The sequence below is a fragment of the Triturus cristatus genome, chromosome 7 (assembly GCF_964204655.1).
Source record: "Triturus cristatus chromosome 7, aTriCri1.1, whole genome shotgun sequence".
Classification (NCBI taxonomy): domain Eukaryota; kingdom Metazoa; phylum Chordata; class Amphibia; order Caudata; family Salamandridae; genus Triturus; species Triturus cristatus.
The window spans coordinates 1,847,006,635-1,847,294,992 of record NC_140590.1 but is presented as its reverse complement, the minus strand read 5'-3'; the positions used below and the strand labels follow the sequence as shown (position 1 = coordinate 1,847,294,992).

Sequence of the window (288,358 nt, the reverse complement as noted above, 5' to 3'; positions counted from 1 at the left end):
GGATGTATGTTGCAGAGTTTCGTCCAGGGTAACCTAAAGTCCTAGGGACTGGATTCCTATACTTATAGTGAGTTTAGGGGATGGACTAACTCTAAGGCCCCACCTATGGGTGGGCCAGGAAAGAGGGGTGGTTACACCTATTTCCTTTGTCCAGTTTCGCGCCAGAGCAGGGTCAGGTAGCCCCTTTAACCGGTTTGAACTGGAGTATGTACAGGGACACCAAGTGTGCCCCCAGTGCAGGACTTCAAAGCACCAGAGAGTGCTCCCGCCCAGCCCCAATACACATCTGCCTGTCTGGGGAGGTGGTTACACCTCCCTGTGACAGGAAACCTATTGTTCAGGCCTTCCCTGCCGGAGTTTCGGTCAGCAGTAGGAGGCCAGACCCATGTCTGTGGCAGAGGCATCCATTTTGTGATGCCAGGGCTCAGGAAAGTCCTACCGGGTTTAGCCAGTGTGAACATGTCTCTCCCTCTAGAAGGGTGGAATGCTACCCCCACCGCCAGAACTGGCGGGGGTAGTATTCCAAAGTGTTTGACACCAAACACGGCATGTTTTGATGCAGCCATCCCAAAGTTAGCATTTACTGCGAGGTTATAATGCACTAAAGAGTATATGGTATGACTGTATCACAGAACAGCCGTAAAGAAGTATTTCCGAAAGCTGCAGAGGGGCTCAGCTTATGCTTGGGCACCCTCTCACATAAAACCAAGCACTCTGCCTTCAGGATTGTCAAGGCCTGCCATAGGAATGGCTTATAGGTTTATATGTGCCTGTATGAGGTAGTGATATAGGTAGTCTATACCACAGTAAGGGGTGCAAGCACACCCTTACCCAGGCTGCAGTAGCAGACCTGTGGTGCCATTTTGGAGTGCTTCCCAGGGCTGGCATAATATATGCTGCAGCCCCTGGTAGGCCTCTGAGGTACCTATGCCCTAGGTACATAGTATATCATATACTAGGGGCTTATAAGGTACTCCAGAATCCAATTAGATATGTACCTAATGTACATGCAAATCATTTTAGAGAGGAAGCAGCTAGGCTGTGGTCCTGATTAGCAGGGCCACAGCCAGACTAAGGTCGAAAAACAGTGAAACACCAGCAAAAAGTGGGGGTACCCATGTGAAGCAGATCCTACTCTCCTACACAACCCCCACCCCCAAATGCAGGGATATTAAACTAACCTTGACCAGTTGAGTCTTCATGTTCTAAGTGGAAATACCTAGAGAGTTCATCTGCATTTGCATGGTTACTCCCAGGTCTATGTTCCACTGTAAAGTCTATCCCCTGTAGGGAAATGGACCACCCAAGCAGTTTGGGGTTTTCACCCTTCATTTGTTTTAGCCATAAGAGATGCTTATGGTCTGTCTGAACAAGGAAGTGAGTACCAAACAAGTATGGCCTCAACTTCTTCAGAGCCCAAACCACAGCAAAGGCCTCCCTCTCAATGGCTGACCAACGTTTCTCTCTAGGGGTCAGCCTTCTGCTTATGAAAGATACTGGCTGATCCTGACCCTCTTCATTCAATTGTGACAGTACAGCCCCAACCCCCAATTCAGACGCATCAGTTTGAACAATGAACTTCTTGGAGTAGTCAGGACTCTGCAGAATGGGAGCAGTACACATGGCCTGCTTCAGGTCCTCAAATGCCTTTTGACAGCTAGCTGTCCACTGAACCTTTTTGGGCCTTTTCTTAGAAGTTAAGTCATTCAAGGGTGTCACTATTGATCCATACCCTTTGACAAATCTCCTATAGTACCCAGTCAGGCCTAAGAAGGCTCTCACCTGAGTCTGGGTAGTTGGAGCAGTCCATTCCATTATGGTCTGGATCTTGCTCTGCAATGGTTGAACCTGGCCTCCACCTACAAGATGGCCCAGGTACACAACCTGACTCTGCCCTATCTGACACTTAGTAGCCTTGATAGTTAGGCCTGCATTTTGCAGGGCCTCCAAAACATTCCTTAGGTGGACCAGGTGATCCTCCCAGGTGGAGCTAAAGACAACAATATCATCTAGATATGCTGCACTAAAAGCTTCCAGGCCTGTGAGATCTGTATTCACCAACCTTTGGAAAGTGGCAGGTGCATTCTTCAAACCAAAGGGCATTACCACAAATTGATAGTGCCCACTAGGGGTAGAAAATGCTGTCTTTGGCTTTGCATCATCAGCTAGTCTGATCTGCCAGTAGCCAGCTGTCAAGTCAAATGTGCTAAGGTACTTGGCTGAGGCCAAACTATCTATAAGCTCATCTGCCCTTGGTATTGGATGGGCATCAGTCCTAGTGACTGCATTGAGACCCCTGTAGTCCACACAAAACCTCCTCTCTCTTTTCCCACCACTGGTGTGAGGTTTTGGCACAAGGACCACTGGACTAGCCCAAGGGCTATCTGAGGGTTCGATCACACCCAAATCCAACATTTTCTGGACTTCTGTCCTGATACAGTCCCTGACATGGTCAGGTTGCCTATAAATCTTATTTTTAATAGGCAGACTGTCCTCAGTGTCCACTTCATGAGTGCACCAGGTAGTCTGACTTGGGGTCAGTGATAACATGTGTCTGAACTGATTGAAAACCTGTCTGCAATCAGTTTGCTGCTGGGCAGTGAGGCTGCCTGCGAAGGCTACACCATCAACTGACCCATCATCAGGGTTCTGTGAGAGGCGGTTAGGGAGTGGGTCACTCTCTTCCTCCTGTCCCTCATCAGTTGCCATGAGCAAACCCATGTTAGCCCTGTCCATATATGGCTTCAGCCTGTTGACATGGAGAACCCTATGGGGACTCCTGGGAGTTCCTAGGTCCACTAAATAAGTAACCTCTCCCTTCGGTTCAACAATAGTGTGGGGTCCACTCCACTTGTCCTGGAGAGCTGCTGGGGCCACAGGCTCCAACACCCACACTTTCTGTCCTGGCTGGTAAACAGTCAGTACAGCCTTTTGGTCATGTCAGGCTTTTTGCAGTTCCTGGCTAGCCTCCAGGTTTTTGTTTGCCTTTTTCATGTACTCAGCCATCCTGGAGTGGAGACCAAGTACATAGTCCTCTATGTCTTGCTTTGGGGGCTTGAGAGGTAACTCCCATCCTTCCTTCACCAAGCACAATGGACCCCTGACAGGGTGACCAAACAGAAGTTCAAATGGGTGGTAGCCAACCCCCTTCTGAGGCACCTCCCTGTATGCAAATAAAAGGCAGGGCAAGAGCAGGTCAGATTTTCGCCTAAGCTTCTCTGGGAGTCCTTTGATCATGCCCTTTAAGGTTTTGTTGAATCTTTCAACTAAACCATTGCATTGTGGGTGATAGGGTGTGGTGAATGTGTAATTCACTCCACACTCCTTCCACATAGCAGTTAAGTAACTTGACATAAAGTTTGCATCTCTGTCAGATACTACCTCCTTAGGAAAGCCTACTCTTGAGAACACACTCAAGAGAGCTCTTGCCACTACAGGTGCTGTAGTGGTCCTGAGGGGAATTGCCTCTGGGTACCTGGTGGCATGATCCACCACCACCACCAGTATAAATCTGTGCCCAGATGCTGTTTGGGGATCCATGGGACCAACAATGTCAATCCCTACCCTTTCAAAGGGCAACCCCACCACAGGTAGTGGTATCAGGGGGGCCTTTGTAGTGCCACCTGTTTTGTCACTGGCTTGGCAGGTTACACAGGAGCGACAAAACTCCTTTGTGTCTTCAGACATGTGAGGCCAGTGAAAGTGTGGAACAATTCTGTCCCATGTCTTGTTCTGGCCTAGGTGTCCTGCTAGGGAAATATCATGGGCTAGTGTCAATAGGAAACCCCTAAACTTCAGAGGTATAACCAACCTCCTGGATGCACCAGGCTTGGGGTCTCTACTCTCTGAGTATAGGAGTCCATCATCCTAATAAACTTTATGGGTGCCACTAGCATTCCCAGCAGCCTCATCAGCAGCTTGCTGTCTGAGGGTTTCAAGAGAGGGGCAGGTTTTCTGCTCCTGGCTCAGATCAGACCACGAAGGGCCCCCTGTCCCCAAGAACTCAACCTGGTCAGGTTCAAGCTCCTCTGGGACAGTTCCTTCTTCAGGCTCAAGATCATCTCCCCGAGGAGACTGATCAGTATCCTGAGACAGGTGGGAAAGCTCTGCCTTAACCCTACTGCTCCTCCTCTTGTGAGGCACCTGGTCCATTATTCCAGAATCCAGGGCCTGTCCAGCTTTTGACATATTTGCCTGTGACCTGGTCACAGCAAAGACATGTGCAGGGATTCCTAACATTTCTGCATGTGTCCTGAGCTCCACTTCAGCCCAAGCTGAATTTTCTAGATCATTGCCAAGCAAGCACTGTACTGGTAGGTCTGCACTTACCACAACCTTCTTAAGGCCAGTTACCCCTCCCCAGGAGAAGTTAACAACTGCCAGAGAATGGTCTGTTCTGACATTGCTAGCATTGGTCACTTAGTACATTTCACCAAGTATAATCTGCCCAGGATCCACAAGATCTTTTGTCACCATTGTGACACTTGCTCCTGTTTCCCTGAATGCCCAAGCTTTCTACTCCATTAATTAAAGGCTGCTGTCTGTATTTGCCCAGGTTACTGGGGCTCACAAAGGGGGACATATCCATGCCCCCATCACTGACAAGCACAGCCTGAGTTGGTACTCTGACTAGGCCAGAGTCCATCTCAGAACGCAGGGTCAACCCTACTACACCCTTATTCTGTGTATTCCCACCACCAATTGTAACTACACTAGGGGGAGCAGGTGCCTTAGGGGCATTGGTGAGGGCTGGAGTATTTTCTTTGGCCTTGGTACAGTCACTAGTCCAGTGAGTTTTCTGTTTACAGATTTTGCACCAAGGTTTCTTTTGGCCTTTCCCTTTGTTAGCCTGTGAATCCCCACCTGAAGAAGATTTTTGGGGCCCTTTTGAAGACTTCTGGTCTTTACCCTTGTCCCCACCCTTATCAGAGTTTTTGGAATCTTGCTTCTTAGGGTCACCACCTTGGTTCTGTACTTTCTGCCTCACCCTGGTTCTGACCCATTTGTCTGCCTTCTTTACCAATTCTTGGGGAGAGGTCAGATCAGAGTCTGCCAGGTACTGGTGCAACAGCTGATTTTGACAGTTATTAAGAATCTGCTCCCTCATTATCAGATTGTACAATCCTATGAAGTCACACACTTTACTGCCCAATAACTAACCTTCCAGAGCCTTAGCAGCACAGTCAACAAAGTCAACCCAGTCCTGATTTTGTGCCGTTTGGGTGTCTCTGAACTTTAACCTGTATTGTTCAGTGGTTAGGCCAAACCCATCTATGAGAGCACTTTTCAAGACTTTGTAGTCATCAGCATCCTCTTCTCTTACAGTGAGGAGCTTGTATCTACCTTTGTCTACAAAGGAGAGCAATAAGATTGCTGCCCACTGACCTTGAGGGACCTTCTGTACTTTACTGGCCCTCTCCAAGGCAGTTATCCATTTGTGGATGTCATCCCCACTCTGGTAGGGAGGGACAATCTTACTTAGGTTTCTATGGTCATAAGACCTCTCCCTATCTCTAGGGAAATTGCTGCCACCAAGGGACTCTAGTCCCTCCTTTTTACTAGCTCTGTAGAGCTCCAGGGCTTCCCTATCTAAGGCCATCTGCTGCTTTCTGAGGGTGAGCTTGTCTTGCTCATACTTCAGCAGTCTCTCGCTCCTCTCCTGAGAGGTTTCGCTCCCTCTCTGAGAAGAAACAGAGGTTCCTGTAGAGGAGTTAGACTGTATAGATCCCCTTGACAGAGATCTATCCCTTCTAGCCCTGTTGTCAGGCCTACCAGGAGGAATAAAGGAAGTGGCATTATTGTCATCCTCCTCATCCTCATCCTGGTGGTCTGTGTTCACCAGAGTCTGGTCATTGTCACCAGTCTGGTCAGCATTAGAGTTAGGGTCAGGGGAGTTTCCACCCCTGGACCCACCCTCAGGTGCTGCCCCACCCACACTGTCTACATCATCAGGCCCACTAGGTCCTGTGATATCATCCAGTTTCAATATCTTTATGAGATGTTGGGTGGATGGACTTTTGCCTGTCTTCAGCTTCCTAATGGTACATAAGGCCCTAAGCTGAGCAAAAGAGAGATCCTCATATTTATAGGGAAGGAGCTCACTGGTTCCTGGTAGGGACCCACTGGTTCCTGGCTGGTTAGACATTACTAATGTGGTGTGGTGTATTCCACTACCTACACTATTGTGGCCTACTAAACTCTCTTGAGTTGTAGAAAGGGTGTGCTATCCCTAAACACACAACTCTAAGTTCAGTAGAACTTACTGTAGCTAAACTTGATATTATATGTACCTCAGATACCTTTAGTGGTTTTGAGTTGATCAATTCAATTGAGATTATCTGGTAAAACAGTAGCAAGCTGGAATCCCACACGCAGCACACCAATGTGAGAAGGTGGCCTGATATATGCTGTCCACTACTTCAAGTGGGCACCTTGTATCAGTCCAAACAACCCCTTATGGTGAATGGTTAAAGACAACCTTATATGAAAGCTATCCTAGTGGTAGCTATGGAGAGCAGCCTTCAGGCTATGTCTTGAAGGAATGTAAAGCAGCTTGTTTTACCAGTCTATAATCTCTTGAATGATCAAATGAAAGGACAACCACACCAGGTATATATTTAAAATATATGTATTTAGGTTAACACACACCCCTCTAGTCTCTTTATGAGACTGGAGTTCGAAGTACTTAAGTTACAAGTGAGCAAGCATCAGTAAAAGCACACATACATGTTTGGGCCCTAAAGGCATGCCAAACCATATACCAAAAAAGTAGTATAAGAACCACGACTGGAACAAGCACTAGGCCTATTGCCTCTAGAATCGCTGGGACCCCAAGGTACCACCCAAGGTAGTGACACAGGGCACCCACAGGAGCTGTATGCAGTGTGAAAACACAATCGCGGGTTCCTATTATCTTCAATGGGCAATGTCGCGGTTGGAAATTTAAAGATTAGGGACACTTCTAATCGAGTCTGGACCAAACCCTTTTCGACTTAAGAAGTTCTAGGGCTAGCACCCACGAGAGCACCGGAGTACTCGAGTTACCTCACCCAGGGAAGCCGGGTGCATAGGTGTCTTTTGGTGTCGGGTCGCGTCGTCGATTTGAATGGAAGCCTGCAATGAACTGCTGCTGCCGGGAAGATGAGAAGTGTCCGAAGAGATCCAAGACTGGATCTAGGATGTAAGGAACCTGAAAGCAGAGGGGACAGAGTCTGGGTCACTAGCCAGTGACCGAGGGCAGGATGGACCAATGCCCACAGATGTTGGGTGCTTCAGGTGAGTTGATGGGTGTCTTGACTCTTCAGCCACAAGGTCTAGGAGGCATCGACGAAGTACATGATGCGGATTCGAGCTGTCCCACGAAGTCTGTCGAGTGCTGCGGTATCGGTGACCAGAATGGACCCAACAAGCCTTGGCAACGGCAAGTCACTGGAATTCAGAGAAAGGACTGCGGTGCAGACCAGCAAGGTCTGAGGGACTCAACCAGTGAGGGTAAGTCGGGGCACGTCTGGAGCAACCAGGTAAGCCCAATCAGAAAAGGAGTCGCCTTCGTGGGGACCTGCTAGCCAACGGGCTACTGATCGCGAAGGAGCCATGAGCGGTTGCACTTGAAGCTGGCCCACGGGTCACTCGTGGAGTGGAGGACAACAATCTTTGGTGCAGGAGGTGCTTAAGGCTGGGGCTACTCGAAGCCCAAAGCACAACTTCGAGGTGGACCAGGAAGATAGTGTTGCTGCAAAAGTTCACCGTGTCCAGGGGTCACCGTTCCACGTCACCCACGATAGCCACGGGCCTCACCTTTGCTGTGGACTCAGGGTAGCCTCGGGAAAGTCTGGAAATCCACCTCTGGGGATGCAGAGACTTCGGCATCTGGCAGGAACTTGAGAATTGCAGACTGGTCAGTTGCTTCTTTGGTGCCTGCCAAGCAGGGGAGTCACTCCTTGACCCCAAGGGAGATTTCCTCAATCTTCTAGTCAGGATAGAACATCGAAGATCCAGGATGTATGTTGCAGAGTTTCGTCCAGGGTAATCTAAAGTCCTAGGGACTGGATTCCTATACTTATAGTGAGTTTAGGGGATGGACTAACTCTAAGGCCCCACCTATGGGTGGGCCAGGAAAGAGGAGTGGTTACACCCATTTCCTTTGTCCAGTTTCATGCCAGAGCAGGGGCAGGTAGCCCCTGTAACCGGTTTGAACTGGAGTATGCACAGGGACACCAAGTGTGCCCCCAGTGCAGGACTTCAAAGCACCAGAGAGTGCTCCCGACCAACCCCAATACACGTCAGCCTATCTGGGGAGGTGGGGACACATCCCCTCGACAGGAAACCTATTTGCCAGGCCTCCGCTGCCGGAGTTTCGGTCAGCAGCAGGAGGCCAGACCCGTGTCTGTGTCTGAGGCATCCAATTTGTGATGCCAGGGCTCAGGAAAGTCCTACCGGGTTTAGCCAGTGTGAACATGTCTCTCCCTCTAGAAGGGTGGAATGCTACCTCCGCTGCCAGAACTGGCGGGGGGGGTAGTATTCCAAAGAGTTTGACACCAAACAGAACATGTTTTGATGCAGCTATCCCAAAGTTAGCATTTACCGCGAGGTTATAATGCACTGAAGAGCATATGGTATGGCTGTATCACAGAACAGCCATAAGGAAGTATTTCCGAAAGCTGCAGAGGGGCTCAGCTCATGCTTGGGCACCCTCTCACATAATACCAAGCACTCTGCCTTCAGGATTGTCAAGGCCTGCCATAGGAGTGGCTTATAGATTTATATGTGTCTGTATGAGGTAGTGATATAGGTAGCTTATACCACAGTAAGGGGTGCAAGCACACCCTTACCCAGGCTGCAGTAGCAGACCTGTGGTGCCATTTTGGAGCGCTTCCCTGGGGTGGCATAATATATGCTTAGGCTTTCCTGTTTTCAGTTTCTATTTTTGGTGAATTCTGGTGGTGTTTTTTCAGTGTTTTCCAGTGCTTTCAAAACCTCAAAAAAACAGTGCTTTTCAGTGGTTACTCATTTTCGCCCCATAAAAAACAACTGAAACGGTGTTTTACCGGTGTTTATGGAACGCTTTGCTTTTATTATTGCTTGCTTTCTTCATTGATTCATGGTATATAGACAGTGTACGTACAGTGTAGATGTTACGACATAACGTCATGCCAGGTGAGCGTTGTAGGGGGAGGGAAATCCTTTAGAGAGTCATTTTCTCTCTGGATTTCCCTTCTCTTTTTTAAACTCAGGAGCAGCAACATTGTCGTGGGGTCACCAGAGCTTTAAGTGGAAAGTTTTTCATATTATATACAAGCCACAGTTGCTGTTCATTTATGTTATGCAACTAACAACCATTGACAAAGCCCATAGCCCTGACTTGTTGTAGGTATGATGTTATTTGTTGTATCATATATATATGGATGCAATGACAGAAACAGCAAAATACAAGTCGGGTGGCACACTATGCTAAACACAGATTTTTAGCCTATGTGTTTTTTAAGCAACACTGTTAATTACATTGCCCACGTCCCTTTGAGAGACCCCCCCCCCTCCAGTTTTTTCATCCCACTTAAAGCCCTGGGGACACAGCATGCCAGCAAATCGAGAAAGACCAGCAAATGCTTAGTTTCTGGCACCAAATATCCAAAGCAACAATTTTTCGAAACATAACAAGTGCTGGCAAAACCAATTGGTCTAACCTTGAGAATCTTGCAATTTTCTCTTTTTTTTGTTTAAATGCCATGTCGGACATCAAAGGAGTGATTATAGAGCGCAATCCACTTGTATCTTTTTTGCTTCATTATGCCCCCCCCCCCACACTTTAACCCCCGGCTTTGATGCTACAATCCCACCCTCTCCTTTCTTCCCTAAACTATCACATTTGCTTTATTCTTTAGTGATTATTTGGAAATGGCTGGCGGCTTTTCGGGAGCACTGTGACAGGAAGCGGCGCCCCTCCCCCCGCCGAGGGACCCTTTTAAGGGGATCACACCTTTTATTTGGTGTCCGCCCCGTTTATGACGGTCCTTCTTAAATTCCGGAGTCCGGCCACAGATAAAAGGATCGTGACTTCAAAGGGAAGTGCTCAGAGTTTAACCCCGCAGCTAAGAAGAGTGGACAGCAACTGGTAATTGAGGGTAATAGCCCGCGCAGGCAGCCTCGCTTTGAAAGGGAGACGCGGCTCTCACATGGCTGTACTTTTATTATTAACGTTTTGTGGAGGGGGTCGGGGCTCTGGGGACTCCAGAGATAGGTGACACTCCAAATGTGCAACAAAAAACATGTGACAGGCAGGATTGCCTTTCAGTCCCGAGGGCCACTAAGTGGCAAAGGCAGATTTTTTTTTTTTTAAATAGCTCGTTTTATTATTTTGTGGGGTTACATCAGGTGTGACACTGCGAATTACATCGCCTGCAGCCTATGGAACAGACACGTATTATAATGCCAGCAGTCATTACCCTAAGAGCTAGAGGCTCTGAAGCGTAAAGAAAAACACTACTGACATCAACTACTACTACGTTACTACAGTGTAAAATATTGAAGTTGTTTCCCCCGGATGTTAGTAGTGACGAAAACGTAATTTCAAATCCCTTTCTCTTCTAAGGCAAAGAGTTGGTTCGATCGAGCGACTTGAAGCATTTTGTTGAAAAGATAATTCATTGAGGTGAAGAAAGATGCTGAGGCTTGAAGTAGAAAGCCTTAAGTTTATTTCTAGTAGTAGGTATAAACAACTCATCCACCCAACTGTCAGTAAGATAATGATCTCACTGCCCACTAACATTCCACAGCTGGCTTAGTCCTGACATTCCAGAACACCAAGCATCATCAGAGTGAAGTACATAGACATATGTTATTACAGGAAAAGAAAGCCATTACAACATATCTCCCTCCTTTACACCTTTACAGAAAACACATAACAATAAACACATTAACATCATGTGGCATTAATTAAGTGACATAGTCCTTCAAATGGGAGGGAAGACAAGAATTTCTCTTGGGCCTTATAATGACCTCCGGAGCTCCTTCTCCCTCCGTGACAGTGTGAGGAAAGCTTGATGTTACATCAGTATTGCATATAGCAACACGACCTAGATTCCATACCCTGTGATCACTAGTTCTTATAGCATTCTTGAACACTTTAACAACCTTTAACGGTTTAGTGAATTTAGATCCAGACACAGCAAAGCCTGGTCTTTTGATCCGAACCCAATCACCCACCTTAACCTTTGTGGACTTAACAGCATGACGAGCATCATAGTTTTCTTTACTCTTAGAACATTTCAAATCTTCCTGCTCTTGCCATGATGTAGAGTCAACCTCACGAGATCTGTTAGAAAGAAATTTATTTACCCATGGTGGATCCAAAAAAGTAACAGGGTCCCTTCCACGAAACAAAAGAAAAGGAGACTTCCCTGTAGTGGTATGTGGGGTAAACCGATACACACACACTCTTTTCAAAACTTCATCCTGCCAATTAAGACCATTAGATTTTGCTAAAGACACCGTTTCCTTCAAGACTCTGTTGAATCTTTCCACTGTTCCATTGGATTCTGGGTGATACAATGAACATTTTTTGTGAATAATGCCACAATCACCAAGAAAAGTCTCCATTTCTCTCGAAACAAGTTGTACACCATTGTCTGTAAGTAAGGTCTCAGGAATTCCTTCCCTGGCAATAATGTCTTTTAAACATTGAATTACCGTATTTGAATTAATATTCTTCACAAAAATTACTTCTGGCCACCTTGAAAACAAATCCATGACTACTATAACAAACGTGTCAGAACCATCTCCATGAATAGGCCCTAAAATATCAAGAGCAGTATCCTTCCAGGGGCCACACGGACGAACTCTTTTTTCCATGGGCTGTGTCCTGGTTTTCAAAACCTTCTCGCTGAGAGCACATTGGACACATTCTCTGACTAAATGTTCAATCTGTGTGTCCAGACCTGGCCACCAATAGCTAGAACGCACTCTCTCCTTAGTTTTAGAAATACCTAAGTGTGCCTCATGTGCCAAATCCAAGACCTCTTTCCTTAAAGAAACTGGGGGTACTAGTTTGTGACCTCTCAACAACAACCCCTCACAACTTGAAAGTTGATCTTTAACCAACCAGAAATCTCTCACTGAGTCACTGCCTTGATCTTTATGGTGCCATCCCTCACAGATTAATTTGGAGACTTCTTGAATGGTATTATCACACTTGCAAGCATCCAACCACCTCTCACGAGAAATCACCTTATAGTCCACTCCACAGACAAAGTCCTGTGGAAGACTAAAAGATGGATCTGAATTTTGGTCCAATTTGTCAATTCAACTAACGGATGTTACAAAGGAGATTTCTTTGCGCATTTAGCCCACTGGTGGAACACATATCTATGGACACGTTGTACAATGGGTTTTTGCGCACGGAAAGACTGCGCTGTGCTAATGGGCAAATGTTAAAAAATGGACGTGACATTAATAGTGTGAGAATAATAAACCATTTTTACAAACTTTTGTCCACAGCTGGTGTTAGAAATAAAAGTAAGTAAAATGACCTATTGCAGAAATACATTACGAAGACATGAAACGTTTTTATTGAGGTATAGAGTCCGACCACGGCTTTGGTATGGAACCTCTTCCCGTCGAGTTACCACCGCGACTAGAGCTACGTACGTCTGTGGATGACAATAGTTCACTTCTAGCTAACCCGGGCCCCCTGCTACGGTCTGGGGGCGACTTAAACAACTAAAAAAAGAGTAGGCAAAGAAATAAAAATGCCATGGAATGCATGATTGACGGCTCTCTTTAACCCCTTCCCCGCTCATGACGGAACCGTTCCGTCATGAGCCACGGTTGGCGTGTGCTCATGACGGAACGGTTCCGTCATGACAATCCTGTTGGCGGCCGCTCCGCCTGCGCGGCGCTGTTTCCCCGCCTGTGCGGGGCGACAACGCAAATGGGCGGAGTCATGACGGAACCGTTCCGTCATGAGCACAGCTCAACTGTGGCTCATGACGGAGCGGCTCCGTCATGAGCACAGGCCCACCGCGCTGCCCCCCTGCCCCCCCCCAGCGCTGCAGCGGAATGTCCGCAGCAGCGAAGGGGTTAAAGTGGCGGTGTTATGAATTTGTTTGTGTGTTGGCCGGGCCGTGTTCGGTGCTCGCCGCCTCGCTGGAGGAAAGCCCCTGGTTGCCCCACGAGGCCTCCTCGGCATGGCGGCCTCATCCATCAGCCCCGCGTGGAGAGAGGGCCCCAGCCCCTGTCTGTGATGGATGCCTCTCCGTGGGCAAATCCTGCGTGAAGTTATTACCGGAGCGGCACTCAGCTGTTCGGGGGAGACTTTCATCTGCTTACAAGTGAATTAAAATAAATGGTATTGCGGGCCTCGGGGGGCGCGAGGGTGTGCGCGGGGGGAAAGTGGGGGGGCTGCCACCTCTCCCCTCTGAAGCCAGAGTGTATTAGAAGACCTGAGCTCTGAACAATGTTATCAAAGGGGGTCCCTGTGTTTCTGCGCTCAGCCCCGCCCCCAGGGGCTCTGAGAAGGGGCGAAAGAAGAACAAAGCCTCATTATGTAAATGGTCTTTTTAAAGACCTGTGAAGTACTCGGGTGCGGCCGCAGTCAGACAGACGGCAGACCACAACAGCTCCTCTCCCCCGTCAACTATGAAAATCAGTGACACTCGGTTTAAACCGGGTCAGCTGATTTTCATCCTGTGTGGTACTGTCAGTTAGAGTCGGTTCAAACCGAATTCCGGACAGCCTATATATGCTGCAGCCTCTGGTAGGCCTCTGAGGTACCTATGCCCTAGGCACATAGTATACCATATACTAGCTTATAAGGTACTCCAGAATCCAATTAGATATGTACCTAATGTACATGCAAATCATTTTAGAAAGGAAGCAGCTAGGATGTGGTCCTGAGTAGCGGGGCCACAGCCAGAGTAAGGTTGAAAAACAGTGAAACACCAGCAAAAAGTAGGGGTGCCCATGTGAAGCAGATCCTACTCTCCTACACAACAGGCTCTAGGCCTTGTGTCTAGTTCAGTCTTGGTTCTTATACCACTTTATTGGTATATGGTTTGGTATGCCCCTAGGGCCCAAAAGTGTATTTGTGCTAATACTGTTGAATACTGACTTGTAACTTAAGTACTTCGAACCCCAGCCTCATAAAGAGACTGGAGTGGTGTGTTTTATCTTAAATACATATATTTTAAATATATACCTGGTGTGGTTGTCCTTTCATTTGGTCATTCAAGAGATTATAGACTGGTAAAACAAGCTGCTTTACATTCCTTCAAGACTTAGCCTGGAGGCTGCTCTCCATAGCTACCACTAGGATAGCTTTCAATAAAGGTTGTCTTTAACCATTCACCATAAGTGGAGAAGTGTGGCTCAATGATTAGAGCGGCAGACCCTGATGCAGAGATCTAGCCTGGGACCAGGGTCCAATTCCCCGCCTTGGCCTCAAAAATTCCACGGACCTGATAATTCTCGCCTTGGTGCCTATTCCAATCATGGAGTCCCACTCTGCAACTCTGGGCAATAGCTTGCTTAATCTCCACAACGGCCCCCACAACGCTAAGGATGCCTGGCCTCCACCTTGGGGGTGCCCAGGAGTGGACGCCTCACAGGGAAAGCCAGGATGGGTTCCACAGCAGTATTCGTACAAGTGCCTTGAGACCCTTGCGGGTGAGTAGTGCGCTATACAAGTATCAAATTTACATTTATAAGGGGTTGTTTGGACTGATACAAGGTGCCCACTATAACTAGTGGACTGCATATATCAGGCCAACTGCTCACAGTTGGAAAAGCCTGCTGCTTTGTTTTTTCTTCTTTACATTTGTAAGTTTGCAGTCCGACTGTGGTGTGTCAAGAACCACCAGAGCTGGTGAGTTGGTCAACAAGATAAGCTGGGTGCTGGTCGGCAACCACAAGAGCTAGTGAGTTTGTCTGCAAGATAAGGGGGTGCTGGTCATGAACCTCCAGGGCTGGTGAGTTTGTCTGCAAGATACTCTGGGTTCTGATCATGAACCACCAGAGCTGGTGAGTTTGTCTGCAAGATATGCATGCTGGATGCTGGTTGTGAACCACCGGAACTGGTGAGTTTGTCTGCAAGATACGCTGGGCGCTGGTTGTGAACCACCAGAGCTGGTGAGTTTGTCTGCAAGATATGCATGCTGGATGCTGGTTGTGAACCACCGGAACTGGTGAGTTTGTCTGCAAGATACGCTGGGCGCTGGTTGTGAACCACCAGAGCTGGTGAGTTTGTGTGCAAGATACGCTGGGTTCTGGTCATGAACCACCAGAGCTGGTGAGTTTGTTGGCAAGATACGCTGGGTGCTGGCTGTGAACCACCGGAACTGGTGAGTTTGTCGGCAAGATACGCTGGGTGCTGGTCGTGAACCACCAGAGCTGGTGAGTTTGTCAGCAAGATATGCAGGGCGCTGGTCATGAACAACCAGAGCTGGTGAGTTTGTCAGCAAGATATGCAGGGCGCTGGTCATGAACAACCAGAGCTGGTGAGTTTGTCTGCAAGATAAGAGGGGGTGCTGGTCGTGATGGCTTTGTTAATGAATAGGGGGCTTATCTTGCTGCAAATGTCATTTGTACTTATACAGCACTTACAACCCCTGTTGAGGCATTAAAGCGCTTTGCTGAAAATAGCACAATACTCCAGATCCTAAGGTTAGAGGTTGGAATGTATTAGATTAGAATAAAGTGTTTTCTTTGTTTTTATTTTTTCTTCCTTGTGGATTAGATGTGGTAAGTGTGTTAAATTAGTGCTCACTGCGATCTTGTGCATTTACTCTTTTGTTTTGAGGGGGATGAATTCACTTATGTGTGCTAAGTGAGTGTTCATCAAGATCTCGTACATTTACTCTTTGGCTTTGAGGGTGATAGATTCACTGATGTATGTTAAGTTAGTGCTCATTAAAATCTGGTGCACTCAATCTTTGGCTTTGAGGGGTATAGATTCACTGATGTGTGTTAAATTAATGCTCATTGAGATCTCGTGCATTTACTCTTTGGCTTTGAGGGTGATAGATTCACTGATGTATGTTAAGTTAGTGCTCATTAAAATCTGGTGCACTCAATCTTTGGCTTTGAGGGGTATAGATTCACTGATGTGTGTTGAGTTATGGCTCATTGAGATCTCGTGCATTTACTCTTTGGCTTTGAGGGTGATAGATTCTCTGATGTGTGTTAAGTTAGTGATCATCGAGATTGAGTGTATTTACTCTTTGGCTTTGAGGGTGATAGATTCACTGATGTGTGTTAAGTTAGTGCTCATCGCGATCGTGTGTATTCAATCTTTGGCTTTAAGGGGGATGGATTCACTGATGGGTGTTAAGTTAGTGCTCATCGAAGTATTGTGCATTTACTCTTTGGCTTTGGGTTCACTGATAGAATATTGATGCCCAAAATATCCCCATACACAAATATTGAGACATAAATATTGATGTAAAAAATATCTACATCCTATACTTATAATGGTAAGTATAAAAATATCGAAAAACAAATATCAATGTAAAAAATATCGAACTTTTTATATATGTAAAAAATAACGTCAAATAAACTGAACTTTAAAAATGTATTTTGATTTAATATACATTTTAACAAATATAAGAAATACATTTAATTTAAAAACATTTAAACATACACACATAAAATGTAATATATACATATATTTACTTTAAAACAATTAATAAATGATTAATTTTAATTTATTTTAAATTTTATAAATACATAAAAATTTACGAAGAAATATATGTATATACATACACCTATAACATAAAATCTAATAAAAAAACATTATATTATGAATTAAAACATTAAAATATTTAATAGTCTTTAAACTTAAATTTTGCACTCCATTGAATGCAACAGTAGGGTAAGTGTTGGATAGTGGAGGGGTAAAAATAACTTCCCACACCAGTGAGAGCAACAGTAGGGAAAATGTTGGATAGCGAAGGGGTAACAAATCCTATTCCCACTCCAGTGAGTGCAACAGTAGGTAAAGTGTTGGTTAGCGGAGGGGCAAAAAATATTATTCCCACTCTAGTGAGTGCAACAGTAGGTAAAGTGTTGGTTAGCGGAGGGGCAAAAAATATTATTCCCACTCTAGTGAGTGCAACAGTAGGGAAAGTGTTGGATAGGGGAGGGGTAAAAATGATTATTCTCACTCCAGTGACTGCAACAGTACGGAAAGTATTGGATAGCGGAGGGGTAAAAATTACTATTCCCGGTCCAGTTAGTGCAACAGTAGGGAAAGTGTCTGAGTGGCCCACCAGCCCAATGAAGTCTCCCCACCAATCCTGACCTTTAAACCATCGGTGGCGGACCTCTCCTGGACTCCCCGAAGATGCCTGCAGCCTCAACATGAGGGGTCCCACTGACCACGACCGGAGAATATTTTTAACACCTAAAGGCACCCCTGCATCCTCATCCCCCAACCTTAGGAAACCCAGTTGACAGAGCCCAGATGTCCACAGACATCCCAACTTACCTGCCAAATCATTGGTCACCTTCGTTATGCCTCCTAGGCCGAGCCTGCAGCATCTTTGTGAAGCCACGTTCCTCCAACCGCTTGCATTGAGCACCCGCCGCTGTCTGTGCACCCTGCACCCGGCCGCCCTTGTGTCTATGGAGACTGGGGGTGATTGGAGATGCACAGTTTTCAGGCCTGACCCCATGCCAAACTGCAAGTTAGGCCCCCTGACCCTGTTGGTCATGGTGGAGTTGCTCAAGTTGTGGGTGACCTCTTTGGGCCCTCCGACCCCGAACTAAAAAGATTGGATCAAGTTACTAAAGAGTTAAAATGGGCCATTGTGAGTTAGGTCCTGAAACTGTTGAAGTAGGCCAGCTCCCCACAGGGACAAAATGATGTAAGGCAGAGTAGGCCCTGCAGTATTAAATCTACTTTCTCACCTCTTCCTTGCCTGACAGACTAGGGAGACTCTTCCAAGTTTGGCAAAGCCTCCTCGCCTGTGGGCCGGGGGGGGGGGGGGGGGTTCTGTAGGAAGGTGGGTTTCTGTTGCAATACCCCCCGAACACTTTTAGCCTGACTCTGATGCAACTTTGACTGAATGTGCACTGGGTTCCTGCTAATCAGGTTCCCAGTGCCTGTGTTCTTTCCCAAAACTGTGCCTTTGTTTCCGCAATTGGCACACCTCTGGCACACATATGAGCCCCTTGTAAAAGGTACCAGTGGTACCGAGGGCCTTGTGACCAGAGAGGGTCTCTAAGGGCTGCAGCATGTATTGTGCCACCCTCAGAGACCCCGCACATACACACTTCTATTGCAGACTGTTTGCTCTGGTGCAGCTAAAACTGACAAGTCAACATGGCACACACCCATGCGTGCCATGCCTACAAACCACTGTCCATGGCAAAGCTAAGTAACCCCTCTAGCAGGCCTTACAGCCCAGGTGAGGGCATAGCTGCATGATCACTATGACCCTACAGTCTCTGAGTCCATTCTCAGACATGGTATGTGCACTGAAGCCATAATGAGCACATGGGCTGGGAGTTTGTCACTACAAACTCCACAGCTCCATGATGGCTTTACTGAATGCTAGGAAGTTTGATATCACACTTCTCAGCATAAGAAACTCATTCTGATGCCAGTGTTGGATTTATTGTAAAATGCACTCAGAGGGCATCTTAGAGATGCCCCCTGAAAAACTACCAGCATTCTAGTGTGCATCTGCCTGGTCAGCACCAGCCTGACACTTTCAGACATGTTTCTGACCCCCTGAGGTGGGAGCCTTGTGCTCTTGTGGGTTAGAAACAAAGCCTGCTTGGGGTGGAGGTGCTTCTAACCTTCTGCAAAGCAGGAACAGTATTCAGGTCTGTGAGCCTCAAAGGTGTCTGGCCCTTGCTTATGCTAGCTAGGGCCTCTCCAGCTAGTGGAGATGCCCGCCCCTCCCCCTGACCAAGCCCCACTTTTGGCGGCAAGGTCGGATGGAACATTTGTAAGCAGGAGAGGTGTGTCCCCTCTCAGTCAGATCCACCCCTAAGGTGTCCTGAGCTGAAGTGACCCCCTCCTTAGAAAATCCTCCATATTGGATGGAAGGATTTTAGCCAATAGGATTAGGGGATGCCCCCCAAAGGGAGGGGACATACCAAGGGTGTAGTCACCCTAAAGGTAAGTAGCCCATTGGTTACTACCTCATCCTGCAAGCCCAGCGACCTTCACAACCCTGGGAGGACTGCCTGCTTTCTAAAAACTAAGAACTCCTGAGGACAGCAGCCCTGTCCAAAAAGAAACCAACACCAAGGACTCCCTTTTCTTCTGGATCCGCAAGTCCTGCCCACTCTGCACCTGACACCCACGGCCCATGTCTGAGAAGCCCACCAGTCCAGTAAGTCTCTCCAGTGATCCTGACCTTGAAACCATCGGTGGCTAACCTCTCCTGGGCTCCACGAAACCACCTGCAGAATCAACACGAAGAATCCCCCTGACAGCCACTGGCTCTGGTGAAGATTTACCAATGTCTAAAGGCGCCCCTGCATCTTCAGCCCCCCGACCATCGAAAGCCCAGCCAAAGGTGTCCAGGTGTCCACCGACATCCCAACTTACGTGTGCAGTTGTTGGTCACCTTGCCCAGCCTCCTGGTCAGAGCCTGCAGCCTGTTTGTGAAACCGAGTTCCTTCATCTGCTTGCATTGTGCACCGGACACTGTCTTTGCACCCTGCACCCGGCAACCCCAGTGCCGCTGGTGGTGTATAACTGGTACTGCATTCTGCCCCCCCGTGCTTGCTTAAACTGTGTGCCCTGAAACCGCAAGTACATGCCTGCAAACCCAGTTTCCATAAACTAACATTGGGCTCCGGGCACCACCTTTGACCTCTGCACCCGGCCACCACTGTGCAGCTAGTGGTGCAGATTTGGTGTCCACTTGAAATTTGCCCTTTGTAGGTCCAAACCCCTGAACCCTGGGATAGTAAGTTGTGTACTTACCTGTTAATGTGCATAACTGCTTTCCTTCCATAGGATTATATTGTATTCTTGCTATTTGCACTGTCTATTTTTCTACATTGCTAAGTACTGCTACTGTTGATTGACACCACAAAGTTGCTACTGCTGATTGGCACCACAAAGTATTTTTAATACTACTGTAAAGTATTCCTATTGCTAAGCAACACATTCCTACTGTACCTGAAAGTATTGCTATTTCTAAACTGGTACTGAACTACAACTGAGTTCTTCTTGGTTCTAAAATAAAAGTAATAAAGTAATATTTTTATACAAACATTGGACTTGGAGTTAGTCATTGAATGAGTGCCTCATTTCTTGACTGCGTTTGTACAATAAATGCTGAACTCTGCCCTCTGATAAACCTAACTGCTCAACAACACTACCACAAAAGAGTGTAAGGTATTATCTATTTCAGCCTCTCTAAAGCCTCCGGGGATCCACTGAACTCTGTGAGTGCTATACTTTATTTTGGTATAGTATATACAGAGCCAGCTTCCTACAGTGGGGGCAGAAGAAGTTACACCATCAGTACAACATTGCAGGTTCAAAGGGTGCTATAGGGTTTAGCATGCACTAACCAACCCAGTAAGAGAAGTGTCCGGGGTTGGGAGAATTCTTCATGACTTCAAGACTAAGGGCCTTGTTTAGATCTCAGCAGATGTGTCACAATGGTGACGGAGATTCCATCCACTGAAATATATAAATCCCATTTTATCCTATGGGAGTTATATTTCAGCGGACAGGATCTCTGTCACCTTTGTGATGGAGTAACCCATCTGCTGCAATCTAAATCAGGCCCTAAGATCTACTAAGCTTCTCTAGCCTCTGAATATCTAGGGAATAGTCCAGGAATAGTCCTAGGATCCCCTGTCCCTAGCACTGCTGTAAAAAGCGTAGGCGTCCAGATCGATAATAACCTATCCATGAAATCTCAGCTGGGCACAGTAACGTCCTCCTGTTTCCTCCAACTTAGGAAGATCAGGAAAATCAGGAGATTTTTCTCAATGGAGGCTAGCATCCAACTCGTCATTGCACTAATCCTGTCCAGAATCGACTATGCAAATGCCTTATACTTGGGGCTTTCAAAAAACCTAAATTATAGACTTCAACTGGTGCAAAACCAAGCAGCAAGAATCATTTTCCATCAACCGCGACACTGTCACATCAAACCATTAATGAAGAGGTTACACTGGCTTCCAGTGACCCAACGTACCATGTTCAAAACAGGTTTTATCATATTCAAAGCTCTCCATAACAACTGCCCCAAGTTAATAACTACCAAAATCCAAACATATTCTCCGAAACGCAATCTTAGGTCTTCCCAAATAAACCTTCTTATGATCCCAAGGTTCAAACGAAAGAGACTGGGAGGGCTTTGCTTCTCAGTTCAAGGTCCTCAGGTCTGGAAGTCATTGCCTACTGCAATTCGACTAACAGACAACTACACAAGCTTCAAAAGAATGCTGAAAACGTGTCTCTTTTTTCAGGCACGTAGTAGCTAAATAATTGATCTGATGACGGCTCCTATACCAGCGCCAAGAGACCTTTTGTTGAACGTGCGTTAGATAAATAACCCAAAACATAACATATGCTAAAAACTTGACCCGAGAGCTAGAAGAGTCCTGGAGTAGTCCTCTCTCGGCCTTCCTCTATGTAGAACAGACAAAATCAATCCAGGGAGTTTTACCGATGTGTAGCTGTTCTCTGGGTTGCGGGCTAAACTGGTACTCTCCTCATCGAGTGATCAATAAACAGGAGATGATACGGAAAGAGAAAGTAATCTATCTAACATGCTTGACCTGTACTTTAGTTCATGTTAAACTTTCATAAGAGAAGGTATTAATTGCACTTCCAATGCAGTTCTGTGATCCAGTAGTAGGTAACAGGGTTCTCATACTACCTCTGGAGCATGGTATTCTGTTTTTCTGGACATTCCAGGCATCCACTAAACTGGGCGACTAAATTCTTGGCTATAGGCAGCAACCTGAATGAGCAGTGAGGTGAGTAAGGAGCACAGGTTTGCATTGGCTCGCTGAGCGCATTCAAACATAGCAGGATAACATGATTCTGGTTTGTTCCTAAGTAGGTAAGGCTAGAGCTGGGCAGCACGGGAGCAGCACAAACCCAGTAAAAGCACACATCTGGTCATCACAACCCACTTCCCACATTGCTCACACTTGCGACCCAATCAATCAGGGAATTGTAAGCGTGCTACTCACCCGTAAGGGTCTCAAGACGCTGGGGGGGGAGGGGGTATGCAGCTCCGTTCAGCCGAAGAGCCAGGTCTTGAGGGTCTTCCTGAAGGAGTTTAGGGAGGGGGCGCATCTTATGTCTGCCGGTAATTCGTTCCAGGTCTTGGCTGCAATGTGGGAGAACGATCTTCCAACTGCTCTGGCTCTGTGGATGTGTGGGGTTCCCGCCAGTGCGAGGTTGGATGATCACAGGTTTCTTTTGGTTACGTGGAAGTTTATTCTGTGGTTGAGGTATTTGGGTCCGTTGTTGTGCAGGCATTTGTAGGCGTGAGTGAGGATTTTAAATGTGACTCGTTTTTCCACTGGAGCCAGTGGAGTTGCCGCAGGTGTTGGCTGATGTGTTCGTCCCGGGGTATGCCGAGGATGAGTCTGGCCGTGGTGTTTTGTATTGTTTGCAGTTTGTGGAGAAGGGATTTGTTGATGCTGGCGTAGAGTGCGTTGCCATAGTTGAGTCTGCTGGTGATGAGTACGAGGGTGACTGTTTTTCTTTATTCGGGGGGATCCATTTGAAGGTCTTTCGGAGGGTGTTGAAGCAGCTGGAGGTGACGGCGTTGACTTGTTGGTTCATAGTGAGTGAAGAATCGAGTATGATGCCGAGGTTCTTGGCGTGGTCTGAGGGAGTAGGTGGGGTTACGAGGGCGGTGGGCCACCAGGTAATGTCCCATGCTGAAGGGGTGGTTCCCAGGACGAGGACTTCTGTCTTCTCCGCGTTGAGTTTTAGGCACATCCAGCCTGCCACTTCTTGAATTCCTCTCTGGAAGTTGTGTTTTGCAGTGGTGGGGTCAATGGTGAGGGAGAGGATGAGTTGGGTGTCGTCGGCGTAGGATATGATGTTGAGGTCGTGTTGTCGGACGATGGGGGGTCATGCAGATGTTGAAGACCCACACTCTTCTTTCCAAGAACATCTGCACAGCAAAGTGCTACCCCATCTACAAATGTGATTCGGCACCTCAAAAGGGTATGGTGTTCTATGAACATGAGTGCATTACACTAATTGACGTTTTGGACATTATCTTGGTATGGGTCATTTGTAAGACCAGGGCTGCACACCAGAGCTTCATCAGTGTTGGACCTTGTTATCACCTCAAGATCACTAAGGCATGAAGGTTCAGGGACAGCCTTGGATAAGAAATGGTGAAGTACCTACTTGAAAACCTTTTCCTCCCCTGATACAAACCATACTTTCCAGTCCCAGTGGCAAGTCTGTCTAGTGGGGACAGGATTCCACAGCCAGGAGCCAGTTTTAAAATGATGACTGATTGTCTTTGAACTCCCTGGATATCCAAACAGGGGTGTACCACGAATATATATTGCACCCAGTGCAAATATATAACGTAATACATAATGGGGCATTTACACAGTGCACAATCACCCCAAGTGTTATTTTAGTATTACAGGCTATATGGACCACACCATGGGATCAAACACAGATCGTTGCAGAGGATGAATTGATCTACTAAGCTACCAGGTCTGGCTTTTAATGCCCATCCCAATCATTAGGAAGGCTCACCGCAGGCACACATGGTTGCGAGTATTACCTGGTATCTGCAGCTAGCATGATCTATATTACTTCAAGCCAGCCCTTGCCTGCAGAGGCGAATCTCAGAATATTGGAAGGGCACAAGCATGTAGTGCCAGCGCACCAGAAAAAAGTGTTAGTAATGTGTCTATGTTTGCAGTGCATGACATATGCATCCACCTAGCATGTTATGTGTATACAGTTCCTTCAGGTAGAGAAGAATAAACCTATGAAGACAAGGCACATTTGGCCGAAGCTGCCTGTACATGTTTCCAGTGGCAGCTGGCATGTTCCGAGGATGGTGGGAAGGACAGTTAAAAAAGTTACATTAAAAGCACCTACCTGCGAGCGCAACGTCCTCCTCTATGGCCTTTATTCCTCGATGCAGGCAGGCAGACAGGCTCCGAACTCCCAAGGCAATCCTGGCTCTGTTCTCACCAGCACGAGAGCAGTGCCGGGATTGGTGCCAGCGGCCTCTATCGGCTCTGCTCTCACCAGCACGAGAGCAGTGCCGGGATTGGTGGGAGCGGCCTCTATCGGCTCTGTTCTCACCAGCACGAGAGCAGCGCCAGGATTGGTGGGAGCGGCCTCTATTGGCGCTGCTCTCATGCAGCACGAGAGCAGTGCCAGGATTGGTGGGAGTGGCCTCTATCGGCGCTGCTCTCATGCAGCACGAGAGCAGTGCCAGGATTAGTGGGAGCGGCCTCTATCGGCGCTGCTCTCACCAGCATGAGAGCAGCGCCGGGATTGGTGGGAGCGGCCTCTATCGGCTCTGCTCTCACCAGCACGAGAGCAGTGCCGGGATTGGTGGGAGCGGCCTCTATCGGCTCTGTTCTCACCAGCACGAGAGCAGCGCCAGGATTGGTGGGAGCGGCCTCTATCGGCTCTGTTCTCACCAGCACGAGAGCAGCGCCAGGATTGGTGGGAGCGGCCTCTATTGGCGATGCTCTCATGCAGCACGAGAGCAGCGCCAGGATTGGTGGGAGTGGCCTCTATCAGCGCTGCTCTCATGCAGCACGAGAGCAGTGCCAGGATTGGTGGGAGCGGCCTCTATCGGCGCTGCTCTCATGCAGCACGAGAGCAGTGCCAGGATTGGTGGGAGCGGCCTCTATCGGCTCTGCTCTCACCAGCATGAGAGCAGCGCCAGGATTGGTGGGAGCGGCCTCTATTGGCGCTGCTCTCACCAGCACGAGAGCAGCGCCAGGATTGGTGGGAGCGGCCTCTATCGGCTCTGCTCTCACCAGCATGAGAGCAGCGCCAGGATTGGTGGGAGCGGCCTCTATTGGCGCTGCTCTCACCAGCACGAGAGCAGTGCCGGGAGTGGTGGGAGCGGCCTCTATCGGCTCTGTTCTCACCAGCACGAGAGCAGCGCCAGGATTGGTGGGAGCGGCCTCTATCGGCTCTGTTCTCACCAGCACGAGAGCAGCGCCAGGATTGGTGGGAGCGGCCTCTATTGGCGCTGCTCTCATGCAGCACGAGAGCAGCGCCAGGATTGGTGGGAGTGGCCTCTATCGGCGCTGCTCTCATGCAGCACGAGAGCAGTGCCAGGATTGGTGGGAGCGGCCTCTATCGGCGCTGCTCTCATGCAGCACGAGAGCAGTGCCAGGATTGGTGGGAGCGGCCTCTATCGGCTCTGCTCTCACCAGCATGGGAGCAGCGCCAGGATTGGTGGGAGCGGCCTCTATTGGCGCTGCTCTCACCAGCACGAGAGCAGCGCCAGGATTGGTGGGAGCGGCCTCTATCGGCGCTGCTCTCACCGGCACGAGAGCAGCGCCAGGATTGGTGGGAGCGGCCTCTATCGGCGCTGCTCTCACCAGCACGAGAGCAGTGCCAGGATTGGTGGGAGCGGCCTCTATCGGCGCTGTTCTCACCAGCATGAGAGCAGCGCCAGGATTGGTGGGAGCGGCCTCTATCGGCGCTGTTCTCACCAGCATGAGAGCAGCGCCAGGATTGGTGGGGGCGGCCTCTATTGGCGCTCAGAAGAGCACTGAAGGCTTTTGCTTTCCCTAACCCAGGTGTCTTAAGAGTTTTAAAGTGTGCATGTGTGTCTGGCCGTCGCATTTCAAACTGAAAGTGCCCTGCTCTCTCTGCTGCTGCCAGTCAGCCGCAGCCCTGCCCTGTTTGGGATGGGGTGATGAATAATAAAAAGGTAATTAATTAAATTCATTGCCATTTTATTTTTTGTCTCTGGGGGTATTTGAGTGGGGCAACGCTCCACCACTCAAATGGAGGAGCTGCCCTTGCGATGCTTCTGCAGTCATCATGATGAATACAGGCCCCAGCTAGGCCCGCAAATACAAGGGTTCGCCCTCCTGTAACGAAAGCTAGAAGGAAGTTGGCACGGAAACTGCAAATACAAAGACAGAGTTTATTAACCCTTAAGGGTGGTCCTACAACCTACACAACACTCTTCAGTATTGTATAGAGTAGCACAAATAACTTGCGTACACGGTCCCCTTTTATACACAACAGAGGGGCTCATAAGTGGGTGGATACAACATAGAGCAAAATTCATTACCATTTATGGACATTTTCGATACAGGATCAATATATGGGCGGAGTTAACAATTTCCTGAGCCCGCGAAAACATGGTCAAACAAGGACTAACTGATAACAGATGTGGTCAAGTCTGGATATGCGCCAGACGGACAAAGGAGCTATTTATAGACTGTTACTAGGCAGATTACAAGAGCAACTAGCGAAAAGGTAGGACTCTTCTCGTGCAAAGCACGTGGAGACATGATAATACAAAATGGAGTCCGGACATTAGTCAACATAAGACAAGAAACACATTTTGACTGTAGAGAATACATGTCTTCAGTGAATGCTTAATCATATCGCTGTTTTAGTTTTCAACAATCAGGGTGGCAGCCAGGAAGCACAATGGCTCCCGCTCACCTGCATTGTCGCCCTTCTCTTCTGTTTGAAGCCCCAGCTAGTGACAGGAGAGGCCTGCAGTTTCTGGCATGAGCGCCAGCAGCAAAGCTGTGCGGGGCCTCTCTATAGCCCCAACTTTTATTATTACAAACTATGCCTGCTTGGCAGTTCACAAAGCTGGGCAGTTTTTAAAAAAATGATGAAATGTTGCTTTGACCCCGATTAAAAAAAAATAGTATGCCTGTTATTCCACTATTCAAAGGTTTCACCACTGGTGCATAAGAGGAGGTAAACTCTACTCTCAAAAGTCTCCCACAGTGGCACTCTGCTGTGAATGTGGGTCCAGCTATCAATTAGATTCAACGTCAGAAGTCTCTCTCGACCACAGACTCACAATAGGCTTTCATATAATTGTCCTAACATGAGAGATATCCTACTATCCGAGAGACACTAGGTATATCAATGGCATAGGTTAACTATACACGTTATTGTTTTGTGATAAAAATTCACCCTTTTAATAGTCCGTGTCAGACTCAGGCTAATACTGTGAAAAGATTTGTAGTTATGTCATATTTTAATTATGTTTTTATTAACATCAGGACCATTTAGAAACACATTTGATAAAAAATCAAGAAAGACAGCTTGTGACATATTACAAATGTTATGTGTCTTTTAAGGGTTTGAGCTTTCCAACCTGACGACTATGGAGAACAGCATTGGATCCTGTGGGAAAAGATCAAACCTTCTTCAATGGGTTGTGGTGCAAATATGACGACTACTTTGGACTATACTTTGCTATGTTTTTGAAATTTGACGTTAAACATATAGGGTTTTATTCACAAACTGCACTTTTGAGTAAGTTTAAATTTTTGAGTAAGTTTACTACTTATCGGTATTTACAAACTGTGCTTTTGTAGTAATTTACATTTTGGTAGAAAGTCACGCCTTTGAATTAAGTTCTTCACTGTTCAGGACCACTCACTGATACTGCAACACCCTCCCATAGAAAATAATGGAAGTAAGGGCTCAAAATAAAATCCCATAGGATATAATGTTAAACTAACTTAAATAATTTAAAATAGTTAAATATATATATATATATATATATATATATATAAAAATATAATTTAAATTGTTTTACAAGGCTATTAAATATTTTATAATTATAAAATAATAAATATGTACTATTTTGATATATTTTTACATTAATTTAAATGTACAAAAAACAAAATAGTTGAGTTGTAAATGTACATCATCCTAGACTTGGAGTACGTCCAGCACCACATATGGCCACTCACAGGCACTACAGTACAGACATGGAACCCCACAAAAAATAATGACAAAATTAAATAATGTATTTTATATTTTAAATACATATATATGTTTATATATATAAGACGAAGAGTTCCCAAACTCCAGCAGATAACTGGAACAGGTACAGACCACAACACGCTGAAAAATGTATTTGGTGCAGGTTTATTCTTTCAAGTCAATCGGCATGACGCGTTTCGGCCGCGTTACCACGGCCTTGATCACATGTTTATATATATATATATATACACACACACACATATATGTTTGATATTAGCAATCCTATAAAATAGAAACTATTTTAAAAACATTTTATTAATTTAAAAATAAATGTGAGTTTTTGTAATTTTACATAATTTTTAAAAAAAACATTTTACTGTAGGTGGGAGTTTTTTAATTAATCTTTAAAAATATTTGTAATTTAGTTGCCATTTTTTCAGTAATCAAATATTTAATCCACAATTATGTTAATGGTGCTGTAGCATTTTATTATTTTGTTCTACATTTCAAGTAAGTACATTACATTCATTTAGATTAATATTTAACATAAAAATATTTTTACTATTTTATTTAAAGGCTTAATAAACTTTTTACATTTCCCACATAATTTACCATCGGGAGATATCTGCCCTAGGGGTGGAGAGCTCTTGCTATTGCTATTGCTTTGTGAATAGGTCACCTCCTGTGTCCAGCTAACCCTACCTATTATAAGTGCAGCGTATGGATGTTGTTGTTTTAAAAAGAAAAAATGCAAAATGTGGAAATAGTGTGAAAATTAATGTTCATAATTTGTGTTTTTAATGATTCATATAGCTGTAACCAAAGAACTAATGATGTTGCACTTGGAACAAGTTACCTAAGTCACTTAGTAGTGTATACACTGTTATGAAGAGTTATGCCACATTTTTGTGTAATACACAAATAATAGGTCGAGCCTATAGCGGCAGCGCACATGTGCTGCTCATTTTGCGGGGCATACAGTATTCAGTATGGAGTGGAATCTCTGTGGAAGCTCCACCCACTCTCAGCTCATCTTTTGCATTGGCTTGTGTCTTTGTCGTTCCTAAATGCTGCCTTCCGATTGGTTTTAGGCTTTTAGTCCCTCCTTATGACGGCCATGTCGTCATTTGTATCCTACCATGGATACTGGCCCCTTTACTTCGAGTGTTGCACAGTGTGTTTTATTTATATTGTGAGCATTATTTTCTTCCTGTGCCTTCCCCCGCCACCCTCCTGCAGTCTGTGCCTTCTCACCTCCATTGTCTGTGGTGCCATTTCCCTATCCCCGGTCCCTCCTGTTGACCGTGGTGCCATTTCTTCCCCTTACCTTCCATTGTCCATGGTGCCTTTACCCCACCCCCTTCCTTCCCTTTATCCGTGGAGCCTTTACCCCACCCACTTCCCTCCCATTGTCCGTGGTGCCTTTACACCACCCCACCGCCTCCCTCACATTGTCCGTGGTGCCTATGTACCACCCCACGCTCTCCTTCCTGTTGTCTGTGGTGACTTTAACCCACCCCCCTTCCATCCCGTTGTCTGTGGTGACTTTAAATTACCCCCCTCCCTCCTGTTGTCCGTGGTGCTTTTATCCCCCTCCCATTGTCCATGGTGCCTTTAACCCACCCCCCCTCCCTCCCGTTGTCTGTGGTGACTTTAACCCAACCCCCCTCCCTCCCGTTGTCTGTGGTGACTTTAACCCACTGTCCTCCCTCCTGTTGTCTGTGGTGACTTTACCCCACATCCTCCCTCCCGTTGTCCATGGAGACTTTACCCCCCTCCCTCCTGTTGTCCGTGGTGACTTTACCCACCCCCTCCCTCCCGTTGTCTGTGGTGACTTAACCCCATCCCTCCTCCCTCCTGTTGTCTGTGGTGACTTTACCCCTAACCCCCACCCTCCCATTGTCTGTGGTGACTTTACCACGAACCCTCCTCCTTCCCATTGTCCATTGTGACTTTACCCCGCCGCCCCCTCCTGTTTTCCGTGGTGCCTTTATCCCACCCCCCTTCCATCCCGTTGTCTGTGGTGACTTTAAATTACCCCCCTCCCTCCTGTTGTCCGTGGTGCTTTTATCCCCCCTCCCATTGTCTGTGTTGACTTTACCCCAACCCCCCTCCCTCCCGTTGTCCGTGGTGCCTTGTTAAGCTCTGCAGTAGAGGCAGACAACAGAGATCAGGGATAGGTTATACCCAGAGAGGTTCAGCATCAGCCCCATCCAGTGGCTGGAGGGATTCCCAACCCGAACGAACATCTCACGTTTAAATTCTGCATCCATTTCATATTTATAGGATTCTGCTGATTGTGCTAATTATGTCAATGTGCTCTGTGAATATTTTTACTTAATAAGATACAAGACTGCCCTCAACAGAGGCTGGCTATGCAAACGCCTGCATGTTTTTCTGTTTGCAGGTCTCTTCAGTGCAACAGTATTTCACCAGAGCCTGAAAGTTACGCTAAGGTAAGCCTATAGTATGAGTGGTAGCACACACTGAAATGCTGCCTCGTCTATACATACGTTACTCGCTCGGCGTCTCTTCCTTCATTCTTTAGAATAGCATTAGCCCAGCAGTCCTGAAATGTAACACCACTAAAAACCCACCAAAGGCGAAGATGGTGTTGTGGCTTTATTACCAGCACTAGGTACCAACAGAGATAACATTTTCAGATCCTGTTCAATTCCTTGAAGTTAAAGCTTATGTTTTAAAAAGTTGAAAACTAATATAGTTTATTAAAGGAGCTCACATGCCAAGAGTCGCTCTGGAGCTTCTGGAGAAAAGTGGAGTAATGTGAAGGAAGGTTTACGGAATCCATCCCCACTTTTCTGCTCCTGGGCATTTTTGGGTCTTTGGAAGACTCCTGTTTGAGAATGGTCGCTGTTTTTTAGTGAGAACAGATCGGATGCTCCGAGAGGGAAACATGCAGCTATGATGCCGCAACAACCAAAATAAAATGCAAATCTCGCTGGTTAATGGCATCCAATGTATTTTGCAAAGGTGACTTAGGGGGTGATTATGATAACGTGCGGATCGACACCGCCCGGCCGGTGGTGGTGATCCACCCGCCATCACAACCACATTTACCCCACACCATATTATCATGGCGGGGGTACTGCAGTGGACGGAAAGTCCATCCGCCGGTTTTCCACCATTCGGCAATCATCACGATTGCCGGACGGTCGGAACTCGGGCATAATATGGTGGCGGTGCCTCGAAGGCACCGCCATCTATATTATGATGCCTGGCGGTTCAGGCCTTTCGATGGCGGCGATGCCGCCATGGGAGGCCTGCTGGGTGGGGAGCTGCACTTGGGGGGTACCTATGGCACCCCTCTACATTGCCATGCTCAAGGTGACACGCACCACGCAGTGCCTGTCACGTTGTGCATGGCAATTCACAACATGCCTCTTTGACGTTGCTGTAATGTTAAAGATGCGGGATGCGACCGCCAGGGTGGCTTTCGCATCCTAATTGGTGGTGCAGGACCGCCGTAACCCTGGTGGCCGGTCCCAGCACCGCTAGGGTGGCAGGCGGACTGAAGTATGCCCGCCATCCTAATGAGGCCCTTAGTTTGGTAAACCTTTTGTTCTTGTGTGGAGGATGTGCTCACGGAAAACATAGCCCAATGTTTGTACATCCTTGGTCAAATGTGTGCCAGCTTGCATGTACAGGGGAAATGTAATTTTAAACTCAGCAAGGTGTGTCTGGTTTCATGCTAACTTTAAGCTCATTTCTTAATATTGTAGCTAAAGAGATGTGTGCCAGGATGCTAAAATAAGGTCCACTTGACTTCCCCGTTCTGCATTTCCATGTCCTCTCCAAGACCACCACTGTCACATATGAGGTTCTCAGAAAGGGCCCGTGAAAATATCCAGTAAAGAAACTACTTATCTCAGAAGCACAACGCCACACCAGAAGCCAGGACATCCCCGGACTGCAAACGAAAACAGCAACAAACTAATAGAAGACAGGCCTTCTCCATCTCTGCCCCTATCCTTGGGAACAAAGACCCTGTTAACATTAGAACTGTCCCACCCTCTTCAGAGAACACATCTCCGCGCAGTATGGAGGGCGTGATTTGCAAAAGAAGTGCCATGGCCCAAAATGTTGCTCAAAAGTCTGCGGCCGCTGCTATCAAAGGTTGCTGTACCAGATACCAATGCTGCACAGACTTGATTCCACCTCATGCCTCTTCCATCCATCGCTACACACTGCCTCTTTATCTCACTCTAGCAGACTATTTTTTATCCCCGCTTTCTTCCTCTGTCAGCGTTATTACGTCTTTCTCTTTCCCCCTTAATGTTTTTCTCTTGCTTCCTCGAATCAAAGTTTGTTGAGGAAAAATAATAGAAAATCCCCAAAATGGGTGTTGGTAGGCCCCACCTGCAACCACCGGCTCAAATTAAGCAGTGGAAAAGTCTTGCCACTCATGAATGCTAGTCTCCATTGTAACAATCTAAAAACACAGCTCAGGACTGCCCTTGTAAACTGCTTTACAAACACCTATGCATACATTTACGTTTCCTGTTGATGTTAGGGGCATCGGTTGGTCGCCTTCCTTTGAAGTCACGTAAAACCTCTTAGTACAGCCCTGCTTCTCTCGCGGTCATCACCAATAGGCATTCAGTATGCTGCTTGTTTGATGACGTCAGCTTCAGTTTTCATTCTTCTCCGACATTCAAAAGTGCCCATTTGAAGCTGGCTCTTCTTAAGGAAGGCAACAGCTCCTCCGCGCTTGCTTTACTCTCCCCATGGGTGTACAATTGTACTTTACATTAGCTGCCAAACTACCACATGGTGTAGAATTTTAGAGGTGGCTGCATGTGATTATTTGACGAGTGCTTACACAGTGATACATTTATAGCCACGGAGATCTACCTTGCACTAAGGTGCGATAATATGCTGCATCACTAAACACTTATAATGTCCCAGAGGCGAGACCGATTGCATTGCAAATGCTTGTTTTTATTATAGATGCAGCTTCTGGTGGTCTGTTCAGCTTTCTCCTCGTGCTCATTCCCCCTCGCAGTCAGTGTCACTCTGAAAAGCCATCTCTCCCCTCGTTTCAGTACAGCATGAAGTAAATTACGTCACTGTATTATGTACAACGTTGTTAGAAAACATGTATTGTGAATTAAGCTTCCATCGTGTAGCCAAAGTATCATTTTCTAGGACTTCCGCCGGAAGTGTTAGTGTAGATGTGCTAATTCTAAGAGCCATTGTTAGAGAGATGTTTCATTTTTTGTTGTGTCTCCGGAGCGCAGTTGCTGACGGAGTAGATGTCAGATTTCACTTTAAGAGACGGGTTAGTACGAAAGTTTTGGAATATGATGTTGTTCTTTCTGGTTGGCTAATGCAACCCAAACAATGATCATACTATGCTGAATTTTCAGAATCTATTAAGAGCTTGTGTGATTTGTCTACAAAACCTGTGGGCTTCTGCCTTTTGGTGAATTTTTGGGGATTCTTTCATTATTTTCCTTGGGGTTGACTTTCCATTTTCCCCCAAGACGCGTACTTGCTAATGAGATGCTGACAGTCCTGTTTATGGCGTTGACACTTAGATTATGCCTAGCTAGGGATTATTACATATTATGATTTTCGTGATCTGCAGTTCTGCAGTTGAGTCTTTATGGTGTTTCATGCATGTTTTCTCTGTACTGCATTTTGACTATTCTGTAATTAAATTCACTCTTTGCCCTATTTTCATCTAGAACTCAGTCTTTTACGGCTCTGATATTTTATTCTGTTTAACGCTGCTAAAAGTGTGTTTTTTCAGAGTAGCATTAGGGTACTATGCTAGTTTAAGGAATGATAGCCCCCCTGGAAAAGGGAGGTGTTGGGGGGGCTCTCTGTCTGCACACATTCGGCAAGGGACCTCACCTCTAGATATCATTAATGCCCTCCATATCCTGAATTATCACACAAATAGACATGTTATCCTGCCAGGTTACCATGTGGGAGAAATAGACAAATGACCGCATGAAGGATTTTCCTTACTGCTCTAATCTGGCTGTAAGGTGAAGGTGATGGAGCAGGTAAAACAAAATTTTGTATACCTCCTCTAATTTGCATGAAATTAATTACGTAATCATTCTAATTTTAAATTCCAATAACCTGTTTGCAGTGAAAATGTATTAATCAACTTTTTGCACTTTGATAAACACGAGATACACATGGGACTAAAATGCCAATTGCATGGCAGAACAATTAATTAATTAATTAATTAATTAATTATGGTACGCAAATTAATCATAGATTGTGGTGAAATGGAAAATTGCATGATTTATGTTGCTTTGTGATTGTTTGAGCTTTTAAAATCATCAAATGGTAAGTATTATCGCTTTAAATGTTGCTGCAGCTAGGAAATTACTAATATACATTGGGATTAGTGTGAGTTTAAACATTAGAATCTTCATTTCTATATATTAATTACTGTTATGTCTGTTTTTGCTTAAGTAGGCATTCGGGCCCACTAGGCCGCAGTACCCAAGATGGAGTTCTCTGAAGCAGATGCCACCATGTGAGCGCGATGATTTCTGCGCATGTCCGGATGGCTCTGGAGATCACCAAATGACCCGAACTCTTGACACCGTGTTCCCTGTCAAGGATAGGGACTTGTTCGCCTGATAACAGATGATTATGTGGGAACAGCGGAAAGGACCCGTGTAATACAACTTCTTCACCTTGGAAAAGTTACATTCACTGCTCTCGCCTGGGAGCCAAAGCCGAAACTTAATAAAATTGTGCCTTCCTATGCCAAGTCATCATGAAGAACCAGTTTTGTCCTGGGAAACTTTTAATACCCTACAGATAACCCCGAACTGTCCAATCATAACATTTTTTTCTGCCCTCAAATGTTGCATGTAAGTATGAAGTAAGACGGAAAAAGGGTATAAAATGCCCTCATCCGCCATTGGGTGTTGTCAATAGCTTTTGATTGTTCATGGTGTTAGGTTGCATTGAGCTGTTGGCGATTTGTTGGTTTGCCTTGGGTTTATTTGGTGCTTGGGAGGAAACCTGCAGTGCATCCTATATTTCGTCTGACGGTTTGATCCTTTGCTGTGGGTCAGACAGCTGTCCTGGGAGTTGTACCTGAGAATGAGGATAACTCTCTGTTTGATCAGAATCCATCATCGATGGCAAATTGGTAATTAATTGACTGTGTTTTCTAGATTCATGTTTATTACTAAATGTTTGATTTCTCTTTAAATAAAACTAAATTTATATTATGAGCTGTAGTGAATAAATGCAAGCGTAAAGAAATGTATTATTAGATAAACAAAATTTGAAATAATAAGAAATTAGTTTGTGGTTCTTTGATTAATTACAGAAAATACCAAATGTTTCCTAGGCTTTAATTGTGTCTTAGCTGGTTCTAATTCACCATCAACCAGTCCAACTAATAGGTCCATCGACCAAGTAGTGGAGTGCCTTGATGATAAGGTTAGGATTCTGAAGCTGTATATATATAATATGTATATAATATAAAATAAATTAATCCTGATAGGTAATAAGGTACCCACATGTCCAGCATTTTTCTCCTGTCTACTGATTCGAGTGAGATTTATTGAATGGCGAGTGTGTGTTGGTGTTATGGGCCCCACCAATGAATGAGTGTATGAATGAGTTGTTGTGATTAAGAATCTGTGACATAGGGAGAATATTTAAATGTTGTCCCTTGCGCTGCATCAAAGGCACAGCCAAGTGCCACTATATAAAATAATCTAGTAATGATGTCAGAGCTTCGCATAAACTGCAAAACTATTAACCTATAAACCATGACACATTGCATGTGTGTGCTTCACAGGGCGAAACATTCTACTCGGGTTCACTTATTTATCACCAGCACTCGCTTGGGAAGCTAGCTACAAATGAGATGACACTGAATGGAACAACTTACTCAATGCACTTCTGTGCTTGACTAGTGTGCTGACCCTGGGCTTCCACAGAGTGGCATGCTCCCCATCTGCAAAGCGCCTCAGTCCGGCATCAGGGGTAGCAAGCACTATTTACAGTGCCAACCGTGCAAAGCGCCTCAGTCCGACATCAGGGGTAGCAAGCACTATTTACAGTGCCAACCGTGCAAAGCGCCCCAGTCCGGCATCAGGGGTAGCAAGCACTATTTACAGTGCCAACCGTGCAAAGCGCCTCAGTCCGACATCAGGGGTAGCAAGCACTATTTACAGTGCCAACCGTGCAAAGCGCCCCAGTCCGGCATCAGGGGTAGCAAGCACTATTTACAGTGCCAACCGTGCAAAGCGCCTCAGTCCGACATCAGGGGTAGCAAGCACTATTTACAGTGCCAACCGTGCAAAGCGCCCCAGTCCGGCATCAGGGGTAGCAAGCACTATTTACAGTGCCAACCGTGCAAAGCGCCTCAGTCCGGCATCAGGGGTAGCAAGCACTATTTACAGTGCCAACCGTGCAAAAAGTGCGGGCATCCAACAGCGGATCCACAATCACAAGGTTCTGCAGGATTGTTAGAACATCACCAAACTCTAGATTAGGAGGCTTCCCCCGTAGCATCAGCACACAAACCAGAATCATGGCACAGCACTAAACTGGAGCAGACATTCCCAGAAATAAGGTGGAAAGAGGCAGATGAGGAACCAGAAATAAGGTGGAAAGAGGCAGACGAGGAACCAGAAATCAGATGAGCCAGAAATAAGGTGGAAAGAGGCAGAAGAGGAGCCAGAAATAATGTGGAAAGTGGAATAAGAGAAACCAGAATTACGGTGGAGGAGGCACGGGAGGAGCCAGAAATAAGGTGGAAAGTGAGAAAAGAGGAACCAGAAATAGGGTGGAAAGAGGTAGAAGAGGAACCAGAAATAAGGTGGAAAGTGACAGACGAGGAACCAGAAATAAGGTGGAAAGTGGAATAAGAGAAACCAGAAATAAGGTGGAAAGAGGCAGAGGAGGAACCAGAAATAAGGTAGAAAGAGGCAGAAGAGGAACCAGAAATAAGGTGGAAAGTGGAATAAGAGAAACCAGAAATAAGGTGGAAAGAGGCAGAGGAGAAACCAGAAATAAGGTGGAAAGAGGCAGAAGAGGAGCCAGAAATAAGGTGGAAAGTAGAATAAGAGAAACCAGAATTACGGTGGAGGAGGCACGGGAGGAGCCAGAAATAAGGTAGAAAGTGAGAAAAGAGGAACCAGAAATAGGGTGGAAAGAGGCAGAAGGGGAACCAGAAATAAGGTGGAAAGTGACAGACGAGGAACCAGAAATAAGGTGGAAAGTGGAATAAGAGAAACCAGAAATAAGGTGGAAAGAGGCAGAGGAGGAACCAGAAATAAGGTAGAAAGAGGCAGAAGAGGAACCAGAAATAAGGTGGAAAGTGGAATAAGAGAAACCAGAAATAACGTGGAAAGAGGCAGAGGAGAAACCAGAAATAAGGTGGAAAGAGGCAGAAGAGGAGCCAGAAATAAGGTGGAAAGTAGAATAAGAGAAACCAGAATTACGGTGGAGGAGGCACGGGAGGAGCCAGAAATAAGGTAGAAAGTGAGAAAAGAGGAACCAGAAATAGGGTGGAAAGAGGCAGAAGGGGAACCAGAAATAAGGTGGAAAGTGACAGACGAGGAACCAGAAATAAGGTGGAAAGTGGAATAAGAGAAACCAGAAATATGGTGGAAAGTGACAGACGAGGAACCAGAAATAAGGTGGAAAGTGGAATAAGAGAAACCAGAAATAAGGTGGAAAGAGGCAGAGGAGGAACCAGAAATAAGGTGGAAAGAGGCAGAAGAGGAACCAGAAATAAGGTGGAAAGAGGCAGAAGAGGAACCAGAAATAAGGTGGAACGTCGCAGAAGAGGAATCAGAAATAAGGTGGAAAGTGGAATAAGAGAAACCAGAAATAAGGTGGAAAGAGGCAGAGGAGGAACCAGAAATAAGGTGGAAAGAGGCAGAAGAGGAACCAGAAATAAGGTGGAAAGAGGCAGAAGAGGAACCAGAAATAAGGTGGAACGTCGCAGAAGAGGAATCAGAAATAAGGTGGAAAGTGGAATAAGAGAAACCAGAAATAAGGTGGAAAGAGGCAGAGGAGGAACCAGAAATAAGGTGGAAAGAGGCAGAAGAGGAACCAGAAATAAGGTGGAAAGAGGCAGAAGAGGAACCAGAAATATTGTGGAAAGTGGCAGAAAGGGAAGGGGGAGAGTCGATTCATTATTGTCACTTTCCGATTTTTCTGGAGAAATCATGTTGGTCATTCCATGATCAGTAGTACTGAAAACAAGAGACGGCAGGTTTAATTCGTGTTTTTGTTAAGAAGAAGGGGTTACCTGTGCTGCTTCGTGCAGGAAGTGTGAGTGCTCGTGTGCTGCACAGGTGCCTTGTTGCTGTGCTCCTTGGGAATCAAGCCACTGCAATGGTGCTTTTGGACGAGAGGGTCTTGGTTGGTGTTTCTAAGCAGCTGTTTCTGGGCACTTTTCTTGCTTAGCTCTCGTTCTGCCTGCTGCTGCCTTGCTGTTAATGGCAGGCCAGCTCTGGTACTAAAAAGAGGTCTCCAGGCAGAGGCTGGCGACCCGGCAGCCCAGAGTCATGGTGTCACAATGGGATGGTTGCCACAGACCAATCAGCATCATCGCATCATGACGACACAAAGACCGGATCTCAGGGCAGACGCCAGGGGCCTTCCCTGCCCCCTTTTCAAGGGCGCCCCCTTCCACGGTTACTTCCTGGAGGAAGTGAGCCCTTCTGTGACATTCATGAAAAATGAGACGTGTGCTCATTATAAAAAAAACATTCTGACCGAAGAAACGTCCATATTCTGTTCATAAAAAGATCGATCACCCTTACGTTTCTCGGTGATAAAACAGTGTCGACAAATGGAGATATCTCTGTAAGGACATTGTAAGAGCTGTGGGATTGAACTAGAACCCCGAGGAGTCCTCAGATCGCAAGCTGAGTGAAAACATTCTACAGGAGTTCAGCTCTTGAGGCTCCCGGTGGCTTTAGCGCACCTGGGACAATGGAATGGAAGGAAGAATGTTCACAAAGCCCCTGTGATGTCCCAGAGGACACTCAGATAGGACCGAGAGAAAGAGTGAGGGTGATTGACATGTGTGGGAAGGGATTTGAGGGTAGCCTCTGTACGTGCATAGCTTGTTATGTGTGAGGACAGCAAAGGCACAGGGCATCCAGGCACGAGGACGCAGCTCATGCATCAGAAAATAGTTTCTTAGGTTTGAGAGGGGTATTCATCATTAGATATTAGAGGATTTACATGTTGTATGAAATTGGATTAATATTTGGGGTGGTGACAACCCACCTCAAGGTATAATCACAAGCTTTGTCATGGTGAAGCCTCAAAGTCACTAAATCCACCTGAGCTCAACCCCGTTAGCTATGGCCAGGGACACCGGAAGTGTGCGGCAAAGGAGGGCCAAATTATGCAGCAGTGTTGACTAAATTATGCGGCACGAAAAGGCAAAATATGCAGCATAATGTGGCAAATGTTATGATGATATTACTTAAATAGTTTCTCATTTTTCCACTCGTTAACCCTGTCGGGGCATAGGTTGCACATCATTAGTACCGGTTTAACACCTAAATATAGCAATAAACCACACAAAGTTGACCAGTCACCCTTTGCAAATGGCCTTCCACTGCTCGGCACCTCATGTTGCTGCATTTTAGTGAATTCTGAACCGTGTGAGCTAGAAACAATTTTTTTCTTAAAATCTGCAGCATATGCAGCAGATGATGGATACTGTGGCAAATGCAGCAAAAACATAATTAGGAGAGAAATGCCACAGCCCCACAATCGCATAATTTCAATGGCCCAGGCCTCGGCACAGAGCCGACAGGCTTAATTTAGGGCAATATGTAAAGTATTCCTGCAGTACCAAAAATAGTAATAAAGTCAAAATGCAAAACAATAAAAATTTCCAAAACAAATTAGAAAATAGAGCAAAATTTTGTTTGTAAAATGACACAAAAATGAAAATAATCCAATAAAGGTATCAGGAGATATGAATGTTTAAGTTTTAAGCAGAGATTGCGCCAAGAAGCGCAAAGTGCCAACGATAGTCAATGGCCACAGTAGACCAGGACGTAGCATAATTTGTCGCTGAGTGCGCTGGAGCGCAGGCGGATACACCAACCAGGTTAGTCCTGGGCGAGCTATTTTCACGGCCCACTGGCCCATTCTGGCAAGTTGACAGAGAACAGGTGTTCTGTTCACTGGTTCAGTGGGTGAGCAATAAATCTGCTTTAAATCTTGTTTTTATCTTGTCACCTTTGCTCTGTGTTCAGAGACAGAGGTCAAATGTCAGCTTATGTCTTCTTACAGTTTGATGCTTCTTTTAACCTGGGGGTTGGTGTTTACTTTTATTTCTCTGATTTTGTAGAGTGAACAGTCTAACAATCGTGCAGTACAAAACGTGTGAAATGAAAGGCTGTGGGATGCCAGGCGTATATTTCTAATACACATCATTTAAAACACTTGTAAATTAAATCAAACAAAAACATTTTTGTGCAGCAGAAATGCTGAACGCGCATATTTGAAGGTGCTCTCATATGTGATAAAAAGAAAAAGGCGGCTCTGTAAAATCACATATTTGCCTCGGATCACACAATTTGAGACCTGTTTATGGGTCAAATATATTACTGTTAGGTCATGTTGATTATTCGAATCACTAGACTTGCAGGTCTAGTAACATTTTTATGATTTTTAATACCTCCCAATTCACCCTCCCATATGGGCAATAAAGCCTATATAGGAATGACATAACTATTTAAAAGGAAGGTTCTGTCCTGTCAAATGGGATTATGTTGGCATGTTGAATGTGCTTGGAAGTGCAACAGCTGGGCTACCAATACTAGGCCTGCAGTCATGTTTCCACTGTCACTGTAGGGGATGGCACAATAGGTACTGCAGTCCACTAGTGACATTTAACTTACAGGTCCTGTGTATGCTTTGTACCATTATACTAGGGACTTAGGGGCAGATTTACTACTTCTGGCGCATCTCTGCTAATCAGCAGGGATGCGCCAGAAGAGTTGCAACGCATCTGCCCACCTGTGCGCCACCACTGATGCGCCGCACGGATGGACAGATGCGTGTCGCATCCCCCAACGGAAAGGCGGTGCATTGCTGGAGTTGCGTCGCAAGCGCGACGCAGCTCCAGCAAGGCTCGGGGTGCCTCTATCCCTAACATGCTGCGTCAATCCTTACGCCTGCTTCAAGCAGGTTTCACTCAGCCACTTTTCGGAGCCGTTCCTGCGCCCGAACGCCCCCCCCGTTCAGGAACGCCCACATGTGGCGCAGGGCTTTACAACGTGACGCGTCTCCCTAGATGCGTCACGATGTAAATAGCCCGCAGCATGGCGCTGGCTTTGCGCCGCCGCTGCGTCACAAAAGCGAGGCAACGGCGGCGCAAATCTGGCATGAGGGGCTTGTAAATTTGCCCCTTAAAGTTAAATTAGATAGGCAAGTCAGGTGTATATCAATTTCATCATGTTTAAAGGGGACGCAGAGGCACTTTCCTAGCAGTGGAGAAGTGCATAGAGTTCCACAGCAGGCCCAAACAGATGGGGTACACCAGGCAAATGATGGTCAAATGATGGTCAATTCTTATTCAAGTGAGGTTTTGATCCACTGAGGACTTAGTTTATTTTTTAATCAACCCAAGTTGGTTTGCTCTTGAGAACCTTTACAGGTCATTGTTAGATCTGGCATACTTTGGCGTATTGCCCTTGACTTTTTGCTTTCTGACTTCCTAGTTTTGACTTTGTTTTTGTTGGTGTAATGTCTCTTTTCAATTTCTCACTGCTTATCAGTGTTAAAGTGCAAGTGCTCCTCCTGTGAATGGTGGATATGGATTGGTGTTTCCATGTTTGGCGTATTTGATTTACTGGTAGGTCCCTAGTAAAGTGCACAAGGTGTGCCAGGGCCTGCAAATCAAATGCTGCTAGTGGGCTTGCAGCACTGATTGTGCCACCCACACAAGTAGCCCTTCAAAGGGTTTTCAGACCTGCCACTGCAGTGTCTGCATGCAGTTGTGACTGCCATGTCGACCTGGCAAGTGGGTGCCCCAAACCTTCCCTTCTCCTACATGTAAGGCACCCCTCAGGTAGGCCCAAGGCACCCCCATGGGCAAGGTGCAGTGCATGTACTGATGTGTGTGACATGTCCTGATAGTGAAATACAGTGTATTTCGTTTTTCACTTTTGAGAGGCTATCTGTCCCATAGGATAGAATGGTAGATACTTTGTAACATCTTACAAGTATAATTTCCCATGGAGACAGCATAGAGAAATGGAGTTTAGTATGCCTGAACTCAGAATGTAAAAATGCAGCTTTTAGTAAAGATGATTTTTATGTTGTGTGTTTGAAAATACCACTTTTAGAAAGTGGGTATTTCCTTGTTTTGATCTCCTATGTGCCTCTGCCGGATTGTGAATCGACTGTCAAGCTTTGGAGTGACAGGGGCTGGGGATGTACATTCACTGTAGACAGCCACTGGGGGGGTTGAGGTGTGTACTGCTTTTCCTGGATGAGTCAGAGCTGGACAGAACAGACCTTGGCTGCATTTAGAGTAGTGGGAGGAGATTTTCTTGCACCAAAATAGCCCTGGTCTGCCTTACACAATGCTATCTCCACCTCCTGCTAGGAAGCTGGACCAGAGAGGACAGAACTGGTTTGAGCTAAGCACAGAGACTCTCTGCCAGAAGAGAACAAAGGGAAATGTGGTATAAATATTGGGGCCCTGACCCCAGAACTTTAGAACTCTTTTGAACTCAGAAATCTGCCAAGAAGAAGAGCTGAAGAAGCTGTGAAGAGGAACTACCGCTTTGCTATGTGCTTTGCTGTGTTGGCCTTCAGTAGCTGCTTCTGTCTTGTGCAGAGGAAGGACTGGATTGAAATTTCGTCAAGTTCCTTGTTTGAGTTGCTCCGAGGGCTTGCGGTAGAGCTTGCCCCCTGTTCAAGAAGTCTCAAGAACAGCAAAGACTTCAAGTTCATCTGCCATCAGCACTGGGAACTGTGTGTTTCATGCTGCAACAGAAGAAAAAAGCAACCTGACGCCGTCAACAACGCCGCTGCAGGCTCTGTGTCCTGAAGGCACCCCAGAGGGCACCGCCGGACTTCGCACCGCAACCCTGATCTCACTGACGATGACAACCAATGCCACCACCAAGCTGCTGCTTGCACTGCGACCTGTGGACACTGCACTTCGCATGCCTCGCTTCACGCCACCGCCATGGTATCCCCAACGATGCTGCTCCACGCTGACATCGATGACGCTGCCTGCAACGTGGTTTGAGGGCACTGCCGTGGTTTGAGGGCACTGCTCGTAAGTTACACGACGGCCCACCCTCATTCCACACCGCAGACTTGGCCTAACCGATGCAGGCGCCATAGACTCCAGTTCATCAGCCGACGACAAGCTTCAGCAACACGACGCTGCTTGCACCGTGACTAACCCTGGGCATAGTTTGCGTAATAGCACTACATGTAGCTACTGCAATGTACACTTTTAACAACGCTCAGCTACGCAAACTGCGTAGTGTGTAGCTGTTAGCACTGTGTGCTTGTCTGCTCTGTGCAATAATTACAAACAGCATCTTGCACAGTGCAAGTTATGACAAAATAAATATCTCTGTCTTTATATGCTAAAATGCCATTTCACAAAAGTGAAAATGATAAATTACAAGCAGTGAGAGAGGTGATGATTTTGGGATCCTCCCTAATGTAGAGAGAGAACCAAGCAGATGCATTGAAAACAAAAAGCACATATTCTTGAACGATTCGGTGGTGGTCCCATCCTCCTAGGACCACCCCAAGCACAGTTATTGGCAAAAATACAATCCCAACCAAAGGCCCTGCAAAGCATTATGGGATGAGATTAGCAGTGGGCAGTGAACATTATAGTGTCCAATATCAAAATAATTCTACAAAGAGCTGCAGTTCAACTAGTCGTTACTAGATGTCCCTCAGGAGTCAAATGCAAAAGCATTGAAATTATTATTACATCAAGCTGCAGTTCCACTGGTCGTTACTAGATGTCCCTCACGAGTCAAATGCAAAAGCTTCATGAAAGGGTTTCCTGTTGATGATGATCCCGAGGTTCTAGGCGTGGGTGGTGGGATGGGTGGCAGCCCTAGCTCTATTTGCCACCAGGTTGAGTCCCACGGTGAAGTACTCTTCCCGAAGATCATGATTTTGGTCTTGTTGGTGTTCAGCTTTAGACAGTTGTTCTACAGCCATGCAGGCATTGAACTTGATGTGGGTTCTGGGCATCTTGTCTGTGAGGGAAAGAATGAGTTGCATGTCATCAGCGTAGGAGAGCATGTTGATGTTGTGAGAGTGGTTGACGCTGGCTAGAGGGATCATGTATGCATTGAAGACGGTCGGCTCAGGGAGGATACTTGCAGAGTTCCACAGATCATAATGTAAGCTTTTGAGGTGTACGGTGCCAGACTGGCTGACTGGGTCCTTCCAGCCAGAAAAGAGCAGATCCATCAGAGTGCATGCCTTTGTGTTCCGATGACGAATAGGCGTTGGATGAGGAAGAGGTGGGAGACCATGTCAAATGTTGCAGAGAGGTCCAGAGGATTAGGGTTCATGTGTCGCATTTGTCCAGAGTCATGTGGATGTCATCTGTGATAGCGATGAGGGCAGTTTCCATGCTGTGGTTGGGTCTGAAATCAAACTGAGTGGTGTTGAGGAGTTGGTGGGCATTCAGGTATTCTGTAAAGTGCAGTGGTAGCAGGGAGATCAGTCTGTATTTGGCGAGCATTGAAGGGTCCGTGGAGGGTTTCTTCAGCAGTGGGAGGACAGCTGCATGTTTTCAAGCATCTAGGAAGGTCGCTGAAGAGGTGGAGGCATAAGGAATGTATATGAGCATGGCACTGGTGGGTTGCTGTGTTCTAGAGAAGGCGAAGTGAAGGTAGGGGTCAGGTGGGGCCCATGACTGTATGGACTTCACGATGGCTGTGATTTCTTTGAGGGCGATGACAGGCCATGTGGTTAGCATTGGTTCTTTGGATAAGCAAGAGGCATTTGGTGTGGTATGTTGGGTTCGGTTGCGGGTTGAAGTTGTTATTGACAGTGATTTTGTTGCTGAAGAATTGAGAGAGATTGTTGCAGAGGTCTTGCGAGAGGACGATTGAGTAGGAGGCATTGCTGATGAGGTGAATTGCTTTACAATGGCGAAGGTTTCTTTGCTTCTGTTAGTGCTAGCATTGATGCGGTTCGCCACCGCGGTGCGATTGCTGGTCCGAATCATTTGCTGGTAGTCTTAGGGTGGATTTGAACGTGCTCCTGTGTGTATTGTCCTGGCTCATTCTTCATTTACGCTACAATTGTCTTCAGTGCACCAAAACTATTTTTTCAGTATAAACGGGTGCCATTTTGCATTGGAAGTGCATCTGCATTGTTTCAGAGGGTGATGATAAAACACCGGAGGCATTACATGCTGCAAGAGTGTACCAGGATAACTTCCTGATATTTAGTAAAGACAGTGTGCAGTATGACAAAATCTGAGAAATGTGCTATTGCCTTTGGAGAAGGTGGGGCTGACTGTGAAGCATGCAAAATGTATGTTTGGACAACAAGAAGTGGCATATTTGTGTCACAAAATTGCAGGTTGAGAGGTTCAACTAAAGAATGGACATGTTAATGCTATCCTCAATGCACCAGAACCTAGGTATAAAGAACGATTAATCTCACTTTTGGATCTTCTAGATCTCTGTTCAAGATTTGTGGACAACTATGTTACTAAAGAAGAGCTGTTAAGAAGGTTGCTAAAGAAAAATGTGAAATGTGTATGGTCCCAAGAGCAAGGTGGACGTTTCAAGTTATTCAAAGATGAGATTGCTGATGCGCCATGCCAGAGATGGTTTATCGTGGGTGCTGAGTATTTAATAGCAGTATATGCCAGTGTGTCTGTGATAGGAGCGGTGCCCAAAATGCATGGATGAGTGGTTGGTGTTCTTTGTGACATGAAAACAAAGGCCAGTTGAAAGGAATTATTTGGTGATTGGAGGAAAGTGATTGGAATATATGTGGGCATAGCAGCGCTTTAAGTTGTATGTGTGGGGGAAGTAATTCAACAGCAGGAGTTACCATAAGCCATTGGTCAATAAGTTAAGTTCAACTGAAGGGAGGAACTTAACCCAATGTCTGGCGTGATTGTCCTCAAAATTCCAAGTGCATCACTGTATGTTTGAGTATGTACCAGGCAAATTAAATAGCATATCTGTTGCATTATCCTGCCTTACCACAAGTAATAATTGAAAGATCTGAAGAGGACAATCATGAGAATGAGGTAGCTTTCATGCATGAAGATGTTTTAGGGGGTGTAAATTGATCAGATGGTGGTAAGTTATTGGGGTATGGATGGATGCAAGAGATGGAGGACATTGAATTGATTAGTGTTAAGGATTACATAGCCAATGGATGGTTTAGGGGAGGATGTTAGGGGTTACTGAGCCACATTTTGGAAGGTTAAGGATGAACTGACAGTGTGTGCTGAATTCATATTAAGGGGGGATGAGATTGTATCCCCGATTGAGTTATGCGGAGGGATAGTTAGAATGTGCCACAATGAATACGGTGGTATTTTGGGTACTGAGAGGAAGGCAAGGAAGTAGGTTAGCTGCCCACGTGTTGATGGAACGATTGAGCAGTGAGTGAGGGAGTGTAATGTGAGTTGTTGTCGAGACAAGTTTGTCACGGGATGCAATGTACTTTTAGGGTCAGCCGAGTGGCCAGCTAGACTGTGGCGTAAAGTTGCCATTGATTTTATGGACACTTTTTCAATGCTACCCCAGAAAAGTCTTAAGCATTTGTTCTCATTGACTATTGTTGCAAGTGGCCCCAGGTGCATTTGGTTGGAAGCATTATTATGGAGAGGTAGTAGAATTTTGGAGGACATCTCTTCTCTGCAGGGAAATTATTCCTATGGTATTTGTTTCCAATAATGGAGTGCAAATTAAACCCCACATTTTGAAGAGTTATCATATCGGGCATATGTATATGGCATTTTATCACCCCAAAGTGATTGCATAAGCTGAACATTAATAAGTAGTAATGTATCCCGTTTACCCTTAAGTCGGGAATCTAGGGAAAATAAAACATTTTGCTGGCCACATTGTCTAACAGAATTATTCCAAACTTGGTAACAGGTAAAATGCTGTTTGAGTTGCTGAGAGGACAGAAATCGACTATGAAATTGTTGCTTAAAAGACAGACAGGGAAGTGCTTATTTGTTGACGATATTCAAATGAAAGAGCGGGTTAGGGAGTATCAGTGCAAGTTGAGAGAGCGTGTCAAGTTTTGAATGTAATGTTTTGAATGTGCCTCCACGTATAGTTACTGAGATTAAAGATAATTGTTTCTAATCTGGCACACAGCATAATACACATGACCAGAGACTTCCCAAATAGTTTGACAGTTATATCTTGGAATAGTATTTTGTGTGTAGTGTATATAATGAAATGCATGTAGTGTAATGACCAGGTTTGAAGAGTCTTCATGTATGTTAGTGTTGGGGTGAAGCAGGGGGTGGTTCCCTGTTAACGTGTGAATCTTCTGGGGAATGTGGAACACAGAGAGTAGAGTGGGGTCAGTAGAAAGTAAGGTGAGAGGGAATGTAGATTGTAGACAATCGGTACTCAGTTGCATTGATGTCCCTGGTGCTGCTCTTTGATATGTGCAGTTCTCATAGTCAATACATATTTGGACACTGACCATGCTTGCTGTGTTTCCTTCTGAGGCTCCTGCCTACTCCCACCAAGACTGTGAACACTATTTACAAAAAGGGAGGGGGTCCCTTTGCAGATGAGATACCACCTCCATTGAGATGTGGTCGGCTGATCAAATGTGTGGGATGCAACACATTGGTACATACAATAAAGGGTGTGGGAGGCAAACCATTGGTACATACAATAATGAATTGCAAATAGGAAGGAACATCCCTTTCATGCCCCTTCCTAACAGCCATTAGGTAAGTAAACCCATTTTGCAAGTTGGAACAAAAACATTCTGACTCACAAAATTGTTTTCAAGCATTTCAAAAAGGTATTTAGTTGTTGGAAGCTCTTGCTACATCTGGCTAAAAATAACCAATAAATTATTGTGAGAAAGTGCCATCTTTCTTGCATGGTATGCCCCCACTTTTTACTGAATTGCTGAATGTACTTTGACTGAGTGTGCCCTGAACTCCTTCCAATCAGGTGCCCAGGGCCTATGGTCCTACCCTAAAACCCAAATTGTCAAACCCTGGCCACATGTCAGCCCCTGGTAAATGGTACCCTAGGTACCCAGGGCCTTGTGACCAGGGAAGGCCTCTAAGGGGTGCAGCACTTCTTGTGCCACCCTTAGAGGCCCTGTACCCTAACACAAACACCCTGCCCTTGCAGGCTGAGTGTCTGGGCACAGAACAAAATAGAGAGTCGACATGGCACACATCCCTGGGCGCCATGCCCACAACCTACACTGCCCTGGCATACATCAGCCACCCCTCTAGCTGGGTGCCCTATGCCAGTTGTGTGGGCACAGGAGCATGAGCCCTGTGCCCCTACAGTACCCAGGTCCATTCCTGGGCACTGTAAGTACAGTGCTGCCATTTAAGAGTATATGGTGCTGGGGCTCGTCAAACACAAACTCCACATCACCATGATGGCAACACTGAAGACTGAGAAGTTTGGTATCAAACTTCTCAGCACATTAAACCCGCACTGATGCCAGTGTGGGATTTAATGTACAATGCATGACAGAGGGCATCTTAGAGATGCCCCTGGAACCTAACCTACAATCCACGTCTTGTTTGAGGGGCTGCCTAGGCTGCCACACAGCAGACATGTTGCTGGACCCCTGGGTAGAGAGCCATCGCTCTCCTGGGCCTGCAACAATGCACATCCTGGGCGAGGTGCTAGGTCTCCTCCCCCAGGATGGGCAGGGGAAGCTTCAAAGGCATGCCGCCTTTGTGAGCTTCTCCAGGCCACTTGCTGTACTCAGCAACTGGCCCCTACCGGTTCTAAACCCCCACTCTGGCGGGAAGACTGGCCGGAAACTCCAAGTAAGGACAGGGGATGTGCCAGCCTCTGCCAACCCCACCCCTCAGGTGGGGGAAGCGAGGCGAAGCACATCTCCGGGCCCTCTTGAAGATGGGGAGCCCTACCCAATCAGTACTAGGCCACTGCCCCCCTGCCACAGGAGAGTGACAGGATAGGGGGTGTACCCACCCCAGGACAGGGACCCAGTGGTCCCTCCCCTTTACCTTTAGGGGCACCCTGAACCTTCCTTCCTTAGATTCCAGATTCAAAAACAGCAAAGAAGAGAAAGAAGAAAGAAGACCTGCCGTGCAGCTGCTAAGAAGAGGAAGACACCAACTGCTTTGGCCCCAGCCCTACCGGCCTGTCGACCCTTGAACCTGCTCCTGCTAAATCCCGGCACCTCTTGGGGCCAGCAACCTCACAAACCCCGGAGGACCTGGCTACCTTGTGACTCTGAGCACCTGGGACTTCCACGAGCAGTGGCTCTGCTCAAAGCAAGTATCTAACCCCTGGCATCAGCCCGGAACCACGAACCCTGCACACTCTGCACCCGCCAAGCCTGGCCTGTGCTGGAGCGGACAAAGACCCAGAGGACGTCCCCCCGGCGACTGTGACCCCGAATCCGACACCCAAGGTACCACCTCGACGCTCCTGACGACGCCTGCAGCCTCAGAACCAGGGACCCCCCAACCACGATCAACAGAGGGTAAGATTTCCCGACAACAAAAGGCACCCCTGCATCCGGCGCCCTGCGGCCCCTGTGCCCGACTCCTGGGTACCTACCTATCCTCCAACTACCCAACTTACCTCTCGAAGTGGTGGTCACACCTGAAGAATCTTCGTCCCCGAGCTTGCAGCCTTTGTTCGTCCTTGAGCTTTTCCATTGCAATCCATTGAGCGCCCGAAGCTCCAAAAGCACCCTGCACCCAGCCACCTGAGTGGCCCTGGCTGTGCAACTTCTACTCCTACCTGCTTCCCCATTTGCCCTGAGCAAGTGACCAGGAGCCCAGCTCCCACAGCCGCGTGGCCTGCTAGTCAGCAGCCACCAACCAAGGGCCCCTGCCTCCCGCAGGATAACATGGGGCCTAACTCACTCTGCACCCGGCTGCCCCTGTGCCGCTGAGGGTGTAACAACTGTTCTTACCTGACCCTGGGAGACCCCTGAGTCTATGCCCAGAACCTTAACTCTGCCAGTCGAGTACTTACCCAAAAGCCGATAACTCACTTTTCTTCCATAGGGTAACATTGACTGGTTTCTCTTGAAATTTCTTCTAAGTGTGGAGTTTCTAAACTTTAAACTATTCACCTAAAATCAACCGAGTAACGAAAACGGAAATACTCACCTGCTATTAGGAGAGATCCATGGTACAACGAGAAGTTGCATCAACTTAGACTCTCTCGCAGACAAGCAGAGAGGAAATGGAGGAGAAACTACTCTGAGAAAGATAAAGAAGAACTAAGACAAATACAACTGGAATACAAAACCCTCATTTTGAGATCCAAGGCAGATTTCTATGCCAACTCTATTGCTCAGGCTCCCAATGGGTCCAAAGCTCTTTTTAAGATCGTCCGTGACCTTTCTAACCCGGAGTGCATGAGCAATAGAGTAGCCCCTTCACAAACTCTATGTAATGAAATCGCCTCCTTTTTTCAGGAGAACATTTCTAACATTGTAAATAATCTGCAGGTTAGTATCCAGGAGGGTCTTGAGGAAATAATTAGCCCGAATGACGGAGATCTACAAGCGACCGCTGTTTTGGATAGCTTTCAGCCACTTTCCCAGGAAGCTTTTGATAATCTGACTGAAAGTGTGTCGTCTGGCTCTCCCCTAGACCCTCTCCCCCACAGAATATGGAAGCGCTATGGCCGTGACACCTTTCCTTTGTTAAGGATGATCTGCAACCAGTCCCTGACGGCAGGATCTGTCCCAGACTGCTGGAAATTGGCAGTTGTTACCCCTCTGATTAAAAAACCGAATCTGGACCCTTCGTTGCCAGCTAACTTCAGGCCCATCTCTCTTTTGCCTTACCCGGTGAAAATACTTGAAAAAACTGTTAGCAAGACTCTGTCCCAGTTTCTGGAGGAGAACTTCTTGCTTGATAGGGACCAGTTCGGATTCCGTCCTGGCCACGGAACCGAAACAGCTCTTACTACCATGCTGGACCACCTTCGTCTGCGAGCCGACAACGGGAATGCCATGATTTTAGTGCTTCTCGATATGTCGGCAGCTTTTGACACGGTGAGCCACCCGGTCCTGTTGGAAAGGCTGAGGCAAATAGGAGTAAAAGGCATAGTGCTGCAGTGGTTTCAATCCTACCTTGAAGGTAGGCAACAGGTAGTCACTATGGCACCCTTCTCCTCTTGCAGGTCCCAAGTTGCGCACGGGGTGCCGCAGGGATCTGCAATAAGCCCTATTCTCTTTAACATCTACCTGCGACCCCTGTTCCCGTTAATTAAATCTTTCGGCGTCAGCTTGGTGAACTACGCTGACGACACGCAGCTGGCCTTCTCTTTAGAAGGGGATGAAGCACTCTCCATGGACCGTTTCCATCAATGCATGCGCCAGACTTCGGAGTGGCTAAGAAGGAACTCCCTCCAGTTTAACAGCGGTAAAACTGAGGTGGTCTTCTGCTCACCATTTAGGATTCTCAAACATCTGCCCTCCGAATTCTGCCTTGCACCGGAGGAAGTACCGATTGCAACGGTCAGGAAGGTTCGCAATCTTAGGGTGATTATCGATGATGACCTCCAGATGGTATCTCAGGCCAGTAAGACCGCCAATGTCTGCTTTGCCCTGTTGCGGCTGCTTCGTGGCATTCTACCTCTGCTCCCTAGGGAGTCACGAGCTACAGTGGTACGCAACACGGTATTAAGCAGGCTTGACTACTGCAATTCCCTTTATCTGGGGGCCCCGCAGTATATCCTCCAGGGACTGCAGAGGATTCAGTCAGCCGCAGCCAAATTAGTGCTTGATAGGCGGCGCTGTGCCTCGGCTACCAAAGCACTGCGGGATCTGCACTGGCTTCCAATGAGGGAAAGGGTCTTCTTCAAGTCCCTCTGCATGACTTTCAGAGCAGTACACGGACTGGGACCTGTCCCCTTGCAGGATAAGTTTGTACGCCACTTACCAAGCAGGCAACTCCGCTCTTCAACAGCTGGTCTACTAGTGGTTCCGAGATTCAGGCGCGCCAGGGTAGGAGGAAGAGCCTTCAGCATAGTAGCGTCTGGCATGTGGAACAAGCTCCCTGCAAACTTGAGACATTGTAAATCCCTATTGGAATTTCGCAAGGGACTTAAGACATGGCTATATCCTACAGTTTAATCCTGGCTGGCCCTTGACCCTCTTCTGTCACCTTTTATCGCCGATCTTTAGTCATAAGCGCCAGGATGCCCGTAGGGCGACAGCCGCGCTATACAACAAGTTTCACATCAATCAATCAATCCCAGCGCTGGATCTTGGTGCCCAGCACTGACCCTGAAAAGTACTTACGACCGTACTTACCACTAACTCCATTTTCTCCCATAGGAAACCATTGACTGTTTTTCTGTGAAATTTCTTCTCAGTGTCGATTTTTGCAAACTACAAATATTCTTTAAAAATCGGACCAACTGTGAAAACGTAATTACTTACCTATTTTAGAAAGATGTCCCAGTACTGAGCCTAGGATCCCAGCACTGGATTACAAAAGTAACGAGAACATACTTTACCCGTAATTTGAATTTTCTTCCATAGGAAACCATTGACTGTTTTTCTGTGAAATTTCTTGTGTCGAATTTGCAAACTTATAAATATTCGTTAAAAATCACCTGTATGACTTAAACGCAGTTTCTCACTGCTTACAGGTGGTACACTCATGCCGGATCCAGGATCCAACACTGACCTAGAAAAAGTAACCATAACCCTACTTACCTGCTAAGTGAATTTCCTCCCATAGGATAACATTGGTCATTTGATTAGAAAAAGTTTCTAAGTGTCAACTTTTAAAATAGCAAAATATTGCTTAACAATCACAACAGTATCTAAAACATATTTACTCACTTGTTTCCAAGAACTGTCCCAGGACTGAATCTAGGATCCAGTCCTGGAGTTAGAAAAGTAATCCTGAAAGTAATCAATTGCATATAACTTATAATTCCCATTGAGCTCAATGTATTATTGTGTTTGAAATTGTGTTGCCTATTGCAACAAACTGTAACTATTGCTTTCCAAGTCATTTGCCTCTTGCAAAGTATTTAACTAAAGCATCTCATTCTGAGAAAGTATATTTTGATACCTATTGTTGGTTCCAAAATAAAACAACCATATTTTTTTTATACAAACCATTGGCCTAGAGTTCAGTTCTTGATTGTGTGAGACCATTTGCTGACTGAGTGTGTACAACAAATGCTTTACACTATCCTCTGATACTGCCTTACTGCTCGACCAAGCTACCACTTTAGAGAGTAAGGTTATATCTAACGTTTGCCTCTGCCAAACCTCTGGGGGCTGTGGACTCTGTACACACTGTGCCTATTTGGGAACAGTATATACAGAGCCACTTTCTTACAATTATTATTTTCACAAAGCAATGAATATTACAAAGAAATAAGGGCCAGGCTTACAGGACTTGCCAATGCTAGCTTCACACAGACGTTAGATACTTTCCATTTTACTTCGATCAATTTAATGCAGAAGCCTCAGATTCTTCAGCCCTCAGCATAAAACAAGGCCATTTCAGTTTTCCTGCACACCTTCTTGGGGAAACATATACCTCTCTGAGGCATGTAATTTCCATAGTCATAAAACGGTGCAGACTGAAAAATGTCACACCTACGTTGAGTAGTTGTATGTCAAGGCAATAATGTAGTATGTAAGAGGAGGGGGTGTGGTCAGAGCTACCGGCTTTGGATCTGGCGAACCAGGTTCGAGTCTCGACCTCGGCTCAACATCCTGTGATTCTGGGCAAATCACTTAACCCTCTGTGCCTACCAAAAAATGAATGTATCCTTGTGTAACGTGGTGCTCACGTGAAGCACTCCAATACCTTCAGGTCAAGTTTGCGCTTAATAAAACTGCAAAAAAAATAATAATCAACGTAGCTATGTCTGTCTGACTGTCGTGCAGATACTTAAGGGGAGAGAATGTGGCCAGATCTGCCAACTTTGGAACTGGGGAACCAGGACTGAGCCGCGGCATCAGAGCAACATCCTATGATTCTGGGAAAATCACTTAATCTCCCCGTGCCTGCAAAAAATGAATGTGTCCTTGTGTAACATAACTGGTGCTCATGTAAAGTGCTCCAGTACCTTCAGATCGAGTTTGCGCTATATAAATCTGCACACAAAAAAAACGTAAAACAAGAGAACGTCAAAACTCAGCAGCACTCTCGGGATATTATTTTCAGCTAATGCGTATGCCCGTAGGGAGGAACATTGATGCAGCGCATGTGCAGACAATGCCTGGGAAAAAGTTGGGCACTAAGCACTGACAGTGTGATAAGTGGAAATACTGTTGGTTTGAAGGTGACCTCTTCTCCTAGACAGGCACATGGGCTATGCGTTGTTTATTTTGAATTTATGCATTTAAGCGCACTTCTCATTCAATCTCTCATATATATATATATATTCACTGAAAAAACCAAAGGTTACAGGGACGTTATAGTTAGGCTCAGATTTCACTCAAACAAAACCAGTGAAATTCAGCAGTTATATTTATCTGAGCTAACTATAACTTGCACCCCTACAATGCACTGCTTATGACCTCACATGTTACATCACTCATGACATGGTCAGTAACATCACTGATGACCAATGATGGCATCTAAAATGACATCACTGATGACATGATCGTGAGAGTGTGTTTTTAAGAGTTTATGGGTGTTAAACATATATACTAACCTACTACAGAAGTTAAATTAGTATACTAGGTGCACTACTACTGAGCGATACTACTTCTAACATAAATTATGTGCGTGGCTGTGTGACTGTATGTATCCTTGTGTATAAGTGGCTGTATTGGTGTATAACTGGGTGTGTGAGTAGCTGTGTGGGTGAGTTTGATGCTGTGTGAGTGGTGGTATTGGTGAGTGAGTGGGTGTGCCAATGACTGTATGGATGAGGGAGTTGCAGTGTAAGTGGCTTTATGGGTGGGCAAGTGGGTGTTTAGTGACTATGGGTGAGTGAGTGGGTGTCTAAATGGCTGTGTCAGTGGGTGGCTGGGTGTGTAAGTAGCTGTATGGGTGAGTGAGTGGCTGTTTGAGTGGGTGTTTTGTTAAGTGAGTTGGTGTGTGAGTGGCTGTATTGGAGAGTAACTGTCTGTGTGAACGGCTGTATGGGTGAGTGAGCGGATGTGTGAGTGCTGGTATGGATGTATGTAACTGATGTGTGGATGTGTGAGTGAGTGTGTGAGTATTTGTATAAGCGAGTGAGTGGCTGTGTTGAGAGGCTATATGGGTGAGTGAGTGGGTGTGTGAGTAGCTGTGTAGGTGAATAAGTCTGTGTGTGAGTAGCTGTATGGGTGAATGTGTGGCTATGTGAGTGGTTGTGTGGGTGAGTGATTGGTTGTATGAGTGACTGTATGGATGAGTGAATGGTTGTGTGAATGGCTGTACGAGTGAGTGATTGGATGTGTGAGTGCCTCTATGGAGGAGTCAGTGGTCTTGTCAGTACTGGTGTGGGTCTGTGAATGGGTATGTGAGTGGGTGTGTGGAAGTGGGTGTACAAGAGGTTGTATGGGAGCCTGAGTGGCTGTGTAAGTGGTTCTCTGGATGATGTCATTAGGATGTCATCAGTGATGTAATTTGAGATGTCACCAGTGATGTCACTGACCATGTCATGAGTGATGTAATATGTGAGGTAATAAGCAGTGCATGGTGGGGGTGTAAGTTATAGTTAGCTCAGGTAACTATAACTGCTGAATTTCACTGGTTAGGTACGAGTGAACTATAACGTCCCTGTAACCTTTGTTTTTTTCAGTGAATTTTTTTTTTTAATGCTAATTCTAACTATAACAGCCCTGTAACCTTTGGTCTTTTTCAGTGAATTTCTATGTTTTTTAACGCAGCAGGAGTGATGCCAATCCCACGTTACACACAGCCTTCGGCCATGTGCAGTTGGGGTTTGGCTGTAGGGCCTAGCGTGCAGCCAGGCCCTCCAGCCAATCCTCTCATGTATCTAGCCCCACACCGCACATGGCCTTTGTGTCTGAGTGGGTCTGTGTGTGGGTGAGTGGGTGCATGAGTCTCTGAGGGGTCTGTGAGTGGGTGCGTGAGTGGTTTTGAGGGTTTGTGAGTACGTGTGTGTGTGACTGTATGGGTGTGTAAGTGTTGTGTGGGTGTGTAAATGGTTGTGTGAGTGGGTATGTGAAAGCTTTGGGAAGTCTGTGTGTGAGTGTGTGTGTGGTTTTGAGGGTCTATGAGTGGGCATTATGAATGTCATTGGGGGCCAACTACCCCTCCTATTAGCTCCATTAAGTCAAGCCCCCTTTCTCCACCACTCTGCAATCACGCCTCCTGGTGAATTACTATTAGGAGGATGAAGTCCCCTCGGCTATTGAGGGTCCTTGGGGGCCAACTAGCCCTCCTGTTGCCTCCAGTAAGACCCACACAGCTGGATTGCTGAGAGGTCATCAGAAGCCACACCCCCTTTCTCCAGCACTCTGCAAATGCGCATCCTGGTGCACTGCTGCTTGGGGGAAGAAGTCCACTTTAGTCCTGAGGCCCTCAGGAGGCAAGGGTATGTCATCCCCCTACCAGCAGTGAGCCAAGAGGAGCATTTGCAGAGTGGTGGAGAAAGGAGGCATAGCCTCTAACCACCTCTCAGCAATCCCACTGTGTGGGGTTTGCTGGAGGTAACAGGAGGTCTTGTTGGCCCCTAAGGACCCTCAGCAACCAAGAGGACTTCATACACCAACTTGCAGTGCACCAGGAGTCGCGTTACAGAGTGAAGAAGAAAGGTGAAGGGGCCTCTGGCGGGTTGCGAGCTTTTCTTTTAAGGGAAGGGGGGGCTGCGTAGTCACCCTTCCCTGGGCTGTTTTTTTGACCCTGGAGACCCCATTCCCTTGGGCCAGCCATTTTAAGAATGGGGATGGGGCATGTGGCCCTCCTCCCCGGGACGATTGCAGCCCCGGTGACCCTATCCCCTGGCGCCTGGCCTTTCTCTTTTTTCTTTCTTTCTTTCTTTTTTAAATAAAGGAAGGGGGACACGTGGCCCCCCTTCACTGTGCCAATTTAGGCCCTGCGGACCCCATCCCCCGTGGCCTTCTCTTTCTTGTCTCTTTTTTACATTATTTTTAACATGGGAGGGGGCGTGCGGCTCCCGTCCCAAGGCCGATTTTGGCCCCGGGGACTACATCCCCCGGGGTCTGGTCTCAGTACTGGTGTCTTGGTCTCACCCAGATTTTTCAAGTTGGGAACCCAGGGGGAGCATGAAGGCACCCGTGGTCCCTGCTGGCTCTGTGCCACCTGCTAACATACAGCTCCCTTTGTCCAAAAGCAATTCTGATCTGCTTTCAGCAAGCAAGAGCATTTTACAGGCTCTTGCTTTCTGAAACCATAGCAGTGTTTGCTATGGCTTTACGGGAGCATAGCGAACAGCAATGTCCCGGGAGATGGGCACCCCAGGACATTACAGGAGCCAGCCCTAGGGAGTGGAGGTCTCCATGGCCATCCAGGGCTCCACGAGTGGGGCTGCATGGCCCCCCTCCAATGTTAAATAAGCCACAGGGAGGTGGTGGTCCCTGGGGCTGACGGCCCGTGTGACCCCTATATTTCATTTTACTGAGTTGCCCTAGGGAGGTGCAGTCTACAGGGCTGCGTGGGGGGGGCTATAGCCCCTCATGCATCCATATTTCATTTAACCCTGGGGAGGTGGCAAGGGCCCGCATCATAAAATATCTAGTTTGCCCTGGAGAGGTAGCATCACCAAGGCACGGGGTTACTACAAGCGCAATCCCTGCGTAAATAATGAAACATGCCCAGGGGAGGTGGCAGTCCCTGGGGCTTTAGCGATTTTAGGAAGGGGTGCCCCATCACGGACCCAGAGCAACTCATGCCAAAATTTATATTTTTTTAATGCTTTTTTTGCCCTAGGGATCCATGTGGGACACCCAAAAAAGGCCTAGGGGTTCAGGGTGTTTCTACCCTGCCCCTTTTTCTTTTAAAAAAATCTTTTTTCTATGACTTGGTTCTACTGAGTCACAAGATGGCTGACAACCAATGTTCCCTCTAATTATTTTCCTTTGTGTGCGGCAACGTAGGATCTTTGTGCACTACAGCCTAGGCAATGTGCACCAAAGACGTGAAATATTACAATGCAAGTGAGTGCAGCACATGAGGTACTAAAATCAGTGGTGTTTCTCCCTCAAAAGATTTACTTAAAAATCAAAGTAAAATGGCGCATTTTAGTTCAGTTTAGTTGCATGTAATAGTCACATGTGAGACATAAATAATTTCCCTTCCAACATGATGCTAAAGATACTGCAGCAATGGATCACTTTACAATCTCTCTGTTTTGGAAAAAAGTGAGTTCACAGAAAATACCTGAGTATTTCGACATCTGATCTAATATATCTCCTCATTCACTTCTGTCTTTAGGTTCCATGCATTCATTGTATTGCACACAGTACAATCCTCAGAACAAAAAGCTACTCAACTTCTGGTGGGTTGTGGACAACAAACTCACGTCACATCAGCTGTAAACATGTCAATTGGTAATTGCCTGACAACTATTATAGTCGTTTTTCTATCCCACCAATAATTATCTGTCTTACCAGGGACTTTGGCCTATGTACATTTAAAACATTTATTGGAATCAAAACAACGTCAGCACATCCCCTTTTCTACAAAGGCTCCAACCAAACTACTCGATATTGTAATTTACCCATTGTATCAGATGTGCTGTTATATATAGTTTAGGTTTTGGAAGGCATGTTTTCCAGCAGACAGGCCATCACTGATGAAGGTGAAACACAGTGCTTTTGAACCTCAAAATAAAATAGCTTTTGCCTTAGCAAGAGCGCAAAACAATACCCAATGCACACTACATAGAAGCTTGACTATTTAATGTATGTGTCAAAATTGCTAAGAGGTTAAATATTAGTCTAAATATCAATAGTTGATTTGTACATATTTGTCTCCAAATGTGAGAAAGAGAAAAGAGGAACGTCATCGCATTTTAGAATTCTGCATTGCCTGTATGTAGTCTTTAAGCTGCTTCCAAGTGCTGTGTGAGAAAAGAAATAGGAAAGAAGTGACTTGAGAGAGCAAAGATGAGGAGAGAGAACAGGGACTTGTTGGGGCATTCTGGAAGTTTGTGTAGTACATATGCCATCCTAAGGCTGCTCCCAAGGAAACAAGGTAAATTAAGAGGGAGCGTAGTTGGGGTATGTGGAGGAGGAGAACAATACAGCATGTTGGGTGCTTGTTTAATTGTTATGCTGCCCCAAGACTACTTCAAAGTGCAAAATGGGGAAAAGCACTGGGGAATAAGGGATCATGCGCGAGAGGTAGGAGAGGAAACATGGACTTGTATTGTTTCATATAAAGGATTACACTTCACCTTCCACTCTCTCTTATCAGTTCCCTATGTAGCTTTTTGAAGCTGCCTTAGGGCGGCATAAGAGTTGTTCAAGTACCCAATCAGCCAGAATGTTCCCCTCTTTCCTCTACCTCTGATTCTGTTCCCTTTCAGCACTTTAAAGAAGCCTTAAGGTAGCATATTTTGTTCATGCAAACAGCTTGCTTATTCCTCCACTCATCTTTCCTGTACACTCCTTGAAATATCTGTTCTCATGCAGCACTGTAAGGCATTCTTTTGATGTACATAGCTATGTTTTATTATGTAATATAAAGACTGATATTTTTGACACTTCGTCAGGGGTATTAAGCGCTATATAAATGCAATTTAATTTAAAAACAGCCTTCCTTGCAACCAAAGGTAGCACCCTATTGGACTTCAGGGGCTGTTGACTGCTTAAAGTTCCTTTAAAAAATGTTTCATTGATAGTGATTATTGTGTGCATCAAGGAAAGTGAAAGGTAAGCAGAACATTACTCCATCCAGTCCAACAGTCTTAATTACTTTGAAGTTTGTGTAAAAAGAACACTCCTCCATGAAGATCCTTCAGTTGCAATCCTAGCATTTGTATTGCAGCCCCTGGGGAATGTTCAGCACATGATGATTAAAGATCCTGTTCTTTATGGGAAAGGGAGGTTGAAGTGGATGTTTTGTAATGTGCCTCATGGAAGGCAAAGATCATGGCTGTCAGTAGAAAGTCTGGAGAAATAAAAATGCCTTCTCCTGAAATGCATGTGTTTAAAACTTGTCCATGATTTAAATACATGTATATTTCAAGAGAAGGCATTTTTATTTCTGCACTTTCTTACACACGTGCATTTCAGGGCAAGGCTTTTTCATTTCTGCACACTTTCTACAGTGTGACCTTTGCCTTTCTTAGGCACATTTCAAAACATCTACTTCGTCCTCGTTTCAGATCTGGGGACGTGTGCGCTCCAGGAGATACACTGCGCGCTGGAAAAATGATGCTGCGGGCAACTTAATGGGAACATAGCTGGCAACACTTCTTGGTTTTTAAGTGTTGGCAGCCAGTCAATCAAATCTCAGCATGAGATCTCGGTGGGGGTCGCTGATCCTCCGCGTCCCTAGTTGTATATCTGAAAAACCTTTAACACTTCATATACTGAATGGATTTACACCAAGTCACAAAAAGGCACATCCTTAAACCAACATCTATCTCCCTGCCAAATTTGGTGTTATTCCGTTTAGCAGTTCTGACTGTAGCCGTGTCTAAATGTCCAATGGGAATTACAATGAGGAAAACATGCTTTTAAGCACCCCCTGGTTCTCAGCCCCTGCTTGACGGGACACCCCAACACTTTAAAGATTACAACTGAAGTGAGCGTCGTACTAGTTTTGAAATTTTTATGAAGATTCGTCAAACTGTGCCAAAGTTGTTGGCAAAACAAAAAGTGCAATTTCCTCCACATTGGTATGTGCTTTTGGGGCAGAAACTCTGTCAGACAGAAACGATAAATGATGAGCTACAAGTGGTAAATCTATCTAAAAGACCTATGAATGAAGCAGAGACTAAATTACTTAAGAAAGGCATTAATTTCTGCCCCAAAAGCCGAATAGATCTGGCACAAGTACGTATAGATTTGTATCTGTACATTAGAAAAATCAAACTTGCGAAATTGTTTAAAGAAGCAACATGGAAAAATCAGAGTCAAAACACACCAGTGGAAACATCGGGAGGTCTGCAAGCAAAAGATGCGGATGGTTTCCTGACTCTAATTAATTTGGATATCACAGAAGGTGAAGAGATACACCTGGAAGAAGCTTGCCAGAAAACTGGGAAAGGCCTAAGTGGTAAGAAACCGACATCGAAATTCTATCCCCAACTAGCTCACGGAAACAAAATTGATCTTTTCCAGGAAGCAGTAATCCAAGACCTGTACAAATTACAACACTCTAAATATGAAGATAACCTAACGAGAAATGAGAGACAAGCCCTGAAAACATTATCAACTGATGACCAGATTGAAATAGAAATGGCCAACAAGGGCGGCAACATAGTAATATGGGAACGTACAGCATATGTCACAGAGGCACACCGCCAACTAAGAGAAACCCGATTCTATGAGAAATTAACAAATAATCCCACCGCAACATTCAAAAAAATGGTGGATGAGAAACTCTCGGAATGGGCATTAGAGGGAATAATTGATGAAGAAGAACGAAAATTCCTCACGGTAACACATCCTATAACATCAACAATTTACTTCCTGCCTAAGTTGCATAAAGATCAGAGGAAACCTCCGGGAAGACCGATACTTTCGGCAAAAGGGTCATTGTTGGAACCTCTGGCAAATTTCATAGATTATTTTTTGAGGCCATATGTGACGCAATTGAGCTCATACTTGCAAGATACCACTGATCTTCTAAGATTACTACAAAACACACCATGGCAATCATCGTACCATTTGATAACAATGGACGTCATAGCCCTGTACACCAACATAGGGAATGACATGGGCATGAAAGCTTGCAATTTCTTCCTCAAAAACAGAAACATCATGTACAGTAACCACAACAAGATGTTGTTAGAAATGATCTCCATTTGTCTTAACCAGAACATTTTTTTATTCGGTGAAGAAATATTCCGCCAGAACAGCGGGACTGCCATGGGATTTTCCTTCAGTCCGAGTTACGCCTGTTTAGCCATGGGACTATGGGAGCAAGAATTTGCGTGGAACACAACTAATGATCAAGCAGTAAATAAAATCGTCAGTTTGAAGAGATACATTGACGACCTGCTAATAATCTGGGATGGCACAGCGATGGAATTCCAGGAATATTTCAATGTGATCAACAACTCCACAAATGATTTAAAATTTACTTATACCATAAGTAAAGAAAGGGTCATCTTCTTGGATACGGAAATTTATATCAAGAACAATGAGATCCATACCACGCTACATAGAAAAACAACAGCAACAAATGCCACCCTAGAAGCGACTAGCTTTCACCAAAGCTCCCTCATCTCCAGCATCCCATATGGAGAATTCCTCAGAATCCGAAGGATCTGCAGCGAAGAAACAGAATGGCAAATTCACAGTGAGAGAACAGCGAAGCGCTTCAGGAGGAGGCAATATAAACCTGGAATAATAGCTCGCTGTCTGCAAAGAACTAATGAAAAAACTTGAGGGGAGTGCCTGGCGGCGAAACAAATCAACAACAATGAAAAACAGGAACCGATACGGATGATCATGGACTATGCTCAAGAAAGTACTCAAATTACAAAAATATTGAGGAAAAATTGGAAGATCTTGCAACTGGACAGCACGGTCAAAGACATAGTGGGTAACCATCCCACGGTCACCTACAGAAGAGCCAAAAACCTGAAGGACCATCTGATCCATAGCCATTTTAAAGCCAAAAAGAAGGAAGAGACATGGCTAAAAACAAAAGGATTTGTAAAATGCCATTCTTGCAAGATGTGCCAAATAGCGAAACCAACCAAAGAGGTGAAACTGGCCAACAACAAAATCTGGGAAATTCGCCAATTAATCACCTGCAAGACACAATACACGATATATGTGATGGAATGCCCATGCCCACTCAGGTACGTGGGTAGTACCATTTGTGAATTAAAAAAAAGAATAATGGAGCATGTCAGGGCAACCATCCATAAAGACCGATCCAACGCAGTATCTAAACACATGGAACAGGTGCACCAAGGAGATTGGAAGAAACTAAGATTCTTTGGAATAGAGACAATTCCAAAAAGAGAACGCGGTGGAGATCGTGAGAAATTGCTGCGCCAGAAGGAGTCGCGCTACATTATAAATCTGAGAACTCTTAGTCCCCATGGCCTGAATCAATCAGAGGAGTTATACATTCACCTCTAACTATCAATAAATCAGATAAGGAAAGATACAAGATATAAAAGATGACCGAGAAAGACACCAGGCAAATGAAGCAAAAACAAACAAGGATGATCGGGCAGAATGAGAAGACAACTACAAGCAAATAAGAATGGAAAAAATGAAAAAGAAGTAGAATGAACTTTATTGACAAAAGAACAAATGACAGTGCAGTTTAAAGCAAAAATTGTAAAAAATAACATACACTGCCTAAATCGATGCTACAGAATCACAAGATCAATGACAGCCTGGAACACGATGAATCTGAACAACCACATAAATCCATCATGGGTTTATAAAGATATCTGATGTGAAAAGAAACTCTTCCCTTCAGACAACATCGCCGACAACTACATTGACCATGAGCCATAGAGCCTGCAAGAAGACAGGAAATGATGTCACAGCAACTAGGTTGCTTTTTAACGAGACTTTGTCAGAGAGCGAGTCGATCGTGAGCAAGGTGCCAGGCGGCATCGAAACGCGTAGATCTAGCTCTGCTTCGACCCTGATGTAATGAAATAAAACGGATTGAAACTGATACTTTGGGAGTGCGGCCCGTTTTTCTTCCTGGCTAGGAGGATTGTGTGCAAATTGATTAGCGGTGTGGTTCAACCGCAGGGTAACGCACCCGCAAGGAGCGCTGCAAACAACCGGCAAAAAGGAACCAATGTGGAGGATATATATATATATATATATATAAATATCTGTATCTCTCTCTCTCTCTCTCGCTATCTCTCTCTCTATATATATATAGGGATTTTTTTCTGGTTAAAATGTAAATCTTTTACACATTAACTATAATTTCAACAATATTTTATAAAATATTATTGAAATGTGGGGTATTTTTACTATGTCTATTGCCGCTGCCCTTGCACTTTAAATAGAGGTAATCCCGCCCATACGCTGACATGTGATCAAGGCCGTCTCTACCGGCCGAAACACGTCATGGCGACATGGTGATTGCTGAATAAAATCACTATTGAAGAATACGGGTCCACACTTGCCTTATTTCAGAGGATTGAAGTGGTGGGCAAGCGCGCAAATATATATATATCTACATATATATTTGAAAGGATTTGCCTTATAGTGAGATGCACTCCCAGGAAGTAAGCAGACACAGGAGCTGATTTGTTTAAAAACACACTGTCCTGCAGTTTAATACCGACACACATTTCGGGGTTGCGCCCTTTATCAAAACCAACTGCAAACCAGGACGGCCAAACATTGCTGCCAGCATTTTCCCTCCATTTATAAAAGTCATGCCGCAAGTGGGCCGGCAAATCTTCTAGCCTGCACAAAGCATGGTGGGGCTGGTAGTTCCTTACCCCAGTGGGTCTGTTTGTAACCATCACTAGTTTTCAAAGCTCTTTAATGGTGCTTTAAAACAAAGAAACACAGCTCTCTATTGCAGGCAGCTCCTCCTGTTGCACCCGCAGTCAATGTGAAACAGCGGCGGCCCCGCTGCGGATCTTGCGGTGGTGCTTCTCTCGACATGGGCAGGCCAAAATTTTTGATTGAAACGATTTGCCTCATTGTGAGATGCACTCCCAGGAAGTAAGCACACACAGGAGCGGATTTGTTTGAAAACATACTGTCCAGCAGATTAATACCGGCGCGATTCGGGCTTGCACCCTTTATCAAAGCCAACTGCAAACCAGGATGACCAAACATTAGTGCCAGCATTTTCCCTCCCTTTATACAAGTCACGCCCCAAGTGGGCCGGCAAATCTCCTCGCCTGCACAAAGCATGATGGGGCTGGTAGTTCCTTACCCCAGTGGGTCCGTTCGTAACCATCACTAGTTTTCAAAGTTCTTTAATGGTGCTTTAAAACAAAGAAACACAGCTCTCTATTGCAGGCCGCTCCTCCTGTTCCAACTGCAGTCAATGTGAAACAGCGGCGGCCCCGCTTTGGATCTTGCGGTGGTGCTTCACTCGAGCTAGGTGGGCCGAAATATTTAATTGAAAGGGTTTGCCTCTTTGTGAGATGCACTCCCAGGATGTAAGCAGACACAGGAGATGATTTGTTTAAAAACACACTGTCCAGCAGTTTAATACAGACACGTTTTGGGCTTGCACCCTTTATCAAAGCCAACTGCAAACCAGGACGGCCAAACATTACTGCCAGCATTTTCCCTCCATTCACACAAGTCACGCCCCAAGTAGGCCGGCAAATCTCCTCGCCTGCACAAAGCATGGTGGGGCTGGTAGTTCCTTACACCAGTGGGTCTGTTCGTAACCATCACTAGTTTTTAATGTTCTTTAATGGCGCTTTAAAACAAAGAAACACAGCTCTCTATTGCAGGCCGCTCCTCCTGTTCCAACTGCAGTCAATGTGAAACAGCGGCGGCCCCGCTTCGGATCTTGCGGTGCTGCGTCCCTCGAACTAGGCGGGCGGAAATTTTTGATTGAAATGGTTTGCTTTATTGTGAGATGCACTCCCAGGAAGTATGCAGACAGAGGAGCTGATTTGTTTAAAAACACACTGTCCAGCAGTTTAATACCGAGGCGTTTCGGGCTTGCACCCTTTATAAACGCCAACTGCAAACCAGGACGGCCAAACATTACTGCCAGCAATTTCCCTCCATTTATAAAAGTCACGCCTCGAGTCAGCAGGCAAATCGCCTTGCCTGCACAAAGATTGATGGGGCTGGTAGTTCCTTACCCCAGTGGGTCCGTTCGTAACCATCATTAGTTTTCAAAGTTCTTTAATGGTGCTTTAAAACAAAGAAACACAACTCTCTATTGCAGGCCGCTCCTCCTGTTCCGCCCGCAGTCAATGTGAAACAGCGGCGGCCCGCTTTGGATCTTGCGGTGATGCGTCTCTCGAGCTAGGCGGGCTGAAATCTTTGATTGAATGGGTTTGCCTTATTGTGAGATGCACTCCCAGGAAGTAAGCAGACAGAGGAGCTTATTTGTTTAAAAACACACTGTCCAGCAGTTTAATACCGACGCGTTTCGGGCTTGCGCCCTTTATCAAAGCCAACTGCAAACCAGAACGGCCAAACATTCCTGCCAGCATTTTCCCTCCATTTATACAAGTCACGCCCCAAGTGGGCCGGCAAATCTCCTCGTCTGCACAAAGCATGGTGGGGCTAGTAGTTCCTTACACCAGTGGGTCCGTTCCTAACCATCACTTGTTTTCAAAGTTCTTTAATGGTGCTTTAAAACAAAGAACCACAGCTATCCATTGCAGGCCGCTTCTCCTGTTCCGCCCGCAGTCAATGTGAAACAGCGGCGGCCCCGCTTCGGATCTTGCGGTGATGCTTCTCTCGACCTAGGAGGGCTGAAATCTTTGATTGAAAGGGTTTGCCTCATTGTGAGATGCACTCCCAGGAAGTAAGCAGACACAGGAGCTGATTTGTTTAAAAACACACTGTCCAGCAGTTTAATACCGAGGCGTTTCGGGCTTGCGCCCTTTATCAAAGCCAACTGCAAACCAGGACGGCCAAACATGACTGCCATCATTTTCCCTCCATTTATAAAAGTCATGCCTGAGTCGGCAGGCAAATCTCCTCGCCTGCACAAAGATTGATGGGGCTGGTAGTTCCTTACCCCAGTGGGTCTGTTCGTAACCATCACTAGTTTTCAAAGTTCTTTAATGGTGCTTTAAAACAAAGAAACACAACTCTCTATTGCAGGCCGCTCCTCCTGTTCCAACTGCAGTCAATGTGAAGCAGCGGCGGCCCGCTTCAGATCTTGCAGTGGTGCTGAAGAAATAAAAACTTCTTAGGGGTTCACTGATACACCTGGTCCTTTAAACAAACAAAGAAGAGATTGGCACGGAAGCTGTAATATAAAAACAATGTATTTATTAACCTCACATGAGGGAGACTGCGTCACACAGTACCCTCAGGCCACTTTATGAGACAGTCTAAGGAGTACAGAGAACAGGGGCCTTATATATGCATTTATTACATAGTCAGCATAAAACCAAGGGGAGGTCGTGGCACATACATGCATGCTTATTGACTAATATGGGTATACAAAATTGGCTTGCTCCACAAAGTAGGAGGGGAGACTAAACTGAACACATCAGTAAGAATAGCCTGACAGTTCTATACTAGGAGCAGGTGCATTCTACCGTGCATTCTACCAGCTAGGCCTTTCTGAGCATGTGCAAGGCTTTGGAAGAGGGAGAAAGCACATGGCGAGCACATGGCTAACTAAAATGGCTGCCAAGAACAAAATGGCTTTCAGCTCATGCTAACAGCGATTCCTGCAATCTTTAACAGATAGACCTTTTAGCATGAGCTAAAGACATTCCTATGATCATGAAGGAACACAGAAAATATTTTGCACATTTATTCTCATAAATTCATCAATATTCTAATCCATTTCTAGGTGGGCATTTCTCTAGATATTGTTAAGCGGGCATATATCAGGTATAAGCAGGAGTACAAAGGGAACAGAGCATTGGGTCATAATTAACATACAGATAGCAGGAGAGAGTAATGGCTATTATTACAAACAGAACCATCAATATTTTTCAACCCCAAGCAGAAAACAAATCCTAGAACCATTTAGTCCAATTCTATGTAAAAAAAACATTTTCAATAGACTTTTCCAGTGTTCCTTTTATGAGGGCTAGAGTATCAATCATTATAGACAAGGAAAGGGCAAAGTAACATTTGTCAACTGCTCAGATGAACTTTTCTTTTGCAGAATAAACATTATTCCTAATGCAAATATTAAAGCAGTCAAACATATTATTCCGAAAACAATCCTGGCTCCAGCGGACCAGGAGGACCACACAGGGCCATGAGAATTAGGACGAGGAGCCGCAAAGGGTTGCTCCTCCTCAAAAATGGGACGATCGAAAGGGTACATTGCTAACAAAAAGAAGTCCTTGGGAAATTGAAGCCGCTGTACAACCAGCCAGTGGGGAGTCTACTCCCTGTGTCTGTTTGAGCCTCACAGGCAGGCTCTTGTTGTTCCCATGGTGGAGCTGCACAACTCGCAACTCAAGAAAAACAGTCAAGGCCCAGTTTGAGAAGAAAAAGTATTTCTTTCAGGATAGGGTAATCACCTTCCGGGGTAAGTACCCTCACTGATCCTGTCCAGTGTCTCAGGCAGTGCACCCGTTTTCTTCACTTCAATCTAACAGACACCAGAGACACAGCACCTGTACTCTAATCTCAAGTCCTTCCCTAACTCCTATATTGCTCCTCTGGCACACTTCTCTTTCGTTGGGGCCACAGATTGTACCCAGTATGCCCAGGTATCTCTTGATCAACAAACAAAGGTGTAAACTATCAGTTATTTCACAGCCAGGATTCAGGGGCGTGATGCTGAAGTACCTGAAGCAACCCTTGTTTCAAAGGGGGTCACCTCAAGCAAAAGCCTCCTTGCCATTCTGTTCGGTCTGTGACTCTCAGCTGGGCACCAAAAACTGGATCCACAAAGGATTGATTCTCCATTCTGATTTGTGACCCCGTCTTTCGCCCAAGACAGTGGCAGGAGTACACACTTCACATCCCAGTGCTTTTGGCCTTCTACCTTCACTGAGGTCCTAGTTGCCAGCAATGCCTGTGCTGGTTCCCTTCACCTTGGCTTCAAGCTGGACTGGTGCTCACTCCTCTGGCTGGATCTGATGTCCGAGCCCCTCTGGCAATGGTTGTAAGGCAGCAAATATCTATTGGTGGACAGAACAAAAGGTCTTTAGACAAGGCATACAATTAATCTATCAAAAGAGAGGATAGCCTCAGAATACCTTCTCAGTCTTGGGGCGCCCCATACATTAGCAAGACACCCAAAAACCACTTCATCTATCTAACATTGTACGCTTAGGACCATTCTCTCATGTTATAGGCGCAGCGTGAAAATCTAAATCTGCTATTTTAACAGGGATTCTTTTTACATAAAGAACTAAAAAACTCAACGTAGTGGGTACATAAATTTCTCCAGCAGAACATGTTGTAATAAACAAACTACTATAAAACAATATCTTCCTTCAAAAATGTTTGCTGAGGATCACATGGGCGTCTTCCCTGACATTATAAACCTTATGCATTCTACTTTTCACGATGTGGACTATGCAACATAATTTTCAAAGGAAAAAACCCTATTCACCAGCTCTAATAAGGGCTGTCAGCTCAATTACACAGACTAACTAATAAAAGACTAGCAATGCCCTTGCAAAACTGTATGTAGCATGAGAATAACATATAGTTTCCCCTTGAAGGTCAAATAAGGGAACAGCGATCTAGACTTTTCATTCTTTCATAATTTCATTAGACAGGATGGGCAGTAACATGACGTATTTTTTATTCATTTTATTAATTCTAACAATTCTAAAACAGTATTACTGAATAGCCAATTAAATGTCTCATGGCCATTTCCTAGACAGGTTAGACAGGCTCAAAAGAGAGTGAAAACATAAATTTGCTTACCCTTAATTTGCCCAGGAGCTAACCTCCTTCCCCCATTTCGACAGTAGGAAAGCTGAAACAGGTTAACTTCTGTCGACACTATCTATCCCTATTTTTGGCAGCTGAGCACAAACAAACTTGTAGGAGGTGAATAGCACATTGAGCTAGCTAGAAAACATTAATAACCAACTACCAATTACTTTAGCAATTGTACTAGTGTAACATGAGGGTGCATGAATGCAAACTGAATCCCATTGCCTCCTTATTGTAGCCCTTGCACAGTAATCTTTAAACTAAAAGCATTAGTGCTATATACATGGCAGAGCTATTCTCTGCATATGACCTACAAACGCTGCTATCCCTTGATAATGTTATTCAATAGGATAAACCCCACCTGCATATCTCCTACACTTGTATTATGTCTCAAGAAAACAGTGATATCCCCATGTGCTCCTAACAGAATATGCAATATTTCCTGTAGCTAATGTTACCAAAAACAGACCTGTAGTGCTTTACCCTACAATGTGAGAATCAAGACTGTCACAGTGGCTCCGTGCGTGGAAATTTCACGTTCAGTAGGGCTGGTCAGTTTCTAAAAACAGACCTTGGCCTTTGACCCTTAAACCTGTTGTCCCCTGTCAGTAAGGCTATTCCACGCGTTCTTTCCAATTCAAAGCAACTCTGAAGAATTACAGCTGAAAGGCAGTCCTGTTCCGTTCCTATTTTCCAATAATTGAAAGGTAGAATAATAACTTCTGCTGGTTTTTTATACTTATTTGTATATGTGTGCAGTGTGTGGTGTGCTGTCTAGCAGTATAGAGGTCAGCTGCTTGTTCTATACTTGCATGTGTGCATTACTGAATCCTGAGATCAGTTTGAAAACTGCCCTGAGTGGCAGAACTGCTTTTAAAAAGTAAATTTTGCCCAAATTCGACTTTGGTAGTAGGGGCACTTAAAAATTAATAACCCACAATATTTTTGCATATTAGTGACCCCCAGGGTCTCCCCGAGATATCACAGGAATGGGAAATCAGAAATGTATAAGGGACACCCTTAAAAAATGAGTTTTGTATGTCTGGGTAAAGTGACATTTTACATATTAGTCCCCCCCATTGCGGTAAAGCGCTGCTTAAATTCAACTTTGATGCTAGGAGTTCACAATATGATATTTAGGCATTATAGTGATAAAAAAACGATTCTAGTGCACTTATTTTTAATAAACATTTTTTTCATATAGTCAAAATTCTCTTTTTAGGTCTCGCCTTGGCAGCGCATGCACTGCATGCGCTGTCTCAGCGAGACCTAAAGTAATCTCTAAATGTTGGCAAGCAGCCGGTAGTTTCTCCAGCTGCTTGCCATTGGCTTAGTGTTGTTCTCGCATTTCTTACCTCTGTTTTCAGTGGCTGTTGATGTCCAACTGACTTCCGTGTAGTCCGGAAGCAGCGGCCACCAACTACAGTTTTAGTCCGCACTGTTCGGACTTTTTGTTTGTCTTGCTCATCGCTGCCTGACCTAAACATAGCAGCGGCGCATGCGCAAGGAGCTGGTGTGCGCGAGGGGCGGGCCATTCTCCATTACCTCCCGCACGTACTCTCTGCTGTCTGTCTTCTCATCAGTATGGTATGCGTGTTTTCCCTATCCACTGTTTCAGGTTCTGATTATTTCTATTTTTTTATTTGTTTGGGTTGCCGAATGCATGGCTGCCTTCTGGGTCTGGAGGTGGCACAGGGACGGCGACACCAGCTTTCCGCGATTAGAGTGCCTTTTGAAGAGACTAAAACTCGGCTCCCTTAACTCTTGCCTTTCTTGTGTTACGCCCAAGCAGACTTCCAGGACTCCGAGGGGGCAGCGGCGGTTCCCCACCTCCGTGCAGAATTTGCCTCGAGTGCTGCTCAACACCAACGACCTGTGCCTCGGCCTGCAGTCCCTCAGCATGACCGGGTGGGACCGACCCTGGGGCACCCACGACCTGGAAGCTGCGGCCCACTCCTCCGGCTCCCCAGGTGAGTGTCGGACGGCAACAGTTTGTCGCACCCCGCCCTCTGCTGTCTCGAGGCTTACTATGGCTGTGAACTGATCTAAGTGCGAGGGATGGGAGAGGATTTGCCCTTAAAATAGGATTTGGCACACTAAGTAGTGGAATTTTGCCTAAGCTGGTTTGCCCACAGAATGCATCGGATTTAAGCAGGTGGCCACTTTCTCACGAGTCACACTGCAGAATAAAATCAGCCTGCCCTAGGATTGATTTGTAGCTGATGGTGGCTTTCCTTGTATTATTGCAAGGTTTAGTTTCCGTGATAATTGGGGACTTTCAATCAAGTGTTTTGTGAGATGTACAACATTATGCCCTAATTTTCACATTGTTTGTGCTGGGCTTGTCGTGCGAATTCTAATTGACCCTTCAGATGGAGCACAATGCAGAGTTCTTGCCGGCTTAGATTTGTAATGGCTTTTAAGCCCCAATCTGAGGGTTTTAAACTATTAGATTATCTTTAGGAGGAGATTTTTTGTGGCGATAGTGCTCGAAAAGTGCTTTCGATGGGTTTAATTTTGCTTGAGGAAACCTTCCTAACAAATATATTGTAATTTGGTTCTATGATATTTCATTTCAACCATCGTGCTGAAGGGGTTGACGCATCACCCGGAATGACATGAGTGATTGGCCGAGTACTGATTGCTGCTGCCACATTGGCATATTGCGGGTTGCATTGAGATGCTTGAGCGTTCTAATCCCTCCTTGTAGTAATTAACTAAGGTGTGCTGTGACCTATTCTTACCACCTCTAAGAAGCATTGTTGACTGTTGTCAGTCTAGCATAATCTGCTGGTAGTGGTTTTGCAATGGATATATTGTAGTCATAGCTATGAACTTCAGTCTATTTCCCCTTTAGGAAACTGGTATTTAGTGATATTTTTGCATGGGCCATTCTCGTTACCAATCCCCACCCCAATTTTTGAAGTCTCCACAATGAGATTCCAGCTCCTGATGCACTCATCCTCGTGCAAAAAGGATATCATTCCTTATCTCCTGCATAAAAAAAGTTTGAATACCATGTGGAATTGCATTCCTTTAGTATTGTAGATGCTGTGGCCAATAGTTAATATAGTAACGAGTATTTTTAGTACACACAGCTAGATAATTGACAGTCTTGCAGATGTTAAACATGTAAATAGAATTAACATGGTGCTACCGGAAGTATAAGCCACTTGGTCACCATGATACCCTGCCATTAGATAGGGCAAGCTAGGTGGGTTCCGTCAAATCTGATTACCAGCCAGTTGAAATAGGAATCTTGGTACATCTGCGTTTCCACAAAAGTTTGTTCAGTGGCATCAACACATCCAGTCACTTCCTGGCCCAGAGAAGTTTATTGGTTTGGATACTCCGTAGGTAGAGCAGGGATACCACACTGGTTCCACCAACATTACTAATGCATTACCATTGCTTTGAAGCACCTTCAAACTCAGACTTGAAGATTGTTCTTATGTTGAGTCTGTTACACGCTATCATGGGCACTGCTTGCATTTCAACTGTGCTCTAATTTATTCTAATTTCTAGTTCTAGGGAGTTGAAGTGGTATGAAGCATTTTGGTTCTGCGTAACTGCGAAATGGTGGAAGCTTAGTCAAATTAGTTGGGCTCTAACATGACGCAGCCTTTCAAAAAACATTTGGGGCAGAACAGCACAAAGGAGAAACTGGTGGGTGTGCAGCACAGACGCGATGGTGTCCTGGAGCTATAGATTTATATCTTTCCTTTGTGTGCCAATTGTTAGGAATTCATTACAAAATAGATTGGCAGCTGAGGGGATTGATAGATTTATGGAGGTGCTTACTCTACTGGAACATGGAATGTGTGTGTAGCTGCTGTGCAAATGCCTACCCAATACTTTATTACCTGTACTGGACAAACGGTAACTAACATGTTTTGTGTATAGGACTTACTATCAGATTTGTTGCTGTGTTTACACTTTTATCATCTGTGGGTAGATGAAAGGCTGAATCAACCACTCCAACATGTGATTTGCAAAATATACGCTATGTATCAGCAACATAAATGACAAATATGCAAACAAGCATTAAAAATGCAATAGGTCTCACTTTTCATTAAGTTAAAGCCATTTGCTTTGCTATACAATACCATTAGCAAAGCAAAATGGCTTTAACTTAATCAAAGGCGAGACCTATTGTATTTTCAGTGCTTGTTTTTTTTATAATGATCCCCAACCCTTTTGATTGGTCCACATATGAAAAGCAAGCCTCATTCATTTCCTATCACCTTCAAATGCATTCATTTATAACACTAAGTACAAAAGCCTTACTGAAACATGAAAAGTCTGCGTCACTTTTAAAGGACAGTATTTATTTAACATCAGAACCACAGATGTGCTTATGTAAATAGGCATTAAGAAAGAAAATCCCTACTTTTAATCTTTTTCTCTGTTATCCAAAATAATGAAAACTGTCTTTCTAACTTTTAAAATCAGCAGTCTGTAATGCACGTCTTTATACCGTGTTTGCACTAACTTAAAATCTAGTTGCCCCAGCAGTTTCATTGTGGCTTGGGACCAAGAATAGCCATGTGTTATTGACTCAGCTGTGCTCTTGACCAGCAGGCGTCTCTTTACACGCCTCTGTCAGGAGAAAAAAAAACGTTTTCTGTATTTGTAATGTCCTGACATGGTTTAATCTCCGTTTGTTGTGTCAGACAGCTTCTTCTCAGCGAGACAGCTTAAACACAGCTGTTTGAAAGCTCTTATCCTGGTGCAAGAAATTTAAGCACGGTTCAATCTATTTAACAGTCAGGCATTGCAAGCCAGTCAAAATCTATCGTTCTGAAAGTTTGTACAAAAGACGCGCTTTTATTTAACCAGCAACTAATTACTCAGATAATGTGAATTCCTTTTTAATATGTAATACAATGTAGCTAAGGAGAATGCTGTAACATTTTATATTGAGTCCTAGGTGTGTAAAGCACATAATTTTGTTTTTTCTTCCTTTCTAAAAGGCCTATTTTATTCCTATTGAATGTGAATTCTAATTTATCTTTAGCATTGTGGCAATTTGCACACATGTATAGTTTCTTACTCTTTCAATTTTACTGATAGCGTGCAGCTATTTAGCATATGTTACATAATTCATTTCTGGAATTTTTGATGTAATTCTTTCAATGACATTTGTATAACAAAATGATGACAAAAAACACATTGAGCTCATTCCAGACATTTTCAGAAGGGGGTCATACACTCAGAATACACAATACAGCGCGCTTAAGGCTAGCCATTCTTACACAAAGAGCGCAATCGCTACTCACTCACACAAGTACCACGAATGTCAAACCACAAAACACATAGACATTCAAACACACAATCAACCCACAAATCAACACTTAGGACAGAAACAAAAGACAGCCCACAGGCTGTACTTAAAAGAAACCTTTTAAATACTAATTGTAAGTAATATTTACAAGAAAAGCTCTTAAAAGTAGTCCAAAAGACTGCACAAAAACGGCCCAAAAGACTGTTCCATGTTCAAGAAGCCAAAATACACCAAATTTGCCAGTTTGGCTGGCAGAACACTCAAAAAGCGCTCTGCATATCACCACTTATGAATGTTACTAAGTGCACAGATCAGGATCATTTTTTATGTACATATTTAGTTCCATGGGGTACTTAGTCACCAAGGAAGAAATAAAAAAAATGTAATATACCTAAACCTATTTAGGTATCCCCTCTTGGGGGAGTCAGCTGAGTACTTTCAAGATTCACATTGGTACCTCCAAGAAATCAGCACATTCTACGAAGTGCGCTTGAAACAGGCATGCCAAGAATATTGTAAGATATACAATATTAAACACAAAGTAGCACTTAACTCAAAGTGTGCCATTCAAGTTTTCAAAGCTTCTCATTACCTGCCTTTACAAATTGCAATTTCCATATTTCCAAACAAGTCACAATTTTGGCCAAACAAGCAAACAAATGTCGACGACCTTACCAAGCACAAATCTCCAGCCTACCACTGCCAAGTTCTGAGTGACCTAACGGTCGTTTTAGAATACTCACGCCAAAGAAGGTCTCAGTCAGGAGCGACTAACACCTGGAGGACCAGATCAGGGAAACAAGAACCACATGGGTCTGCAAAGACAAAGAATCTGTGCGCAGGGTACCTCCTCAATAGATTCCTGTCCTGTCCTCCTCAGTAGATTCTTGTCTCCTGTTAAGACCACTCCCTTGGATAGCCGCTTCTCAGAGGAGGTCCACGTTCAGGCGCCATTTGAAGAAATAAAAACCTTCTTAGGGGTTCACTGATGCACCTGGTCCTTTAAATCAACAAAGAAGAGATTGCCACGGAATCTGTAATATAAAAACAATGCATTGATTAACCTCACATGAGGGAGACTGCGTCACACAGTACACTCAGGCCACTGTGGGAGACAGTCTAAGGAGTACAGAGAACAGGGCCCTTATATATGCATTTATTACATAGTCAGCATAAAACCAAGGGGAGGTCCTGGCACATACAAGCATGCTTATTGACTAATATGGGTATACAAAATGTGCTTGCTCCACAAAGTGGGAGGGGAGACTAAACTGAACACATCAATAAGAATAGCCTGACAGTTCTATACTAGGAGCAGGTGCATTCTACCAGCTAGGCCTTTCTGAGCATGTGCAAGGCTCTGGAAGAGGGAGATAGCACATGGCGGGCACATGGCTAACTAAAATGGCTGCCAAGAACAAAATGGCTTTCAGCTCATGCTAACAGTGATTTCTGCAATCTTTAACAGTGCTTCTCTCGACCTAGGCGGGCCGAAATTTTTGATTGAAAGGGTTTGCCTTATTGTGAGATGCACTCCCAGGAAATAAGCAGACATAGGAGATGATTTGTTTAAAAAAAACACTGTCCAGAAGTTTAATACCAACGCGTTTCGGGCTTGCGCCCTTTATCAAAGCCAACGGCAAACCAGGACGGCCAAACATTACTGCCAGCATTTTCCCTCCGTTTATACAAGTCACGCCCTAAGTGGGCCGGCAAATCTCCTCGCCTGTATAAAGCATAATGGGGCTGGTAGTTCCTTACCCCAGTGGGTCTGTTCCTAACCATCACTAGTTTTCAAAGTTATTTAATGACGCTTTAAAACAAAGAAACACAGCTCTCCATTGCAGGCCGCTCCTCCTGTTCTGCCTGCAGTCAATGTGAAACAGTGGCGGCCCCGCTTCGGATCTTGCGGTGGTGCTTCTCTCGACCTAGGCGGGCTGAAATTTTTGATTGAAAGGGTTTGCCTCATTGTGAGATGCACTCCCAGGAAGTAAGCAGACACAGGAGCTGATTTGTTTAAAAACACACTGTCCAGCAGTTTAATACCGACGCGTTTCGGGCTTGCACCCTTTATCAAAGCCAACTGCAAACCAGGACGGCCAAACGTTACTGCCAGCATTTTCCCTCCATTTATACAAGTCACGCCCCAAGTGGGCCGGCAAATCTCCTCGCCTGCACAGAGCATGATGGGGCTGGTAGTTCCTTACCCCAGTGGGTCGGTTCGTAACCATGACTAGTTTTCAAAGTTCTTTAATGGCGCTTTAAAACAAAGAAACACAGCTCTCCATTGCAGGCCGTTCCTCCTGTTCTGACCCCAGTCAATGTGAAATAGCGGCGGCCCGGCTTCGGATCTTGCGGTGGTGCTTCTCTCAACCTAGGCGGGCCGAAATTTTTCATTGTAAGGGTTTTACTTATTGTGAGATGCACTCCCAGGAAGTAAGCAGACACAGGAGTTGAGTTGTTTAAAAACACACTGTCCAGCAGTTTAATACCGACGTGTTTCAGGCTTGCGCCCTTTATCAAAGCCAACTGCAAACCAGGACGGCCAAACATCCGTTTGCGGGGGCCGGATCCCCACGCATTTTCCATAGACTTTAGGCTGGGCTACACCAAAGCTGCTGAACAGAAATACACCAATTGTGGCAGGAAGCTAGTTCTTGGCCTCCAATTGTGATTTAGTGTAAATCCGTTTAGTATGTTTTTTTTATTTAATTAAGGGTAAAAAAAAATTATATATTTGGATGGTTGGGTCTGCGAGAGATTCTCCTGGAAGCGTCAATTTAAAAATTGAACGTTGTGATTGGCCTAGAGAGCTTTATGTAAATTGGGCCAATTCGCTTCCCTGGGAGTCAGACTCCTGTGAGCGCTCTGATTAGCTGCTAGCAAAATAAGAAAAATGTTGCTGGCAGCCATTACAGGACTCGGGAACTTAGTCCCCTGTCCTGAAGTTAGAGGAAAAAGATATATAGGTGGGAAGGGTAGGAATACCTTGCCCCCCCCCCCCCCCAGGCCCATGGGTGGGGGCCTAGAGGGAACCACCTGGGACCAAAATGGTTAAAAGAAATGCATTTTTCGCAGCGATCCCGTGGGACTGCAGAATTGTTAAAATAAATTGTGTCTCAGGCCACATTGGTAAACTAAGGGGAGGGGGTGCACAGTCATTATAACCCCCAGGAAGCCCACGGAGCTAAATTTCATAAGGGGAAGGGGGGCGTGCGGTCTCTCCCCAACCTATTATAAGGACAAGGGGGACACATGGCCCACCTCTCCAAGACATTATATACCCAAGGGAGCCCACCTCCAACACCACAGCTACCAAAAAGGGGAGGGCCCCCTCCCTGAGCCATTCTTGGGGCCAACTCACATTGGCGTGGATAGGGAAACATGTGTTTGCTCTGGCCTGGCTAAAGCATTTATTTTTTAATTCCCACCAAACTGGAGCTAACACAAAGTCTATTCCTAGCAGGTGGTAGCTTTAAAAATGCTCCCACCAGCTGGGAACAGACTTTTGATGTGTTCAGTGCGGGCAGGGAAACAGATCAAGATATTGCTCTTGCCCTGAGGCTGCAGCTTAAATAGCTGCCCCCTCAGGGCAGGAACAATGTCTACTCCCGCAGCATGCAGGAAGCCAGCTGGGGCCATGTGGGATCTGGTGCTAAACCCACGGCTCCCAATGTGTGTATGGTGGGTTAATAAATGTAGGCCCCTGGGAATGGGGTCTCAGGGCCCTTTTGTAGCCTAGGGGAGGGGGCCACGTGCCTCCTTTTTAAAAAACAAAAGATGAACCTACAAATCACGTTCTAGTTCCAGCTGTTTGGCCCCGCCTCTTCCAAGTTAGTAGTATGCAACGGTGTACCTGCCATTTCTAGGCTGATCGACAGTGTGTTTTCTCTCCAATTGCACGTTGAAAAACGATCTGAAGTCCTTGATGGAGGTGAATGCACTGTTGATTTATTGGAGAACAATCTCTTCTGTAGTGACTGTCCAAGACGAGTAGGTTCTTTCTTGTCCTCTCCTGGTTTGAGGGCAGAGTCCACGGTTTAATTGCTGCTCAGTATGCAAAGGTGCCAAATCCCATACAAGCTATGTCCAATTGGCCCCGCCCCTTCAACGTTAGTAGTAACGGTGTTTGCTCCGAGTGGGTTGGTTAGACCCTGTTGGCAGCCCCCTGCTGTGCAAAGGCCACGGGCATTGTGGGGTTGGCTGCCACGTGCACGGAGCAGGTTTGTCTTTATATATGGTAATAAGGTATTACTTTACGTTAAAAAAAAAACAATTACTGAAAAAACAAAAGTTAAAGTAACATTAAAGTTAGGTGTGATAAAAAGATGTTTTTGTTAAAAATAACCCTTAAACATTTCCTGAAGAAAATAGATTACAGTCACACTATAGTTTGGTGTGATAAAAAGATGTTTTTGTAAATAAACATTTTAAAACCTTAGAAATGTACTGATAAAAACCAAAGGTTAAAGTAACGTTATAGTTATGTGTAATAAAAAGATCAGTTTATTTGTTATTTTAAAAAAACCATACAGATTCACTGATACAACCAAAGGTTAAAGTAACGTTATAGCACAGCACAATTGCAGCTGTTAGGTCTGCGTCAAATCTGGTAAGTCGCACTTCCCCCGTCGTAATATATATTTCTCTGTAGTGTGCTATAAGCAACTGTTTTGAGTCTTATTTATCTTGCACATATAATAGCGATTCTTGGCATTAGGAATGATATCTGTTGGCTTTATCCATCCTTTTATGATAAAAAGACTTTACATTAATTGTTTTCTCTTAACGTTGGACCAATTTTATCTTGGCAGATTCTACAAAAATGCTGTTTATTTTTCTTAGAATGACATTGATTTTGGTAGTTGGCTTTTTGTTTCCACCAGGTTACCCTGATTGTCAGTTTGCCACCAGCTTAAACCCGCTTCGGTAAAGGACCCTAGCATGCACTAAACATTTATTGCAGGGGGCCAGATAGTCTAGTGATGGTCAAACTAAGAGACTCTCCATAGTACTGCATCTGAATCATGATGGCTCACCTGTCTGGTACATTACATTCGCTAGGTCGCAAGGTGTACCCCGCTGAAGATCAGGCACATCGTGTCCAGTCATTAATCTTTTTACTTGAGCTAAACTGGAGAAGCGAGTTAAAATGTGTGATAATAGATCACTACTCTGGCACAACTGAAGGAAAAAGGCGCTTTAGTAACTTTAAACAAGCATTGGCAAAGCCAATAGGTCGCACCTTTGGAACTGCTATTGGCTTTGCCAAAGTGTTTTAGCCATGTTTAAACCAGCGTGGCTGCAGTTCAGCATGGCTAAATGTTAGTGGCATGGAGGAGACTGTTTTGAGTGGAGTGTTGGTAAAGTGGAGTGGCATAGAGAGGAGGAAAGCGGAGGGGGGAGAAGTAACGGACAGGAGGGAAAGAAGCAACATGGACAGGGAAGCCAACATAGGTAGGGTGTTTAAAGGAAAGTGGAGGATCATTGCAAACATACAAATAAAAGAGAGAGAGTGAGGTTTCATTTCCTGATAAAGAGTTAGGTGAAGGGGGGGGCTGAGAGGAACATGGGGAAAGAGGGAGAGGTGTGCGGGCAAGTGAGAGAGACAATGGTTCTGGAGGATGAAAGAAAAAGGGAGAGAGGAGGGGTGCATAGTGAGAGAGATGTTGGCGAACTCTCTCATCACACACACCTCATCTGTTTTTAGCTTTTCCTTCACATTGTCCTCCCCACCTCTAACTCTTTGTCATGTTTGCAGTTGGCAGAGATGGACAGAGAGTGAACGGGGGCGAAGAGAGGGACAAGAGGACGAGACAGGCAGAGGTTGTGGGAGAGGATGGGCTGCTTCAAAATCACCACACGGCATCAGGCCAGTATGTTATGCTTGTGGGAGGGAACATATAAATATAAAGCTTTAGCAGTATTGGATTGACCTTTAAGGTACTTGGGCTATGCATAATGCACAGCCTGAGCGAGCGAGCGAGGAGAGGACTATGCTGCGGGTGGTGGAGATAACAGGCCAAAAGAAAACTCAAACTGTCCCATCCATTCTTCTATTCCTAGCCCCTTTAGTGACAAGTGGACGCAGAACATGTCAAAGGCTATTTGAGGGTGCATCAGAACACTACATGGGGGAAATGTGTGGTTGGGGAGGGCACTGAGGTGAGGGCAACACATATTAAATGCGTATTAAATACAATGCTGCTGGAGGGAGGAGGATGATGTAAATAATATATATGCTGCGCTGTGGGAGAGTGTAAAATGTGTGCTCCATCAAATGAAAAGCAAAAAAGAACCAGCATCAGACGTGCCCGGATCGCAAAAGTAGGAAGAGGGCTGGAAGGAAGAAACTCTTGGCGGTGAAAGGAATCAAAAAGGGACCTTCTGTTTGCTAATCAAATTACAGGTGCCAGTAAAGTGGAATCAGGTTTCTTTGTTGAATAGAAAATGAAAGAAATATTATAGTTATCATTTAATAGTGCTGGTTATTTTCAGAATAATTCCCTCCCTTGACTCTATAAATACATTTTTCGAATTGGGAGTTTTCAGATAGGCTGCCCTGCAATGACAATTTTGTGGGGAGTAATGAACAATGTGACAAGCCTTACTTTGGGAAACACACAATTGGTTGTTTACTTGGTGCAGTTAGTCGACTCCATGGTGTCCATTACATAGAATGGAAATGGGTGATGGTCGGAAGCGGCCCTGTCACAAAACCAGAATCAATGTACTAGGCCATTATAAAATTCAAGGCTGGAACCGTGGCAAGGGTGATGGGTTAAATGTTTGTGTCTGAAGGAGTATCATCTTTGAAACCACAGGGGGCCGACCAGCCCAGCCCCCATACCTGAAAAACAAAAGGAATGTGTTGGCTAGAAAATAGGTTCTAAAGTAAAATAACCTCAATATCTAATTGGCTTTACAGCTATAAACTCGGATAGAAAAATGGGTACTTAATGGGTCACAGAGGGAGGTAATAGCTGACCCAAGTGGGGGGTGGAGGCACTTAGAAGCCACCAGGCAGCCTAATGAAGCGCTTCGATTGGGGGGGGCTACTTTTAGCTTAACAGCAAGCATGCTCTACACCCTCATCCTCTGGTAATACTGGACGTCATGCCACAATACTGCACATATATTTATATCTAGTGATGGACTCCTGGTGAACTTTGCTCAGTTCAAAGGAGTCTGTTTAGAATTTCTATTCGTGTTTTTATCAGTGAAGTCAAGTGGAACATTGTGGGTGTTAGTCTGAGGTTCATCCGTTCGAACTCTCAGCGCTAGCAGGGCATGTCCAGAAGAAGCCCTCCAGAATGAAACGATTCGCAGCAGATATTGTTTAAAATAAGTGTCAGCAGCATATAGAACACCCGAAAGGAGAGCACCCGATTCATGGTAGTTATCTGAGCGCTACAGCTGCATTGATGCGACACCAATTTTATAGAGCGAGGAATTCATATATTTTGAGTAAAAAATGCATTTGGTGTTGTTTGCCGCTGACTGTCTGTCCCGAGCATTTATGGAAAATCTTATAAATATAGAATGAGAATGCTGGACCCCTTGCATTCTTGCAAAAGATGTAGTACAACAAATAAACACCATGTTAAACCTTCCCCAGCCTCTACAGAGGCCAGGCATGCACCATGACCAGCCTGAGGAACCACAAACTTCCCTGGCGAAAAGGTTCACACCTCCCTCTCTCCATCTCTATCCATCTGTGCTCTCTCTACTTCTCTCCTCTCTGTAAGCCCCTCTCTCCTTGTGAACCCTTTCTCTCTAGCTCTCTGCCTCTCTCTCAGACCCCGTGCCTGGTGCAGTTACTCTCAGTGAGCTGGAAAGTGACAGAGGTACCAGCAGTGGCCCTGGGTTCAAAAGAGTCCTGAAATGGCTGCAGAGCACCAGGGAAATGCCCGATGGAATGCAAGGCGTTCCGGCCCTGCAGGCATGGAGGAACATTAATAAAATGATTATAACAAAATATTACACATTTAGAAAAAAATTCAAAATTAAAAGATTAATATTGTGAGTGACACTGAAGTCTTTAAGATTCAAATATTTTCGTCTCAGAAGCCAGGGTTTATAATTTTGCAACGCTATGTATATTTACATGTTTTTCCTGTTCTGGAGAAAATATATATCAAACATTTTCCCACAAGCCTCGAATAGAATGATAGAGGGCAGGGAGAGGATGTGGCACGGCAGACTCTGGAGCTGGGGATCTGTGTTTGAGCCTCGACGTCAGCTCAGCATCCTGTGAATCTGGGCAAATCATTTAATCAACTCAGTGCCTGTGCTATGTTCTACTAATTTAAATTAGACAAAAAGAAGTAGCAATCACGGAGGGGTGGTGGGGTAGCCTAGCAGTGTTGTGGGAGTGGTGAGGGGGCGGGGAGAGCTGGTACAGGGAGATTAAGTGTGAGAAGCGTAATGTAAATGTGCATCGCTGCTCGTTCCCGCTGCAATATTCTATGGGAGTTAACTTGTGAGAAGACCATTTGCAGGCAACGATTTTTGAATGACACAGACAAAAGACAATCCAAAGCGGTGGGAGGAGTCAGACCCCGCAAAGTACATACAACAGGTCCTCTGACAGCACAAGGGCAGTCTAGGGTCGACCTAAAGAAGTACAACACAATACAAGCCCCAGCCAGACTGCGCTTAGCTGAAGAGCCCTTGCGTGAAGAGGGAGCAGTATCAGTGCCCATACTCTGTCTGATTGTGTTGTATGGTTAGTAACCCAAAGGCTGAGCACAGAAGCCCAGAGTTGGGGGTTAAGTCGAGGGGCTGCAGGGGAGCCACCAGTGCCAACATGCCGTGATCTCACACCCACTTCCGCGCACATTCTAAACAGTGAGGGCAGCCACACTGTTGTGTTTAGCGTTTTGAATTGTACATGTTGGAACCCCGTATTTTAGGACATCTGTGTCATGTCATCATCTGTTCGTTATGAAAATCTTGACAGACGACAGCTGATAAGTGACTGGAAAGAACGCATCGGGGCTTCTCCCCTCACGGAGTGTGTTGGAAAGAATAAAGACGCATCTTCTCTAATTCTTATGTGGAATCCTCTTTACAAAAGGGGCAACGATTTCCAACACACTGAACCATTTGTGTGCAAGCTTCAAGATCATGAATCAGTCTTTCCTTATCGGAGTCATTTCCTTGAATTACATTCCTGAGCTACTGGTGAGGTGCATGTCAGTCGGAGGGTTTTATTAACTTTTTGGAGCTGGAGTATGTGGTTTTCAATTTCGGCAGTTTAGCCGTTCAACTGCCATTCAAACTGTCAGCCTTCTCCTCTCAGCTGTGTCCTGCTTACGGCAGTGCTCGTATTGTTTGTGACTGGAGCATAGAGCGTGCACTCTCCTTTGAAACTGAAAACTTTATAGTGCCTCTGTCACCCATCGTTCCGCCCGCCATATTGGAAGCATTTTTGGCTAATGCGCTCATCTTAATTGTGCATTTGTTGTCTCCTGATTCCAATCACTGGGCCTGCTTTTATGGCCTGCCTTTGCGAGTTGCGCTGACAGGAACAGCTATTTAATTAATCACACGCAGAGCCAGTGTGTGCTTGACCAGTTTGTTCTACATTTGTTCTTGCCTGCAGTTTTTGCTGACAGGCATTGCTTTTAAAGGAACTTGTTGGAAAAAGTGTTTCTCTTTACTGATCTATGCCTGTCAGTCCAATCTTCACGCTGGTGATTTGCAACATCCCGCTGAACGGCAAAGCTAATTCTACTATCCTATCTGTATAAATCCATTATTTTATAAAATATAAATATTATGTAGGAGTTCTTGGTGTTCATTTTCATACAAATTTACTAAATTTGTGTCTTCATTTTACCTTTCCAAGCTTGTTCATTGTGTATATATATTATTTTCAGTGCAAACTCATCTTTTTTTGGCAGGATACCTGGAAGTTTTGGCAAAACATGTCAACAGGAAATGTATGGAACCTTTCGCCACCACCAGTTTTTTTTCCTCCTCAGATGAACCTGCACTCAAATAGGAGGAATGGAGAGAGTATTTTACCAACTATATCACTACTTTTGACAAAGATGAAGAGTTCAATCTAGAAAAGAAACTTAAGATACTCTTACACTGTTTAGGCCCTGGCGGTCTAAATGTTTATAACCGCATTAACAAAAAACACAAGAGCTGCAGGCCGAAGGGATGTATACAAGGATGCGCTTGAGGATTTAAACACATAATTTAAGCCCACGGTTTGTGTTGCTGTGGATCGTTACAAATTTTTCACAAAAAGAAGGGTAAAGAGGAGTCCATCAAGGATTACGTGTCTTCCTTAAAGAATCTGGCTCTCACTTGCCGTTTCGAGGAGCTACATGATGATCTTATCAGGGATCAGATTGTGATGCACGCATCCAATTCAATCATCCAAGATCTTCTTTGGGCGAAGGGAGAGAGTCCACTCCAGGATGTTATTGACATTGTTAAAAGAACAGAACTCATGGGCAGGTGTGCAAAGTCTGTTCTTTCAGAGAACAAAGAAAAGAAAGAAGAGTCCATTGTAGCGAAAGTTGTCGAAACGAAAACACCAGCCCTGTACAAGAAGTAAGGTACGGGAATTTTTGATCCAGAATGTAAAAACTCCACTGGTAATAACAAATGTTGCTCTAGGTGTGGAAGTTCTAATCACCTTGCCAACGACTAAAAATGTGCAGCAAGGAAGTAGAGATGTTTCAAATGTGGTATCAGAGGACATTTTGAAAAGGTTGTGTCAGAAGAAAATCTGCAGTTTAGTCAACTTGGTCTATTGTTACAATGTTGATTTATCAAATCCGGCTGAATATGAAGAAATTAACATTTCTGTGCTTAGTGTGAAATACTCTCACGTCTTACAAACTGACAGTGAAGCAAGTTTAAAGAAAAAAACCTATTTACAGTATGACAATAGGCGGTGTTGACATATACTGGTCGCTGATTCAGGGTCCCCTTATACCATGGTCAACGAGCAGGTGTGGGAGGAGAAATTTGGTCAGAAGTAAGGAGGGCATTTAGAAAATTCTAAACATTTCTATCAAAACTTTCATTGGGGAACCCATAGATGTAGTGGGGTTCAGGAGAATGAAGTTTAATTTCAAAAATAAAGAAACTATCAGAAATTGTTTGTTTCTAAAAGAGGACCTTCGGCGTTGGGGTGGATAGACCAGGGTAAACTTGGCATCATGTTGGACCCCAACAGTCCCGAACCGGTACATATGGTGCAACCTAGGGAAAGGTTTGGCTGTGTTTTGTTGAAGAAGTTTCCCAGAGTATTCTCAGGTGACTTATGGAAGTTCAGAGGATTCAGACAAAATCTTTGTAAAGGAGGATACTAAACCACAAGTACATAAAGTGAGACACATTCCTTTCACTATAAGAGATGAGGTTAAATTACAACTAGGTAAATTGCAAGAGGAGGGTATCATCGATCAGGTTGAATCCTCTACATGGTGGCTCTCTTGGTCATCGCTAAAAGGGCTAATGGAAAGTTGAGGCTTTGCATTGATCTACGGGACCTCAACAATAATCTCCTAGGTGACCAATTCCCTATTCCTTGAGTAAGTGAAATGTTAGCTCTTACAAGGGTATCAAGTGGTTTTCCACTGTAGACCTTATCGTAACATCCGGACAGCAGACGCCTGACCACTTTTGTTACGCCGTTTGGGTGTTTTTCGTTTAGGAGGGTGCTGTTCTGTCTGGCTTCTGCTACAGCCATGTTTCAGAGGCTAATGCATGTCATTTTTTAGGATGTAAAGAATTTGCTCTTGTTCCAGGACAACAAACTGATAACGGGTAAGACCAGGGAACAGCATGATAAAAAGTTATTTCAGGTGCTCAATATTCTACAGAACAAGGATTTAACAGCTGAGTACAGTAAAGGTAGGTTTGCTCGCAAGGAAGTTATGAATTTGGGACACCTTGTTACTAGTGATGGCATTGATCCAGCGCAAAGGGACAAATTTACATATTCTCCTTATGTCACATATTCTTATTCACAAAGGTTCATTCATACATTCATTGGTGGGGCCCATAACACCTACAAACTTCACATTCATACAAACTCACCTGAATCTGTACACAGGAGAAGGGCTGCTGGACATGTGGGTACCTTAATATCTATCAGGATAAATGTTCTTACTACTTTATATATACATTCTATATACACTTTTCAGAATCCTGACTTAATCATCAAGGCACTCCACTGTTTGGTCAATGGACCAACTAGTTGGACTGGTTTATGGTGAATTAGAACCAACTAAAACACAATAAAAGTCTAGGAAACATTAATCTCTTCAGTGATTAATTTTAAGAACCACAAACTCTTTTCTCGTTATTTCAATGTTGTTTATCTAAGTTTTAAGTATTCCCTTTAAACATGCATTTATTTACTACAGTTCATAATTTGAAATTTAGATTTATTAATGAGTATCAAGCATTTAGAAATTTCATATACACATAAATTTTAGGAAAAATGTAGTAAATCATTTACCAAGGAATATGCGACGATAGCTTCAGATCAAATAGGGAGTTATTCGTATTCTCCGGTAAAACTCCCCTAGACAGGCTGTCTGACCCACACCAAGGGATCCAACCGTCAGGCAAAATACAGGATACAATGCAACAGCTCGGCAAAGTCCATATATCAATCCGCAGTATGGATTAACTCCACACCCAGACTGGCCGCATTGAAATTAAAGACATTTTAGAAAGTCGGAAATTTAAAAAGAACAATTTCCCCTCAAGATCTCCTTTTAAGAAATAACCCAAAGACTATCATGACAGCAACTCCCAACACAACTCTCAAACTCCCCCTGAACCAACCCTCAATTCCCACCCCCGTAATGACAGATGGGGGTTATTATACCCTTTTCGTGTATTACTTCATATAAAATATGGCAACTTTAGGGGCAGACCAAATGTTCTGATTGGACAGTTCAGGGTTATCAATAGTTCATTGCACTTTTCCCAGTGTAAACTGGTTCTGCATAGTGTCCTCCGGTTCCCATGCGGGGACTGGCAAATGTATCTTTTCAAGGCAAAAGGGTCCTATTGACAGGTTCATTCTTTGTCACTTCCTTGGTTCCCGTCCACTCATTTTCTGGCTTGCGGTCAAGTTCCCAACACATTGACCTTGGCAAGGAACACGATGTCAGGAGCTCATTTCACCTTGTGATCTTCAGAGCTATTTGGGCATGCGCAGAAATCATTGCGCGCACATGGTAGCATCTGCTTCAGAGAACGCCATCTTGAGTACTGCGGCCTAGTAGGCCCGAATGTTAACTAAGCGAAAATAGACAAACTTAGAAATGAAGGTTCTAATGTTTAAACCCACACTAATCCCACTTCATATTAGTATTTTCCTATCTGCAGCAACATTTAAAGCGATAATACTTACCATACGATAACTTTAAGCCACAATACAATCACAAAGCAATATAAACCATGCAATTTCACTATTTTAACACAATCTAAGGTTAGTTCGCATACCATTGTTAATTATTTAACTTTACAATGCAATTAGCAATCTAGTCCCACATGTATTTATATTTATCAAGATGTAAATGTTGATTAATAACACTGCCACTTCAAACATGTTATGTAAATTAGTTTTAGAATGATTACTTCATTAATTTCATGCAAATTAGAGGAGGTATACAAAACTTTGTTTTACCTGCTACATCAATCCCCCCTTTGGTGATTTTAAACATCACCACTACTCACTAATTTCACTAAATTTAACTAAAGAAATGGTTTTATTTGAATCCGCTTTGCATTTGTTAGTTTAAACAATAATGTTCTCCACACTGTTCTCTTTTGTTTTCTTGTATACATTTTCTTTGAATTCTTTTAACTCTATTTCTTCTATTTCTCTTATTTCTTTCTCTTTAATTTCTCTTCTACGTTTTACATGTCTGTCTATTTCATGCAATCCATTTTCTCCCCTTTCCATATGAAATATTTTTGCAAAGACCAGGCCTACGTAGCAAGTTCCGTACCAATGGTCTGGCAACCTATAATAAGCTCTGTTCCCACAAATGTAATATATTCCAGGGAATACTGGATCTTTTCCTCCTTTAAATCCCCATCCTCCCATGATTTTGTATAAATCCTGGCACCTACAAAATAATTGTCATATACAGTATTATCTCTACTTATGCATAATTTCCCTTTCTGGGTCCAATCTAAAGCCATTGTCGGTTTGTTTCTCCCTTTAAATAATTTTCCTTCCCAACATCCCAAAATGGTGATTCCCTTCTTTCCCCAGTCACTTTCTTTTGCATTTCAGTTCTCCTCTTTACCACCATATTCAGGAAAGATTTCTCTTCTTTTCTTAAACTACAAGTAAGGTTATTTTTAAATACTTCTTCTAAAGTTAGTTTACTTGTTTCTAGGAAAACGTTGTCAATAGTTTTACCAGGCTTCACCTTGTTCAATTCAGGAACCACAGGAACTTGTGAGAAAATATTATCTATGTCAGTGTAATAATATTCTAATTTGCCTGTTTTATAAAAATAACTTGCTAGGACACTAAAAGTCATCCCATCTGTCAGAGGAAGGTGATAATAAGTGACACCTTCAGACACAGATGCAGGCAACTGCATACAGACATAACAATCTCTAACATCCATTGTTTCCACGTACTCATATAATAGCTTTGTGAAAACATTCTTATAAAAATCATTTATAGACTTATCTCTGTGAAGTTCTGTTCTAGCTACCGGTTTCGTGATATGACTGTCATCAGAGTTTTGACCAATTGTTCCATTCATTGAGTGTCTGTCTACGTTTTCAAATGTTATTCTAAATGAAACAGTTATTTCCAATATAATCCAAATAATCATTAATAATCCTGTACAACAAAAACACATTCTACACCATCTCCGGAAAAATCCACATGTTGGATTTCTTTTTTCAGTGTTTGCCATGTTGTCAATAATCAGTGTCTTTTGACTTAGCCTCTTTCTACAAAAAAATTGTCTTTGTCTAAACCTAAGGCTTTAGTTGCCTACTTGGTTCTTTCTAGTCATTTGTCTTATCCGGGCTTTTAATTCCTTTCAGAGTTCATTTGTCTCCTAATTCATGTGTGAATCATTTTTATCCATGGGCTCACAATCTCCATTCAAAGTTTTTTGATCATCGGTTTCTTCTCTGGTGTCAGTCAATATTACTTTCAGGATTTCTGAGCCTTCTTCTTCCTTGTCCACTTCCTGCACAGTCACACTCAGACTTTCTTGGCTATCAGCTTCCTCTTGTATATCAGGAAGTGCCACATATGTCCATTCCGGTGACTTGTACTTCTGGTTAGGCCTTTTTATCCTTTTTGTACGTTGCAAGTGCTTCTTATCCGTGTCCTCTTGTTTTTCCTGACTGGACACTTCATTCACTTGTTCAGCATTATTATGCTTTATACTTGTCAGTCGGTATCTCAATTTCTTAATTTTGTTGGGCCAAGTATCTTCCTTCAATGGCCTTTTCAATGTAATTCTTTTCTCAACTCGTTCGGTTTTCCAAGCCCTTTGTCTCAGATTACTTCCCCCTTTATCTTCTGCTTCACTTTCTTCTGAGGTAGTTATTTCTTTAACAGGATAATTTAGAGAGACATAATACGAAAAAACATAATAATAGTTCACCACTAGGAAATCGGTTCAAAATTCAGAGAACAGAAATTTAATTTCAGGTTCACTGTCAGATTCGGATTTTGAACTTGTATCTGATACTTCTCGATGTTCTTCTGCAGATTGGTCTTCTGGATTTGGGACTCGAAGTGTATGACTGGCATGAATCCAGTTCTTCACCCCTGCACACTTCACAGCAGTTGTCGTTGTCAGAATCACTTGACGTGGTCTTCCCCAGCGTGGAACCAGAACATTTCTTCTTCGGTGTACTTTTGTGCAGACCCAATCTCCTGGACTCAGGTTGTGAGCTGACTTCTTTTCAAGAGTGGTCGCATCTGGTCCAACCTGATGAAACACAGAATGTACCATATCAGCCAGTCCTTTACAATAGTCCAAGACGAAGTCATCAGATATAGGCAGCAGTTTGTTGACAGGAATGAAAACATGTCTCATTGCTCTGCCCATTATGATTTCATGGGGGCTCAGACCAGTTTTCCTATCAGGAATTGATCTAATGCTCATTGACAAGAGGCAAGACCTCTGGCCATTTGAGACCTGTGGCTAAACACATCTTTCCCAATCTGTTCTTTATGGTGCCATTCATTTGTTCCACTACTCCAGAAGCCTCTGGTCGGTAGGCACAATGCAATTTTTGTTGTACTTTTAATGCTTCACAAATCAGTTTTATAATTCCATTCTGAAAATGTTTTCCTCTATCTGTTTCAATCTTTATTGGGAAACAAAACCTAGGAGTGAACTCTCTCAGTAGGAGTTTCGCTACAGTAACTCCATCATTCCTTCTGATCAGGTAAGCCTCAACCCAATGAGAAAACCGACAAACAATCACTAGTACATATCTTAACCTGTTGCATGAGGGCATTTCAATGAAATCAAGCTGCATACAAGTGAATGGACTTCCCTCCCGTCCTACGGTTCCCAAGCTCACCACAGTTTTCCTTCCTGGATTAAATTGCTGACATATGAGACATCTCTGGCAAAGGCTTTCAGCTATAAGCCGGAATTTTGCATTATACCAAGTCTGTTTGAAAAGTCTAATCATGGCATCTCTTCCAATGTGTGCTTGGCCATGGTACATCCGTGCCATGGTAGAGATCATGCTATCAGACATTACTGGTCTTCCATCTCTGTAAACCCAAACTCTGTCTACCTCCTGTTGTGTACATCCTGATTTTATCCACTGTTTTGTCTCCTCTTCCTCTGCTGCTTCCTGTAACTGTCTCACCTTATCCCATGTACTTACTGTGTTAGTAAAAAGCAAGCGACATAAATCCATTTCCTTTTCCCTGTTACAATTTAATGAGGTCTGATTTCGAGCACAGTATTGGGCAATGTCTTTTGCGAATTCGTTACCAGCGGACACATAATCTGTTCCTTTCTTGTGTGCTGCACATTTTACGACAGCTATCTGTTTAGGCAGCTGTATCGCCTCAAGTAACTTGCCAACTATTTCTGCATTTCTAGTTGGCGTTCCACTCGTCGTCAAGAAACCTCTTTGGGACCAATTCTGCCCAAAGTCATGCACCACTTCAAACCCATATTGGCTGTCAGTAATCACAGTGACTCACAAATTCTTTCCCCACTTGCATGCTCTAATCAGTGCAAACAATTCGGCAACTTGAGCAGATCGTACTCTTTTCAAACAAGATGCTTCCAAGACGGTTGCAACAGTGCACACAGCATATGCTGCACTCAAGAGTCCTTCTACAGTTCCCAGGCATGACCCGTCTACAAACATCACATAGTCTGCATACAGCAATATTGCCATTGTTCGTCTGTTATATCTTTGTCTAACTCAGCCGCCCAGTGTGCTCGCGCAACACCTGCTGTTTGCTCGCCCTCCGCTCGCACCGTTCGGTACAGATAGGATACCATGTGCCCCGGACTTGTGCTCTGTAGCATCTGGTGCAGCGGCTTAAGGGTCTGCGGCTCCGTCTGGAAACTCGGAAATATTGCCCGCAGTCCCTGTCTCAGTCTCACGTATAAAAACAGATCTAGCGGTGTATGTTGGGTGTCGCCGAAAAATTGGGCTGCTGAACAGAAAGTTCCGTTAGTGAAGAGGTCCCCCCACGTTCGTCTTTGTACACGTACGCATAATTTCCTAAACCCTTCTTCCTGCAACAGGGAAAGCTGTGGATGGTACACCAGAGGCAGGGCAGGGGAATACAGGGCCGAGGCCCCCAGAGCCTGCATGATATAGTGCCATGCACCTACCGTACCCCCCAGTGTGGAGGACTCAGGATCCCGAGGGCGGTATTGCGCAAATAGCATTCCCTCCAAAGAAACGGGGTCCGCCAATCAGTGCTCAGCAGCGACTTGCGGCATGCACGCCGGCGGGCGCACCCAATAATAGGCGTAATGAGCTTGGGCACAGGCGTGGTACAACTCGAGGTCCGGAATGTCGAATCCCCCTTGTGCCTCCGGGCGCGTCAGCACCGTCCAGCGGACCCATGCCGTCTTGCCACCCCAGAAAAGCCGCATGAGCTCCGCACGTAATGTTTTAAAAAAATTGCGCCCCGGGTGGTATGGAATGTTCAGGAACAGATATAAAAACTGTGGCAGGACCACCATTTTGATTAACAAGGCTCTGCCCGCCATTGACGGGGCAGAGCGATCCACCGCGTAACTTGGTCTGTAAGCCGTTGTATCGCCGTGCCATAGTTTAGGCGAATCATCTCTTCGCGATTTCCAGACACACGTATGCCTAGGTAGTGCAGCTCCGAGTCGCACCATGCAATCGGGTAGTCTAGGGGAAATTTAGCCACTGCTGGTGTCAGGGGAAATATTTGCGATTTTTCCCAATTTATTTGAATTCCTGAGAGTTTGCCAAATACTATGAATTCTCGCAATATAGGGTTCAGGTTACCCTGGGGGTCTCTCATGTACAGCGTCAGATTATCCGCGTATAGGGAAATTAGTATTTGTCGCAGTGGGCAGCGGAGCGCCCGATCATTGTGGTGCTGTCGTAGCCGGCACGCCAAAGGCTCCACTGCAAGGGCAAACAGCAGGGGGGACAGTGGGCATCCCTGTCTAGTCCCTCTGGTGATGTGGATAGGAGCCGAAGTATGGCCATTGGGGCTGGTGATATAATAACCGCACCCATGCCACGAACCCCGGCGGGAAGCCCATTCGGAGCAGTACGGCAAATAAATAGTCCCACTCAACGGAGTCGAACGCCTTTGTGGCATCTAAAAATATCGCAGCCAGGGAACGGTCAGGCGAGGCATTCTGGATTACGGAAAAAAGCGTGCGGAGATTATGCGAGGTCGCACTTCCGGGGAAGAAGCCAGCCTGGTCAGGGAGCACCAGTTTATCAATCAGTAGGAGGACTCTATTCGCAACAAGCTTTGCTAGAATCTTAGTGTCGCAATTTAAAAGTGACAGCGGCCTATAGGACGTACAGTACTGGGGCTCCTTGCCCGGCTTCAATATAGAAACTATTAAGGCTTCCCTCATAGAGGGGGGGAGCAAACCGCCCTCCAGGGCCTCCTCGTAGATCTCTTTCAATACAGGGGCCATAATGTCTATGTATGTTTTGTAGAATTCGGCCGGGAGGCCATCAAGTCCCGGTGCCCTTCCAGATTTTTGCTGCATAATGGCTTCGCGTATCTCGTCTAGCTCGAATGGGGCGCACAGAAACTCACGGTGATGATCCTCCAGCCATCCTAATGCAACATCACCCAGAAACGCCTCAAGAACCAAAGGATCTGCACGCTGCGTAGTATATAACGCAGAGAAGTGTTCAGCAAATGCGGCCTGGATACCCTACGTCCTGCGATGCGTATCGCCGACTGAGTCCACCACTTCCAGAACACATGTAGAGAATGTAGGTTTTTGAATCAATTGCGCCAGCGCCTTTCCGGGTCGCTCCCCCTCGCCATACCTCCGTGCCTGCCAGTATTTCCCCATGAACCTTGCCTCTCGATTCGCCGTATCCATATAATCCGACAGTGTATCTCGGAATTGAGCAGACGTATTTTCACCGCTGCCCGCAGCCATCATGTCCTCCAGTGCCTTCAATTCTCTTTCCAGCCGCTGGAGCCTCCCCCGAATATCGCGCAGCACTCAAGAGCCCTTCGAGATACACACGCCCCTTATTGTGACCTTAAATGCTTCCCAAATAGTCTCCACCGAGTTAACCAAACCCTTATCCCTCTGAAAGAAACTTCTAATCTCCTCCTCTAATTCCGTCTGGAACACTACATCCTGTAAGGCCGTGGGCTGTAGGCACCACACCCGACGTACCCGCCAAGCCCTCAACAAGTCTACCTGCATATGCACCGGCGAATGATCAGAATACGTACGCGGCAAGTGTACCACTGCCCCAATGTCTGGTCCCAGGCCCTTGGATATCAAACAGTAGTCAAGACGAGCCCATGACGCCGCACAGGTGAAAAAGTGCGTGCCTTCCCTGGAACCCGGGGACATCTGTCGCCAAGCATCAACTAGCCCCCCTTCCTCCATAATGTCTCGCATTGTAGCCTGCGACCGATTATAATGATGAGGTAGAGTTGCCGACCTATCAATGCTCGGGTGATATATCGGACTAGTACTGAACTTTCTGGCATCTTCAAATCTTCCAGTGATTTCTTTAAGATCTGATTAAATATTGAAGGGCTTTCTGTATACCCCTGAGGGATACGGCACCATGCCAAAATACGCTCGCCAAACCGGAACGCAAAAATTGGTTGGCTATCAGAGTGCAATGGAATAGAAAAGAAAGCATGACACAAATCAATGACTGTGTACCATTCTGCATCATGGGGAATCTGATATAGAATTACTGAAGGGTTTGGCACAATGGGACAGCAAGGAACAACAATCTTGTTCACTTTTCTCAAATCCTGCACTATTCTAAAAGTCCCATTTGGTTTTTTCGGACCCATGATCGGTGAATTACATGGACTGCTCATTATTTCTCTTAGAATTCCTTGTTCAATCATTTTGTCTATTACAGGTGTTACTCCTGTAATTATCTCTTGTGTCAACTTGTACTGAGGAGTATTCAGGTAATTTACTCCTTCTTTTACAGTTATTTTCACAGGATCTACACTTTTCATTAATCCGACATCTTCTCCTGTGAAATCCCACGCTTCTGCTTTCACTGCTTCTTTTAATTCCTGAGGTATTCCCTCTGGATCAAATACAACAAATGCATCAGTAATTTCTGGTTCTAGGTTAGCCATTGTCATTCTATAAAGAACATCATCATCTGGAGTTTCAAAAGCTATACCATCAGGTGTACAAAAGATGGTGCAATTCATCTTACAAAGTAAGTCCCCTTCTAAGAGATTTACAGGACTAGTGTCACATACTACAAAGCGATGCATGTCAGCAAATTTCCCTATTCTAACTTTGACAGGTTCGGTAAGATGGGCTTTTATCTGTTTATTAGAAACTCCAGCCACTTGGATTGTCTCATCAGAGGAAGATTTTTACTTCAGCTGATCTAACAGTTTAATGAGTAGCACCAGTATCCACTAGGAAAGTAACATTTACTTCATTCACCTTTCCATCCACAAAGGGTCCCGTTTGGTCTACTTCTAGAGTGGCGCCAAGTACGCACTCCTCTTCCTCTCCTAGGCACCGTCTATAACTCTTCTCTAACTCACTTTCATCGCGTTGCAGCCAATACTGCGAAATGGCACCTCTGCGCGGTAGCTTTGTTACCTGTTCTTCGTTGTAGAATCCTGTCTCATTATTGTATCTTTGAGGATTTTGGTTCTGTGGAAAAGGTGGCTTTGGCACCTGACACTGTTGGGTAATAACCTGCTGCTGTCGCGGCGGTTGGCAACTCACCTCATTCTGCACCTGTGGATTCATTGATGAATTATCACCATTAGCATTCAGTGGCAATTTACACTCGGATTTCCAATGCGCTAATTTTCCGCAATTATGACATGGCCACTTCTTTTTAGCTCTATCTATGCTAATCTGCCCTTTTCCCTTTCCAATATTAGGTTTTTGTCTTGCTTGCCCTATTCCACTGGTTTGTTCAATTAAGTGAGCTTCTTGTCGCTCCGCTACTTTAACCTTTGCCCACATTGCCTTTTCCTTCAATTTTCGTTGTTTGGCTTCAATTTCATCACTAAAATATTTTGCATGTCGCAACACTTCATCTATTTTCTTATTTTGCCAATATACCGTATGTTGTTTAATCATTTCACTAACTTCAGGCCTTAAACCATAAACAAATCTGTAAACAAAATGACTCCTTTTTCACTTAGTTTCTCATCTCCACTGTATTGCTTAAAAGCCAACAGTAACCTCTCGTAATATGCATGCACTGATTCTTTGACCTCCTGGTGAGTTCTATCAATTTTTACCCAATCAGTTTCTTTCGGAAGTACTTTATTTTTCAGAAACGTAATTACCTGATCATATTTTTTCATTACTTCTGGATCTGGGGCTCCTGTTTTAGGATCCCTAAGGTACTCTTTAGTTGGCCAATCTATAGTAATTTTACATTCTGTCCATAAATCTGCAGGCACAATTATGTCAAAAAGACCATTCAAATCTATCCATAATACCTTCGAAAGTTTGACAAACCTTTCTACCTGTCTATACCATTCAACTGGTTTTTCTCTCAACCTTGGAAAATCATTTGTAAATGACAAAATATCCTGTCTAGTCCATGGAACATGTATATATCTTCCTCCAGGAATTTCTCTCTTGGGACATTCTGTTACCACTGGCTCTTTTTCTCTCACCGGGAAAGCTAGAGAGGCTTTGTCTGTAGTTTCTTCTCTTCTTCTAAACCATCTACTTTTCCATCGATCCACATCACCCCATTTTCTTAATAATGCAATCAACTCTTTAATTTGGGTTAACGTTCCTGCCGTATTCAAGTTTTCAATGTCTTTCTCAGTAAAATCTACTCTGTATGGCTTCTGCAATTACCTTATTTTTTCAAAATATATTCCCACTTCACTCGCTGTCTCTTCTAACTTTTCATGCAAAGCCCTTGCTCTCCAAGTAATGCTTTTACACAAAAATATCATTCTTCATCTTGGTATGCTTTTAATTTTTCAGTTGGAATAGTTCCTACAATTAATTCTTCTAAAGTTACTTTTAATTTCGCCACATCTAAAGGTTGTGGTTCTGTATCCTTTTTCTGTAAACTTCTCAACCAATAACCTAATTCTCCAGATGTTGGTCCTTCAGGGGTTGTCGCTATTCTCATTTGATCTACCATTTTCTCTGGGGTTTCTGTGGCTGATTCTGTTGCCATAGGTGTCTTATTTGCTGGACTCTGGTTTACAGTCAAATTTTTAGGTGTACTTAATCCTGATATTCCTGCAGTAATTTTCCATTCATTTTCTCCTGAACTACTCCTTTCTTTCTCCTTTTGCATACCGCCATTATACGGGACTGTTAAATAATGCTCACTATCCTTTTGTTTATCAAAAACTGGTATCACTGGTCCTATAGTTACAGGCACATTCACGGCTTCCATATTCTTTGTTAATTCTCAAATCTTTTCAGTTAATTCTTATGTTGTTCTAACTAGTTCAACAGACTTTTCATTATCAGATCTTATCGTCTGTGACATTTCTGAATCATTAAATGGATTATTTTTCCCAAAATTATTCGGCATTTGTTCAAAACTTTTATTTGTTACAGTTTCCTTTGGTGGTACACTTGGTGTCACCATCACAGAATCCTGTTGATATGGAGGTGGGTTTTTATAGAAAATGTCCTCCAGCACTTCATCCTCAGATTCACTCACTCCATATCTGTAACCTTCTGACTCCGTATTATTTATTTTCTCTGTACATTTTCTACCACCCGTATCTCCAGCACTTCTCATAGGAAACATGCCTTCCGTCATGCTCGCATTACGCCATCTTCTCATTCTATCATCATGGCTTTCTTGACCATAATGTCTACCAAACACATAATTATACCTTCTTCCACTCCGATGCCTTTCTCTTTCATACATCTCTTCTCCCCATTCAGTCAAAGCCTCAAATTGGGTCGGTATGGGTTTCGGTTCCAATCTCATCATTCTATCTCTCAAATTCCTTAGTACAGCTAGACTAAATGAACCATTTTCCGGAAACCCTAGCACTTCATCATCTTTGGTATATTTTAACCAATTTTCCAACCAAATGCATGTATGATAGCCATATTTCGCCACCATAAAGGATGTAGGCGTTTTCGGTGGAGGAAGTATTTGTCCTTCTCTAGTTACGATCGGCTTATCTTTCTTAAATAGGTCTTTGATTTTCCCAAACCATGACTTTTTCTCCTTTTCAGGTGGATCGCAATACATCTTGTTTTAATTTTCAAACACTTAATCAATGAAACTCCGCAATTCACCTTTTCACGGCTTCTCAATTTTCTGACAAATCCTAGCGCGACTCACACTAACGCACCAATCCAGAGCGTCTACGTCACTCGTGGAATTCTCCAATCCTAGCGCGTCTCACACTAACGCACCAATCAGTGAAAGCTTCATCTTTCCACGACTGACCAATCTCAGCGCGGTCGTCAGCCTTTCCCACTACTCCTGCTGACCCCTCCTTTACAAAATTTATCGGCAAACTTTTCTTACATTTTCTTTAATCAAAATCTGTTAATACCGACATAAACACATCTCCATTGCATGTTTCTCTAAACCAAAGAGATAGCTTTCTTCATTTACACAAGAATTCTGACTTTCCAGTAGGCAACGCTTACCTCTACCCTACCACAGAATTTTCCGTTTGGCCGATAAAGTAGCACTTCTCTCTACCTTACCCTTCTAACAAGCAAGTGGCAAACCTGTTTCTCTGGGGATAAAACACATGTGGAGACTATAATGCTCCTGGGAATTAAGGCCAGAGTTTCACAAGGAAACATATTGCTAGTCCACTCACACACATTCATACGGAGATTTCCCTAGATTCTTATTCACAAAGGTTCATTCATACATTCATTGGGGGGCCCATAACACCAACACACTTCACATTCACACAAACTCACCCGAATCTGTACACAGGAGAAGGGCTGCTGGACATGTGGGTACCTTAATATCTATCAGGATAAATTTTCTTACTTCTTTATATATACATTCTATATACACTTTTCAGAATCCTGACTTAATCATCAAGACACTCCACTGTTTGGTCGATGGACCAGCTAGTTGGACTGGTTGATGGTGAATTAGAACCAACTAAAACACAATAAAAGTCTAGGAAACATTAATCTCTTCAGTGATTAATTTTAAGAACCACAAACTCTTTTCTCGTTATTTCAATGTTGTTTATCTAAGTTTTAAGCATTCCCTTTAATCATGCATTTATTTACTACAGTTCATAATTTTAAATGTAGATTTATTAATGAGTATCAAGCATTTAGAAATTTTATATACACATACATTATAGGAAAAGTGTGGTAAATCATTTACCAAGGAATATGCGACGATAGCTCATGTCAAATAGGGAGTTATCCGCATTCTCAGATAAAACTCCACTAGACAGGCTGTCTGACCCACACCAAGGGATCAAACCGTCAGGCAAAATACAGGATACAATGCAACAGCTTGGCAAAGTCCATATATCAATCCACTGTATGGATTAACTCCACACCCAGACTGGCCGCAATGAAATGAAAGAAATTTTAGAAAGTCGGAAATTTAAAGAGAACAATTTCCCCTCAAGAACTCCTTTTAAGAAATAACCCAAAGACTATCATGACCGCAACTCCCAACACAACTCTTGAACTCCTCCTGAACCAACCCTCAATTCCCGCTCAATTCCGCAAAATCCACCCCCGTAATGACAGATGAGGGTTATTATACCCTTTTTCGTGTATTACTTCATATAAAATATGGCAACTTTAGGGGCAGACCAAATGTTCTGATTGGACAGTTCGGGGTTATCAATAGTTCATTGCACTTTTTCCAGTGCAAACTGGTTCTGCATAGTGTCCTCCGGTTCCCATGCGGGGACTGGCAAATGTATCTTTTCAAGGCAAAAGGGTCCTATTGACAGGTTAATTCTTTGTCACTTCCTTGGTTCCCGTCCACTCATCTTCTGGCTTGCGGTCAAGTTCCCAACACATTGACCTTGGCAAGGAACACGATGTCAGGAGTTCATTTCACCTTGTGATCTTCAGAGCTATCTGGGCATGCGCAGAAATCTTTGCGTGCACATGGTGGCATCTGCTTCAGAGAACGCCATCTAAGCGAAAATAGACATAACAGCAATTAAACTTAGAAATGAAGGTTCTAATGTTTAAACCCACACTAATCCCACTTCATAGTAGTATTTTCCTAGCTGCAGCAACATTTAAAGCGATAATACTTAGCATACGATAACTTTAAGCCACAATACAATCACAAAGCAATATGAACCATGCAATTTCACTATTTTAACACAAACTAAGGTTAGTTCGCGTACCATTGTTAATTATTTAACTTTGCCATGCAATTAGCAAATTAGTCCCATGTGTATTTATGTTTATCAAGGTGTAAATGTTGATTAATAACACTTCCACTTCAAACATGTTATGTAAATTAATTTTAGAATGATTACTTAATTAATTTCATGCAAATTAGAGGTGGTATATAACATTTTGTTTAACCTGCTCCATCAGCATCAAACCAAAAAAAGAACTTCTGGGGGCTATTTGTAACACACCTGAGCCGAGGAACAGGAATGAGTTACATTCCTTCCTTGGTTTAGTTGAATACTATTCGAAGTTTGTCAAAAGGTTTTCTACCAAAACGTATATTTTGAGACAGCTTTTAAAACAAAAAAACAATTTGAATGGTCCAGAACTTGCCATGATGTATTTTGCACACTTAAAATGAATTTGTACAAAGCCCTCTCATTACGGGGTTTTGATCCTGTTCTACCCAATATTATCACCATGAACGCTAGTGGAAGGGGCCTTGGGGCTGTGCTCACAATGAAGAATGCTCAGGGTCAAGAAGACACCATAGCCTTTGCGTCCCGCTCTTTGACACCTACGGAGGAGAAATACTCAGTCAAAGAGTGGGAGGCATTGGCATGTGTTTGGGGGTTTGAGCATTTCGGACAGTAGGTCTGGGATAACAAAGTCACTCATATTTGTCAAGCGCATGGTTACCAAAGGCATCCCAGCGCTAGAGGCCAAAGTTAATGAAATAAGTATCGGTTTATGCAAACAAAAAAGTTTTTAAACGTGTCCGGAAGACCAGGTGGTTATTTTCGCACCAAATGTCTAGTGGGAGGGTGTTCCATAGCCTAGCTACATTATATGAAAAAAGGCGACCCCCTGCACGTACTTTCCTAATTCTGGGAACAGCTGCCAACCCCTTATTGCCTGATCGCAGGGTTCTGGCAGGATGATAAAAAGAAGCGAGGGAACAAATGATGGGTGGAGCAGAACCTGTGCAGTGATCATAAGCCTTTAACCAAGGTTTTAACCACAAAAGGGCTTTATGCTGCATCCCCAAGATTGGCATGCATGTCTGTTCATCTATTTGACTACAACTACGAAGTTAAGTATGTACCTGGAGTCAAGAACGTTGTGGCAGACTTCCTGAGTTGCATGCCCGTACCCCTGATTGATGCTACTGAAGTGATGGTTGAGGATTTTTGTGTGGCTAACATTCATGAAAAATTGCATGGCATCACATAAGTTGAGTGAAAGTTAGAACAGGGATTGGATACAACACTTGCAGGAGTGCGGAACATGATGTGTGTGTCTTGGCAAGAGAAGAGAGCTGTCTAAAGAGATGTTGCCTTGATGGAAAGTAAGACATGAACTGTCTGTAAAGAATGAGTTGGTGTTAAGGGGTGGAAGAGTCGTTCCTCCCCTCAAGTTGAGAACAAAGATCCTTGATATCTGCCATGAAGGTCACTTAGGTATTGGCAAAACCAAGAACAGAGTAAAGTGCTGGTACGTGTGCCCTGGAGTGGATAAGGAGCTAGAGAGGAAGGTCAGGGACTGTGTACTTTGTGAGAGTTCTGACAAAACTTAGATTACACTTAGACCACCTCTTCATCCCCTTTCCTGTCCCAACATGCTATGGGAAAGGGTTGGTGTGGAAATTATGGGTTCCCATACAAAAGCAGAATGAGTAGGTGTATTTACTGGTTCTCACTGATCACTTTTCCAAGTGGCCAAAAGTCGAAGTGGAGCAGAAAGCTGACACTGGGAAAATCTTACAGTTCTTTGATAAGATCTTTATCAGAGAGGGTCTGCCAAAGGCTGTGATGAGTGATAATGGCCCTCAATTTACTTCTGACAGTTTCAAAGCATATTTAAGGAGGACTGGTGTCTTACACAAAACCATTTCTGTTTATCACCCCGCAGGCAATGGCGCTGTGGAGCAGTTCAACCGGTTGATCAAAGTTATAGTCCAATTAGCCAGCAACAATAGCTTAGCTTGGAGAAATGAAGTACAAAAGACTGTGTGGGCATAGAGAATTATTCCTTCTAGTAGCACAGGTCTCAGATCTTTCGATCTTATGAGAAGATCCCATATGTCCAAGGACAAAGTAAGTTGGATGGATGCTTCCAAATGGGTGAACTGGTCACCAGAGGTTGTCAGGGGAAACCTAGAGGAGGCTCAAAAAGCATGAAAAAAATACTACGACAAAGTAAAGAAGAGTGGACACATTTGCAAGGAGCAGAGTACATTTTCGCAACCACTTTCTGTGCAAAAATTGTTTTGTAATTCAGCATTACTGAGTGATGGGAGAGTTTGCCATTTCTCTGCAATTGCAAACACGTTAAGGGAGGAAAACGCTTTTTTGGGAAGCCAGCAAAGGATGGTGCAACCATACGGAACAGTGGATGCAGTGGCGGCTCCTCATGAGTGCTGCGGGGGAGGGGCAGAGTGGGGGGTAGTAAACTCCGGCTTACGCCCGACTGGAGTTAAGTAAACAAATAAATAAATAAAATGAAATACATTGCGCGCACTGCATCGCCATTTGGTGTTGCAGCGCGCAATGTCATTTGTTTTATTTATTTACTTAACTCCATTCGGCCGGAAGCTGGAGGTTACTACCCCCAACCCTGCCCCTCCCCTGCACCACTGCCTCACCGCACTCCCACGAGGAGCCGCCACTGAGTGGATGGATGTTGGGGAATTAATGTGAGCAGGATGTGGAACAGGATTGTGAAATTCTCCAAGAATCTGAAGTGGAAGGAGATTCTGAGAGTGGTCTTGAACCGGTTGGTGTAAATCATCATTAGTCTCAGGAAGAGGGAGATTATTTTACCCCCTGCAGCGGTTATTAATCCTTTCAGTTGTCAAACGAGTAGAACAGGACGCCCAGTTGTAAGACCAAGACAACTATAGGAATATGTGAGTGAGTAGTTTCCTGCTTTGTACTCCTACCATACCGATTTATCCAATACTTGAATTCTTTTGTCACCTTTGGTTTCCACTAGCATGTTTCGCATCTTGCTCCTTAAGACAATTATTTACCCATGCACTGTTTCTGCACGATTCAGTGTATCTGTATTCATTGTTTTATGCCCTTAAATCTTCCACATTTGATTGTTCTTACCGTTATAGGTTTAGTAGTATTCATTTTTTTATATACTCAAATTGTGTTCTCGTTGCAAAAGGGGGAAGAGGTGTTGTGTTTAGCGTTTTGAATTGCACATGTTGGGCCACCGTATTTTATGACATCTGTGTCATGTCATCAGCTGTTCATTTTGTAACATTCACAGACGACAGCTGACTGGAGAGGATGCATCTGCGCTTCTCCCCTCGAGGAGTGTGTTGGAAAGAATAAAAACGTATCTTCTCTAATTCGTGTGTGGAATCATCTTTAGGTCCACTAGAGAGTGGTTTTGTCAACACCGTAATGTCTTTTTTAGAAAGAACCTTCAGACACCAACCTAGTTGGTGTCATGCTTCATCATAGAGCTGCGACACCTGATTACAGTGGAGCTGTTTTTTTGTTTTTATGTTGTGGTATTGGAAGTGATGTGAGAATAAAAATACCTCTGGGAAACTCACTAACCGATACTTTTATTCCCAGTAGCCCAGGGTATATTAAAATCGATTGAGATGGATAATGTGTCAGCACTCCTAATTGCGTCTGATTTATCCTTTGTTTCAGCTCTCAAAAAAAATATATTAAAAGGAGCTTCAAAGGAACCGCTAAGAATTCACTACTCCACTACAAGAGTTTTCATCCTCGAACTTTAAGAGAGAACCTACCATATGGACAGTATCTGCGACTACGCAGAAACTGTAGTAATCTATCTGAATTCAAGTAACAAGCCCAAGGATTAACTACCAAATGACAACTACGAGGAAACCCAGACAGGATTACCAACAAGGCAAGGAAGAGGGCTCGCAATCAAAACAGAGAAAGTCTACTAGAACACAAACCAAAAGTGGATCATCATCCCCTGACTTGTGTGACCACATACAATCCTGTTTCATGCAAATGGCCAGAATCATCCAAAACATTGGAAAATACTAAACACTGGGAACCAACAATGGGAAAAAAAACCTTTTTTTTTTATAAAAAGAGTAGAAGTCTCAAGGACAGTCTAGTACATACAAGACCACACCAACTGACAAGACAAAAGAACAGCATACACAACGCTTGGGGTCTCCAAATGGTTACTGGCCACTACCCCTGCGGAGACTGCAGTGTGTGCCATTTAACTAAACCACCTAAAACTCTCAACCTTGAACCAGAAAAAGTATGGGAAATCCGAAAACACACGAACTGTAACACAGACAACGCCATTTACCTTATTACCTGTCCATGTGGGCTTAGGTATATAGGAATGACCAGCCGCAGAGTAAAAACACGGATCTGTGAACACAGCAGAACAATTCGGTGCAAACGAAATACAAGTCGCATAACAAATCATTTCCTAGAACAAGGCCACACAACCAATGATATGGAATGGGTGGTGATTGAACATCTAGAGACTGGGAGCAACGTCCAACAAGAACTGATTGAAAAGGAGCAACTGTGGATTTATCGCCTGTCCACGCATACTATAGGGCTGAACGATAATATACCGTGGAACAGTCTAAACAGATAGAGACATCAACAACAGGGCACACTCAGCTGAACTTTAATGGACCATAGAACACTGATCAGGTCAGTGGATCCGGGCCTTGTACTAACCCGCAGCCTTATCCCATTGATATGCACCATTACGCTCTGCATAGAGCAATGACCAGACAGTACATCAAACTTCACATGTAATTTCAAGTGTACCTCGTTCACATAATCTCGAAAATTGAGTCTTGACTGTGAGGCTGTATGTGAATAGACCATGGAACATGTATCTTGGGTTTTGTACTAACTTGTAGCCACATTTGATATGAATCATAGCGCTCCACAATGGACTATGAGTATATAGTACATCAGACCGCAAATGTACTACTTCTTGTGCCTCATTCATTCAATCTCATAAATGGTGTCTTGATTCTCATTCCATCGCACTCCTCTCATGCAGGTTGTGCAATGTGGGTGATTAGTTTTACTCTACTAATCATGTGAACAAGCACCAACGTGCTTGACAGCGTGCCACCACACGCACGTTAACCAACTAAGGGTTAGCAGTCCAGCGCATCAAACACTTGGGTGAGTGGTTCAACCACACTACACACATGATCAGCACCAACGCGCCACACACGTGATCAGGCAACTATGCGCCCGACAATGCGCTACCACAAGCACGTCACTCACTGAGGGTTAGCGGTCGAGTTTACAACACACGTGATCACGCACTTACGCGAGACGTCACCATTCAGGAAGTGCACAGTAACATTTAATACCTGCCAGACCCCGGCCTCGGGACACACCCAGTTCCAGAGGATGCAGAAATAGGTTTATACGCGGGCGAGCACCAAGACACAAGTAAGATCTTTCTTTGTAGAAGCCAATCCAAACATCTTTGAATCTGCCACCATGGAACACTGACGCACGACAGAATCCTTATCTGTGTTTTTAATCCTTATCTAGATTTCTTAATAGGTGCTCACCCCTCCCTGGAACCGAACGGCTAGCCAAAAATCGTGAATTACGTAATTACATTTTAGTGTTCTCGTCTTTCAAGTATCACAATTAGAAGCCTAGACAACAGAGCACGCGCAGCGCGCTTGCTAGCAATATCCCATGTGGTTTTCTAGACCGCCACTGCCAGTCACTATCACTTAACATTAGCGGTAGTTGGCTCTTCACGCAGCGCGTATTCTAATTAAGATATACCGGCATGCTCACCAAAATTGGCAACTAGCATGCAAGCCAAACAGGAGACATTATCGCTCACCCACAGCGATGGTCATAACGCGGTACAGCGCGCACCTTTAATAATGCAAAATAAACCCAAGCATGCTCACCAAGTCACAATCGAGCATGTCAAATGTGAACATTTGTACATAGGTACGAGTGGCTATGCACGCATGAGTGACACCGAATGTTGCTGTAACCACATAGGCAGGCAGAGAATGAAATTGATAACAACAAACAAATAAACCACTGTTTTTATATGTTATATGTTGTATCGTCTTGTCCATTTTCTCTTTATAGGTATTTTTACAATAGTGGACACGGAGACACAGCCAGTCCACTTAGCATGAGCTGTACACCATAGCGTGTGTACAAAATATGCATTAACACGTGGTTATAATTTTTACTACTCACTTTTTCCACTTTTCACCACATTAAGTATAGAGGTCCTGAAGAAAGCTCCTTTTAATATATTTTTTTTTGAGAGCTGAAACATGTTGACCAAAGGATAAATCAGACGCAAATAGGAGTGCTGACAAATTATCCATCTCATTCGTTTTTAATATACCCTGGGCCACTGGGAATAAAAGTATCAGTTAGTGAGTTTCCCAGAGGTATTTTTAGTCTCACATCACTTCCAATACCACCACATAAAACAAGCATTTACAATGCAATGGTCTCGGCATTGGTAAAGTTAGAGCTATTGGCATTGCTCATGACATTATTTTTGTTTATGTTTTTGTTTTGAAAACATTTAAAGAAACGGCATTGTTATTTACAATGTCAATAGCTTAATCACCCTCAAATGCGAGACCTATTGCATTTGCACCCACACACAGAGCCACCTACACACACACTGATTAAGCTATTGACATTGTAAATAACAATGCCGTTTCTCTACATGTTTTAAAAACAAAAACATAAACAAAAATAATGTCATGAGCAATGCCAATAGCTCTAACTTTAACAATGCCGAGACCGTTGCATTGTAAATGCTTGTTTTAAGGGGGCCTTGAACGGGTCTCTATCGGCTAAGTCTTGATTTCACCTCATGCGTCTTTTATCCACCTTCAGACAGTCCCTATCCCTTTATTTAATTTTGTCGTTCTCCCCTGTCTTCTCTCTATGTCACTGATTTTTTTACGTCTTTCTCTTCCTCCTTTTCCCCCCTTTTGTATTGTTTCTTTGTTGCTCTGGGTCAAAGTTTGATAAGTTAATATAAGGGCTTTCCCCCAAAATGAGTGCTGGTGGCCTCCACCGGCAACCACCGTCTCAAATTAAGCATTGTCTAAGAGCCATAGGAAAATGTACTCCCCGACCACAACGAACCAGAAATTGTGGTGAAAGCATGTAATCGCTTTGCATTGCATGCGCAAATGGCGTGCAGCAAGCAATGATCTGTCCTGACGCGTTCCAGTAGTGAGACCGACCCTGTAGCCGGACACATTGGGAGTTACGATTTGTTTGGTGTGAATTAGATTGCCAATTCATGTATGGACAATATCTGGGAGTTGGAGCATAAACCTGAGCCGAATAAATAAAGAGGTCACAAACCGAAAATATTTTCAGTCACATTTTAGCGTTGGCTGAGTGGGCGTGACTGAAGTGCCAGTGCACTGTGCCGAGAGATGTGCTGCAAATTTTATATTTTTGTAGAACATTTATTTGAGAGGTCCAGCGTGCGCCTCACAGCGTATTCGGAGAGTGGAGTCGGACACATGGGTTATTGTCACCTCTAATCACAGATGGCTGCTGGGCCGCTTTTTACTGCGCACATTGTAACCAGCCTTTGGTCTGATGGGGGTGGCGGGGGCGGTGGCGCCAACTCGCGCAGATAGTCGCAGCCACCGACTGTAGTGTTTACTCGCCCACAGTGGAGGGCCCGGAGTTGGAGAGCGCGCAGTCGGAAAGTCCACTTCCTAGCACAGCCTGCTTCCCCAGATTGATTCCAGGGTGCCTCTTTCAATGAGGGCTTGACAGGCCTGTTTGCTTTGTATGCGGCGCCAGCGCCGGTAACAGAGGCCCTTTCACACTTCTCTGAGCACAACGCATTGCAGGCTCTCTCATTCAGCGGCCGCCGGAGCCGAGGGCGGGGCCGTGAAACATACAAGAGTTGTTTCACACTATATGCTGCAGGCGACTGGTAGCATTTCTGAAGGTCGGGGGGTGTTTGTCCTTGAGGGGTCCTTTCGCATCTGCTGCTGCTGCCTTCAGCTAACGATTGTAAGGTGATGGAGAGTGGGGCTACTAGTGGGGCCTCATGGCGGCGAGGATGCGGTGCGGGAGTATTCTCCGGAGTGCGGGGGCTCCTCTCGCCCCCAGACGCTACTCCTCCTTTACCGTGGTGGCAGGCGCACTCTGCCTGTTCCAGCATCCAGTCTGAGCAGTAGAGGCACAAAGCCTGAGGGGGCGGATGAAAGAGAGGAGTTTGCGGGGGCGGAAGGAGGAGTCTGCCGCCCGGACACTACCCACACACATAGAACCCGCAGACCTGCAGAGACCCCCCTTAATAATTACCCTTAGCCCTGTGTACCCCCACCGATCCCATATTGACACCCAGCGCCTTGCAGAGCCACCGCCCTCCATGTATACTTTCCCCCACCACATTGGAACGTTGGTCTCAGTGTGAATGCCCCATGATGCCATGTTGGTAGTGCTCACTGGCACCTAACTGTGAAGTCAGCTTTCATTTGCATGGGGTTTTCTTTTCTTTCCCCCTTTCCTGTGCTGCATTGAATGACATTGTTCGCGGATCTGCCGTTACACAGACCATCGCCGCTGAATGTAATCTGGCCTTTTCATTTCCCTGCTCCTATTCAAGGGAGGCCCCCATAGCAAGAGAGGGAAACGGCCCAGCGAGCGAAGGGGGCCTGACGAAGGGCGGGGGGCAGTTCTAGAAAACAGGGGAGCTGTTTGACCAAGAACAGCAACGACCTCGGCTTAAAACAACGTTAAGAAGTTCAATGCACGCAGCCAGCCTACGTGTGTCATTTTTGGTATGCAGCATTCTAGTAAACACAACTCTACATTTTACTCAGTGCGGTCCGAGGCTGCCGATAAAGAGGCGCCTTATCACGGCAGGCTCGGAAAGCAGGGACATGTTTTCTAGTCAGTCTCAGATAAGAGGCAGCACTGCTGCTCTTCCCCGCGTTTCTTTTTGCCTGGGAACATTGCCTCTAAATGACCACACAAACAAGCCGAGGGCACCGGAAGACACCACCGCCTTTCTCCGAGGCAGAGCAGAAATGCCTCGGAGAAAGGCAGCGGCATTTTCGGATTCGGGGGCGTGTTTGTCTTTTCTCTCCTCCAGCCATTGGCTGGAGGAGAGAATGAGACTTCTTGCAAAAAACACGCCCCCCGATCCGAAAAGGACGGGGCCTAATCGGAATGACTGACCTCTTCTCCAATGGCTGGCCAGCATTCAAGAGGCCAGCCAATGGAGAACAGGGGAGAAGAGGGGCGGGTTCAAGCCCCTCTTCTCCAAGTCATTAAATCTCGGAGCTAGACTGCGCAAGCGCAGCCTTCGCAGCCGAGACCTTAACAAAAAGCCAGCTCCACTGTAATCAGGTGTCGCAGCACAGCTGGGTAGCATTCGGCTACCCACAGCTGGGTAGCATTCGGCTACCCAGCTGGGAACCCAATGATGAAACATGAAACCAACTAGGTTGGTGTGTGAGGGTTCTTTTTTTAAAAACCTTGTATTGCCAGACATTACGGTGTTGACAAAACCACTCTCTAGTGAACCATCTCACTTGATTAATTCATTAATATACAGGGACAAGGGCGGCCTACATACTGTCCAAACTCTCTCTTTTGGTTTATAGAAGTGGAATCATCTTTACACACACCCATGGCATGAAACTGGACTAAAAAGATATAATTTAGTGTCAAAGCCCGTGACCCCATGGAAGTGCCAAAGTGCTCTAGATAATGGAGCCTATGGAAATAGCTTAGGCCTGCAGGACCGGTCCTGCGTCTGTGGAGCTTAAGAAAACAGCCCTAAGGAGTAAAGGGTACTTTGTTCCCTACAGCAGACTTGTATTCCCTACAGTGGACTTCTGCCCCATGGCAGTTTATAGAAGGGCAGACAATAGTCAGTGCTGATGACCTAACGAGGTGATTGAATTTTAGACTTAGTGACTATGTGACACCATCTGGGTTATGGGCCCGCTTACTCTTACCTTTTGGGCCCCCATAAGGTACTTTTCTCCCACTGCCGGTCTGCCAGAACTGATCTGCTTCCCACGCCCCTCCCCCATTCCCTCTTTTGGGGACTTGTTCTTCTGTGTTTGACTATGCAACTACCACTGCTGATCTGCCAGATCTGACCCGCTTCCCAGCCCCCTGCCCCCCCCTTCCCTCTCCTGGGGACTTGTTTCTTCTGTATAGGACTTTTGTAACTCTAACTGTTGTAATGCCCTTTACCAAAGCACTCCTTCTCCCCTTGTTGGGGAGGGATCCAGCATTTATACCCTGGAGTCTCAGAGATCCCTCTGAGAGAGTCCACAGCGTCAAGGGAGCCACACACAGCAGAGGTGTGGGAATGGCGCCCCTTGCCAAAGCACTCCCTCTCCCCTTGTTGGGGAGGGATCCAGTTTGTATGCCCTGGAGTCTCAGAGACCCTCTGAGAGAGCCCACAGTGTAAAGGGAGCCACACACAGCGGAGGTGTGGGAATGACACCATTTCCTCTGGGATCACAGCACACCGGACGTTGTCTCCCGGTTGTTTTTTTTGTTGTATATTTATATAGCGCGAACCCGAAGGTATTGGAGCGCTTTACATGAGCACCGTATATACATTACACATTCAGGCACAGGGAGATTAAGTGATTTGCCCAGAATCACAGGATGTGGACGTGACCTCGAGGCTCGAACCCTGGTTTCTTGCACCACAGTCGGCAGTGTAGCCTCCCCCCCTCTTTACCTCTTCCATTCTTTGTCTACTTCCCCTGCTCCTATCCCCTCTCCCCTGAATCTTACCCCTTACCTGCTTTTTCCCTTACGTTTGTTTTAACGCATGTAACTACGCTCCAGCAACTTGTAACTATGCTCTGAAACTGTGTAACTTTTAACTATGTAACTATGCTCTGAAACAATGCTCGTTCTCATGTAAATCGCTATGATACCTCCGGGTCTAGCCAGCGTGTTGTGTGGTGTCTTTTTAATTAGTAGCTAGTTGGTTGGAATGCCCTGATGTCAGGAGCATGATGTAGGTCTGTTCCAGGTTGCTTAGTTACTGTAAAAGAATGTTTGTACTTCACTTCGTGTTCTGTACTGACCGGTGCTGGAGGGTCTCTGTTATCCGCACTGGTGGGTTTATTTATCTGCAACTTAAGAATAAAACTATTTTATTCAACTACGGTTTGGAACCCGTCTTTACATTGGCGACGACTGGGATTTCACCCAACCCACCGTGAAGGAAGAAACTGAGATCTCCTCTGCATTTTTTTTTCTTTAAGAAAAAAAAAAGGACACTGAAGGCATCTGAAGCTGATTTGAGCCGTATTGAGGTTCCTGAGTTTTTCGTGTGAAAAGCGCTTCATTCCTGAATTATTTTAACAGGTAAAAATTACCTTTAAGCTCTGAGTGACGGTTGATCTGCGAAGCCGTTTGTGCTCGAGCCTCCATTCTCCTTGGTGACGTCCGTCACGTCTTCCCTGCTCACGTCAGCTGTTCACGCGGAAAAAACAAGCTCCACCGCCTGATGAAGGCATTGACGTAAGGTGACGTTCGTGGCGGCCATTTTGAATTGGGAGAAAATTTGTTTTTTTGAATACTTCGTCCAAGCAGCGTGTCGAGTTATAAGCTATTTGAGTACTTCCTCATCGTATCGGCAGTCGCGCTAAGCTTTTCACAAGTTTGACACCTTTCTGACATTTTTTCTCAACGGATTATTACTCTTTTGGCTATATTTTTTCAACGGAATATTATTCCTTTGGCAATATTTTACTGAAAGGTACTGGTTCGATTTTATTTCATTATTATACATTCTTATGTATAATTTACTGTTGGTCTGCATATTTAACATTGATGTGAATTTTTTGAACTTTCTTTTCATACATTTGTTTTCGTTTTTTTTCCTGGAATACACTTTGTGAAACTTTAATCTTCCCACTATGGCATCTTCTCAATTGTGTAATCAACCATCAATATTTTTGAGTGCTCCAGGAAATCCTACTTTGACTTGGAAGAAATGGTACAAATCTTTCGAAAATTATATTGTAGCCATTGATGGGAAAAAGTTTCCAGCTGATAGAAAACATGCGCTTCTTTTTACTTATTTAGGTCCAGCTGCCATTGAGATTTTTGAAAATTTAACTCCTATCGCAGCACCTGCAGGGGCAGGTGATTCTTGGGACATTTTCAAAGAAGCTGTCGCTAGGTTGGAAAAACAGTTTATTGAAGAACCTAGCATTTTAATTGAACGTCATGCTTTTAATAAGAGAAAGCAATTTGCTGATGAGACAGTTGAACAGTATGTAGCAGCTTTAAGAGTCCTGGCTGCAAATTGCGATTTTGGTGCAAGTGTGGATATTTGCATAAGAGATCAGTTTGTCTTTAATTGTGAATCTAAAAAGATACAAGAGAGATTATTGGCTTGTCGAAACCCCACACTTTCTGAGGTTATTGATATTGCCAAAGGTATCGAAAGATCTATACGATCATCTAAAGTATTATCTTCGGAAGAGAGTCCAGTCAATACTCCTGTGTGTGCCATTCAAGTGGGTAAAAAAGTGTTTAAGCCTAACATTGTGCAAAAGTCTAGTAAACCTTGTTGTTATAGGTGTGGATCCAGGTTTCATCTTGCTTATAGTTTGGAGTGTCCTGCCATTAAGAGAAGATGCACCAAATGCAATAAGGTTGGTCACTTTCAAACTGTTTGCAAAAATGTAAGGACTGGTTCCTCTACCAGTAACACCAGTTTAACAGTAAACTCGGTAAATGAGGTTACTAATGATGTGGAAAATATGATCATCACTTTGTATGATCCCCTTTGTGATGTTAACATGATAAATGTTGGGTTTAAAGCACCTCTAGGAGAGGTTCTTATAGGTGATGTCATTCTTGAGGTAATGGCTGATTCTGGCTCTCCCATTACTGTCTTATCTGATTCTACCTTTGAGAAAAAATGGACAGGTATACAACTTTGTGCCACTGACGTCAATCCTAAAGCGTTTGGTAATTTTGATATTGAAATGTTGGGTTTTTTTGAAGAAAAACTTAATTTTCAAGGACGCTGCATTTTCACGAAAATTTATGTTGCGGTCAATGGTAAGAATATTGTTGGATGGTTTGATCTGGGCAAATTAGGGATAATGTTATGTCCAGGTACTGATACTCCTATTAGATTACGTGATATTACTGTGAATCAGATTTCATCACATGATTGTAACACTGATAGTATTTTATCTAAACATACTGCTGTCTTTGCTGATAAAGTTGGTCAGGTAAAAGGTTTCATGCATCACATTAAATTGAAAAAGGGTGCTATTCCTGTACAGCATAAAGTACGCATGGTACCTTTAGGGGTTCGTCAAAAACTCAAAGAGCATTTGGACAATCTTTGTTCTGAGGGCATTATTGAAACCACTAATAGTTCTGAGTGGATTTCGGCTATTGTGATCGCACTTAAAAAAAATGGTGATTTAAGGTTATGTATTGATTTGAGATCACTCAATAAGAACATTATTATTGACAGTCATCCGCTCCCAAGGATTCAAGAATTACTCATGGCTGTCAATAATGCCAAATATTTTTCTATCATTGATCTCAATTCTGCGTATCATCAAGTAGTGCTGGATGAAGAATCAAAAGACTTGACTGCTTTCGTAACTCCTTTTGGAGTCTATAGATTTTTGCGTATGCCATTCGGACTAGCGTCTGCTGCTAGTGTTTTTCAAAAATTAGTGGATGTATTGTTTCAAGATCTAGTAGGGGTACAGGCTTTTCAGGATGACATACTTATTTTTGCTAAGTCTCACGAAGAACACAATTCTTTATTAGGCAATGTTCTTACCAAATTAGAAGAAAGAGGCATGACTGTTAGCAAAGAAAAGTGCAAATTTTTTGTGAAAGAAATTGATTATTTAGGATACAAAATTTCAGGGGAGGGCATCTCTCCTAAAGTTGATTTGATCAGTGCTCTCAACAATGCCATTAAGCCATATGATAAAGATTCTCTGAGGTCCTTTTTAGGACTTGGGGAATATTATGCTAAGTTTGTACAGGGTTATGCTTTAGTTGTTGAGCCTTTGAGACAATTGCTTAGGAAAGGAGTGTCTTTTGTTTGGTCTGAAGATCATGACAAGGCTTTTGTAAAGGTTAAAGAGCTCATTTCTAGAGCTCCTGCTTTAAAAACGTTTGATCCCTGTGGAGAATCGGTAGTAACTGTTGATGCCAGTTCTATTGGTCTTGGGGCTGTTTTCACTCAATTTGTAGGCGGTAAGGAAAGAACCATTTCATTTATTTCTAGAGCCTTGAAAGGTGCTGAGCTTCATTACAGTACGATTGAAAGGGAGGCGCTGGCGTGCGTGTGGGCTGTAGAAAAGTTCAAGAACTTTTTATGGGGAAAATCATTCAGGTTGATCACTGATCATAAACCTTTAGTGTTTATGATGGATGGTGTACGTTCTGGCAATGCTTCTTCCAGACTCATTAGACTTATTGCTAGGTTACAAGAATTTAATTTTAAGATTGAGCATATTTCTGGAGGGAAAAACATCACTGCAGACTGTTTGTCTAGATTACCTGCTGAAAATGTCACTGATGATTCCTTTGTAGATAATCATGAATGTGTAGTTGCTTTGGTGGATGTGTTTAACAGTTGTGAAGGAAAAATTTCTGAAGCCGATTGGGTCAAATTTTATAGTGAAGACATTTTGATTAACAAAGTGAAAGATTTTTTGATCCGTGGTTGGCCTCCTTTCAGGAATCTTGAAGCGGGGTTACACAGTTTTGCACAAATCTCAAGTGAACTTAGTGTTGAAAATGGATTTTTGGTCAGACATAGTGTGTTAGTTCCCCCTGTGGGTCTCAGGAATAGGCTAATAGAATTAGCTCATCTTGGTCACAATGGTGTTTCTGGAACTAAGAGAGCTCTTAGACAACATTATTGGTGGCCAGGTATGGATGCTTCAGTGGAGAGATTTGTGGATGCTTGTGCTGTTTGTGTTCGTTCTGATAAGCATTACAAGGTTTCCACTGAGCCCATTGGTTTACAGGAAACTCCTAAGGGTCCTTGGCAGAAGGTATCCATTGACTTTTCAGGTCCTTATGACATCTTAGGAAGACAACACAGATTTCTTATTGTGTTAATTGACAATTTTTCTAAATGGATTTACCACACTTTTGTGGAACATCCCAACACTGATGAAGTGATTATGTTTCTAGATAAAGTGTTTATTATTGAGGGTTTTCCTAGGATACTTATGTCTGATAATGGTGTCCAGTTTGTTTCATCTAAAATGGTTTCCTTTTTAAAAAAGTGTGGCATTAGAGCTGAGCGTGCTCCTTTATATTGTCCAAAAGCCAATGGTCAAGTGGAGAGGGCTAATAGGTTTGTCAAGGATGGTATTCAATGTGCTTTGGAGAGTAAGAAGAATGTGTTTGATTTTCTTAATGAGAAGATTCGGGCATATCATACCGTGCCGCATTCGGTGACGGGAGTTTCTCCCTTTTATTTGATGAGAGGAAGAGGGTGTTGTACTCTAGTTTCACCATCATTTGAATTAGATGTTCATAAAGATTTTGAGAAAACTGTTGATAAGGTGAAAGATTGTTTAGATGAGGCTGCATCTAAAAATAAGGTTTATCATGATGAAATACACAGGACCAAGTACAAGGAACTCTTCAACATCGTGAAAGAGCTTTCCAACCCCAGCGCAGGAAACAACGACATCACCCCATCGCAAGACCTCTGCAACTCCCTCGCTTCATACTTCCACAACAAGATCGCGGACATACACAACAGCTTCAACAACCAACCAACGCACACCATGACCGAACAACCACCCCCCACCACCACCCTCCACGCCTGGACCCCGATCAGCACCGAAGACACCATCCGCACGATGAACTCCATCCACTCCGGATCACCGACCGACCCCTGCCCCCACCACGTCTTCAACAAGGCCGACGCCGTCATCGCACCCCACCTGCGAGACATCATCAACACATCCTTCGACACCGCCACCTTCCCTGAGAGCTGGAAGCACGCCGAACTCAGCGCTCTACTCAAGAAACCCACAGCGGACCCCACCGAACTCAAGAACTACCGCCCCATCTCGCTCCTCCCGTTTCCAGCCAAAGTCATCGAGAAGACCGTCAACAAGCAGATGGCCGCCTTCCTCGAGACGAACGGATCCCTCGACCCCTCACAGTCCGGCTTCCGAGCCAACCACAGCACCGAGACCGCCCTCATCGCCGCCACCGATGACATCCGAGCCCTGATGGACAATGGAGAAACAGCTGCCCTCATCCTCCTAGACCTCTCCGCGGCATTCGACACGGTCTGCCACCGCACCCTAGTACGGCGCCTCAGCAACATCGGAATCCAGGACAAGGCGCTGGAATGGATCATCTCCTTCCTCGACGGAAGAACACAGAGAGTCCGCCTACCACCGTACAAGTCAGAGGCCTCCGAAGTCATCTGCGGCGTCCCCCAAGGATCATCTCTGAGCCCCACCCTCTTCAACGTCTACATGAGCCCCCTTGCGGCCATCGTACGCAAACACAACCTCAGCATAATCTCCTACGCCGACGACACCCAGCTGATCCTCTCCCTGACCAACGACCCCGCCGCCGCCAGAGCCAACCTGCACGAAGGGATGAAAGAGGTAGCCGAGTGGATGACGACCAGCCGCCTGAAACTGAACTCGGACAAGACGGAGGTCCTCATCCTGGGCTCCTCACCCTCCGCCTGGGACGACTCCTGGTGGCCTCCCGCCCTGGGCACCGCACCCAAACCGACAGACCATGCACGAAACCTGGGCTTCATCCTGGACTCCTCCCTCTCCATGACCAGGCAAGTCAACAACGTCTCCTCGGCGTGCTTCAACATCCTACGCATGCTACGGAAGATCTTCTGGTGGATCCCCACCGAGACCAGGAAGACCGTCACCCAGGCCCTCGTCACCAGCCGACTGGACTACGGCAACGCCCTCTATGCCGGTACCACCGCCAAGCTCCAGAAGAGACTCCAGCGGATCCAGAACGCCTCAGCCAGACTCATCCTCGACATCCCACGAACCAGCCACATCTCCGGACATCTGAGAGACCTTCACTGGCTCCCCATCAACAAAAGAATCACCTTCCGCCTCCTCACCCACGCACACAAAGCCCTACACGACCAAGGCCCGAGCTACCTCAACAGCCGAGTCAACTTCTACGCTCCCAAACGCCACCTCCGATCAGCCAACCACGCCCTCGCCGCCGTCCCCCGCATCCGAAGAGCGACTACAGGAGGAAGGTCCTTCTCCTACCTGGCCGCCAAGACCTGGAACTCCCTCCCGACCGACCTGCGCCTGACCCAAGACCACCTCTCCTTCAGGAAGAAGCTGAAAACCTGGCTGTTCGAGCAGTAGCGGCACCCCCCCCCCCCCCCCCAGCGCCTTGAGACCCTACGGGTATGTAGCGCGCTTTATAAGTGTCACTGATTGAAGGACGTTAGTGTTGGTGATTGGGTACGCATAGTTAATCCTGGTCTGCCACGCAAAGGTGTGTCTAGATTTTCTGCTCCTGTGCAAGTAATTAATGTCTCTGAAACTGCTGTTCTTTTACATGAAAGAGGGTGGTGGAATAAGAGTTCTATAATTCTTCTTAAACCTGGGCAAGAAAAGTTGTTTAATGCACCTGACGCAGATGAGTCTTTTTGGGATGTAGGATCTTCCAACGATAAAGGTGCATGTGTTCCTAATCTTTCATACTCTGTTGATAGTACACATGTAGCTAGTACTTCTTCTGATAATACTTCCAAGTCATGTTTTGATGTGACTGTTTCTGATCCTCATAATATTTCTTCTTCTGAGGAGTTGATTCCTGAGGGGGTTTCTTTTGAGGCTCCTGTAAAAAGGATTGTGAAATTACCTAAAAAATTCGAAGATTTTGTTTTAAAATGATTTGTTTTTCTTTTGTTTTCTTTATTTGTTTTATTGGGTTTTATTTAAAAAAAAAAAAAAAGAGGGGACATGTTGTGTGGTGTCTTTTTAATTAGTAGCTAGTTGGTTGGAATGCCCTGATGTCAGGAGCATGATGTAGGTCTGTTCCAGGTTGCTTAGTTACTGTAAAAGAATGTTTGTACTTCACTTCGTGTTCTGTACTGACCGGTGCTGGAGGGTCTCTGTTATCCGCACTGGTGGGTTTATTTATCTGCAACTTAAGAATAAAACTATTTTATTCAACTACGGTTTGGAACCCGTCTTTACACAGCGCTATATAAAACTTTTCAAAGAAATAAACAAATAACAGGGGGAGGAGAAACTGGACGGGCGATAGAGGGAGAAGAAACAGAAATGAGGGCGGGTGGAGGGAGATGAACACAGACGGCAGCACAGGGATGGGAGCGAAAAGAAGCAAAATGAACGGGGATATGGGAGACCTAAAAACACTCATTCGGATCCCTGGGGCACGGCCGAGTCCTTGCACTCGCAGGCTTCCTGGACAGGACGGCGCGTGAGCCTACTATGGAGCTCAGTGTCTGCCACTTCCGGTCTGTAGACTGTACCTTCCCCTAGTGCAGAAGAGATCAGGCGCTCTGAGGAGGCGCGTAGGAGCAGTGTTCCTATTATGCGCATGCGGTTCGGAGCATGGATGCAGCCTCCAGCTTGCATAGCAAAGCTGTCCTGGGAGCCGTGTCGGGGCTGCTTGACGCCTCGTCCTGAGCATGCGCATGAGTACAGTGTTCCCCTGTCGCACATGCGCTCTGGCGCATGGGTTCAGCCTCGGTACTTGGAGCCAGGGCGGTGCTTCTTGACTTCTCTCCGTGAGCATGCGCATCAGCGCTGTGTCCCTCTCCTGCACATACGCGTTAGCGCATGGATTCAGCCTCCAGTCCGCAGAGCAGAACCGCTGTCCTGGGAGTTGAGAGGTGCTGCTTGTGGGGTCAGCGGCAGGTGCGGCGTCCCTGCGACTCGGGCACTCACCCAGCTACGGTGGCAGCTGCAGCTCCATCCCCTGCCCAGTGGATCTGCAATGGAGATCAGGGAAGGGATGCCCCAGCAGGATGCAGGCAAGGTGGGCACCATTCTGCGAGGAACCCTCCGGCGCTAGGGGTTGGACTGAGTGAGCAGTGCGTGTTTAATGATGTTTACTTTTAACAACCTCCACTCACACCCGGACCAATGTAACACAGTGAGCAGCCTCTCTGGGTATAGCGCCCCTTTAATAATCCACCGACACAGCATGCACGTGTGCTCTCCAGGGGACCAAGCGACACTTCAGGTCCCTGTGCCTCTGAGGCGCGTGCCTTGTCCGTGTGCTCTCCAGGGGACCAAGCTGCACTTCAGATGCCGGTGGCTCTGAGGCGTGTGCCTTGTCCGTGTGCTCTCCAGGGGACCAAACGACACTTCAGATGCCGGTGGCTCTGAGGCGCGTGCCTTGTCCGTGTGCTCTCCAGGGGACCAAACGACACTTCAGATGCCGGTGGCGCTGAGGCGTGTGCTCTCCAGGGGACCAAGCGACACTTCAGGTCCCTGTGCCTCTGAGGCGCGTGCCTTGTCCGTGTGCTCTCCAGGGGACCAAGCTGCACTTCAGATGCCGGTGGTTCTGAGGCATGGGCACCAGGTGAACACGAGGTGACCTAAAGCTGCAGCTCCTGCTGCTGTCATTAAACACACCCAGCATTCATCACAGCAAGGACCCCCAGACCCTTCTCGAGCCCTGCCCTGGTTCCAAGGCTCTCCTTTCTAAAGTCACAAACTGGATCTCACCGACGTGAGCAGAGGCGGCTCCTAGGCGTGTGCTGATCTGGGATGTGGTACACTCCATCTCACCCTTCTGACAAGCCACACGCCTCCCACAGTGGGGCCACCCTCCCTCCATACCCTATTCACCCTCCATTTGCTTGGGCACCCCAAGGCTTCAGGTGGGCCGGTCCTAAATAGCAGGTGCTGAGACGGGTACCTATCAGGCTCTCCATTGTTGCCCTCACCCTCAGGGTGGAAAAAAGATAACGTGCCACCCTTCACTGCCTTTGAGGTAACTTCAAAGAGACCCGTTAAAGTTCCTAAACACAGTCTCGTCATTTCAGAACTGAAGGATTTTCAATATTGTATACACCGAAGCCATAGTTGTTGCTTATTTATCTTATGCAACCAACAACCATTGGCGAAGCCAACAGTCCTGGCTTCTTGTAGGTATAATGTTACTTGTTTTATTATATATTTGGATGCAATGACAGAGCAAAATACCAGTCGGGCGGCCAACTAAGCTAAGCACAGATTTTTAGCTTAATTGTTTTTGAGCCACACCCTTAATTACACTGCCCACGCTTCTTTGTGAACCCCCTACTCCTAGATTTGTCATCCCACTTAAAGCCCTGGGTAAGCTCCATTGTCTTCAATGGGGTCTCCATGTGTTGATAACACAAATGTATGTGCACGCAACACACAATTAAATGAGATGAGACAAGGGCACACACTTTTTTTTTAAAAAACGAGAGTATGGTTTTTGTGACTGCAGCGTGGCTCCTTCTAAGAAGCTGGTATGAATGAATGTCTTGTTAAGAGCTTTAAACAGTGGAGAAATTTGCTTCGGCACCATGACCACATTATGAATGTTCTGTGGTAGCCTGGTATGTCGTTTACTTAGATCTACATAAATACAATCGATCATAACCCCTATTTCTGTTGTGAGCTCAGTCCAACAAGATTCTAACACTGATGTCATCTGCGGACACTCCTGTGCTCCGCTGCCATGATAAACAATCCCAGGTGCCTCTAAAGAAACATTGACCGGTTTTATTTTCAAGAAAATATTGTTGTTACTAATTAAATAACATTATGGCTGTAGCACCTGGCGAAAACCTAAACATATGTGTTGCAGCCCTCTGTCATGGATGAATGAAACTCAATTTACTACGCCCATCAGTGGCGTAGCAGGAATCCCAGCGCTAATAGAGGGTCTAAATGCAGGGGGCATCTGAAAAGTACATATACAAAGAGAGAAAGGGCCCAATTCACAAAGGTAAAGTTACATCAAAGTATAATTTGGACCAGAAGTCTAACATTACTACTTTTCCGTATTCACAAAGGTAAGTTGCTACTAGTAACTTTACTACTAGAAGTAACTTTACATTTACCTTCATGAATACCGAAAAATAGTAAACATTTGGTACTTTGACAGTAAACAAATGTGCGAATGTGCAAAGCATGCACATTTTACATTTTTGCAGTCAGATAGAAAAAAGTTTCTGTCTTTGCGCCTCACAGCGACCTAAGAGAATCCCAATAGAGGCGATTGGTGATGCACAAACTTCTGGGGGCTACACCTCTTGAACCACAAACAAAGAAAAAATTGGCCAGTAAGACAGATTGCCCGGAAACAGACACAGAGAGATTTCAAAATAAACCTGTTATGAATGTGGAGCTTGAGAAGATCTCCTAAGATCTGGTCTTTTTGAGAGATGCCTAGCAACAGTCCGGCTGCCAAGTTTTGAATAACGTGTTGCGTTAGACTTATCATGGCCCAAGGAAATAACAGAGGGTGTGTAAGTCTTTTTTAAGACATAGGTTAGTTATTCCTATGGTATTAATGCATTTTCTTGTCAAGACTTGTAGGACTGTCAATGTATTGAAATCCAATATTGATAGAACAAATAGGGCATGAAGACAGCCTAAAAGTGATCCTATGCTTCTGAGCCACGTTCCTTCGTCTCGAAAGAGAGGAATCATTGTAGATATAGAAGTGATAACTGATGTGAAGATATGAAGTGTCGGATACCTTGAAAATCTGACATTAGAGAGTGGGCAATAATAAGTGGGATTAAACCATGCATGCCAGCATCTGGAGGCGTTCAAGGAGCCAATAGGTGGTAGAAAGGTGGACAACTGTTTATACTTGAACTGCACTGAAGGATATTTTAAGACCGAGAAAGATAGAAAAAATAATATAAAAAACTTTTTGTGAACTCTGTTATCTACGGGTGTTGCACAGTCCAAAAATCCCCTTCAAGCCCAAAATCTTATTAAACTGTGATGTGCATGTATACTGAAAGGAGGTGAACTGCTGATGCCTGCTTCAAATTTTCTGACTAGCTCATTGTTTGTTTTGTTTGTAATTCTGCCTCCCAGTCGCTGGTAGGAAGGTAATGGTAGTTAAACGTATTAGTAAAAGTAATAGGTCAAGACCCAAAAGTGTTTGAGTACTGGAAGTGGAACTACAGGAACTACTCTTTTATGTATTCTTACATGACTTTTGTGATTTGGCCCCGAAGCGTCCAACTCCCTATTAGGAAAAGTACAAAGAGTGAAAAAACATTTCTATTTATACTTATTTTATATGAATATTCTTGAGATATTTCAAATTAATATTATTTCAGTTGTTTGGAGACCAATTCACAAAGGCATTTAAAAGTACCTTAAAAGAGTACTACAGGAGTAATAATTCATGTACTACAAATGCCTTTATTATTAGGACCCATAACTTGTAGAAGTGATGGTGGCTGAAGTAATGGCATGCAGTGGCGCAGAACCCACGCGAGAATGAAATATGGATCAGTGTTGGCATGTGTGGTGACAGATGGGATTATTTTGTGTTTGGCGTGCTGCATGCCATCCTGCCGCAAACATCTAAAAATCTACTTGCACATTCTCTATAGCAAGTCACATTTTATTCAGGCAGCTATTTTTAGGGCCAACTGCCCCATTCTAGCAAGACAGCTCTGGCTGGCAAAGAACAGGTATTCTGTTCATGCAGAAATTGAATTAGTAATAAGCATGCCTTTTAATATTTTTTAGGTCGAGCCTAACGGCAGCGCGCATTTGCTGCTCGCTCTGCGAGACTGCTGTAGTAGAGTATGGGTGAGAAGCTGCGCCCACTCTCCGCCCATATTTTTCATTGGCTTGTGTCATTGTCTTTAGTAAAGGCTGCCTTATATTCGTTAATAGGTTTGTTAGTCCCTCCTTAGTACGCCTTGTCTTCTTGTGCAACCTCCCATGATTACTGGCCCCTTTACTTCGGTTGTTACATGGGACCTGTTATTTAGTCTGTAAGCACTATTTATTTAATTGAGTTTCTCTTACTGCATACCTGACATGCGCTCCTTTAGTTGAAACTGTTGTGTTTATTTAAGCAGCACAGCCCCCCCCCGTAACACGGGCGCCTGCTTTCAATCACGTTAACCCAGCATTATCTTGTGTCTGTTTCAACCCCTCCAAGCAAAATGGATTTAAAAATGATTAGCGGATCAAGTCATGTTAATTCCAGGTAGCACATAATCGTATGTTGATGGTTATGAAGCTGACAGCAGCACATCCATGTTAAATGTCATCTGCATTAAGCCACCTGACGGGTTGTTTTCAAAAGCCTATTTTATTAATAACAACACCACCACCACCACCAATACCACCATCACAATACCACCAATACCATCACAAATACCACCACCACCAATACCACAACCACCAATGCCGCCACCACCACCAATACCACCAATGCCGCCACCACCATCACTACCACCAATACCACAACCACCACCAATATTAATACCACCAACACTACCACCACCACCACCAATTACGCTACCAATACCACCACCACCAATACCACCACCATCACCACCAGTACCAATACCACCACCATCACCAATGCCACCAACACCAATACCATCGCAAATACCTCCAATACCACAGCCACCACCAATACTACCACAGCCACCACCAATACCACTACCTCCACCAATACCATCACAAATACCACCAATACCACCACTACCAATACCACCAGTACCACCACCAATACCACCACCAATGCAATCACCATCGCAAATACCACCAATACCACCACAACCACCACCAATACCACCACCAGTAGCACAACCAATACCACCACCACCAATACCAAATCCACCACCACCAATACCACCACCCACAATACCACCACAAATATCACCACCAGCAATACCAATGCCACCGCCAATACCAATACCACCATCACCAATACCAATGCCACCACCAATACCACTAGTACCACTACCACCACGACAATACCACCAATCACCAATAGCACCGCCACCAATAGCACCGCCACCAATAGCACCGCCACCAATAGCACCACAACCAGTACTAATACCACCACCACCGATACCACTACCACCACCAATACCATCACAATACCACCACCACCAATACCACCAGCAATACAACCCGCACCAATACCATCACAAATACCACCATTACCAGTACCACCTCCAATACCACCACCATCAATATCACCATCACCAATACTACCACCACCAATACCATCACCGCCAATACGAATGCCACCGCCACAGCCAATTCCAATACCACCACCACCAATACCAACACCACAACACCACTTATACCATCACCAATACCACCACCATCAATACTAGCACCAATACCACCACTACCACCACCACCAATACCACCAGCAATACCATCACAAATACCATCAATACCACCACCACCTACCACCCGCCAATACCACCACCACCCGCCAGTACCACCAATACTGACACCACCACCAGTACTACCAATACCACCACCACCAGTAGCCCCACCACAACCAATACCAGCGCCACCAGTACCACCACCAATACCCCACCAACCACCACAATACCATCACAACTACCACCAATACCACCAATACCAGCACCATTACCACCACCCCCAATACCACCATCACCAATACCACTGCCACTACCACCAATACCAGCACAAATACCACCACCACCAATACTACCACCGCCACCAATACCACCACCAATACCAGCAATACCACCAGCAATACCACCACCACCACCAATACCACCACCAGCAATACCACCACAAATACCACCACCACTAGTACCACCTCCACTACTACCAATACCACCACCACCAATATCCCCATCAATACCACCACCACAGATACCGCCACCAATACCAGCAACACTAATACTGCCACCAATACCACCACCACCAATACCACCACCATCAATACCTCCATCAACACCAGTGCCACCATCAATACCACCACTAATACCACTAGTACCCTAACCCCACCACTATTACCAATACTGCCACCGCCAATATCAGTACCAATACCACCACCAATATCAATACCACCAATACTGCCAGCAATACCACTACCACCAATGCCACCACCAATGCCACCACCAATACCACTAGTACCCTTACCCCACCACTATTACCAATACTGCCACCGCCAATATCAGTACCAATACCACCACCAATATCAATACCACCAATACTGCCAGCAATACCGCTACCACCAATGCCACCACCAATATCACCACCACCACCAGTACCGCCACCTCACCACCTCTCGCTCACTAGTAATTGCAGGGGCACGGTACGAGGCCGGAGCTGCAGCCGAGATCCTCCCTCCCTCCATGCCTGCCATAGAGCACAGCCCGCCTGCACCAGGAGGTGAAGCCAGGGCCTTACTACAGTTGGAGTGTTTTTTATTAGGCCAAAGATAGCAATGACATTACGCAATGCCACACTGCACACTCAAATCACAGAGAGGGCAGAAACAAGCCCCCCCCCCCCCGCTCTTCCTCCTGAGCCGCGACAGTGTAATCACTGAGCAAAAGGTGTTGGAGCGCTTTGTTAGTGTTTATAGCTCGGATCATATGTAACTCTCACTTCACACTATGTGTCTGTGTAATTTACAACACTTGCATATCTTCTTCACGGCACTATTTATCTCTAGTTTGAAGGCACGGCACTATTTATCTCTAGTTTGAAGACATCGCAGGCCGGTCTCTTTCTCCGATATTTACAATCTAACAATCAGTCGAGAAGGGCCTTCATTACAAAGCAAGAGGTCTCACATTTGCGAGAGTTAAAGCTATTAGTATTGTAAATGACAATGCCTTTTATTTATGTTTTAAAACCCAAAACATGAATAAAAGGCATTGTCATTTACAATGCCAATAGCTCAAACTCACGTGAATTCGAGACCTATTGCATTGTAAATGCTTGTTTATCTTGTCACATTTGTTGTGTGTTGAAAGACAGATATCAAATGTCAGCTGATGTCTTCTTACAAATTGCTTCTTTTTTTTTCGTGGAAATTGTTGTTTACTTTTCTCTCTCTGACTGCGAAATTAGAGGGTTTTGTAAAGGTAAACTGTCTGACAATCATGCTTGGGTACAACAAGAGTGAAATGAAAGGCTACAGGATGTCATTTTGTTTCTAACACACAGCATTTTAATAGCTTGGAAATTAACTGTGCAAATATTTTAAAATAAATCGGCCCTTAGGAAAGGACATTTTTTTGTAATTCTCAAGTGTGGAAACATATTTTAATAGGATCAAAACAAATCAGAACACTCTATTTGGTGAAATAGAAATGATACATATTTGCTGTAACCCGATCTCCACACATTATCATTTGTACATTATATGGTTTTATCAGTAAAACTGCATGTATGTGGGATATTTTGTGTCCATTTCAGTGGAAAATGTGGTGTGTATAAATGACAGTGTGGTATCACAACTTGCTTTAGTAATATATTTATTAACAGTGAGAGTTTTCAAACATGAACTGAGAAACATTCCTGCCCCATCCTGTTGACAATTCTCTTGATGAATTAAGAGGCAAGTTAGGTCATGTGTACCCTATATGTGGGGTAGATACTTCTATATAGCATGAACTGTTAGTCTAGTGAACAAGAGTACTTTTGTACTGCAGACATGCCAAATTCACATATTTGAAGGTGTTCTCATAAGTAATAATGAAGAAAAGGAGGCTCAATGAAATACATTATTTTCCTAGGATCACCCAATTTAAGACCAGTTTATGGGTCAAGAGCATTACAATTAGGCCGAGTAGATCATTTAAGCCACTAGACCTGCTGGTCTGGTAACATTTTAAGGATTTTTCACTGCCTACATCAGGGCAGTAGAGGCATGCAATCCACTGCCTGGGTGAACTGCAGCCTCCCATATTTAAAGATCTCATCATTCTGGCAGAGATCTCTTTGCCTTCTGTGAAAAAGTTCACTGCCACAATGGCTTTTTTGAAAACACCATAAGTTCTCTGATTGGCCGCCATATTGTATGCGGTCACTTAACAGACTTCTTTGTTTTTCACAAACAAACCCCTAACATGGGAGATTGTTTTTTGAAAAGCACAAAGAATAATGCGCCTGGCACCCTGGGAGTTTTCTCCCAGGGTGTGGGGTTATTTTCGGTTGAGCTCAGACAGCTCACATCCGCTGTCCTCGAGACGTGGTATTCACTCTATGGGCTTTTTAACACACACAGCGCTTTCCATTGGTTCTTTTGTCTGCCTTTTCAAATTCCTTTGTTATCGTGAATGGTATACATTTGTCCCTCCTTTGGGCTGTTTTGTTTAACCTGGTGACTGACCCTGCTATGTGCATGCTTTCACTGTTGGCCATATGTTTTGCTTCAGTGCACTGCTTTTTAGGTCTCGCGTGGCGTAGCAGCGCATGCGCTGCTCGCCTCGCGAGATATATTCTGATCAAGGGGTTTAAGAAAAGGGCTTTAAGCCCCGCCCCTCATTTCCATTGTCTGGCGTCACCGTTTATGCTAAACGGTGGCCAGCCATTGGAAATGAGGCTTTTTGGTGGACGCCCTTTCGCCTGTGAGCCGGACTGGCTCGCCTGCTTTACTGCTGTCGCAAAGCACTTTCTTATCTTCATGGGGCCATGTGTTTATAATTTAGAAACACATGGCCCCATAAAGACAAGAGATCCCCATGCTCCGGCTGCAGCACGGTCCTCTTTCACTTTCGGGACCGCGCTTGTTTATTTGGTCTAGCTATAGAATGTTGGGGTTGGGAATGTTCGGGGAGGGAGGGGGAGTTACAGTTGGGAGGGACGGTTGCGGAAGAGGCTCTCATGCACGCTTAACTCTGCTCATTGAATAAACTCAATTCCTTTACCTCATATCCTGTAATGATTTCAACTGGTCCAACACACATACACTGGTGCAGTTAGTCACAACATTTAATTTACCGTATTTTTTACAGTCGCCAAACAGCAAACACAGGCTCTTGACGCACTGAACCGTTTGGTATATTTACAACCCCACACCTGCGGCATTCCTGCCGCCGTGAGCACCCACAAACAAAAATGACAAGCACAGGCCCTCGGGTACTCATTCCCCCAGCCCGCCAAGACCCTTAAGCACTGCACAGCCCCCAGCCCCGCACGCGGTTGCCCTCAGGGCCCATGTCACCGCGTCCGCCGGACAGGCCGGGAGCAGCTGGGGTGTGATTTGCTGCTCTGGGGTAAAAATAGCCGGACAGGACCGGTGCCTTGGGACAGCCGCCGGCGCACTCCGCGCCTGCCAGCGAGGACATGTCTGCGGACCTGGGGGAGCTGCCGGTGCCCTACATGCGCACCATCCGCGAGCCCAAGACCGGAGACCGCGTCTACTGCTCCGAGTGCGCCTACTCCTACGACTCTCCGACGAGCAGCCCGGGGCACAGGGGGGCGGGGGTCAGGCAGCACGCGCGGTGGACTTCCCCCTCAGTACAACCCTCTGTGCACTCCACGCGCTGTATGCCCATGAACAGCACACCTACACACGAGTTTGGGGGTCCTATGATAGACACTTCGCACAGCACCGGATTATCAACCCTTTTGTGCACGGTTACCTCTACACACACCAGCACCCTCTTTAAAGCATATAGTCTTCTGTATACATACAGGGTACATCCCCTCCCACTATGCAGCGGTCACACACCTATACACTCCCTCTAAGCGCAGCTCCTTGTTTGCATCTTAAACGAGGCCTGGCTTGATCATCTGCACCCCACCCTCACTAATTGGTTACAGACCACGTGTCCCAAGGCTGGGCCCTTTGCTTTACTGCAGCCTAGATTAAAAGTGGCCCTTTAAATGAATTGGTACAAAAGGGGGTGGTGATGGACGGAGCATCAGAACCAATCAAACACTCACACCCAGTCAACAGATCTGGGTTTGATCCATCACCGTTCTTTAACCCACTCTGCCACCCCAGTTCAGACATGGCCATATGCAAATCAGTCTGACCCTGTGCCTCATGGGAACAGTCCAGCCCGAACTGCCAAGCCATGCCTTCCCTGGACCGGAAACAAGCTTCCTAGGACCGGTTTCTGGCATTTCAGCCAACAGGGTGTGAGTGTTTGATTGGATCTGATGCTCTGTCCATCACCACCCCCTTTTGTACCGTTTTGTTCGCCATAAGTTGGCAGGGTATGCTCAGACGTGAGTCCCTTGCTCACTTTGCCACTGGATTCAAGCAAGCCTGGCTTCATGATTTTTTTGATCCAGTGCTGTGTTTAGGAGCTAGGAAAAGTTTCATATTTTTTAACTATGACTCAGCGGCCTGGCGTTTTCCAGGCATGTGGGAAGACAGGTTATTTATATCCACCCACTTCAGCTGTCGTGTCACCCAGCAATGCCCCATGTCTAGGGAAGTGCTCTGAATTTGAGGGGCCTAATTGTTGCTGGCACGCAGGAGTTTGTTTTTATAGCTCGGCTCTGTCGAAGACCAGGAAGTGACAGCTAAAGTTTGAGTGATGGTGATAACACCTGCAGGATTCCCTGTACACAATGGGTTGCAGACATCTTGGCTTTCAAGGAATGATTTGTGGCTATCTCCTGCCTGTATCTCACTTGTCCAAAAACACTATACAAAACAAGCATTGGCAATGCAATAGGTCTCGCATTTACGTGAGTTTAAGCTATTGGCATTGTAAATGACCATGCGTTTTATTTATGTTTCAAAAACCAAAACATAAATAAAAGGCATTGTCATTTACAATGCCAATAGCTCAAACTCATGTAAATGCGAGACCTGTTGCATTGCAAATGCTTGTTCTTTCTGCTGTCTCCTCGCGGCTCGCTGGCTCACAGCGCTGTTCCCAGTTCACCTAATCTCCCCGTGCCATTCCCACAACATCTCCGGACCCTCGCTTCTTGTTATTTGCAATGTAATTGTTCTGTGATCGCACCATGTCTAACCCATCACTGCTCATTTAATTTTGGTTTAAGTACTCTATATTAGTGTGGTTGCTGGCCCTCACCTGCCCTTTCATGCATGTGTTGTTGCTCATCTCTAAAAGATCTCTCCCACCCGCTGTTGCCTGAGTGCTTATTGTTCATTTGTAATCATGGGTGCAGGTTTTACCTAGACACCATGGGTTGTAGTGTGTGATGTCATGTACTTGCCTCGCATACCTTTACATCAATGAGTTGACCTTTTCCGTGCCCTAAGCTGTTCATTGTTGCTTCTTTCCACCCATCTCCGCTACCCCCTTACAAAAAACAGCTCGACCGCTGCCCCATCCCTCCAAGATCGCTGCTCCCTCTTCTCAAGCCGCTCCCACAACACTGTTTGATTTCCACAATACAAGCAAGCATCTTCCACATGTACTTGGAATACAGGATGGAAAGCTCCGTCGCGTATACACCCCATAGCGCTTTCCCGTCAAATCTCAGCTACCATGCGCACGCACTTAACCAACCTTTTAAATAGTTGACACAGTTCTAACAAGCATTGAAAATGCATTAGGTCTCGCCTTTGATTAAGTTGAAGCCATTTGCTTTGCTAATGGTATTGTATAGCAAAGCAAATGGTTTTACCTTAATAAAAGGCGCAATATATTGCATTTTCAATGCTTGGTTTTTTTTTTTTGTTTTTTTTTTTTGAGTACCGCCAGACTTCTGCGGAACCAATTGCCCAGATATACATTTAAATGTGAATTTCTCTAAATCAGCTCAGCGGATTTACACTAAATGATAATAAGCATGCTTTAAGTTTTAACGTTTTGCCAAATTTGGTGCAATTCTGTTCAGCTTTTTTTCCTACATTTAGTTATATAATGATTTTTGTATTACAATAACCTGGCAGACAGCTAACATTGTCAGGCCAGATCTAAAAGGTACTTTAATATACACATATAAACACTACACAGGAAGTTATGAATATACACAAAGTTACATCACGGCGCAACTCTTCCAGGCCTGGGATTGTGTGTGGGAGAATAATCGAACATCAAACCCCTTGTCTATAATGGAAAACCGTGATATTCCAGGCAATAAGATAACTGTCGAAAGGCATTAACAAGTGTAATTACCCGAGCTTAAAGGCCTACTGACATTAAGATGCATTTATCAAAATAAATATGTAATGCCTGCTGCCGCACATTTTGAAAATGAACAAGTCAGACCTATGGAATCAGAAATAACTTTTCCCAAAGAAGCAATCAGACCTATGGGCTTTATTATTTAAATGGGGTCAGGGGAAAGCAACATGGGGGTCTGGTGGAGGGAGGGGAGAGAGAAGCAAAGGGGAGACCGCAACGTGGAGCGGGCTATGGAGAAGCATACAGGCGAGAAACCAACAGGGGGTAGTACATGAACGGAGAGCAACACAGACTGCAGGAGGGAGGAAAGAACACGAGTTAGACAGCTGGAAAGTACACGCACTCTCAGAGCGCTTAAGCAACAAAAAAAAGCAGCACTTGAAAAGCAAGCAGTGGAAACAGAAGCTAACCACGCAAAAGTGATGGCAAAGAAGTAATGCTCCATGGGAGGGCAAAACACTAGAGTGACAAGCTGGTCCACGAATAAGAAGTAGGCAAAGGAGAGAGACCGGAAAGCCAACCAGTTGTAAGTAATTGGCCCCAAGCCGCTATGTGTGCTTGGTAAGTCCACAATATGTCTTGCAACAGACGGAGCATGCACTGTCTAGTAGGCGATGGCCCATTGCACGATTTCACCTGCCCCTCCCTCTCCTACTTCTCTACACTCCCAATCCTCCTGGCCGTGTAGCAAGACACATCAAGACATTCTCTAAATGTCATTGCTTCTAGCTGCATATTGAGAAAGTCAGTGATAAAGTGAACACTATTTCAGGGAACATAGAGCAGGTTAACGTCTGGAATAAAAACAATGGATAACTTGGGGCATGAGGTGCGACGCAGGAGAAGGGGTCGCTTGATATAGGCTAACAAACACCAATTATATTGTACGTACTCCGAACATTGCTTACCACTGAGCTTACTGAAAATCTGAACCAGCAGCTGGGAGGCAACGTGCTTTCCACCTCCATCTGAAAGAGAAGCCAGACCTCCGGGCCTTGCCATGAGCTCCTCGTGACTGGGTTTGATTGGATTAGCACATCAGACTGATGGGATGTAACCTTCCGTGATGAATGAAAGCCTTCACATTTAATAGTGTTTTTGTAAAATGATCAACCTTTTAGGTAAAGGAGAGTAGGCGACAGACACAGAGCTGCTTAACATGAAGGAACCGTGCAAGGCCACTATTTACTGAGCAAGCAGGAGGAAAGGTAATGTAGCGCAGCTCAGTACAAAGAGCAGGACACAGGGGATCGAATGTGCTGCGAAGAGACACAGTGAAGCAATTTATACAGCGAAGAATGTGCTTCGCTTTAACAGCTGCAAGTAAAGCAATAATATGAGACAAACCGAACACCAATGTCAATGTAGACAAAAGAAAGACTAAGGAGACCTGAAAGCAGTCTTTGGAATAGTTAAGAGGCCAAACTGGGAATAATAGAGGAATAGTATCATAGCCAGCGAACAGAGGAAGCAATGCATGGGATGCCGAAGGCTGGATCCAGGTCTCTGCAGCAAAGGTTCAGTAGGAAACGCAAAACATCCTTTGGGCTATATCTTCAGCAAAATGCTACTGAACCAGATTAGATTCCCCCAAAGAGTAAAGCGCTGCACCACCGCTACTGTATGAGGAGAGGAGCACATCCTGCGACCCGGCGGAAGATCTGCGCAGCCTAAGTAGGTCAGCCGTCCTCTCCAGTCGGACTGAGACTCGAAGGAATGAGGGAGAGTTTTCAGTAGTTGTGTTCTGCACAAGAGACAAAGACAGACTGCTCTGCATGGGCAGAACTTGCTTTATCAACAACCAAGGAGCGCGGTAGTGAGGATCACACATGATGCTTGGAGTGCTTCTGAGACTAGTGCCGCCGACTGATCACCAGTGCAGCACCACTAACTCAGCATAACTCAGCACCACTGTATCACTCAGCATCATCTCAGCTTCACTCAGCATCACTCAGCACAACCTCAGTATCACTCTGCATCAACTTCGCACCAACACACCACCACCTCAGCCCCACCTCAGCATCACTCAGCATCACCTCAGTCTGCCCTCGTAATCTGGCATCTGTTGATTCTCCCCTAATGTCTGTCAGTTGATCGTGTTATAATTCAGGTACTATTTCCCAAACTCCACCCCCATAACAAACAAGCATTTAAAATGCAATAGATCTCGCCTTTGATTAAGTTAAAGCCATTTGCTTTGCTAATGGTATTGTATAGCAAAGCAAAGCAAATTGCTTTAACTTAATGACAGGCGAGACCTATTGCATATGTAATGCTTGTTTTACATTGAATTCTGGATCTTGTAGTCCCATTTTATCTAGGAGTAAACAAGACTACAATTCCAAGAATTGAAAGAAAAAGGCCTATACTGAAGCAGCACATTACTCATGAATCTGGAAGACTTGGTATGGCTTCACAAGGATGAAGAGCTACGCAAGGATGTGGACAGTGACGTCTGGGTGAATGTAGTGACATACAAAAACAATAGACACAATCATTATATGAAAGACCACACAAATCACAAGGGAGCCTGAGGTCTGACACTGTGTGTATATGTTCTTTCACTCCTTGTGGTGCTGCTGAGGACTTGTGGAGTCTGTCTTAGGTGATATAAGTAACACGGTGTTTGATAAAACTCAGTAAAAAACAATAACACACATTGCACATCTGCCACCCCTGGCAAGGACCATCTGCGGCTGTGCACTGAATCTCATTTACAGCTTTGCTAAGGGATGGAAATGAAAATGGTTCCGCAATCAAAACATGCCAGTTGTATAACTGAGGCACGCAAAGAAATGAGATCTCACGAAACGCTCACATAGTCACTTCATATTTTCCTGTGCAGCCAATCCTGTCTCCTAAAACATCATCTATGTGCTTGGGACTGTGAGAGGCACAATAGAAACATAAATAAGGAAAATGCGAGTCGTCAGGAGAAGTGCAGCCGTACCCCCTTTCCGCTGCCCCTCCCTACCCGACACAACACGCGCTGAAACTTAAAAAAAATAACAGAGTGCTTACTTTAAAAAAAATAAATAAATAAATAAAAATATATAATATATATAGTGCTCGCGGTCCCGAAAATTAAAGCGGACCGCGCGTGTAACTTACAAAAAATAATAAATATAGTGCTTACCGAGTAATTGAAGGAGGCCGTGTCCCTCTGCAAGTCAAAGATCAAATCCCGGAGGGCGGGGCCAAAAGCAGACAGGGTGGCAACCCTCAGTGTAATGATTGCCTCCGGTGCAATCATTACACTGTGTTTTGCATAATCCATGGCGCAAAACCACGCGCACAAATCAAAATTGCAGGCAGAGCAGCGACACGACTTCTGAAACTGTATTGATTCCAAGAAGCCCTCGCATGGCGAGAGCAAAGCATGCGCACTGCTAACGCCAGGCGAGACCTAAAAATGAGATTTATGAAGACACGCAAGGTCACCTTGCGTGGTCCTGAGTGGCTTCATCAATCTCGAGTAATGAAACACAGCGCAAACTGCTGCGTTGCCTTACTCTGCGCCAGGGAGGCGTTCCATGGGTGTTGCATGGGTGTTCCCACGCAACATTCATGGATGTTGACGCATTCCCAGATTTACCAAAAGTGGTAGACTTGAAATGCGGCAAAAAACTACACCTCCCCAGGTGAGGCGTAATGAGGAGAAATGTTTATTTCGGTTAGTTTTTTCCTCTCTTCGTGTGTGCTGTGTTCAACAGCACACATAGAAAGAGGAAAACGCCTCAAGGGATGCAGGCACCTTTGCACCATGGAGCCAGGGTGCCTTGGTTGGCACTAGGCAGACAAAAGGCCACCAGCTCTGAAGAAATGGCAAGAATATTACGTTAAATATGGTGCATTCTGGTCCTTTCCCCGTCACACAGCGCAGCACAGCAAGGTAACTTGGCCATAAATATGGCCCTAATCGGGGGTTACCAAGAACTTACAGGGTAACTCTCCTTTCCTTGCTCCTTATTCGAGGCTTTCCTTGTCTCTGCTTGTCCCCCTTGTGTCCTCCCTCTCCTGGAACGCAGCCTCTTTACCAACTCTCCAATGCTAGATTGTATCCTTCTGCTGCTCACCTCTGGGGAACATTTTCTTTTCTTTTTGGTTAAGCTCCCCGTGAGAGTGCATGTATTTTCCGGCTGTCTTCTTCTATCCCCCTTGTGCTCCCATGAACGCCCACCTCCTCAAAGACGAGACCTATGGGCTTTTGACCTATTGGTTTTGCCAATGTTAATTTGTTTACTTTTTCTCTGAAAGACAAAATCCTGCTGCGAAGGTTTCTGTCTCGTGACTGTTCCACTCTCACAGTCCTATTCCGGTGGTGGTGTTTTTGTAGTAGTGTCACGGGGCGCCCTGCTGTGCACCAGTGGAGTAGGAACTACTGACTCCAATCCAGCCCAGGACACCCCATGCACCCCACGCTGCTGATGGTTCCCTTGCAGGTGGAATGCTTGGGCGCAGAGAGCTGGCACAAGGGGCACAGAAAGTGGTGTGCTCCACGCCGCACAGTGCTTCAACGCCTCGTCAGCTGGTAGTAAGCGCTGTATAGATGTTATTCTCTGTCCTAAGGCACGTTTTGAAGCAGATGTGAAGGGTTGGATCCTGCCAGGTGCCCTGGAAGGATGCCACCTCATTGGCACAGGGGCCACAGGAAGGAAAGAGTGGCGTGCTCCACGCCGCACAGCGCTTCTACGCCTCGTCAGCTGGTAGTAAGCGCTGTATAGATGTTATTTTGTGTCTTAAGGCGCGTTTGGAAGCAGATGCGAAGGGTTGGACCCTGCCAGGTGCCCTGGAAGGATGCCACCTCATTGGCACAGGGGCCACAGGAAGGGAAGAGTGGCGTGCTCCATGCCGCACAGCGCTTCAATGCCTCGTCAGCTGGTAGTAAGTGCTGTATAGATGTTATTCTGTGTCTTAAGGTGCGCTTGGAAGCAGATGCGAAGGTTTGGACCCTGCCAGGTGCCCTGGAAGGATGCCACCTGGCTGGCACCGCCAGCGCAGCTAGCCCCTGCGCTACCCACACAGCGCTTTGTTACACGCCCGGCCCTCCAGGTCCTTTGTTTAGGGAGGAGAGAAGCGTTTAACTGCACTGCAGACCCTGCCCCCTGAGGTCACTCCTAATAAAAGAACCGCGTCTTCATGAAAGGACGCGCAGGCGCTGAAATTCGTGACTTATACATTCATCCCGAGGGTCGCTTCCAGGGGCACAGGAGGACCGAGGATACCAACAAAGAGGATTAGAAGGGGTGCACGTAATGAGGCTGTTGCTGCCACTCTCTGCGCAGGCTGGTGGGGCTGGTGCGGCTAGCGGCACCTAGCCACTTGCACCTTCTTGGCGCCCAGAGATGAGAAGCGACGCGCTACCCTCGCTGCGCTTTGTTACACGCCCGGCCCTCCAGGTCCTTTGTTTAGGGAGGAGGGAGTCGTTTAACTGCACCGCGGACCCTGCCCCCTGGGGTCACTGCTAATAAAAGAACTGCGTCTTCATGAAAGGACGCACAGGCGCTGAAATTCGTGACTTATACATTCATCCCGAGGGTCGCTTCCAGGGGCACAGGAGCCCGAGGATACCAACAAAGAGGATTAGAAGGGGTGCACGTAATGAGGCTGTTGCTGCCACTCTGTGCGCAGGCTGGTGGGGCTGGTGCGGCTAGCGGCGCCTAGCCACTTGCACCTTCTAGGCGCCCAGAGATGAGAAGCGGGTTTGCCAGGTACCAGTGGGTTGTTTGAGGCAGTGCTGCAAATGGAAACAAGCGCTCGCCATGACGTTTTCGTTTGCCTTTTTCTGCCGTCCCACTTGGACGGCCTCGCCTGCTAAAAAGGTTTCTTATCTTTATGGGGCCATGTATTTGGCCCCTTAAAGATAAGAAACCTTTTACTTCAGAAGAAAAGCAGGTGAGGCCGCCCAAGTGGGACAGCAGAAAAAGCAGAGCGAAAACGTCACCAACAGCTCTTTCCCAATGGCTGGCCGTCGTTTAGCATAAACGGTGACGCCGGCCAATGGGAAAGCGGGGCGGGGCTTAAAGCCCTTTACTGAAAAATCCCCAAAACGTTAAATCTCGCCAGCAAGACTGCGCATGTGCGCAGCCTACGCTAGTGAGACCTAAAAAAGATATGACCAACAAGCATTAAAACAGTCAGAAAGATTTTGCCAGCATTGCGAGGACAAAAAACTAGAAGACTTTTTTAAAGTAATTTGTTTTTAGGTTTCGCCTGCAAAGAGCTTGCATTGTGCTTGTGAAATCTTTTGTATTAAATAAATCTTAAAATGTGGCTTTTAACTCGCCCCCTTGCTTTCATTTCTTTTTACTGGCTCCTGTGCTTGCCACCTACTTTTCTTCAGTTTCTATTGGCTTTAGCTCACTGTTTCCTGTGTCCTCTTGTTGTTCCTCTCGTGTGCTTCTTATCAGTTTCCCACTGCCGAAATACTGTTTTCATCCACGTTTCTGGAACAATGTTTTAAAAGTTTTTACCTGCACAGCATGCATTTAGAACGTCCATTTACAGCATCTGCCTGCACGCATTTCAAGCTCTATAGGTACACCGTCTCATAGGAACTGCATGTGCCTCATCAGTTTCTTCTCTTATTATTTATTAGCTTTCTCGCGCGGACAGCCTGACTTTAATATGGCTGCCTCTTAGTACATTACCTTTTTAGGTCAAGCCTAGACATGTATCCTCAATATGGGCTTTAAGCATGCCCGTCTTTTGACATGCAATGCTTCCTTTTTGTTGGTGCTTTTTAGGTCTCGCCTGAGACAGCGCTTTAGCGCTGCTCTGGCGAGACTTATAGTAAGCGAGTTTTGGCAGTGCAAACAGTGGCTTTTCAGGCCTCCAAATACAGTGCATGTGCGTCGGCCGGGCGCGCGCACCATTTGGAGGCCTGAAAGCACTCGTTTGCTTTCACTTTCGCGGCCGCACGGCCGCTTTGATGTGTGATCGCGATCGTGATCACTTTCACACAGGCGCGCGCAGCATTTGGCAGCCTGCGTGACTGGCCCATTGTGCCCCTACCTCCCTGAAACACCGCCCCTCCATTTGCACTGCCCCCCATCGTGCGCTCTTCACACCCACTCCTCTTCACTCCCTGCGCAGCACAACTCTCAGTCTCACTCTGCCACAGCTGCACAATGAGTGGACCCTCCCTCTGCACCCCACCCTGCCCCCTGATCCTGGCGTCTTTTTTCCATACACACTCCACCCACCCTTCCGCTGCACATTGTGTGTCCTCCTTTTACATGCAAGTTCACCACCTCAGTCTTCATACACTGTACGTGCCTTTTAAAATGGTACCCATACGTTTCTCTACACCCCAACATTTCCTCGATCCATCACTGCACCCTGTTACCTACTCTCCTTCACTGCACCCAGTAACCTACTCTTCCCTCTGCATAATCAATCCATATTTCCTTGTTATCCACTACACCTGGTTGTTTCCTTTCTCGGTACACTGCTTCCAATTTTTCTTCTGATTCAGCATTTCCGTTCTACCGTCTGATGATGTTTCCGCCTCCTTTCTTTTCTTGTTTTTGCACATGATCATCAGTTATGTTACACAAGGACACATTCATTCTTTGGTAGAAAGGGGGAGATTAAGTAATTTGCTTGGAATCACAGGATGTTGAGCAGAGGACGCCCAGACTCGAATCTGGTTCCCCAGCGCCACAGTCGGCAGTCCTGGCCGTTACGTCACCTTCCTTTTCGGGCCTCTTGTACCTCTTGCTGTGACCGCTGCCTCTACTATGCCCTGTATGCCTCTCTGAGCATCTGCTTCCCCCGCCGATGCCTCCCCTTCCTTACTAGTGCCTTTATATCCGCCTCTTCCCCCTGCCAGCATGTTCTCTCCCCACCCTCTCTCTCTCTCCAGGCCTCTCTTGTCTCCAGACCTCACCTAAATCCTTAATGACTTTCGTCCGTCCCCTATGGACACTGTCATCTCTCTCCCACTCCCAGTCTGCTCGCCCTCTCTGCCAGGCTCCCTCCCTCTGCCCCTCCACCCTCCCGTGTCCTCAGTGCTTTTCGCGCTTGGCTGAGCCCTCTGACTCCCGCAGTGAGCGTTAGTTTTTGACACAGCTGTACATATTGAGTGCATCAGTGGCTGCCTTTAAACACTGCAAATCCCCAGGTTTCACCACCACTTTCCTTTTCACCATTTATTTATTTTATTTTTATTTTAAAAGTTTTATATAGCGCTAGCTTGACCCGAAAGTATCAGAGCGCTTTATATACACACTGTAAACAAGCATTTGCAATGCAATAGGTCTCACATTTACTCGAGTTTAAGCTATTGGCATTATAAATGACAATGTGTTTTATTTATGTTCCAAAACATAAATAAAAGGCATTGTCATTTACAATGCCAACAGCTCAAACTCACGTAAATGCGAGACCTGTTGCATTGCAAATGCTTGTTTGTAAACGTCCCTCCTTTTGGTGCTTGGTTTTATGTTGACGTAGACTTGTTTGTCACATGAAGTAAGCTTGTTGTTAAGGACACGCAAAGGTGCATGAGATCTTGGGCAGTAGGCGCTACCAAGGGAATTTGATTTAGTGAATTTCCTGGGGGGCCGTCCTTTGCAAGTCTGCTCACCAAATCAGCAGTGCACGGGTAGCAGCCCTGGGGGGAGGGGGAGGGGGAGCTGGAAGCGAGACAGGAGGCAACAGGTTTTCTTCTTTTTAATTTTTATAGTGCTGGTTGTTTCTTAGCCTTAAACAGAATTAGTTTCACAGCCCCCTTAACCTGAGACCCTTGAACGTTGTTTCATTGCCATTGTCGGCTGAAATGTATTTGCACAATACTTTTGGGCCTGCAGTCGGAGGCAGAGCCTCTTTCTGCTGAGGTGTGGAAGCGAGTCTGGATCTCATTGCTGGCCCCTTCCACTCTCCGCCTCTGGGTGAAAGCACACGAGCTGGTCTTCTCTGCTCACTTGATCATACTGTTTATGAAGATGGATCTGTTGAACTACCAGTACCTGGGCAAGATGAACAACATCGGCCTTCGCTGCTACGATGGTGAGTCTGGCCGGGCGTTTAAAATGGCATGGACTGTCCGCTTGTGCCTTTTCCCTTTAGTTGTAGTCAATCTGTAGTCATTATAGACATTTAGATATATCTGAAACTGCTTTTAAATAATAGCACATTTCACTTTCCAAACGTGAGGCATCAGTGTGCATTTTAAATCCCGGCAGTCTTTCAACAAATTAGCTGCTTCAGAGTCAGATCACATTACAATTTCCCCACATGAGCAGTTATTAACATTCCATTTTGGCAACACATCATGAGGGCTTTAAATTATGTTGAGGTGTCTTTGTAAACTGCCCATGGCTGCGACGGAGACAATGTCTAATTTTAAAGATAAAGGCAACCACACGGCTACTCCCTGGTGGCTTCCGCTGCCCTTAATCATCACCATCTGCTCCTAATATACACATTGGCTCCTCAATGTCCAGCAGTTTTTAACATTTATCTGATGGTATTTCCAAATCGGAAATGTTATTGATTATAATGGCATTCTGGCCGACCTAGGTTGCGATAAAGCCACGTTCATTGCAGATGCAAAAGAAACAAATGATGGCTGGAATGCTGAACAATGCAACCAATCACCTCCAGTCACAAAGATCTGTGTTTAATCCATCTTTCTTTTGCTCACCACACCACCCCAGTTTGAACCCAGCCATAAGCAAATCAATCTTAACCCTGTGCCTCATGGGAACAGTCCAGCCCGAACTGCCAAGCCAGGTCCTCCCTGGACCGGACACCAGCACCCTGGGACCGGTTTTGGAGCATCACCCCTCATCAGTCAGGCTTGAATCCAGTGGCACAGTGAGTAGGGGACCCACGTCTGGGCACCAAGCTGAAACTTGCAACAAAAACAGCTTATTATTAATCACATGGGCAAAATCTAATGCATTTACCAATTGACCATCACGGTTATAGTTTTAAACGTCCCTTTTAGTTAAGTGAGGAGCCCCCCCAACATCTTGGTGATCTCTTAAAATCGAACTAAACATGGAATGTTTTAGTAATATGCTTGAAGTCTTTGGTTAATTTTATTACCAAATAGCTGTCCACTTTTATGGACAAACACACCAGGTAATACAGCATTTATATAGCACCTACTACCCCTGTATGTGGCACCAAATGCAGAGTTTATGGTTTTCAGTAAGCTGTCAGCTTTGAACAGCTCTTGGTGCCTTTACGGTATTTCTTGTGATCACAGCCTAAATCGCCGGTTTCAGCACTCGATATTTCCAGCCTGATATTTTGTGTAAAGTTTATAGGCCTGAGCAGGCTCTGTTGGAAAGAAAAGTGGCGGGGACACAAGGGTGCATTGATTTTGAATACTCAAGATGACCTGTACTTTGGAGACAAAGGTAAGGTGCTCAGTGGGATGCAGACAATAATACTATTTCTGCTGAAAGACAAAAAAATCGTATGGACCCAGGTGCCTGCAAGCTAACGCAGCTCAGCGGAGGATCAAGAGTGAGACTTTACCCTCTCTTCTTTCATAAACTGTATGGACCCCGGTGCCTGCAAGCTAACGCAGCTCATTGGAGTATCAAGAGTGAGACTTTACCCTCTCCTCTTTCATAAACTGTATGGACCCCGGTGCCTGCAAGCTAACGAAGCTCAGCGGAGGATCAAGAGTGAGACTTTACCCTCTCCTCTTTCATAAACTGTATAGAACCCGGTGCCTGCAAGCTAACGCAGCTCATCGGAGGATCAAGAGTGAGACTTTACCCTCTCCTCTTTCATAAACTGTATGGACCCCGGTGCCTGCAAGCTAACCAGCTCAGCCGAGGATCAAGAGTGAGACTTTACCCTCTCCTCTTTCATAAACTGTGTGGACCCCGGTGCCTGCAAGCTAACCAGCTCAGCCGAGGATCAAGAGTGAGACTTTACCCTCTCCTCTTTCATAAACTGTATGGACCCCGGTGCCTGCAAGCTAACGAAGCTCAGCGGAGGATCAAGAGTGAGACTTTACCCTCTCCTCTTTCATAAACTGTATAGAACCCGGTGCCTGCAAGCTAACGCAGCTCAGCGGAGGATCAAGAGTGAGCCTTTACCCTCGCCACTTTCATAAACTGTATGGACCCCGGTGCCTGCAAGCTAATGCAGCTCAGCGGAGGATCAAGAGTGAGACTTTACCCTCTCCTCTTTCATAAACTGTATGGACCCTGTAACTACCATGCCCCCCGCTCGCCGCTCTGCTCTGTGCCATTTCCCTTGTGCTGTTCCTCTGCTTTTTGCCGCTGTGACCCTGATTTTGTGCCTGTGACTGTCTGTGCCCCCTGCCCCTCGCTCGCCGCTCCGCTTCTGTGCCCCCTTTTTATTTCTGTACCACCTCGCCGTCCGCGTGCTTAATTTGTGCCTGTGACCCTGTATTGTGCCCCCTTTTTATTTCTGTACCACCTCCCCATCCGCCTGCTTAATTTGTGCCTGTGACCCTGTTTTGTGCACCGTTTATCTTCTGTACCACCTCGCCGGTCTCCTGTCCCCCCGTCCCTGCCTCCCCTGTGGCCCCGCCCCCTCCGCGCCCTTTCGCCACTCCCGTCCCTCGCCTCCCAGCTGCTCCTCCCTCCCCATATATGGCGGCCGCTGCGCGGTGAGGAGAGCGACCCTTGACCTTCTGGTAGGTCGCTCCCCCCCCCGCTGCAGCTCCGCCTGCACCCCGCTGTTGCCGCTGCCGCCGGAGAAGTCGAGGCCCTCCACCACCCGCAGGCTTCCACCTGCGCCTCATCCCTGGTGGCCAGTGTTGGCCTTAGGTTCGTTTCATTTCCCTTGTGCTGTCTCTTTGCCTTTTTTGCCTCTGTGACCCTGATTTGTGCCTGTAACTGCCATGCCCCCTGCCCCCCGCTCGCCGCTCTGCTCTGTGCCATTTCCCTTGTGCTGTTCCTCTGCTTTTTGCCGCTGTGAACCTGATTTTGCGCCTGTAACTGCCGTGCCCCCTGCTCTCAGCTGTGTGCCATTTCCCTTGTGCTGTTTCTCTGCTTTTTGCCTCTGTAACCCTGATTTTGTGCCTGTGACTGTCCGTGCCCCCAGCCCCTCGCTCGCCGCTCCGCTTCTGTGCCCCCTTTTTATTTCTATACCACCTCGCCGTCCGCGTGCTTAATTTGTGCCTGTGACCCTGTTTTGTGCCCCCTTTTTATTTCTGTACCACCTCGCCGTCCGCATGCTTAATTTGTGCCTGTGACCCTGTTTTGTGCCCCCTTTTTATTTCTGTACCACCTCGCCGTCCGCATGCTTAATTTGTGCCTGTGACCCTGTTTTGTGCCCCGTTTATCTTCTGTACCACCTCGCCGGTCTCCTGTCCCCAGTCCCTGCCGCTGCCTCCCCTGCGGCCCCGCCCCCTCCGCCCCCATTCGCCACTCCCGTCCCTCGCCTCCCAGCTGCTCCTCCCTCCCCACCTCCCCATATATGGCGGCCGCTGCGCTGCCACACGCAGCAGGCGCGCCGAAGGAGTACCTAAGGCAAGCCCGTCTGCGCCAGAATCCCTGGCCCCCGCGCCAGCCACGAGGAGCACCGCCTCCGCTACGACGCCAAGACCCTCATCGCTCTCAATCCAGGAAGAACCCACACCTGCTGCAAGGTCGCCCGAGGCGCACCCACGGCCCCTTCACCTGCCGGAACTGCAACTTCTCCTGCAACGAAAGCGCCAAGACACCCACCACAACGGAAACCAACCAGCTCAGATGCATCCTGATCAACACTCGCTCCGCACACAAAGACGCCGTCGAACTCTGGGACCTACTAGACACTACATCTCCGGACGTCGCCTTCCTGACTGAAACCTGGATGAACAAAACCTCTGCGCCTGACATCGCCATAGCCATCCCAGACGGGTACAAGATCACCCACAGAGACCGCGTAAACAGAGCCGGAGGAGGCATCGCCATCGTTCACAAAAACACCATCAAGATCTCTACAAACACCAACGTCACCCTCAGCACCGCCGAACACATGCACTTCCAGATCCACACGGACCCCACGACCACCCTAAGAGGCACCCTCGTCTACAGACCACCAGGACCCCAGGCTCAATTCTGCGACTCCCATCGCCGACCTTATCAGCTCACACGCACTGACCTCCACCAACTACATCCTCCTCAGAGACCTGAACTATCACCTGGAAAACAACGACAGCAACTCCTCCACCCTGACCGACAATCTCGCCAACCTCGGACTCAAACAGCTCGTCACAACGCCGACCCACACCGCCGGCCACACACTTGACGCAATCTTCTCCTCAAGCCCCCACGTCACCTTCAGCCACGTCTCGAACTCACCTGGACCGACCACCACTGCATCCATTTCTCCTTCCGAAAACCACTCACACCCCACCCTACAGACCCCCAGCCGCCGCTGGGGCAAAATCACTGAAGAACAACTCCAGACAAGCCTCGCACTCTACCCTCCGACGAACCCCACCAACCCGGATGATGGTGCACTGTCCCTCGAACGCTGGATGAACGACTGCGCCAACACCATTGTGCCACTGAAAAACCCCACCAACAGAGGCACCAGCAGAAGAGTCAGCTGGTTCACCCCGGAACTCCTCGACTCCAAACGCACCTGCCAGAAACTAGAAAACACACGGAACAGGAACAAGTCGCCAGACAGCCACACTGCCTACAAAGACGCCATCCGCAACCACCACCACCTCATCAGGACCGCCAAAAGGGCCTCCTTCACAGACCGCCTTGACGGCAACGCGCACAACAGCAAGGAGCTCTTCACCATTGTGAAGGTACTCTCCAACCCCAGCTCCAACGGCAACGACATCCCACCATTACAAGCCCTGTGCGACTCACTCGCCACCTTCTTTCACCGGAAAATCACCGACATCCACGACAGCTTCAGACCCCGGACGACCCCTGCCGACCACACCGCACCTAACCCACCGCACCCCACCACCCACGAAACCCTGACAACCTGGGCTAACGTGAGCATCGAGGACACAATCAAGACCATGGGATCTATCCACTCCGGTTCCCCTTCAGACCCCCTCCCACATCACATCTTCAACAAAGCCAGCAAGTCCATCGCACCCCACCTGCACAAAATCATCAACCTCTCCTTCGAGACCGCCACCTTCCCTGAGAACTGGAAGCACGCAGAGATCAACGCCCTACAGAAGAAACCCAAAGCAGATCCGAGCGACCTCAAAAACTTTTGGCCCATCTCCTTGCTCCCGTTCCCAGCTGAGGTCATCGAGAAGATAGTAAACACCCAGCTCACGCGACACCTCGAAGACAACAACATCCTAGGCCCATCACAATCTGGATTCCGCAGCAACCACAGCACCGAGACCGCCCTCTTCGCTGCCACAGATGACATCAAGATCCTGCTAGACAACGGCGAGACGGCAGCCCTCATCCTCCTAGACCTCTCCGCCGCTTTCTACACCGTCTGCCACCGCACACTACGCATGCGCCTCCACGACGCAGGGATCCGAAACAAAGCCCTGGACTGGACCACCTCCTTCCTCATCGGCAGAACTGGGAGAGTCTGCCTCCCCCCGTTCCGCTCCGAGGCCTTCAAGATCATCTGCTGCGTCCCACAGGGATCCTCCCTCAGCCCGACGCTGTTCAACGTCTACATGGCACCACTAGCACGCATCGCCCGACAACACGACCTCAACATAACCTCCTACGCTGACGACACTCAGCTGATCCTCTCCCTCACCGCTAAATCCAACCACCACCAGGGAATGAAGGCCGTCGCCGACTGGATGGAGGACAGCTGCCTCAAACTGAGCACAGACAAGACAGAAATCCTCATCCTCGGGTCCAACCCCTCCGCATGGGACGACTCTTGGTGGCCCACGTCACTGGGGTCCCCCCCGGCCCCCACTGACCACGCACGCAACCTGGGAGTCCTCCTCGACTCAAAACTCTCCATGACCAAACAAGTCAACGCAGTCTCCTCCACCTGTTTCAACACCCTCCGCATGCTCCGCAAGATCTTCAGATGCATCCCGACAAACACTAGGACAACTGTCACCCAGGTCAGCAGCAGGCTCGACTACGGAAACGCCCTCTACGCCGGAACCTCGTCCAAGCTCATCAGCAGACTACAGAGAATCCAGAATGCCTCTGCACGCCTGATCCTCGACGTCCCGCGCCGCGACCACATCACCCCCCACTTGAGGAAACTGCACTGGCTCCCCTTCAACAAAAGAATCTCCTTCAAGCTCCTGATCCACGCACACAAAGCACTCCACAAAACCAGCCCAGCCTATCTCAACAGCCGACTCTCCTTCTACGTACCCAACAGAAAACTCCGCTCCGCTGACCACGCCCTGGCCACGGTCCCACGCATCCGGAGAACTACTTCCGGAGGCAGATCCTTCTCCCATCGCACCGCCAAGACCTGGAACCCCCTGCCCCTCCACCTACGTCAAACCGAAGACCTGCTGACCTTCAGGAGACAACTCAAGACCTGGCTCTTCGACCTGGAACATCTCCACCCCCCTCCCCCCCGCACCTTGAAACCCACCCGGGTATGTAGTGCGCTTTACAAGTTACATGATTGATTGATTGATTGACCACGGTGCCTGCAAGCTAACGCAGCTCATCGGAGGATCAAGAGTTAGACTTTACCCTTTCCTCTTTCATAAACTGTATGGACCCCGGTGCCTGCAAGCTAACCAGCTCAGCCGAGGATCAAGAGTGAGACTTTACCCTCTCCTCTTTCATAAACTGTATGGACCCCGGTGCCTGCAAGCTAACGCAGCTCATTGAAGGATCAAGAGTGAGACTTTACCCTCTCCTCTTTCATAAACTGTAAGGACCTCGGTTTCTGCAAGCTAACGCAGCTCATCGAAGGATCAAGAGTGAGCCTTTACCCTCTCCACTTTCATAAACTGTATGGACCACGGTGCCTGCAATCCTACGCAGCTCATCGGAGGATCAAGAGTGAGACTTGACCCACTCCTCTTTCATAAACTGTATGGACACCGGTGCCTGCAAGCTAACGCAGCTCAGCCGAGGATCAAGAGTGAGACTTTACCCTCTCCTCTTTCATAAACTGTGTGGACCCCGGTGCCTGCAAGCTAACCAGCTCAGCCGAGGATCAAGAGTGAGACTTTACCCTCTCCTCTTTCATAAACTGTATGGACCCCGGTGCCTGCAAGCTAATGCAGCTCAGCGGAGGATCAAGAGTGAGCCTTTACCCTCTCCTCTTTCATAAACTGTATGGACCCCGGTGCCTGCAAGCTAACGCAGCTCAGCGGAGGATCAAGAGTGAGACTTTACCCTTTCCTCTTTCATAAACTGTAAGGACCCCGGTGCCTGCAAGCTAACGCAGCTCAGCGGAGGATCAAGAGTGAGAATTTATCCTCTCCTCTTTCATAAACTGTATGGACCCCGGTGCCTGCAAGCTAACGCAGCTCAGCGGAAGATCAAGAGTGAGACTTTACCCTTTCCTCCTTCATAAACTGTAAGGACCCCGGTGCCTGCAAGCTAACGCAGCTCAGCGGAGGATCAAGAGTGAGAATTTATCCTCTCCTCTTTCATAAACTGTATGGACCCCGGTGCCTGCAAGCTAACGCAGCTCAGCGGAAGATCAAGAGTGAGACTTTACCCTTTCCTCCTTCATAAACTGTAAGGACCCCGGTGCCTGCAAGCTAACGCAGCTCATCGAAGGATCAAGAGTGAGACTTTATCCTCTCCTCTTTCATAAACTGTATGGACCCCGGTGCCTGCAAGCTAATGCAGCTCAGCGGAGGATCAAGAGTGAGCCTTTACCCTCTCCTCTTTCGAAAACTGTATGGACCCCGGTGCCTGCAAGCTAACGCAGCTCAGCGGAGGATCAAGAGTGAGTCTTTACCCTTTCCTCTTTCATAAACAGTAAGGACCCCGGTGCCTGCAAGCTAACACAGCTCAGCGGAGGATCAAGAGTGAGAATTTATCCTCTCCTCTTTCATAAACTGTATGGACCCCGGTGCCTGCAAGCTAACGCAGCTCAGCGGAGGATCAAGAGTGAGACTTTATTCTCTCCTCTATCATAAACTGTATGGACCCCGGTGCCTGCAAGCTAACGCAGCTCAGCGGAGGATCAAGAGTGAGACTTTATCCTCTCTTCTTTCATAAACTGTGTGGCCCAAGGGGTTCTGAGAGATCTTTGCTGGTGCTAACCACAGGACTTGGCAGTGAGACAGTCTGTCGTATGAGTCAGGAGAGCTGCAGGATCAAGATGGATTGCCGGCACCTTCCCCTGGTGTTTACTCACATGTCGCTGTAGAAAACTGCAAAAGACACCTAAGGTTTCAATTGTGCTTGTTAATGGTGGTAGCTGCGACAGGGACATTTACTCTCCACTGCCATCTTTGCTCTGGACATTTGTGTTAGGGTCGTCAACACAAAGGAGCAGAAGTGGGGCACTCCGAACATTACATAATTCTCACCCACACACACTGTACACTGCACAAAGCTGCACTTGCATCAAGCGCTGTTGTGTTGTTACACATTTGGCTTCTACTGATGAGACCCCTCAGGACAGCAGGGCTTAGCTTATAAACAAACAGCTTTTCAATGCTTCCTCTCTTCAGTCTCAGCGTCCACTTAACATCCCTTGATTTTAGGCACATCACATAATCTTCCCGTGCTGTAAAAAGAAAATGAATGTCACCTTGTGTAATGTAACTGGTGCTCATGTAAGGCACTCAAATACCTTCATGTGGGGTTCGTGCTATGTAGAACTGCAAAACATGGGGAAAAAGAAAGTTCCTTTGACCTGCTGCATTCTATAAGCACCTTTGAAAGTGTAAGATTCTTGCCCTCTCTCTGCAGTATGCTGCTTCCCACTCAACGCTGCCATCCCCATGTGCTTTCCATGCTTCTCTCCCACCCCTCCACGATTTCTTAAAATAAAAAACCCTGCCATTGATTCCCAACTTACCACTGAGCACATCAGTAGCATTTACTTGCTCCCGCCAACTTCCCCACACACTGGACCCCCGCCTCTAGTGCAGCACTCTTTACTCTCACACTGGACCCCTACCGCTAGTGCTGCACTCTTTACTCTCACACTGCAGTCCCGCCTCTAGTGCTGCACTCTTTACTCTCACACTGCAGTCCCGCCTCTAGTGCTGCACTCTTTACTCTCACACTGGACACCTGCCTCTGGTGCTGCACTCTTTACTCTCACACTGGACCCCTGCCTCTAGTGCTGCACTCTTTACTCTCACACTGGACACCTGCCTCTAGTGCTGCACTCTTTACTCTCACACTGGACACCTGCCTCTAGTGCTGCACTCTTTACTCTCACACTGGACACCTGCCTCTAGTGCTGCACTCTTTACTCTCACACTGCAGTCCTGCCTCTAGTGCTGCACTCTTTACTCTCACACTGCAGTCCCGCCTCTAGTGCTGCTCTCTTTACTCTCACACTGCAGTCCCGCCTCTAGTGCTGCACTCTTTACTCTCACACTGCAGTCCCGCCTCTAGTGCTGCTCTCTTTACTCTCACACTGCAGTCCCGCCTCTAGTGCTGCACTCTTTACTCTCACACTGGACCCCTGCCTCTAGTGCTGCACTCTTTACTCTCACACTGGACCCCTGCCTCTAGTACTGCACTCTTTACTCTCACACTGCAGTCCCACCTCTAGTGCTGCACACTCCACTATCACACTGCAGTCCCGCCTCTAGTACTGCACTCTTTACTCTCACACTGGACCCTTGCCTCTAGTGCTGCACTCTTTACTCTCACACTGGAGTCCCGCCTCTAGTGCTGCACTCTTTACTCTCACACTGCAGTCCCGCCTCTAGTGCTGCACTCTTTACTCTCACACTGCAGTCCCGCCTCTAGTGCTGCACTCTTTACTCTCACACTGCAGTCCCGCCTCTAGTGCTGCACTCTTTACTCTCACACTGGACCCCTGCCTCTATGCTGCACTCTTTACTCTCACACTGGACCCCTGCCTCTATGCTGCACTCTTTACTCTCACACTGCAGTCCCGCCTCTAGTGCTGCACTCTTTACTCTCACACTGCAGTCCCGCCTCTAGTGCTGCACTCTTTACTCTCACACTGCAGTCCCGCCTCTAGTGCTGCACTCTTTACTCTCACACTGGACCCCTGCCTCTATGCTGCACTCTTTACTCTCACACTGGACCCCTGCCTCTATGCTGCACTCTTTACTCTCACACTGGACACCTGCCTCTGGTGCTGCACTCTTTACTCTCACACTGGACACCTGCCTCTAGTGCTGCACTCTTTACTCTCACACTGGACACCTGCCTCTGGTGCTGCACTCTTTACTCTCACACTGGACACCTGCCTCTAGTGCTGCACTCTTTACTCTCACACTGGACACCTGCCTCTAGTGCTGCACTCTTTACTCTCACACTGGACACCTGCCTCTAGTGCTGCACTCTTTATTCTCACACTGCAGTCCCACCTCTAGTGCTGCACACTCCACTATCACACTGCAGTCCCGCCTCTAGTGCTGCACTCTTTACTCTCACACTGCAGTCCCACCTCCAGTGCTGCACACTCCACTATCACACTGCCGTTCCACCTCTAGTGCTGCACTCTTTACTCTCACACTGGACCCCTGCCTCTAGTGCTGCACTCTTTACTCTCACACTGCAGTCCCGCCTCTAGTGCTGCACATTCCACTATCACCCTGCAGTCCCGCCTCTAGTACTGCACTCTTTACTCTCACACTGCAGTTCCACCTCTAGTGCTGCAGTCTTTACTCTCACACTGGACACCTGCCTCTAGTGCTGCACTCTTTGCTCTCACACTGGACACCCGCCTCTAGTGCTGCACTCTTTACTCTCACACTGCAGTCCCGCCTCTAGTGCTGCACTCTTTACTCTCACACTGGAGTCCCGCCTCTAGTGCTGCACTCTTTACTCTCACACTGGAGTCCCGCCTCTAGTGCTGCACTCTTTACTCTCACACTGCAGTTCCGCCTCTAGTGCTGCACTCTTTACTCTCACACTGCAGTCCCGCCTCTAGTGCTGCACATTCCACTATCACCCTGCAGTTCCGCCTCTAGTGCTGCACTCTTTACTCTCACACTGGACACCTGCCTCTAGTGCTGCACTCTTAACTCTCACACTGCAGTCCCGCCTCTAGTGCTGCACTCTTTACTCTCACACTGCAGTCCCACCTCTAGTGCTGCAGTCTTTACTCTCACACTGGACACCTGCCTCTAGTGTTGCACTCTTTGCTCTCACACTGGACACCTGCGTCTAGTGCTGCACTCTTTACTCTCACACTGCAGTCCCGCCTCTAGTGCTGCATATTCCACTATCACACTGCAGTCCTGCCTCTAGTGCTGCACTCTTTACTCTCACACTGCAGTCCCGCCTCTAGTGCTGCACTCTTTACTCTCACACTGCAGTCCTGCCTCTAGTGCTGCACTCTTTATTCTCACACTGCAGTCCTGCCTCTAGTGCTGCACTCTTTATTCTCACACTGCAGTCCCACCTCTAGTGCTGCACTCTTTACTCTCACACTGCAGTCCCGCCTCTAGTGCTGCACTCTTTACTCTCACACTGCAGTCCCGCCTCTAGTGCTGCACTCTTTACTCTCACACTGCAGTCCCGCCTCTAGTGCTGCACTCTTTACTCTCACACTGCAGTCCCGCCTCTAGTGCTGCACTCTTTACTCTCACACTGCAGTCCCGCCTCTAGTGCTGCACTCTTTACTCTCACACTGGACCCCTGCCTCTATGCTGCACTCTTTACTCTCACACTGGACCCCTGCCTCTAGTGCTGCACTCTTTACTCTCACACTGGACCCCTGCCTCTAGTGCTGCACTCTTTACTCTCACACTGGACACCTGCCTCTGGTGCTGCACTCTTTACTCTCACACTGGACACCTGCCTCTAGTGCTGCACTCTTTACTCTCACACTGGACACCTGCCTCTGGTGCTGCACTCTTTACTCTCACACTGGACCCCTGCCTCTAGTGCTGCACTCTTTACTCTCACACTGGACACCTGCCTCTAGTGCTGCACTCTTTACTCTCACAGTGGACACCTGCCTCTAGTGCTGCACTCTTTACTCTCACACTGGACACCTGCCTCTAGTGCTGCACTCTTTATTCTCACACTGCAGTCCCACCTCTAGTGCTGCACACTCCACTATCACACTGCAGTCCCGCCTCTAGTGCTGCACTCTTTACTCTCACACTGCAGTCCCACCTCCAGTGCTGCACACTCCACTATCACACTGCAGTTCCACCTCTAGTGCTGCACTCTTTACTCTCACACTGGACCCCTGCCTCTAGTGCTGCACTCTTTACTCTCACACTGCAGTCCCGCCTCTAGTGCTGCACATTCCACTATCACCCTGCAGTCCCGCCTCTAGTACTGCACTCTTTACTCTCACACTGCAGTTCCACCTCTAGTGCTGCAGTCTTTACTCTCACACTGGACACCTGCCTCTAGTGCTGCACTCTTTGCTCTCACACTGGACACCCGCCTCTAGTGCTGCACTCTTTACTCTCACACTGCAGTCCCACCTCTAGTGCTGCACTCTTTACTCTCACACTGGAGTCCCGCCTCTAGTGCTGCACTCTTTACTCTCACACTGGAGTCCCGCCTCTAGTGCTGCACTCTTTACTCTCACACTGCAGTTCCGCCTCTAGTGCTGCACTCTTTACTCTCACACTGCAGTCCCGCCTCTAGTGCTGCACTCTTTACTCTCACACTGCAGTTCCGCCTCTAGTGCTGCACTCTTTACTCTCACACTGCAGTCCCGCCTCTAGTGCTGCACATTCCCCTATCACCCTGCAGTTCCGCCTCTAGTGCTGCACTCTTTACTCTCACACTGGACACCTGCCTCTAGTGCTGCACTCTTTACTCTCACACTGCAGTCCCACCTCTAGTGCTGCAGTCTTTACTCTCACTCTGGACACCTGCCTCTAGTGCTGCACTCTTTGCTCTCACACTGGACACCTGCGTCTAGTGCTGCACTCTTTACTCTCACACTGCAGTCCCGCCTCTAGTGCTGCACATTCCACTATCACACTGCAGTCCTGCCTCTAGTGCTGCACTCTTTACTCTCACACTGCAGTCCCGCCTCTAGTGCTGCACTCTTTACTCTCACACTGCAGTCCTGCCTCTAGTGCTGCACTCTTTTTTCTCACACTGCAGTCCTGCCTCTAGTGCTGCACTCTTTACTCTCACACTGCAGTCCCGCCTCTAGTGCTGCACACTCCACTATCACCCTGCAGTCCCGCCTCTAGTGCTGCACTCTTTACTCTCACACTGCAGTCCCGCCTCTAGTGCTGCACTCTTTACTCTCACACTGCAGTCCCGCCTCTAGTGCTGCACTCTTTACTCTCACACTGCAGTCCCGCCTCTAGTGCTGCACACTCCACTATCACCCTGCAGTCCCGCCTCTAGTGCTGCACTCTTTACTCTCACACTGCAGTCCCGCCTCTAGTGCTGCACTCTTTACTCTCACCCTGCAGTCCCGCCTCTAGTGCTGCACTCTTTACTCTCACCCTGCAGTCCCGCCTCTAGTGCTGCACTCTTTACTCTCACACTGCAGTCCCGCCTCTAGTGCTGCACATTTCACTATCACCCTGCAGTTCCACCTCTAGTGCTGCACTCTTTACTCTCACACTGCAGTTCCACCTCTAGTGCTGCACATTCCACTATCACCCTGCAGTTCCACCTCTAGTGCTGCACTCTTTACTCTCACACTGCAGTTCCACCTCTAGTGCTGCACTCTTTACTCTCACACTGCAGTTCCACCTCTAGTGCTGCACTCTTTACTCTCACACTGCAGTCCCGCCTCTAGTGCTGCACTCTTTACTCTCACACTGGACACCTGCCTCTAGTGCTGCACTCTTTACTCTCACACTGCAGTCCCGCCTCTAGTGCTGCACTCTTTACTCTCACCCTGCAGTCCCGCCTCTAGTGCTGCACTCTTTACTCTCACCCTGCAGTCCCGCCTCTAGTGCTGCACTCTTTACTCTCACACTGCAGTCCCGCCTCTAGTGCTGCACATTTCACTATCACCCTGCAGTTCCACCTCTAGTGCTGCACTCTTTACTCTCACACTGCAGTTCCACCTCTAGTGCTGCACATTCCACTATCACCCTGCAGTTCCACCTCTAGTGCTGCACTCTTTACTCTCACACTGCAGTTCCACCTCTAGTGCTGCACTCTTTACTCTCACACTGCAGTTCCACCTCTAGTGCTGCACTCTTTACTCTCACACCGCAGTCCCGCCTCTAGTGCTGCACATTCCACTATCACACTGCACAACTGCTCACCAAGCTATATCTTACAACTAAATAAAAAATAATATGAATCAGATAGATGAAACCAAATTCTTTTACCTGTGCTTGTTCAGTTGTCCATAATGCCTTTTTAGTTATATATATGGTAACAAAAATGCCTATAACACTTTTTTATTATAACTTTTCAACATGCTACACTGCAGCCACGCTGCTCTACAAAATAGCTTAAACACATTGGCAAATCCAATAGCTCCGGCTAAGGACTTATAAGGTCCCAAATGTGAGGCCCATTGGCTATGCTGGTGCTTGTTATTTTTTATTTTCTGGACTGGCGTGCTTTTCCTGGCAGTCCCAAGCAGAAAAAAGTATGTCAGAATGTCCACACAGAGGGGTCGATTACGATGCAATCCAGAAAAACTCCAAACGGGAATCGGATTTGGCGAATTCGATTTGTAACCTATGTTTCCGACCAAATGGGACACCTTTCCGGATGACTGATTACAATGCAAGGAAACTGTTCGGGCTGTCTGAATCGGTTCCGAACGACATTCTGACAGACCTAGTCGGTCAGAGCCGATTCTTACAGCTCTATGGACACTGTTTCCGAATGAGCAATTACGATGATTGATTTGGACAGCCGTTCCGATTCGGTTTGCCTGACATGAAACAGCTGTCGGAATCTGACTTTGTGAGCCTGTAGCCGGCCCCCCCTTCACCCTGTGGTCTCCAGTTGGGGCCCGTGGGGGTACCCATGGGACCGCCCTGTTAAACCATGCACAGTGTGGCAGGCACCATGGGGTGCCTGTCACTGGGTGTCTGTCACAGGGTGCATGGTTTACCCCAACAGACCCTTTTTTCAACGGAAAACTGTGTTCTCATTCGGAACACAGGCTTCCATTGAAGTCAATGGGAATACGATCGAACAATGTTGAGAAGCATCGTAATTGGTCGGTTGCACTCGCAGAACCCGATTAGTTCAGAAACGATTCCGAAACAAATTCGGTCGGAAGAGTTTCCTAAAGAGATCGTATTCACTCCCTAAGTGGGAAGGATAGCCCAAGGAACTTCGACTGACAGCTAATGTCAGTGGGGATGTCTGTGTATTGTTTCTACCGGTGGAAGCAGCGGGGGCTGTGCCGGTGAAAACATGAAGGTTGACTCTACTCTAAATAGAGCAAGCGGGCGGACATTTGGGAGACTGGGCAAATGCCACCACATTTTTGGCAGATTGCCCTGTCTGCCAAAGTCTAAATAACCCCCAAGTTTCAGAAATCTTAATACAGCTTGCGTAGCATGTGCCTGGCCTTTCCTCTGGCCTGTACTTCCCATATGGCACAGCCCTCTTGGTCAGCATCCCCCAGGGTCAGTTGGTAGCAGTGAGCTAGTGCTTGGAGGGTAGCGGGATGCTTTGCCAGCCGTTTGCCCGTTCTAAGCTTGTCTACCAGCCACTTAGGACACCACTGATATCTCTTTTGTGTAGTAAATGTCGTATCTGAACCTGCAATGCTTCTCTTGTTTTCCTAGGCACTGGGTTCATTCAATGACTTTGCAGCACATTTCTCTAAGGAGGATTGGAAACTTTTGCATAAATGGCAGACGGAACTGTATGAGATTGTGATGAAAGAACTGCATCAAGCTGTCACGTCTTTGGGTAAAGTTCCATTGCTGTTTAATAATAGTGAAAGAAAGTTGCATTCACACAGGACCGCTTAGGATTCCTATTCTGTTTTTGATTGGTTTGCTTTGTGAAACTGCTAATGATTTAGGAGGGATGGTAAATTGTTCACTATCGAGTTTGAAGTCTTTTGTATTTTACACATTTGTACACTTGTGTTTCATTCAATATACATGGAGCTTTGGTTTTGTCAAGTACGCTTTGCTGTGTGGTAGCACAATAAGTACATGTGGTTGTTATATTGTGGTGTGTGCAGTTTTCATGTTTCTTTTCTTTTCCAGGTCCTGTGATTTACACATCTGTGTTTTCCTTACGACCTAAAGAGATTGAGGAACTCTTCCCAGTGGACTATCAAGAATCCAAGATACGAGGCAGTAATAATTGTTCCCCAAGTGAGTGAGGAGTCATAAAGTTGTCTAGCAAAATATGGCATTGTTTAGTGTTATTTTGCACATGATCAATACACATGGACATAAGTGTGCATAAACTCATCCTCAGGGCCACACACACCGACTGATCCTTTTCTGGGAGACCACAGGGCTCCTTGCGCTGGCAATACTTGGCGACTGTATCCTCAGCAAGCAGCACTACTGTACTGAAGACAACCTTTGGGTCTGCCCCATTCAGTGACCAAGGCATAACCTTCCTGAAAGATGATCGCTCTGCACTGCCTCCTCATGCGCTGAACGCCGTCGGTCGCAGAATGCGAACCCTGGACTGCAGCTCTAGCCATGAGCAGCACACACCCAGCCACACAAGCATCATGCTCAGCCATGTTTTGAACATACTTCAATATATGCTCTACCGCACTCTGTTCACCCTTACCCTTCACAGGCTCAGCCATGCTCGGTCCGCCTCAGTTGTCCTCTGCCCACCCTCTAAAATGTACTCCTGACCTTCACTCGGGTTTGGCCAGTCTCAGCCATGATCTGCTCTCCTTCACCTCTGCAATTTTTCTCAACCATTCTCTTCCAGCCCCAGCTTTGCTTCATCAAACATCACATATTGTGTTATGTTGAAACTCATAAAGCGCACGTACACCAAAAGGTCTCCTGGTGCTGAAGTAAAACACTAGTTGGAAGGATTATTTTCACCTCCAGTTAAAGCCCAAAGGCTTGTTTAAACAGTCGGGTCTTTAAGTGTTTCCTGAAGGTCAAACCCACTCTTGACGGCAGAAAGTTCCAAGTAGCAGGAGCTAACACTGCAAAACTCCTGCTTCCTGATCTGCTCGTCAGAAATTTCGGACCAATCATTAAATTAGATTGGGCACATCTTAAATTACGGGAAGGGAAAATATCTTGTAACCTTGTCTGTCACAAATGTCAGAGCGTAGTTGGATACACTCATAAAAACTATGCAGCAGAGTTTAAAATCGATCCTTTGTTTCACCGGGAGCCAGTGCAGCTTTTTCAGCAATGGTGCAACATGGGTATTGGTACACCAAAGATAAGCTTGGTCGCCTCTGTAGCGCATGCAGTTTGTTTAAAAGACAATTGGGCAGGTCAGCTTGGACCATATTGGCATAGTCTAACCTGGATAAAGTAGAAGCCATAGCCGTTACTTTGCATGCTTCCATGGACACTGGGGGATATTTTCCTTATAGTTTTCAAAAGGAAAGTGCATTTAGACACTATAGATCCATCCCACTCGAGTCTGCATTGACAAGTAACTGTCAGTCATCACCCCTAAGTTCTTTACCGCTGGTTAAAGGACAGGCAGCCGGCCTGGATCCATGGATGAGTAATGTTGATCTCATGCCTTGGTCCCATATCTTAGGAAGACAGTCCATTTAAGTGCATCCCTCACATGCTCAATCAATATCTTAATCGACCACGTCGAAGGCCATGGAGAGATCCAGCAATACCAATGCTGCATCATTAACCTGATCTTCTTCCCACCTCAAGTCATAGCAAAACCAATACCGTGTTATGTTAGGGACGTAAATCCGCCTGAGCAAAAAGAAAGAACTCTGTATCATGAAAATTTGGAGGCAACTTGGGCATCCAATAGTTTTGCTGGGAAAGGAAGCAGAGATATCAGTCTATAGTGTTTTGGCTCCAATGGATCCAAACCATGGTACCCGAGATCTAGGATGGAAAGTTCCTGAGATAGGAAGAGGATCATATGGGAACATTGTACTTTATTGCTGTTTCTGACCTGTGCCTTTTGACATTCGGAGGGGCCCAGAGAGAGGGGCCTGACTTGAGTCTACAGTGATGTGCCTTCTGCTCCAGTCAGACCTATCAAGAGGAAAATGTAGGGAGTCTCAGCCCTCCCTATAGTGGAGAAAGGAGGATACCGGACTGTGGGGAAAAAAGGGCCTGGAGCTCTGGGAATACTGCTTCTTTTAAACTCCGCAGACTCCCTTCACTTATAATCGAAGGGTAGAGATCATCTCTGTGCTGGGTCACCTCCCACAGCCAGAGATCTCCAGACTAGACCGACAGCATGGCGAATGGGATGCAGTCTTTGCCACTGGCGGAAGAACAAGGTGATTCCCTTCTTGCCGTTTTAATGTCGGTGAATTTGAGGCATACGCAGGAGACCAGTTGCATCCCTGGTTTGTGTTTATGTGATCAATGGACTGGGATGAAGCACAGAGTAATTACCAGGGTTGAGATTAATGCAAGTATTCTATCCATCACTTTTTGTATATTTTCCTAAGTGAGACGAACATAGCCTGACATGGGTCTGATGCTCAGTATATCACTAAAACCAAGTTATACCTTATTGATGAGCCCTAATGAGGGTCAAACTGGTCTTGGGTTGATTGAGTTCCAGCTCAGGGAGGACCTGGCCTGGCAGTTTGAACTGGACTGTTCCCATTGGAGCAGGGTCAAGACTGATTGCGTATGACTGGGTCTAAACTGAGATGGCACGGTGTGCAAAATAACGATGAACTGGGATGCGGGTCAGAAATAAATGCTAAGTATAATTGGAAGGTTCATTGTCCAAATCATGAATAGTTATGGATGACGAGGGTCAAAAAGGATTCTGCGAGGGTCATTTATCGCTTGTATGTAGCTTTTCTGACCCAGATGGAAACCTCCACGGGCTATCTTAAAAATAGCAGTATAATTGGTGTGCATCTGAGAGTAGTTTTGGGCACAGGAAAAATAAGAATTGAGGTGTAGAGATGTCCATACTTTTCAATGGTTAATCAGTAAGTACATTGTGTTCCCGTGTGCAAGGGAATAAAATGACTTCGAGTTTAAGTCGGGCTGCTCAGATAATCTCTGAAGACCAAAGTGATCCTTAAGAGTGATATAATATAGGTGTCTGAGGGTGTAACCACAGTGGTCTACTGTTGTCAAGGATTACACAATGGGTACCACCAAAATGTGATGATGTGCGATGTCACCACGGTTTTGTTAAAAAAAAGGTAAATATTTAATATTGAGGGTAAAATATAGGATACTGTAATACAAAGAACTATCATACAGTGAGTTCCGCAAACTAAGAAATTAAAAAAACTATTGAAAACCTTCTCTCATTTGCCCTTCAATATGCAAGCCTGATTTCCCCCTCTAAAGCAATACAGCTGAGTGGGAAAAAAACTAATATTTACCCTTTACCTGAACTGTATCCTTGATGAACACTTAAGTTCACAATTAAAGTTGTGAAATCTTATTTGTGAAGAAAATCTTATTTAATAAGGCCTTTGAATACAGAGGAAAAGGTTTTCTTAACAAATATGTCCCCTTATGATAACAGTGATTTAACAGGTTTATCTCAAGTAAACATTTGTATGTCATGTGGCTGATATCACTTTTAGAAGGGCAAGACTTCTTTCAAAGATGGCTTCTTTCAAAGATGGCTTCCACGTTCAAGCATCCAATTGTTACACAGAAGAGGCACTCCTGGGTGTATGCGCACATTCAAAGCTAGGAGTGAATCTTCTCTTTTGCAGTCCCTTGGTTGCTACAAGTTCTGCCTGAGTCCGAGATGATTGCTCTGGATGGTCACATATGGAGTGGTGCTTGCCTGTTCATCTGCTGTTCACAGCCTCTTGTGCCCATGCCCTCCAAGGGCCTGTGAGGCTGGTGTACTGAGTGCCATGGGATGGTGAGGCTCATCAGGGGAGGCCGCCCAGGGAGCTTCGTCTTTTCTGTTTTGTAGCGCAGCGGGTGCCCTCCAGCAGGTAGGGTTGGTAGCTTTAGATCTTTGCTTACTGTCTTTCATGGTTCTCCTTCCAGCTAACTACTGATGGCATGTGTAGTGGCTAGGAAGGGGGATGGAGGACATGGCACCAGGGGCAGCCACATGAAACCAGGTGTTGCTCTCTCTGCCTCATTCAGCATGTGCTGTGACTGCAGTGCACCCCTGCATTACCCGACAAGAGCGGAAGGTGCTGTCGAGCCTGCTTTAGCTTCTAGTTCACTTCCAAAGGCACAGGAACAGGAACAGAATAAGCCAGGCGGGTGTCTCCTGCCAAATTACTATTTTATTGAAAGTTCCTTATTTTAATTGAAATTACAGTGCTCACCCCTGTTTCACATCTCTGCATCTTTCACACCGCCGCATGGTGATGCTTTCATTCTGAGTGAACAATAAATGACTGAAGGCAGTTTGCAAAGCACTACAACGGCAAGAAGGGGCATAGCAGCGCTGTAGCGAAAGAGGCAGAATTAAATCAACTGCACTTGTTACTAGACCTACTGATGCATGCATTGTGTGGAGCCATTAATGCCTGTCACTAGGACCATTCAATCAATCAATCATCGCATTTATATAGCGCACTACTCACCCAGAGGGTCTCAAGGCGCTGGGGGGTCCGCTACTGCTCGAACAGCCAAGTCTTGAGTTGCTTCCTGAAGGCGACGTGGTCCTGGGTCTGGCGGAGGTGGGTGGGGAGGGAGTTCCATGTCTTGGCGGCGAGGTAGGAGAAGGATCGTCCCCCTGTGGTGGCTCTTCGGATGCGGGGGACGGCGGCGAGGGCGTGGCTGGTCGATCGAAGCTGGCGTTTGGGAGCGTAGAAGTTAGGCGGCTGTTGAGGTATCCTGGGCCTTGGTTGTGTAGGGCTTTGTGTGCGTGGGTGAGGAGACGGAAGGTGATTCTCTTGTTGACCGGGAGCCAGTGCAGGTCTCTCAAGTGTCTGGAGATGTGGCTGCGACGGGGGATGTCCAGGATGCGTCGTGCTGAGGCGTTCTGGATCCGCTGGAGTCTCTTCTGGAGTTTGGCGGTGGTTCCAGCGTAGAGGGAGTTGCCGTAGTCCAGACGGCTGGTGACGAGGGCCTGGGTGACCGTCTTCCTGGTCTCGGTGGGGATCCACCGGAAGATCTTGCGTAGCATGCGCAGGATGTTGAAGCACGACGAGGAGACAGCGTTGACTTGTCTGGTCATGGAGAGGGAGGAGTCCAGGATGAAGCCCAGGTTGCGTGCGTGGTCTGTTGGTTTGGGTGCGCTGCCTAGGGCGGGGGGCCACCAGGAGTCGTCCCAAGCGGCGGGTGAGGATCCCAGGATGAGGACTTCCGTCTTGTCCGAGTTCAGTTTCAGGCGGCTGTTCTTCATCCATTCGGCTACCTCTTTCATCCCTTCGTGAAGGTTGGCTCTGGCGGTGGCGGGGTCGTTGGTGAGGGAGAGGATCAACTGGGTGTCATCGGCGTAGGAGATGATGTTGAGGTTGTGCTGGCGTGCGATGTCTGCGAGGGGGCTCATGTAGACGTTGAAGAGAGTAGGACTGAGCGAGGAGCCTTGAGGAACGCCGCAGATGACTTTGGTGGCTTCAGATCTGAACGGAGGGAGGCGGACTCTCTGTGTCCTTCCAGCGAGGAAGGAGATGATCCACTTCAGTGCCTTTTCTTGGACTCCGACGTTGCTGAGGCGTTGTACTAGGGTACGGTGGCAGACAGTGTCGAAGGCCGCGGAGAGGTCGAGGAGGATGAGGGCCGCTGTTTCTCCGTTGTCGAGTAGCGCTCGGATGTCATCGGTGGCTGCGATCAGGGCGGTCTCGGTGCTGTGGTTGGCCCGGAAGCCAGACTGCGAGGGGTCGAGGGATCCGTTCGTCTCGAGGAAGGTGGCCAGCTGCTTGTTGACGGTCTTCTCGATGACTTTTTCGGGAAATGGGAGCAGCGAGATGGGGCGGTAGTTCTTGAGGTCGGTGGGGTCGGCCGATGGCTTCTTGAGTAGGGCGCTGAGTTCGGCGTGCTTCCAGCTCTCCGGGAAGGTAGCGGTGTCGAAGGCGGTGTTGTTGATGTTCCGCAGGTGGGGTGCGATGACAGCGTCGGCCTTGTTGAAAACGTGGTGAGGGCAGGGATCGGTCGGAGATCCGGAGTGGATGGAGTTCATCGTGCGGACGGTGTCTTCGGTGCTGATCGGGGTCCAGGCGCGGAGGGTGGTGGTGGGGGGCGGTGGTTCGGTCGTGGCGTTCGTCGGTTGAGTGCTGAAGCTGTTGTGTATGTCCGCGATCTTGTTGTGGAAGTAGGAGGCGAGGGAGTTGCAGAGGTCTTGCGAAGGGGTGATGTCGTTGTTTCCGGCTTTGGGGTTGGAGAGCTCTTTGACGATGTTGAAGAGTTCCTTGCTGTTGTGTGCGTTGTTGTCCAGTCGTTCCTTGAATGCGGTTTTCTTGGTGGCGTGTATGAGTTGGTGGTGTTTTCGAGGGCTCGGCAGTTCTTCTTGGAGCTTTTGAGTTCGTCGGTGAACCATGGGGCTCTCTTGCTACCGGGTCTGCTAGGCGGGTTCCTCAGGGGGGCGAGCTCGTCTGCGCAGTCGCTGATCCACTTCGTGAGGTTGGTGGCCGCCTGGCTGGGGTTCGTTGTGCTGGTGGGCGGGTTCATGCATGCACTGATTTACCAGGGCCTTTTATAAAGGACCAGCAACACTTCTTGCCAAGTCCCCTAATGTGCGTCCACTGACACTCTAAAGAAGCCCCCTTTGATGCATGCCCTGTGTGGGGACACTGACCAGCTATAGAAGCCCCCTTTGATGCATGCCCTGTGAGGGGACACTGACACTATAGAAGACCCCTTTGATGCATGCCCTGTGAGGGGACACTGCCACTCTATAGAAGGCCCCTTTGATGCATGCCCTGTGTGGGGACACTGACACTCTATAGAAGACCCCTTTGATGCATGCCCTGTGTGGGGTCACTGACACTCTATAGAAAGCCCCTTTGATGCATGCCCTGTGTGGGGCCACTGACACTCTATAGAAGGCCCCTTTGATGCATGCCCTGTGTGGGGCCACTGACACTCTATTGAAGGCCCCTTTGATGCATGCCCTGTGTGGGGCCACTGACACTCTATAGAAGGCCCCTTTGATGCATGCCCTGTGTGGGGCCACTGACACTCTATAGAAGGCCCCTTTGATGCATGCCCTGTGTGGGGCCACTGACACTCTATAGAAGGCCCCTTTGATTCATGCACTGTGTGAGGTCACTGACGTTCTTTAGTTGGACCCTTTGATGCATGCACTTTCTGGGGTCACTGACACTCTTTAGTAGGGCCCTTTGATGCGTGCACTGTGTGGGGCCACTGACACTCCTTAGTGGGGCCCTTTGATGCATGCACTGTGAGGGGCCACTGACACTCCTTAGTGGGGCCCTTTGATGCATGCACTGTGTGAGGCCACTGACACTCTTTAGTGGGGCCCTTCGATGCATGTACTGCATGGGGCCACTGACACTCTTTAGTAGGGCCCTTTGATGCGTGCCCTGTGTGGGGCCACTGGCACTCTTTAATAGGCCCCTTTGATGCATGTACTGTGTGGGGTCACTGACGCTCTTTAGTAGGGCCCTTTGATGCATGTACTGTGTGGTGCCACTAACACTCTTTAATGGGCCCCTTTGATGCATGTACTGTGTGGGGTCACTGGCGCTCTTTAGTAGGGCCCTTTGATGCATGTACTGTGTGGGGCCACTGACACTCTTTAGTAGGGCCTTTTGATGCATGCACTGTATTGGGCCACTGACGCGCTTTAGTTGGGCCCTTTGATGCATGCACTGTGTGGGGCCACTGACACTCTTTAGTAGGCCTCTTTGGTGCATGCACTGTGTGGGGCCAGTGACACTCTTTAATGGGCCCCTTTGATGCATGCACTGTGTGGGGCCACTGACACTATTTTAGTGGGACCCTTTGATGCATTTACTGTGTGGGGCCACTGACACTCTTTAATGGGCCCCTTTGATGCATGCACTGTGTGGGTCCACTGACACTCGTTAGAAGGGCCCTTTGATGCATGCACTGTGTGGGTCCACTGACACTCGTTAGTAGGGCCCTTTGATGCATGTACTGTGCGGGGCCACTGACACTCTTTAATGGGCTCCTTTGATGCATGTACTGTGTGGGGCCACTGACACTCTTTAATGGGCCCCTTTGATGCATGCACTGTGTGGGGCCACTGACACTCTTTAGTGGGGCATTTTGATGCATGCACTGTGTGGGGACAGTGCCAGTCTTTAGTAGGCCCCTTTGATTCGTGCACTGTGTGAAGCCCCTAACACTCTTTAGTAGGGCCCTTTGATGCATGTACTGTGTGGGACCACCAACACCCTTTGGTGGGTCCCTTTGATGCATGTACTGTGTGGGGGCCCTTTGATGTGTGCACTGTGTGGGGCCACTGCCTACTCTTCAGGGGGCACTGATGCTCCTTGCCAGGCCTATTGATGTATATGTGTTGTGTGTCCACTACCGCTTACTACTCGGCCCTTTGATTCAGGCACTTTGAGGGGCCTCTGATGCTCAATATTATATCAATTGATGCATGTTTGATGTGGAACCTTTGACTGTTCGCTCAAGGCCACCAAAGCATGTACTTCCTGGGGGCACTGGTGGTGGTTTTTAGTTGTGCGGCAGACATCTTTACCTGTCTTGGGGTGACCGGTCAGCCACCTCAATTATTCAATATTGAGTGATTCCCATTTTGATGCGCCCACATTAAAACACGTTGCTGCCCTTCATAGAATGGTTTATTTCTACGTGATGCGCATACGTTAGGACATTGTGTGTGCGATTCGGCCAACAAACTGCTTCCATTGCAGTGCATGGACAATGACTTACTCAGGTTCGATAATGGGGGCTGGCTGAAGGTGTGACCCATGAGGCTGACTTCTTGGCAGCTACACCAGTGGCACAAAGTGAGGTCTTTCCATCAGGCTGGGTACATGCTGACATTTCTCTTTGATGCACTCACAATACGTAACACGTATGTAAGCTAGACATACTGGCTTTGATAAAGTTTGTATTTACTCCTTATTGGCTTCTGTTTTTATTCAAGTATCATACAGTGGCTAGTGACATTTCTACGCTGTTATAATAGCCCCAGGGACACCAATATATGCCTTTTTTTGACCAGGTTGTGCGATCGCTGGTTCTGAAGCATTATTACGGAAGAAGAGGATGCCAACCTTGGATATGAAGGAAGTCCAGGACGCCAATCAGTGGGAAAGCCAGTATTGGCCCAACCCAGGTCAGGATGAATTGGTTGTAAATGTTCACCATTCTGAGCACGTCACAACACCTTAAGTCATTATGTGCTATAAATGCTCTATCCTTTAACTATTCCTAAATCTATGCACGTCAGATGCCTTTTATTCTTCAATAATTGATTTTTCCTTTTTTTGAGCATACAAGATATTTGAAGATACAAACATTATTTTCTTCGGCAGGATTCCCCATGCATGATTCTGACAGCGCTTTGAGGAAGGAGCGAGAGTTGTGTTCCAGTTTGAAGGATCCCCAAGCTACAGACGTCAGAAATAGCCACAGCTCAGGTAAGTGGTCCCTTGGTAGTTTTATTTTTTTATCTTCTTTATTTGCAGTTTTTAACATTGAAACCCCAAAATACATTCCTAAGATATGTTACATATTGTGTCTCATTAAGTCCTATCTTCATTGCCTCCTGCAATAAAAGTAGGTGTTACATTGCTGGAACAATAAACTGCAGCCATAAAGCCTCCCCCTCTTAAGAAAGCTTGGGCCAGATGTATGCTCATTCCGTTTTGTGGGTCGCAAATTTCCGACTCGCAAAACGGAATGTACTAATGTATGTCAGACACATTACTGATTCCCAATGGGGTCACAAATGAGCTGCCTCATCAACCTCCATGAGGCAGGTTGCAATTTGCAAACCATTGGGAATGGGCAACAAACACAGGGATGGTGGCCTGCTGGGGACAGCAGACCACCGTCTGTGTTTGCTTTTTAAATGAAGCAACATTTTTTTCCAAATGCAGCCTGTTTTCCTTAAAGGAAAATGGGATGAGTTTAAAAGAAAAAAAAGATACGTTTTCTTTTTCATTTTTTCAGGGCTGGCAGTGGTCCGTGCTCTGGAAAAACGTTGGCAACCCCATTCGCAAAGGGTAACGGGACCTCTGAAGTTGGTGGTAACTGCGAGTATTTTGCGACCGCATTTGCAATCGCAAAACAGTCATACATCCACCTGCGACTCACTGTAAGGAAAGGACGCCCTTGGCACTCCCCTTCCTAATAGCGACTCGCAAACCCTATTTTGCTACTGGTTAATTGGTTGCCGGCTTGCAAAATAGGGTTTATACATGCTACAACCCTTTTTAGCGGTCACAAAGGGCCTGATTTCCCGTTTGCTATCGCTATAAACGGTTGTACATCTGGCCCCTTATCCCTTGCATCTGTGATACTCTGATTTCCAGGAATGAAGACCGACTAGGTGATATCCCCAAGCCTGGGTAATAGGTGTTTCCTTGCACAACCATTGCATTGTCACCTGTACTGTGGTCAGCCTCATGCTGGGAAGGGAATGTTGCCTGATTGGTGTACAGCTGTGTTCACCCTGCCCTGAGGGCCCGACTGCGTGCATCTTGATCCTGATTTTTTATTTTTGTCCCTCGATTCAAACTAATGTCATGTGTGTGTAGAGGCTTCGTGGCACGCCGTGGAAGGATTGTGTGGAAAAAAGTTTAAGGCTATTCCACCACTCTCCACCACACAAGAGCTACAGGCACAGAAGATAACAATCTTCTGTCTGCACTTTTAGAGAGGGGAATTTCGGTTCAGGAGAAGAAGAGTAACACAGAGAATGGTGACTGAGATATGGCAGGTGTGTCGAGTAGAAGTCGGAGGATAAAGGCCCTTGGATGTTGCAGAAACTTTCAAGAAAATATGAAGTCGAAGAAGAGAGAAACACAAGGAGACATACGAGGAACAAAACAATTGTTAGGAGAACGCCAAACATGGTGAGCAAGCTGAGCGTACGCAAACTACACAATTGAGCAACTGAAAGGTAACTTGTTCCTGATACCCGACTGCTTACATTGTCGTGAATGGATACCTCGGGGCCTTCCGGATGTGATAAGGGTGGTGTTCCAGGCCTGGAGGAGGGCCCCACGGGTGAAGCTGGAAAACCTCATTCTGGACTGATGGATCGCTTAACCAGGTATCAAAGCTGGAGGGCTTCAAGTGCTGGGACAGAATAGGTGTGTCGAAGTTGGGCGACATGTGGGAGGGCGAAATCCGTTCCTACTCTTCAAACTGAATTCTCTCTCCACCAATCACAATTCTACCGCTACTACTGCTCTGACACGCCCTAGCGGGCTACTGGGAGGCCCTTACTGCGCCGCTGGACTACAACCCTTTAGAGCCTTGAATACTCTTGGGTACCACTAGTTGAAGGAGGAGGTATCTCACAGGTGTACAGATCCATATTCAGCCACTCACCTTGTAGCCTATCAAATCTGAAAGCGCGATGGTAGGGCTGGTTGGGTCCGCTTGAGGATGCAGATTGGAGAGAAGCATGTATGGCACCACGCATCCTGGCAATACCAGCTTGATTACAGCTCTTCCAACTGAATTACTTGCACTGTACATACTTCACATCTAGACGTCTGTGGCAGGCAAAAAAACTCAAAACCCACCTGCACTATTTGCCGGGATGGCATGGGAGATTTCTTCCAAATGGCATGGGGACGTTCTATTATACATCGATACTGGCTCACCATATTCCAAACACTTTCAGAAGTACTGGTCAACAGATTGAGACTTTACCTAAAGTCGCCTTACTAGGTATACTAGATGATCTGGGAGGCCCTAGGGACAGTGGCAGCTCCTCCACTGGGGCGTCGCCTCACTGCTTTCTCGCAGTGCGAGAATGCAGAAACATAAAATGGTAAAGCTACCATTTTATGTTTTTTGCTTCTCGCACTGCGAGAATGCAGAAGTGCTTGGTTGGGGGCAGGATGGTGGGCTGCTTGAGGGCAGGGGGGGGGGGAGTGGCTTGCCCACTGTTGTGGGTACTGACTGTTTGGTCGGCCTAATGCGCACTCAACATTTTATCTATGTAGGCTGCATGCAGCCTACATAGAGAAAATGGCCTCCCACCCGGCTGGAGGGAGGCTGCCTAAAATGCGCCAGAACTCGAGCAGCAGGAGCTGAGGCGGCGGCGCGTGATGCAGTCGTGGAGGAAGGTAAGTTTTTCATTTTATATAGATTCCCGTGACCGTCCCACTTCCCTTCACCACACCCGCGCGCGAATGTGTTGCTGGCCGCGACTGTCGGGATGTAAAGATCAGTTGTGGTAATCTGTGTGCTTTTCCTGGGTAGCCTCTGAATTATGTTCTTCACCATACAGAAATAATCTGTAATCAAATCTCTGTATTTTAGACTCTCTTCTTCGAGCATTGTTACATGGCCACTTGTGGTGCACTTTGTGTTTTGTTCTGGTAGTAGTTTACTTAAAATGGGAAAAATCTATCTTTTTCACTGTGCTTTTGCATTAAACTAGACATGACTTACTTGTTAGTAAAGCATATGCTGCTCTCTACTGCACAAAATGTAAGAACCTAATTTGCAGGCAACAAAAACGCCACTGCAGTACATACTGAAAATGAATATTCGACCAGCCATGTACTGTAGAGACCTATATGTGAAAATGATGATTACCTTATTTCACGAACGCACAATTTCTCAGATTGCATTTCACAGGAAGGAAATGTAGCCATGATGTGGCGGGATTAGTTCAGGGACTTGGTCGGCATTGCTACGCAATTTAATGTCGAGGTGTTTTCCTCAACACATGTCATACCACTACTCTTCGCCTTATATCCCAGAAGAAAGATAAATGAGGGGTTCGTCACGGTTCTACCCAATACCCATTGTCTGTGGGACCAATTATGCATCTGGAATGTCGGTGCCACAAGATTTCTATGTAGAGCTCCTGAGCGTGAGCCTGAAGGAGAACTGGTAGCAGGCGTGAGCTGTGGTTGAGGCGCTCTTCTTTGTAGTTGAAATAAATCACCTACTTTATTCTTGTGTCCGGAGTTTCTTTTTCCACGTTAGTGAAAGAGGATGGGATACGAAGCTTAATGGGTGTTGGCAAAGAAGAAAAGCCTCAGCACGCACGCAAGGACAAAAGGATATATATAAACTATCTTCCATTGCTGAGTACATACTGTGAGTACGTCCTTTATGAAAAAAAGGAAATAATTAAGGTAGTTTTGGTTCCATTACTATCTTCTGAGCATTTGGCACCCTTTCCCGCAGAAGGGTTGCAGCGTGGATTTTTTTTTTTTGAAGACCTGTTTTATTTTTATTCATGCGGGCTATTAATATTCACGGGAAAGTTATGACACTTCTCGATACATGCTGGGTCATATGTAATGTACAGATCAGTGTGGCCGTGAGAGTTTCCAGCGCTTGCCCTAAAGTCTGTAGTGTCGGCTTGGTATTGAGAGACTACGTACGTTTTGGGTCAACTGACCACTAGGAGCACTTGAAGGACATTGGAAAAAATTGCGTCAGAATACTGGGCAAGGCCGTCATGCGCAGTGAACCCCGTTACGCCGGCAATCTACTTAGCGCTGTCATTCGTCAGGTGGTGAGTTTGTTTTCCTCAAGGCTATCACGTTGACAGGAACAGCAGAATAACTGCCAACACCGGCTGGGCATCCACTGGATTTAGATTTTAATCCGTTTGTGATTTGATTTGTTATTGGCTGCACAAGGCGAATCTCCCTGGCTTGTCACGCTGAGAGGCACAGCCCTTTTTTCAACTTCCTGAGTGGCGCAGCAGTTGCAGATGCGTTCCGATATGGGAAGCTGTACTGTATTCAGCCAAGGATAGTTGTAGGGCTGTTGGAAAAGAATGGGGAAAGCCACTACTGTGTGGAGAGGGCCTGCAGGAAAGTTGAGATCGGACACACGTGGGAGGAAGCACTGGAGGGGTCCCTGCTCCTCAACGGGTCTTCAACTTCTGGACGGGGTCATCAGACCTCAGAGTTGTTGACACCTTCCTGCTTTCTCAAATCTTCTTGAAAATGTACCATTTGCCCACACGTTTTTCAAAATTTTATCGGGGTGAGAACCCCCAAACCACCCAGAGGTGGTTCAGGCTCGCTCGCTGCGCTTGCATGCCGCAGTGTAGTACGACAATTGTTTTACGCCTCACCACTTTCAAATGTCACCATCCGCCACTGCCTAGAGTTGAACGAATCCTGGTGGGGCTGAGAATGTTATTAGCTAAAAGAGACATTGAGAAACATTGGAAGAAGCCCAGGCCCCTTCCCCCCCCCCCACCCCCCCCACCCCCACTGAGCAAATGGAGGGCAGGCATGGACCAATATGCAAAGATGGAGGAAACTATTTACATAGCCCTTCCCTCTCTGAATCCACAGAGATCAACTGCGGAGTACCCCAAGGATCCTCGCTCAGCCCCACGCTCTTCAATATCTACATGGCCCCCCTCGCCGCCATCGTCAGACAGCACAGCCTCAGCATAGTATCATACGCTGACGACACCCAGCTCATCCTCTCACTCACGAAGAATCCCGAAGACACCAGACTCTGTTTCCAGGAAGGAATGAGGGACGTCACCGCCTGGATGAAAAACAGCTGCCTGAAGCTCAACTCGGAGAAGACAGAGGTCCTCACCCTCGGACCCTTTGCCTGGGACAACACCTGGTGGCCCTTCACCCTCGGGAGCTCGCCCACCCCGAGAGACCACGCACGGAACCTCTGCATCATTCTCGACTCCTCCCTCACCATGACCCGCCAGATCAACTCCGACGCCTCTCCCAGCTTCAACTGCCTTCGGATCCTTCACAAGACCTTCAAATGGATATCCCCCGAATGCAGAAAAACCATCACACACGCACTCATAACCCGCAGACTGGACTACGGCAATGCCCTCTACGCCGGAATCAATAGAACTCTCCAACACAAGCTCCAAATCATCCAGAACACAGCAGCCAGACTCGTCCCTGGAACCCCACGAAACGAGCACATGACCCAACACCTACGAGACCTCCTCTGGCTCCCAATCGAGAAGAAAGTAACCTTCAAACTTCTCCCTCACGCCTACAAATCCCTAAACAACATCAGACCCAAATACCTCTACGAGAGAGTCTCCTTCCACGTACCCAAGAGGAACCTCCTCTCCGCCGACCTTGCCCTCTCAGAAACCCCCCCGCATCCGCAGAACGAGAGCAGGCGGAAGAGCTTTCTCCTACCTCACAGACAAGGCCTGGAACGAACTCCCAGTCAACATCAGACGCTCCCCCACACTGCACATCTTCAGGAGGAACCTCAAGACCTGGCTCTTTGCCTAAACCGTAGCCCCCCCCCCCCCCCACCCCAATCCCCAGCACCTTAAGACCCTCACGGGTGAGTAGCGTGCTTTTTAAACCCCTGATTGATTGATTGATAACTCAAGGATGCCCCAAAAACTTACTAAGATGTGGGGGGAAATGGTTGTCCTACTATGGACTGGCCGGGGAATGTGATAAATGTGGGCGCAGAGAAGGAACTGTGCTAAGGGATTAACATGGTTGTCTGTCGAGGGTTCTCAGTGAAGACCTGCAGTGTGTGTACACATTACTTATATTTTTGTTTAAAAAAACAATAAAATGGTCTTATCAAAAAACCCTTGTCATGTATACAGTCCGTGTGCTGATCTTATTGGCTAACTGTCTCTGACTGGGAAGACACGGCTCCTGTATGTCAGCCCCAGGCACCACTGATAGATCCAATGTCCACATCCCTAGCATTTGTGTGTCTTTCTGTGAACTGGTTGTTATTTCATACGCTTTGTCTGACCCACAAGTGTCTTTTTTGTGAGTCAGGACAGTAGTACCCTTCTGCCCCCCCCCCCAAACATAAAATAGCGCTCTTGCTGCCCTGCTTGTTTATTGGTAAATCTTTAATGAAACTGTCTGATTTGGGGGGCTTTCGTGAGCTATCCGAGGTGTCCTAACCATTCTAGGTTATTAGTAATTTCAAAAGACCCTTTCAATGCGAGAGTCCTGGATTGCCTCTTTCAGTTCTTGGTGGCCTTGTGCTGTAGTGACTGGAGGTGGTCAGGACTTTTAAGTCCCCTGAGAAGGTTTTATTCTGGAGATCTAGAGTGCTGGAGCAATCCTCCAAGGCCTGGCAACTGAAGTTTAACTGCTGAGAGTCCTTCTAGTTTAACAACTGGTCAGAGCTTATAAAACATGGATGAAACCTACGATGTGACCTAGGGATCACTAGATCCTTTCTTATATTCTAGTGCCGGTGCTCTCCTCCTGTCAGCACATTTCTTATAGGATGCCTTTGAGAGATTTCAGACTGTGGACTGATGTGTTAATGAGAGTGATTGTAGTAAGGCCTGGACAGATGGCTCATTATCCACTGAAAAACTTGGTGACCATACTTGATAACTTGATAATGGAAAGTATAGGTACACTAGAACAGAGAAAACCCCAGGGAGCTGTATGCAACTGTGCCATCGGTATGCAACCCCCCAGTCTTCCGATATTCTGCCGCAGAGCATCTTAAGTATTGCTCCATTGTGGGAGTCTCCGTCTGCCTGCCAGTCGCTTTAGGAAGTTAACTGGAGGCTTTGAAGTTTACTGTCCCTAATTGTTTTAATATTTAGTTGAAAAAAGGGACATCCATTGAGTTCTCCTGTCTGTTATGATAACGTGAAGCCAGACGATCTCCTTTTAGAATGTTTAGCCAATTCAACTCTGCAAATGTACCAGCTTTGTAAAGTATGTTTCACTGGGAATCTGGTGATTCTACTTCAGATGGGACCTCGACTTTTTGGGTGTAGGTAGTGTTTCCATTAACCCCATTGTTCTGCTTGAGGTGCCCTGTTTTGGGGAGTTCACTGACATCACTCACTTTTCCTTCTTAATTTGGGCCACCAAAACATTCATGTGTCTTCTTAATTCCAGGGTGGCCTACCCAAGGAGAATCTGGGCACACACAAATGATCTGCTTCTGAAGATCTTGCCCCAGAACCAAGAGCCTATTCTGATAGACTTCCTTCTTGCATCCTCATTTTCCTTTCACTAATGCTCCCAGTGAACTTCTTTCTGTTTCTGATTGATCTTTTCAAGGCGCTGGGGTTCAGTGACTGCTAGCTGTGTAAGGTTAGCATAGTCGGGGATCTTCTGTAGAGGTCTCCTCTTCATTGCCTTGTCACGCAATGTCAGTCGTCCCTTACCGTCCACCTGGTCTGTACATCATGTCCTACCAGAACCAGGAAAAGAGGGGAAACCGCTGTCCGTGTCTAGCATTAGCACATTTCATGGCCTTTAAGAAACCTATATTATCAAAAGGGGGACTGGTGGGCTTTTTTACAGGAGGTCCAGCATACGTGCCCAGTTAGTCATATCAAGAGAAAGAGTATGCAGTTCCTCAGAGAAAGGGGAGAGTAAAAGTGTGGAGAGGAGACCGTGTGGAAGAGGAATTCCTCTATTCGGAACTAGGGTCCTCACACACCCAGCAAGCTAGGTGTCATGCTTCATCATATGGACCTGCTCCTCGTCGGGCCGGCGCTGCAATGCCCGACTGGCACCCTTAAAGGGGCTCTTTAGCGGAGATCTTCTGTTCCTGGCCATATGGTGTAGTGTGTCTGAGAGGAGTCTAGTGGTGTAGATGTGAATGCGTGTGTGTGGTTAAAACAAGTTGGAAAGTCCAAAAAATCGGATTTTATTAGGAGTGGCTCTCCACTTGATTAAAACAAAACAAAGACAGAGTGGCAGCTAGCTGACGGTATGGTTCAGCTTAGCTATGCTCTTCTGTGATGGTCAACATGTTTCATGCCTGGTGGTCCTAGTGATCCGTGGCGTTTCTTCAGGACCTAATGAACTGTCAACTATCTACACACTGCGGAAAGTACAATTGTTACCTGCCACACGTATTATGGGAAACGATCTCGCCATATGTCTAAGGGGACCTAGGAAAGAAAATTTTTTTAGAAAGGTAACCCAAACATAGGCAGTGATTAAGTACTGTACAGATAGATATCACACAACCGTGCTCTCTCCCTAGACAATATGACACAAGGCTGTGTCCATTGTCACCAAGTGCAAATAGACTTAACTATAGAGTTCGTCGATATTCTACTCAATATGTGAATTAAAAACAAGCATCATAAAAATCAGAAGACTGGAAGTGCGGTATTCACTATGAGGAAGTAGTGTGAAGAACAAGTGTCTACATTAAGGAGTTACAGGGCACTCACCTATTGTGGTGCGTATCCCTGCTCCTGTCCGTGGCGCCACCGGGACACCAGGATTCTGGTGTCCTAATGAGAGACAAAATGTGGAAATGGAAAACAGAGCAAAGCATGGAGGGCAACTGGCCCAACAGGCAGTGTCAGCACAAGTAAAACAATATCGCCCGTGTGCGATCCCGTCATATGAGCAGGAGTAATGCGAGCCATGATACAGAAGGGTTGTTGAGTAACAAGGAAGCACCACGAAGGAAACTTATATGGAGTCACACATGAGGCGCATGGATGGCAATCGCCAGCCGAGATAAGGTGTCAACCTGCCAGTGATGCGCAGCCATAGAACAGAGGAAAAGCACCGCAACGCCATAGCCAGCAATCCGGGTGACGTCCGGGGCAGGACCGGTCCATCGCCGATGTATCCCGAAGACCCAGTATGGGGAGAATAATTAAGTATAGATACAGCGACGTGAGCCATGGGGTGCCCCGTAACACCCCCGGAGAGTCAAGCATAGTGCGCTAAATGTCTGTCTGATAGACAGCTGTTGCAATGCACTGACAACATCGAGTGTTGAAGCCTATATTGGAGAACTGGAACCACCGCGTCTCAGTCATCACTCGTAAGTCCAAGTGCGGGATTCCGTCCACTCGTAACCGCCAACCCGTGAATCACGGGTATACATTCAAACCACTCTCATGACCCATCACAGACAAACGGGAACACCGCAACAATGCAGTAACACTTACTTAAAGGTTGCTACCGGGATGGGCCGTCACCTACCCTGGCGCCACTCGAACCGGGAGGAATTGTTCCGGGCAGGGTACCTTGTAAATATACAAGTTGGTGTCTTGGGGGCGGGCCGAATACCCGGAAGTGTGCTATGCCAGAACGTAAGTCGTGGAACTGAATCTATGAAAGGGGATGTCGAAGGCGGCGGCCATCTTGGGATGTGGTTAAAGTATGTATGGTAACCAATTCCCAGTGGTTAGTAGAGTAAAAACCCGCTAAGGGGGAGGGAGGAAAACACAATCCTGGAAGGTCAAGTGTGATATCTCAGATACCATGTAGACACACCAGCCGCTATCAGGGAGGCGGGCCGACTACCCGGAAGTGTGTGTCAGAACATGGTACGTGAGACTGTATCTATAAAATGAGCATGTTATGGCGGCGGCCATCTTGGAATGAGTGGGAATATAACCACAGGAAAGGAAAGGAACGGGATCACAATCATGGTGGGTAAACGTGATCACTATAAACTACAAAAATATGTAAAGTAAATGATGGATAGCAATCATATAGATAAGTGAACCTCAAAAGTGTCCACAAGGTAACAAAAGCAGAAGTTACGCTCAACTACAAAAAGGGGGAAGGACCCCATGGTAGTGTGCAAACATGGCTAGTCCGCTCCGTATAGGACACTGAAACAGCTAACGGAGTAGCAATGAAAGAGAAAACCTATATTATCTATCCGTGAGTACTGCCCATGGGATTTGGTCATTCAGGCCTTCTAGGTCTGTCTTCAAACGATGCACCCATCGCTGTTCGATCTTGAACAAAGCTTTCTGTGTGATCCTAGGGTGAGTCTCAAGTACCAGCCATCTAAGGGAGTCTGGTTTGTGGTTAGTCTCTTTGCAGTGAGTGTAGAGTTTGGTGGTAATTTTCTAGCATCTCACATTACTATTGTATTCTGTTATGTGTATCTTTACTGGTCTCATGGTCATGCCCACATATCTCTTTTCACATGGGCAGGTGATTAAGTAGATACAATGAGTGGTGTTACAATTGGTATGTCTCTGAATCTTCCAAGTGAAGGAGTCTGAAAAAACCACATCTTTAATCACTGCAGTTTGGTGGCACACAGCACAAGAACCACAGGGGTAGTGTCCTTTCACTGGGGGGAGACCCCAGAGGGTTCTCTGATCCTGGTGGTCAGTTTGTCTAGGTCTTGTGTTAATGAGGATATATTTCAAATTTTGAGTGCGTTTGAAAGCAAAACGTGGAGGTGGGTTAGTGAGATCACCCGTAGTAAGAATCCCCCAATGTTTCCTGATTATGCCTTTTATGCATGTAGAGTCAGGAGTGAAGGATGTGACACAGGTCAATGTCTCTGAATTTTCCCTATTATTGGGTTGTAGTAGGGTCTCTCATGGATTATTACGTGCCCTCTTAAGTGAGTTTTTTACCTGACGTTCAGGATAACCTCTTTGTCTAAGGTTGGAACTCAATTGGTGGGCTTCAGTTAAGTAATCATTAGTGGAAGAACAGTTCCTCCTGATACGGAGGAACTGCCCGAAGGGCAAATTGTCCCTGAGGGCCCTAGGGTGGTGGCTGCTGTATAGAAGCAAGCTATTCCTGTCTGTAGGTTTCTTGTATAGTGTAGTGCTAAGGCCTGTGTCATCTAGTGTAACCTTGAGATCCAAGAAGGGCACATAGGAGTCAGAAAGGGTATGTGTGAATTTCAGAAATAGATTCTGTGCGTTAATCCATTCGCAGAAGGCTAGACAAGTTTGCTGGTCCCCCTTCCAGAAGATTAAAATATCATCTATGAAGCGCCTCCACAAGGTTAAGTTGTTGATGTAAGGGTTGCTGGGGTGTCTAATAACTTCTTCCTCGAAGGTGGCCATGTAGATGCAGGCCACACTAGGGGCAAAGGTGCTCCCCATCGAAGTGCCCTGCGATTGGTGAAACAGTTGTTTGTTGTATTCAAAATAATTCTCCGTTAGAGCCAGTGTGGCGCATTCCATAATGAAGGAAATGGGGGTAGGTGAAGTCCATTCCTCTCTCATGAGGACATTCTCAATTGCCGTCAGAGTGGCACGCTGGGGGATATTAGTATATAATGCTTCCACGTCCAGTGTGACCAATAGGTCAATATTGCTTGTGTCGTGTATCTCCTCTATAACCTGTAGGATATCCGTCGTATCACGGATATAAGAGGGAGTTTTTTTGCTCAGAGGTTGTAAGAAATGGTCAACAAATCTGGACAGGGGTTCCAAAAGTGAGCCTATACCAGATACAATGGGGCACCCTGGGACCGGTGTTGTGCCCTTATGTATTTTGGGCAACGTGTAAAAGTATGGGATCTTAGGATCCTTTGTACTGAGAAATTCAGCTTCCTTTCTACTGATCCACCCATTGCTTTCTGCCTCAAAGGTGATAGTGGCGATCTTGGTGGTAAGTCTTGGTGTGGGATCAATAGAGATAGGAGTGTAATACCTTGTATTGTCAAGTTGTCGTCTACACTCAGTCATAATCAGTTGTATTTTGTATCACAGTGGCACCCCCCTTGTCAGCCTGTTTGATAGTGATGTTATTATCATTGGCTAAGGTTCTCGCTGCTGACAATTCCGCATTGGACATATTGTGGAAAGTATGTCTAGCAGGAATCGTGCCCAGCTCACGAAGAACAGCTTTTTCAAATGTAAGTACTTCCGGAGGGACCATACTGTTAGTGGGAGTGAATCTAGATGGATTACGTAAACCAGTGTCTGTGGATTCAACAGCTGGTTGGTCTTGAAAAAATGCTTTTAAGCGTATTTTTCTGAGGAATTCATGAATTTCACAATTATCTCTAAATCTGTCTGTTCTTGGTGTAGGCACATATCCAAGTCCCTTGTCGAGGACTGCCTGTTCCAAGGGACTCAAGGGTCTATCAGACAGATTCACCACTAGTTCTTTTTCCCTCTGGTCCTGCCCCTGGGTGCCGCCGGGAATTGTTCCTGATCCTGCCATTGAACTGCCTTTGGTGCCCCTCTTTTTCGCCCTCTTCCTCTGCCCCAACCTCTGTCTAAAAAAGGAGGGTTGCCGGGGGGATAGAACTGGGGCTGTCCATGCGGATACATGGGGAACTGCCAAAAGGGGGGGTTGTGGTGGACCTGTGTAGACAGGTGCGTTATTGTAATGGGGGTAAGAAGATGGAAAATTCCTTTTTTGCTGATTACCTCCCCAACTGTTTGAGCTCGAGTCACTATTCGTTGATCCCCTTCTTGAGTTATCGGAACTGTCATCAGATGAATAACTATTCTTAGTTGTCTGGAAATCTGCTCTCAGATAGGGATAGATCTTCTCTTTATCAAATTTCTGAATATCCTTCTGTAATTTAGCTATCTTTAATTTGAGTAGATATTCCTTATTATCAGTGATCTCACTGTTTATTTCCGCCAGTTTCGCTTTGAAAGCGGTGTTCTGGGTTGTGGATTTGAGTGCACTCTCTGCTGCCTGAATTCTTGCTAATAGGGCATCTGCTAATCGTTGGGCCGTATTAATAATGAGAACCAGGAGGTCTCTGGTGCACTTCCAAGAGACTAGGCACCATTCTTTCTTGAAAGTGGGGTCTTCCAGAAATAACCTTGGAAAAACGTTGATGATAAGTCCACTAGGAGCTATATTGGCTCGTAGATATTCCGTCATCAATGCCCCATGAAGCGTGATTTTGACCCATTCCCTTTTTAATGCTGTGAGTGAGGTCCAGTCTTCTGATTGTGACCCTGATGCCACGGAACCCCCGGCCCCAAGAAGGGAGGGAGTTTTTCTTAAAATATCGGCTACAGCTTCATCATTGAAGCTGAGTCCTAAGTTGTCCTCCATGGTAGGTAGGTCAACACAAAGCGGCCGTTAGGTATACAGCGGTTTTGAAACAAAAAGGTCCACTCAGTGCAATTAGCCCCGTATGGTATCCTGAACAACGTCCCACGGGGGAAGGCCCGTGCATTAACTATATTATCAAAAGGGGGACTGGTGGGCTTTTTTACAGGAGGTCCAGCATACGTGCCCAGTTAGTCATATCAAGAGAAAGAGTATGCAGTTCCTCAGAGAAAGGAGAGAGTAAAAGTGTGGAGAGGAGACCGTGTGGAAGAGGAATTCCTCTATTCGAAACTAGGGTCCTCACACACCCAGCAAGCTAGGTGTCATGCTTCATCATATGGACCTGCTCCTCGTCGGGCAGGCGCTGCAATGCCCGACGGGCACCCTTAAAGGGGCTCTTTAGCGGAGATCTTCTGTTCCTGGCCGTATGGTGTAGTGTGTGTGAGAGGAGTCTAGTGGTGTAGATGTGAATGCGTGTGTTTTTTTTTTTTTTTTTTTTTTTTTTTTTTTTTTCTTTAGAGCGCGTAGTCACCCAGAGGGTATCCCAGCGCTAAACCTCTTAACTCACCAGGGAAGACAGTCAGGAGGGGGAGTGGCTCAGGGGAAGAGTAGGGTTTTGAGAGATTTTCTGAACCGCAGGAGATTTTGTTCTGCTCTTCGGTTCAGGTAAAGTGCGTTCCATATTTTTCCCGTGTTAACCGAAAAACGGCGGCCACCTATACGGGCCTTCTTCACCTTGGGGATTGTGATGAAGTTTCCGTGTTCGGAGCGAAGCGCTCTCGTGGGTCTGTAGGGTGTGATCCAGTTATTTAGGATTGGGGGGCCAGTGTTGTGAAGTACCTTGTGGGCCAGACAGAGGGCCTTGAAAGTTATCCTTTCCCTGATAGGGAGCCAGTGCAGCAACCTCAATGCAGGCTTGGCAGATGTTCTGGCCGGGGTGTTCGTTAGGAGTCGAGCTGCGGCATTTTGTGCTCTCTGCAGAGTTTGGAGAGTGGATTCGGGGGATCCCAGGTAAATGGCGTTGTTGTAGTCCAGCCTGGATAGAATTAGGCCTTGGATCAGCAAGAGACGCGACTGGAAAGGCAGAAGGGGGACCACCTTCCTGCAGGATCTAAGTAGTCCGTAGCATATGCCGGCCGTCTTTCTTGCCTGTGTCCTAAAGGAGAGGTCTGACTCTAGCCATACTCCTAGACTCTTGACCTCCGTCTTGGGGGTGGGGGGTTCACCCATACAAGCGGGCCAGATGTTAGGGGGGAGGTACGTGGTGTTATGCCCTAGGAGCAGGATCTCTGTTTTGGAGCCATTTAATTTCAGGGAGGAGTTACTTATCCACTGATGTACGTTGGAGAGGCAGTCGTGGAGGTTGGAGGGCTCTAGTTTGGGGTGGGAAAGCGTCACCACCAGCTGTGTATCATCGGCGTAGCTGATGATAGTGACTCCAAAGGGTGAAACCAGTTCCTCCAGTGGGGCCATGTACACGTTGAACAACGTGGGGCTCAGGGATGAGCCCTGTGGCACACCGCACTGGAGGGGGATGGAGGGGGAGCGGCTTTCGCCTTCCCATACTTGGAAGGAGCGTCGGGAGAGGAAAGACGAGAGCCATTTCAACGCCCTGTCTTTTATCCCGATATTGTCGAGACGTTGGGTTAAGACCTGGTGACTGACCGTGTCAAAGGCCGCACTTAGGTCTAGGAGGACCACTGCCACTGATCCTCCTGTATCGATGATTTCCCTGGTCTTTTCTACTGCCGCGAGGAGAGCAGTGTCCGTACCCTGCCCTGGTCTAAAGCCTGTCTGTGAGTCATTGAGGAGTCGGTTTGACTCCAGGAAGTGTGACAGTTTTTTGTTCGTAAGTTTTTCGGCGACCTTCCCTATCCAGGGGAGGAGCGAGATGGGTCTATAGTTGGATAGATCTGCCGGGTCTAGAGATGGTTTTTTGAGAAGCCCTTTTACGACTGCCTCCTTCCAGTTTGAAGGGACCTCACCCTGTGCCAACGAGATGTTAATGAGGGCTGTCAATTGAGGGACTATGGTCTGAGTGATGTTTTTGACTAACCGTATGGGGACTAGGTCGCTAGGGGCTCCGCTCTTGATTGATGTGAGGGTAGCCGTCACTTCCTCTTCTGTCACAGGGCCGAACGACGCTAGATTAGGTTTGTCGGGTGGGGGTGGCGGTTCCTTGGCTCTCTCCAAGGAGTCAGGGTTAGCGGCCGGAAGGGAGGTAAGTATTTTTTTGATTTTTTCGTCAAAGAAGGTGGCCAACTTGGCACATTTTTCCTCCGCTGCTTTGGGGTCCATGGGTTTCTGCGGTGGGTCAGGGACATGGAGGAGCTCTTTGAGAATGGAGAAGGTCTCCTTGGCTGAGCAGGCGGAGCTTTTTATTTTTTCCTCATAGAAGGCCCTTTTTGCGTCGTGTAGGGCTCGTTTATACGCTTTCATGGAGGATTGATAAGCACTTTTCTCTGCTGTTGACTTGTTTTTCCTCCAAGTGCGTTCTGCCTTTTTGCATTCCTTCTTAAGGGCGTTGAGGGCAGGTGAGTACCAGGGAGCGGGGTTGATTCTTTTAACGTGTTTTAAAATACTGGTAAGTGGGATGAGGCTGTCCAGGGGATGGGCTAACCAATCGTTGAATTCTTTGTCCGCGGTGTTCGGGTCCGCGGATAGCGGGCCGACGGTTTCATGTAATTTAGCTTCCCATTCCTCTGGTACTAGCTTGTGCCACCGTCTAGTTCGTATCCTTGTTTTCTGTTTGATTGCTGGTGTCGTTTTGAGTGACCAGTGCAAAGGGATCAGCATATGGTCTGTCCAAGGTAGGGGGGTGGGATCCTGGGCATTTAGGTTCTTGATGTTGGTGAAGATTGGGTCCAGGAGGTGTCCTTTCTCATGGGTGGCCTTAGAATTTCGCAGATGGAGGTCGGCTGTAGTGAGGTCAGCAAGTAAGTTGGCTGCGGCATTGTCCGCGGCGTCAAGAAAGTGCAAGTTGAGGTCCCCTAGGAGGAGGAAGTTCGAGACTGAAATAGTCTTGAGTGAAATGTGATCCATCAGCGTACTGGTGAATTCTCCTAGAGGGCCTGGCGGACGGTACACTAGCAGTCCCGAAAGGGAGATTGATGGTGAGATCTGGATGGTGAAATTGCAGTTTTCGCAATCTTTGACAGTTCCAGATTCAATTCTACATTTAAGATGGTCTTTGTGGAGTATGGCTAGGCCGCCACCTCTACCGATTGGTCTATTCAGGCAGCAAATTTGGTAGCCGGGGGGTGTTGCATTGACCAGGTCGGAGTCACTGTGCGAGGTCAGCCAAGTTTCAGTCAGAAACAAGATGTCTAGCATCAGGTCCTGGACGAGGATGTTGGTTTCGTGGGCGTGTTTTACTAGGGATCTGCAGTTCAGGAGGCCGAGCCAAAGTCCTTGATGGCGTTCCGTTTCCTCAGGTTTGTTACATAGGATACATCCTGCAAAGGGGGCGTCTTCTTTGAGGATGTATCTGCACTGGGGGTGTTTTTTCGGGTTCCATGCAAGCAGTGTATCTTGGGTGTACGAGATGCGTTCCTGCAAGTTGGGCGTAGTGTCTAGGCCTAAGGCCGTCTGGGCCCGGACGGGCCCAGACGGGCTTGCCTTTGGCGCGCCTTCGGCGCGCTGACGGCGCGCCCGCTGCGCCCGTCCGCTGCGCGTCCGGTGATTGCACATCCTTATAGGATGAGAAAGGGGGCGGGTGGGCGTGGCCTAGGGTAGGCGTGGCCTCGAATCCTCGCCGTCGATGGCAGCAAAATGGATTGTTTGGGATTAGTTCGTTGCAGCGAAGGGGTCGCTGTGTAGGCGTTTCTCAAAACCCACTATGGAGGTGCCTGATGGGTGAGTGCGCTTTTAAAATGCCAAGTATTTAGCAGTAAGTGACACAAGACACAAATACAGTTTTAAAAATTCAGCGGTCTCCCGGCTTCGCCTCAGGAGTTTGCGAGGTTCTAAATTGTGTATGCTGTCAGCAGCGTTTTTATACTATGAAGGGCGGGTGGGCGTGGCCTAGGGTAGGCGTGGCCTCGAATCCTCGCCGTCGATGGCGGCAAAATGGATTGTTTGGGATTAGTTAGTTGCAGCGAAGGGGTCGCTGTGTAGGCGTTTCTCAAAACCCACTATGGAGGTGCCTGATGGGTGAGTGCGCTTTTAAAATGCCAAGTATTTAGCAGTAAGTGACACAAGACACAAATACAGTTTTAAAAATTCAGTGTGTGTGGTTAAAACAAGTTGGAAAGTCCAAAAAATCTGATTTTATTAGGAGTGGCTCTCCACTTGATTAAAACAAAACAAAGACAGAGTGGCAGCTAGCTGACGTTATGGTTCAGCTTAGCTATGCTCTTCTGTGATGGTCAACATGTTTCATGCCTGGTGGTCCTAGTGATCCGTGGCAATTCTTCAGGACCTAATGAACTGTCAACTATCTACACACTGCGGAAAGTACAATTGTTACCTGCCACACGTATTATGGGAAACGATCTCGCCATATGTCTAAGGGGACCTAGGAAAGAATTTTTTTTTAGAAAGGTAACCCAAACCTAGGCAGTGATTAAGTACTGTACAGATAGATATCACACAACAGTGCTCTCTCCCTAGACAATATGACACAAGGCTGTGTCCATTGTCACCAAGTGCAAATAGACTTAACTATAGAGTTCGTCGATATTCTACTCAATATGTGAATTAAAAACAAGCATCATAAAAATCAGAAGACTGGAAGTGCGGTATTCACTATGAGGAAGTAGTGTGAAGAACAAGTGTCTACATTAAGGAGTTACAGGGCACTCACCTATTGTGGTGTGTATCCCTGCTCGTGTTCGTGTCCGTGGCGCCACCGGGACACCAGGATTCTGGTGTCCTAATGAGAGACAAAATGTTGAAATGGAAAACAGAGCAAAGCATGGAGGGCAACTGGCCCAACAGGCAGTGTTAGCACAAGTAAAACAATATCGCCCGTGTGCGATCCCGTCATATGAGCAGGAGTAATGCGAGCCATGATACAGAAGGGTTGTTGAGTAACAAGGAAGCACCACAAAGGAAACTTATATGGAGTCACACATGAGGCGCATGGATGGCAATCGCCAGCCGAGATAATGTGTCAACCTGCCAGTGATGCGCAGCCATAGAACAGAGGAAAAGCACCGCAACGCCGTAGCCAGCAATCCGGGTGACGTCCGGGGCAGGACCGGTCCATCGCCGATGTATCCCGAAGACCCAGTATGGGGAGAATAATAAGAAACCTACACTTTTGTGGTCATTCAACACAGGAATGGTGTGAGGCGAACCCTGTAAGCAATTTATAAATACCTCCTGGTTGCTAATAGTTTACTTCTCACATATATCGTTATTAATTTGAAGAAAAACAGTTACATTGTGAAATGATAGCATGGCCAGCCACCCTCGCATCTGAACATCTGATTGTACCAGTGAACATTCACCTGTGAGCAAGGTCAGAGGGTGCAGTGCCCATTGCATTACGACTGCACTTCTATAGGATCCGCCGACCGAAACAGACCTACGCACATGGAGAAATAAACCCCAAGACAACAACCTGTTACCGAAACATTCGATAGTTTAGTGTCGTCCGCATACTTCATTCCTGGGGGATTCTCTGATGGGAAGGAGAAGGGGGGGCGGCACAGGGGGTTGGTATCATTATTATCTGGATGATTTTCACAAGAGAGGCGTTCCGGGGAGGGGGTGAGCAGCACAGGGACATCTTAAAGATTTTGGGGGCCCTGGGCCAAATGTAACTTTCGGGCCCCTGATCGGAACAATTTCGGATTTATGATCCAATGTCAGCTTTCTCGTGATCTCTTTCGCAAGATCACTGACACTTCAAGGGCAGACCGCTCCAAAGTTTACAGGTGTCTCCAGCTAAAATGACGGGATAGTGATGTGTTTTCAATATTGTAAAATAGGACTAGCTCTTGAAGTTTATTGCACATAATTTCAATAATCCACTGCCATTTCGCATGCGTAAGGTCCTATTTTAATCTAAAAGGAACTTTTTAAAAATAAATATTGCATGGTGTTGAAAAACATAACCTAACATTTCTCTGTAAAAGGTCTGTCATAGACTCCCAGACATTACCTGTATTAAAACTAGATTATGAAAATGGCATTTAAAATAATCTACGTTTACAAACCATTCAAGGTCATCAGGGCAGGATTGTGTGCAGAACAGAGTTAGATCTATCAGGGGCACCTGAAAGGCCGGGGCCCGGGGCCTGAGCCCACTTTGCCCATGCCTTAAAACGTCTCTGGAGCAGCAGAAGACAGGCGGCCTATATCACATTGCTACTAACGTGTGAGACCCCGCCAGCCTCCGAGTGGTGTCTCGTCGGACTTGGCCTCCACTGCTGACCGGTACCCCTCCCAATCAGGAAGTGCAGCGGCCCTCCCTTTACTTGTGCTACCTGGGTGTAATGCATGTATCCAGTCTGCAAATCTCTGAGCCAGAAGGATAAGGATGGAAGGCGGGAGGGCTCATTTCCAGCACATGGCTTTCTGTCGTTTTGCACAAACAATAGCCAAATCAGTAACCTTGTTCTGACATGTTTTTTGGTTGCACATGGTGCATGGCATCTTTGGCTATTTGTCTGCCTAGTGTTGTTGAAATATGTCAGTATCCCATCTCAGTAGACATTAATAGTTGCACAATCCCATAGCATATGAATGAAATCGGCTGCCTCAGCAGAACAGTGTGGGCAGGCATCACTGGCACCTGGGAACATGCAGCCTATTTGTTTGGGGGTTAGGTAAGATTGTATTGTATTGTATTGTATTGTATAAAATTCTTCTATAGCGCTTTCTGTCACCCTACGGGTATCCTGGCGCTAAGAGACTATAGAAAAACCTGAGACAGTAGGAACGTTCGCCGTTGTGCCAAGAATGTTACACTCTAATCTCTGCCAAAGAGCCATGTTTTAAGATTTTTCCTAAAATTCAGCAATGATTTGGCTTGGCGTAGATCTTGGGGGATTTGATTCCAAAGGTGGGCTGCCGCCGTACTGAAGGCCCTGCCTCCCGTCTTGGTGTGTTTAACTCTGGTAACCACTGCCAAACTTTGGCTGGTGGACCGAAGAAGTCTCTTTGGTTCGTACCATGAGAATCTGTCGCACAGAGGAGGAGGACCAATGTTATGGAGGGCTCTATACACCATGATCAGAGATTAAAACTCGATCCTTTTATTGATCGGGAGCCAGTGAAGGTCCCTCAATGCCAATGTTGTTGAGGAGTCACGTTGTCTTCCCAAGGCCAGTTTGGCTGCGGCGGACTGTATTCTTTGCAGTCCCTGTACAGTGTACCGAGGGGCACCCAGGAACAGTGAATTACAGTAATCGAGCCTACTTAGGATCACGCTCTGAACCACCAGAGATCTGGTCTCAATAGGGAGGAGCGGGAGAATTTGACGCAAAGCTCTTAATAGGGCAATACAGGTGCCTATGGTCTTGTTCGCCTGAGATTGCAGCTGGAGGTCTTCATCCATCATAACCCCCAGGTTACGGACTGTTTTTACTGGCAGTGTCGGGGCGTCTTCCGGCAAGAGTCGGAACTCACCCAAGAGATGTTTAGGCAGTCTCGCTGCACAGCAGTGCAGTAACTCCGTTTTCCCGGCATTTAGCTGCAATGAGTTGGCTCTCAGCCAGTCTGAGACTTTCCGCATGCAAGCCTGGAAAGAATTCATGGGCACTGCATGCTCTCCCTCCAGGGAGAACATTAGCTGGATGTCATCAGCATAGTTAACCACCTCAATCCCGTAAGATTTTATTAGCGGGATCAGGGGTCTCAGATAGGCATTGAAGAGTATAGGGCTGATAGCTGAGCCCTGGGGTACTCCATGGCGAACCGGGGTCCAGGAGGATACAAAAGGTGTTAAGGTCACTGCCTGTTGACGATCCGTCAAATATGACCGTAGCCATTCCAAGGCGCGACCTGTCACCCCCATATCTTCTAACCTTGCCAGCAACACTGAGTGATTAACCGTGTCGAATGCTGCCAACATGTCCAACAGTACCAGCACAGAGGAGCAGCCGCTGTTGGCACGCATTCGGAGTTTGTCCAGAACGGTAATCAACGCAGTTTCCGTCCCGTGCCCCGGCCGGAAGCCAAACTGGTCCCTGTCCAAGATCAGATGTTCTTCAAAAAAATTAGACAGGGATTTGCTGACTAATTTTTCCAAGATTTTAATTGGAAATGGCAAAAGGGAAATTGGGCGGAAATTAGCTGGCAGTGAGGGATCAAGAGAGGGTTTTTTCAGTAGTGGGGTGACCATTGCCTGTTTCCACCTGCTTGGTACAGTACCTTCACTCAGGGATTGGCAACAAATTTGCCACAGATCTGAAAATAGGGCAGGTCCGAACTCCTTCCAGATCTTGTGAGGAAGGGGGTCCAAGGGTGATCCTGAAGATATCTCCCGCGCTATCTCATGAAAAGAATCCTCCGTAGGGGGGGTAAAATGGCTCAGAGTGGTTTCTCTCCCGGTGTCTACGCTAATCGTGGAGGGCTCTATAGCATTCTGATCGAACCCACCCACGATATTGTTGACCTTCTCAACAAAAAAAGTAGCAATTTTGTTGCACAGGTTTTGTGATGGCTGGATAGTACTGGCCAGACAGCCCGGGTTACCAAGGTCTCTGACGATGTTGAAAAGTGCCCTGGTTCCATTGGGTGCCTGCAGAATGGAATTGGCATAAAATTTCGCCTTAGCTTCCCTAATGGCTGCCTTATATTGGAGTTGTATAGTTTTTAAGGCTGCTCTGTCTGCTTCCAGGTACTGTCTACGCCAGCTTCTTTCAGTCTGTCTGCGTACTAGGCGTAACGCTTTTAGCTCCTCACTGAACCATTGGTGTCAAAAGTTAAATTGGACATACATAAGTCTGGAGTTGGTAGAGATATGCTGAAGCATGCCTCAACACTGCTCCTCCTGTGCGACCAAAAGAACCACCCCAAGCATAGCCTCCTAGCGTACCTTCAATACTGTAAACTGTTGTCTCCTGTCATAAGACGTGGCACTATAGAGGCAAGTGACCCCTAGGCAGGCAAGTGCCCCACCCCCCATGTAACACAACCACAGCTGCCAACATCATGCCAACTCAAAAAACCTAAGGACATTTGCAATACAATAACAACTCCCCTTCCCAGGTAGGGGCCTCTACGGGCACTCCGCCATAAGCACTGCAGGGCTCATAACTGTGGTCTGTCAGCGAGTATGGAGAACGGGAGGCGGGCCTTCTAGTCCCTGCTTGATGGAAAAAATCTGAGGCCAGGTGGAAAACGCAGTCAGCCCATTGTATGACATTGAAGTCCCTGTTTTGGATGTGCTCACCTATGGCAGAAATCCTTTGAGTTAATGTGTACTTGAGGGTTTTCCCCCAACACACCCCAGGTTTCACAAATATCTCCGGGCTCAGGCAAGCCATATCACTCCTTCTGCCGTCATGGTCTCCCCAGTAGAGTGTCTGCCAATGCAAGGTTGACATCCGAGGGAACCAGCTGTCCACCCTCTGGTGCACCAGGGGGAGGCACATTGTGCTGCTCAACCACACCAACCACCTGTGCCCTTTCCTTAGCTGCTTGCCCCTTCATTGGGCCTGACCTCCTATTCTTGCTGCAGGGTGCCCTCTTCTGCGCACTGACAAACTGCCGGTGTCTCTCTGGTGCCTGGAGATGGACATGAGACCCCTATATTTGTCTCCAGGCTGCCTTTCACCAGCAGGCCGCACTGCCCCCCGAGCCTCTGCCCCCGATGCTGCCTCTAATCTCTGGAGAGGGGGGGGGGGGGGGGCAGCTGAGTTCGCCGCATCTCATGCTGGGCAGGGTACACCCCCCACTCCCAGGATATCTGGCAATCGAGATCGTGGTTCGGCCACCATCGCCAGGCCTAGTTGCTGCGCAGCCCACAAAGCAGGCAGCGGGCTCAGCCTCTCACATGTTGTGGTGCTCCTCTGTCTCAAAGCTGCTGCCACATGTCCCCAGGGAGAGCGGGGGGGGGGGAGGTCTGCCTCACCCAAGATACCTTCCTGCACGCCAATTGAAGGAGGTCTGCTCAGGGCACACCCTGAGGAAAATTCACGCCGCACCTTGCCTGAGCACACCAGGCCGCACCGGAGGTTGGTGTGTTGACAGGGCAGCAGGCACTCTCAGGTGCCCCATTCTGTAGCAAAGCGGCCAGTAGATGAGGACTAGGGCAGCAGGGTGGGGGAATCTGTTCAGGATGCTGTATGGTGTGTCGAGGTAACAGAGCTCAGATCAGTGCGACCGCCCTGGTCGGCATCTTTGCCACACCCGTCGCCTGGTTGCTAACAGCTCACGGTCATAGATGGTATCGTTTCTCTCCAGAACAGTTGCATGTGTTTAGAAACCAGTTTCACAACATTGTCTCACACTAGGAACCTCAGCAGCCTTTCCTGGGGCATCACATCTGTTGGAAAATCCATCTCATCCAGGACTTTCTCAAATACTTTTTGATGATTTCATAGTATCTCAGTAAACCCACTATTCTCACTCAAAGCCAACACAAGTGTCACCTTTCCAGGCCATAAAACCAGATCCAGAGCCCCTTGTGCTTCACACCACATGTATCCAAACTTCTTCTCACTAAGTAGATTTTTCCTCCCATACTCCAACTCCTGAAAGCCATGTTCTCCCAAAAGAAAACTAGCAGCTTGATTCTTGAATGAGCATACGTTCTCGGAGAAAATCTGCGTGTAGCAATCTATAGTTCCTTCTATTGTTCCACAGGTAATGTTATAGAACGTAAGAAAGACATCCTGAAGCTTCCGAGGATCCAGACGCAAGCGACCCAGCCCCGAAGGCGCTCCACTGGCTCCCATGGAAGGAATCATCCAATTCAGACTAGTTATAGGTGAAACTCGTCTTTATTCTAACTCTGGTCACGTCCTTGGGTTGGGCATTACCACGCGAGTTATCAAGTATGACTTCAGTCACATAGGGAAGCACGGGAAAAACCATCAGAGTATTTGGTCCATCGTTCAAAAACAACCTCAGTCTAACTTTGAAGAATTGAGACAACTGTTCAGAAGGTGATATGCTGTCACTTTACAAAACCATTATGTAATTGAATAGATTGAAAGTGATCATGACCCATTGATATTAACACTCAAGGCTCTGAGCCAATTAGACAATAAGGATGTTGCCCACACCCAACTGGAAGCAGTAGTTTCGAATGATGATATGAGAGTCAGATGGGCAAGGATCGTTGAAAGAGAAGGGGACCTGGAGCAGATGAAATCTATGGTTGCTCATTCGGTTGCTATTCTCAACAACTGTTCTACCCAGGAGGACATTAACCGCACTGTCCCAAATGTCCATAGTGAACTATTCTCTAGTTTAAAACCCTTTTTTATCAAGCCTATTTCAAGGAAGAAAAAGCCTGGTGCAAAATGGCCTCCTGGTACAATAAGTCATGTAGAGTGGCATACCGGGTGCTAACGAACGCCCTTAGAGCCAAAAATATAGGCGCGGTTAGATCTGCCAGGGCCAGGTATAAAGCAACCAAATCAACAGCAAAGAAGGAGTGGAACGACAAACATTGGCTTGACTTCTATGAAGCTAGTAATGATAGGGATATGGTCAAATTCTGGCAGTAAGTTAAGTGGGGAAGCAATGGAACACCACACATACCAGTCAATCATGTAGCACCAGAATCATGGGTTGCGTACTTAGAAGCACAGTTTTCTAATTCAAATAATGTCTCGACTCACCCCCAACTTGGTTTCACCCCCACCACTTTATTGTTTGACAGCTCTGAGGTAGAGAAGGTTCTCCCTTTGATACCAAAAGGAAGGGCACCAGGTCCGGATTGTATACCGGCGGACTTGTTTCAGCACGACAAAGAGAATTGGGTCACCTACATCACCTTTTTAGCCAACGCCATAGCTAGTGGAGCACCCATCCCTGATACATGGTCTGGAGCAGTCATTATTCCGATTTTTAAAAAGGGCGATCGTTCGCTACCTGGCAATTACAGGCCTATCAGCCTTATTGATTCAATGCAGAAACTAACTGCCAGGTTGGTCCTCAGTAGAATCCAAGTGTGGAGCGAGGAGTATGAGATTTTATCACCACTGCAGGCTGGCTTTCGCCCCTTTACTAGCACCATCAACCAAGTTTTTAGGTTTGTTATGATTTACTGGAAAGTAGTTAACATAGGGGGAGGATCCCTATATGCAGCTTTTATCGACCTTAAGTCTGCATTCGACTTGGTCTCCCGCAATAAAATGTGGAGCGTCCTCTCGGACGCAGGGATGCCACAGGAGCTATTAGCCATGTTAATCAAATTGCACACATCGAACTATGCACAGTTTAGGTGGGGCTCAAAGGGTGAGGTCACCGATAAATTCCCTGTCCTAAAGGGGGTGCGCCAGGGATGCGTCCTGGTGCCCACATTGTTTTCCCTGTTTATTGATAGGGTGGTCCACTATTACTCCACATGTCATACCGATGCCCCGAGTTTGGCGGGGCTGAGGATACCACTGCTCATGTTCGCAGACGACACCTTGATCCTATCTAAGACACAGAAGGCGCTGCAGGCTGCTTTGTCCAGGTTTGAGGTGTTCTGTCAAGATCATGGGCTGGTGGTAAATGTGGACAAGACAAAGTTCATGGTTTTTCACAAACACAAGATCATTAAAAGCAGTATGTACATGAACAATGCCCTTTTAGAACAGACAGATGCGTTTGCGTACCTGGGGATTACCTTAGGCAGGAAGCTTAACTGGAAACCTCACATTGATTTGCTAGCTTTAAAACACGTACAGCTGGCAGGAGCTCTTGTGAAAGAACCTAGCCGCTCGTTTACCAAGCCCATAGCCCCTGTTCTTAAAATATATACCACCAAGGTCACCACTTCAATCGTATATGGTGCCGAATTATGGAGTTATGAGAACATCTCCATCTTGGTACGAGCCCAGAATAAATTTGTCAGAGCTATCGCGAGTCTTCTGCAATCTTCACCACTGTTGCCCCTCTTTATGGATTTGGGTTGCTTACATATTGAGGATTTAGCCCAGTATAGACCAGTAGCATTCTGGAGACGGCTTTGGGTCACTCCAGAGCTTTCCCAATATGCCAAATCTCTTCTGGATTTCAGGGGGGTTGGTTGTTTGGGTAAGATAAAATGGCTACAGAATGTAAAAAACACCCTGTGTGGGATGGGGATGAGTGGTCTATGGGAGCACCCTGAAGAAAACCCATTTCCAACAAAAAGGGAGTTTAAGGCTGCCTATTGAGATATGGTTAAGAGTAATTATTTTTCCTCTACTATTAGGCCCACCCTGTCGAGGGACTTTTTGACGCATAAACAGGACTTTGTGCTTGAAGCTTATTGGGATGTCATCCTAAAACCAATGGGTAGGAAACTATACCACCAGTTTAGGGTTGGCTCTCTTCCGATCAACACCTTTACAAGTAAATGGCTTCTGCATGGGCCAGATCACTGTCCTGTTTGCCTGGCCCAGACGGAATCCATATCTCATATCCTCTTTGTGTATCCGGCCTATAAGTTACCCAGGACTAAATGGTTGAAACCTATCTGTATGAATCTAGGTACTAGATCTGCCACGGAGGCGCTAAGGATTCTGCAGACATCCATTAACGAACCAATAGTTATTGCTATGGCAAAATATTTGAAATGGGCTTGGCTTAGCCGTCCCAAAAAACTAAGAGAAACCCAAGTCTAGTTATAACTACTCTTACGTAAAGTTATTTTAGTGTGGCTCTGTTAATGAACTTACAGCGGTGTTGAATTATTTTGTCTCGCATTTTATCGATGTATTTCTATGGTTTTACTGTGGTTTTTGTACTCTTGAGCCTTTTTATATGATACAAACTCTAGTACTAATGAATGTTTTTAGCGATATTTCTTATGATTGCTGTTTACGGCTCTGTGTTCTTATTTTTAGCATTTTAACCCAATACTGTTTGTGCTGTCTTTTATGATTATTTTAATCGAATTAAAGACTTAATGATGATGATGAATAGATTTGTCACCAAACTAAGGCAATATTTTACATATTTCCAAAACTGTTCTAATATTTCTGCATTTCCTCTTGACAGCTTCAGCAGTTTATATCACCTCTTAGGTGGTTTCTTTCAGTTTGATGCATTGGCCATGCTTACTGGTTTACAAAACTAGATTGAAAATGTATTCTTTTGTCTTTTGGCATAATTTTGTTAAACATAGCTCTTTATTTTTCTTTTAATATTAGGCAATGCGTTTATAAAACAAGACCTTTCATTTATCAACAAGGCAGAAGCAAACTATTCTGTTGACCTTCGTGAATCTGAGAGGAAAGAAAACATGAATACAGCTGCAGGTAAAACCATAAAAAACTCACAGTTTTGGTGTCAGAGAAACTCTTGAAAAACACACTGCTCAGCAGCAGTATGTCTAGTTTTGGGATATGTTTGATTTTCTTCCAAGATCTACCTTCACAGTGTTTTGAAGTTATCTAATCTAGTACTTGGTGCTTCAATACTTGGGTATTTCTATGTTTCTGTCCTGATGCAGTTAGTGAACCTTAAGAACACATTCGCTAAACTCCTTGAATAAAAATATTTCTGGAAGAAACTTTCATTAATTGGTTGTATTGATGTGCATCTGTGATTGATACTTTTGTCCTTTTCTGAGATCAAAGCAATTGTACAGCACATTCTGTCCAAATATGCAAGAACTGATGCCGTGCACTCAAATTCTTTTAGAAGTTCCTCAGAACACTCGGGTTAGTTGTGATACTCTGACAGAGCCAGCCCGTCTCCGTAAGGTGAATTACAAATGTCCCAGGTAACTGGTGGTTGCCTGCAAACAGAGTGCTCAAACCATTGAAGCCCGTAGGCTAAATCTCAACAAATTAATACATTCATACAAATGTAACCAATAACTTTCAACAAAAACTCATGTGAATTCAAACAAATCGTTTATTTGCTCAACCTCATTTATGGACAGGGTCCAGTCAAAACATATGATGGCAGCTGTTTCTTGAATGAATTTCAATGCATTTTGAGTGTCATGCACCCTTCTTCAGGGGGCATGCAGCAGCTGATAAGTAGCACGTACAGGTTGGAGTAACAAAGTAGTAAGCTGGGTATGCCCAGACATAGGTCCCATGTGCACTATGCTACAGGACTCAAGCTGCAACCTACTGACGAGGCCCATATAGGCTAAAACATGTCTAAGTTTTCTTGTGATTCTGCTCAGAGGGGACCTGACTAGCATTTCAGGCAAAATTGTACCAATTGAAGCAGGCCCAGGGCTGATTTGCGTATGGATGGTTCCTGTCTGAATTGGCATGGTGGACAAAGACAGATGTACTGGATTGTGACTCAAGGTGATTACCAGTTGCTTAAATTAATTAATTAATTAATTCATTAAATAAAACATACCCATCACTTTGTGGTATTCCTGAGTGCAACGCTCTAGGTGTAAGGGTATGCCCAAATATGGAACCTGTGCTCACTGCGCCACTGGAACCAAGCTGCACCCTACTAATGAGGCTCAAATGAACCAAAACCAGTCTGGGGTTGCTGGTTTTCCTACTCAGGGGATCTTTCCTGGTGGTTTTGACTGAACTGTTCCTATTGGAACAGGTCCAAGACTGCTCTGTATATGGCTAGCTCGTATCTGGGTTGGCATGGTGGGCTATAATATAATGTTCGAGGCATATGAGCTGCAGATTACACACTTTTGCATAGATCGCCATCTGGTGTTGGGCCCGGATGTTTGCAGTTTGTTTTTCCTCTTGGAAAGTGTTTGGAAGTCACAAGGTCGGTGACTCCTCCCTTGGTTCGTATTGTGCATGGGCTTCGGCTCCATCCTCAGATTGTTTTTTTTCTGCCATTGGGCTCGGATGTAATACTTCGCGCTCCGGTTCCGAACATTTCCAGTTCGACGATCGAAGCGGAATCCTCGCTCATCGCGGTATTGTTCAGATCCTGAGCTCCTCAATCACCTTCTCTTCGACACATCTTCGATTCCAGTAGTCGACGGCGGCCTTCAGGCCTATCCAAGCTCCGGTCCCGGCTGATGGAAAGAACTCCATTCAAGAAGTGCCCTCGATGTGGGTCCAAATTCCCCTGTGGAATGGATCACTTGTAGCTGGCACCAGGGTTCAGATAGTTGTTTCCGATATTTGGTAAAAAAATCCTCATTCACGTAAGACAATTCGTGGGCGGTATATCTTGGTTCTCCGCCTTGATATTTAAATACGTGACAGCATCATCATAGGGTTTTTCCCATGCTTCCTCCAACCCGGAGGGAACCACTGGACGTTCCAGTAGTGATCAGGGAAAAAAAGGGAGGAGTACAAAAAAGGTGAGGAGTGCTCAAGTGTTTGTGATTAGTTAAAAAATTCCTCTAGCTACCTATATACAGTTTTATTCCATTAGGTGCAGGGAAAAAAAGGATAAAAACAGCTAGTTGCAGAAAGGACATATAATGAATCCGCTGCAGTTTTAGTCTGAGTGGTCGGTCATTTAGACTAAAACTGCAGATAGGTCTACTTCCATACTACCTATGCTCAAGGGGCTAATAAAACATGCGCCAGAGGTTTATAAAGACCCAGTCAGGGCTAGGGTCATTAACCCACGCATAGAAAAAAAGTATAAAGCTGCCCCCACAGATCCTGCCTATATCAAAGGGCCAGCGCCACTGGATTCCCTAGTGGTCTCCACGGCACGGAAAAGGTCAAACTCCCAGGCGTCAGGCAAAGCACCACCACCTGACAAAGAGTCAAACCTACTGGACGCGTCAGGAAAGCGCACTGCGTCACAGGGAGCCAATATATGGCGTATCGCCAACACTCAAGCGCTATTGGCCAGATACGACAGAGCGCATTATGATGAACTAGAAACCATCATGCACCATCTCCCAATAAAATACAAAAATATTGCCAATGAATTCATTCAAGAGGGTGAGACCATAGCTAACACCTCTATACGCTGTGCCTTAGACGCAGCAGACACAGCCTCCAGGGCCATTAACACTAGCGTCCTCCTCCGTCGCCATGCTTGGCTGAGAGTTTCAGGGTTTAAATCTGAGGTACAGGCCTCCATATTAAATCATCCATTTGATCAAGAACATCTATTCGGTCCAAAGGCAGATGAGGCCCTCGAGAAGATGAGGAAAGACACAGATACGGCGAAATCTATGGGAGCCTTGCAGTCACACCCTCCTAGGTGCTCCTTTCACTGCTCTTCCTTTTGGGGCACGGCCAGAGGCTACTCCTCAGATAGCGCGTCCACGTCCTACAAATCCCCTGCTCAATCCACCTTCACAAGGGGTTATCAAAGAGGCGGATATAGAGGCAATAACAATAAAGGCAGAGGCAAAACCAATACCACCCGCTCTGCCACACCGCCTACCCAATGACTTCCCCCTGCTCCCTCCAGACCATCTCACTCCGGTCGGGGGCAGGCTACAAAATTTCCTTCACGTCTGGGAGACCATCACCTCAGACAGATGGGTGACCCAAATTATTCGTTCAGGGTACTGCCTAGAATTGACATCTACCCCCCCAAACATTCTACCCAGGCAACGCCCAATGTCACAAGAACATTCCACGTTACTAAAACAGGAGGTAATCTCCCTCCTACAAAAACAGGCGATAGAACAAGTCCCCGCCAGTCAACAAAATTTAGGGCTCTACTCCCTATATTTTCTGATACCAAAAAGAGACGAGACTCTAAGACCTATCTTAGATCTCCGGCCTCTAAACACATACATACATTCGGACCATTTTCACATGGTAACACTTCAGCAGGTACTTCCGCTCCTCTCACCACACTGGACTTGAAAGACGCATACTTTCACATTCCGGTACACCATGCTCACAGAAAGTACCTCAGATTTGTAGTGGACGGGCAACACTACCAGTTCAAAGTGCTCCCATTCGGGGTCACAACAGCACCAAGGGTATTCACCAAGTGCCTAGCGGTAGTGGCGGCACACCTCAGAAGACAGCACATTCACGTCTTACCATATTTGGACGACTGGCTAATAAAAGCAGCGTCCTACAACAATGTGTACATCACACCGCCACTACAATCCAACTACTTCACCAGCTAGGTTTCACAGTGAACCACCAAAAGTCCCAGCTAATACCATCCCACACAAAGCAATACCTCGGTGCCACCATAGACACCTCAGAAGCCATAGCCTACCCCAATCCTGCCAGGATTGCAAGCATTCAGGCTTTGCGTCAAAGATTCATACCTCAACACTCTCTCCCAGCAAGAGTGTTTATGCAACTAATAGGGATGATGGCCTCTTGCATTTTCATAGTGCCTCATGCAAGACTCATGCAAGCCAATGGAACCAGGCCCAGGGGCAACTGACAGATCTGGTGTTGGTAGACGGTCGCACCCATCGCTCTCTGCAGTGGTGGAACACCACAAATCTTTCCAGAGGTCGACCGTTCCTGGACCCGGTTCCACAAATAATCCTAACAACGGACGCATCGCTCTCCGGCTGGGGAGCTCATCTACTACACCTCACAGTGCAGGACACATGGACGCCACAACAAAAGTTACTCCACATCAACCATCTGGAGTTACTGGCAATCTTTCTAGCCCTAAAATCCTTTCAGACACAGGTTTTAGGCACGGCCGTCCTTATTCGCACAGACAACATGACAGCCATGTACTACATTCAAAAACAAGGCGGCACACACTCTCCACAGCTCTCTCAACTAGCACAGAGCATATGGAGATGGGCAATTCCACACAAAATCTTTCTCCTAGCCCAACATGTCCCAGGAGTCCAAAACCCCATGGCAGATCTGCTCAGCAGACAGACGCAGCAGATCCACGAGTGGGAACTTCACCCGCAGGTTCTTCACCCGTTCTTTCAGATGTGGGGGCATCCACACATAGACCTCTTCGCCACCCACGAAAACAAAAAATGCCCAAGCTTCGCCGCCAGATACCCACACCCATTGTCCAAAGGCAATGCGATATGGATGAACTGGTCAGACAAATTTGCGTACGCCTTTCCACCTCTCCCACTAATTCCATTAGTGGCGCGAAAGCTACAACAGCACTCCCTCACACTGATTCTAGTAGCTCCAACATGGGCCAGACAACCGTGGTACACCACGCTGCTGGAACTCTCGGTAGTGCCACACCAAAAGTTACACCTCTCACCATGCCTCCTAACCCAGAACCATGGAGAGATCAGACACCCGGACCCCGCTCAGCTCAACCTTGCGATCTGGCTCCTGAGATCCTAGAATTCGGATACCTTAACCTTCCCCCTGACTGTATGAACGTCATCAGTGAAGCTAGACGCCCTACCACTAGAGCCTGCTACGCTGCAAAGTGGAAAAGATTTGTTGTTTATTGCCATAACAACACAATCAATCCTCTAGACGTGTCTATACAACACATCATATGCTACTTACTCCACCTACAAAGGTGTAATCTAGCATATACCCCCATTCGGCTACACCTCGCAGCAATTGCAGCTTACCTACAAAACAGGCAGCACCTATCACTTTTCAGAGTGCCTGCCATTAAAGCCTTCATGGAAGGCCTAAAACGAATAATTCCCCCCAGAGTACCACCCTCACCTGTGTGGAACTTAAATATAGTTCTCACAAGGCTAATGGGACCGCCTTTCGAACCTTTGCATAAATGTGAACTGCAATTTCTCACATGGAAAACAGCTTTCCTTGTAGCCATCACTTCCCTTAGAAGGGTCAGTGAGATACAAGCACTTACTATACAAGAACCTTTTCTCCAAATGCACCAGAACAAGGTTGTCCTCCGTACTAACCCAAAATTCCTACCCAAAGTCATTTCCCGGTTTCATCTAAACCAATCGGTAGAATTACCGTTTTTTTTTTCTCGCAACCTCAAACTGTTGCAGAAAGGGCTCTACACACACTGGATGTTAAAATGGCCTTACTTTACTATATCCAGAGAACACAACCTTTCAGAAAGACAAAACAACTGTTTGTCTCTTTCTCTTCACCACATAAAAGCAACCCCATCTCTAAATCAGGGATAGCTAGGTGGATTGTAAAATGCATACAGATTTGCTACCACAAGGCAAAACGCACGCTATCTGTTCCCCCTAAAGCCCACTCTACACGAAAGATAGGGGCCTCTATGGCTTTTCTAGGGAACATCCCATTAGATGATATCTGCAAAGCAGCTACATGTCAACACCGCACACTTTCACTAAACATTACTGTGTAGATGTGCAAACCAAGCAACAAGCTAGTGTGGGCCAGGCTGTACTAAAAACACTTTTTCAAACCACTGCAACAGATACCGGTGGTCGCCGCTAGGGTTGGGAACTGATATATAGTATATGCAAAAGTGTGTAATCTGCAGCTCATATGCCTCGAACGGAATATGCTACTTACCAGTATGCATCTGTTCTTGGCATGTAGAGCTGCAGATCTACACACGCCCACCCGCCTCCCCGCTACCTGTATCTGTTCCAGTCTATCTTATTTAGATACAACACACATGGGTTTCTTCACTATTATTACTACGCTCCATCTTTCCCTGTTGGCGAAAAACAATTTGAGGATGGAGCCTAAGCCCATGCGCAATACTAACCAAGGGAGGAGTCACCGAACACTCCAAACACTTTCCAAGAGAAAAAACAAACTGCAAACATCCGGGCCGAACACCAGGTGGCAATCTATGCAAAAGTGTGTAGATCTGCAGCTCTACATGCCAAGAACAGATGCATACTGGTAAGTAGCATATTCCTTATTGGACTGCAGTTAGAGGAATTAGCAGTGGCTGGGATTAATTCAAGCAGTCCGCCCTTCTCTTTTTTCTTTTGTTCAGTATTCCTCAATACATTCACCAAATCCATGTTTGTAAAGTTGTAGCACAAAGTGCTTTTTCAAGAGGAATCAGCATTGGTCATTTTAGGTTCTACATGCCAGTGAGGAAGTTGAAGAAGGGGTGCTGCACCAGAATGATGGAACCTGATACATGTGCCAGATAGCAGTGGAGGCAGGTAGGAAGGTAGGTTCATGTGACTCCTACCCATAAATAGAAGGGCTCCTACAGCCTTGCCATTAGCCAGGAAGTGGTTTGAAAGGTTTGAGCGATAATTAATAACGTTAATTTTATACATCACAAAATTCCGCACTTGTGTAATTATTAAGCATGTGTAAATAACAGATATTAATATTACCCAGTTTATGGCACTCCTTTAACTTACCTTGAAGTGATAGAGAGCTGAGCCTGCCTTGCTGTGATTTGATCTTCAGTTCACCACATTTGTCAGTGACTCACTGAGCCATGCTCCTGGTTGCAGGATTGCTTAGTTCTTCCACAGCCATTCCTGAATCTGTCTGGGTGGTTGGCTAGTAGATTTAGAGATTCAGACCTCAGTCTTCTGGAGGAATGGTTGTGTAAAGGGGTAATGAAGAGTTTGGCACAGCACTACCTCCTCATCAGTGTAGCACCAGTGCAGCACCAGTGCTGAACCACCTTTGCATCAGTGCAGCACCATCTCAGCATCAGCACAGCACTACCTCCTCAGTACACCACCAACTCAGCACCAGCGCAGCAGAACATCAAAATCAGCACAGCACCATTTCAGCATTAGCATAGCACAATCTCCGCATCAGTGCACCACCAGCTCAGCCCCAACTCAGCAGCAACTCAAGACCCATGCAGCAACACTTCAGCATCAGCAAGCACCACCTCCGCATCAGCACAGCATCACCGCAGCACAGCACCAACTCAGCACCAGCGCAGCACCACCACCTCAGCATAACTCAACATGACCCAGCACCATCACACAACACCATTACAGTATCACTCAGCACCACCACAGTGCGACCTCCTCATCTGTGCACCACCAACTGAGCATTAGCACAGCATCACCTCAGCACCAGCGCATAACCACTTCCACATTAGCACAGCACCATATCCTCATCAGTGCACCACCACCTCAGCACAACACCACATCAGCATCACTTAGCACCAACTGGGCACCAGCTCAACACCACCAGTGCAGCAGCAGCTCCACCTCCGCACAACTCAGCTCCACCTCAGCATGACTCCGCTCCACCTCCACATGTCTCAGAATCAGCACAGCACCAACTCAGCACCAGCGTAGCAACACCTCAGCATTGGCACAGCACAATCTCCGCATTAGTGCACCACACCAGTGCAGCCCCTTCTCAGTAGCAACTCAAGACCCATGTATCACCACTACAGCATCAGCGCAGCCTCACCTCCACATCAGCACAGCATCACCGCAACACAGCACCAACTCGGCATCACTCAGCACCACCATAGCACCACCACCTCAGCATAACTCAACACCACTCAGCACTACCACAGCACCACCTCAGCACCACCTCAGCACCACCTCAGTATTACTCAGCACCCTCAGCATCAACACAGCACCACCTCCTCATCCGTACACCACCAACTCAGCATTAGCACAGCACCACCTCCGCACCAGCGCAGCACCACCTCCGCTTTAGCACAGCACCATATCCTCAACAGTGCACCACCACCTCAGCACAACACCACATCTGCATCACTTAGCACCAGCTGGACACCAGCTCAGCACCAGTGCAGCAGCATCACAGCATTAGCACAGCACCATCTCTGCATCAGTGCACCACCACCAGCTCAGCACCACCTCAGCACCAAGGCTGCCCCATCTCAGCAGCAACTCAGCACCAATGCAGCACCACTGCAACATCAGCACAGCATCACCTCAACACAGCACCAACTCAACATCTCAGCACCACCTGAGCATGAACCAGCATCACTCAGCACCACCGCATCACTTTAGCATCACCTCGTCATCAGTTCACCACCAACCCAGCATCAGCGCAACGCCACCTCAGCACCAGTGCAGCACAACATAACCATCAGCAGAGCACCATTTCCGCATCAGTGCACCACTACCTATGCAGCCCCACCTCAGCATCAGTAGATCATCACCTCAACACAGCACTTAGCACCACCTCAGCATCACTCAGCACCACCCCAGTAACACTAGGTATCACCTCTACACCAGCACACCACTACCTCAGCAACACTCAGCACCACTTGAGTATCATTCAGCATCACCTGAACCTCACATCTGCACCACCACCTCAGCACCACTTCAGCATTACTCAGCACCACCTCAGTGTGCCCTCAGAATCGGGCATCTGTTGATTCTCTCCACCCTCCGTTTGTTTATGTCCCTTCATTCATAACAAAAAAAACTATAACAAACAAGCATTACAACAGGCAGGAAGAGGTTGACCACATTGCAAGGACAAAAAAAGTAGAAGACTTTTTTTGGTATTTTAATAGTCATTCAATTGTACATGATGTCTTCTTTAAACTCCTCTACATAACACTCCACAACACACAATACCATTGCACGTACTTACACTCAATTACGCACAGTCCCACTCCACATCATTCCAACACACTCCAAAAAACATAATTACTATCCACATAATACAACTGCTCATCATACCACTTAATTCCACTACACAAAGCCACACCACAGTTTCACACTACACAATTCCACAACTAACAAGTCCAAGCCAACCCACATGATTGGTACACACCACATACATCCACCTCAATCCATAACACATAGGTAAGAGACATTTACAATGCCAATAGCTTCAAATCTTTTTTTTTTTTAAAAACACAGATCTGATGCTTAGCTCCTAACTATTTGTTTTTTCCGTCACCAAAAATGCAAAGCTATACACACAGTTCCGTGCCACACAATTCAGCTCCACACATTTCAAATCCACACGACATAATTTAACACCAAACCATTTAATACAACTCAACAACACAATTACACAACACACCACATACATTCAATTCACACCACACAATTACACATTGTGCCGTAAAATTCAACAGCACAACACATAATTAAATGGTACTAATTACCACTTCACAATACACAATCCCACTCCACATATTGCCACTACACTGAATGGCACATAATTGCTAACCATATATTTCCACAGCACACCATGCCACATAATGCCACTACACAAATCCACTCCACACCACACAGTCACACAACTAACTAATTGAATCCAACCCACATAGTTCCACTGCACACCACATACATACACTCCATAACACATAAGTAAAATAAATTGCCATTTACAATACCAATAGCTCCAACTCAAACAAATGCGAGACAGATTGCATTTCCAGGGCTTGTTCATTATTACATTTTATTCCTGTAATCTGTGCTTTTTAATTACTGTGATATTGATTGACTCATGACTGCCTCCAAACTTAAGTTTCTGTTTTTATCTTGTACTTTTATGGCCTTATTATGGCCGAAATAAAGTTCTAGTACCTACCCACAAATCTTTTTTTCCAATAACATGTTCCACTGCTCACTGTACTGCGGCTTGCCTTATGTCATGTACCTACTATAAAATAGTGCAATAGGTTTGATTACCAGGTTTTTATTCAATATTGTGATGTGTTGACCTTCCCTTTGTAGACATCTCTAAATATGCTAATAAACATGTCCATATTCACCACTCACTAACAGGAGCCGCAAGCGCCGCATCAATTGGATCTTTCACTGATACTGGTGGAGGTGAGGCCTATTTTGCTGACCAGCATGACCCCAAGAACTGGGGCCATAGCAGCAGTGTCGCAGGTAAGCATATACGATTATCATGTTTTATTCTTCCCTTCTACCAGTCTCCCTGACCATTCCGGAACTATTTTTACAATATTTAATCTGCTGCAAGCTGTTAAACCATGACAGTTTTTAGGCCTCGCCTAGGCAGCGCATGTGCTGTCTTTGCAACATGTGGTGTTCAGTCTATGGGCTTTGAACGCGCCCATTGCTTACCATTGGTTCTTTTGTCTGCCTTTAGAAATGACTGCTTTTCTTTGGTTAACATGCTCAGCAGTCCCTCTTTTTCTACTTTTGTAACCTATGAGGACTGCCCCTGTTACATGTGCTCTTACTCATCTTGTTATTTATAACTTTGTGAGCAATCTTTTTATATTTTTCCTTGTTTAGGCTCAGGAACTCGCTTGCGCCCACTGCTGGCTTCCTCTCCTGGGCTGCAGCTGCCGCCTCCTCCTCCGCCCTCCTGTGTGTTTATTAGGTCTCGCCTGGCGTGGGCTGCGCACATGCGCAGTCTCGCTGGCGAGATTTAATGATTTGGGGTATTTTCTGTAAAGGGCATTAAGCCCCGCCCCTCTTTTCCATGCTTCCACTTTCCATGCTTCCACTTTTTTATGCTAAACGGTGGCCAGCCATTGGAAAAGAGCTGTTCATGACATTTTCCTTTGGCTTTTTGAGCCGTCCCATTTGGACGGGCTCGTCAGCCTTCCGTGCGTCGTGAAAGCTTTCTTATCTTTATGGGGCCATGTGTTTCAAACACATGGCCCCATAAAGACAAGAAAGCTTTCACAACGGACAAAAGTGAAAGCGGACCGTGCTTGTTATATAATATCTGACCGGTCCCTGTTAGTTGGCAGGTATGCCCTGACCCTAATAGTTTTAGGGTGTTTAGTTTGACACCGTTTTTCACCCATCATTTATTAATAGTGTTGGAAATTAAAGTAGGAGCGGGCGCTGAATTTGTGTAACAAATGTAATCGTTCCTAAGAACCCTTCCGTTAGCTAAGTAAAAACCGGAAAGTCCCTTGAGGATCTAGGACCTGGCAGAAGCCACTAATTTGAGTGCCAGTTGTAGACACTCACATAGGCTTCACTAGCCCATCAAAAAGCACAATTTAAATAGCAATACTTCCAAATGTAGGTAGTCTCATTCTGCCCACTTAGTTTGAAGAGTGTGGCATCAGTCTGGTGCCTGTTCCTAATGTTTAGAGAAGCAGCTGCTTCAGCCATAGTGAACAGGTGGTGTAAAAACACAATGACAACCCTGCACCCCCAATCAGGCAGGGGTTACCGAACACGGGCTCACCTCAAGTCTTCGGTCAGAAGATATCAAAATCCTGCTTGTCTATGCTTCACTGTCTGCCGAATCATGAAAGAGTGTTTTACTATCTACGACTAAAACACTTCATTCCGAGCTGCCCCGGAAAAGATGGCTACTCCGCCCCGGAAGAGCTCTCTGGCATCCCAGAAGTAAATTATCCAATTGCTATTGTGCCGGCATTTTCTAACATTTGGTATGCCTGTGATGGTGTGTTGCTTCCTCTCTTCAGTCGTCTTGGAAAAATAGTCTGCCCTCGTCCTTGAAACCGATAATCTCAGTGTGGCCTTCTTCGTATCGAGATCTTGTTTCGTTTTCAGTGAAGCCGTTCAGTGTTCATATTAAAGCCCACCCTGGGAACTGCTAAGCGAGGTATTCTTGAAGCCTCCTGCGAAAAGATGTTCAGTCTATTTAATATGGTATGCAAATTGTTTAAGAAAGAGGAAGCACTCCTACTAAAATCATACATGCCAATGTTCAGTGGCAGCTGGTGACGTTTAAAGAGTGCATGTTGTGGATGAGTTTTAAGTAGCGAGTCAGCAAAGGGAGCGCATCTAACATAAGGATAGGTTCAGGGGTTTTCCTCCTGAAAAATATTTGAAGAAAAAAGGGGGGAATGGCATTCTTAAAAGCTAATTTTAATACGAATGTTAGACCTGGCACCATTGGTGTGGGTCTCCCTTCCATTTTTCGCTGTTGTCTCCTCTGTTTTTGCTGGTAATAGATGCTCTGGGCACTCTGCCACTGCCATTCAGTGCCACAGCGCGAATGCTCCCTGTGTAAAGATGACATGTGAATGGGTATATCCATGATTGGCTTATTTGGTTTGCCTGTGAGTCCCTAGTAGCGTGGCCTGTGTGTGCCCAGGGCTGGTAAACCAAATGCTGCTGGTGGGCCTGCAGCGCTGGTTTGCGCCACCCACAGAAGCAGCTTGTAAAGTGTGTCTCAGACCTGCCACTGCAGTGTCTGTGTGCAGTCTAGAACTGTCATCTTGGCTGTGAAGTGCACCCACTTCCCAGCCCCTGAACCTTCCCTTGGCATCATGTAAGCCACCCCTAGGGTAGGGTGCATTGTATGTGTAAGGTAGGACATGCTCTGGTGTGTGTAGCATGTCCTGGTAGTGAATTACACCCAATTTCGTTTTTCACTACTGTAAGGCTACCTATTCTCCATAGGCTAGAATGGGAGGTTTGGCTATTACAATCTACAGTCCTAACTGACCCACAGAACATGGTAGAAAAACGAATTTAGTATGCCTGAGCTCAGAATATTAAAATACATCTTTTAGTGAAGTGTATTTTTATATTCTGTGTTTGAAAATACCACTTTTAGAAAGTAGGTATTTTCTTGCCTAAGCCTTCCAGTGTACTCTGCTGTTATGTGTATTGGCTGTCTGGTTTAGGAGGGACAGGGCAGGCTGAGTCAGACCTGGGTTGAATAGAGAGATCTGCATTGGAGTATGGGGAGGGGTAGCTCCTGGACCTGAATAGAGCTGTGCCTGGCAAGGTGAATGCTGGCTCCACCTCCCACTGTCCGTCTGATGGCAGACTCCCTCTTTCTCAAAGGAAGGATGCACCCTGGTAATCAAAGTGCTCCAGGGCTGGGCAGAACTGGTTCTGGCTGGGTTCAGTGACTTGTAGCTTCTGAGAACAAAGACTTTTGGGGTATAAATATCTGTGCTGAAACCCCTACAATTTGTATTGCTCCTGGACAACAACAAGAACCTCTGTCCGTGTAACTGAAGGAATCTGCAGGAGAAGGACTGTCCTTGTGCTTGTGTGCTGTTTCTTGGACTGGCCTGCAGTGGTTACTACTGGACTTGGAAGAAGAGGAAAAGGACTTTAAAGGAACTTTTATTTTTGCTACAGCAATCACCCAAGGGCTAGAAGAGAGCTAGCCTCCTGCAGGAGTCTCAGGCACATCAGACTCCACCACCAGCCTCCTGTTTCCTCCCAGCGAGGATTTCTATCTGCAGGTGAGGCTCCTGTTAGTTCCGGGGCCTCTAGTTCTACTGTGGAGAAGAGAGTGCTGAAAATCGTTGCTAACGCCTGTTAGCGAGCGGCCGCAGCTGAAAAGCGTAAGGAAAATCGTCGCGCTGCTGCCGCTGAGTGCTCGCTACCGGAGATCATCGCATCACATGTTTGCGGGCTGCCAAATGCTCGCTAACCCGAAGATTATCGCATTGCATGTTTGCGGGCCTCAAAGTGCTCGCTAACCAAAGATCATCGCATCGAGTTCATCGCTTCACGACATCGCAGCGCGGACGCAGAATGTTCGCCATTTTCATCGCATCAGGATTGTCGCTCCCTCGCGGAGCGCCATTTCTTTTCATCGCAACAAGATCGCACACGCAACAGGCTCGGCGCATCATCCTCCCTTCGCGGCAAAGATTTCATCGCATCGCCGGCTTAGCGTGTAGAAGTTTGTCGCTTTGTCCTGCTCACAAATCAGCGCATCATCCTCCCTTGCGGCAAGGATTCAATGCATCGCTGGTTAGCGTAAGGAAAATCATCGCTACAACTCCTTAGCGACATTTTTGTTGCTTTGCTACAGAATCCAGGTATCTTGTGAGTAAAAGGGTTGCAGAGACCACTGCCTTGAACTGTTATTGGTCTTGTGTTAAGTCTATATATAAAGATACTTATTTTTATAACTACTTGAGTGGTGTCCCTTTGTAGTATTCTTAACTGTGTTACTGTGTATGGTCATAAATGCTTCACACACTGCCTCTGAGATAAGCCTAGCTGCTCGTGCTACGTTACCACAGGGTTGAGCAGGGGTTATCAAAGGGTGTAGTCTGCTTACTCTGACTTAGGAAGAAGGGTCCCTACTTGGACAGTGGCCAGCCATTGCCAACTAGAGACCTCCATTTCTAACAACGGAAATTTGTGAAAAGCCAGATTTATATAATGGAAGTCTGAATGTGTTGTCTAGAAATATTTAAAACATTAAGGATTGCCCCACATTGTACTGCATTAAATATGTTAAACAGCTCCTGCCTGCCTCAACTAGTCCCTCTGGGTGAGTTCAGTTTGTTGGGGGTGTTTATGACGGGGCAGTATTGAGAAGCCTGGAGCTGAGCGCCTATCAGTGGTTGATAAAGGTGTTCACAAAACAGACATATTCAGTCCTTGGCTTCTCAGCAGAGCACCTTGAAAATGGTAATGTGGTAATTGTGGTATCGCACACGAAGGAGGTCGTACAGCTGTTAAAATATGCTCAGTAAGAAAGGACCGGAGACTGCAGTGCCCACAGGCAGGGCACAGGTCCTAAAACAAGCATCAGTTTGTGTCGGTGTTCCATCCAGTGTTTGGGAAGGAGATTTGAGGGCAGGTCGACATCTGCCAGTATCCCCGGCCGGAGGGTGCCCACACCGAGCCAGGAACACCCCTCCCGCCCCTGCCAATCAAAAACAGAGGCTTTCTCAGGCGCTGCAGAAATGGGCTACACCGGCATGGAAAGATTGCTTAAGCCGTCTTGGGAATTCTTTTATCGAAGCAAGCATCCTTCGGCAGTGAGCTCAGGTTATGTTTTTTGTACATATTTTAGCTAATGTCACATGAATAAACAAAGAGAAGGGGCTTTCCTTGAGTGCGGGGTAGTTACACAGATTATTTCAAGAGAATTTCTGACAAACTCCTCCAATAATGATGACTCTCAGAGTGATGCACTACAGTTAAAGAAAACAGGATCTCCATTGGTGCTGGGGTTTTAGCACCAAGCACCATGATAGGCTTAAGGACTTGCACCCTGAGCCGGCATTTGATAGACGCACACCAACTTGCAAAAAGAAACACAAATACGACACACAAAGTCTTTGCTGTTGTATAAATGTTTCATAAAGGGTTAGGGTAACAGAGTTTATATTATATATCATAAAAACAGAGTCATTTGTCAACAAGAAAAACCACAAGGAGCTGGCATCCATGGCCAAGCTAGGCCGACCACTTCACTCCTGGTCGTTACAGGCACTGTCTCCAGTCATGAATTTACGAATCACTGATTTCATGTTTTTTGTTTTGTTTAGATTAGCTTGATGAACCTCTTCTCAGTTTAATCATAAATGTTGCGAACGAAAGAAACAATCGTCATGTGCAGATTTAAATTAAATTTTTACTTGAAGTGGGCTATTTCAACGTCAGGTTTGTTAATGTGGGCTAATGAATTTCTGAATACGACTGTCATGTAATCCAAGAATGGGTGCTGTGACGATTAATCATTCCTAAAACTCGATCTTAGTTCACCAGTTGCAAAGTCAGCTGCTTTACCTGTTACGTTACTCCACTGCAAACAAAAAACATAATTAAAAAACATTGCCATTTACAATGCCATTAGCTCTAACTTGCAGAACCGCTAGACCAATTGCATTGCAAATGCTTTTTTAGACTGTGCGTCCTGTTTTACCACAACAAAGATGGAGTTGTTGTTTCTATTTAACTCCTTATTTATTTCTATGAAAGTGTTGCTTGTTACATCAAATAAAGATCTTTGTTAAGGTGACTAGGAATCCTGGAGCATGAGCCCTGCTTACGGATCCATGGCACATACTCGCAGTCCGCTGCAAGCGAGAAGGACAAGCAGTATTTTATGTTAAGTGACCTTTCCTGAATGCTTCCTGTGAAGTCTGTTGGTGGATGTGTCTTACTGCACTAACATGAAAGTCATCAACAGGTCTTCACTCATGTGGGTGATGCCGTGGGAGTTACGTTCAATGAAAGAGCAAGAATGGATCCGTAGTGATCCCTGCGTTGTTGCTGCCCTGCAGTCATGTGGATCTTGCGTAGGTAGGAGATTGCAGTGACCACTGTGGTACCATGGTGGAGACAGGCCTGGAAGCCCAAGCTTGAAACTGTTCTCTAGGTCCCCCTAAAGATTTGGCTCTCAGAAATACTGTTCTAGGAAGAGCCCTGAACTCCCGGTTCCGTTTCGGAAAATTGCCAGAGAAATTCAAATGAAGCTTCTTCTCAGTATTCGCTGTTGAGGCAGGTTGAGCAGGATTTATTGTCTCTCCTCGTGAAAGCTTTTGCAACAGAGCACTCTCTTTTCCCTCTTTCATGTGCAATGAGATAAATGGAAGAGGGTACAATTAAATGGAAGGCACCTGAACTGTAATCCAACTTCAGGTATTGCATATTGTGCTTCTGAATACACTGGACTAACATGTTCTGAGGAAATATGGAAGCCAACACATGCATATTCTAAAGGCAGAGGCCAAGCCAACACATGCATATTCTAAAGGCAGAGGCCAAGCCAACACAGGCATATTCTAAGGACAGACGCCAAGCCAACACAGGCATATTCTAAGGACAGAAGCCAAGGCAACACAGGCATATTCTGAGGACAGAAGCCAAGGCAACACAGGCATATTCTAGGGGCAGGGGCCAAGCCAACACAGGCATATTCTAAGGACAGACGCCAAGCCAACACAGGCATAATATGAGGACCGAGGCCAAGCGACACATATTCTAGGGACATTGGCCAAGCCAGATAATATTATTCTGAGTACATGGTCGAGCCCCAATCCTTTCATTTTCACTAAGAACCTAACCATCGCACCCATTACTAAAATTGATATTGGTGACATCACTTACTGTCAATGAATATTGTGAAAATACAAATCGTATTTCAGTCCACAGATCACCAGGCCTGTTGCTCTGCTGAAGGTTACAGATGACACGCAGTCATGATGTATCATTCCAATACGACTCTCAAGCCTTTCACATGACTGACCATGTCGGCAGTGCAGGACCCACAGTACTTCAGTATTTCCAGCACTTCCTCAACACTATTGCAATGCAGATGATTGGGTGGGCAGGTTTGGGCAAGGCAATGAGGCTACTGGTCCTCAGAGCTTCTGGAAGATTCCAAGCTTGAGTTGGTCTTCCACTCAGCTGGGACTTGATCTTTCTCTTGATCAGGGTCCCTCTCATCTACATCAGGCAGTCCAGCTCCTCGACTCCCAAGCGGAGACAGCAGCACATCAGGCAGTTCAACTCCTCGACTCCCAAGCAGCACATCAGGCAGTCCAGCTCCTCGACTCCCAAGCGGAGACAGCAGCACATCAGGCAGTCCAGCTCCTCGACTCCCAAGCGGAGACAGCAACACATCAGGCAGTTCAGCTCCTTGACTCCCAAGCGGAGACAGCAACACCTCAGCAGTCCAGCTCCTCGACTCCCAAGCGGAGACAGCAGTCCAGCTCCTCAACTCCCAAGCGGAGACCGCAGCACATCAGGCAGTCCACCTCCTCGACTCCCAAGCGGAGACAGCAACACCTCAGCAGTCCAGCTCCTCGACCCCCAAGCGGAGACCGCAGCACATCAGGCAGTCCAGCTCCTCGACTCCCAAGCGAAGACAGCAGCACATCAGGCAGTCCAGCTCCTCGACTCCCAAGCGGAGACAGCAGCACATCAGCAGTCCAGCTCCTCGACTCCCAAGCGAAGACAGAAGTCCAGCTCCTAGACTCCCAAGCGGAGACCGCAGCACATTAGGCAGTCCAGCTCCTCAACTCCCAAGAGGAGACCGCAGCACATCAGGCAGTCCAGCTCCTCGACCCCCAAGCAGAGACCGCAGCACGTCAGGCAGTCCAGCTCCTCGACCCCCAAGCGGAGACAGCAGCACATCACGCAGTCCAGCTCCTCGACTCCCAAGCAGAGACAGCTGCACATCAGGCAGTCCAGCTCTTCGATCCCCCAAGCAGAGACCGCAGCACATCAGGCAGTCCAGCTCCTCGACCCCCAAGCAGAGACCGCAGCACATCAGGCAGTCCAGCTCCTCGACCCCCAAGCGGAGACCGCAGCACATCAGGCAGTCCAGCTCCTCGACTCCCAAGCGGAGACAGCAGCACATCAGCAGTCCAGCTCCTCGACTCCCAAGCGAAGACAGCAGTCCAGCTCCTAGACTCCCAAGGGAGACCGCAGCACATTAGGCAGTCCAGCTCCTCGACCCCCAAGCGGAGACCGCAGCTCATCAGGCAGTCCAGCTCCTCGACTCCCAAGCGGAGACAGCAGCACATCAGGCAGTCAAGCTCCTCGACCCCCAAGCAGAGATAGCAGCACATCAGGCAGTCCAGCTCCTCCACTCCTAAGCGGAGACAGCAGCACATTAGGCAGTCCAGCTCCTCGACTCCCAAGCAGAGATAGCAGCACCTCAGGCAGTCCAGCTCCTCGACTCCCAAGTGGAGATAACAGCACATTAGGCAGTCCAGCTTCTCGACTCCCAAGTGGACATAACAGCACATTAGGCAGTCCAGCTCCTCGACTCCCAAGCGGAGACAGCAGTCCAGCTCCTCGACTCCCAAGCGGAGACAGCAGTCCAGCTCCTCGACTCCCAAGCGGAGACCGCAGCACATCAGGCATTCCAGCTCCTCGACTCCCAAGAGGAGACAGCAGCACATCAGGCAGTCCAGCTCCTCGACTCCCAAGCAGAGACAGCAGCACATCAGGCAGTCCAGCTCCTCGACTCCCAAGCAGAGACAACTGCACATCAGGAAGTCCAGCCCTTCGACCACCCAGCAGAGACCGCAGTACATCAGGCAGTCCAGTTCCTCGACCCCCAAGCGGAGATAGCAGCACATCAGGCAGTCCAGATCCTCCACTCCTAAGCGGAGACAGCAGCACATCAGGCAGTCCAGCTCCTCGACTCCCAAGCGGAGATAACAGCACATTAGGCAGTCCAGCTCCTCGACTCCCAAGCAGAGATAGCAGCACCTCAGGCAGTCCAGCTCCTCGACTCCCAAGTGGAGATAACAGCACATTAGGCAGTCCAGCTCCTCGACTCCCAAGCGGAGACAGTAGTCCAGCTCCTCGACTCCCAAGCGGAGACCGCAGCACATCAGGCATTCCAGCTCCTGGACTCCCAAGAGGAGACAGCTGCACATCAGGCAGTCCAGCTCCTTGACTCCCAAGTAGAGACAGCAGCACATCAGGCAGTCCAGCTCCTCGACTCCCAAGCAGTCCTATTTTAGGTCCTAAAGGCGAACAGTTCTGGGGTTAACTAGAGGTGACTACATTTTATTTTGGTTGTGGTTGAGTAATAGGAAGTTACATATATTGATGTGTACTAGAAAGGCCTGTCACACCTACATGATCTCTTGTTTTGTCTATCATTTGTGGTTGCAGTTGGCACATCAATTACATCTTTCAAGATAAAAGAGGAAGAAGAACCTTATTTCGTTGACTACCAGGACCCTGTGAGCAGGGACGGCATCACTACTTCCACAGGTGAGCAGGGACCAGAGCTGATGAAAGAGCATCTCCTATCTGAACCATTCCTTCCTAAAGACACCTGGGAAGCTTTTAATAATCTCCTGTCATCCTATCAATTATTTCCCTTTTCTCCCCTTTATGTCTTCTTTTTATTTTCTCTCTTCTCCCTCTTCCCTATTCCTTTTTAGGTCTCGGCTCGAAGGCTGCGCTTGCGCAGTCTCGATCCGAGATTTAATGACTTGGAGAAGAGGGGCTTGAACCCGCCCCTCTTCTCCCCTGTTCTCCATTGGCTGGCCTCTTGAATGCTGGCCAGCCATTGGAGAAGAGGTCCGTCATTCCGATTAGGCCCCGTCCTTTTCGGATTCGGGGGCGTGTTTTTTTCAAGAAGTCTAATTATCTCCTCCAGCCAATGGCAAGAGGAGAACACGCCCCCGAATCCGAAATGGCCGCTGCCTTTCTCCGAGGCATTTCTGTTTCGCCTCGGAGAAAGGCGGTGGTGTGCTCGTTTCCTATTGGGCTTCTTTACGTTAGCTGTTAAATGCACTGAAGCCAAGTTCCATCAGTGACATGAAACTCTTGGAACGTATTTTACCTGGCTACGTATGTTTTTGAGGGTAATCTGCAAATGTAGTGATTCCGTCCCACACTCTCCTCTGCAAACAACTTTTCGTCGCTCTATCAAATCCTCTGCTAGCTGCACCTTCCACGCAGTGAGAACCCTCTTCCAAATGCGGTCTGCATAGTAAATAAAAGTGAAATTGGTCCTAAAACACTGACCGTGGTCAGGTTCACGTCCTTTGTACTGCCATATTTTTCCCCACCAGTCTCAGGAACTTCACTAAACAGCAATTCGGCTGAGGGACACCAGGTGCAAAGCAGGCCAGCAAATAACAATGCAGTTTCTTTAAATGTTTTAAAAACAAAAACATAAAAAAAAATAATGTCATGAGCAATGCCAATAGCTCTAACTTTAACAATGCCGAGACCATTGCATTGTAAATGCTTGTTTCCTTTTCCTGTTTTGCATCACATGTTCCCCTTTTCCGCTTGGTCTGCCCTCTTTTTTTCACTGTTCCCCTTTTCCCCTTTTACTCCGCCTCTCCCTGTTCTACCTCTCCCTCTTTCTTTTTCCCCCTCTCTCAATCCCTATTTTCCTCTCACGCTGCCTGTCCCTGTCTAGGCCCCTACGGTTATCACTGGGCCCTCATGTAGCACCTGTGTCAAGCAATCCCTAATTCTTTCTTTTTGAAAAAAGAGGCCCTCTGCATCACTAGTCGAGCCTGGCCTGGACTTGACTTTTCCATTGTTTCTTGCCTGGTTACTGGCGTGGTACGAACCTAGCATTTTTAGCTATTTTGAAAACCTTAATTCATGGTCTCAGCAAATGCCTTTTGATTTATTTACTTTATTCTTAGATTTTTGAAGCATGCTACTGTTGGTTTCCCCAGCATGCTTCATAAATTTAAGAATAAAATAAATAGACCAAAGGCATTTGCTGAGACTGTATATTAATGTTAACAAAACATTGAAGAATGCTTGGTTCATGTTACACCAGTAGCCTGGCAAGTAAAACAGTGGATTCAGAGTGCTAGAAGCCTAAGGGCGCTAGAAGCTTCAGGGTGCTAGAAGCTTCAGGGCGCTAGAAGATTTGGGGAAAGGGGAAACAGCAGGAGAAACACCAAAGCCTTCTTACTCGAATGTTTGCCAGAAGAAGTGTGTTTATAGTGATGACTCTTGGATGCACAACATTAGCACATTAAAGCAATGCCATAGACACATACAGGCGTGGGCAGGGCATGGATGAAGATGCTGGTACTCAGTCAGTCATGACCATGCAGAGCTCTGATATTGTCCCGGCTCTTGAGCAGTGTGAGGGCTCATGGGGTGCACACTCATGCTCAGTGCTGCGCTTTTCGAGGGAATATTTATCTGTGCTATGAATATTGCGGTTGTGACTCGCATACATTTGGTTTCCTCAGTGATGGATTAGTGATTTTCGGTGTCTCACCCTAGACCGAACAACACTTGAATGATGCATCAGAGACAAGCTTTTCTAGAGACACACCAGGAAACATGAACAGAACAAAAACACTGTAGTGTCAACTTGGTATGTCCTCAAAAAACAGAAGCTCATTGACCATGCTCCCAAGCTCACTGGCATTCCAAATTTGTTAAAAGCACCAGTGCTTGAAGTGCTCAGGAGAGTAGAAATTATACAATAAATCTGCTGCCCTACAGGGTTGATCTCTGGTTATCAGCTCCCTTTCCTGCTCTGACAAATACCACACCCTTCCTGAGTAGAAAATAAAGTGTTCAGCTATAGGATCAACCTTGAGTAGGCCACTGCAAGGATTGAAGGAGTCTTCATTAGCCTGTCTTTCAAGTGAAAAGAGCTGAGTTGTTAAATAGGTACAAATAAATGCACTGGCGAGAATCGGAAGCCACCACCAGCTTACACCCTCTGCGGCCACCTCTCACAGATTACACCCGCTGCGGCCACCTCCCACAGTTTACACCCTCTGCGGCCACCTCCCACAGCTTACACCCTCGAGCACCTTCCACAGCTACCACCCTCCGCGGCCACCTTCCACAGCTTACACCCTCCGCGGCCACCTTCCACAGCTTACCCCCTCCATGGCCATCTTCCACAGCTTACACCCTCTGCGAGCACCTTCCACAGCTTAACCCTCCGCGGCCATCTTCCACAGCTTACACCCTCTGCGGGCACCTTCCACAGTTTACACCCTCCGCGAGCACCTTCCACAGCTTAACCCTCTGCGGCCATCTTCCACAGCTTACACCCTCTACGGGGACCTTCCACAGCTTAACCCTCTGCGAGCACCTTCCACAGATTAACCCTCCGCGGCCATCTTCCACAGCTTACTCTCTCCGTGGCCACCTCTCTCTGACCAATTGCCAAGCCCCAACATGTTACTGCCCACATGGGGCTACATGGGTTAAGCAATGAGAATTACAATAGTAAACCTGTTCCTTTTGAGATACTTTATGGTCACAAACTAGTACTCGAATGCCTCCTGAATTGTTGGGGCAAGAATCTTGAGCTAATATTATTTAACACAAAGCAGCGAGGGGCAGCAGTTTGCAATTCTTTTCCCAAGAACATGTTTGGTGCTTGGCAGATAGTCAGGACAACTAATGTGGTGGACACAGTACTGCTTGGAATGGGATGAGGAAATTTACAAGTTATCAGATCCATTCTGGTTAAATAAATGTGTGAGAAATTCTGTATGTGTGACTGATGAGAGTGCTACCACAGTTCAGTTGTGAAGTTCTCCATTGTGTGGAAGGGTTTGTCGTACAGTGGTGGGGGCGCCAAAATTCACAAAGTGAAGAAGGTCTGATTGTGAAAGAGTGGAGTAATTCAAGTCTGGTCTTAACAAAGGTGCAAAAGGATACCAGAGGGGTGTGTTGAATTGTGTTGGTGTTCCTCTACTGTCTGTTGCAGGATGTTCCCTTCTTTGGCTTTTGTTTCTCTCTAGCCGTGGTTATTACTGGGATAAGTGTGTGGTGACCTCTGAGAGACTGTAGTTGTTTTTAAGTGTTTGGCTAAGCTTCAGGGGCTGAGTTCGGAATTGGATTCTTAAGAAAGTCACAGGGCATTTGTGTTTGGACCATCGCCTGTGGCTGGGGTGGCGTTCTTATGTGGGAAATTAATCAGCTGCATCCTGTGTCTTTTCATCTTCTCGTTTCTAAAAGTGGAAGAGTGTTTTTAGGGTTATGCTCTAAGAAATGCTTGGGATATTTTGTGCCAAAAAATGTTTTCTTAGACAGACAGAGCTAGTGACATTGGTCAGGGGTTCACCGGTTGCTGCACCCTTACTCACATGTTCACAGTGAAATATCTAGCAGCAGCGACTGTGAAGAAAATGATATATTTGTTATTTGAGAAGTAGCCGGTGTACAGGCGGGAAGTACAGGGATGGCACCCCACCAGGAGCCGGCACTGTGATATCTTCATTATTGGAACACTAGCCAGTTTACTGGCAAAAACAAAATGTTGTTCCCCGTGTTATTTTTAATATTTCACTCACTGCCTCCACAGCATACTCCTCACATGCTTACATACAATACATCCAAACTAAAAGCCTTATATTTAGTAAAAATATCTCCTCCTTTGTTAAAGAATAATTTTGTATACAACAATAAAAGTATATAAAAATAAAAACAGTTCATAAACAATTCATAAGATCTTTATACAGAAGAGACCACAGACAATGTTATACTGGATTATCTACTCACAAGTGTAGTAGTCCTTTATCTAGACTTCAATTATACTTTGCTTATATTTAATGTTTCATAGTAGAAAAGGAACCACATATCCTTTTGTTCACCACTACATGTATAATAATGGATAACCGTGTTCAGATGGTACATCGAACTATAAGTCTCCAAAGTGAAAGCATACACCTACTTTTTAATAATAAAACAATACAATAAAAACAAGTTGTCGACACGACGTTTCGGTGGACTTGACTAGTTGACACCCCCTTCTTCAAGACAGACTTTGGTTTTTAAAAACAGTGTTGTGCACTCTAAAGATAAAAACAATGAATACATAAATATTCAATAAAGGAGGACCTCTTATAGCCACCAAAAACAGGCTATAAATCTTGTATACATATTACACTCACGAAAACTCCATTTGTATACTTCTATAACAACCTCTCCTTTTTGATACTCAAATACATGTTAGTCAATCAACTTCTAAACGTTTCACAAACACCAATATTCTCTCAAAGTGACACCTCCACAAATTCCACATTCATCTATACTGGCATTCTCTACCCAAGCTTTCTTGGCAGTTACTTACTTTCAGTTTGTCTTATCAATTGAGTAGATATCAATCTTGTATGGTTATTCACTTCTTTTGAATTAAATTCACCACTGGGTCTGGGTTTCCTCTCTTTTCTCCCTTGTGTTCTGTAAGGATATATTAATTACATTATCCTATTTAATAATTTCCCACTAATTGTAGTATCTACTATTAATACTAATGCATGTCTGCCCACCCTTGATTTCAGGATATTTTTAGATTTAGTCCATTGATCAACAGGCTTTTTATAGCTGCAGTCTTATCGTCAATTTAGGATTATGGCGTGGGCCTCCTTAGTTTCTTCACCCTTACGCCTTAGCCAATTTTTAGAACCACTTTTTATTTGCCATCATCCTCAGGATCTGTAAAATATTCAAATATAACTTTATAAAAACCAGGCTTAAGGTACATTTTATATCTATGTACTTTTAATCTCATATCAAGCTTCAACATTATTTTTCTCAAAGTTTTGGCTTTCCTTTTCCTCAAAAGTCGCACTAAACTCTGGGGTGCATACACCGAATTGACACACTAACTACTTTGCATACAACTTCTTTCCCTTTCTACAGAACCTTTTGTGTCATGGGGTACCACTCTCCAAGAGACTCTATTCAATTTCGATCTTATATGAGGGTAGATAAAATTTCCTCTCAAAGAGACGGTGTCCATGTCTTATTTTTTATAAAAACATGGTATTATTCAATGCCACAAATAGTTACTACCTGTTGCTATACCTTAAATTCATTGCCTGGGCTCATCTTAACTGAAAACCATTCACATATGCTTACTGCATTCAATAATGCTCGTCCCAACGGATCGAGAGTCCCCTGTATAATAGTGTTTTGCGGTCAGATAGCGTCAATATATATATATATGCTTGGCGTTTCACATTTCTTTAACCAATATCCATGTCTTCATTGTGTTCTTCCTGATTGAATCCGAAACATTTCCGGGGTCACTTGCGGGTCAAACCAATCCGTCTCAACTCATTTGGATGGCAGCCATCTTGAAAGTACAAGGAGGACACCCCATCCGGAGCTGGGCACTGAGATATCTTCATTATTGGAACAGTAGCGGATGTACAGGCGGGAAGTACAGGAAGGGTGCCCCACCAGGAGCTGGCTCTGTGATACCTTCGTTATTAGAACAGAAGCCGGTGTACGGGTGGGAAGTACACGGAGGGCACCCCACCAGGAGCTGGCTCTGTGATACCTTCGTTATTAGAACAGGAGCCGGAGTACTGGCAGGAAGTACAGGGAAGGCACCCCACCAGGAGCTGGGCACTGTGATATCTTCATTATTGGAACAGTAACCAGTGTACTGACAGGAAGTACTGGGTGGGCACCCCACCAGGGGCTGGCACTGTGATATCTTCATTATTCGAACAGTATCCTGTGTACAGGTGGAAAGTACAGGGAGGGCACCCCACCAGGAGCTGGGCACTGTGATATCTTCATTATTCGAACAGTAGCCGGTGTACAGGCAGGAAATACATGGAGGGCACCCTACCAGCAGCTGGGCACTGAGATATCTTCATTATTGGAACAGTAACCAGTGTACTGGCAGGAAGTACAGGAAGGGCACCCCACCAGGAGCTGGCTCTGAGATACCTTCATTATTGGAACAAGAGCCGGAGTACAGGCAGGAAGTACAGGGAGGGCATCTCGCCAGGAGCGGGACACTGTGATATCTTCATTATTGGAACAGTAACCAGTGTACTGGCAGGAAGTACTGGGTGGGCACCCCTCCAAGAGTTTAGCACTGTGAGAGGCAGTGTACTGGCAGAAAGTACAGGGTGGGCACTCCACCAAGAGCTGAGCACTGTGATACCTTCGTTATCAGAACAGGAGCCGGAGTACTGGCAGGAAGTACAGGAGTGGCACCCCACCAGGAGCTGGGTACTGTGATATCTTCATTATTGGAACAGTAACCAGTTTACTGGCAGGAAGTATTAGGTGGGCATCCCTACAAGGAGCTGGCACTGTGATATCTTTAATATTGGAATAGTAGCCAGTGTACTGGCAGGAAGTACAGAGAGGGCACCTGTTAGACCTGGCACCATTGGCGTGGGTCACCCGTCCATTTTTGTCTGTGCCTCAATGTGTTTTGTGTTGGTGTTAGCTGCTCAGGGCACTGTGCCACTGCCATCCAGTGCCACAGTGCAAGTGCTCCCTATGGTAAAATGTATTATGTGAATTGACTTCCACGTTTGGTTTATTTGGTTTACTATCAGTCCCTAGTAGAGTGCACCAGGGGTGCCAAGGGCTTGTATATCCAAATGCTGCTAGTGGGCTTGCAGCACTGGTTGTGCCACCCACCGAAGCAGCGGGGTAAAATGTGTCTAGGGTCTGCCACTGCAGAACCTGCGCGCGGTCTGGTATTGTCGCGCTGACTGAGCAAGTGTCCCCACTTGCCAGTCCCTAAACCTTCCCTTAACTACATGTTAGTCACCCCTCTGGTAGGCCTAAGCGCAGGGTGCATTGTAGGCATAAGGTAGGACAGGCCCTGATGTGTGTGGCGTGTCTTAATAGTGAATTACAACCATTTTCGTTTTTCACTATTGAAGGCTACCTGCTCTCCATAGGCCAGAATGGGCTGCTGGGATCACTACACGCTGTGACCCCAGTGGACTCAGAGAGCATGGTAGAAAGTTATGTTTAGTATGCCTGAACTCGGGATAATAAAATACATCTTTTAGTAAAGGTTATTTTAATATCCTGGGTTGGCAAATGCTACTTTTAGAAAGTTAGCCTTTGCGTGCCTGACCATCTCAGTCCGCCTCTGCTGTGGGTGTGTGTTCTACCTAGCAACAGTACAGGAGCAGGGCTGGGGGATTCCAGGAGACAGGTTGGCTGCCAGGTGGTGGGTAGAGAGATTACACCAGGATGGGTGGGAGGAGTACACCTTGACTCTTGAATAGACCTGTGCTCTGCCACCACAAAGCCGGCTCCGCCCCCCTGTGGAGCGGCTGATGTCTCTGCCCTGCTGCTGAAAGGAAAGAGCAGAGTCACCAAAACAAAGTACTCCAGAACTGGACTGAGCCAGGCCCAGGCCCCCTGGCGCTAAAGAACAAAAGAATCACTGTATAAAAGTAGGAGCCTGGCTCCTAAGAAATCAGATCCAGATTGAACCACGAAGGAACTCTGCCCGACTAGAAGGACCTGGAAGAAGCTGAAGGAGGAGTAACTTTCCCTGACCTGAGGGACTGGCCTGCAGTAGGTGCCTTGCTGAGGAAGGAGAGGAAAAAGACTGAAAGAGACTTTTGCACTTTGTTCTTCAACTATCTCCAAGGGCTTGGAAGAAGAGCTTGCCCCCTGAACTGAACCCCAGGACCAGTGGGTTCACCGTGTCTCCGCTCGTCTGAGAACTCTAACCGTGTGCTTTCTCCCGCCGGAGTGCTCTGCGCACCTTGCCACCCCTCCTAGGGCCGTGACACCCAGAAGCCTGGCCGCCTCCCCTCGCCGAGAGCCCCGCTCTACCTGAGTCGCTGTGGACCCATCGAGGCTGGCCGCCCCGCTTCCCTGTCACCTGCCTGCCACTGGAGCGTGCCTGGTGCCCTCTCGCCCTCCCGCCGGATTTCTAAGTGGGAAGTGAAATCAAGCCTCGGACGGCCGCCCGTACGTCGTAACGTATCCGGCCGCCTCGCTTCACCTCCCAGCCTGAGTCTGACCGTGCCGCCCTCCGCAGTGACCTCCCGCACAGTCCGTGTCGGAGGCCCTGGGCCGCACCTGTCTACCGAGAGCCGCCCGCTGAATTCTTGATCCGGAGACCCGCGAGGTGCAGAACCTGCATCTCCCCTGACGACTCGTCCAAGCACATCGCACGTTCCCAGGTACAGTGAACTCTCTATCGGACTCGGGGTCCGCAACGTTCTGATTTCCCCGTATCACTGTACCCCGGGTGCACTGCGCATCGTCGTGACTGGACCGACTCAACCGAGCCCTGTGAAGCGCTCGTGATCGAATAAGTTACCAAAGACAAGAACAGTGCCTAATTATCATCTTGTGGCCTCCATTTCGCAACCGTTATTGATGGTCTTGTACATGCCTGCGTAACAAAGAATCTTTTATAAAGCATCCGTATTTTTGATACAACTTACGCCTGGTGTCCATTTGTGGGAGATCGTTGTGATTTACTGTGTGTGATCATCAATGCTTAACTGACTAGCGCCCTGAAGTTTAGCCCTGACTGCTCGCGCCACACTACCTATAGGGTGAGCAGGGGTTGTTCTGAAGGGGTAATTCTCTCGCCCTGAATAGAAGAAGGGACCACTGCTTGTCACAAGTTACTACCTGTGCCAACCAGAGGTTCCCCATTCTAACATTGGTGGCAGCGGTGGGATTCGAACCCACGCCTCCGGAGAGACTGGAGCCAGTGTGACTGCTGTCAAGCAACACCTGGTGTCTCAAGAGCAGGTTGTCCCACACGCATTCTGCCGTGTTGTCAACGCCGACAACACAGAGAGTCAGTGTCCAATGGCTCAGGTTCCCTTTGAGTGGGGGGGGTCTCTGGTACTCTGCAAGTGGCTGTGAGAGAGGCCATGCCTGTTGATTGTCTCCTAGGTAACGATTTGGAGAGCTCCCCTTGGGAAAAGGTGGAGAAGACAACTCACCTGCGGATGGTGGGCTTACCTGATTGGGCGTGCGTGACCACCCGGTCAATGGCAGCCAGTAGGGGTGTTGAAGGAACCCTGGAGCCTGAGGGAGAGGCCCAGGAACCGGCCTTAGAGAGAGGGCAAGGGAGGCACGGGAATCCGGCTCCTGAAGTTCCCACGGCCCAGGAGGAAGCAGACCTTGAGGGGGATGCCCTGGAGCCTACCGGGGAACAGATAGCCGAACTGGGGGACCTGCCTGAGCTGACCCATTGGCAGCAAGAAGGAGGCCCCACCAGGGAGGAATTCTGCTGGGAGCAGAAAGAGTGCCCCTCTCTAGAGGGTATGCGGCAGCAGGCTGCAGCCCAGGCCAATGGTGATCAGTCCGGAACTCACTTGATCTACTGGGAGAACGACCTCCTATACTCAGAGCCTAAGGTTGCTGAACCTGGGTCAGCCCGTGCGCTGGTGGTACCCCAGAAGTTCAGAGCCTTCCTACTGGGGCTGGCTCACAACGTGCCGTTAGCAGGACATTTGGGGCAGGACAAGACCTTTGAAAGGCTTGTTACCCACTTTTATTGGCCCCAAATGCGCAGGAGTTCTGACACTCACTGCAGGACATGCCAGACTTGCCAGGCAAGTGGCAAGAGTGGAAGGAAGCTGAGAGCTCCACTCCAACCTTTCCCTGTGGTCAGTACCCCATTCCAGCGGGTGGGGATTGACATTGTGGGGCCGCTGGACCCCAAGACAGCCATGGGCAACAGGTTCATCCTGGTCTTGGTGGACCATGCCACCCGGTGCCCTGAAGCCATCCCTCTGAGGACAGTGACGGCCCCCGTGGTGGGACGGGCACTGATGGGAATTTTCTCACGAGTAGGATTCCCTCTAGAGGTGGTGTCTGACAGGGGGACCAACTTCATATCGAAATATATGAAGTCCCTTTGGCAAGAGTGTGGTGTGATCTACAAGTTCACCACCCCTTACCATCCCCAAGGAAACGGGTTGGTTGAGCGCTTCAACCAAACCCTGAAGGGCATGATTATGGGTCTCGAGGAACCCATGAGGCGTAAGTGGGACGTCCTCTTTCCATGCCTTCTCTTTGCGTACCGCGAGGTGCCACAAAAGTCTCTAGGGTTCAGTCCCTTTGAGCTTCTGTACGGCCACCCAGTACGAGGACCTCTTAGTCTGGTCAAGGAAGGCTGGGAGCAATCTCCCAGGAAACCTCCCCAGAATGTATACAGTTACATGCTGGCTTTCCGGAACCAGACTAGGCGTTTTAGGCAACTTGCTGAGGCAAACCTGGAAGCCAGCCAGGAGGAAATGAAGCGGTGGTACGACCAGAATGCCACTCTGGTTGAGCTTCAACCTGGTCAAAAAGTGTGGGTCCTGGCCCCTGTGGAGCCTTGTGCACTCCAGGACAAGTGGACAGGACCCTTTGAGATTGTGGAGCGCAAGAGTTCTGTCACCTACTTGGTGAACTTGCGGTCTCCTAGGAACCCCTTAAGGGTCCTACATGTCAATCGACTGAAGCCCCACTTGGAGAGGTCCGAAGTGGGCATGCTCTTGGCCACCGATGATGGGACGGAAGAGGAGTCCGAGCCTCTTCCTGACCTCTTGGTCGCCTCAGAGCGAGACGGGTCAGTGGATGGAGTTAACCTCTCACCCACCCTGACCCTTGAGCAACAGGGTGACTGCCGCCAGCTGCTGGGGCAGTTTCCTGACCTGTTCTCCCTGGTTCCTGGTATCACAAATTGGTGCGTCCATGATGTGGATACAGGAGACAGCTTACCTGTGAAGCACAATGCCTACCGGGTAACTGACAGGGTCAGAGCCTGCATCAAAGAGGAGGTCTCGAAGATGCTTGCTCTAGGGGTGGTTGAGTCCTCCAGCAGTCCTTGGGCCAGCCCAGTGGTCTTGGTCCCAAAGGCTGCAGCGCCGGGTGCCACGCCCAAACTCCGGTTCTGTGTGGACTACCGAGGACTCAACTCAGTCACGAAGACTGACGCGCACCCCATCCCCAGAGCTGAGGAGCTCATCGATCGGTTAGGGGCTGCACGGTACCTCAGCACGTTTGATTTAACGTCTGGGTACTGGCAGATCGCCTTAACTGATGGGGCCAAAGAGAGGTCCGCATTCTCTACACCAGATGGGCATTACCAGTTCCGGGTGATGCCCTTTGGGATGAAGAATGCCCCTGCCACCTTCCAGAGGTTGGTCAACCAGGTGTTGGCTGGGCTGACTGAGTTCAGCGCCGCATACCTGGATGACATCGCAGTGTTCAGCGGCACATGGGAAGAACACCTGCAACATCTCTGGGAAGTGTTGATGGCGCTGCGCAAGGCAGGCCTCACGATCAAGGCAAGCAAGTGCCAGATCGGACAGGGTTCAGTGGTGTACTTGGGACACCAAGTGGGGAGCGGCCAGGTGGTGCCCCTCCAACCCAAAGCTGAAACCATCCTGACTTGGGAGCCCCCAAAAACCCAGACGGAGGTGAGGGCCTTTTTAGGACTCACCGGGTACTACAGGAGGTTTGTCAAGGGGTATGGCAGCATCGTTGCCCCCTTGACAGAGCTGACTTCGAAGAAGCAGCCCAGAAAAGTGATATGGACTGACACCTGTCAGAAAGCCTTCGACACCCTGAAAACTGCCATGTGCACGGCGCCCGTGCTCTTGGCACCTGACTTCTCCAAAGAGTTCCTGGTGCAGACGGATGCATCAGAGCATGGTGTAGGGGCTGTTCTTTCACAGATCACTGAGGAGGGCTTTGACCAACCCGTAGCCTTTATTAGCAGGAGGCTACTTCCCCGGGAACAAAGGTGGAGTGCGATAGAACGAGAAGCATTTGCTGTGGTCTGGGCGCTGGAGAAGCTAAGACCCTACTTGTTTGGGTCTCACTTCCGGGTTCAGACCGACCACAGGCCCCTCAGATGGTTGATGCAAATGAGGGGTGAGAACCCAAAACTGTTGAGGTGGTCCATCTCCCTACAGGGTATGGACTTTACGGTGGAGCATCGCCCTGGCACAGATCACGCCAATGCTGACGGTCTGTCCCGGTTTTTCCGCCTTAGTGATGCAGAACTCCCTGGGGTAGGGTAGTTCTCCCCACTTTTCAGCTGGAGGGGACACGTGTTAGACCTGGCACCATTGGCGTGGGTCACCCTTCCATTTTTGTCTGTGCCTCAATGTGTTTTGTGTTGGTGTTAGCTGCTCAGGGCACTGTGCCACTGCCATCCAGTGCCACAGTGCAAGTGCTCCCTATGGTAAAATGTATTATGTGAATTGACTTCCACGTTTGGTTTATTTGGTTTACTATCAGTCCCTAGTAGAGTGCACCAGGGGTGCCAAGGGCTTGTATATCCAAATGCTGCTAGTGGGCTTGCAGCACTGGTTGTGCCACCCACCGAAGCAGCGGGGTAAAATGTGTCTATGGTCTGCCACTGCAGAACCTGCGCGCGGTCTGGTATCGTCGCGCTGACTGAGCAAGTGTCCCCACTTGCCAGTCCCTAAACCTTCCCTTAACTACATGTTAGTCACCCCTCTGGTAGGCCTAAGCGCAGGGTGCATTGTAGGCACAAGGTAGGACAGGCCCTGATGTGTGTGGCATGTCTTAATAGTGAATTACAACCATTTTCGTTTTTCACTATTGAAGGCTACCTGCTCTCCATAGGCCAGAATGGGCTGCTGGGATCACTACACGCTGTGACCCCAGTGGACTCAGAGAGCATGGTAGAAAGTTATGTTTAGTATGCCTGAACTCGGGATAATAAAATACATCTTTTAGTAAAGGTTATTTTAATATCCTGGGTTGGCAAATGCTACTTTTAGAAAGTTAGCCTTTGCGTGCCTGACCATCTCAGTCCGCCTCTGCTGTGGGTGTGTGTTCTACCTAGCAACAGTACCGGAGCAGGGCTGGGGGATTCCAGGAGACAGGTTGGCTGCCAGGTGGTGGGTAGAGAGATTACACCAGGATGGGTGGGAGGAGTACACCTTGACTCTTGAATAGACCTGTGCTCTGCCACCACAAAGCCGGCTCCGCCCCCTGTGAAGCGGCTGATGTCTCTGCCCTGCTGCTGAAAGGAAAGAGCAGAGTCACCAAAACAAAGTACTCCAGAACTGGACTGAGCCAGGCCCAGGCCCCCTGGCGCTAAAGAACAAAAGAATCACTGTATAAAAGTAGGAGCCTGGCTCCTAAGAAATCAGATCCAGATTGAACCACGAAGGAACTCTGCCCGACTAGAAGGACCTGGAAGAAGCTGAAGGAGGAGTAACTTTCCCTGACCTGAGGGACTGGCCTGCAGTAGGTGCCTTGCTGAGGAAGGAGAGGAAAAAGACTGAAAGAGACTTTTGCACTTTGTTCTTCAACTATCTCCAAGGGCTTGGAAGAAGAGCTTGCCCCCTGAACTGAACCCCAGGACCAGTGGGTTCACCGTGTCTCCGCTCGTCTGAGAACTCGAGCCGTGTGCTTTCTCCCGCCGGAGTGCTCTGCGCACCTTGCCCCCCCTCCTAGGGCCGTGACACCCAGAAGCCTGGCCGCCTCCCCTCGCCGAGAGCCCCGCTCTACCTGAGTCGCTGTGGACCCATCGAGGCTGGCCGCCCCGCTTCCCTGTCACCTGCCTGCCACTGGAGCGTGCCTGGTGCCCTCTCGCCCTCCCGCCGGATTTCTAAGTGGGAAGTGAAATCAAGCCTCGGACGGCCGCCCGTACGTCGTAACGTATCCGGCCGCCTCGCTTCACCTCCCAGCCTGAGTCTGACCGTGCCGCCCTCCGCAGTGACCTCCCGCACAGTCCGTGTCGGAGGCCCTGGGCCGCACCTGTCTACCGAGAGCCGCCCGCTGAATTCTTGATCCGGAGACCCGCGAGGTGCAGAACCTGCATCTCCCCTGACGACTCGTCCAAGCACATCGCACGTTCCCAGGTACAGTGAACTCTCTATCGGACTCGGGGTCCGCAACGTTCTGATTTCCCCGTATCACTGTACCCCGGGTGCACTGCGCATCGTCGTGACTGGACCGACTCAACCGAGCCCTGTGAAGCGCTCGTGATCGAATAAGTTACCAAAGACAAGAACAGTGCCTAATTATCATCTTGTGGCCTCCATTTCGCAACCGTTATTGATGGTCTTGTACATGCCTGCGTAACAAAGAATCTTTTATAAAGCATCCGTATTTTTGATACAACTTACGCCTGGTGTCCATTTGTGGGAGATTGTTGTGATTTACTGTGTGTGATCATCAATGCTTAACTGACTAGCGCCCTGAAGTTTAGCCCTGACTGCTCGCGCCACACTACCTATAGGGTGAGCAGGGGTTGTTCTGAAGGGGTAATTCTCTCGCCCTGAATAGAAGAAGGGACCACTGCTTGTCACAAGTTACTACCTGTGCCAACCAGAGGTTCCCCATTCTAACATTGGTGGCAGCGGTGGGATTCGAACCCACGCCTCCGGAGAGACTGGAGCCAGTGTGACTGCTGTCAAGCAACACCTGGTGTCTCAAGAGCAGGTTGTCCCACACGCATTCTGCCGTGTTGTCAACGCCGACAACACAGAGAGTCAGTGTCCAATGGCTCAGGTTCCCTTTGAGTGGGGGGGGTCTCTGGTACTCTGCAAGTGGCTGTGAGAGAGGCCATGCCTGTTGATTGTCTCCTAGGTAACGATTTGGAGAGCTCCCCTTGGGAAAAGGTGGAGAAGACAACTCACCTGCGGATGGTGGGCTTACCTGATTGGGCGTGCGTGACCACCCGGTCAATGGCAGCCAGTAGGGGTGTTGAAGGAACCCTGGAGCCTGAGGGAGAGGCCCAGGAACCGGCCTTAGAGAGAGGGCAAGGGAGGCACGGGAATCCGGCTCCTGAAGTTCCCACGGCCCAGGAGGAAGCAGACCTTGAGGGGGATGCCCTGGAGCCTACCGGGGAACAGATAGCCGAACTGGGGGACCTGCCTGAGCTGACCCATTGGCAGCAAGAAGGAGGCCCCACCAGGGAGGAATTCTGCAGGGAGCAGAAAGAGTGCCCCTCTCTAGAGGGTATGCGGCAGCAGGCTGCAGCCCAGGCCAATGGTGATCAGTCCGGAACTCACTTGATCTACTGGGAGAACGACCTCCTATACTCAGAGCCTAAGGTTGCTGAACCTGGGTCAGCCCGTGCGCTGGTGGTACCCCAGAAGTTCAGAGCCTTCCTACTGGGGCTGGCTCACAACGTGCCGTTAGCAGGACATTTGGGGCAGGACAAGACCTTTGAAAGGCTTGTTACCCACTTTTATTGGCCCCAAATGCGCAGGAGTTCTGACACTCACTGCAGGACATGCCAGACTTGCCAGGCAAGTGGCAAGAGTGGAAGGAAGCTGAGAGCTCCACTCCAACCTTTCCCTGTGGTCAGTACCCCATTCCAGCGGGTGGGGATTGACATTGTGGGGCCGCTGGACCCCAAGACAGCCATGGGCAACAGGTTCATCCTGGTCTTGGTGGACCATGCCACCCGGTGCCCTGAAGCCATCCCTCTGAGGACAGTGACGGCCCCCGTGGTGGGACGGGCACTGATGGGAATTTTCTCACGAGTAGGATTCCCTCTAGAGGTGGTGTCTGACAGGGGGACCAACTTCATATCGAAATATATGAAGTCCCTTTGGCAAGAGTGTGGTGTGATCTACAAGTTCACCACCCCTTACCATCCCCAAGGAAACGGGTTGGTTGAGCGCTTCAACCAAACCCTGAAGGGCATGATTATGGGTCTCGAGGAACCCATGAGGCGTAAGTGGGACGTCCTCTTACCATGCCTTCTCTTTGCGTACCGCGAGGTGCCACAAAAGTCTCTAGGGTTCAGTCCCTTTGAGCTTCTGTACGGCCACCCAGTACGAGGACCTCTTAGTCTGGTCAAGGAAGGCTGGGAGCAATCTCCCAGGAAACCTCCCCAGAATGTATACAGTTACATGCTGGCTTTCCGGAACCAGACTAGGCGTTTCAGGCAACTTGCTGAGGCAAACCTGGAAGCCAGCCAGGAGGAAATGAAGCGGTGGTACGACCAGAATGCCACTCTGGTTGAGCTTCAACCTGGTCAAAAAGTGTGGGTCCTGGCCCCTGTGGAGCCTTGTGCACTCCAGGACAAGTGGACAGGACCCTTTGAGATTGTGGAGCGCAAGAGTTCTGTCACCTACTTGGTGAACTTGCGGTCTCCTAGGAACCCCTTAAGGGTCCTACATGTCAATCGACTGAAGCCCCACTTGGAGAGGTCCGAAGTGGGCATGCTCTTGGCCACCGATGATGGGACGGAAGAGGAGTCCGAGCCTCTTCCTGACCTCTTGGTCGCCTCAGAGCGAGACGGGTCAGTGGATGGAGTTAACCTCTCACCCACCCTGACCCTTGAGCAACAGGGTGACTGCCGCCAGCTGCTGGGGCAGTTTCCTGACCTGTTCTCCCTGGTTCCTGGTATCACAAATTGGTGCGTCCATGATGTGGATACAGGAGACAGCTTACCTGTGAAGCACAAAGCCTACCGGGTAACTGACAGGGTCAGAGCCTGCATCCAAGAGGAGGTCTCGAAGATGCTTGCTCTAGGGGTGGTTGAGTCCTCCAGCAGTCCTTGGGCCAGCCCAGTGGTCTTGGTCCCAAAGGCTGCAGCGCCGGGTGCCACGCCCAAACTCCGGTTCTGTGTGGACTACCGAGGACTCAACTCAGTCACGAAGACTGACGCGCACCCCATCCCCAGAGCTGAGGAGCTCATCGATCGGTTAGGGGCTGCAAGCCCGTCTGCGCCCGTCCGCGCCAGAACGAGCCAGGAGCCAGGCACAGGAGAGCAAGTGAGGATTTCTTATTCCAGGGATTCCTTATGCCACCTCAATCTGCCTGTTCAACAGACATGTTCCCACTCACTGAGGGGAGATTCATGCTTCACCCACTGCCCCCACTGTCCTTTTAAACTTACTTCCTCTACTAACAAGCACCACCCTCAAACGATCATCAACATGGCCCTGATCAACTGCAGGTCTCTGCCCAAACACGCCCTTGAGATACGCCTACTCATCGAGGAACACCACCTAGAGATTCTGTTTCTTACAGAAACATGGCTTGCGCCTGATTCAGACGCAGATATAGTACAGGCCCTACCTCACGGATTCCAGATTCAACACCTGAACCGCCCTAAGGGCAGGGGAGGAGGGATTGCCATCATATTTAAAGAGTCTCTCGCTTGCAGATTTCTAGACAGCCCCCTGGCGGACTGTGAAAATACTCATTTCTCTATTCAAATGTCCCCCTGTATCTCCCTCGCAGGAATTCTCATCTACCGCCCTCCAGGAGCTATGGGGCAATTCCATAACTCACTTCTAGAATGCTCCTTGGCCATGGTCAGTACACAGCCCAACCTCCTAATTTTAGGGGACCTTAATGTCCATTTCGATAATAGCAAAGACGAAACAGCCACTGAACTGATCTCAAACCTGGCAGACAACCAACTCCACTTGCAAAACAATCTTCCCACACATAATCGTGGACACCTGCTTGATCCCATCTTCTGCAATTTTCCCGACCTTGTGGTGGGTACACCGATCCCTGTACCATGGTCCGACCATCTGCTCATCCCTTTTATTTGGCGAATCCAGTCCACACCTCCTTCTACCCAAGCACCCAGCAGACCTTCCCGCCCTTGGGCGAATCTGGACATCGACAAATGGAAACAAGCATTAGAGGACACCAGGCCACATCCCGAATTGAACCCTCATCTGGCAGATGCGAAGTTCACGTCCTGGGTTGTTAAATCGCTAGACACAGTCCTTCCCAAAAAACTGCATCGGAAACCTAGGAAAAAAGCCACCTCTCCGTGGTTCACCCAAGAGATACGCCTCCTTAAGAAAATTTGCAAGCGAGCGGAAAGAGTTTGGAGGAAAAATTTTGATTCTAATAGTAAAAATGACTACAAACATACTATTCTCAATTACAAAAAGGCTCTAAAAAATGCTCAAATATCCTTTTTTAATAAAAAAATTAGAGAGGCATCCTGTTCGTCCAGAGAAACGTTTCTAATTGTGAAAGAACTTTTAAAGACACCTACGCCATCTGTCACGCATAATCTCTCGGACAACCATTGTAATGAGCTAGCCACGTTCTTCGACCTTAAAATTCAAAAAATCCTCCAACACCTTCCCCCTCTTCTCTCTGAAGACCCCATTCCTCCTCACCTGCCGCAGTGCCAGAATGGGGATTCAGAACTCATCAGCTTCCTTTCCATCAGTGAGGCAACCTTAGGGCCCATACTTCATTCCCTTAAAAGCGGTTCCCCGCATGACCCAGCGCCAGTGAGACATCTAAAACAGGTCGCCCCCACCATCCTAACACCTATGGTGAACCTGATAAATTCTTCCATAGAAAGTGGAACGGTTCCCTTAAATTGGAAGAAGGCTGTGGTAAAAGCTTTAATCAAAAAGCCTAATCTCGACCCTGGTAATTTGGCCAACTTCAGGCCGATCTCCCTTCTTCCAGGTATTAGCAAGATGGCTGAAAAGTTTATTAATGGTCAGCTAACAAATTATCTGGAATCCAACAACCTGCTTAAAACATCTCAAACCGGTTTCCGCCCGGGCCAAGGCACTGAGACAGCGATGGTGGCGGTTGTCGAAGAGGCTAGGAAGATCATTGATGCAGGAGGATCAGTGGCAGTGATCCTTCTGGACCTCAGTGCGGCATTCGACACCGTCAACCACGATGTCCTGGTACAACGGCTGGAAAACCTTGGGATCTCGGGTCTGGCCCTCTCTTGGCTCAAATCCTATCTCCACAATCGCTCCTTCCAGGTAGCGGATGGCGATTTTATCTCCAGGGAGACCCCGGTACGTTGCGGAGTGCCCCAGGGCTCGTCCCTGAGCCCGACGCTCTTCAACGTGTATATGTCGCCCCTGGAGAAAATTGTCGTCCCGTATGGCATTAAACTTCTGACCTACGCCGACGACACACAGCTGGTTGTCTCCCTCAGTCGGCCAGAGAATTTTACCACCGACCTGCACTCCTGTCTGGGGGACGTAGTCAGCTGGATGAACGCCTCACAACTAAAACTCAATGGGGATAAAACTGAGCTAATGGTAATTGGCAATCAGTCCCACTTCCGACCGGAGTCTCTATGGCCCCCGTGCATGGGTCCCCCCCCAACCCCTAAAACTGACATCAAAAGCTTGGGGATTTGGTTGGACCATAACCTGTCCCTAAGCACCCAAGCAAGGAACACGGCTGGAATCTGCTTTGGCCTACTCCGTACCTCCCGCAAGATCCTCCACCTACTTCCCTTCCAGTCAAGAAAGCTACTCTTACAGGGCCTCATCCTTTCTAGACTGGACTACGGAAATGCCCTATATCTCGGCGCACCTAAAAAAGTCATAGCCAGGCTGCAGGTGGTGCAAAATGCTGCTGCCCGGATTCTCACAGGCACAAAAAATCGCTGCTCTGCCAAACCGGCGATTAGAGCACTCCACTGGCTGCCCGTGGAGCAAAGGGTCCAGTTCAAAGCCCTGTGCCTAACCCATAAAATTCTCCATGGGAAAGCCCCGCCCATCCTTAAAGACCTCGTGGTCCCTCACACCACGAGTAGAACTCTTCGTTCCTCTAATGCCCACCTCACCCAAATACCCAGGTTCAAGAAAGCTCGCTCCGGAGGCCGGCGGTTTTCCTATCAGGCGTCTAAAATTTGGAATGCCCTTCCTCTGGACCTCCGCGCCCAACCCAACCTTCTATCCTTTCGTAAATCTCTAAAGACGTGGCTGTTCCCTTAACCTCCCTTCGCTTTCGCCTGACTTATTTGATTTTCCTCAGCGCTGGGACGCTCTCGGGCAGCCATGCGCTTTATAAATCCCATTCAAATCAAATCAAATCACGGTACCTCAGCACGTTTGATTTAACGTCTGGGTACTGGCAGATCGCCTTAACTGATGGGGCCAAAGAGAGGTCCGCATTCTCTACACCAGATGGGCATTACCAGTTCCGGGTGATGCCCTTTGGGATGAAGAATGCCCCTGCCACCTTCCAGAGGTTGGTCAACCAGGTGTTGGCTGGGCTGACCGAGTTCAGCGCCGCATACCTGGATGACATCGCAGTGTTCAGCGGCACATGGGAAGAACACCTGCAACATCTCTGGGAAGTGTTGATGGCGCTGCGCAAGGCAGGCCTCACGATCAAGGCAAGCAAGTGCCAGATCGGACAGGGTTCAGTGGTGTACTTGGGACACCAAGTGGGGAGCGGCCAGGTGGCGCCCCTCCAACCCAAAGCTGAAACCATCCTGGCTTGGGAGCCCCCAAAAACCCAGACGGAGGTGAGGGCCTTTTTAGGACTCACCGGGTACTACAGGAGGTTTGTCAAGGGGTATGGCAGCATCGTTGCCCCCTTGACAGAGCTGACTTCGAAGAAGCAGCCCAGAAAAGTGATATGGACTGACACCTGTCAGAAAGCCTTCGACACCCTGAAAACTGCCATGTGCACGGCGCCCGTGCTCTTGGCACCTGACTTCTCCAAAGAGTTCCTGGTGCAGACGGATGCATCAGAGCATGGTGTAGGGGCTGTTCTTTCACAGATCACTGAGGAGGGCTTTGACCAACCCGTAGCCTTTATTAGCAGGAGGCTACTTCCCCGGGAACAAAGGTGGAGTGCGATAGAACGAGAAGCATTTGCTGTGGTCTGGGCGCTGAAGAAGCTAAGACCCTACTTGTTTGGGTCTCACTTCCGGGTTCAGACCGACCACAAGCCCCTCAGATGGTTGATGCAAATGAGGGGTGAGAACCCAAAACTGTTGAGGTGGTCCATCTCCCTACAGGGTATGGACTTTACGGTGGAGCATCGCCCTGGCACAGATCACGCCAATGCTGACGGTCTGTCCCGGTTTTTCCGCCTTAGTGATGCAGAACTCCCTGGGGTAGGGTAGTTCTCCCCACTTTTCAGCTGGAGGGGACACGTGTTAGACCTGGCACCATTGGCGTGGGTCACCCTTCCATTTTTGTCTGTGCCTCAATGTGTTTTGTGTTGGTGTTAGCTGCTCAGGGCACTGTGCCACTGCCATCCAGTGCCACAGTGCAAGTGCTACCTATGGTAAAATGTATTATGTGAATTGACTTCCACGTTTGGTTTATTTGGTTTACTATCAGTCCCTAGTAGAGTGCACCAGGGGTGCCAAGGGCTTGTATATCCAAATGCTGCTAGTGGGCTTGCAGCACTGGTTGTGCCACCCACCGAAGCAGCGGGGTAAAATGTGTCTAGGGTCTGCCACTGCAGAACCTGCGTGCGGTCTGGTATCGTCGCGCTGACTGAGCAAGTGTCCCCACTTGCCAGTCCCTAAACCTTCCCTTAACTACATGTTAGTCACCCCTCTGGTAGGCCTAAGCGCAGGGTGCATTGTAGGCACAAGGTAGGACAGGCCCTGATGTGTGTGGCATGTCTTAATAGTGAATTACAACCATTTTCGTTTTTCACTATTGAAGGCTACCTGCTCTCCATAGGCCAGAATGGGCTGCTGGGATCACTACACGCTGTGACCCCAGTGGACTCAGAGAGCATGGTAGAAAGTTATGTTTAGTATGCCTGAACTCGGGATAATAAAATACATCTTTTAGTAAAGGTTATTTTAATATCCTGGGTTGGCAAATGCTACTTTTAGAAAGTTAGCCTTTGCGTGCCTGACCATCTCAGTCCGCCTCTGCTGTGGGTGTGTGTTCTACCTAGCAACAGTACCGGAGCAGGGCTGGGGGATTCCAGGAGACAGGTTGGCTGCCAGGTGGTGGGTAGAGAGATTACACCAGGATGGGTGGGAGGAGTACACCTTGACTCTTGAATAGACCTGTGCTCTGCCACCACAAAGCCGGCTCCGCCCCCCTGTGGAGCGGCTGATGTCTCTGCCCTGCTGCTGAAAGGAAAGAGCAGAGTCACCAAAACAAAGTACTCCAGAACTGGACTGAGCCAGGCCCAGGCCCCCTGGCGCTAAAGAACAAAAGAATCACTGTATAAAAGTAGGAGCCTGGCTCCTAAGAAATCAGATCCAGATTGAACCACGAAGGAACTCTGCCCGACTAGAAGGACCTGGAAGAAGCTGAAGGAGGAGTAAATTTCCCTGACCTGAGGGACTGGCCTGCAGTAGGTGCCTTGCTGAGGAAGGAGAGGAAAAAGACTGAAAGAGACTTTTGCACTTTGTTCTTCAACTATCTCCAAGGGCTTGGAAGAAGAGCTTGCCCCCTGAACTGAACCCCAGGACCAGTGGGTTCACCGTGTCTCCGCTCGTCTGAGAACTCGAGCCGTGTGCTTTCTCCCGCCGGAGTGCTCTGCGCACCTTGCCCCCCCCTCCTAGGGCCGTGACACCCAGAAGCCTGGCCGCCTCCCCTCGCCGAGAGCCCCGCTCTACCTGAGTCGCTCTGGACCCATCGAGGCTGGCCGCCCCGCTTCCCTGTCACCTGCCTGCCACTGGAGCGGGCCTGGTGCCCTCTCGCCCTCCCGCCGGATTTCTAAGTGGGAAGTGAAATCAAGCCTCGGACGGCCGCCCGTACGTCGTAACGTATCCGGCCGCCTCGCTTCACCTCCCAGCCTGAGTCTGACCGTGCCGCCCTCCGCAGTGACCTCCCGCACAGTCCGTGTCGGAGGCCCTGGGCCGCACCTGTCTACCGAGAGCCGCCCGCTGAATTCTTGATCCGGAGACCCGCGAGGTGCAGAACCTGCATCTCCCCTGACGACTCGTCCAAGCACATCGCACGTTCCCAGGTACAGTGAACTCTCTATCGGACTCGGGGTCCGCAACGTTCTGATTTCCCCGTATCACTGTACCCCGGGTGCACTGCGCATTGTCGTGACTGGACCGACTCAACCGAGCCCTGTGAAGCGCTCGTGATCGAATAAGTTACCAAAGACAAGAACAGTGCCTAATTATCATCTTGTGGCCTCCATTTCGCAACCGTTATTGATGGTCTTGTACATGCCTGCGTAACAAAGAATCTTTTATAAAGCATCCGTATTTTTGATACAACTTACGCCTGGTGTCCATTTGTGGGAGATTGTTGTGATTTACTGTGTGTGATCATCAATGCTTAACTGACTAGCGCCCTGAAGTTTAGCCCTGACTGCTCACGCCACACTACCTATAGGGTGAGCAGGGGTTGTTCTGAAGGGGTAATTCTCTCGCCCTGAATAGAAGAAGGGACCACTGCTTGTCACAAGTACCTACCTGTGCCAACCAGAGGTTCCCCATTCTAACAGCACCCCACCAGGAGCTGGCACTGAGATAGCCTGTGTATAGGCAGGAAGTACTGGGAGGGTATCGCACCAGGAGATGGGCACTGAGATATCTTCATTATTCGAACAGAAGCCGGTGTACAGACGGGAAGTACAGGGTGGGCACCCTACCAGGAACTGAGCACCGTGATAGCATGTGTATAGGCAGAAAGTACTGGGAGGGCAGCGCACCAGAGATGGGCACTGAGATATCTTAATTTTTGGAACAGGAGCCAGTGTCCGTGTACAGGCGGGAAGTACAGGGAGGGCATGCCGCCAATAGCTGAGCACTGTGATAGCCTGTGTATAGGCAGGAAGTACTGGGAGAGCATCGCATTGGGAGGAAGGTACTTCACTGCTTGGCACTCATCTCCAGACTGATCTTTTTGGGCAATCTTTCTGTGTGACATAATGTCATACGCTGCATTCCATACTGCCGGACAACATCAAGGTGAGCAGTGAAATACCGACCTGAGAGGGACCCAGTACACCTAACATGTTCCCCAAACATAGCTAACAGGGAAAGCAGTCAGACAAATAAAGATGAGAACCGAAGGGGATAGCGCAGCACCCCACACTCAAAGGAACAATGTACATTGAAATACAGGATTATTTATAAGTATTCTGAGTATGGATTGGGGATTCTAAACATACACCTAAGGACTTGGAATAGAAGGGTAATATACAGAGAAGGTGAGACAAAGAGGACATTCCAGTGAAAAACTTTAAATATAAGGTTCCACCAAGTCCATCCAACCGGAAAGCTGTGCACACAGACACCCAGAAGTAGGCTGAGAATCCTCTCAGCACTATGGTAGAAAGTGAGTGAAGATACACAAGTTAGCAGCTATAAAACTCTTCCGCCCTCCCATGCAAGGGAGCAGGCCAGTGAGCACTGCAAATACCAGGTGTTGCTTTTACCCAATGTAATGGTACTCAGTACATGCCAGCGCTTCTTCTGGAAAAGGATATCTGGAGAAATATCTCTTCCATCATCCTGTGCAGGGATAACATTTGGAACATCTCCTCTGCAAACGCCATCCTACTGGGCAGGGATAATTATCAAGAACACCTCATGCTTTGCCCATCCTATGCAATGATCAAATAGGAGACCCCTCCTCCACCTATTCACAGCATGGCTAAGTGGGATCCATAACAACACTGGCACCACCAGTGCGCAGACACATTCCAAGAACAACCATAAAGTTTGAAATAAGTAATTCCATGTTCAATTGAGCTAATTCCACACTTGAGCAGTAGTGCAACCCATTTACTGCACAGGCACACACAGGCAACATTAAAATGACATTTGATACATTACACCCAACCTCAGATAGAAACGATCCTTGTCCATGTTGGCATGCAAGCCTGGCGGCTCCTCTTGAATCACAGCAGAGGCTGATGGCACGCAGGCGACTGAAGTCTGTGGTGTGCTGTGCTTCGGAGGTACAGACCTAACTTGGAGTTTGTCGTGGAGTGAGTGACTGCAGGGACTGACGGATTCCCACCTCTGAGTGTGTGCAACACTCGAAGAGCAACAACACAGTGTTGTACACAGAGCCCTGACTGCTCTTGGTGTCTTGTCACCTTAGTGTACACTTTATTCATGCATTGCAGTAACAAAGCTCTTGGGAGCCCATGCTCTATATACTCTCTTGTCTCAGGTTCCTGCAGTTCAAATGTACATTATGGTAGCAAGGGTCGGCGCGTAGCACAGGCTCTGTGTGCACTCCTGTCACCCATGCAGCTCATTTAACACACATTACGGTTTCAAGGCTGCAAGAGCAGCTCTTTATACACCCGTAACCACACAAATACACACATGAGGGAGACATTTTGCTACCAACCAGTTGTAAGAGCAGCTGCCTGCACTCTGTTTGCAAACCCCGCTGCAAAATCAAAGATGGCCACCTGCTGATACCGGCGGTTGGCAGTAGGAGTTAAGGGGCTGGGATGGGGTTTGAGGGGCAAGTGGACTCAGGAGGGTGAGGGGGTAAATATTTAAGTTAAGAGTTTGGATGAAGGAATGCAAGTGAGGGAGAGAAGATAGCCCCTCTTGCACTTCAATGGATGAAGTCAGCAGAGGAAGGATACAATATGTCGAGTCAAAATACTGGACGACTGACATGCACCTGGGTGGGGCAGACACAAGAACAAAGAGGAACGCCATCAATTCAGGAGCAGGGAAATGAGATAGACAAGACTGATATTGCATCGTGAGCAAGGTGCAGACCCAAAGCCCTCTCTATGTCTACAGTAAATACAGTAGGTCTGTTTGCCAACAGGTGGCTAAAGCTGTCTGTAGGCAAGACTTAAAAAGCAGTCATCGCAGAGTGCAACAAAAACAAGATATTACACACAGAATACAGCGATAAGTTAAGTAAATTACTTTGAAGATGTCACAAAAAGTTGTTAATCCTTTTCCAAAGTGTAGTATTGTGAACATGACTTACTTGTGGAGTGCGGTTATTGACTTCAGCAGAAGCTCCTTCACCCTCGGAACAAGGCTATCTTTGAGGTAATTTATTGGAATGTGGCGTTTTACCAAAATACTAAACTTCATTCAATAATGGGACACTAGTCATAGTGTAGCTGACAACAGTGGAGCGGAAGGTGGTTATTATTATATTGGTGGCGATGGTGGTACTGGCGGATAATGTAATGTGATATTGTTGGGACTGGCAGAGGTTGTGACAGTGATGGTCTTTGTCACGATAATCATGTTGTTAGAAACAGTGGCTATTTTCATTGTGGGGATTGGGGTTTGTTGGATGTGTGTTGGCATTCCTTAGGAGACATTTATAATATGGTTGTTATTTTCCTATACAGAACATGACGATATCTCACAAGTTGTATCCTTCATCATAAAAGAAGATGGAATTCCTGATTCAATAAACCAACAAAATGCAGAGATGAGAAGTAGCAGTGATAATCCTCTGGGTAAGTAATGAGTGCTCCTCTGACAAGTACCGCAGGATATGGACTCCAGCATAGCTCCTTCAACTGAAACTTAAGTGTGTGTCTGATCCAGCAGTGTCTAGGGTGTATGGTACAGGATTCAGCATAACAACTCTAGAGCTTTTTTCAATTTTCATAACTATTTTGCCATGCATGTAGCACATCTGTGCGCCCATCTCTCTTTAACTGTCTGGCAGCTTCTTAATTCTTACAACTTTAAGGTTTTGCCTGTCCATAGACTTGCAGTCCTCAAGCTGTTTGCTAGAAGTTGACTGGCTTCAGTTGGCAAATGGTGGCACCAAATGAGAACTTGAAAATCCAAGGCTAATGAAATTCTCATGGGGCTTTTAATTGAAGGTTATTTTTTAAAATGATCTTTATTATTATTGGTTTTTTGTTTGTGTCTTGAGTAACAGCAGACAGACTGTGTCACAAAAGCACATAATCAATACAGGTTATATGTTTGGTAAATACATTAGTACACACTTCTCATGGTTCAACATCAGGTAGCCCCCTCTGTCCTTCATCCCCGTCTACTCTCATCTTCCCCTCAGCCCATATTTGAATTCACAGATTCTATTACAAGGAGTCTTTCACAGGAGTAGCCTGAAACTCCCAATCTAGACCTCTGTAAGTCCTCCAACTCCCCCATATCTTTGCAAATGTTTTTGGGCAACCTCTCCCCTCGTAAACTGCTGTTTCCACTTTCATACAAGAATTAATTTCAGCTAACCACATTTGTTTTGTTGACGCTGCCAGTTGCCCCATATTCTTGCTGAGTCTCATTTTACTGCACAAACCCTAATTTACACAGCATACCTTTGGGGTAAATCGTTGTCACACGGAATGCCTCATATCATGAATGTATGGCTATTAGGGAGCCTCCAGAACAGCCACCAGTTCTGCAGTTATTTCAGCCTAGTAGCTCTCTGTTGCAGGACATTCGCAGTTTGTGTGAGAGAAAGTCCCTTTCGGGCATTACATTTTCCGCACATGGGAGATTGTGCCCTTCCGATTCTATGGAGTCTACTGTTGTTGTAGTACACTGTATGGAGCACTTTCAGTCTTGTGTCAGAACCACCTCTCCTGCGTGCATCAGAGCGGCCTCCCAATCAATATCTCCCGGCTTCCCAGGTGACCCTCAATCTTGACGATTATTTCACGTTCTCTTTAAAGCCCGGATGTGAGGGAAGCAATCACTTGACCTGCCTTCTTTGATGTCATTAAAAACACGATACAGAAGAAAAAACACGATCGGCTGATATAATAAACACAACATGATGTAAGGTACATTGGAAGGTATTTATTATGAAGAGGTCTCGAGTTCTACTGAATCCCCTAAGGAGTGAGACGTGATCTAAAGCAAAAGATTTAGGGAAGACTTGAGTACAAACTAGTTTACGTCTGAGCAAAAGAGATACAAAGCAGAGATTTACTCCATGTGTTTGGAGGTTGCGTTGTTCCTTCGGAGATTGTGATTGGACAAGGTAGATGGCATAGGACGGCCATGTAGGAGGTTTCGAAGGTGATGCATCAAAGGTGAATGGTGGGACTCTGAGTGCAGTTGTTTGATACATGTTTGGTACGTGCAGTGTCAGTGGTTTGCAGTGATGTAATGGTGATGGTTGATGACAGTTGAATTTGCTATTTAATTGGCCTGAAGTTACTAAAGTCAGATTTCAAGCTTAGGATTTCCGGACTGATGTGCTAAGGTACTTGTTACAAAAAGTGGTTGCAAATAGGAACTTTTCTTTTTGAGCCTTATATCTTTTTTTGTGAGCCGACCTCTGTACTGATGGGTTGGTTCGCAAAATACCAAATCATAGTGGATCACAGGCCGACATGCCAAATGAATATTAATTAAGTAGGTTGTTATTTGGGACTCAAAATTGAAAACCTTTTTTTTTTTTTTTAAAGCACCCAGTCTCCTTAATGGAAATGGCGCTGCTTTATTATAAAAAAAAAAAAGATTTCATTCTTGAAAAATGTCATTGAACGTTGGCAGTTGTCCCTTGAACCAGTCGCAAACATTTTTTTATTTTGCACATCAGAGTGTTTACGACTGGTAAGCCGTTTCATACATCTGGCCCTTCATTAGGACCCACTTTAGCGAAGACCTATTGATTTTATTAAATAATATAGAGATTACGCTTGCAGGGCTTTCAACCAGACCTTTTCATCTTCGGTCTGTTGTTGTGTCGAACACGTTTTTCTAACTCCGGCTACAGAATATACAGCAGGGGCAGTGGATTTGTCCAGTTCAACTGTTAGATAACTTCACTGTGATTGGTGGCAATCGGCTACGTGCTCAATATCTTATTGTCGTTTTTTTTTTTTTGTTTGTTGCATTTTCTAAAATTCTTTTTACAAGAAACCTGCAGCTCCCCAAACAGTGCTACCATGCTGCTGCCTGCAGTGTGTTGCACCCACAAGTGCTCAGCTAACGCCCACTGTCTTTGAAAATGCCTTTTTTTACTATTCCTTGATGGCCAACGGTGTGTGTTGATGTGTACACGGCCGTGTATCGTTCAAGTGTTTTGGTTGAACTTCATTACAAGAATCCTTACAAGATACCTACCTGAGTATCTTGACAATTGAAGCACTGTGACAAATGAAAGCACTGTGGATATGCAAGTCATTATTTTGTTGTAAGATTTTATTGCCTACAGTATAACATAAAATCTAAATCTGAATCCTATTTTTGTAATGTGCGAACTACTCATGCCTATGGGTCCCAAGGCTCTGTGGGCAGTCAAGGAGATTAAATGAACTATTGCCCACAGTCACATGATGCTGGGCTGAGCTGCCACCGGCGCGGGGGATCAAACCGTGAGCCCCACGCTCTGGAGCCAGCCACTCTGGCTGCTGCGCCACACCTATCCTTATCTCTCTGATTGGCAGGCTGCTATCCTTCCAGTGCTCACTTTTAGGGGACTACTTGTTTATTTTTGGTTTAGCTTTACATGAGTGTGTGTGCTTCTCAGCTCTCTCCTTCTAATGCTTCTGCCCCCCAAATACACACCCGTGCTACGGCCTTCCTTGTCTGCTGCATGCTCTGCTTGCGTGCTTATTCCCCTGGCCAAACTCTGCATGCTGCTTTTTCCCTTGGATGCTTCTCTCCAGCCCTCAATGTTGCTTCTCCTTTGCTTGCTGCATTTCCCCTCCACCCACATGCTCCATGCCGCTTGCCATTCAGCTCCCCCAAACACACCGTATTTGCTCCCCTCTGGCTATGACCTTTAAAAAAATATATATCTATTTTATTTGTGTTTTTTTTAGCACTAGGCGTCAAATGAATACTGGGACCTCTACCATTTAAAAGCACTTTTGTGCATACATGCTCCAACAAAATGTGGCCAGCTACTTCATCGTACCCCTTTATTTATTTATTTGTTTTGCTTTCGGACATACTGCATATCATCTTGCCGGCGCTGTACAGCCCTGTTAAAAAGCCTTGGAAAAGCCAATAGGTCCCACAGGCACAACTTATTGCTTATTTAAATATGCTATGATTTTCAGTCCTTTTAATAAAGGTATATTGTAAACTAGTTTACTTTTTGTTTTTTAGCAAAAAAAAGGATTTTACACTACTGCTGATTTGTGTTCAATAAATACATTAAAAGGAAAGACTTAAGTGCATGTCTCTGGCACACAATAATCTGAGTTAAAAAGGCCTCTGGGTGCAATTAATAGATTCTTTATTTAAACTCTACTTGATAGAGAGAAGACTAGTTGAAAACATTATTCATAAATAGCTTTTAAAATTCTTACTAATGATTTATTTTGGAAGAACGCTTTCTATACATTGAACTGTTACTTATTTTATAGTGTGCGTATTTCAAGTGCAGCTGAAACCTAAACTTGCGTTGTAAAACCTTTGGTTATTTTGATGCACCCTGTAATTAGTTTGAAAATTATGGTTTTTGTCTGTCAACTATATTCTTTTGTGTTAAAGCCAATGTTTACCTCTCATTCAATCCAACAGATGATCGAGTCACAAAAAGAAAAAGGAGCTATAGAGAGCCTGCAAAATGTACTAAAAAGGTGCCCCCTTTGGGAAAATCCCGAACTAAGGTATTGCAAAGCTCCCCGAAAAGACCAGACTCGAGAAGGCAGTTGTCCGAAAGTTTTCACGAGCTGGAAGAGCAGATATCTTCTCTGTGTGACAGCGGCTTCATGAGCGAAACGTATTCTAATATCCATTCAGGGATAGTCAAAGAAACCTTGTCTGATAGACCTAATGAAGGCGAGTGTGATAGGAGGAAGAAAGCATTCCCTAGTCCATTCACAAGTGCCAATTGTGAAAAAGATGTCTGCCACACAGAAGGTATGACTGAAAATCAGGCCTCATGTTCGGGACTTGGCGACATTAACGAAGAGAGAAGGGTGCCACAACAGAGCCCTGAGTTTGAGAAAAACATTGACCAGACGAAAAATCAGATTGGAGCAGAGGACACAGTGATCGCAGAAAGACCATATACTTGCAATGAATGTCATAAGCGTTTTCGTAATATGTCAAAACTTATTAGACACCAGATCACGCATAGTAAAGAGAGACACTATCAATGTACTGAATGTGGTAAAAGCTACAATCGAAGTGACAATCTCATCAGACACCAGAGATCTCATATGAGGGACTTTCAGGCCCACCTGGACATGTGGCCCACAGCGGTGGCCCCCTATGATCTCCAGAATTAAGATTTCACAGGCCCTAAACCAGTGGTCAGGTGAACAATTTAATACGCTTTGTACAAATGTAAACATGATTTTTAAACTTCCTTTCCCAGGGAGGATCGTCATATTTTACAGTTTTTTATTTAATAACGTGGGTGATTGTGTCGCTTTATAAATCCGTTAAATTCTTTTTTGTTTTTTAAACATGATTTAACACCATGGCCCAAGATAAGGAAAACAAACAAAAATAAGGGATGTGGAGTGATGGCTGTTTACACCCAAACATAAAACGTTGCATTTAGCAGTAAGGCAGCACTGGTATGAGATAGTATTCAGGCTTAAAAATATACATTTCACCACAGTGTCGGCGTTTAGTGTTAGCGTTATTGCTGTCACAGATATGCAGCCACAAGTGTGCAGTCATACAAACTTGAGCAGGTATGAAGAGTAGCACCATGGTCCTTATTAGCACTTGTACATGTCGGGGCAACTAGAAATAATGAAAGTTTGAGGGAGTCAGTAAGCCATCATCCCACCAATTGTGAAGCCTCAACAAAACTCGAGAGGCGTGAAGATATCTGCATAACCAAGGCTAACTTGTACAACAAGCATGAAGATGACGTGAGCGGAAGATACCTCCTGGATGAAAACCTGTTCCAGATATGGAAGTCCTTGCCTAAAACTAAGACTGCTGAGGTTGACAAACGTTTGTGTGCCCCTACTTGTATAATAATAGTTTGTATTTGAAAAGCTAACAAATCACCCCTCAAGGGTTTCCAGGCGCTGGGGCCGTCAAAGAGATTTAGTGGACTATTGCCCGGAGTCACATGATGCTGAGCTGAGCTGCCGCTGGTGCCGGGGATCAAACCGCAGGGCCCGCGCTCCTGAGTCAGCTGCTCGGGCTGCTACGCCACACCTCTCCCTATGTGTTAGTTTACGGTTTCTGAGGCAGCAAGAATATCCAACAAACCTTTAACCAGTTCATTAAAGGAGTATTGCCATTGCAGCTGAGGCTTGTACTGAAATACGCTACATCCCAATAACGACACATCTTTGTTGTAGTAAAAAGCTGCTGCCTGCTACTCCCAAATCAAATAATGCATTTTGGGCATGGTTTGCTAACATGTGCTGTAGATAACTACATAAACCGGAAACGTTTATTTCCCAACTGCATAGTTGAATACGCCATTGGCTTGTAGTCGATACGCGTGAACAGCCCACTCATCACAAACTGTAGCAGGCATTTATACATCTCTACATGACAATTACCTCTGGTGAGGAAGAAACATGCTATACATCATTGCTGCCTTATGCCAGGGCAAAGGTTGCTGCTAGGCAAGGACATCCCCAAACATGCACCTCAAAACCAAATGTGCCTGGGTGCTGTGTAACAGGCACAGGCCTGTGTTCCTTGGATCCTCAGACTCATGCACACATTGAGAAAATATAGAAGCACCAGTGCAGTGAAGGATAGAGGAGTACATGAAATGCAACATAATGCATATATGATCTCAGATGCCACTGTGCCACATGCAATTACCAGCTCTGCATTCCGCACAACTGAACCATCTATGCAGTGTGTATCTTGCACCCTAGTGACGCCTTTCAAATGACGATGGCTGTGAGAAAGAATATAATAACAGATCACATGACCACAAATGATTGCGTTGAATAATGCCTAACACAACTACTCACCGAAATCTTTGTTCCACTTGGCCTCTTTGTTGCCCTTTGTTGGCTGTTGGTTGTTGTGTGTCCTGCTGCACAAGTAACATCAGCTTTCATTCATTACATCATATGAATCTGCTGTGAACATTCGGCTGTCACAGCCCTGGCTTGCAGCACTGTGTGCATACTCCTACACCAGCAGCAACATTTACTTTTGCTTGCACTGATATTTTGTTCCTTGCAATCCTGACACAGGCACTCACATGATGTGGTTATTCTTTTTTACGGCTTTTATTCGCGATATAGTTGAGCACCGAGGTCTACCCTTGTACACATTCACCTTTTCAGCATGGGGCACTTTCTGCTGCATCAGGTAGTTCAGTTCAACTAGCAGATCACATTTCCAGTTGGGATGTTGCTGGCACTCACGCTGACTCAACCACCACTTATAACGTCATCCTGCTTTATTTCTGTACGCTGTCTGTCCATATAAGGAAGTACAGTCATATTCCCAGTGTTCTAAAATGTGGCCAAGAGAAATCTTCAAAATCCTACTGTTGGTTTAGAAGTGCAGTCGATGGACAGGGCCCTCTTGCTGAGCAATGGAGCTTTTTATATGCATATGCTCTCATCGCCTCCACTGACGGCATCTGCATGATCCTTGACAGAGGAGACACTAGCTTTCATTCTCCTGGGCCCCCTGGCAGTGTTTGACACGGTCTCACATCCCATCCTCATTAGGCACCTGCACAAAATTGGCTTCCAAGGACCTGATCTTCTCCTTCTTAACGGATAGAACCCAAGCTATAAGTCTGACACCTTATTCCTTGAAGCTCGCAAACTCCACTAAGAAGTGCCTTAAGGTTCATCGCCACCCGCTTCATTGCATACATGATCCCCCCCTTGTCAACGTCAACAGTTCACACAACATCAAGATCCTCTCCTACGCTGATGAGACACAACTCATACTTTCCTTCTCGGACAAGTCCCCCAGCACAAGAAACAAGTTCACCACCTGCATGGCCGAAGTTGCTAACTTGATAAAAGCCAACTGTCTCAAGTTTAACACCAGCAAGACAGAAGTAGTGATCTTCAGCAAGAACACCTCACCATGACATCTCACTGGTGGCCGGCCAAACTCAAACCCACATCCAACTATCATGTCAAGACCCTCAGAATCAATATCAACTGTAAACTGAACATGACCGCACAAGTCAATGCAATCACTGTATTTGCTTCCACACCCTGAAGATGCTGAGGAAGATCTCATATGGCTCCCAAGCAACACTAGAAAAAAACGTCACTCGTGCCATTGTCACCAGCAAGTTGAACTACGAGAGCATCCTCTGTGCAGGGATCACAAATCAAACCATCCAGAACTCAGCAGCCCAACTCCTCTTCAACCTCCCATGCAAAACTCACATCACACCACACCTCAGGGAACTCGTGATACACAAACACCCTCATTTCAGACTCCTCACTCATTCACATTCAAGGCCCTAGACAACTTAAGCCCCACCTGCCTGAACAGTCACATCTTCTTCCACCAATCACCCAGACACCTCAGCTCTGCAGGAACCCCGCTCACACACATCCTACTCATATGCAGAACCAGATCACTCCTAAGGTGTGGAACGATCTCCCAGTCCAACTCAGAGTTTCCTCCTCTCCCTTTGAACACCGCAAGAAGCTGAAGACCTGGCTTTTCAACTAACCAACCTACCATAGGTAGGTCTAAGGGCACACACACCTGCTAAGCACCACGATACCCTCGCGGGTGATAGTGCACTTTACAAATACTCATAACATAACATATGGTAGACACTCTTATTTTGCTTTGTTTTTTTCTGGTGACGGTCATTCACAATGAAGAAATGCAACAGTGCTTAGCCTTACTTGCTCTGTCGTAATGGTCTCCAGCCTCACTGTGTTTAGACCCGGCTACAAAGCTGCCGCTCTTCAGCCAGGCTTTCAGTTGGTCTCTTTTCAGCCACTTGGTGCATTTTTTGATTAAACACTGGCTTGTCAGGCCTTTGGTGAATTGATGCCCCATAAAACATACAATTCTATTAAAAAGTCTGCCATTGGGACACCATGATTAGGTACTTTGTAAGCAAAGGTGTCCATTGGATGAGCCAGGTGGTATGCATAGCGAGTAAAGATACCATCATGTGGGCATTATCTACGATTCAGTGGCCTGGGACACATGGCATTGGTTCAGAGTGGCACATCACAGTAGCTCACCTCATCAGATCTACCTTTATTAATCATAAAATAGGATCATGGATGTGTTCAGTCAGAATGAACACTGCTGATAAGAAGTACAGGCCGGTGTTCAAGGCGTGAGTTTGGCATGGAATTCTGGACTGCGTGTTGTACATTGGTAGCTTGGATATTCAAACAGTGGGTGTTGTGTTGGATGAGTCTGACTCCCCGGTTGTTTGCCCAAAAGAACATTCTGCAGCCCACGTGCACATTGCCGGCACCTTTTGGGAAGTGGCACCCATATGACTATACTTGTCTCCTTGATCAGCTTTTGTGCTGTACTGCACCTAACCCACATGACGAAGTACATCTTGCACTGCATGTGCTGTCAGCAGCAGGGCCCAGCACCATGTGTACATGTGTTGGCCTTTTCTGCACATGCATTTTTGGACGTATAGGCATCATCAACTGTTTTCACCAAATCAGGTCTTAACCATATGTTGCATTATCTCAATAACTTGCTGATTCTAGTATTCTTTAAATATCTATATTTAGCTTTCTTTGCATTTAATTTGTTATAAAGCAGTGGGCATGTGAAAGCTTTAATGTGGACAAGCTGACAGCGGTATCTTTCCCTTGATCTCCAATTTACCATTCAGGCACAGGTTCTAAAACAGGTGATTACATGTCAACAGCAGCCCTGTTGTAGTGAAAGGATGAAGACCTTCAGTGCTGTGAGCTCCTGGAAACAGTGACACAGTGGGCGTCCTTCCTAGGTGGTCGTTCACAAGGGATAATGTAGTGTCATGGTCTCAAAACCAAGAGTGGTGACTCCTGGGCACTCAAGGGCTCCGGGAGCTTAGCATGGCTGTTCACTATGGGCCCCCCCTTTAAGTGTATGTTGATCACAAGGAGACCAAACCCCAGCTGGAGACAGAGGTTGGTAAGAACCTCAAAATGTTAAACTGAAAAAGACATGGTAGAGCTTCTTGTGCCCAAACAACAGAAGTAATATTACTCGTTAAAACTGTCATTAGCCAAGCGAAGTAGTGCCCATAACAATTACAAAAATAAAAACGTTTGTTCACTGTATAGCTGTTCTACGCAGACTTCTTTGCAGATAGATACAATCCTGCAAAACACTTCTTTACAGCAGTGGGGCCGGCGATCAACATGATCACTGACGATGGTCTTACCCTTCTTATAATGCCAGACAGTAAAGGCTGACCATAGAGAAATCTGACAGACATCAAAATGTAGCCTCCATTTTAAGAAGCGGAAAACACACATTGATGTCCAGAGACTCTTTATGTCTATGACACCTACTGTGACATTCCCATCAGCTGCGGCGTTGGACAACACCCTGATGCTAGCAGCCAAAGCCATCTCGGAGTCATGTTTGCCACTTTACTCTCTGTCCCCTGACAAACGAGTGCTGTGTCCAGGACTGTTAACAAGTTGGATCAGGTTTTCCCAATGAGTCTTTTCCGCCTTAACCATTCCAATAACTTGTAGCTGGCTATTCCCAAAAACCTCCTGAATCATCTTCAATTGGTCTAACCATCTAGGCTGAGACCAGGCTGGTACAGGGCTAAAACAAAAGGGTGGGAGCTGAACACATCCTGCCGGTTCTCCAGCTGCTCCCAGGGGATGAGTGTTTCAGCTTCATTCACTCACAAGGACTCAAACACGAAGGTCAACTAACACAACATTATAAGCCTATATATTATAGCGAAATCACAAGTGCGGCATTCAACAAAGATATCTTCAGAGGCACAGTCTGGAAACAATAGGATGGAACAACCTGAACACGTACAAGCAGTTCAATCAGCTCCATTGCAATCTTTTTCACTTTAGTCGACATCCATCTCGAAAGTTATTGTTTTTCAGTGACATGAATAATGTGTCAGTGTAATGATGGTGCATCGAACTTTCTCTCTGTATTACCCAACGCTAGTCCTTTGATCCCATTCCTAGCCTACAATACATATTTTTAACATACATAACGCATATAATTCTGCTTTGACCAGGTCACATTAAAAGGACAGGAACTCACTGCCCACGTGCATGAACTGAAAAGGATGGTGTTAATTTATTATGCTCATGAATACAGTAACTCATTTATTTTACTGGTTCTTCTTAGATGACGTAAAAGGATGTGACTTTTTATGTGGCGTATTTCCTTGTGCATAATATTGTGTACGGTACATGATATTTTAACGTAAGTCAGGATCAGTATTTTATACAGATTTCATTTTTGACTTGAGGACATTTATACATATTTGCTAAATAGCTCTGTTATACAATCTCAAGTGCACTTTTCTAAGTTTTGGCCTATCTATAATAAATCCAGCTACATTTGCCTTTTCATTGTGATGTCCTGTTATTGTCGGTCAGTGGATATTGTTATTTTCTAATGTGACGTGTGTTTGCCTTTTTTAAGTCTCGCCTGAGCCAGCGCGCATGCTCTGCGAGGCTTCCAGTAAGGACTTTTAACTCTGACCACATGCTCGTGTGTGTACTTTTTTTTTCTCACACGCTATTGCCCTTTGCGTGCGTCTATCTAAAATAGACAAAAGACACACAATTGATGGACGGAATGCAGAACAAATCAAAACATTCACCTCCAGTCAAGAGATCTGTGTTAAATTTTGCTCACCATGCCACCCCAGTTTAGACCTGACCATATGCAAATCGGTCTTAACCCTGTGCCTCATGGGAACAGTTCAGCTCAAACTGCCAAGCCAGGTCCTCCCTGGACCGGAAACAAGCATCCTAGGACCCGTTTCGGGGTTTCACCCCTCTTCAGCCAGGATAGCTTGATTCCAGTGACACAGTGAGCCCAGGACCCACGTCTGGGCATACCTGGCACACTTACGGCGAGAAAGCAAAAGACACACAATTGATGGACCGAATGCAGAACAAATCAAAACATTCACCCTTTTGACTGGGGAGAATGTTTGCATTGTCAGCATTCCGTCCATCATTTGTTTGCTGTAACACTTTTCACCCTAAGTGGGATGAGTATGCCCAGACATGGGTCCCTTGCTCACTGTGCCACTGGATTCAAGCTAGCCTGGCTGAAGAAGGGTGACATACCCTGAAACCAGTCCCAGGATGCTTGTTTCCGGTCCAGGGAGGACCTGGCCTGGCTGTTCGGTATGGACTGTTCCCATGGGGCACAGAGTCAAGACTGATTTGCATATGGCTGGGTCCAAACTGGGGTGGCGTAGTGGGCAAAAGAACAATGGATTTAACCAGAGTCTTTTGGCTGGGGGAGAACGTTTGCATTGTCAGCATTCCGTCCATCATTTGTTTGCTGTAACACTTTCTTAGAAAGACAGCATGCAATTGGCCAAAGGCGGGTGCATGTCCCGCCTTCTCTCTCCCCTGGACTAGGGAGCTCGGGAGCGAGCAGCGGCCCCGCACTGTGCCTGCTGCATTCTTTAAATTCTTTTTTTTTGATAAACAAGTTTTTATTGTTTTCAGCAGTACAACAACAGAAACTGTCAGGCCCTTCAAATCTTCACCACACAGTAATACAGTAAAAAGCGCACCACATTCCCACCCTCTCCTAAAAACTCTCCCCCATCTCCCAAACCACCCCACTAAGGTATGTTGCCCAGCCATTTCCCCCAAACCTTCCGGTATTTCTTAGGACAGCCTCGTGCCTGATAAAGAGTCCGCTCCTGCGCCGCACACCAGTCCACCCCGGCGCCCCACTCAGCTATGGTTGGTGGCTGTGGTTGCTTCCACGCCGCTGCAATGTCTCGTTTGGCCACAATCAAGGCCGTCATGAGGAACAGCTGTTCTGGGCGCGTGCCATCCAAACCATCTGTGATGCCCAATAGGGAGTGTCTAGGCTCATGCGGCACCTCCCACCCCAGGACCTCCGTAAGCTCGGACTCAATGCCCCTCCAGAACCCCTCCAGCTCCGGGCAAGACCACACCATATGAAGGAAGTCGGCCGGCTCGGAGCCACAGCGGGGGCAAGCCGCGTCCCCGGAGAGGCCCGCGCTGTGTAGGCGGGCCGGCGTGAGATAAGCAGTATGTAGGTAATAAATTTGGATGAGTCTTAGCTTAGCGGAGGCCGTCACCAAGCGGGGGGCCATAAGGGCGTCCCGCCAGTCGGCCTCGTCCAGGGGACCCACCCAACCCTCTGCATCCCTCAAGGGATGTAGGGGTGCAGTTGACGAGGGAGCGGTAAATCCTGGAAATGCCCCCCCTCCCCAGATTGCCCAGCATGACGTGAGCCTCCGAGGGGCTGTGGTCCGGCAGCCGGATGTCTAGTGGGGTGTAGGTGCGTATGGCGTGGCGCAGCTGGAGGTATCTATAAAATTGGGAGGAATAGAGGGAGAAGCGCGCCTGCAGCTCTGAAAAGGAACACATTCGCCCGCCCCGCCAGACGTCCCCCAGCTGGGAAATGCCAGTTAAGTCCCACGATCTAAAGCCTTCCAGCTCCGCGACCTCCCGCAACCATGTCCCGTGCCACAGGGGAGTGACCCGGGTCAGCCTCCCCGTCCATCGGGTGTGACGGAGAGCCGCTCGCCAGGACAGGAATACTGCCCTGGTGATATCCGGGCAAGAGGCAGGGACGGAGGCGCCGTACAGGCGATCCTGAATACCGGGGAAACCCAAATCCCCAAGTTCCACCCTGTAGGCCGGGTCAGACCAACCCCCCCAAACCAGTCATGAATGACCAGAAGGTGGGTGGCCAGATAATAGAGGTAGAGATCAGACATGCCCAGGCCCCATCAAAGGTGGGTATGCGGCACGTCGATAGAGCCAGCCGGCGCCTCCCACTGCCCCAGAGGAATCTCGTCACCATCCCGTCCAACTCGCGGAACCAAGGTCGCGGAAAAGATAGGGGGGTGTTTTGCAGCACATACAGAAACCGGGGAAGAATCATCATTTTGTAGAGGGCCACCCTCCCTAGCGGATTGAGGGGTAGCTGGTGCCAACGCACCAAATCCGCCTTGTCTTTCCTCACCAGGGGGGTGACGTTAAGTGCCCAACTCAGCTCCGGGGAGACCCAGATGCCCAGGTATTGAAATGACAGCCGGCGGAGATGGATGGTCTCTTGCCAATCAAAACACTCCCTGGAGGGGTGTAATGGAACCAGGACCGATTTCCGCGAATTGAGGGATAGACCAGACGCCCGGCCGAAACGGCTCAGGATGGAAAGTGCACAGGGTCCGGAGTGCGCCGGGTCACTAAGATACAGCAGGACGTCGTCCGCATAGAGGGCGATTTTGTCAGCCTCTAGGCCAGCCCACTCCCAGCCCCGAAGGAGGGGGTCAGATCTAATCAGGGCGGCCAGGGGTTCCATCACGAGGGCGAAGAGAAGGGGCGACAGTGGGCAACCCTGCCGCGTCCCCCGGCCGATCCGAAAGGGCCGCAATAGCGCTCCATTAACCAAGACCCTGGCACGGGGTTGGGCATAAAGGACTCGCACCATCCCCACGAACCGGGGGCCAAAACCCATGTGGGTCAGGACCTCAAATAGGTAGGCCCACCCCACTGAGTCGAAGGCCTTCTCGAAGTCAGCGAGGAGGAGAGCGAGATACGGAGACAGCTGATAGCGGTGGGCCAGGGCCACATGGAGATGGCGAAGACAGTGGCGGGTGCCCCGAGCGGGCATGAAGCCACACTGGTCCGGGTGGACCAAGGTTGACAAGGGCCGAAGCCGTTGGGCCAGGACCGCCGCGTAGAGCTTCACATCCGTGTTAATGAGCGAAATGGGACGGTAGGCCGCTCTGTCGGTGGACGGCGGCGGGGATTTAGGCAAAACCACGATCGTGGCCAGGTCTGCCTCCGGGGGGAAGGAACCCCTCTCAATCGCCTCCGCATAGTGAGCGCGCAACCGCGGGACCAGGGTGTCCCTGTAGGCGGTGTAGAATTCTTGGGGGAACCCGTCAGGTCCCGGGGTCTTCCCCGCGGATGTACGCCCGATGGCATCCCCAATTTCCTCGAGGGAGATGAGGACTTCCAGGCTCTCCCATTCGGCTGGGCGAGGTGTGCGTCCCCAGACGCGAGTAGAGCGGCTAAGGAAAGATCTGGTGCGCGAGCCCGGTAGAGCTGAGAATAGAACTGGGCAAAAGCTGCCGCCATCTCCACAGAGGAGGACCGGAGCACACCCGAGGAATCGGTGACCGCCGGAATGATACACGACGCCCTGGGGTAGGTAGCCAGGCGGTGTAACAGCGCGCCGTTCTTGTCACCCCAACCATACACCTTTGCCAACGAGGACTGCCAGAGAAGTTTGGCCGCCTCGAGGGACCACTGACGAATCTCCTGGCGAAGGAGCCTCAGCTGCCGGTCCACCGCCGGGTCGTCGTGCGCAGAGAGAGACCGCTCCATCCGTAGCGCCCGGGCCTCGCAGGCAGTGAGCTGCTGCAGCCGCGTCTGGCGGTGCCGCACCACATGCGCCTTAGCCGCCCCTCTAATGGTCGCTTTGCAGGCCTCCCACAGGGTGCCGGCCGACGAGACCGAGCCCTCATTGGTGCAGTAGTAATGAGTAAGCTCGGTGCCCACCGCCTTGCGCAGCGCCTTGTCCTGGAGGAACCAGGCGCTAAACCGCCACACCAGACGAGCCGTATGCGGTGGAGGACCTAGGCCCAGGAGGACCGGCGAGTGATCCGAAATCCCCCTGGGGAGGATGAGGACGTCCTAGACGCCCCCGCACTCGGCGGGAGGGACAAAAATCATATCAATGCGGGCGTGAGAATGGTGAGCGGCCGAAGTGTGGGTGTACTGACGAGCATGAGGATGCCAAAGCCTCCAGGCATCGCAGAGGCCCTGGGCCTCGGCCCAGCCCGCCAGCTGCCGCGCGGGAATCCGAAACCGGTCCCGACGAGTCCAGCTGAGGGGCCGAGACGGCATTAAAATCCCCCCCAAGCACAACAGCACCCCCCGGGACAGTTTCCAACAGAGAGGCAGCGTGGGATAAAGCCTGAGACAGTCCCGAGGGCGGCGCATAGAGCGATAGGAAGCTGATCGGTCTACCATCAAGCGTGCCGCAAATAGCAATCCCGGTTCCCTGAGGATCGTGGGTCACCCGTGTAAGGACAAAGGGGAAAGAGCGGCGTAGCAGGACCGCCACTCTGTGGGAGCCACGGGCAAACCCAGAATGCCACACCCGATCGTACCCATAACGCGCCAGGAAGGGGCATTTTTCCCCGAGAAGATGGGTCTCCTGAAGGAGGAGCACGTCGGCCCCTATGCGTTGAGCATACTTAAGGACTACAGTGTGCTTGAGCCTATCCAACAGGCCGTTCACATTCCAGGACAGGATGCGCAGCCGGGCCCTGGGGGCTAGGTCATCCATGGAAGCAACGGGTGTGGTACGCCGCGGGATCGAACACCCAGGGGGGCGTCGGGAGGACACCAGGCAGCGCCGACGCGCCGGGAGAAGAGGAGGATCGCCCAGGCACCGCGGGGAGAGCAAATGACAGGCGAAAGGGAGCCAGGGAGGCCAGGCGGTGAGCAGGCGCTAGTGGAGCGCATGTGAGTGTCAGTGCGGAGCTCTGCAGTAGCGCACGCAGGGAGCTGCTGTGTGACGCAGCTAAGAAGGACCAGACCCAAACTAAAGGAAACACCCTCCCTAGGAGGAACAACCAACAAACCCCCCCCCCCCCAACCCCTCACCCTACACTTCGAGAACTGAAGTATCTCTCGCCCTAACTTTAACAGCAACTACAAGGCCCCAAGCGAGGCGCTCGGGTGTCAAGAGCGTGGTGGACCCCTCCAGAAGTACGGATGCGAGTGTCCGGTCCTAGATTACTACACATGAGCGGGAAGCCGCTGAATCCAGGTCCGTAGTGGAGGTCCCAGCAGCGGGACCAGGCCGTCGAACCCCCTGCCGAAACAGAGGACAAAGAAGAGTCATAGAGCCGGGCTGCGGGAAAGATCAGAAAGGTCCACTGGCGCGGGGAGGGGGGGTCAGGGACGGGTCTAGCAGACGGGCCGACTGGCGCCCGAGGCCCCCAGCCGCCTGGGAGGACGTCCCAGAGGAGGCGGATGAGTCCCTCAGTCTCCTCCCTGATGTGCTCGCGGAGCGAGGCCCAGCCGCCAGCCCCCCCCCCCCGGGCCGCCGGGATTGCGTGCGCCTCCTGCGGCCCGGGCGCCGGGGCCCGGCCGCATCCTGGCCCGAAGGCCGCCGAGTCGGTGACACCCGCCCGGTCTGGCGCAGCGGTCGTTCCTCGGTGAGCCAAGTCCAGGCCGCCCGGGGAGTGTCAAAAAACAGGGTCTTACTCTGGAAGACAACGCGGAGGCGTGCTGGGAATTGAAGCTGGTAGCTGAGACCCAGGGAGCGCATCTTGTGTTTCACCTCTATGTACGAGCGGCGTTGCTCCTGGACCTCCCGGGTGTAGTCTGGGAAAACCATGATGTTGTGGTTGTTGAAGGTCAAGGGAGCCTGCACCCGCGCCTCCCTCAGAATAGCGTCTCTGTCCCTAAAGTTGAGGATCCGCAAGATGAAGGGGCGCGGGGGGGCCCCCACAGGAGGCTTGGCGGCCAACGACCGATGCGCCCGTTCTATTACAAACCAGGTGGACAAGCTGGCCACCGGCATCCAAGACTTGAACCACTTCTCCAGGAAGTCGTCGGTGCGGCCAGATTCGACCCCCTCCGGAAATCCCACCAGGCGGAGGTTGTTGCGGCGGGCCCGATTTTCGGCATCCTCCGCCCGCCGATGCAACTCCTTAGAATGGGTCGTGAGCTCCCGAACCTGGTCTTGGAGCTGTCGAATGTCGTCCTCCGCCGTCGAGATCCGGGACTCCGTCTCAGTGATTCGGGCCGTGGCATTGCGGAGGTCCTGTCCCAGGAGCGCGACGTCCACCTTCACCTCCCCGACCATCCCCTCGAGGGACGTACGGGAGGCGGTGATGGCCTGCAGTATGGCGGCAAGGTCCATGCCAGGAGTCGGTGCCGCCTCCCCGCCCGTGCCCGGGGGGTCGGAGGTCGTGAAGCGGCCGATTGTGGTCTGGTGGGGCGCGGCCGTCGACTTGGCGCCCCTGTCTTTGCCCATGACTGCCCTCGTGAAGCGCGCGCCGGTGTCTAGGCGCTGTATGGCGAATCTTCGGCCAGCCTCTCCCAGCGTCCAAGCGACCGGCCACCACGAGGCCGGGGTCGAGAGGAAGGAGAAGGAGAAGTGCCGTCGTCCCCTCACAGGGGGAGGCCAAGGGTCCACCGAGGATACCTCTGTCCCGCTTCAGAGCCGGTCCGGCGTGGCCCCCTCCCACAGGCGCCGTCAGCGCGAGTCCTGTGCCAGGTCCAGCACCCACAACGGGCCCCCGGGCGCACCCCGTCAGCGCTCCCGGCCTCGGGCCTCAGCAGGACCCCTCCAGGGGGGGGAAAGGAACAGGGCGCCCTCTGCCCAGCATCGGCAGGCTCCAACCAGCGGTGGCGGGGGAGGGGAGTCCAATGGCCGGCAACTGGAGATGAGCTCCCCCGCCAACCGCGTATGTCGGCACTCGCGGTGGGAGCACGTCTGGGGCCCCCCACGAGGCCAGTCCTTAGGCGCTGTGGGGGAAGGAGTCAGGAGCCAGGGCCGGCATGGCCCACCGAGGCCGCCCACACAGGTCCGCACCTCTCGTCTCAGGCCAGCTGCGTCACAGGTCACCGTAGATGCAGGGCCCCCCCAGCCACGTATGGTCCCCGCAGCGCCCCGTGGGACAAGGTAGGCTCCCCACCAAGCCGGCAACAGCGTCAGATGGCTCGGGGACGCCCCCGGGGTCCCGCGATGTGCGGCCGGCCGCCGCCAGTCACACGGCCCGTGCCTCCCGCTGGCGCCGTGGGACTCGTGTAGGATCCAGCGCCAGTCACAGCACCAGCCAGCCGCGTCTCTCGCGGCCTCACAGCAAGGGGCGGCAGAACTCGGGCCCGGGAGCAGGAAGACGGCCAAAAGTTCCACCGAGCGTGGTTCCTCGGTCCCGCTGCAGGTAGGGACCTCCAGATCGCCGCTAGGACAGCGGGGGACGGATGAAAGCCGGATGCGAGGGGTCAAGCATCGGGAGCCTCACATCGGTGCGGCCATCTTGATGTGCGCTCAAGAGGGAGCTCTTTAAATTCTTAGCAGTGCAGGCGCGCGCACCACTCTGGTGCTTTTTTTTCTTTTCTTTTAGCGTCTATAGCCACTAGGAGGACATGCCTTCAGTTTATTACCTAGCTGCCATTGTATTGTATACATATATTTAATTCTATAGTGCTTTAAATACCCTTGAGATGCCCAAAGTGCTTAATGTTTCTTGGTTTGGTCCGTTTTTTCTTTTTTTCTTATACAGATCCTCCTTGGCACACCCTGACCTTTCTCCCTCTGTATACTAATGAGAGTGTTGTAAGTCCTAAAAGGGGCATGGAGTTGTCAGGAATACCCAGGACGTCTATGTCCACCCGAGAAAGAAATAGACTTATGCCACGTACCCCCACCATGAGGCTGCCTGGATTTGCATCTCAAATGACTGCAGCACACACGAATCAACAGAAATGCCAGAAATGACGGCCTGTCACAAGTCAGCAGCACCGCGTGACAGCGGTAAAAGGGGAAACGCCAACTGCTGCAAGCAGTCTGTTACTGAATGCACTGGCACAGCTGATGTTGATACATTTGGATTAAATGGCGTCATCTCTGTTTTAATACTTGACGTATCTACATTTTTGAATTATGCACATGACTAATTAGCTGCAGCCCCTCCCAGGGTTGGACTGGGAACCAAAACCGGCCCTGGCAAAGTACTTGGCCATCCCTCCGGGGGTTTGGGGGTGTGGCTGAGCTGTTTGCCTGGGCCGGTTTCGGCCGATTTTGTTACAGGGGCCGATTTTGCAGCTATGCTGAAAAAACGGCTCTGTAACAACAAGCATTTGCAATGCAATAGGTCTCGCAGTTATACGAGTTTGAGCTATTGGCATTATAAATGACAGTGCCTTTTATTTATGTTTTAAAAAAAACAAACTTAAATAAAAAGCATTGTCATTTACAATGCCAATAGCTCAAACTCCTATAAATGCGAGACCTATTGCATTGCAAATGCTTGTTTTGCTTTTGTGCTGTCAAATGATTAATCTAATTTGAATGGTGCCTTTCACTCGTGAAGCTCTTGTGTGTAGTAATTTGGTGAGAGATTGATAGGGTGGGGATAATGATGCAGTAGTAATTTGATTAAATAAATAAAAAAGCAACTCTCTGAAAGCAATTTTATATGGAAGGATCACCCACTGTGGTTCTCAAAAGTGATTAGTTGTGTTTTTATCCGCTCTCTCGTGTGGTGATTGGGCTGCTGCAGTGAATGAATACATCTCGGAGTTGAGCATGTTTTACACTGCCAGCCTATTTTCAATGCACAATAATTTTAGGCCGCCATCCTAGGGTCCATGCAATATATTTTCTCAGTAATCTGATTGAAAGATTATCCTTCGCATAGCTATGGGAAGTCTAATACCCACATATCCATCTTTCCTGCTAGTAAAATTGAGCTTTGTGCAAAGTCATTGTCTCTTGTGTCTGAGGTCCGACACCTCTCCTTCATTTCCCTGTAAGCCTCTCTGTATTAAAATAAATTCAGAACAGGCCACCATTCCATGCACACTATTTGATTATTTCATAAGCTGCGAGGAAAATAGAAGCATGAGCGAGCCTTTCAGCCCCCTTGGCAATATAATGTGGCCATTAACTCCGTGGCCACAGGACAAAGGGGCGCTGTGCCGTTTTTGGAGAAAATGTTCTCAGAATTGAAGGGGCGTTAATGAGACCTTAGCGTGGTCATGTTGCTCTGCAGAAAATATTAAACCCAAGCGTGCACATACACATCTGTGAAAATCCGCACATATAGGGGCATATTATCAAGACAGGCGTTAAAATTATCGCCGCTTTAGCGGCAGAAAACTGCCGCTAAAACGTCGATAATGGGCTTGATAATATGCTCTATGGAATTCTAATTGAAGCTCATATTAGATGTGAAGGACATCTAACATTAGCTTCAATTGGAGTTCCATAGAGCATATTATCAAGCCCATTATCGCCGTTTTAGCGGCAGTTTTCTGCCGCTAAAGCGGCGATAATTTAAACGCCTGTCTTGATAATATGCCCCATAGGTCTCTAAAATGTATCTGGGTGTATATATATAAATATATATTGTTTATTTAAATACACACTCCCTTTTTATACATAAGTACAGCTCTTGAATTAGAGAGAAAGGAAGCCATTTTGCTCAGAATCATCCTTGTTCAGTATTTGTAGACACCACTGATGATTTAATGCGATCAGAGAGAAACATTGTTTCAGATGAAAATCAAGCAAACTAGATGTATAGATTGTTCCTGCTAATGTGGTCAACAAACCTTTGCGGAAAATGATCCATGCTGCCCTAACTGCCCTCCGATCACACAGACATATTGCCGCATCAAGGGTTCACTTGAATTTCCATTGCACCTCAGTCACAACTTGCTGCAGCTTGATTGTCAACCTTTCCATTTTTTAATGAAACTACGGAGGGGACGGGGGGGGGGGGGTGGTATCTCCAAGGGGCGGGTGTCTATTTCTGGCCCTTTGAGTGCTGATAGCATGAACAGTATAGATGGCTGGAACCATCGCTGTCACACAGACAATATTCCTTTATGCCTGAAGACATGGTGATGGTACTGTTGATAACCAGGAGGCACGCGCCATCACTAATCTGGCGCTTTGAAACACTACAGCTTTGCATGGCTCACAGAAGGTAAACAGCACCTCAAAGTGCAACGCAAAAAAGCACTCCTCAGCAAACGCATGGCCGCGGCAGATAGGTTCTCGTATTCCATAACCTATATCCTCTGCGGAACAAATCACCCACAGCCTCCTTGTTATGTGCTTTTGTGCTACAATTGAAAATGCAAATAAACTCAAGCGTTTGCAGTCCCAAGGGATTCTTTCTATTAATGTCGTGAAATTGAACTTTGCGGACAAGTTACCCATATTGCGCTCCCTGAATGGAACTTTCAGGTGTCACGAATATTATCTCTGGCGGTCTTGGTGATGCACGAAGCAGATTTTTATTTGCTCCGGATTTGTAAATGTCCCAAGCACACTCAGGTTGGTACAGAAAATCGTATTTTTTAAACATGAAAATATATGTTCCACTGCAGCAGGAGAAGCAGCTTTCCACATGCCAAGAAAAGCAGCAGCATGCCAGTCTCGGGCGCAGCTAGCAGGAAGTGGGATAAGGGAGGGGGTGGCAAATGGCATGTACATTTCGCGGGCGCTTTGATGTTCGCAGTGGCCGCGCGGCTCACTGAGAACATCAAAGCGCCCGTGAAATGTATACGCAGGCTGCCAAATGGTGCGCGCGCCGCATGAAGTGTGAAAGTGATCGCGATCACAACAAAGCGGCCGTGGGGCCCGCGAAAGTGAAAGCAAACGAGTGCTTTCAGGCCTCCAAATGGTGCGCGCGCCTGGCGCACATGCACTGTATTTGGAGGCCTGAAAGCACTCGTTTGCACTTCCAGATGCCCCATTTACAATAGCTCTCGCGAGAGCAACGCTAAAGCGCTGTCTCAGGCGAGACCTAAAAACGGCCCCCACCCTTCCAGCCCACCGGGGGAATGCCCGCTACGGCCAGTCCGGCGCTGGCCCCTCCCTGCCTCCTGCGCCAAAGCCCCTTTCACAAAGTGCGCTGAGCGATGACAGTGGGGCCGGCGTGGGCAGTGCAGGGCTATCGATGGTGACGTGGGCTTAAGTGAGCGGGCCCTGCCGCACTACCCCCTTAACCCTCCATCTCCGCTCCTTGGGACATGGCAGCAGAGACGATACCAGCCGGCGCTAAGGAGCCGACTTCTTCTGTGAATACCTGCAGCCTGGAAGACGTATGGGGTCAACACACAGAGCACAAAAGAGGGTCCCTGCTTTCATATGCGTTTGGATTCTGGCTGCCGCCCCTGTGGCTTTCAGCTGTCAGTTGCGCGTCTCTTGCTGCTCTGATTTGTGTCATGTAAGACAGCATAGGGTCCCAGCCCCTATTTAGAGCTGGCATCGTCCCTGCATGGCCCTCACTTCCAGAGATGTTCTATATTTTTATTTTATTTATTTACATACTTACAATGCACATCACTGCAATCTGGTATTTGAGTATTACTTGTATTATTTACATGAAACAAATTTGGCCACACCAAAGACAACAAGCATTGGCATAGCCAATCGGTCTCGCCTTTGGGACCTTATAAGTGTTTAGTTATCCAGCACAATATCCTTGTTGCAACAACATCAACTGTTGCATGGCTAAACACTTCTAGGGTCCCAAAGGTGAGACCTATTGGCTATGCCAATGCTTGTTGTTACTTGTGGTAGCAGCATTTATAATTTAAGAGCCATTAATGACAACCTCTGATGCTCAGATACCATAGAGCAATAGCAGGACAAGCAGTAAGGCATAGGCACTAATCTATTTTGTGTATGCATACATTGTAATATTGAATGTAAATCCTTCAGAGCCTCATGGTTCATTACTGGCTTTAATTCTGATTTTGGGTTAGTCATTGTGCTACACAACCTGCTCACTTTAAATCCACAGGTACTCGTTTGGAAAACTGCTTCACACAAACCCTTTTGGCAAGGGCAGGGGGGCCTTAAAAAGCCACATTACTTGAAAGAGCTCTGTAAAGTGAGGCGCACTTGGCTCCTACAGGATGTTAGACAGGGGGTGGAACTCATCCCATTAGACACTACTGTATCAGCGAAGATATGTAGACATCTTGTCGCCATTTTGTCTATGAATTTGAGATCAGGAGTGATGGACATCATTTTTGGATAGGGTGATGAAGTGGAAGAAGTGGTTTGTTATTTTGTGGAGTTTTTGTGGTGTGTCCCATTTGGCAGGGATGTACTCCTGAATATCAACCACAAAAATCAACCTACCTACCAATATATTTAAGGCATAATACGGACTATTAAAAATATCGTTTTTCATATAATTAATACAAAAATGTATACTAATAAAATATCAACAAATAAATATATATTGAAATAATTCAAATGAAACTCATTACTAATGTTTAATTAAATCCCAACTATATTTAAGATACTTTTCAATTAAGGGCTCAAAGACGTAGACATAAACCGCCTAGCTTCTTATCCACTTCAAGGAGGAGGTAGCTTGTAGAAGAGTAAATTAAGATTTAAAGAATTTGTTTTCAATTGTGGACATGCATTTTGTTTCTCAGTGACTCTCACAGTTCTGCCCTATAAAAGATGCTGTTCAGGAATCTAACAGGTAATTCGGCAGAGAAGGCACATCCGAACAACTTCCAGTTGAAGGACTGTCAACCAGCAATGGTTTGCAATTAAAGTTTTTCCAGATTTTTCGTTTGGATCATGTACCAAATGCAGAAAACCTGAGACCTAGAAAATCAGAGCCCATGACCTAGGCCATGTTTTTTCATTCAGGTTGAACCTCTTTGTCAGATTTTGTTTTGTTTTGGGTCTGCGGCCAGTACTTTTGAATTTTGCACATTTTTCAAATGCGGCAAGCAGTTGTGCCAGGCCATTTTCTGTGCATTTGTACGAGACCATAACATCGGCATACAGTCAAAGGGGCCTAATCTGGGTATGTCACACATTGCTTTCAGATTAGAATTAAGACTCTTATTGAATGCATTGAATAAAAATGGCGCTAAAGTGCAACTAGCCATACACCTTTTACAGTACTGAAATCATTGGTCACATGTTCATCCTGGTCATAGAAAACACAAGCAATGGTATTTATATGCAGCATTTGACCAACTTGGCCAGGCCATGATCAGTCAGGAGTTTTCCCATGATTACTCTTTAGATTAAGGAATAGCAAATAAATGACCTACTCCCCCTCCTTCAAAATGTTGGAATAAAGTCCTAATATTTAGTCTATTGTCTCTTTGCCCCTGCAGAAACCAGCTAGTGCATTGGAAAGAGTTAGTGTCTTTTTCAAGATTTAATTAAATTGTCTTGAAAAACTTGGATTTGCTGGAATGCAGCGTTTTCCTTTTCATTGAATATATATATGTACCTAGACTGAATACTGACCGAGGCTCTGACAGAAAAGAGAGTGTCACTGAGCTACAAGAAATTAATGAATAATTCTCCTGCTCTATTGGTTCCCTTGAGGATGGCGTGGGAACGGGATCTGGGGACGCTTGAGGATGACAACTGGGCGGTGGCCCTGCAGACCCCCGGGAGATAGCTATCAGGCTGCGGTTTAGATTGGTCCAGTTTTCCACAGGATCTATTCTGCTCAGACCCTCCTGTACAGAATAGGTAGGGTGGAATCCACACTGTGCAGAGGGACTGTGGGAACCAGGGGTACTTTTTCCTTATTCTCTGGGACTGCCAGCTCACGCTGTGCTACTGGGCATGGGTGGCAGCAATAATAGCAAGGGTGGTGGAGATGGGGATGGATAAAAGGAGAGCAAGACTGGCCCAAGTATAAAGAAATATGGTTGACACTGGCGGCTGGAGTGGCTAAGAGTAACACAGCAAAGGCGTGGGGAGCCACTTCCATGCCAGTAGACACTGATTGGGAGGCGGACTTAGACTGGTGCCAGAGGACGGAATATGTGGTGTATACAGCGAGAGGCTGCCCCAAGAAATGGGAAATGGTCTGGGGGGCATGAAGGGCATACAGGGGACAGGGCTAACTGGAGACTGTGGGAGGGCTTTTTGGGCTGAAGGGTCTAAGGGCTGTGATGTATGTGCTGTTCTGATTGGCCGAAAAAAGCGCCAAATCTCAGTGTCTAGATATTGTGGTGGAACTGTCTGAAACTACAGAGAATTGCTGAGCAAGTGCTGCAACCTTATTATGTTACTATTACAAGGTCTGCAAAGCCTGTGTTTCTGGTTTTCAATCAAAGTAATAAAAAAGAAAAAAAGAAAATATACATCTAAGTATTATATTGGCTGTTAGTATGAAGTTTGGCCAATTCAAGATCACGCTTACAGAGGTCCCCTGGAACTTTATTTGGGCTTGAAGCTTTCCCATCTTCAAGGTGATTGGAATTCTTTCAGTATCTGATTAAATAATTCTACATGTGAAAGAGCAGCTATGTTGCGAATAACTGGAGAGTCAGCGATGTTTTTAGACTTACATCATGAATTACTTACGACACCCATGTATCCCCAGGAATGAGATAGTTTACATTTTGGCCTACCGACGTGTTGACTCACTCTGCTTGTCTCTAGAATGCTCGTGGGTCTTTTTCTCATATTGCTTAAAGTGAGTCTTTCCAGTGTTTCTCAATAGAAAGGCTCCTTTTTGGGGCTGCTAGGGACTTATAATTTTACATAAAGCTCTTGTTCCTTGGGTATTACACAATGTATTCCTTAGAAGAATGGCTCCTTCTGTCTGTCTGTCTGCCTTGTCCTTCATACCCGTGTTTCCTCCTTGTGAAACTGCTGTATTTTTCTTGGATCCTGGTGTGGCAGGTTTAGTACAACAGTACTTATCCTAGTGCATTACTAAGTTATACTGTTGCCAGAAGCTAGAGTAGTCTTCATCTGGAAATTTAGGCTGGAATCCTGATTGTTCTCCTTGTGTGGGCCCCCACAGAACCATTACTGGAATCCAGGGAACGCCACTGAGCCAATATTAGAAACTGGGGACCCCAGCTTAAGCACTTTTGAAGATTAAAACTTCAAAACCCGGTGTCATGCAGTAATGGCCAGGTGTTGTGCAGTACCACCCAGTATCATGAAGTGATTACCAGGTGTTGTGCATTACCACCCGTATCATGCAGTAATGGCCAGGTGTTGTGCATTACCACCCGTATCATGCAGTAATGACCAGGTGTTGTGCAGTACCACCCAGTATCATTAAGTGATTACCAGGTGTTGTGCAGTACCACCCAATATCATTCAGTAATAACCAGGTGTTGTGCAGTACCACCCAGTAACATTAAGTGATTACCAGGTGTTGTACATTACCAACCCGTATCATGCGGTAATGACCAGGTGTTGTGCAGTACCACCCAGTATCATTAAGTGATTACCAGGTGTTGTGCATTACCACCCGTATCATGCAGTAATGGCCAGGTGTTGTGCAGTACCACACAGTATCATGAAGTAATGATCAGGTAGTAATGACCAGGTGTTCTGCAATACCACCCAGTATCATGCACTAATAACCCTGTGTTGTGCAGTACCACCCAATATCATTCAGTAATAACCAGGTGTTGTGCAGTACCACCCAGTATCATTAAGTGATTACCAGGTGTTGTACATTACCAACCCGTATCATGCGGTAATGACCAGGTGTTGTGCAGTACCACCCAGTATCATTAAGTGATTACCAGGTGTTGTGCATTACCACCCGTATCATGCAGTAATGACCAGGTGTTGTGCAGTACCACCCAGTATCATGCACTAATAACCCTGTGTTGTGCAGTACCACCCAATATCATTCAGTAATAACCAGGTGTTGTGCAGTACCACACAGTATCATGAAGTAATGATCAGGTAGTAATGATCAAGTGTTGTGCATTACCACCCAGTACCATGCAGTAATGACCAGGCATTGTGCAGTACTATGCACTAATTACCATGTATTGTGCAGTACCACCCAGAACCATGCAGTAACGACCAGGTGTTGTGCAGTACTGCACAGAGTCATGCAGTTATTACCAGGTGCTGTTCAGTACGATCCAGTAATGACTGAGTCTTGTGCAGTACCACCCAGTATCATGCAGTAATCGAGTGTTGAGTACCCTCCAATACCATACAGTAATGGCCAGGTATTGTGCAGTACCACCCAGTATCATGCAGTAACCACGGAGTACTGTGCAGTTCCACCTGGTATCATGAAGTAAGGACCAGGTGTTTTGCAGTAGCACCTATTATCATGCAGCAATCACCATGCGTTTTGTAGTACTGCCAAGTACCATGCCGTAATAACCCGGAGTTTTGCAGTACCACCCAGTGTCTTGCAGTCATCACCAGGTGTTGTGCAGTTACACCCAGTATCATACAGTAATTACCAGGTATTGTGCAGTACCACCCAGTATCATTCAGTAATTAACAGGTGTTGTTCAGTACCATCCAGCACCATGCAGTAATGACCAGGTGTTGTGCAGGTAGCACTCAGTATCATGCGTTAATGACCAGGTGTTGTGCAGTACTGCGCAGTATCATTCAGTAATATCTGGTAGTTGTATAATACCAGCCAGTGTCATCCGACTAGCATATAGTGCCTTACTTACCGTCCTAACCTTTCCAGAGAGACAAGTGAGTTGCCACCCCAGAACACAACACTCCTGAGCCTCTCACAAAAGAGCCACAAGGAAAGTTTATAATGATATATTATTTAAACTATTGTGCTGTAATTTGTAATAACTGTGCCACAACCAACAAACACCCAGGTCAGTAATGTCATTAGCATGACTAAGAGACCGCATACAATAAAAAAAAAACATCATATTATCTGACAGGACAGATAAATCCACCCTCACTGCAAAAGCTAAATGATTAATGATTATAGATGATAGATCTCTGGGTTTAGCGACGGACCCCATACCTTAGCATACATAGATCGCTGTTCTACATCTTCGCTCTGTGTGCAGGTCTCCGCTCTCTTGAGTTTAGAATGACGTCCTTAGTTATGACATAACGTGTTTTTAAAAACAAAGTGAAAATACAATGTGTCACAAAAACAAGCGTGCACTTTAATAACGTGCACAAATCAAAAGCTGCCTACAATGTGCAAGTAGGCTAACATAGGGAAAACAACAACGTCCATGTAGGAAACACATGGCACCCTCTCTTTGGTTAGAGCACTAGCACGACAAATACTAAATAAAATGGATGCAATCTCAAGATAAGCAATTCAAAGCATGTGCGCTAAGCAGTGTCACACTATGAACTAGAAAAATATAAAAATGTAAAATGCCAATTTAGAGAAAGGTAACCAAATTATGGTGAGTCAGAGGTATCCATGATATCACTCGCAAATTCGAATGCCAGGGACTCCAGGATGGGGTCCGTCTCACAGAAGTTGATTGGTTGACAGCCCGGGTCACAAGTTCCAGAGAACAGACATGATCCCTGGTCTCAGCCGATGTTGAGACAGATACCGCATAACCTGCATCCGTGTTAGTAGAGCAAGTGTTTAGCGATCCTTGTGCTGATACATGCATCCCCCCAAGAAAGAGTGGCTCATACCTCGCATGATTGAGAAGCAGCAAACCCAAGGGACAACTTTGATAATGGGTTGATAAAGGACTCGTCAGCAGTTCTATGTCCATGGGAGCAGGCGTTTGCAAAGCCAGGCAAATATCTAGTGGCCATTCAAAGGGGCACCAGAGGCAGCGAAACATGAGTTGCACGCAGGTAAACACGGCAGGTCTGAATGTTAGCACCCAATAAAGATCTAGTTGTTGAAGCAACAAGATTCCAAAGTATCGAAGCATTTGCTCATGACACTGCTGGAGCGTGGGTAGTTTCAGGGAGTTTGCAGAAGGAACATTCATTTCGGAGAAGTAAAAATAGGATCAAAATTCAGCAAATGAGGAATAACAGCAGCGGGAGTCCTCCGAACACACTAGAAAAAAAGAGAATGGATAAAAGCCGGTATTTCTCAGAATATAGTTTGAAATGAGCTGACCAACCCGGAGCGTATAACCTTAAAGAAATGTGCAAGACTGGCAGTGTTAAAAACTTGATGAATTAATTCACCACAATGTAGTAGGAAGCTTGTGTTTAACAGTCTCTGTATCTCGCTGGATGTTCTGGCAACCTGTAACTTGAAGGTCTCACAGGCAGATGTGAGAGATACTTCTTTTTGAAACAATAGTGCTTTTAGTCTATTTGCCTTATTAAAGTCTGCCTTCAAGGTTGGAATGGAAGGCCAAAGCGTCCTTTCGACAACTCCTTGCTTGGTGGGAAAGATGACATTATTACAGCATGTTAATAGGTGAGAATCTGATAAAATATATGGGATCCCCACAGGCATTCCACAGCAGCCTTGATCACTAAGCATTAAATAGCTACCATTTGAAAAGACGGTAGTAAGTGGAAGTGTTGCCGGGGCTGGTATTCCTTTTCTAAAACAGGCCAAATTCGCTACGGAAGCATTACATGCCCCATGCACATTAACTTGTTTGCAAACTTGTGAGTGCCCGACCCAAGAGTTGCATTCTTTTCTAGTAAGAAATACTTCCTTGCCAGCATGTTCAAAATGATAGGAAAACGCAAGTGACCACAATTTACGAATAAAGCTACCTCCTAGGGGCTCATATCAACCTACAGGGAAATGTTTCATGCAAGCTGCAAATTGAAGTGTCGCGATAGATGAAGATATTACACCGTGTATTAACCATGCTGCTGAAGATGTTTCGGCTATGGCAAAAGGGAATTGTTCCAACTTGTCCAAATGCAGCATAGGAAAGGTTGCATCTTTCATTGCCATCAGTTGTTGTTTGCATTTCAAAATGAAAGGCAAAAATTAGGTATTGGAATTCAAATAATGCCAGGGTACGCAGCCATTTTTAAGTGTTTGAAGTGTCCAGTTAGATTGCATGATAGATCTAAGCTGACTCTGCCCATGATACAATGTTGACATGTCCCTTTGCATAATATCAATAACAGACGACACAATGTTATTCAAATTATCAATGTGAGAAGACAGCATATTTATTATACAACAGCAAGATCTTTATCCAAATTGTTCTGATCAATTTGTCTTAAACGTGCTGCAGCTTCCATTTGAGAGAATTTCCAAATGTTATTATATGTAGCATAAATAAATCTTTTAGAACGTGGAGATTTAGGACCCAACAAAAAATCTGAAATATCCATGTCTTCGGACAGGAGAGAAAGATGTTGTTTCACTGCAGGTAGTGTGGAATGTTCCAAACATTGCTGACACAATTGCCCCACCGAATAGGTGGAAACAACACCTGAATGTTATGAATTAGAACATCGGGGTTCAGGTCAGCTTGATGTAAACCCAGGTGTGGAATTAAGAAAACCAGTATGAAAACCACACTAACCACCCATGAGGATCTGAAAGTGTGGAATTACATGTAGCATTCTGCACCATATTATTGAGTTGTTCTTCAGTATAATTTGACAAACGTTGCCAATTATTGAAGTGGGCAATGGAGAAAATATCTGGGGCTTTCATATCTTTCATTTTTGGTAGTCCCAGAGACATGTAGTCTGCCGGACGGTGTCATTGAGGAAGATAATTTGAATTGGTATTAAAACCGGCTCGAAACAAGGTTTCCGTTAACTCAACTTGACAAAGTTTGGTTCCCTAAATCGATTTCAGTTCAATATTGTCCTTCCAATAATTATATTTTTTAAAGCCTAACTGGGTAACAAACAAAGCTGTATATATTAGCGTACTCTGTGTAAGCATACATTTTTCGGTGGGGTAGGGACTAATCTGAAATAGTATTTTGTAAGATCTGAAATGTCATATTCTGAAAAATATGTGTATTTCTCTTTGTACCTTTTGGAACTCCCTTGTGGGGGAGTCGGACAATGTTCCCATTGTCTATAATTGAAAAGTGTATGTTAAATACTTGCCCTGTGTAGGAAATGATGGCCTAATGGTGATAACAGAATAGATCAGCATAATTAGCAGAATAAAGGTACAGGTCTTCTGATTCGAAAACAGTACAATATTGCAGTTCAGAGAGCATAGAGTTTACAGTTTCAACATCCCAAGCATCTGAATGTAACCCAGGTACCATTACATTCCCCCTTAGATACTTTGAACACACATGGTACCTGCAGAATCTCTTTAGGACCGAATATGTTGAAAGGAACTTTATCCCAAACAATTCCTTAAGTTACTGGAATGGCTGAAATGTTCACGAGGGGCAAGTCTCTTTTCAGTTTCTGAGTTGAAGAATGGGAGGGCAATACCCCCTCGACCAGTTCCATTGCAGAAACGTTCTGGGAGGTAGTGACCTTTAATAAATAGGATAAAAACAGTCACAAACCCAATCAACATGAATAGAAAAACCAAGGAAAGTGTAATCCAAACATATATTCAAGGCGGGACAAGATAAGTGTGTTTTGACAATGAAATATAAACACAGTTCCGTGCTGGAGGAGTGTTTACAACAAAAGAACTGTCAGAAGAAAAATCATCTTGATCCACAAAATACCTAGAAGCACTTAGCTGAAAAACATGAGGCTCCAGTTCTGTATCAGGACTCGAAACATCCTACAGTGGTAGATCCATCGAAGGTGGATCAATATAAACAACATCGACTGCAGAAGATGCAGGTACAAGAGCAGTACTCACTTGTGCCAAGTTGCCGATTTTGGATTCAATCTCTCCGTCCCCCCCAGCTGGGAAGAAACAGTTTTGGTGGTGCTCACTAGCTGCAGACGATCATTCTGAGGAGTAGTACGGACACCCCGTGACCTACTATTTAGAATTGGCCACATGGTGTAGTTTGACATGTTCAATGGAGACAAACCACCAGGAAGTGGTGGCAGGATCACAGTCCTTGTGACTTGGATACCAAGGACTGGCACCGGTGCTCGGTTTGATGGCCTGAATTACTTTTCAATCACCACCCTTTTTCAAATGAGATCCCCAATTTTTTGGAATTCAGCCGGAAAGGTTATTTACAGCTTGTTGAACCCCACATGGTGATGGATCCAACTACATCCAGTGCCTAATACCCTAGATGTTAAGGACTGCTTTAAGTCTCGGTTCATATTCTCCACTACAGAATTGCCCTTGGACCGGTATGGAGAAGAATAATGCATCTGTACACCCAGCAATGACATAGAATCCCAGTACACTTTTGACATGAAAGCCGGGCATTGGTCCGAGTGAAATTCACTGCATGCTTGTGTCCCGATAAAGACTTGCAAGTATTTCATAACAGTTCGAGTATCAGCCAAGCACTGTCACCAAACCCATAGGAATATAAAGCAAGAATTGACTGCAAACAAAACAAATTTGAACGCAGTGCCCGAAATTAGTGGACCACAGTGATCCATATAAATGCAGCCGAAAGGCTTGCTGGAGATCAACAGGTGCGTCTGCGGGGGATGGACCTAGGTGGAAGCTTTAATTTGTTGACAAATGTCACAACACAGGACATTTTCTTGGCCTGTTGATATAAGCCAATGCCACCAATAACATTGCTGTAGCCACAAGGTTGTGGCCACCAACCCAGCATGTGCCGAAACAACACCTTCATGTGCCGCAATAACTAAAGCAAATCTGCGGTCTTGGTTGGGAATCAAATGATCACCAATCCCTGGAATTGTTACATAAGGGATGTCCTGTTCATTCAAGTGATAAGAATATTTAGAAGACAAGCCCTTAGGTATACGGGTGACATTTTTATTTGCACGAACAGCAGCCGCAATATCTTTATCCAGTCTAGTTTTAGAATGAGAAATTGCTGTTACTGTAGTTGTGGCGACTGCAGATTTGGCTGCTTCATTAGCCAAGGAATTCCCTACAGCGTGTGCGCCCACACACTGATGACTTAACGTATGCATTACATGAGTCCGTGGCAACCTGTCTTTGAGGTCTGCCACTTTAGCTCAAAGCATCTTATGTTTGATTGTGTTACCTATAGAATATTTGAATCCATTTTGTTGCCAATAATGTAAATTATCATTAAAGAACTGTACACAGTAATATAAATCACACACTAAGAGTGGGTAGTTCAGGATTTGCATGTTCAAGTGCAAAAGCAAAGCCTCTAGGTCAGCCAACTGTGCAGTGCAGTTACCTAAGGACTGCGTGTGAGTTGTGTGCAGTTGGAAGTCACTGTCCAACATAACACCAATAGTTATAGCGCATGCGGCTGAGTATTGCTGTTTAGAACCTATGGCAGGTTGTGCTGAACCATCAGAGTAAATAATATATGTATATTGATCAAGAGGCAAAACAGAAGAGGGCATGGGATAAACATTCTCATACTGTAGGAATTTGTGCGTCTGTAAAGAAGGGTCAAAGACAAAGTCTACATCAACAGCTGTTAAGGATGTTGCCCACTGTATCCATCTAGGATGGAGGGCTTTAGCGTTTGGAACTCTAGCTTCTAAAGCTGGCATGGGAGTAACGACAATAATGCATTTTCCTTGTCCAAGTGGCTGTTCTATAAGAATGGCCACCTGCACCGCAGTCAGTATTTTTTGTGTGAAAGTAAAACCCATTTCCGCTTTGGAATATAAATGCGATTTATATTAAATCGTCAGTGTTTCACCTACATTAAAATGCATTATGCATATTCAGGTATGTACGTCCTACCAAAATTTAGAAATCCTAGCATGGACTGCAATCTTTTTTGCATGTTTGGAGGTTGCAATGGTGCACATTTCTCAAAACAATGAGGGGCTAGGCTCTTTCCCACATGCGTAAGTTCATATCCTATGAAAAAGACACTCAGATAAGCTATTTTAGACTTTTTGAAGTTAAACTTGTAGCCAAGTTCACCAAATTCCAATATTATGCTATGTACTTTGGCCAAATAGGGATTTAATTCATCGTCCGTTAAGTAGATAATATCTATGTAGGACAGTGCATCAGGGTCAATATCTTCAAGAATTGACACAATGCATACAGCAAATATACCTGGGCTAGTCTTATAGCCCATTGGGATAAGTCCATATCATTTTTGAAAATTGAGGGTGCTAAAAGCGTCCAATCGCGGCTTTCAGGAGCTAGATTGTGGCTGAAAAAGCCATTGGAAATGTCCAATGTAGTTTATATTTTTTATGAACTAGATTATTAACCAGTGCCGTACTATGTGTATTCTGTATAGCAAATGTGTGTGTATGGATGTTTAAATGTCTGTAGTCTGAGACTATGCGGTATAAATGATCCGGTTTTAAAACAGGAAAAAGAGGATTATTTATCTGAGACACAAGATTCAATTACTCCCTGGTACTCCAATTGGGAGAGTATTTCTTTAACAGGTGCCTTAGCATCCCATTTAATGAGATAATGTTGTTGCACCTGCTGGCTGGACCATAAAGGTATAACATGATAAGGGAATCCTTATCCCAGCTGACATGATTGCAATAGAGCACAGGGGCTAGTGCAGGAGCCCACTCAGCTGCATAAGCTTGTTTGACTTCTTCAGGGACAAGAGTGGAAAAAGCAGGCAGAATAACATGCTCTCCTTGGGGGAATGCTCGTACAAATTGTAGCAGCCAATCGACCTCTGCCGACAGGATGTCATAGACTAAGTAAAAGTTTCGCAGAATATCGCTTTCATGGTGCGTTGCACGTCACCTTCTATTTGAATATCTGAATGATACAACCTATCTGGAGGGGCTACGTGTGTATCTGCGGTCTCAACTGTAAAAAAAAGTATAAGTTGCTCTCGCTAGCATAAACCCCTGGATATTCCGGCCTACTACCGTGATCTCTGCCGTTCTGTTGGGAGGAGTCATCGCCCAACTCCTATTCAGGTGGAGGGTTCTCTGCGTCTCTGGCATATTTAGCAGTTAAACCCACACCTTTCCTTTTCTGAAAAGGGGTTCTATATGGAGGAGGTCTCTCCTCCTTTATTTTCACGTCAGATGAGTGTGGTGTCTCCCTTTTTGGTTTCACATACTCTTCTTGTCTCCATCCAGATCACTTTCCTTGTCATACTGCTGGTCGGATGATTCCTGAAAGGAATTAGGTGAACGTGTATCAGGAACCTGATACTTCTCTGAAGTCTTATTAGTGTGATCTCAAATATCGTACCTCCTCTCAGAGGACTCCGGGGGTGGAGAACCTCTGTAAGGTAAACCTGCTGAGGTTGTTTAGATTCACCCCATGGGTTTTTTAACAAACTCCTGGGCTTGCTTGACTTCCTTGCCTGTAGTAGTCTTTCCAAGAGGTCTGGTTGCCAGAGTATTGCTTCCTAAGAATGTGTACACACTAGCAATAATTATAGGCAACTCGCGTTCACGGTCGGCTGGTGCAAGCGCTGTGAGCCTCTGGCATTTAACCACATTGACTGCTTCACCTTTAACATTAGACATAATAATTTCAGACACTATGGGAAAATTCCCCATTAGTTTCATCCCCAAACCCAGGGCAGCACCTACCCCGTGTTGGTTCTGTATCTGTCTGGGTACGTCTGGCAAGTCGGACATCGAGGGAGTGCTTTAGCAGACAGTGTAGACAGCTGCAAAAATTGTCCCCCAGGTGTTCTCTGCTTGTCTTGTGGTCCCATAAAGGGAAACAGCCTCAAGATGATCAATTTTTTGGGCGATCGAAAAGGGATTTTCCTAACGATCAGTGGGTCTTTTGCCCTTAACTGAATTAACAATGACAGGATTTATGGTAGACACTGCTGGCAACTGGTCTTGCCCTTGCAGACCAATGCGAGCTGGCCCTGGTATCAAAGTGTTTGAAGCAAACTGACATAACGGTCTGTATAAGGTCACCAGACCAAAGTTTAATGCTCGTGTTTGAAGCAGGTTTTGATTTTGCACATAAGGGTAAGGGGTATATCCAGCTAAGGCTGGCCAGGTCGCCCCTTGATTACCAAGGGGACCCAAAAGTACAGGTGTAGCTACTTAGGTGGGTGCCAAGGAACCGATTTTGGTGTTTCCACTATGTGAGACGAATCTCAAGAAGCGCACAAGGCCTATGCGTGTTAGGTGCTGGAGATGTAGTTTAAGTATGGAATGTATTAGATTGACCATCCATAGCCGGAAATGTGACCCAACAATAAAAAACTTCAAAGCGATATTGTGCAACCCCTTCATCCACAAAAATAATAGAACCACCTGCATTAGGAATCCCATGTTGGGATAAATGTGCATAAACAGCAGGTGTGTAATTGACCAGAATGGCCTCAGGCTGTGCCTTCAGAAAAACAGAAATGGAATAAAAGTGGTACACAAACTGGGTACAAACCTTTTAATATTTAAGCTTGAAAAACCAACAGAGTCAGGTGCTTCCTAAATATTGTGGAGGTTTTATCCCTTTTAACACAGATGTCTCCGGAAAAAGGTTCAAGTATATTGTGGACATGCACAAGCACTACTCAGTTGGCTCGCAAATAAGTACCAGACCAACCAATCGCCGTGTTGCAGGGATTCTGTTCTAGAACACAACTATGCTTGGGACCATAGAACGTCAGCATGTAGGGACCGAGTCACCATACCCCATCAGTATCTATGGGACTGAATCTAACTAGCATATAGAGCGTCACTTGCCCTTCTAATCTGTCCAGAAAGACAAGTGATTTGGCCCCCCAGAACACAGCCCTCCCTACCCTCTCAGGGATCGTGGTAGCAGGACACCCACTTTCATTCTCTCACTCGTCATTGTCCACAATAATTAGAAAAGAGCCAAGATAAAAGTTAATAATATTTATTTAAAACTATCATGCTCTAATATGTAATAATTGAGACACAACAAGCCAACAAATACAGATCAATAATGTCATTATCATAGATAAGAGACCATGTACAATAAAAAACCCTATCATGTTATCTAACAGATTTCCCTAAACCCACCCTTACAACGAAAGCTAAATAATTAGTGATCATAGATCTCTGGACTTAGTGGCGGACCCCATATCTCAGCATTTATAGACAGTTGTTCTACATCCCTGCTGATGCAGTTCTTTCGTTCCAGAATCTTCGCTCTGTGTACATGTCTCCGCTGTCTGAGGTTAGAACAACATGTCCTGGATTATATGACAAAACATGTTTTTTTAAACAACAGCTGGGTGTTCTCTATTATGCCTAGGTGCTAGTGTCCCACCACAGAGAATAACAAAGAGCAGTGTTGTTTGGCCTTGCCTAGGCCATGCAGACTAACTCCCAAGAAAAGGACTACATGAAAAAAACTGTGCTTACTATATGTAAAGATACCAATGTGGCACAAAAACATGTGTGTGTTTTCATATTGTGTGCAAAGCAAAAGCAGTGATGACTAGGTGTTGTGCAGTACCACCCAGTATCATGCAGTAATGACCCGGTGTTGTGCAGTACCACCCAGTATCGTGCAGTATTGACCAGGTGTTGTGCAATCCCACCCAGTATCGTGAAGTAATGACGAGGGTTTGTGCAGTACCACCCAGTATCATGAAGTAATGACCAGGTGTTGTGCAGTACCACCCAGTATCTTGCAGTAATGACGAGAGTTTGTGCAGTACCACCCAGTATCATGCAGTAATGACCAGGTGTTATGCAGTACCACACAGTTATCCTGCAGTAATCACAGAGTATTACACAGTACCACCCAGTATAATGCAGTAATTGCCAGATGCTGTGCAGTACCACCCAGTATCATGAATTAATGACCAGGTGTTGTGCAGTACCACTAAGTATTGTGAAGTAATAAACATGTAGTAATGACCAGGGTTTGTGCAATACCACCCAGTGTCATGCAGTAATGGCTAGGTGTTGTGCAGTATTCTGCAGTAATGACCAGATGTTGTGCACTACCACCCAGTATGATGCAGTAATCACAGAGTATTGTGCAGTACCATCCAGTATCATGCAGTAACAACCAGGTATTGTTTACTACCACCCTGTATCATGCAATAATGAACAGGTGTTGTGCACTACCACCCAGTATAATGCAGTAATGGCCAGATGCTGTGCACTACCACCCAGTATCATGAATTAAAGACCAGGTGTTGTGCAGTACCACTAAGTATTGTGAAGGAATAAACATGTAGTAATGACCAGGTGTTGTGCATTACCACCCAGTATGATGCAGTAATCACAGAGTATTGTGCAGTACCACCCAGTATCATGCAGTAATGGCCAGGTGTTGTGCAGTACCACCCAGTATCATGCAGTAATGACCAGGTGTTGTGCACTACCACCCGGTATCATGCAGTAATCACCGAGTATTGTGCAGTACCACCCAGTATCATGCAGTAATGGCCAGGTGTTGTGCAGTACCACCCAGTATCATGCAGTAATGACCAGGTGTTGTGCACTACCACCCAGTATGATGCAGTAATCACAGAGTATTGTGAAGTACCACCCAGTATCATGCAGTAATGACCAGGTGTTGTGCAGTACCACCCAGTATCATGCAGTAATGGCCAGGTGTTGTGCAGTACCACCCAGTATCATGCAGTAATGGCCAGGTGTTGTGCAGTACCACCCAGTATGATGCAGTAATCACAGAGTATAGTGCAGTACCACCCTGTATCATGCAGTAATGGCCAGGTGTTGTGCAGTACCACCCAGTATGGTGCAGTAATTACAGAGTATAGTGCAGTACCATCCAGTATCATGCAGTAATGGCCAGGTGTTGTGCAGTACCACCCAGTATCATGCAGTAATGACCAGGTGTTGTGCACTACCACCCAGTATGATGCAGTAATCACAGAGTATTGTGAAGTACCACCCAGTATCATGCAGTAATGACCAGGTGTTGTGCAGTACCACCCAGTATCATGCAGTAATGGCCAGGTGTTGTGCAGTACCACCCAGTATCATGCAGTAATGGCCAGGTGTTGTGCAGTACCACCCAGTATGATGCAGTAATCACAGAGAATAGTGCAGTACCACCCTGTATCATGAAGTAATGGCCAGGTGTTGTGTAGTACCACCCAGTATGGTGCAGTAATTACAGAGTATAGTGCAGTACTATCCAGTATCATGCAGTAATGGCCAGGTGTTGTGCAGTACCACCCTGTATCATGCAGTAATGGCCAGGTGTTGTGCAGTACCACCCGGTATCATGCAGTAATAACCAGGTGTTGTGCACTACCACCCAGTATGATGCAGTAATCACAAAGTATTGTACAGTACCATCTAGTATCATGTAGTAATGACCAGGTGTTGTGCAGCCTCACCCAGTATCATGAAGTAATGACCTGGTGTTATTTAGTACCACCCATTATCATGAATTAATGACCAGGTGTTGCGCAGTACCACCCAGAATCATGCAATAATCAGCAGGTGTTGTGCAGTACCACCCAGTATCATGCAGTAACCACAGATTAATGTGCAGTACCACCCGGTATCGTGCAGTAATGCCCTGATGTTGTTTAGTACCAGTCAGTAATCATCAGGTAGTAATGACCAGATGTTGTGCGCTACCACCCAGTATCATGCAGTAATGACCAGGTGTTGTGCAGTACCACCCAGTATCTTGAAGTCATGACCAGGTGTTGTTCAGTAGAACCCATTATCATGTAGAAATGACCCAGTGTTTTGCAGCACCTCCAAGTATCATGCCGTATTGACCAGGTGTTGTGTAGTACCATTCCATATCATGGAGTAATCACCTGGGGCTGTGCAGCACTACCCAGTATCATGTAGTAATGACCAGTTTTGTGCAACAACACCCAGTATCATGCAGTAATGGCCAGTTGTGTGCAGTACCAGCCAGTATCATGCAGTAACGGCCAGGTGTTGTGCTGCACGACACAATACCAAGTAATAACCACCATGTACCAGCACTCTGTGTTCTGCAGTAATCACCCAGTATTAAGCAGCAACACATTGTGCAGTAATCACCCATTAGTATGCAGTAATCACTCAATGTTATGCAATAATCACAAACAAAGTATTGTGTAGGATCCTAGAAAGATTCTGGGATCTCTGATCACTGTGCAATCATCAGTCCAATTGCCAATCCATAGGAGGTAGCGTGCCTGCGAGTAAGAGTGGGTAGTGCACCCGCAACCGTATAAATGTATTAGAGAATAAACGAGGGGAAGGATATGAATGTGAAAGAAAGTGAGAAAACTGCCATACTAGGGATGTGCCTATTGTTGCAGGGATTCTGGTAGGCACAGAACAATGTTTGGGACCATAGAACCGTAATAGGCAGGGACGGAGTCATCCTACCACCTTAGTACCTATGTGTCCGGGACTGACTAGCTATAGTGTCTCACTTGCCCTCCTACTCACCCACAGAGGAACAAGCGATTAGACACCCCAGAACACAACACTGCAGACTCTCTCAGGAATCGTGGTTATTGGACACACCCTTTCGCTCTGTCACTCGTACTAGTCCACAATAAGATCTGACAGAAACAAGAAAAGTTTAAAATGTTTATTTTAACTATTGTGCTCTAGTATGCAGTATATGTGTCACAAAAAGTAAGAAAATGCCTAACACAAATACGGTCAGCATTGTAGGTAGTCCATAAGTCATAAAAGGAGCTGTCATTATACAAGACTGGGTAGTCTAACCCCATCCCCCTCTACAGAAGCAAAATGATTATATATCAGATCTCTGGGTGTTGACAGCAGACCCTGTACTTTAGCATGCACAGATTGAAGTTCTACATCTCAGGTGCTGTCTCGATCTATTCTCTGGAAAGATCCCTCTCCAAGTGTTTTGTTACCTAGCCATGCATACCTATATAACAAACGTACGTGTTCCCAAACAACAGCTGCATTTGCGTGTTTTGTCTAGGTGCTAGGGCCTGACGAGAACAAAATAAAAAGGGGCATTGTTGCTTGACCTTGTCTACGGTGTGCAGACTAAATCCCAGGAAAGAACCGAACGCGAAAACAACAACACGTTCTGTGTGAAACAACAGTGTGGCACAAAGTAAAATAAGTTTGTATAGTAACGTGCGCAAAGCAGAGGGCAGTCTGCAACGTGCTCATTCTAACATAGAGAAAACGACAATGGGATTGCACGGGACACATAACACTATGGGCCAGATGTATCATCATTGTATTTTGCGAGTCCTTAATAGCAAATCTTACCGATTCGCTATTAAGGACTTGCAAAATGCATTGTATGTAGATTTCGCAATAATAATTGCAATTCTTACATATTCCTTAATTGCGAATCTCAAATTGCGATCCGCAATTAAGGAATACCTTCCCATTCACTCCTACTGGCCTAGAGGTCCATAGGAATGAATGGGAAGACATTCGCAATTTGTGAGTACCTAATAGGTACTCGCAAATGTAGTTTTTTTTTTTAAATATCTTTATTCAGAGTTTTAACAACAACCTTGGTTTTCCCCCCCAGCCCTCCTCCCCCCCGGACAGACAGGAATACATACAATTATAGAACACAGAGCACCATGATTAGCACACAAAAGATACATATATTAATGAACCCAAATCTGATTACACGTTAAACCTACAATTCATTCTGTAAAGCCTAAGGTCTGGCACCATACAATTAACGGGGACCAGATTTTTAAACCTCTTTTTCGTCGCCTATTGCCCTTGCGTTTATAGATAGCAATTTCGATGTTTGCGATGGCAAGAAATCGAGACAACCGTTGCTGGAAGGTGGGGGCAGTAATATCTCGCCACGCTGAGGCAATACATAGCCTTAAAACAGCCATTGCAATAAAGACAAGTTCATGGCCTGCACTGGTATTTCTGGGGTCTGCTGCCCCCAGTAAAATAACCCCAATGGATAGAACAGTAGTATTATGCAAAATTGTGGATAAACATTTCCCTATCTCTTGTTTGACAGATTTTAGTCCTTCACAGGTAGAGAAAATATGTATACAGTCAGCATTATAAAGCATACATCTAGGGCAACAGGAGCTCATACCACTTCCCCACGTTGCTATTCTATCCGGTGTATAGTATAAAAAGAAACAGGTTTAAAAAAAATTTTGTGCTTGGAGTTTGGTTGACATTAAAATTGTTTGTGACATTTCATAGGCGTATTAAACTCTTCATTGGAAATTTCAGCCTTCTCTAGCCATTTCTGTGCAACTTTCTCCATATCATCGGGAAACATAGCATTGATGTGAGAATAAATACCCCCAATCGTGTTTCTTGTGCCGGATAACAATGTGTCTACTAGATTAACTTTTGCAACCCCCCCCCCCCATCCCGCTTACTTTCTGTGACAAGAAGTCTCTAATTTGGAGGTACTTAAAAAAGTCCCGCCAATCTAATCCAAATGTATTTTTTAGTTCTTCAAAAGAATGGATCCTGGCAGAGGAGAAGAGGCAGCCTATCTGGCGGATTCCTGCATTGTGCCATTTGTGCATATTCTTATCATTAAAAATTTTGGACAGATCTGGATTATTCTTTATGGGTATATAGAAAGATAATCTTCCTATCCCGAGCAATTTCCTGACGGTTTCCCAAACCTTGAATCCACTAAGTAATGTTTTAAACTTAACCTTTTTGTGGTAACTGTCGTGTAAATGTCTCCACCAGTACCCTCTGCTCTAACTACCCAGAAGTAGTTGAAAAGTAGAAGGCGTATTGTCATCCTCCTCCACACCTTCCAAGTTATTATGCAGTAGTTCCTTACTATATAATAACACGGTCGCCCAGTAATACGCCTGTAAGTTTGGGAGAGCTAATCCGCCACAGTCCTTCTGGAGAGTAAGAAGCTTATAGGCCCGCCGTGGTTATGAGTATGCCCAAATAAAACTAGAGAACATCCGTTCTATCGACTTAAGCCAAGGTATAGAAAATTCTAAGCAGATTGCTCTAAGCAAATATAGAATTTTGGGGAAGAATACCACTTTAATCACGTTTACTCTGCCAATGATAGAGAGATGTAAATTGTCTAAACGTTGAAGATCTTTCTTGATTGCAGCTGTTATTGGTTTCAAGTTTATATTAACCAAGTTATCCAGATCAGATATAATGCAGACACCTAGATAAGTAGCTTGTTCTTCCACCCGCGCATCCCTCATCACGCATTTCTTATTTAACACAATTTGGGTTTTCCCCTGATTGAGTGCATATCCCGACACATTTCCAAATTGTTTCGCCTCAATCTCTATTGCGGATATGGACGAATTTGGATCGATGGTCACAATAGCGATGTCATCCGCATAGGCCAGAGTTTTAGTGGAATAACCTTTTGATATTATAGGTTTAATTACTCTGTCCTCCTCTAATCGCCTGATAAAAGAGTCTATATAAATTGCGAAGAGCAATGGTGAGCAGGGGTAGCCCTGCCATGTTCCGCGCGAAATTATCAGCTCTTCTGTTAGACTATTGTTTACCATCACTACAGCCCTTGGATTAACGTATAGATTTTGAACTGCTTGAATATACCCTCCCTGAATCCCAATTCTGGACATTGCAGCCCAGAGGAAGTGCCAGGAGACCCTATCAAAAGCTTTTTCCGCATCAAGCAAAACCAGAGCCATAGGGTCTCCTGACACTTCCATGCCATCGAACAAGGTGATTACTCGGTGGATGTGATTAGTGGTAGATCTACCAGGAAGGAAGCCGTGTTGGCTCGGAGCGATCACCTTGTGGATTAAGGGGGCCATTCTGTTGGCCAGAACTTTCATATAAATTTTAGAGTCTGTGTTAATGAGAGTGATGGGGCAATATGAACCGAGCTGTTCCGGAGGTTTGTTCTTTTTAGGAAAAATGATTATTTTAGCCCGAGACCAGGACTTCGGGGGGTGACCTCCTTTAAAGATGTGCATGATGAGATTAACCAGAGTGTTTTTAATTTGATTTAGGAAAAGGGCATAAAATTTCGATGGATTACAGTCTAGCCCAGTAGCTTTCCCTCTTGGTAAGTCTTTAACTATGCCAATGATTTCATCTTCTGTGGGGGACTCCTCTAATATATTTGCATCTTCAGCTTCAAATTTAGAAAGACTGGACTTATTCAGGTAATCCTCAATACTTGCCTGATCGCCTCCCCCCGTTTCAGAGTATAAATCTTGGTAATATCGCCAGAAAGCATCTCTTATATGTTTAGGGTCCTCTAAGCGGGTTCCATGAGAATCCTGAATTTCCCGGATTAAGTTTGAGGTGGCCTGTTGTCTCATACGAATGGCTAACTGGGGTACTCGCAAATTTCAAATGCAATTTCAAGGGGCCATGGGTGCCAAAAGGACACCCTGTTGCACCATTGAAATATGCATGTGTGCACATGTGGCGCACATACATGCCCTAACTTGAAGTTGGTGGTAATTTGCAATTCCTTAAGGTCAAATTGCAATTTTCGTCTGCTTCCAGAATTGCATTTAAGCAATCGCGATTCCTTAAATGCATTTGCAAAATAGGAAATCGTAATTTTTACGATTACCTATTTTGCGATGGCCTTTTGGGATGATACATCCCAAAAGGCTTTTCCCGTACGCAAACGGGCCGATTGTGAGAATCAGCCCGTTTGAGAACGGGAAAAAGGCTTGATACATCTGGCCCCAAGTCTCTTCTTTAGGACACTATGATTGAGGAGGCACTGAGGTCAAGGATTCAGGGAGTCAACACCCACTGTGGGCAGCACAACCCTGTCTACTCCATGCTGGATTCTGCCATGGCCCAGAATCTTCCAAATGGATTCCTTCAACTTAGAGTTCCCCAGGATTAATATCCATGCTTGGAGAGGGGAGTAGCAGGAAGTCACAAGTGCTGAAACAGGAAATGTGAGACTTGTCACTGCACCAAGAGAGCTTGTAATAGTGAGCATAATTGCCAGATAGAAAGAGAAGTAGAGGAGCCAGAGAGACACCACCGTCATAGCGGCTCTGATGTGGACATCCATTCGTGGGCTGGGAAACCCATCTACATTCAGTGCCATATGTCTGACATGTTGGCAGAGCGATGTGATGATCAGCAAGACAGAAAGTGTCACAACAAGAAGTGGCATGGAATATCCAAAAGCCCCAACGTAGATCTGGAAGGAAAGGCTGAAAGTCATTTTGTATTCTTTGATGGTTTGGTTTTTAAGATCTATCTCCGTAGAGTTAATTGGTGCCACCGTGAGCCCTGTGAGCGATGGAAGACTGGTGAGCAGGGCAGCCAGAACCGAGCCTAGGAACATCCAGGGCAGCACCTGAGAGATCTTGGTCTTCAGCCAGAGGAGCAGCACATGTTGAAAGTTCATGATCTTTACGCAGTAGAAGATACACAGCCAGGCGGTGAACCAAAAGCTGGTGACGATGCTGCACTCAATGAAGTACCTAAAGGCTTTGAAGAAGGCTCGATGTTCACAGTTGCAAACCAAAGTGAGGAGGCATACATGATCTATGACCAGGAGAGACCCACTGCTGATGTTTGACAAACCCAGGAAAATCAAGATGAGCTCAAGAGAGTGTTGCTTGCGGTTTCTCACCCAACATCTAAAGCTCAGAAATACGATGAAGGAATTGAAGACGGTTCCCAGTAACGTCATCACACATTCCAAGCTTAAAGTCACTATAATGTATCGATTGACCATGCTGTTGCTAGATTCCTGCGTGATCCTGTAATGACTGTTTGCAAGTCTTCGAAGCTCCTCTGACGAGAGACGTTAGAGTTGATAGCGGTCGTTCACAGAGACTGGAACAGACTGGGTGGCTTGGAAGATGATATTTCTTGGCATGAGATGGTTGCTAAAAATACCTTTGATGCAAAACTAAGGGCTATTCTGTTTCATGTTTGCACACATTTGCAAAAGACTGAGTGTAAATGAGCGTCTGAATGGTTTGAGGTGCAAGGGGGCCTGCTCACTGTGATCCTCTTCAGAAACACCTTGTATCGTTGAGTAAACGGGATATGTTGCTTTACGTGGCACTGTATGAGTGGCACATCCCGACGCATCTTAAAGCTACCGAGCTAACCTTGAGATGTCCATGCTGACCCCCTATGAATCAACTGAATGATCCAGTTCAAGACTGGATCTAGGGCACTGGAGGGTTGAAGGTCCCTGGCACAGTGTCCATGTGGCCTCCTGATCCTCATTTTCTCATCCTGTCCAGTATGTTTCCCTCTGCAGAACTTCTTGTCATAAGTCTCCTGACAGGTACTCTAGATGTGGTCTGTTGTCTATGCTCAGTGATGGAGGTACACCCAAAGTGGTTCTCTTTTGAACCTATGTGGCTACAATCCCCTTGACCATGAAATGACTAATGCTTGGTGGCAGTTGATTAAATGTTTTGGGGGGGCAAGCATTTGTATCCCTACTTTAGTAGCGAAACCCCCAACCAGCTCTCCCTGTGTTGAACTGTGTAGTCTGTCATGGCGGCGCCCCCTGAGTCCCCGAGTTATGTCTGATGTGCAGTGTTTGGGTACAAAAGAGGTGGGTAACCCATCCGTTTGAGGTCGCTTGTGTGTATGTGACCCCAAGGTTTGCAATGTATTCAATAGCTAATCAATAGCTATTCCATTGGAGCTGCTGTCTCTGTTCATCTATGCGATTCAACCCTTCATGCAAAAGCCACTGTAAAACCAAGTTTAATGTTCACATTCTTTGAACAAAGGCCCAGATTTGCAAAGGCTTTTGGATGGGCTTGCATCACTTTTTTGTCGCACTACCGACGCAAAATCCGTTTTAGTATTTGCAAAACAACGCAACGCAAAACAACGCAAATATTTCTAAATAAAAAAGTATTGCTTAGCTGTGCACTGCCTTGTGTTACTTTGCATCAGGGAGTTGTTCCATGGGTGGTGCCTGGGCATTCTCATGCTGCATCCACCCTTAGATTTTGACTCAAAACCATATTACAAAGAGTTGGAGACATGAGTTTGTGCCAGAATGGTGTGTTATTTCCTCTTTGCTTGTGTGCTACGTTCTCCTGCAGACATACAAAGAGGGGAAGTTCCCAAGGATATTTGTTGTGCAGGAAGGTACGTCTTCCTGCACAAAAACGACCCTGATCATAATGCAGGTGATGGAGCGGGTAGTACAAAATTTTGTATACCCCCCCTTTTTGCATGTTCATACTAATTAGAATAATCTATTAATTGTAATAATATTAATGTGTTTTGAGTGGTACTTAACCAACCTTACAAATGTATGAATTACATGTGGCATTTGCATTTTGCATGGCTAAAATAATTTGTATACTAATATACATACGCATACTAATACTAGAAAAATAGAATATTGCATGATATATGTTGCTTTTGTGACGTAAGTGTAAGTTGTATCAGATGACATCATTGGGTGAATATAAACGCTTTAAATGTCGCCATTATGCTAGATAATTACATACACATAGGGGAATTAGTGAGGGTTAAACCTATTATTCGTTATTTCCATGTTTTAATTACTTTTTGTGTTTGTTTCGCTTAAGTTGACCGATTGGCCTATGACAAAATGGCCGACCTACGTACACGACGAGACAGCTACCATTCCACGAGGTTTCAGACCAAGTGCGCATGTCCAGGCTCCTGAACAAGTGGCCTCAAGATAACCTACACAGCCTGTACCCAAGCAAGGTCACGACTGGACTTTTGCCAAGAGCTT

At 46.7% G+C, this 288,358-nt stretch overlaps 2 protein-coding genes across 2 annotated transcripts; one reads left to right on the top strand and one right to left on the bottom strand.

Annotated features, from left to right (window-relative positions):
• The first annotated feature begins 119,799 nt into the window (after positions 1-119,799).
• On the top strand, positions 119,800-245,633 carry LOC146813426 (uncharacterized). Its single transcript, XM_085620192.1, has 10 exons — positions 119,800-120,072; positions 156,864-156,990; positions 157,296-157,406; positions 166,306-166,419; positions 166,619-166,723; positions 194,254-194,361; positions 204,564-204,674; positions 214,089-214,190; positions 240,642-240,752; positions 244,756-245,633. The coding sequence occupies exons 1-10, from the start codon at positions 120,031-120,033 to the stop codon at positions 245,466-245,468; spliced, it is 1,644 nt and encodes a 547-aa protein (XP_085476318.1). The 5' UTR covers positions 119,800-120,030; the 3' UTR covers positions 245,469-245,633.
• Positions 245,634-285,376: 39,743 nt separating this feature from the next.
• Positions 285,377-286,348, bottom strand: LOC146813425 (taste receptor type 2 member 1-like). The gene has a single exon (XM_085615424.1). It carries the CDS (start codon positions 286,346-286,348, stop codon positions 285,377-285,379), a length of 972 nt encoding a protein of 323 aa, XP_085471550.1.
• Positions 286,349-288,358: the final 2,010 nt, after the last annotated feature.

What these genes read in the sequence shown, in the direction of transcription:
- LOC146813426 (XM_085620192.1), top strand. Translation starts at nt 120,031, where the DNA reads ATGGAGATCAGGGAAGGGATGCCCCAGCAGGATGCAGGCAAG. An exon ending in TCAAGCTGTCACGTCTTTGG is followed by an intron (nt 156,991 to 157,295) that starts GTAAAGTTCCAT and finishes TTTCTTTTCCAG; the next exon opens with GTCCTGTGATTTACACATCT. An exon ending in TAGCAGTGATAATCCTCTGG is followed by an intron (nt 240,753 to 244,755) that starts GTAAGTAATGAG and finishes TCAATCCAACAG; the next exon opens with ATGATCGAGTCACAAAAAGA.
- LOC146813425 (XM_085615424.1), bottom strand. Translation starts at nt 286,348, where the DNA reads ATGGTCAATCGATACATTATAGTGACTTTAAGCTTGGAATGTGTGATG.